We start from the raw sequence: 228,091 nt of genomic DNA, 5'->3' as shown, positions 1-228,091 counted from the left end.
CCTGTAAAGAATTTTTGTGAGTTTATTTGAGCCAGCCTGTTCTCAATTGCCAGAAAGCATAATCTCAATGAATTAGGATGATGTCCAGAGAATGGTGGTTTTTCACTTTGTTTTATACATTAATCAAAGGAGAGGAGAAGTAAGTGGATTACATGAAATCCTTTGGTGACAGAAGTAAAGGGGGTGGGGTACCTCTGGGATTGGATATAAAGTAAAATAGACACAGGCTTCTTTTACACAGGTGGGGGCAGGATAAGGTAATAGTCAACTATTACCATGATGTGGTCTCCGCCCTGGTACCTTGGTTATCCTTGAGGGGGCTGGAAAAAGGGAAATTACAGGTTACCCTAACAGTCCACAGGTATGTTATTTTATTTTATTTATTTTTTAGGAATGTTATTTTAGGTGCAAAAAGACAATAGGCTCAGTAAAGATCTAAGTTTTAATTTTAGACCATCTTTTGTGGTGATAGACAGGGCAAGGGTGAGAGGGAGGGGCAGATCTGCACAAATCTGTCCACTTGAGGAAGGGCCAGCGGGGTGTCGGGCACATTGTTGTGGCAGAATACATGGGATAGTAAGCAGCCAGCACTCTGAGGGAGGGTTTAACCTTTATTTAGAAAATCTGCCAGACTAGGGAATTCCGGATCCAATGCCTGGACTGAACTCCTGGAGAGACTCTGACCCATATATCTCCTCCAGTGGTGGCCCCTGAGGGTCCCCACAGCTCCTCCCAAGTCAGTCTTGGTGGCATGCTCCACAGCTCCGCCCAAGTCAGCTATGGTGGGCCCTGGGTCAGGCTCTGCAGCTCTGCCCAAGTCAGTGGAGAAGTTTTAACTATCTGGCAAGCCTCCCAATTTTCCTTTTCAACATAATCCCAACAACAATCCTAGCAGATGGGTTTTAGTATTTTCGTTTATACAAATGAGAAAACAAAAACTTGGAAACATTGAGAAAGCACCTTGCCCAAGGATGCTGTTTAGCAGGTGGCAGTCAGCCCAGATGTTGAAGTCTCCACTTCTCTGCCTGCAGAAGACAACAAAGGGCCTTTGGTGATCTGGTGGCTGGTGTGGATAGGCTCAGCAGCGAAGGATATGGGGAGGTGGGTGGCTTTCAGGGAGTTCTGCAAAGTCTGCTATAGTGCGCTCTGGGTGTAAGGCATTGTGCTGGGGACCAAGGCTAAACAAATCCCTTTCCAGATCTCTTGTCTCCTAGATGGCAATCACTAACACTGATGGAGCACTTCCTGAGTGCCAATCAGTGTTCTAAAGGGCTCAGCTCTCTTCATTCTCATTAATCCTATAATCAATTACCCTGTTTCCCTGAAAATAAGACAGTGTCTAATATTTTTGCTCCCAAAGATGTGCTAGGTCTTATTTTCAGGGGATGTCTTATTTTTCCATGAAGAATATGGTACACATTATTGTTAAATGAAAATAAAGGAAATTTATTTCCTGTATATGGTACGGTAGTACGGTAGTTGTCAACACAAACCAGACAAACTGTGAATCCTACAGTATCAAGAATTGACTCATTTATTCAATGACAATCATGTCATCATCTTCTGGAACATCATCATAACAATCCAATTCCTGAATTTCCCTGGTGAATTTCTTGTGACTCCATTTCTTTCAGAATCAGTGGACCAAATCTCTCATGTTTAGCCTGGGGCGGGGGGGGGGGGGGGGGTTATTTTAGGGGGTTGCCTTATATTCCACTCAGAAGGAAATCTGTAAGTAGGTCTTATTTTCGGAGGATGTCTTATTTTCGGGGAAACACGGTAATTCTCCCATTTTATAGTTGAAAACAATGAGGCACAAGGTAGTGTTGACAAGCTTAGGGAAGGCCTGCATGGTGGTCTTGCAAACTCTGAAACTTAAAGTCTATAAGGTTCTCCCTCCTCCCAACTGGTGGACATTACTGGCATCTGTCACAGAGACATTCCCAAGACATTGAGCCACCAATCAGTGCATGCCAAAATGTCCTGGGGCATGCACTGATTGTTAAAAAAAAAAAAAAAAAAAAAAAAAAAAGGCTCAGAAGGTTTATGTAAATAACGATAAGAAAGGCAGAAACAGAAAGCTAACATAATGTTCACAACTATAGAACCAGTGACCAGGGGAAAGGCTGAAACAGAAGCCACAGCAGTATCACCCCAAACTTTAGCATGTTATCTCTAAGGAAAAATGTAGCAGTTTTGAATCCAAGAGCCAGAGGTCTGGGAATAGATTGTGGGGCCTCTCCCTCTTCTCTCCCCTCCACCCCCGCCTTTTTTCTCCAGCCTCATAGGCTTATACATAATTTTCCAGAGTCTTTGATAACTTAAAGGCATTGCTGGGTTAAATAATAAACATCTAAATATTTTGAAGTAACAGGATACTGAAACATTAATTTGTGTTTGCCTCTTAGGGACAATATAGAAGATGGATTTGAATCAATTAATAAATCTCATATTTTATTTGAAATATCTCTTAAAATGTGAGTGTGATGCTAATCTGAGAAATATTAATTACATGTCACCTAAAAATTAAGGTTCATAAAGGTTCAAATTTTAAAAATTATGAAAAGAAATTATGGTTTTGATATAATAGAGAAAGCATGAGATATGAAAATGCATTTTGAAGGAGAAATAAAATGGTTTCTAAAGCTGGTTATTAATGAAAGTTGTAAGATTTCTAAAGAAAAAAATTGTGAAAGATGTAAAATGTTTGTAAAGAAAAATATTGAAAGGAAGTTAAGTAAATGACACAGGCTAGTAAGCCAGAATAAATAGAATAGGAAAGTTGAAAAAACAAAACAAAACAAAAAAACAACAAAACACCAATTTGGAGCCATCTAGTAAATTCTATCTTCCCTAAACTAAGGACACTTAAGAGTAAATGTAAAACTGAGGCATGCAACATGACAGAAAAAGAATTCAGAGTAACAGTCATACAGTTCATATACCGGATAGATGAGAAAAATCAATAACCTATGCAAAAATCAGGAAGAAATAAAAAGTGATATAGCAGTAATAAAAAAATGCTATGGAAGGTTTCAACAGTAGACTAGAAGAAGCAGAGGACTAGAAGAAGATAAGGTAGAGAAGCCCAATCTGAACAGAAACTGAAGAAAAAAAATTAAAAAGCAGGAAGAGAGCCTAAGGGGGCTTTGGGACAATTCAAAATGAAGTAACATACATATAATAAGAGTACCAGAGGACAAGAAGAGCAGCAAAGTTTAGAGAATCTATTTGAAGAACTAATGACAGAAAACTTACCTGATATGGGAAGAAAAAAGTTACACAAGTTCAGAGAGTCCCAAGCAAAATGAATCCCAAAAGACCCATACCAAGATACATCATAAGTACAATAGCAAATGTTAACAACAAAGGGAGAATCTTAAAGACTGCAAGAGGGAGACGAAGAGTTACAAAGAATCCCCCATCAGATTATCAAATGATTTCTCAACAGAAACACATCAAGCTAGAAGGGAATGGAATAAAGTATACAAAGTGATGCAAAGCAAAGGTCTGAATCAAAGACTACTCTATCCAGCAAGAGTATCAATCAAAATTGAAGGTGAAATAAGGAGTCTCACAGACAATAAAAGGCTAAGGGAGTTTATCACTACTAGCCCAGTGCTGCAAGAAATGCTAAAGAGAATGCTGTAAAAAGAAGAAATAGAAGGAGCACAGGAATAAAGTACAGAAAAGGCTTCAAACAAGTATCTATCAATAATAACATTAAATGTAAATGGATTAAATGCTCCAATCAAAAGATATCGAGTGAGTGAATGACCCATATATATGATGTCTACAGGAGACTCACCTCAGAACAAGGGACTCACAAAGACTGACAGTGAAGGTTGGAAAAATATCAGGCAAATGGAATTGAAAAACAAGCAGGGGTAGCAATACTTATATCTGACAAAATAGACCTCAAAGTGAAGACCATAAGAAAAGACAAGGAAGGCCACTTCATAATTCTAAAGGGATTGATACAACAAGAGGATATAACACTGGTAAACATATTTTCACCCAATGCAGGAACACCCAGATACATAAAAAACAAACAAATAAAAACAAAAACAAACCACTTCTAGAAAATATCAAGGAAGGGACTGACAGCAACACAATCATAGTTGGAGACTTTAATATCCCCATTAACATCACTGGATAAATCCTCTAGACCAGTAGTCAGCAAACTGTGGCTTGTGAGCCCCATGTAACTCTTTGGCCCCTTGAGTGTGGCTCTTCCACAAAATGCCACGTGTGGGTGCACACATACAATGCGATTAAAACTTCGTGGCCCATACGCAGAAGTCAGTGTTCAGCTCTCAAAAGAAATTTCAATTGTTGTACTGTTGATATTTGGCTCTGTTGACTAATGAGTTTGCCAACCACTGCTCTAGACAAAAAAATTAACATAGAAACTTCAATCCTAAATGACGCACTAGATCATATGGACTTAATGGACATCTTCAAAACATGCCACCCCAAAACTACAGAATATACATTCTTCTCAAGCATACATGGGACATTTTCAAAGATAGAACACATATTGGGACATAGACAAAGTCCGAATTCAAGAGGAAATCATATCAAGCATCTTCTCAGATCACAATGGCATAAAATTAGAAATCAACTACAGTAAAAATAATCACAAAAATTCAAACACTTGGAGGCTGAATATCATACTGTTAAAGAATGAGTGGGTTACTAAGGAGATCAAAGAAGAAGTGAAAAACATCCTGGAAATAAATGACAATGAAAATACAATAATCCAAAATCTTTGGGATGCAATGAAAGCAATCCTGAGAGGAAAGTTCATAGCATTACAGGCCTACCTCAAAAAATAAGAAAAACTGGTAATAAACCATCTAACTCTGCAACTTGGAGAATTAGAAAGAGAGCAACAAGAAAAGCCCAGTGTGAGTAGAAGGAAGGAAATAATAAAGATCAGAGTGGAAATGACATAGACACACACACACACACACACACACACACACACACACACACACTAAAACCCAACAACAAAAAACAATACAAATGGTCAATGAAACCAAGAGCTGGTTCTTTGAAAGGATAAACAAGATTGATGAATCTCTAGCCAGGCTCACCAAGAAACAAAAAGAGAGGACCCAAATAAACAAAATCAGAAATGAAAGAGGTGAAATAACAGACTCCTCAGAAATACAAAAAAATAATTAAAAAATACTATGAGAAACTCAACTCCAACAAACTGATCATAGAAATGGGCATACTCCTAGAAAAAGATGACCTTCCAAAACTCAACCAGGAGAAAGCAAAAAATCTGCATAAGCCAATAACTATGGAAGAAATTGAAGCAGTAATAAAAAAAACTTCCAACAAACAAAAGCCCAGGACTAAACAGATTCACAGGGGTGTTTTAATAAAACATTCAAAGAAGAAATAAAACCTATGATCCTCAGACTATTCCAAAAAAATTCAAGAGGAAGACCACTTTCAAGCTCTTTCTATGAAGCCAACATTACCCTAATCCCCAAATCAGATAAAGACAATACAGAGAAAGAGAATTACAGGCCAGTATCTCTCATGAGCATAAATGCCAAAATCCTCAAAAAAATTCTGGCAAATAAAGTTCAGCAATACATTAGAAAGATCATACACTATTACCAAGTGGGATTTATTCCAGGGAAGCAAGGATGGTACAATATCTGTGATATAAACAAACTGAGAGATAACCATATAATCATATCCATCAATGCAGAAAAAGCATTCGAAAAAAATCTAACACCCTTTCTTGGTAAAAGCTCTCAGCAAGGTAGGAATAGAAGGATCATACCTCAACATAATAAAAGCCATATATGACAAACCCACAGCCAACATCATACTCAATGGGCAAAAACTAAGCCCATTTTCCCTAAGAACAAGAACAAGACAGGGATGCCCTCTTTCACCACCCCTGTTCGACAGAGTAATAGAATTACTAGCCATTGTGATCAGACAAGAAGAAGAAATAAAAGGCATCCAAATTGGAAAAGAAGAAATAAAACTGTCCTTATTCACAGATGACATGTTATTGTACATAGGAAACCTCAAAGACTCCATCAAAAAACTACTAGACTTAATGAATGAATTCAGCAATGTAGCAAGATACAAAATTAATACCCAGAAGTCTATAGCTTTTCTATACACCAATAATGAACTCACAGAAAGAAAAATTTAAAAAGTAATACTATTTACATTTGCAACGACAAAAAAAAATTAAGATACTTAGGAATAAACTTAACCAAGGAGATAAAGAAATTGTACTCAGAAAATTTCAGGATGCTAAAAAAAGAGATAGAGGAAGACATGAACAAATGGAAAAATATACTATGTTCATGGATTGGTAGAATCACAATCATTAAAATGCCCATACTACCTAAAGCAATCTATAAATTCAATGCAATCCCCATTAAAATACCAACCGCATACTTCAGAGACCTAGAATAAATTCTCCAAAAATTCATCTGGAATAAAAAAAGGCTTTGCATAGCTGCAACAACCACGAGAAAGAAGAACAATGTGGGAGGGATTATAATACCAGATATCAAGCTATACTATAAAGCTACTGTTCTCAAAACTGCCTGGTACTAGCACAAGAACAGACACTTAAATCATTGGAACAGAATAGAGAACCCAGAAATTGACACAAGCCATTATGCTCAATTAATATTTGACAAAGGAGGCAAGACCATACAATGAAGTCAAGACAGTCTCTTCAATAAATGGTGTTGGGAAAACTGGACAAATACTTGCAAAAAAACAAAAACAAAATAAAACTAGATCAACGACTTACACCACACACCAAAACAAACTCAAAATGGATAAAGGTCTTAAACATAAGATAGGAAACCATAAAAATCTTAGAAGAAGCCATAGGCAGAAAAATAGCAGACATTTGTTGTAGCAATATATTTAATGATACAGCTCCTAGGGCAATGGAAACTAAAAAGAAAATAAACAAATGGGGCTACATCAAAATAAAAAGCTTCTGCACACAAAAGAAACCATCAATAAGAAAACAAGGAAGCCCACTGCATGGGAGAACATATTTTGCCAATGTTATTTCTAATAAGGGTTAATCTCCAACATTTACAGGGAACTCATACAACTTAACAAGAGTAAGATAAACAATCCAATAAAAAAAAAAATGGGCAAATGACCTAAATAGACACATTTCTTTTTTAATATATTTTTTAAATTGATTTTTACAGAGAGGAATAGAGAGGGACAGAGGGGAACAAACATTGGTGAAAAAGAAACATTAATCAGCTGCCTCCTGCACATCTCCTACTGGGGATGTGTCTGCAACCAAGGTACATGACCCTGACTGGAATCGAACTCAGGACCTTTCAGTTCACAGGCCGATACTCTATCTACTGAGCCAAACCAGTTAGGGTCTAAAATAGACACTTTTCAACAGAAGACATTCAGAAATCCAAGAGACATGAAAATATGCTGAGTTAACTAATCATCTGAGTGATACAAATCAAAATAACAATGTGGTACCACTTCACACCTGTCGGAATGGCTATCATCAACAAATCAACAAATGACAAGTGCTGGAGTGGATGTGGAGAAAAAAGAACCCTCCTTCACTGCTGATGGGAATGCAGTCATTGTGGAAAACAGTATGGCGTTTCCTCAAAAATTTAAAAATGCAACTGCCATTTGACCCAGTAATCCACTTCTAAGAATATATCCTAAGAAAATAGAAACACCCATCAGAAAGGATATATGCACCCCTATGTTCATAGTAGCACAATTTATAATAGTTAAGATTTGGAAACAGCCTAAATGCCCATCAGATAACTGAATCAGAAAACTGGTACATCTACAGAATGAAATACTACATTGCTATAAAAAAGAAGAAATTCTTACCATTTACAGCAACATGGATGGAAGTGGAAAGCATTATGCTAAGTGAAATAAGCCAGTCAGTGAAATAAAAATACCACATGATTGCACTCATTTATGAATAATAAAAAAACATAACTAGATGAAAAAAGAGATATATATAGAGGCAGAGAAGATTCAAACATATAGAGGCAGAGAAGATTCGAACAGACTGTCAGACTACAGTAGGAAGACTGGGGAGGATTGCGGGGTAAGAGATCACCAGAAGGACTTATATGCATGCATATAAGCATAACAAACAAACAAACACAAAACATTGCAAGGTGGAGGGGAGGGGTTGGTAAGGGCATGTGCCAGTGGTAGGGGCAGCCAGGGGAAGGTCAATGGGGGGAAAATGGAGACATATATACTACTATTTTCATGTCTCTTTAAACAATAAAATAAAATTTAAAAAAGAAGGTACAGGGAGAATCTAAATCTATAGGCAGTGGGTGGTGTCCTAGTGGAGACTTAGGAAGAGAGGGGCGGAAGACAGGATGTAGGCATATAATGGGAAACAGCATCCCAGAAACGTGAATAACAAAGGAAGTTTATGTAGCACCGAATAACAACTTACTGATGCTAAGTAAGGTGTGGGAGTTATCCAACATAGTTTTGAAAGACATCTCTAACTCTTGAATAGTTGTGATATTGAGTAAGTTAACCAACTATTAAATTTCAATGTATTCATCTCAAAGTAGAGATTCTAATTCCTATATTGTAGGGTTATTGTGAGATATACACAATGTTTGAAGATGGGTCTATAACCTGGTACACACATGTTCTATAAATGCAGATGATGGTGACGAACTAGCATAATTTTTGTTTTCTGAAGAAAGAGACCATTTGCCTTCAGTTGTAGCTGCAAGTCACTTGAGAGGGGGTCCCAGAGGGGGCATGTGGTCTCTGAAAATCTTTTTCGCTGGCAGTGTTATACTGAATCCAGAACTGATTATTTTGTTTTACTTCTAAAGATGATTTGATTGGTTCACTTTTGGAAGTAAGCAAAACAAAAAACTAGAACATACATGAAGAATCTCCCCCCCCCCCAAAAAAAAGAGTAAATGATTTGCATATTGTCTCCCAAACAGAGAGTAAATAGCTTATATCAATGTATTCAGGGAGACTGATAGCAGAAATCCAATTAGTATCATTTGCTGACCGCACCCAAGGACAAATGCAGTTCTTTTTCTGAAGCAAAAGTTCTATAAATTATTATGTTATATTAATCAGGCATTTTTTTCAAAAAGTGATCTTAATTGTGGGAACTGAGTTTTACTAGCTTATGCTTGTGTTTAATACCCTCTTGTCACTCTGTATGCTATATAATCTTTTGGTAGAGTGGGTTTGACAACCTTCCTAGAGTTTGAATTTTAAGAAAAGTTTTTTGTTTGTTTTTTACCTGGAGTTGGCTGTAGGTGGTTCCAATAGGCCCTGGAATGCACTGGAAACTAGGGACCAATTTCTTAAGAACTGTGTGCTGGTCTCTCTTCTACTTTAGTCTCTCTCAGGTCAGAAGGCCTCCTGGCCCAAGGCCCTCTGGAGTTTCCAGTTCATCGCCATCGAACGGAAGACTATGTTTGTTCTAATCAAGACATGGAAGGGAGGCAAGCTGGAACCCTCCTGAGAAGGCCCTTACCTGTCTTACCACAGAGGCTGCTGTTCGGACTGCAGAGCGAGGTTAGACCCATCACACACGGGTTAAGGGCAGACACACTCAACTTGAACAGCCACACCAGGACATGTCCCCTTGATGGTGATGCTAAGAACTCTGAGCTGCCTTAATAACCATCATGTACTGAGTTCTCTTTGCTTATGGCAGTGGTCAGCAAACCACAGCTCCAGAGCCACATGCGGCTCTTTGGCCCCTTGAATGTTCTAACGCCACTTCTTCAAAATAGTCTCTCCCAGGCTGAAAACCAACTTCTGTGCATGGGTCATGAAGTTTCAGTCGCACTGTACGTGCTCGCCCACATGTGGTATTTTGTGGAAGAGCCACACTCAAGGGGCCAAAAGCTGAATGTGGCTCTCGAGCCGTGGATTGCCGACCACTGGCTTAAGGCATCTGGCAAATTGCAGGGGCTTACAATGTGGGCTGGGGAAATGTGTACGGCCGGATCATGCTCACCCAGTGACGTTATCGGTTATAGATAACTTGAATGACTTGGATATTTCAGCCTTTAGGTCCAAAGAGTGGCTAGGACTAGATTTAGGAGTAGATGTCACAGGACAAGATCCCTAGGCCGCTGCCACCACCATGCAAAGAGAAGTAGGATATAAGGGGATGAATGCCTGGGTGGAAATGATTAAGTTTCTGTACGCGCCCTGAATAAAAGGGACTCCACGCTTGTGCAGCAGGAAGGCTAGAGGCCAAGCGGCCCATTCCCATTCGGATGGACCGCAGACAGTCCCGGGATGGGATGTGTGCTTGCCTTGTACCAGGAGGGAACCGCCTGGGGAAACGCTTCCTGTAAGACTCCTGCCCTGTTGTTCCATCCAACAGAGGTAAAGAGCTAGGACCCCCACCCCCAAATGACACGGCCCCATCCTCCGACGTAAACTATGCCTCCTGCCTCCCAAGGTGGGGCACAGTGCTCGGAGTTTGAGAAATGTATCCAGATGCGTAGATGGCCGAGTATCCCCAGAAGCCCAGCGTGCTGCTCTGTCGTACCCCGTGCTGGTGCCTTGCCCAGCGAATGGAGTGGACCGTGCGCTCTGATACAATTGGCTCTCCCTTCCCCTTTGGCACATCGTAAACCTTCTTCAATGGACAGACAGACTAGGAAGAGGAGAGAGAGTCCGGGGCCCCTTTGATCCCATACACACAGATCCCATTGGGGTTCCAGGAGGGGTGCCAAGGAGTCTAAGCTAGAACTCAGATCGCCCGGGGTTTGAGTGGGTCCTGTGCTGGTGGCCACTGTGAACAAGAATGTGCTGGATTAATCTATATATATAAACAGGTAATATGCTAATTGGTTCTAACAGTAGTCATGACTGGTCAACAGGCTACCGGCACACAGGAGCTGGTGGGCGGGGACTTCCTTCCTTAGTGCAGGGGCACTCAGGCCTGCCCAGCCCTAAAGTCATGCTGCCTGCATGCATCCCTGCCCAGTGCTGATGTGATGATGGAGGAGGGCTGGGCTTGATGGCAGACCTCAGGCCGCGACCCCTGCCCCAGTTCCAGGCTGGGAGACCTCAGGCTGCAGCCTGCCCAGCATGGCTTGACAGGCAATCTCAGACTGTGCCCCCAACCCCAGCACTGGGCTGGAGGACCTCAGGCCATGCCCCCCCCCACCCTGTTCAGTGAGGCTTGACAGGGACCTCAGGCTACGTCCCTCACCTAGGAGGGCCCGACGCGGGTTCTCAGGCTATGGCCCCCATCCAGCAGGGCTTGACAGGGGTCCTGAGACTTCTCTCCCCACCCCAACCTGGGACTGGGCTGGGGGACCAGAGGCTGCAGCTCCTACCTGGAGGGATTGATGGGGGTGGAGCCAGCCAGGTCTTGGTCTCCGGAGTTTTCCAAGCATGTGCGGGTTGTGGGCAGGGACTTGACTCTAGGTCCCATGGCGTGCCCCAGACTCTGACAGGAGGGAGATTTTCATATACATTTTACTAATTTTCTTTCATCTCTAACACTTCTATTATAGGGAAAGGGCACATAGCAATATTAAAATATTTCTTCTAATTAATTATCTTTTCATATGCATGAATTTCATGCACCAGGACACTAGTTATCTATAATAATAAAAGCATAATATGAAAATTGACTGGACAACTGAACAGCAGAACAACTATCCAGATGACCACACTATGACACCCACTGGCATCAGGCCAGCCAAGGCAGGTGCAATGCAATTAGTCAGGGGCCCAGCCATTGCCCCTTGATTGCCCCAAAGAGAGAGGCCCAGGCCACCGGCCAGCAGGCTGCACTGGGGCCTCTCTCTGTGGGGGCGGTCCATCTCAGAGCCCTGGCTGGTTGGGCAGGGCCTACCTCTTTGAGGTGATTGATCGCGGGCCTCCTAGAGTGTGAGAGGGCACAGGCTGGGCAGAGAGGCCCCCCCTGAGTGCACCAATTTCATGCCCTGGCCTCTGGTATCCTATATAATAAAGAGGTAATATGCAAATTGACCACCACCCTTTGCACAAGGTGACCACCCCTATATGGTCACAAGATGACTGTCACAAGATGGCCAGCAGGGGAAAGCAGTTGTGGGTGATCAGACCAGCAGGGGAGGGCTGTTAGGGGTGACCAGGCCAGCAGGGGAGGGCAGTATTACATAAAACAAGCTACAGATTTATTACAATCACAATCAAACCCCCCAATGGCCTTTTTTTGAAATGAAAAAGCCATTCCTAGAAATCACATGGAAATGGAAGGGAACCGGCACAGGAAACAATCTTGAAAGAATAATGAAGTTAAAGGACTTGCACTTCCCAGTGTAATACTACAAAGCTAAATTAATCAAAACAGCGTGATCCCTAAAGAAGTATAGATATATTAGCCAATGGAATAGAACTGAGAGTCCAGAAATAAACCTGTTCACCTATGGTCAACTGTGTTTCATCAAAGGTGCCAAGGACATTGGATAGTGAAAGAATACTCTCTTCAACAAATGGTTTGGGAGAAGCTGGATAACCACATGCAAAATAATAGGGTTGGACCCTTCCTTACAACATAAACAAAAATTAACTCCCAAAGGATCAAAAACTTTAAAGTAAGAGCTAAATTATAAAACTATTAGGAAAAAACATAGAAGTAAATTTTCGTGGCCTTGGCAATAGATTCATAAATGTAACACCAAAAGAACCAGCAGCGGAAACAAAAGGTGAATTATACTTCACAAAACTTTTTAAAAATATTTATGCATCAAAGAACGCATTCATAAAGGTGAAAAAAACAATCGACAGAAGAAAATATTTGCAAATCATATACCTGATTAGGGTATATTATCCAGTATACGTATATAAAGAATGTTTCGAACTTAACAACAAAATGACAAACACCCAATTAAAAAAAACGGGCAAAGGACTTGCATGAATACTTCTCCACAGAAGCTGCACAAATGGCCAAACAAGCACATGAAAATACGCTGGGCAGTATTAGTCATTGGGAAAATGCAACCACACCATAAGGAGATACCACTTCACACCCACTAGAATGGCTAGAATCGAAAAAGAAAAGTGTTGGCTAAGATGTTGGAGTACTTACCCCTAAACCCTGCTTGCTGCAGCGATTGTGGGGCAAGTCCTTCCTTGATCCTGCGGAGACCACACAAGCTGTGGGAACACAGGTCCTTCTCTGCTGGGAGCTCTATTCCCATGGACGCCAGTTATTAGACAGAGAAGACATGAGAATAGGCATACATGAGTTTTATGGCAGACCTGGTAGCCATTGCTAACAGGGAGTCATCAGACAGTTCTTCAAAGTATTGTAGCTTTAAAAAGCAGCTGCACAAAGCAACCCTTGCTAATACAGTAGCAAACTCAGGAGCCATTGCTAACAAGCAGCCTGACCAAGCACTCATGCCCCGGCTGGTCAACAACAGGTCTTTATACCAACTTAGACAAAAAGGCTTCTTGCCAAATAATGACATCAATATTATGGTTATAGAAAGACATGCCTATGCAGTGCATACAGTAAGATTACTGTGTCCTTGGTTTTGCATCCGTATGGCAAATTGGCCTTGGACATCCTGTGTACTCTGGACAGGGCCCCCACACTCAAATTGGCCTTGAACATCAGTGTACTCTGATTAGAGCTCCCACAGATGTGTAGGAGCTGAAACTCTGGTGCACTTCTAAGGGAGTGTAAAAGAATGCAGCTGCTGCGGAAAACAGCCAGTTCCTTAAAAAGGTAAATGTGAATTACCGAGTGACTCAGCAACAAGTTTATAATGATGTCAGAATTTGGAACAGATTTGATGTTAACTTGTTTTAGGCTTATTTATGAACAAAATTTAGCTGTTTGAGTTTGTTCTGTGTAATTCATTTTTATCATTTTCTATTACTTAAACTTTTTGGAAAAAATTTTAGAGAAGGAGTTGGCAAACTGTCTTAAGGGCCGTATATGTTCAAGTAAATGTTCAAGTCTTTTGGGCCAAAAGGTGAACTGGTAGGTATAATGCAGGTACTTGTATGAACATGGCAAATGTAACCATTTAAAAATGTAAGAACCATTCTTACCTGGCAGGACATTTTAAAAAGTGGGGCAGATTTGGTCTGTGAGTTATAGTTTGCAAGACCCTGAGTTTTCAAGAAAAAGTTTAAAGATCAGATCTCTGTTCTTTATTATAAAACTAGTGTCCTGGGGCATGATTCATGCATATCGAAAGGAAATTAATTAGAAGAAATATTTTAATATCACTATTTTCTCCTCTATAATAGAAGTGTCAACCAAATTCGTGATCAACAATGACAGATGGAAACATAAGCATGCAATTGGTGCCATGGAGAGTTTTATATGTATCACGCATGCATCAGTCAACTTATCCTTTTATAGATATCGAACAAACTTGCTTAATTAGACCTGCTTTCTGATTTAGCTAAATCTGATTTTTCCATCCCAGTGAAGCACCCCAACTTCTCTTTCAGGTAATTGTCAGCAACACAGCAGTAAATATCAACACAAAGCATATTATTATTGTAGATCACGCAGGGAGAACAAAAGGTAATGCATTTAGCTGCAGCAGTGTTGACTATATTCTAAGCAGTGAGACAATCTGAGGTCATATTCATATTCAAGGTCCACCATTTCTTACTTCTTTTCAGTTGGGTCAAGTTTCTAAGCTTTCTAAATTTCCATTTTCTGGCTAATGAAAAGAAAATAGGATTCCACCTAGTCTCCTACCTACCCACTCCAGGACTTCTGTGAGGATAAAATGAGATGAGGCATGGGAAAACATTTCAAAGACATTTATTTACAGTGTGAAATGTTTGCACCTGGCTATAAAGCAAGTCATGTTCCTGGGCTGAAGAAACTGCAAGGAGGCTAGTTGCTAGGGAGAGGAAGCTGGGTGTTGTTATATTATGTCATTACCCAGTGCCCACAGACACTGTTTCCGGGCTGGACTGGGCTATGGGCCACAGTTTGTGCCATGGGGTCTCGGCAGCATTGGCTGCGATTTGGTGGGCTGTCACTCGGGGTGGTTGCGGGGCCTGTGTCCCACTTGGGGGAAGCTGAGTGTTGCTTTTTTGATGCCAGGTGGTGCCAATTCTTTGTAAATGCCCAGTGAGCATCATGGCAACTCCTGAGTTAGTGTCTGCCTCCTGGTGGTCAGTGCACATCATAGCGACCAGTCGGACAGTTGAGGGACACTTATCATATTAACCTTTTATATATCGATATATAGATTTATTCCTTAACTTATCTTACTATTTAACAAAAATAGTGAATTGATTTTGCATTAGCAGAGGCTGAAGACTGTTAACTAATATAGCTAAAACTTCTCGATTTTCCTGTCAAACATGTTAAAACAAGTGATCATTGTAGCCAATGACATATTTCTTACCTGGATCACATGTAGGTTACTGCACTCCATCAGCCACATTGAGCCTGAAGGTGGTAATAGTCCCAGCAATGGGAAAATACACGGAAAAGAGGAAGTGTTGGAGTATCATACAGCCAGGCAGAGACCTAAGAACTGAACTCCACAGGCATCACCCCAGAGATTAAATGACCCAAACCCCAATGCCTGGGACCCCAGCAGATCCCTTGACTGGGCGCAGACTGTTTTTATCCATGGTTGCATTGGGGTTAAGCTGCAGACCACAATGACAAGTCCTGCCGACCCAGAGCCCGGGCCTGGCAGGAAGCTGCCCAGGTGCTGATGGTCACTCCTCAGCCATCCCGTCCCCCACCTGTACCAGGTGACCCCGGCACAGCTTCTGCACATGATTCACACCTCTGAGCTCCTTAACCCCTCCAATCAAAAGTTTGAGGATATAAGGAATCATCAAAGCTCTGTATAAGCAACTAAAGTAGAATGCTGAGCAAAATAACATGCAGGAAATAATAGTAATAAACAAATGTAACTTGGAATGTAAAAATTGGAGCAAAATTGCCATGGCCAGTGTGGCTCCATGGTTAGAGAATTGTAGACACATTTTCAGGATATGCATCTTCTTTAAGGGATAATAAACTGCACTTAAAAAAGAATAGTGCCTAAATTATGTTATCAACTCTAAAAATTATTAGCATGTATGCCACATCCAGAATTCTCTACCATTGCTCATTATCAAGAAAATATGATTTTAAAGAATTTCCCACTCATATTAAGGAGATTTATAATTGGTATTAAGACAAATTACTCTCTGTTACTCTAAACACAAAACACCATTGTTTTCATAGCGCTATGGACATGATCACTGGCAGCTTTCCCATTTCTCATTCTAGCAAGACCTTGTCTAAATATGAATTTGTGATAGTCTCTACTATCATAGTGAATAAACTTACAGAAAACTAAATATGTAGTTTATACTCATTTACTCTTCAAAGTATTTTCATATGTTCAGTTTGACTTTCAAGATTGCTTATGAGCACCTTCTGAAATGTTTCATTAGAGAAACAAAAAATCTCTGAAAAAGAACTGGGAAAGTGGGTGTTGGAAGCATATGGGACTAACAGTGTTAACAGTACAATTAGAATTTTGCATTTCTGGGCTTGCATTTGGTACTAAAGAACTGGGCATGTAACTAAAAATGGTTTCACCTCCAATATAGAAACAGAATAAATTTAGACTTGTAATTACCATATATGTCCACAAGGTGGGCCTCTTGATGTTTGGTGTTTTTCCTTATCCACTTTTATTGTCCAAAAATTACATAATTGCAAAGTACCTTTAAAACTTTTTATAAAAAGTCATGATCTACCTTTCCCCCTATCAGATTGACTTAAAACTTAATGGATGCTTCTAGAAGTGATTTGTCTTTCACAAAATTACCCATTATATTTTCTTAAAACTTAAAAAAATCCCTAAGAGCTTCTTTAATGTTTTAATATTCATGGTTACTTTAATAGCTAATTATATTTTACTAGAGGCCCAGTGAATGAAATTCGTGTGGGGGAGGGGGGTGTCCTTCAGCCCAGTCTGCACCCTCTCCAATCTGGGACCCCTCGAGGGATGTCGGACTGCCCATTTAGGATCGAGCCTAAACGGGCAGTTGGACATCCCTCTCACAATCCAGGACTGCTGGCTCCCAACTGCTTGTCTGTCTGCCTTCCTGATTGCCCCTAACTGCTTCTGCCTGCTAGCCTGATCACCCCGTAACCACTCCTCTGCCAGCCTGATTGATGCCTAACTTCTCCCCTGCCAGCCTATTTGCCCCTAACTGCCCTCCCCTGCAGGCCTGGTCACCCCTAACTGCCCTCCCCTGCAGGCCTGTTCCCTCCCAACTGCCCTCCTCTGCTGGCGAACTTGTGTCCACATGGGGGTAGCCATCTTGTGTGTTGGAGTGATGGTCAACCTGCATATTACTCTTTTACTAGATAGGATAGAGGCCTGGTATATGGGTGGGGGCTGGCTGGTTTGCCCTGAAGGATGTCCCGGATCAGGGTGGTGGTTCCCTTGGGGTGTGGGGTGGCCTGGGTGAGGGGACTGTCATGCCCCCCTGGCAACCCAAGCAGAGGCCCCGGTATCTAGAATTTATTTATCTTCTACAACTGAAACTTTGTAGCCTGGAGCGGAGTCTGTGTGCGGAAAGCTTGGCTTCCTCCTACCTTTCCAGCTCCTTGGCTGCTGCCATTTCTCTTTAGATTTATGTATCTTTTATAATTGAAACTTTGTAGCCTTGAGTAGACGCTGAGGCTGGCAAGGGCAGGCGGAAAGTTTGGCTTCCTCCATTGCCGGGGAAACCCAAACCTCCCTCCTGCTCTCTGTGGCTGTAGCCATCTTGGTTGGATTTATTTGCATATTTGCTCCTGATTGGCTGGTGGGTGTGGCTTGTGGGTATAGTGGAGTGATGGTTATTTTGCATATTACTCTTTTATTGGATAGGATTTTGTGAAAATGAACAAATGAGTTGTAAAGTGGATGCACAGAAACCTTGTTAATAACTACTAGTAACTAAGAATTCTGACCACTCAGATATGGTGTCTATTACCGAAGAGAAGGCAGAATCTCAGAGGGAGGGAGGCGAGAAGAGATTAACCAAGGAACTTATATACATATATGCATAACCCATGGATACAGGCAGTGACTGAAGGCTTGGGGAGGGCAGGAGCAGGGAGTGTTGGCGAGGGTGTGGAGAAAAGTGAACCCTTTGGGAATGCAGCCTGGTGCCGCCACTGGAGATTCCTCAAAAAGTTAAAAATGGAACTGCCTTATGACCCAGGGATTCTATTTCTGGGCCTGTATCCGAAGAAACACAAACCACTAATTTGAAGGAATATATGCAGCCAAATGCACCCCGACGTTCATTGCAGCGTTATTTACAAGCAGCCCAAGTGCATTGGCAGACGAGTGGACAAAACAGCTAAACACAGCGGAATACTCCTCGGTCATAAAAAAGGACATCTTATCTTTTGCAACAGCATGAGTTGACCTGGAGGATATTATGTTAAGTGAACTAAGCCAGTCAGAGAAAGACAAACACCATATGATTTCACTTGCATGTGGAATCTAAAGAACAAAATAAAATAATAAAATAGAAACAGACTCATAGACACAAGAGAACAGAGGGGAGGAGGTTTGAGGGCTGTGCAAAAAGGTGACGGAATTGAGCAGTACCAATTGGTAGTTGCAGAATAGCCACAGAGATGCAGATTGCAGCATGGAGAATGCAGTCAATAATGTTGAGACAAAGGGGTTCAGGGCCAGGGGAGTGCTAGGGGGAGGAGGAGGTTTTTGTAGAGTGTGTGGTTTTCTGGCCACTTTATGGTCCATCTGAATCTGGTGAGGAATGGTATTGATGTGAACTGTGGTTGAAAAATAAAAAATTACAGCCATGTTGTCGGACACAGATGATGCCCCTACAGAGAAGGCAAATGTGCTGAAGAGGGCAGGCTGCGTGTGGTGTGGCTCCCCCAGCTCCCAAAGGCCTCACATCCTGGAGGGAGGAGGGAGAGATGCAGGGAGGGAGAGGGAGGACTCACTTCCTGAGGACATTGGTTCAGCATGTAAAGTCCCCTCCAGGGACCATGCCTCCGCCTCCGTGTGCCAGGATTACTTTTCACGTGTGCTGGGTAATCTCCGCTCCTCTTAGAACAGCTTTTGCTACTTTTCCTGTGAATTTAAAAATAGCCTTAAGGAGGCAGGCTTTTTTTTTTTTTTTTTTTTCTTTTTTTAAGGAGGGCAAGTTTTTCATCTTGGTAGAATTTTTCAGCAAATCAGTACTTATTTCTAGGTTTGTTACTTAGTGATACATAAATTTCAATTAATCTGAAAGAAAAAAACAAAAACCAACAGTTTGATTTTCCAAAGCACAAACCACAGGCCCTAACAGTTTATAAAACAAAATATAAAAATTGGAATTCTCTGTTATGTGTTTGGATTCTGATGGCTTGGAAATAAAACTTGCCTTGTTTCTTAGACTACTGTTCAGACAAAACTCTTATTCCTACCCCAAGAAAATGTAGAGCCCAGGTGAATTTCCCGCAATGAGTAGTCATTTAATTAAAGAACAAAATTAACAGGAATCAAAATGTTGCAGCTGTATTTCGTTAGACATTATATAAAAAAGGAGAAATATAATACAGGAAATGGTTTTGTATAACACGAACTTAGAGAGTTCTCAACTCAGTCATGATCAGAATAAAAATGTCTTTTCAACATAACACAGAACGACACCGCGTCACACGCCCTCAGGCCCGAGGTCCGGAGTGCTGAGCTGGCACCTGCGCGTCTCCGCCCCCTGTCCACCGCAGAACTGAAAACAAGGCTCCGACGGTTTTTCCGGGTCGCTGAGGCCCCCACGGCTCACTCCTGGGACACCAGAGCGAAACGTGTCCGTGTCCGTGTCCGTAGAGCAGCGAGGGTGACCCCCCCGGCCTGCTCGCTCCTCCCAACACAGCGGGGAGTCTTGAGTTGAATTCAGGAGAGTCCCCTGATGAGTATCCAGTGTTGGTATCAAAAGTTAAACACAGATTCTTCTCAGAAGAAAATCTCTACGGCCTGTGGAATCTAGAAATTATATTAAAAAGCACAATCATTTCAGGTCATACATACATTTCAGGCCATAAGTTGAAATGGCCAAAACTTCCCACAAAGAAATCTTTTGCTATTTAAAGTGTCTCTTTAGTCCAACCTGGAAAACCTGTTTTGGTTTAATTGCATGAAGCACCTCAGTGGCCCCCACAACCCTCAGCCTCCCTCGTACCCACAAAGGATTGATACCCCAACGTCTGAAGACTACCTTACACCTATTGGAAAGCAGCTCGCTAAGTCCCGGATGTACTCAGAAAGGCCAGGACTGCGAATCAGACGTAATGGGCAGAGGAGGCTAGTTGCTGGGCATTACAGTGAGTTACAGTTTTGCCTGCTTTTACAACTGGTGATGTGTTTGTACTTTAATGCACTTAAAACAATCTCATAGGGCTAAAAATATTGTTCAGACTTTTACATGAGGACTGTAAATCCTAAAATGCAGTAGTATAAAAATCTTAGTATTATTTCCTGATGTCCAAGTTTTGGACTCACTCTCAAAATCTCATCATCTAAGACAGCTGTCAAGAACTTAGGAGAGAAAAAAACATCTTAGTCATTTCTTTTAATAAGTACAATGGGAAAATGTAGTAAAATATTTTACATTACCATATAGAAAACATCCTTTAACACAGACTGAGCATTAAAAATAATTTTGAACGGTGACTGGATACTTTCTTTCCTAAGCATTTTTGATTTCTGAAAACAAGATAATCCATTCCTTCCTAAATATACATCAGTCCTGGGGGAAACGTCAAAAAAATTTAAACAGACTTTCCACGTCCTCATTTTCTCCTGCCCTCTTGGCCTCCTCTTCTCCCCTCAATATCTTCATCATAAAGTGGCTGGTCAGACAGGATCGCATGGCACCGGCCTCAGTTTCACAGCTACGCTGGCCTTACAGGGCAAACCTGCCACATGGCAGCGCTGTGGCCACTCTGTGACAGACAGGGTGTGTGTATGTGTGTGTGAAGGGTGGGAGGGATGGACCAATTGTTCTAGTTTAAGGCAGGCTTTCCTTCCTCCTCACATCCAGGGCTTGAGCATCTTTAGATCAAGAGAGAGAGGACAAACCATCTGCTGGAAGGGGAGGCTTACTGCTGAGGGATGAAGGCCTTCTGAGAACTTCGAAGGGGGACTGCATGTGGCAGCCACGGAACAGAAGAGAACATGCGGCCCACAGGCAGAGAAGCCGATCTCTACTCTCCGCCAACTAGAGACCCGCCATCTCAGTGGACCATGTGGACAGAGCAGAGATGCGCCTCGCCGGGCGGTCCCGGTTCTGGAAGAACCGGCCAGTGTGTTCCCACTGGGATGTACGTTCTGTGAGGATGGGCATCCTGCACCGCCCACCTCAATGGGGCTGGCACACAGTAGGTACTCAAATATCTGCAGGGGAAGTAGGTGCCCTCTGAGCAGGTAGGGAGCGTAAGTTTGGGTGAAGATGTGACTATAAGTGTGAATGAGACGGAGAAGGGAACGGGCGGGTGAGGGTGCTACCCGGGATAACTAGGAGTTCTGTTAGCTGGAGGGTCAGGCACACCATGAGGGTAAGCAAATACATAGCAAACTGCTTTCACTGCCTTGAGAGTAATTGTCCACGTGTACATTAACGGGTAGGTTAGCCAGTGGCCTTGCAGGCCTGTCCTCACAACCTCTCCCTTCGCAGCCTGGGGAGGCCTGGGAGCCAGCGCCCTCCTTCTGCGTGGGCGAGCGTTCTGACTGTTCTGTCCACCTCCCGCAGGTACTGCCTGTTCACCTGAACACAGAGTGCTTTCTTTGTGCCACTTCTCTTTCTTTTTTCATGAATACCATGTTACACAGTATGAACTTCACACAAATAGAAATCTGACCTTGTCAAATGCTTGCTCGATGCGTGTACCTCCATCTCGTTACTCTTGTATTCATTGAGTTCTTTACGAATCGCTGCCTGGAATGAAAAGCAGCACATTGGTTCACAGGGCAGTTTGTTAACACAGGAACGTGTGTCGTGGCTGTGGAGAAACCACCACGGCTAACAGTGCTGCCTTCTGGTAACATGTCCCTAAGCAGAAAGGAAGAAACACCTTTTTGCTCGGACTTAGACTCTCACTCATCTTCCTGGTCCTACGGAGCCAGTGCTGCCGGACTGACTGAGGAGGGGGCGGGAGCTCAGGGGGCTGCACTGGCTGGCTCGGGGGTGGGGGTGAGAGCTCAGGGGCTGCACTGGCTGGCTCGAGGGCACAGGGCACGGACGCAGCAGGAACCCGTTTGTGGTGTGCCAAGCACAGCTCTGTGAAACTTAGGAAGGAGTCACTCTAAGTCAGCGTGCATTGGTGTCTGGTGTCATTTGAAATGGGACACGATATTGCCCGTGGGTGACACTACCTCTCGCCTGGCCCTCCTCCAACACCCAAGGCCCACTCTCCCCCTCCTGGGCCGGGTGACCCAGGAGCAGCAGGCACGCCTGCCTCTGGGTGAGGACAGGCTCTGAGGGGAGGACTCCAGGGGGGAGGGGCTGCTCCCACCTCCAGTGGCTGTCAGACACTTTTCCCACCCCTTCCAGCCCCTGCGAGCTGGTGGATCCGGGCAGCCACGCATCAGTCCACGCGTGTCTGCATTTCTCCAAACTGTGTAAACCCACTGGCATTCCAGCTCAGCACAGACAGGGGGAGGGACCGTTCGCAACCCCGCAGGCTCCCTGGCTGCAGGTGCCCTTTCCAACCTCTTCCTGAGGCTGCAGGAGTCAGAGGCAGGGGCGCAGTGGGCAGCGAGCAGAGGGCAGGCACTGCTGGTCTGACTCCAGCCAGGCCCCGGCGCTGACCACTCCAGCCAGGCCCCTCCTTCCTCCTGCCTCTCTGGCTGCGGCTCAGAGGGGCCGACCAGGATGGACCCAGAGCCACCTCTCCCTCTAGGGAAGCTCTCCTCCATGCCTCCTGGGCCTCTCACACCCCTGCCCCTCCCTCCCCTCTCCCGCAGCTGGCTTTCTGTAAGCCTGTCACCCAGCCCTGCCTCCCTCTGATTCATCCCCAGCCTGGGTCTCTGCTCGCACACTCTTGACACTGGGGGCTGGAGGAGCCTCTGCTGTGGGCGGCCCAGGAGCCCAGTGCACAGGACAGCCCTCAGCAGAGACTCCTCCCACTAGACACAGTAGCGACCCCCCCCCCCCCCCCCACTGGTGACACTAAAAATATCTCCAAACATTGCCAAATGTCCCGGGCCAAAGGTCCCCTAACTGAGAACACGGCCCTGATCCAGGTGCCTCTGTGAAGCCAACATCTGGTCAAAGCATCGCGTCATTTCACAGCAGACGGCCACGGCAAGAACACGCTCCCCGCACAGCGCCGGTCCCTCGCCTTCCGGTGCCCCCCAGCTCAGACAGTACCTTGTCTGCCGCCGACAACCTTGTCCAGGGCTTGTCCGCCCGTCTGTCGTAGTCCTGGGCTTTGGCCACTTCCACGTAATCACTGAATCGTATCAGGATTTTCCTGTCTCTCAGCTCATCCACGGTGGGTCTCTGATTAAGCTACAACAAAAGGTCAGCACCATGAGGCACCTGGGCTATACTCGCTTTCCTAAAGTACTTGGAACTAACAGCACATGCTCAAAGGAAACAGAAAACTGCAGCGGAGAGCTCTCACCTAACGCAAACCACTCCGAGGAGGAGGGTTTAACATCGGTGGTCACCAGCCGTTCGGACCTCCCAGACCAGCGGTTTGCGGACTCCATTGGTGAGCGCTGGCTTAGATTGCACGATTACGCGTCTAACGGCCCAGCCCTCCCCTGGAGGCATGTGTCCTCGGATGGGCTCCCGCACCCTGTCACCTCCCAGCGTGTCTGGCACAGGCTCGGGGGGTTGATGTGTCTGGCACAGGCTCGGGGTAGGGCAGAAGTGGCTTCTTTTCAACTCTCATTAGATAAGCTTCTTTAAAAAGTTAAAGTGCTAACTACAATTAGTATTTGTAAGTCAAGCTCAAGTTAGGGAAGGGTAATCTCTCCACGCAGGACGAGATTTTATTATTGTGATTATTATTATTGTCATTATTAGGGAGCTCAGTGGAGGCAGCAGAGGGGAAAGGCCAGCACGTGTGAATTTAGAGGATCGGGGTTCTGAAAGGCCCGGTGGCAGAAGGAACCAACGTGGGCCTCAGCAAGCTTTCATCTAACGCAGCCCCACACCCCAGCCCTCAGGCTGATGGAGTTTCTGCCGTCAGGGGCTGCCACACAAACTCAGGTTTCCAGAATCTAAAGGAAACCAAATCCTGACATCAGGTGTGCTTTCCTGGGCTTTGTGTAAAGAGCCCGTCAGTGAGGAAGGCCCAGCCCATGTCTGGCTCCCCAGAGGCAAAGGGACAGGCCACCGGATGGTCCTGCCCGCAGGCTGGCCCTGGGTGAGGGCGGCACGCGAGTGGGCACCACGCACAGGCACCATGCCTCCAGCGCCTGCTGAGTGTGCCCGCTGTGCCGGAAGCTGGTGCTCAGGACCATGCAGGGAGGCCATGCCAGCCCGGCTCCCTCACGCCCACCCTTCACTGTCACACTCAGCAGACAGGTGCTCAAATCCAGTACCTTTCTCGTCAGCCTCTGCTTGATCTCTCTTCTCTCCTCCTGCTCGGTCTGGTCGTTCCTTTCTGTGCAAGGATGAAAAGGGGAAAGAAGGGAAGAACAGGTGAGACCCTCCTCTCCCCGCCGGCAGAGCACCTGGCTGTCTGTCTAAGGCCCAGATGGGCTCTCGTGGCCACCTGGCCAGTGACACCTGTCCACGGCTCACTTCGTGTTCTCCATGGCGCCGGTCACTGCTCAGGAGAGCGTGTCTCACCGACACACAGGACCGACCGTGTGGGAGGGAAGCACCGCCACCATCCCCGCCCCGGCCCCCGGGTCACAGGTCTGAGGCGCACATGGGGGCAGCTCCCCTCTGCCCGTCCTCCCTGTGGGCAGCTTTACAGCCACGGGACAGGTGGCAGGCAGACAGCGTAGAGTAGGAATGTGTTATAGTACGAATAGTATAAGTATAGTATAAGCTATCTATAACACATTCGTACTCATGCATCAATGAGTGAATGCTAATAGCACTGTGATTGCTTGCTTTTTTTTCTCTTTTCCATTTACTAGATAGACATACTTTTTATTTTTAGCCAAGCAATATAAGCCGAGGAACACCCTCTTCAGAGTCTGGGCAACATATGCTTGCCTGGGATTTATGTTTTCAAGGGTATTTCCAATGCAAACACACCCAGAACCGGCTGAGTGCTGGCGGGAGCATAGCTCTCACGCGACACCGCAACACCCCTCTTAAAGGAGCCGCCTCACCATGATTGGCTCTGCTCCCCGCTGCGACTGAGCACACAGCAGTGCTCCGCTCCCCTGGGAGCTAAAAATAGAACGGACGCTGAGGGGGGGTGAAAACCTGCCTCGCCCTGGGATCCACAGCGATGGATGCCCTATTTCTGGCGCGCTGCTGCTAAATAAAGCCCCGCTCCCGGGCTCTCTCAGCTCCGGGAGACGCCCCGTTCTGAAAGGGAACCCCACGGCTTCCACGTAATGAAATGTCACCTGACATGCCTTCCTTCAAAGCATTCAAACACCATGCGTTTGGGGAACTGGGTGGGCAGAGGTCTCCTGTATTAGCCACACTGGCCTGTATTTTTTTTTTTTTTAAGGAAGCATTAGGAGGCTGGCATGGCTCAGGGGTTGAGCATCGACCTAAGAACCAGGAGGTCATGGCTTGATTCCTGGCCAGGGCACACGCCTGGTTTGCAGGCTTGATCCCCAGTGTGGGGCGTGCAGGAGGCAGCCAATCAATGTTTCTCTCTCATCACTGATGTTTCCCTCTCCCTTCATCTCTGAAATCAATATATATATATATATATATATATATATATATATATATATATATGCTTCTTTTTATATTAAAAAAGAAAGCGTCATCTTGCATTTGGGTGTTTTATAAGGGAATCCAAGAAACAAACCAGAAGAAACCACCTCTAATCAGAAAGCTGGTGACACAGTAGGGAGACAGGTAGAAGGGTCGCACAGAAGGCCAGCTTGGAGGGGTTTCAATGATGAAGCCACACTAATTGTCCAGGCGCAGACAATCAGCACAGTCTATCGGAAACACCAAGCAAACTGGATCTTTCTTTCTCCAGTCGTGACCCTGGTCAGCATTGTCACCAAGGCCACTGAGCTCTGCAGGCCCATGGACAGCGGGTCTGCGAGGGTGGCAGGGCCCGGGCTCTGCTGCCACCACCTCCATGAAGCCCTTCCTTTTCCCGCCCCTGAAGGCCCCTGAGAGCTGATCCCCCACGGGCAACCACGCATCGGTCCACGCGTGTCTGCACTCCTCCTCCTGAGCTCTGCCTGGCTCCTCTCAGCCACGGGCGTGGGGATCCTGAGCTCACCTGAGGCCAGGGGCCCTGATCGGAGCCTCCATTCCCAGACTCCCCGGAAGCAGTGCCTGAAGTGAAGACTCCAGGGGATCAGCTGGCAGGGCAGCAGCATCCCTCGTGGGGCAGCAGCTAGGGCGAGGGTGACAGACCTGGGCAAGAACTTGGGTTCCGTCCCTTCCCAGCACTTGTGTTAAGGAGTCCTGTTGCTATCCCTAGCTTCCTCCTGAACATGGGGACGGTGTGCAAGCCTCACACTTGGCCGTGAAGATGGAACGAGGGAATGAAAGCAGCGTCAAGCCCGCTGCCTGCACAGAGCGGGCCAGGGGCAGGACCAGGGTTCTGGGTGCCCCTAACTCTCCTCCCCTGCGGATGCAGGCAGAGCTCGGGGTGTTCCTGCCCTCAGTCCGAGGGGAGCCCACACAATGGGAGGTGCAGAACCATCCTGAGCAGAAATGGCAGACGGAGGGTCAGGCCTGTGAGTGTGAGGCTCCTCCCTGACCAGAGACCTGACTGCTCTCATTCTCCCGGAACACAGTCCCCGCAGACAGCCGGTGCGCTCAGGGTGCGAGAGGCTCCGCTGCCGGCACAGGCGCTGCTTCCATGCGAGGAGGGACGGCCCTGCCAAGGCCATGTGCCAAGGCCATAATGGGAGACCCATGCCTTCCTTCCCCGGTGCAGTCGGCCGCTCGCCGGCTCCAGTCAGTGGGCACCGACCCTCTTTGTGAGGCTGACGGGGACTGGAGAGACCGCCCGTCAGGAGCGCTAGCTGGTGGCCCCCGCAGGCCGCCCAGGGGGCAGTCACCACGGCCGGGGATCGGTCCCTGCACAGAGGATCTGAGTCTGCTCTTTAACTTGTGCCATTGACGTCTTGAACAGTTACTTCAGGACATCTGTGACTTACGAGCTTTATAGCTGAGTGACTTACTTTTTAAAAATTCAAATACTTGGTAACCTGCCCTAGCTGCTTTTGCTTGGCGGAGAGAGCATCAGCCTGTGGACTGAGAGGTCCCGGGGTCGATTCCGGCCAAGGGCATGTACCTCTGTTGCAGGTTCCTCCCTGGCTGGGACCTGGTCTGGGCACGTGTAAGAGGCAACCAATCGATGTGTTTCTCTCACATCGGTATTTCTCGGTCTTTCCCTCTCTCTTCCATTCTCTCTGAAAATCAATGGAAAAATATCCTCACGCCAGGATTTAAAAAAAAATTTGGTAACCTAATATTTTAAATATATATATTTTTATTGATTTCAAAGAGAAAGGGAGAGAAAGAGAGGTAGAAGCAGCAAAAATGAGAATCACTGGTCAGCTGCCTCCAGCATGGCCCACACTGGGGACTGAGCCTGTAACCGGGACCTGTGCCCTGACTGGGAATCCAACCATGACCTCCTGGTTCATAGGTCGATGCTCAACCACTGAGCCACACCAGCCGGGCTGGTAATCTAACACTTGAGTTCCTTCAGCTGGCCACATGACTGAGCATGCTACCAACAAAAAGCTTTCCTGTTTTTAAAAATTTTTTTGAATATTTTTAAAATTTTATTTTAGAGAGGAAGGGAGAGGGAGCGAGAAATAGAAACATTACTGATGAGAGAGAATCCTTAATTGGCTGCCTCCTGCACGCCCTCTCCTGGGGATCAAGCTTACAATCTGAGCATGTGCCCTTGACCGGAATCGAACCCAGGACACTTTGGTCCACAGGCCGGTGCTCTATCCACTGAGCAAACTGGCTAGGGCATGACAAGCTTTTCTGTATGTCCTCCCACGCAGCCTAGCACTCACAATAGAGAACGCAGTTGTCATGGCTTACGTTTGAGAAACAAAAGGAAGAAGTCTTAATGTTGAGGTTACATGTTTCTAATTGTCTCTAAGGGGCGGGCGAGGAGTGAGGGAGGGCCGGGCAGAACCCAGGTGGGACTCGGGCCCCGGAGCCAGCCCCGAGGCTGCTTTCTGAGGGAAGGCAGCTTGTAACTTTGGGAAAAGATGCTCCGGGTCAAACACCAAACCCAGAGGATGTCTGCAGTGCTCATCACATGGGCGGGAAGAGAAATGGAAACACTTGGACTCCCACCCGAGACTCCACTCTGCAGAAAACACTTCGGAAGGGAAGCCTGTGGAGCAGATGAAGACTGGCTGAAAGGACTTTCCGAAGGGTTCCCACCCCCCTCACAGTGATGAAACTGAGAGGACCTGCTCCCTACGTGGTGGAGGGGACCTGTGCACGCGGTGCGGACATGGCGATGGCACACGCCTCCCAGACCCGCGGAGCCTGAGGCGGCCTGCTGCGCGGTTGCTCCCTCTGAGCCTGGGCTGGCGCCCGGTGTGGCGGGGGCGTGTCCCGTGGGTGGCACACGGTCTGCGCTGCGGTGCGCTCTGTGGTCACCCCAGAGGAGCCCCGCTCATCTGCCGGGACCTGCCTGAGACCTGGGCTATGGCCCCCCAGGCACCTTCCGCTGTGCACGGCGGCGCTCTCCGGATTTTAAGGGGTGCTTCTGGGGACACGGACTCTCCCCGGGCGCGATCTTCCCTGAGGACACAGGGGAGCTGGGCTGCAGAAGGGGGCCACCAGGGGACAGCCCCCACAGGTCCCGCACGGCTCAGCACAGGTGCAGGGGACCCAGCTACTCACGTTTCAAGATGTTCCTCCTCTCCAGCTCCTCCACAGCGGGTCTCTGGCTCAGCCGTCTGCGGAAAAACACCAGAATCACATTGTGCACCATAGCGGCCCCGCGGAGTCCACCTTCCACAGGGTCCTGGAGGTCGGAGGTGGCCGGTGCACCCCTCAAGATCACTCCCCAAAAGCTGCAGGAGAGAAGGGGCCTCTGGCGGTGGCCTCTTGCCCGCAGGTCCAGTCAGACCTCCCCACGGGAGGGAGGTCGCCGCCGTCAAGGGGCGCTGGGGGGAGCGGGGGAGGCACAGGGGCCCCCTCTCCAGGGGCGGCTCCCCATGTCCAGATCCGCGCCCAGCCTGGCGGCCCTGAAGTCCGGGAGGGACGGCGTGTGAGCCGCGGGCAGGGAGAGCCGCACCGGAGAGGCTGCCGGCCGGCGGGAGGGAGGGCGCCCGCTTCAGCCTCTGCAGGAGCTGCGCCCTCCCCCAGGTCCCCGCACCTGCGCTGCCCTGGTGGCTCCTGCTCCCGCCCGGAGCCAGCCTCGCGCCGGCGTGACTGCGCGCCCCGCCTCCCTCTGGAGCCGGCAGCCTGCGGGATCTCCGGTGCCAGCCCGCCCCGCCCTCCCGCCCAGGCCAGTGTTCCGCCATGGAGGAGGATCGTTATTATTTCCTCCCAGGGGCTCCTCACAGCAGGCTGGCAGGATGCAGCCCCCAACACAAATAAACACAAGGCTTGTCAGGAGAAGGAGGCGTAATTAGCGGAAACCAGCGCCAGGCTCCACTGGTTCCGTGACTCCAATAACATTGTGCTTGGGCCGCAGCCAGAGCCCGCAGGTCCGGACCAGTCCCCGGGGCACAAAACTCTGCCCCAAAGAGGATGCTGCCCCCAGAACACTCGTCTGCTATTTATAATCCTGTCCCTGCACAAAGCCCAGGGCGGCCCCAGGCACCTCCTCCCTCCACTCAAAGAGGACCCTTTGCTGGGCGGCCCCTGGGGGCTGCGTGTGGCCAGGCTCGGTGGGTGGCTGCATGCACATCCTGACTTGATGGCTGAGGCAACAGGAACTGGCCCCTCAAGTCCTGATCTGTCTGGGGCCACAAGCATGCAGCCTCGCTCCGTGGGTGGGGTTCCCTCAGCCTGCTCAGATTCCCCAGATGCCACTCACGCAGGCACTCTGAGCATGAGCGGGGCATGTGCCCAGGGCCAGGCACTGTCCCAGGCCCCAGGGCACAGGGAGCCCAGGAGCAGCCTGTTCTGCCCTTGGGAAGCTAGCTCAGTCTACAGAGGGAGACTGACAAACGGAAAACAAGTGAACAAGAGGAACCCAGAGAGCAGTCATTGGGGAGGTGAAATGGGGGGCCTCTGAGGAGATCCATTACTGCTGGGACCCACAAAGAGGAGGCGGAGCCCTGGGAAGATCACCCCTCTAGACGGAGTCTCCTCACTGCGCATGAGCTGGGCTTGCCCTCAGGAGGACGGAGGGTGGGCATCAAGGCGGGCTTCACAGAAGAGGAGACCAAGTTGCAGAGAATCTGGAAGGACACCTGGGGAGGGAGGCTACATACTTCCTCAAACCCGAGATGCCCCCAAACCTCTGTGGACGTGGCCACCAAAGAGCCTTTTCCTTGCTGGAAGCTCATCTCCTGCAAGAGGAGGAGCAATAATACCTCTTCCCAGAGGCAAGGACTGAAGGAGGTAACACACCAAAGGGTCCGTAACATGCCCTTGGGACGTGAGCATTTTGTCTTGGGATATAGCATCAAGAAAACGTAACCTGTAAGTGGCCGGGGTCAAGGACCGAGCTCCCAGAAAGGCCTGTCATCCAGTTTAGACATCTCAGAAAGGATGGGCTGGCTTCTGGGCCCCTCCAGCTGGGGCAGGGGGTCCCCCAGACTGACAGCAGGCCCCAGGGCACCTGTGACTGAGCTAGAAGGGGCATCCTCTGGGCGGCTGCAGCGCAGGTGCAGTGGTGAGCAGAGGGAGCCGGAGCCCAAGGCTGGCTGGAGGAGAGGCCCGAGCCTCCAGGTGAGTTCCTTCCGGAGAAAGGACCTCGGTCACTGGGAAGGGGAGGGGCCAGCATGAGCTCCCAGCAACCTTCACCGCCCCAGGGGACCACCCTGAACCTGGGATCGGCTTCACGGAGCTGCAAAGGGGTAAGGCAACCTTCCTCCATCGGGTGTCTCCTGAGCACTGGTGACAGGCCTGGCCGGGGAGGTGGCAGAGGAGCTGCCCAGGCCTGCCTTCAGGGAGCGCAGACTTGCGGGTGGGGAGGGGTGATGGGGGAGGAGAGACACACTGTCCTCTATTGTCACACAAGCAGCCATGCATCTCAGGGGGACCAGACCAGGAGGAGGAACCCAACAGGGCACGTGGGTAGGAGAGGCTGAGAGAAGAAAGGAAGGCAGAGAGGCCAGGCCCAACTGAGTGCACCAAAGAGGTGGGCATGCAGGGGCTAGGGACTGGCGCCTTGCAGACTAGCCTGGCACTGGAACAGGAGGTACAGGTATGGAGCTCCTGGAGAAGGACAGAGTAAGGGGTGGCATATGTGGGGGCAGTCATCTGGAGACATGGGACCCCCAGTGGCTCGCTAGGCCCCCTCGCCTCTCCTCTGCTCATATCTGGAGTGAAGCCCACTCTGCACCTGAACCTCCATCCTGAGGATGGAGGAGAGGACCTGAGAGGTAAACGGACGAAGGAGACCTGAGAGGTGACCAGAGATGGAGGATGGAGGAGAGGACGGGAAGTGACTGGGGATGGAGGAGAGGAGGGAGGTGAACAGGGACAAAGGAGACCTGAGAGGTGAACAGGGACAAAGCAGAGGACCTGGGTGGTGAACAGGTATGGAGGAGAGGACGGGAGGTGACTGAGGATGGAGGAGAGGAGGGAGGTGACTGAGGATGGAGGAGAGGATGGGAGGTGACTGAGGATGGAGGAGAGGAGGGAGGTGACTGGGGATAGAGGAGAGGAGGGAGGTGACTGAGGATGGAGGAGAGGATGGGAGGTGACTGAGGATGGAGAAGAGGAGGGAGGTGACTGAGGATGGAGGAGAGGAGGGAGGTGACTGGGGATAGAGGAGAGGAGGGAGGTGACTGAGGATGGAGGAGAGGAGGGAGGTGACTGAGGATGGAGGAGAGGATGGGAGGTGAACAGGGACAAAGGAGACCTGAGAGGTGAACACGGACAAAGCAGAGGATCTGGGTGGTGAACAGGGATGGAGGAGAGGTGGGAGATGACTGAGGATGGAGGAGAGGAGGGAGGTGACTGAGGATGGAGGAGAGGAGGGAGGTGACTGAGGATGGAGGAGAGGATGGGAGGTGACTGGAGATGGAGGAGAGGACGGGAGGTGACTGGGGATGGAGGAGAGGATGGGAGGTGACTGAGGATGGAGGAGAGGTTGGGAGGTGACTGAGGATGGAGAGAGGATGGGAGGTGAACAGGGACAAAGGAGACCTGAGAGGTGAACACGGACAAAGCAGAGGATCTGGGTGGTGAACAGGGATGGAGGAGAGGTGGGAGATGACTGAGGATGGAGGAGAGGAGGGAGGTGACTGAGGATGGAGGAGAGGAGGGAGGTGACTGAGGATGGAGGAGAGGAGGGAGGTGACCAGAAATGGGGGAGAAGACAGAAGGTGACAGAGGATGAAGGAGACTCGGGATAGAGGAGACCCCGGAGGTGACGACCCGAAAAGGTGACTAACGATTTAGGAGAGGACCCTGGAGGTGACCAGGATGGAGGAACCCGGGAGATGACCAAGGATGGAGGACAGGAGGGGGGTGACTGGGGATGGAGGAGAGGATGGGAGGTGGTCAGGGATGAAGGAGAGGACCTGGAAGGTGATTAATGGTGGAGGAGAAGACCTGAGAGGTGACCGAGGACGAAGGAGAGGACCCCTGACAGCTGGGTGGCCAGGACCCTGGAGTGGGTTTCAGGAGAATAAACAATTCGCTGTCCCATCCACATCCCTCCTGTCAAATTCCCCTGGGACCAGCACTGAGGCCACCCAGGGGCACTGAGTCCAAATTTGAGTCCCAGCCCTACCATCTGTCTGGGAGAGGGGGGTGACCCAGGATCACAGCTCCCCTGTCTGAGGCTCCCATCCGCTGGCCCATGAGCCCATGGGCACTGAGGGGTCCAGAACCCGAAAGCAGGGAGCGCGTAGTTCCAGTGACCACGCTGGGCCCAGCCTGGCCTTGCTCCACTGGGTGCACGCGCCCCCTCCCCATTCCTCCCGGGGGAGGCCACGGCAGCGGCCCAGCAGCAGCTCGCACACAGCACACCGCCTTCCTGGAGAGCTGAGCCTCAAAGCAACAGACAGCCCCACTCCCACAGGACAGCTCCCCACCAGCCTGAGTCACCAGGGTGAGCCTGCATCACACCCCATTCAGGTGTAATTCCTCCTGCCATACTGAGTGAGGGTCCAGGGAAGGGATCCCCTGGGGCAGAGTTCAGGGAAGGTGTCCCCTGGGGCGCTCGCTGTCAGGGCCAGCAGGTAACCAGGAGCGAGTGGGCAGGCCTGGGAGATGGTGGAAGCGGGAGGAGGGGAACAAAGGAGGGGGAGGAGAGACAACCCATTCCCCATTTGGCCTCCTCAGGTCCACCAAGGCCACGGGATGCTGCCCCAACCTGACCCTGGGGCAGACACCCCACCTGCTCTGGGACACCACGGGGTCCCTTCTCTCACCACCAGCTGTGGGCTTCCTGACACCCAGGGAGTGAGATACTCACAGGCCCGGGCTCTCCCCTGCTGGCCTGGGCCGGCCTACCAGTCCGTCTGTGTGCCCAGAAGCAGGAGACCACAGTGCCCCTTGCAGGTTGGTGGGGAATGGCAGGATGGATGCACACGGAACCCTGTGGCACAGCGCCACTACCACCACTCCCTGCCCCCCCCCCCCCCCCACTTGAGCACAGAGCCCTGGCGCCCAGCCTCTGGTCTGCTGGGCTGGCCCCAGGGTGCAGGCCAGCAGCGGGTCACGCAGGCCAAAAGGCTGGCCCTGAGGGAGGGCGGCCAGCCGCAGGCTCTCAGGACAGACATGAGCCTATAGGTCAGAGGTACTTCCTATTCTCACTCAGTCCGGTGCAGACAGGGAACTCCACCTGCTATCCTGGCCCACCCCACCCTCCCTGCCGGCTCCCCGCCCTGCCCCCTCCCTGCCTCGCCCCCTCCCACCCAGTCCTGCCCCAAGTCCAGTTTGAAAGGTGGGAGGCAGGTGTGGGAGTCCCAGAGCACTGGGGGTGAAGGAGAGAAGCCAGATGCCTGAGGGACCATCACAGGCCAAGGGTGAGGCAGGATGGGCAGGGCTGGAGGAAACCCTAAGGGGCCGAGAGAGGTGGTGGGGCTGCAGGGGGAGCTCGCACAGGGAGGCCCATGGGGTCCCCAATGCCCTGCTCGGCCTCCTCTGGGCCCAGCTGCCAGCCCAGCCGAGAACCAAGACACCGCCCCATGACGGCCTGGGCCAGGCTGCTGCCCTTGGGCCTGCTGGGCAGGAACTCAGTGAGTCCCTGGCTCACACGGCCCAGGTGCCTGGGCAGTGCCTGTTGAATGCCCAGGCCCGGCTGCCCCTCTGCTTCCAGGGCTTCCCCGCGCCCCCCCCCCCCCACTTCCTCCCACCATGGCTCCTTTTCATCACGCTGGCATGCCACGCTTACTCCTCCCTCAGCTTCTACCTGTGCAGTTCACTCTCTAGACTTCCCCATGGCTCAGCCTAAACATCTTCTCCAGGAAGCCTGCCCCGACTGCTCCGCTCAAGTAGACACCTGCTCTCGGCACTATTCGCTCTCAGTGCACATTCTCTGTTCTGTGGCCTCTGTGGCCGCTGGGGCCAGCCTTTCCCAACAGCCCAGCCCCAAGACCCCAGATCCGCCCAGTCGGCCCCACAGCAGCCTAAGCCCACACCTTACAATAATCTAGTTCATCTCCTGCTGGCTCTGCCCCTGCTGTCTGACCTTCACAGCCTCCTTCTCTCAAGTTACCGCTGCTCACTCAGCTTCAGGTTAACCAATGCCCAGTCCGCATGGAGCACCAGGCCCCCCGCCCCCCAGCAGCCCCTGCCGCCTGGGCTCCTGGAGGCCACAGGGCCGGGGCTCCTTGGCCTGTCAGGTGAGTTCATGCAGCCGCTGCACGTCCACTCAAGGGGAACTGAGTGGAAGGCCCTGGAGCCAGTCAAGGCAAGACGCTAGAATATGCTGTCGGCCTGAGTGGGAGGAAAGCCTGTGGGAGCAGGGAAACCCTACAACTTGGAAGGTGCTGCCGTAGGTGGCTTCTGAGTGTCCTTAGTCTCCACGAGCTGCCCCTAGCAGCTGTAGATGAGGCCGCCCCGTCCCTCCCCCTCCCCATGAGACATGCTGGATTCCAGCTCGGAGCACGCACGTCAGGTGCTCAGAGCATGAGCACATCATGTTTGTGGTTCCTCCTTTCAGCCTTTCCGGGCCCAGCAGGGAGGGCTGCCCGCCTCCCGAGGGGACTGTGGCCCTTCCAGGGGACAGGCCATGCGGCACAGGGGCGAGCCAGCTAACTGCCTCATGGATGTTCCCACTCGTGTCGGCGTGGGAGCGGTTGCAAGCACCACAGTTTGTAACCCAGCGGCTGCCTCGGGTGGAGGGTGTGGCTGGTGGGGAGGAGATTATGGTTTCGTTTTCACCAGGTACATCTGTCCCTTATTCTGATTTAAAAACAAAAATCAACAAGGAAGCACCCACTGCCTGTGCCCTGGCACTGAGACCGTGTGGTTGGCGGTGCACACACTCATGGAGCGCCCACGGGTACCTGGCCCTGCCTCACTCCCTTGGTGCCCACAGCCCCGGCCTCCGTCCCTCCTAGGTCACTGCATCCCCACCCCCGAGCTGTTGCTCAGGTGGCCCCCTCCAGGCCTTCCCCTCCTGCCTGGGCAAGGTCTCCTCACGGGCTCCCCTCTCTCCCCTCACCTCGGGAAGCCTGGCAGCCCCCTGTGGGCCAAGAAGCTCCTCCATGGTGCCTGCCCCACCTCAGCCAGTCTGGGGGCAATGGTGGGGTAGGGTCCAGTTCAGGGCCTGAGGCACAAGGCAGAGGCCCAACAACGCGGGTATGCAAGAGCATCCTGGACAAAAGATACCGCGGCACAGAGACACAAACTCGGATCTGTCCCGGATTTCAAAGAAACAGCATCACCTACCCACCAATGCCTGTGGACATGGACCCGCAGCTGCCCATTGAGGGGGGTTGGTAACTCCCTGAGGCCTCAGGAGGGTCGTTGCCCAGGGCCTGTTGGAAGCACTCCCTATGTCCCCGACCACATGCCCAAACCTGTGCAGGTCACCTGCCCTTGTTCACCTTGGCCTCCTCCCTGTGCCTGTCCTAAGGCCGTGCCCATGTCCCCTCGGTTCCTCCTCCTTCCCCAGGATCTGGTTCTGACAGTGGCACACAGGCTGCTCAGACATGTCTGTCCTTGAGCGGAGATGTTGTGGCTGAAGTCATCCCTGAGGAGGGGCAGCCCAGCTGTCCACGTCACCCAAGGACTCTCAGAGCTACCCTCTCCCCCTCTTCCTCAGCTTGCCACCAGGGCCACGCTGCCTGGCCCAGCACTGGACAGCAGGTGTGTGGGGCACAGGACAATTCCCCGTGTGGCCTCGATCACACTGCTTTGGAGATGGCTGCAACCGACAAGGAACGTGTCTCGCTCGCGTGCACCTGTTTGCTCGGTCCTTCCTCGCTCCTTCCATCTGCCTGGCCAGCACAGTTGACTTGCACTCTTGCTGTAGCAGAGCTGCTGGCTCCCAGCCCAACCGCCCTTCTCCCGAAGCAGCACCAGAAAGCTGACCCTCTGGTGGAGCCTCTTTGCCAGCGAAGATGGTCACATGATGAAGTTGGGACCCAGGGGCTGCAGGTAAAGGTGTGCTGAGAAGCTTCTGGAGGTCCTCCCTGGAGACTGTCTTGGCTGGGATGCATGCACTTTGGGACTTGAAGGGGAAACCTGGTGCTCCTCAGCCTCTTGGCCCACAGAGGCTACAGAGCAGGAAGCTAAAGGAGCTGGTCCTCAGGGCCTGTGGAACCACCGGGCCAGGCCTGACTGTCTACAACTGTTTCATGAAGCAGGGTGGGTCCAGGTCCGCATCCAGAGCCAGCTAGCCAGCTGGGTCCACGCTCAGTCCATCACCTACAGCCGTGTGACCTGCTACATCCCAGCTACCCCTCTGAGCATTTACATCTCAGACTGAGTGGATGCAGGAGCAGCACAGTCCAGGGTATGGAACGTGAGTTGGCAAGTGTTAGTGAACTGTCGTTGCACTAGCATTGCTACGACTGCAGCTCACACAGGATCATGTTTATGGACACTGACGAGAGATGGCTGTGGCCTTGCATTTTCTTACAAAACATACTGTACCTTCCTGGACAGATTCCCAAGCACCTGAGGAAAAGTGGCAGCAGCTGGCCCAGGGATGCCTCGAATGACTCGGTGTGACCCACATCAGCACCAAACAGGGGGCCGAGCCTGCCCTGCAGGGGCCACAGGCACCGCACTCCCAGACCCCTCAGTGCGGTGCCAGCGCCCAGGCTTGTGCTTCCATGCTCCAAGGCTTCGGTTTTGGCAAACCTTTCCCATTCAGGAGCTGTTTCCTGTTGCTTAGCTACCTGCACCAAAAGGCAGAAGGTGCCCTGGGTGGTGCTAAGTGGTTAGAGCATCAGCCCATGGACTGAAGGGTCCCGAGTTTGATTCCAGTCAAGGGCACATACCTTGGTTGCAGGCTCAATTTCTGGTCCTGGTCAGGGCATATGCAGGGAGGCAACCAATCAATGTGTCTCTCACACATAGATGTTTCTCTCTCTCTGTCTCCTTCCCTCCCACTCTCTAAAGACCAATGGGAAAAACATCCTTGGGTGAGGATTAACAAAAATCTATCTAATAACAGGGTAATATGCAAATTAGTTGGGACACCATCACGTAAAGACCACTCAGCAGGCTGTGTCCCCACCCCCTGCTCAGGCAGCTGCAAGGCCCGGGGTAGGTAGGATCGGATATGATAGGAGGGGATAAGAAAGGAGAGGGAGAAGAAGGCAGGCCTGCATGCAGACAGGCCGAGAGGAGGAACAAAAATACGGAAATGGAACAAGAAAAAGACACAGAAATGGAAAAGAGAGGGAAACATGGGGCTGCATGTGGGAGGGAAGGCGACAGCAGAGGGGCAGAGCAGGTGCGCCTGGTGAGGGGCGTGGAGCGGGGATCCCCACCCAGATTCCGGACATTGGTGGGGAGGCACCCACGGGTTCCAGGACAGAGGGTGGATGCCTGAGGCCTTTGGGGTGGAGGTGCTCCTGCTTCGCGGAAGCAGCACCCAGGCTGCACGGGCCTCGGCGTCCTCGCTGGGCTGGGCTCCCTGTGCTGGGAGGGGAGGTGCAGCTTAGCTGGGGGAGTTGGACACTAAGGGGGGTACTGCTTTTGTCCCTGAGGGCTGGACCACAAAGACACTGGCCAGGGTTAGGTTGGTGGGGCGTTAAGTGCACTTTGTTGACTAGAAGTTGGGGTGTCCCGGGCAGGGAATGGGAGGAGGATGGCAGTGGGGAGGCCAGGGAAGGGGGGGTGGCGAAGGCCTGGCTAGGGCTGGGCCCTGGGCTGGGGGTAAACGGGCGCCTCCCCCCACACCACAACAGAAGCTTTAATATGAAAGTGCACTTAGCGTGCTTGTGCGCACACGAGCGCGCACACGTGCACATGTACATGTACACACGCGGGCGCTCAGCAAGAGCTGGTACACAGAGGGCATGCCGTTGGCCCTGCTCCTCTCCTCAACTACTAACACCCGCTTCTCTGTCCCCATCTGGGTGACGAGCTGACTGCCCAGCCAGTGGAGGTTGGGAGGAGGGAAATGAGCAGCTAGTTCTCTAGGGCCCTTAGCCGACAGCCCCACGATGGCCCACCCGCACCTCCCAGGTGGCTGCCTTTCTGCAATCAAAAGTCTCCCTCCATCTTTTTGATAAATGCAGAAAGAAATGTTTTCTGTATTTTCAAAACTGTGTCCACTGAACCAAGACCCCTGCTTTATGCCTAGCTTTTCTCAAAGGTTCCATAGAAGAAGGGACCAAGTTGAAAGCGCTGGGGTCCGGACATCACGATTAAGTGGACCCTTCTCCCACCCTCCAAGCTGCGGCTCCTCCTGGACATCAGCAGGTGCAGGCCAGGTGGGCAGCCACAGTCCTCTCCCCCCCACAGTCCTTTCCCTGCCCCCAGTCCTCTCCCTCACATTCCTCTCCCCCAACAGTCCTCTCCCCGCCCACAGTCCTCTCTCCCCCACAGTCCTCTCCCCCCCACAGTCCTCTCCCCCCTCACAGCCCTCTCCCCACCACAGTCCTCCCCCCCACAGTCCTCTCCCCCGCACAGTCCTCCCCTCCACAGTCCTCCCACCAGTCCTCTCCTCCCCACAGTCCTAGCCCCCCCCCCACAGCCCAACCCCCACAGTCCTCCCCAAAAACAGTCCTCTCCCACCCACAGTCCTCTCCTCCCCCACAGTCCTAGCCCCCCACAATCCTCGCCCCAAACAGTCCTCGCCCCCCCCAAGTCCTCTCCCCGCCCACAGCCCTCCACCAACCCACAGCCATCTACCCGCCCACAGTCCTCCCCACCCACAGTCCTCCCCCCCACAGCCCTCCCCCCACAGTCCTCCCCAAAAATAGTCCTCTCCCACCCACAGTCCTCTCCCCCTCACAGTCCTCTCCCCCTCACAGTCCTCTCCCCCTCACAGTCCTCTCCCCCTCACAGTCCTCGCTCCCCACACAGTCCTCTCCCCCTCACAGTCCTCTCCCCCTCACAGTCCTCGCCCCCTCACAGTCCTCGCCCCCGCACAGTCCTCTCCCCACCATAGTCCTCTCCCCTCTCACAGTCCTCTCCCCTCAACAGTTCTCTCCCCCCTACAGTTCTCTCCCCCCCAGTCCTCGCCCCCCCCCCCAGTCCTCGCCCCCTCACAGTCCTGGCCCCTTCACAGTCCTCGCCCCCCCCCCAGTCCTCTCCCCCCCACAATCCTCTCCCCGCCCACAGTCCTCTCCCCCCCACAGTCCTCTCCCCCCCACAGTCCTCTCCCCGCCCACAGTCCTCCCCCCCACTGTCCTCTCCCCCCACAGTCCTCCCCCCCACTGTCCTCTCCCCCCCACAGTCCTCCCCCTGCCCACAGTCCTGTCCCCCCCACAGTCTTCCCCCCCACAGTCTTCTCCCCGTCCACAGTCCTCCCCCTGTCCACAGTCCTCTCCCCACACACAGTCCTCCCCCCGCCCACAGTCCTTTCCCTGCCCACAGTCCTCCCCGTCACAGTCCTCTCCCCGCGCACAGTCCTCCCCAACCACAGTCCTCTCCTCCCCACAGTCCTGCCCTTGCCCACAGCCCTCTCCCCTCCTATAGTACTCCCTCTGCCCAGAGTACCCTCCCTGCCCACACTACCCTCCCCACACACAGTACCCTCCCCACACAGTACTCCCCCCGCCCACAGTACTCTCCCTGCCCACAGTACTCCCTCTGCACAGAGTACCCTACCTGCCCACACTACGCTCCCCACACACAGTACCCTCCCCACACAGTGCTCTCCAGCCCACAGTGCTCTCTTGGGACAGTACCCTCCTGGGAACCTGCACTTGCATGAGGCTGTGTCACCAGCCTGTTCAGCTGCAGAACAGGATGTTCAAAGGGTCACAAGTGCCTGTGTTCACAAGCTAGTGCCCCTCCTGAAGGACACACCGAGCGTGGCTCCTCACAAGGCCACAGCGCCTCAGAGAGGGGGATCCCCACACCCCTCCCCGGGAGGGGACAGAAGGTTCAGCAGCACTCAGGCAGGAATAACCACGACCATCTCATTAACAACAGGAGAACACCGTGGCCTGCCTGCCAGCCGCTGCCTGCCCAGGAGCTGCTTGGCCAGTGGGCTCCTTTCATCCTCATGAGTCTGCGGCATGCATGTCCCCCCGTCTTGACCCCCCCCTTACCCCTCACACACCCACAGGTGACAACCAGCCCGGGGTGGGCCGGCCAGCACCATCTGGCAGCAGCGCCCCGGAGCACCTCCTGCCAGGAGCACCCCTTTATGTGCCTCACGGGTGCCTGGGACCTTCCCGGGGGCCGCCGGGAGGAAGGTGCCGTCATGGCCACCACTCCCAGCTAAAGCGAGACTGAAGAGGGTGTCCGCCCACTCACAGGCCTTCCCACGCCTGTGCTCGGCCAGGCGACTTCTGGTGTCTTCTCTGCCTCCCACGGCTCCATGTCGGGGCAGTGGCGGCATGTCCTGCCACCCACACTGGCAGAGGCACGGAGCACTGAGCACCCAGAGGTGAGCTGCTGCAGGTCTGGGTGCACCCGAAGAGCTAAACCAGCATGAGGCAATGCGCCTGCGGTGGGACCCGGGAAGTCCCTCAGCCTCTCAGGAACACAGTTCTCACCCAGGATGGAGGCGCCTCAACAAATTAAAAACAGAACTCGCACATGACCCAGCCATCCCACTTTGGGGTACTTATTCAAAGAACCCAAAGCACTAACTTGAAAAGACACTTGCACTGCGCTGTTATTCACAACAGCCACCATGGGGCAGCCAGCAGCAGGCCCGCGGGGGAAGAAGGGGTGCACTGGTGCAGTGGAATACCACTCGGCCATGAGAACACAGACATGTAGATGCATTCTGCTCTGCGAAGTAAGTCAGATAGAGGAAGGCAAATACCGTATGCTGTCACTCAGGTGAACTCTAAAGAACAAAATCAACAAACAAAACAGACTCGCAGATGCAGAGAACAGACCGAGGACCACCAGATGGGAGGGGCTGGGGGTGGGCTGGAGGTGAAGGAGCCTGGAAGGAAGGAAGGAGGCTGGTGGCTGCAGAGCAGTCACGGGGACAGAAAGCACAGCATACGGAGCACAGCCGACAACTCTGTGGTCTGTGAAAGTGGCGCCTGGTGTGCAGGCTTCTCAGGGACACCTGCTGAGGGATGTACAAGCTAATGGAGCAGTGATGTCAACGTAACTGAAAAAACATTTTTAATTTATAAAGAAAAAAATAAGACTTAGTTTTCTGTTCTGTAAGATGGCAATAACAACAACACCTACTTTACCGGGTTCCTGTGAGGATTAAATTAAAGAACGGAAAGTAAGCAGCCCTGTGCACAGGGTCAGCCCCTAAAACTATGTGGGCACCCCGACTACAGACGCCTCTTACTGGCCAATGGTGTGCGCACCCCTGTGCTGAATCCCAGGGCGCGCCTACTGTGCAGGGCGTGGGAGCCGGGTCCCCGCTTCACCCTCACTGACACAGGTGCTGAAGGAGCGGGTCCCAGCCGAGGGGTGGGGCTTGTCACGGAGCCTCACTCCTCTGAAGGGGACTGAATGTACTTGGGTGCCCAGGTCTGGCCCAGAGGGTGGGTATGGGGGTGGGGGAACTCTGGGACCACTTCCAGGAAAGCCCCAGGAGCCCTCAAAGAAATCAAATTTTAAGGATCTGGAAAAAACAAAAACATCAACTGCCCTTCAGGACATGGAGGGAATGGCACGTTGCCATGGCAACCAGAGGCTGACTTAGTCAGCAAGTGCTGGCAGGAGAATCTCAGGAAGGAGGCAACACAAAGACAAAGGGAACCGATTAAACCCTTTCTGCTGGGAAACCAACAGGGCTGCCGGCCAAGTCTGACTTCTCACCGGCGGCTCCCTCCGTGTGGAATTCGGGGGTGCTTTTCCAGTTTTGAACATGAGGATAAACAGCCAAGGAGGGACCACACATTCTAGTCCCAGGTGTAAAATCAGTCTCTGGGTAACGGAGGACTCTGAGGCCCCCTCACGGCTTCCTGGCACCGGCTCCCCTCTGCCTCTCCACTCAGCAGGCCAACCTTGTCCTGTATCTGAATCACAGGTGCGATCACGGGGTCTCACCATCTTTCCATTAATTAATTCACGTAATATTCTATTGATACTTTGAAGGAGAACATGGTTCCTCTATGAAATACAAATAGAAAATCACTGTGCAAACATAATCTCGTGAGTAAATATGTTCTTCGCCTCTGAGCAGCGAAGGGTTTTTGAAACATGGCAAAGACAGGGTAAGCTCTACATAATAACAGAGGCCAGCAAACTTTGTGGGCCTGCGTTTGTAAATAAAGTTTTGTTGGCACAATTATGCATTATAGTCAGTCCATGCCGCCCGCTGACCCAGGGCCCAGGGCCGAGCAGTAGGACGAGAGCAGACTGTGTAGCTACAGGAGACACGGGCCCACATAGCCACACGGTCGCGACCTGGCCCCTCAAAGCAAAAGTCTGCCAGCACCTAAAGTATCTGATTAGTGACCTGTGACCTTAGAAGTGCCAAATGCTGCATACCCAAAGGGAGGGAACAAAACAAAAATGCACGTCTCTCATGGGGAGGACTATATAATTCAGAGAACTGACACAGATATAGACCCAGCACTTCCTGGCCATCCTACAATGTAACCATGAAGAACACCAACCCTAACCCTAACTCCAACCCCAACCCTAACCCTAACTCCACTCCTAACCCCAACCCTAACACTAATCCCAACCCTAACCCTAACCCCAGGCCTTACCCCAACCCTAACCCCAACCCTAACCCTTGCCCTAACCCCAACTCCAACCCTAACCCTAACCCTAACCCCAACCCCAACCCCAACCCCAACCCTAACCCTAACCCTAACCCTAACTGGCAGAGATGGAACCAGGACCACTACTTCGAGGAGCACTGCAGCAAAGCCTGGAGAATGGAGCAGCACACTGTGACTCCACTACCACAGTAGGACATGTGCTGAGGCCAAGGACGCTGCTGAGCACATGACTGCAAAGGACCAGCCCCATGACAAGGGCCAAGTGTGGGGAGTGGCGAGCCCAGCAGCCCACGGAGGTGCCACGTTCAGAGCCCACGGAGGCGCCTGGGAGAGAGAGACTTGTGGGGTTTCCCTACAGCCAGCCTCGGCTCTGGCCCCTGGCATACTTACTTAGAGAGCTTCATCTCTATCTGCTGCCGGATTTCCTGCCGCTCCTCCTCCGTCCTCTGGGGGAAAATGTTGCGGTCCTCCAGCTCCTGCTTGCTGGGCCGGTTCCTCAGTCTCACAGCCAGCAGCTCCTTCTTGCATTTCCTCGGCAGAGTTCCTGGGGAGCGGGGGAGGGGCAGCAGAGACAGTGTTAGGGAGTCTGGGGGGGTCCCTGCAGCCCTGCCTGCCTGGGGAAGGGTGTGAACAGAGCAAGGGGCACTGTCAGCTGTGGTGACCTCCAGGGGAGCAGCAGTGACAGGGACAGCAACTGGACGGCCATCTCCCACCTCTATGGTAGGGGGTCTGTCACATGGCAAGTCTCCAGGGCCAGTGCTGGGTGACACAGTTGCTCTAGCTGATTATTAATAGCACCCACTTTTCTTTCCAAAAGTGTCCACGCTTGGTTCATAACTTACAGTTTTTTTGCCCATGGCAACCCTCCCCACTGCCTGCCACCCTCAGGCCAGGTGGCTCTTCAGTTCCTGGAACGTCCAGCCTGGTCCACACCCACGTCCGTCCTCTGCAGGAACCTGCTCTGCCACATCATCTGGGGCTGGCCTCTCGCTGAGCCCTGTGCCAGCCTCGAGCCATCTCCTCAGACAGGCCCACCGGGGCTCTGTCACTATCACCCTCATCAACTCCGCCCTCATCCGCTTCTCTGCTGTTAGTTTATTTGGCATCTCCCACGAGACTTGAACTTCAACTGTCATCTGCTCTCCAGGTATCAGGACGGTGTTGGCAAAGTAAGTTATTAATTATCGCTGCTGAGTGAATAGATGGGGAAGGGCTGGCTCAGGGTCGAGGAGGCGGAGGCAAGCCCGTATTCTGCACATGTCACGTCAGGGGGTGAAATCTGGGCAGGAGTAAGACCCTGGGGAACATGCCCTAGTCAGTTTGGCTCAGTAGATCAAACATTGGCCCGTGGACTGAAGGGTCCCAGGTTTGATTCCCAGGTCAAGGGCATATACCTGGGTTGTGGGCTCTATCCCCAGGAGGGGGCGTGCAAGAGGCAGCCGATCAATGACTCATCATCAATGTTTCTCTCTCTCTCCCTCCCCCTTCCTCTCTGAAATCAATAAAAATGCATTTTTTTAAAAAAGGTTCCTGGGGGACAGAATGTCTGGACTCACTTCAGAACAGGACTGGAGTTTGGCTGCAAGCACAGGTAGGGGTCACTCATCTGGGAAATGGGGTGTCCAGCTCTCTGAGCCTCCTGAACAGCAGAGCCCCACCTGCCCTCACAAAAGGTGAGCAGACTACAGATGTGTAGGGTGTGTTGCTGGGAGCGTATATTTAAATCTGGGGCTAAAACCATCACCCTGCATGGTCTCTCCCACAATAGTTTGAAGACAAACTATTTCTTAGGAAAAGAGACTTCCAAAAGAAAGTCAATTCCTCGTGTGGGGATGAAAATTCAAAGAAATAAGTCTAATAAGAAGATAGTTTAACAGAAGGTTGGGATGAAGTAAGACAAAAAGTTGGACTCAGCTGAGGCTTGGATTTCTAATCTGAAATAGTTTGTGTCTTTTATAGAGAAAAGAGAAAAATAATGACCCCAAAACCATGTCAGCAAGGGTTCCAGCCTGACTTGCTGTCCCAGCAATTTGGTGGGCATGGGCCCTGTGCTTACAGTGCCATGAAGACCCTGCAGGGCTACGTACTTGTCTCAGAGGGTCCTGACTATGTGCTCTGAGGAAGACTGGCTATGGTGACCTCAAAGGGACCAACCCATCATGAATGTCAAGGGTGTAACCCATGGTGGGAAGGGACTGCCATTCCCAGAGAACTGGAATACGCTTAACCACAAAACTATTATGACTGTAGCTAACCATTTCCGCTTTTGATCAAGTCCCTAGGCCTATGCAAATATATCAGGTGTGTCATTACAAACTTCAGTCTCATGTGTCCTTAACTGAAGACCCTTTCACCAGAGATCTCCAGCATAACTGATAATTCACCCACATGAAATCTGTGCACGGGCCAAGTCCTCCTCTGCTCAACATCCAGCCTCTATGAAGATACTGGGCACAGAGTAGGGCTGCAACAAACACAATTCAGGTCTTCCCAAGGCATCAGGAGGTTACCAGGACATTTCCAAACACGTAGCTTAAAACGAGCAGTTTTCATGAATGGAGAGGTACACCTGCCCAACAGGTGCGAGTGCCCGGCCAGCACATGGCCCAGGGCACACTGGACAGCCGGGTGGCAGAGATCCAGCCAAGATACCCTTCTGTCCAGACTGGGGGCCAGCAATCTCCTCCCAAAGGCTCCCAAAATCCCTGCTGGCAGAGCGTTGGGCCAGAAGTCCCACCTCCAGGAGTCTGCCACCCAAAACAAACGGACAGGCACATAAAAGGCATCCACAGGGGGACCTTCGGCCTCATTTACGAACATGAGAAATGAAGCCACCTAGACTTCTCACAAGAGGGGACTTGTGCCATGGGAATATGGTGAGCCTGGGAAGACAGTGGTGGCAGGGGTCCCTGAGGGACAAAGACAGTCATGATGAGGCTGCGAGAAACAACGTGTAGAAAGGTGTGCTTGCGTATACGTACAGAAATACAGTTGTGTATCTAATTGTGTAAGTATATGCAGAGTAATGCCAGAAATGAATCATTTAACTTACTGAGTTTAGTTTTCTGTATTTTTAACCCTGAATTATAGTTTTCTGAAATTAAGAAATTATTTAAAAATAAAAACTTTAAATCCAGAGATGGAGAAGCATCAATCAGACTGTCAAAACTCAGAGGGAAGGCAGAGGAGGGTAGGGGGAAGGGGAAGAGATCAACCAAAGGACTTATATGCATGCATATACTGGTAAGTCTACCCAATGGACACAGACACTAGGGGGGTGAGGGCACCAGTTGGGTGGGGGGGGGGGCAATGGGGGAATAAGGACACATAGGTAATACCTTAATCAATAAAGAAAAAATAGACACAAATAGATTGAAACGACATAGGAGAATGATATTCCAATCTAAAACTAATCAGAAGAAAGCTGCAGTCAGACAAGCAAAGAGCCACACCAGGAACAAAGACAGGGCTCTCACAGCGATAAGGAGACAACGATCCTAAATGCTTATGACCCTATTAAGTGGTTCAAATACATGAGGCAGAAACTGACAGGTCAGAGACAGGAAATAGACTAGTCACAGTTGGAGATCTAGAAATCTCCAAGCAGCGGGCGGAATGGGTGGGCAGATGTGTGAGGATGAAGTGGGTGTGAACACTATTCTCAAGCAATTGGATTTGACTAACATTTATAAAAACACTGGAGACCCTCAGCCCAGCCTGCACCCTCTCCAATCTGGGACCCCTTGAGGGATGTCCAACTGCCCGTTTAGGTCCAATCAGAATATGACCTTTACCAAGAGAAACCATATTCTAGACCACGTGAGGTCCAAATACATTTAAAAGTACTCAGGTCACACTAAGCATGTGCTCTGCTTGAGTGCGATTGAATTGGAAATCAACAATAAAAATATCTCTAGAAAAATATCCAACTCTTTGGAAACTAAATAAATAACTTTTGAATAATCCATAGTTTCAAGAAGAAATCGAAGGAGAAATTAGAAAGCATTTTGAAGTAAATAAAAACACAACCTATCATTAGGGTTTTGGGGCAAACATTCACAGCACCAAATATCGCTATTAGAAAAGAAGAAAGGACTGGAATCGGTGCCTTCAGAGTCCATCTCAACAAACTAGGAAAGGAAGAGCAAATAAAATCAAGGAAGTAGAAAAACTAATAAGGATCAGAGCAGAAACCGATAAAATCAAACAGAAAAATAATGAAGCAAATATTTGAATCTGAGAGCTGGTTCTTTGAGAAGAGCAATAAAACTGATCAAACTGCCTGACTGGCATTGCTCAGTGGTTAGCATCGACCTATGAACTAGCAGTTAGGGTTCAATTCCCCTTTGGTCAAGGCACATGCCTGGGTTGTGGGCTTGATCTCCAATGGGGGGTGTGCAGGAGGCAGCCAATCAATGATTCTCTCTCCCTCATCCTTTCTCTCTGAGATCAACAAAAAGATATTTTAAAAAACCATTTGATCAAACTTAGCCAGACTTATCGGTGAGGCAGGTGAATGAGAGAACCCAATATCAGGAAGAGGAAGATGGTAGTTGCCTCTGATTCCATGCCAGCCCTCAAGGCTCACTCAGGAAGAAATACAGAACCAAAACAGGCCTACCACTATCAGCAAATGTAATTTCCAGTTAAAACCTTCCTTCACATACAAATAGAACCCTGCAGGGCAGATGGGTGCTCTCATAAACTGTGAGACACGTTGAGAAGTAAACACCAGTTCTATACACATTATTCTAGAACATCGAAGCAAAGAGGATACTTAAAACTCATGCCATCAGGCTAGAGTTCTCTGGCATGTCAAGACCAGAAAAGAGAATTAAAGAAAACAAAAGACTAACAGCTCCTATGACCATCGATGTACAATTCTATATAAAACTTCAGCAAATCAATTCAGCAGCTGAAGTGCTAACCCGCCCTGACCAGCGGGGAGCAAGGGGTCCAGCACTGGAAAAGCAACCACGTCACTCTCCATTCAACAAACTTCAGAGGAAAAGCATGTGATGGCCTCCACAGCCACGCTCTGACCCGGGCCTGGCCCTGGCCAGAGCTGAAAGGGACCCAGGAGACTTGGCCCGGGAGGTAAGGGGAGGGACAGTGCCGTCCAGAAAGATGGGGGCCGCCCTGGGTCCCAGCAGAGGTCTGGCTCAGAGAAGCATGCTCTCTCCTTTAGGCACAGACATGACACAGGCTCACTGTGAACAGCTCATGGTCACAGCTGTGGTGGGAGATCACCCCCCCACCCCCTTGCACCTCGTACCTCTAGAAACCATCACCAGAGCTGCCCATGTCCTTCCAGACCTGCGGCTACGCAATCAGCGCTCACAGTCCCCCTGACTGCACTACCTCCCTCCCCCCCCCCGCCCCCCCGGGGCTCCCACTCCACACCGGCCCGCGACCAAGCTCAGGCGTCGGCTCGGGTTCCGGGCAGCGGCACATTCTTCGGAGTGTGGGTGCCACGCTACCTCATCACTTACAGTCCAGGCTGCCGAGAACGGACATCTGGAGCTGTTTGGCTTTGCTCTTTTACCAAAGCTATAGGGAATGTCCTAATTCCGTGTTTCCGGACACATGTATGAATATTTCATCAGCCCCATCTCTGGGACTGGCAGGACTTCGAGCCAAGGCCGCTGCCTCTCTCAGGTCTCATGGGCACGCCTGGCCCTGCTCCACCCACGTCCTGCCGCTGCCGCCTCTAGAACTGGTCCTGGGCCCCCTCTGGGGAGGAGGAGAAATAACGTACAAATGGGAACACGAGGCCGAGGGGCTCTGGCGTTAGAAAGGAACTCGCTGTCTTTCTCTCAATTAGCCCCACTTTGGAGCGCGCCCTGAGGATAATCACAGAGACGCACAAGTCGTAGCAGCAAGGATGCCAGCGCGCCTCCCATTGCCGAGGCCGCTGTTTCCGACCGAAATGGCAACACTGGAACTTGGTGGGCGAGGCCACGCGGGCTCACGGGCCAGCCTTTGACATCGAGGGGGAGGAAGGACAGGTGCCAGGAGAGAGAGAAGGCTGGCAGGGTTGGCGCCTCGCCCTGGCCAGAGGAGTCCCCGCATGCGACTCCTGTCTTCACACAGGCAGGCCACGGTGGGGCCATCTTCAGCTGCTGTGAAAGCCTCCTTTCAGAGATGATACTTTTTATTCTAGAAGTTGCATTGGGTTCTCTTGGATAGTTTCTGTTTCTCTGCTAAGATCCTCCATCTGTTCATTCATCTTGTCCTTAAAGATCTGGACATGCTACCAGGTCGAGTCTTCCATGGTTTGAACATGATCCTCACTCTATGCCTGTCACTTCTGAGGCCTGGGCTTCCCGAGGTTTCCAGGGACTGTCTGGACCTCTCAGTCACTGCAGGCTTGGTAGGGACAGCTGTGTCCCCATCCGGCTCTCAGGAAACTCCCTCTGTGCCCATGAGGTAGGCGAGTGGGAAAGGCAAACAGTTTTAGTGCCGCTATGAAAAGCTTTGAACTTGAGAGCCTTTTGAAAGTCTCAGAGACCTCCTCCCGCAGGGTCCAGGGAAGGAAAAACGAGAGACTGACTGTGTGCTCGTGGGGCTGTCTTCACTGCCTGGGCTGGGATCACCAGTCAGCTGCCACGCCCACGGGTGCCAAGTCCGTGGACTACACAGGCACAGCCCAGCTGGGCCAACACCCATGCACACACCTTCCCGGCCAGGCCCCTGTCCCACAACCCCCAGCTGTCACACAGCCCACACTGCCATCGGGGTGGAACCACACTCTGCTTGTGGCCCCCACAAAACACCCCAGGCCTCAGAACAGCCCACGTGGGGCTTCCTCTCGTGGAGGACAGTCCACAGGACCTGCTGTTTGACACCCCAAACAGTGTCTCCTACACTCCACCCAGTTTTTAAGTGGTTTCCATGGGAGGGCAGCCACCAGAAGCAGATCAGCTTAAAATATAAACCTAGACACAGACTATACCCTTTAGGAAGTGGATCATAGACCTAAACGTGAAATCAAAACTACAAAACTCCTAATTCAACAAAGGAAAACACCGAGGTGATGAATATGGAGGAGACTCTGTATGTAATGCTGTCAAAGGCGCCAGCCCTGAAAGGAAGAACTGGCAAGCTGGATCTCATTAACACCAAAAGCTTCTCCTCTGCAATAGACAGTGTCAAGAGAATTAGAAGACAAACCATAGTCTGGGAGAAAATATTTTCAAAAGTAATACCTGATAAAAGACTATAACTAGCTATGCCAGTGTGACTCAGTGGTTGGGCATTGGCCCATGCACCAAGAGGTCAATGGTTCAATTCCCAATTAGGACACATGACCAGATTGTGGGCTTGATCCCCAGTAGGAGGCAGCCTATCAATGTTTCTCTCATCGATGTTTCTCTTTCTCCCTTCTCCTTCTCCCTTCCTCTCTAAAAATCAATAAAAACACATTTTAAAGAAAATAGTGTTATCCAAAATATATACAAACTCTTAAAATTCAACCATAAGCAAACAATCCAATAGAAAAATGGGCCCAAACCTTCCCAGACCCTTCACTAAAGGAGACACACATATGGCAAATAACCAATGAAAAGCTTCTCCACTTCCCACTTGGGGAAGCGCAAGGAGATTCCACTGCACATCTATCAGAGCGGCCAAAACCCAGAGCTCACCCCGCCAAGCACTGGCAGGATGGGGAGCAGCGGGGCTCCCGGTCACTGCTGGTGGCAACGCAAAATGATCCACTCGCTTTGGAAGACTGTTTGAAGGTTTCTTACAAAATGGAACACACATACTCTCCCCATACAATCCTGTAATCATGCTCCATCGTATTTACCCGAAGGAGTTGAAAACCGATGTCCACAGAAGACCTGCACACCATGTTGCAGCAGCTTTGTTCCTAACTGGCAGTGATTGGGAGCAGCCAAGACAGCCTTCCGCTAGGGAAGGGTACATCAACCATTGTCCGTCCAGACAGTGGGCTGCTGCTCAGCGCTAACAAGGAATAAGCTATCAGGCTACGCACAGGCATGGGAGAATCTTAAATGCACTCTACGGATTGAAGCAGCCAATCTGAAAAAGGTGGCCTGATGCCACCTCTGTGACGTTCCAGAAAGGCAAAGCTGTGGAGACACAAGATCAGTGGGTGCCAGCGGCTGTAATCATGCTCCATCGTAAGGGAGGGCTGGCTTGGCAGAGTGCAGGCTTTGAGGGCAGTGAAAAGGCTCCACACGATGCTACAATGATGGATGACACGTCATGATACATCTGTCAGACCCACAGGCTGTACAGCGCTGAGAGCGAACCTCATGTAAACCACAGTTTCGGGCGACGGTGACACTCCAATGTGGGCTCATTGGTGGGGGTGCTGACAATGAGGGGCTCTGTGGGTCTGGAAGACCATAGGGGAAAGTACACGGGAAGTCTCCGTACCCTCCACTTATTTTGCTGTGAACCTAAAACTGCTTCATAAAACAAAACCTTTTAAACATCATCTTTAAGAATGCCCACCCTGCGCTGCTTTTTCCTGGTGCTGGCAGCACATGCAAAAGGTGCCCTTTGCATGCATGTGCATGTACATGTGTAAAATGTGCTGCAGAGTGTGTATGTGCACTGCAGGCCAGGGTGACACACACACTGTGACGCGCCTCTCCGCTCTTACCAAGACACTGTATGTGTCCTGCATGGAAACCAATGGTCACACTCGGCTTGAAACAGGAATGTCTCACTACAACCTGGTCAGGCAGCATGCCATGGGTTCACAGGGCCGGCTGCTGGGATGGGGCCTCCCTAGCCCTAGAAACTGTGAGGCATCTGCTGCTGACGATTAGAGGATTCCAGCGGATGAGACGATGTCTGCAGGGCTGGCAGCAGCAGCTCGGTGGGTAAGGAAGGAGGTAACGGACAGCATGGTTCCCATGATGAACAGCAGACGGATGTGCTGCCTGGTGCCCCTCGGCCTCGGCACCACCGAGCCCCACAAACACCGAGGCAGCCCCGGCAAGAGAGCGGGTTTGGACCCGAGAGAAGCAAATAGCCACGGGTCTTTGCTGGTACCCACAGGCAGCGTGGAGGGTTTATGGGGCTCTCCTACTGCCCCCCACAGTGGCCGCTCCTTTACAGACTTCTCTGTAACCAGCACTGAAGTTCCCTTTGAGCATCTGGCCTCTGAGGTTGCTAATGGAGAGGGAGCTGAGGGAGCTGTGACACATGAGAACACGGTCAGAGCTAACCTGCGTGCTGGCTCGGCTGCAAGGTTGGGACCCAGGTTCCGCGGGTCCAGCACAGGGAGCTCGGTGAGATGGCAGGACTCTCAGCAGGCCTGATCATAGCGGGCCCCGCCCTCCACACGCTGTTCTTAGGGCTGAGCATGAGCTTTGACCTTGAGCCCCGGACTTGGCTGCCCACAGAGGGCCCCTGTTGGCGGAGACTCTGTGGGAGTCGGCTGGCACCGTCAGCAGCCGTGAGCGGGGCACGGCAGCCATAGCAGAGCTTCTGGAACCAGCCGACCCGCCCTGCATCCTGTCAGACCACGAACCTGTGTTCACTTAAAATACCAGGTGGTAAGAGACAAGCCCGGGAGACTTGGACGAGCTCTGGAGGAACGGCTCATCTTCTCATGACGGCTGGGCGGAGGGGTCTCTGGACACAACAGCACTACTTTGCAGGCCCCGTGTCTCCATTCTCAGGGGTAGGCACAGTCAAGGTTTGGAGGTAAAGGCCCCGAACTCGGACCTGCAGACACCTGGTCCGCCAGTCAGTGGAGAGACACCTGGTGCCGGGGCCACGGGCTGGAGGAGTGCCCGGGACTGTGGGTCTCAGGCAGCACACAGAGCACCGGCCAGCGGCTGCTTGCTGACTCCAACTCGGACCCAGGCCCTGTGAGGACCAGAGGAGCACGCAGGCGCTGCCCTTGGCAGACAACTGTCAGACACACATGTCAGGGAATGGAAACAATCAGGAACTGATAAATCAGCGGAGAGACGGGCACCTAGTGAGATGACAAAGCTCGTGTAAAACTGCCGCTGTGCTGGAGCCCTGAGGGACATGCGCAGTGCCACCCTGAAGCCCAGGGTGAGCTGGCCACGAGGACGCGAGGAGACCGGACCTGCCTGGGCCACAGGTTGGTCCCCCTGAGCCGAGAACCCCTCCTCTATCCACCCTCTTCTTTGGAGACCCTCTGCTGTCCCTCCCTTGGAAACTGAGTCAGAAAGGCAGGACCCTCCTGCAGCGACAGTGCAGCTCAGCAGGCCTGCACAGGCCTGGGCACCACCACCCCTCCCCCCCATCAAGGGAGTGTCTACAGCGCTGTCTCCCAGAGCCCACAGTCCCCAGGGTAGGACAGAGCAGTCACCGTGACCTTGACCTTGAACACTGTGCAGACTGATAGAGCTGGACCTCCAGGGCACGGGCTGTCACAGGGACATCATTTCATCCACTGGAACCAATCCCTCTCCCTCTCCTCCTCCCTGTAGGCCTCATCTCACTCTCCCTTAGCACTTTGCTCCCTTCCCCAGCCCGGGCCCTGAGCACTGGCCGTGCACCCGTGCCGTGCCCAGCCAACGCCGCCTGCTGAGGCTCAGCGGTCTTTCCTCACACACGTGAGCACACCACTATCAAAACAAGCCCAGCTCACTCACGTCACGGCGCTAGAGCCCGTCTGTACCCCGCTTGCTCATCTTTGGAGGCCCCCTTCACCCTCACAGGTGCAGACCCCGCTATCCTCCTGGCTGTGGCGGGAGCACCACCTCACACTCAGGCTCAGCGCTCGGTGACAGGGCCTCGTGGGGGCTGGATGGCGGGAGCCTGCTCACCGGAGATGATGGAGTCGTTCAGCACCTCCTCGTCCTGGTACATGAGCAGGTCGTCCGGGAGCTCCGCGCTCACCAGCAGGTTCTCCTTGTTCTCCTCCGACGCCTTGGTGGCCGCCCACCTGCCCTCCGAGGCGCCTGCCGCGCTCCAGGCCTCTTCCCGCTCCGTGGCCCGCTCCATGCTGGATGCTCGCGACAGGCGGACGTCCACCCGCTTCTTCGGAGACCCTCTGCTATCCCTCCCTTGGAAACTGAGTCAGAAAGGCAGGTCAGCTCAGACGCTGGCCTCTTCCCCTGGGAAAGCCGCCATGTTGGCAGGTGCTGCAATGGCCTGAGTGCCAGAGCGACGCCCTGGCTTCTGTCCCGAACACACAGCACGGGAAGCTCAGAGGCGTGCACATACCGCACTAAGTCCGCGGCAGTGGCACTGAGAACATGGGGCTTTTAGCAGCACAGACATGCATGTAACAAAACCTGCCTCACCGCCCACAGCGGTGCTCAGGCCAAGGCTCCCAAGAGCCGGGAAGGGTGCGTGTCTGGCGTTCCCGCCCAGCCCTGGAGGGCTCATCGCCCACTTTGCCTGCTAACAACTTGCTTCTCCTTCACATGCAACAAACCACGGGAGATCAGGGCCGGGTGACCCTCGGGAGCCACCCGGGACCCCTCACAGAGCGTGACCCAGACCAGCTGCAAACCAGCCGCAGAACTGGGTGCCAAATGCCAATGCCGGCTCGTTGCCAAAGAAAATGATTGAGAACTTCAAGCTGGTGGCACAGAGCAGTGACCCAACCCAGACACCTCCCAGGTGCACCCACCAGCTGGCCAGCGGAGGATTTGGCACACAGCTCCCTCGGCCAAGGCGGGGCCTACCTGTCCTGGCGGTGCTTGGTGGCCAGTGCCCGGTGCAGCTCCTCGATCACACGGCTGGGGGGCAGCGGCCGATGGATGGTGGTGGGATGCGGGGAACCTGTGGGCGTGGAAAGCTGTCCTCGGTGGGGAGGGTCAGCATTCTTCCCGCCGGAGTCTTGGAGGAGCACAGCCTGGCCTGGGGAGTGAGAGGCCAGAAGAACCTAAGTTCGTGGGCAGGGAGGCGACACAAGCCGAGGAGCAGAGAGGACGCAGGTCCCTGCCGGGTGAGCTGGGCTCCCGGGGCCTGTGCCCTGCGGTCCACTAGAGCCGCACAGAGCAATGCCGCCGGCGAGCTGCACCTGCCCCAGGCCCTGTCACCACCTCTCTTGCAGGCAAGGAAACTGAGGCCCAGGAGCCAACTCCAGGTCATGCTCCTTCAGGAGGTGGGGGTGGGGAGAGGCCGGGGCTGGGACTGGTCCCTGGCAGGTGACCCAGGTGTAGTTGAGGCCACAGGACTCCATAGAGGAGCGGACTGTCACCGCAGGGCGGCAAGGGAAAGCTTGCCTGAGGGGTAGGTCATGTGTCTCCAGGGTCCAGGCCAGTGAAATGCAGACCATCGAGGGGACAATTCATACAAAGGGGGTTGGGACTGTGGCTAACAGGAGGTGGGTCCATCTTAAGGGGGCTGTTGTGACTCAGGGCTGCCAAATATGAACTTAAAAAAAAAAAAGCCAGAAATTTGGAATATAGGTGAAAACTCCTGCGTTTATACATATTAACATCTAATACTTCAATAGACTTTAATATGTTTTAAATGTTGGAAACACATTTAAAAAAAAATCAAACATTATATAAGCCCAGTACAGCAAATCTAAAGTGGGATCTGGGGGGGGGGGGGGGGGTGAGGACGCCCTGGGCGGGGCTGCTGTGTCTCAGGCCAGAGAGCTCCATGGGATGTGCTTATGTGCTGTCTATCCTGGGCCAGGTAAGCCCAGGTGAGGGGCCTCTCTCCTCACTGCTGCCACCTAGTGTTCACAGAATGAAGCCAACATTTCCCCAAAGAAAAGGAAAAAGGACCTTGGAGAAAAGAGGACCTTGGAGAAAAGAAAATGTCCTCAGCTGCCAGAGAGCCCGGCCCGAGCCCTGTGGCCACCCTCCTGTCCCTTCCGTTCTTGTCCCTTCCGTTCCTGTTCCAGTCCCCATATCCATGGGTGCCTGGGTGACTGAGTGACATGTCCGATTTATGCCCTGGATGCTCACCAGGTGAACTGACAGGGTGAATGCCGAGGGCACCGTGCACCCACCTGGGGGCTGTGGCCAGGACAGGCTCCTGGAAGAAAGGACAAGGATGCACTGACCTGGTGAAGGGAGAGGAAATAACATTCTAGCAGGGAAAGCGGGGGTGAGGGGGGGGGGGCATGTGGAGGGTATGAGCCCCAAACAGCTCAAGCCTCCATTAGCTGGGGGCCCTGGACAAGCTGCTGGAGCCTCAGTTTCCTCCACTCCAGGACTGTGACGGGCCATGTGCCCTCGGGATCCTTGGTGCCCGGGCTGGTGCACCCATGTGCGGTAAGCAGTCGTATTACAGGTGGAAGTCAGGGGCTGAGAGCTGTCACCTGCCACCTCTGTCTGCAAGGCCACCTGCCAGGACTCGCTCCTAAAGCAACCCCTCCTAGGAAGCGCTTGCTCTTCCCGAGGCCAGTGCCACCCCTGCTTCCAGCAATTATGGCACAAGAGAGCACAAGCCTGGAGTGGAAATGTCTCAGCTACCTAGATTTGCTCAGCTGGCATGGCCAAAGCTGCAGGCAGAGGCCTTGGGGCCTCTGCTTGGCCATGCTGCCCTCTCTGACCACCACCCTAACCTGCCTTCCAGAAGGGAGAGATAATCAGTGAAACAGATGAACAGAGACAGTGAGAGACTGAGAGAGAGGAAGGGAAGGGGAGAGAAGAGGAGGGGAGGGGAGAGAAAGAAAAGGAGGGGAGACAGAGGAAGAGAGAGAAACATAGAACAGACACTTGAACAAAAAGATCTCGTTTGGGGGATAGCTGTGTCTCATGCACTCAGAAGACCTCAGACCACTGCAGAAGGTCTGCCCTGCTTGCCAGAGGGGTCCTGAATGGTCTGCTTCTGACCACCAGAGATCCGTACTACGTAAGGACAGCCCTCCTGCCCCAGCTCTGCTCCTGGACCTGCCCAGAGACCAATGCCCAATCAGCCCCCAGAGGGAGCCCCATTAGGATGGAAGGAAGGAAGGAAGGAAGGAAGGAAGGAAGGAAGGAAGGAAGGAAGGGAGGGAGGGAGGAAAAAAGGAAGGAAGGGAATAAGAAAGGGAGGGAGGGAGAGAGGGAAGGAAGGAGGGAGGGAAGGAGGGAGGGAGGGAGGGAGGGAGGGAGGGAGATGGATGGCTGGATGGACAATGCATTAGGACCCACCTGTGGCATTTTTTGTGGCTTTGGAGCCTGCCTTGGGCAGTGGGGTGGGCGGCAGCAGGGGACTGGGGAGCTGGCCCACGGATCTCTCCAGGGTTCTGGGAGGACTGTCCAGGGAGTCGGACCCAGCTAAGGCTTGAGAGGACTCATCCGTGGTGGGCAGAAGGCTGCTGGTGGTGTCTGCTTCTTCACCTCTGGGTGCTGAGGGCGTCTTGGCTGATTCAAAGACAAAACAGAGAGTTCACAAACCATGGAGGGGTGGAGGTGAGCAAGGGCAGTGGGGGTGGGGAGCGGTTGGACTGCGTGCGGTATGGAGCAGAATCCACAGGGGCCACTTCACATACACACTTGACCTCCTGTGAGTTCAACTATCACTAGAGCCCTCAGAAGCAGAGAGGAGGAGGAAATCACTTCATGAGCAAGTGGTTCAGTTCCCTTTTCACTCACTGGGTGGTGTGCCAAAGCTCCTGCCTGGCCTGCGGAAAGCGGGGTGGGGCTGGGGGGGGGGGGTTAGTCCACAATCACAGGTTTTGGGATCAGACATACCTGGGCTCCAGCTGGCCCCTGCACTTCCCCTGTGCCTTTGGGTCAGTCACTAAACCTCTCTGCCTCATATACCCGCACAGCGAACTTCCATGGCATCGAACTAACAACAGAGGTCCTTCACAAGACAGCTGTGACATTTAAACAAGAGATGCCATGCCCTAGCTGGTTTTGCTCAATAGATAGAGTATTGGCCTGCAGAATGAAGGGTCATGGGTTTGATTCCAGTAAAGGGCACATGCCCAGGGCTGTGGGCTCAATCCCTAAAAAGGGATGTGCAAGAGGCAGCCGATCAATGATTCTCTCATCATTGATGTTTAATTGCTCTCTCCCGCTCCCTTCCTCTCTGAAATCAGTAAAAAACACAGTTAAAAATAAATAGTTAATAAAATAAATAATAATGATGAAAGAGATGACGTGTGCCTTCACATCACAGATGCTCACATTTAGCAGCTACTGGCTTCTAGGTCTGGTTTTCAGCAGCTCTGCCCCCGGCACACCAGCCAGGTGAGTGATGGGGAAGGTCAGCCTGCCCAGACCCCACCCATCCTCTCTTCCACCTGCATGTCCAGCTCCCCCAGGAAGGCCCCCCAACTTCATGCTCCCCTGCTTTCTCCCAACCCATCAACCCTCCCCCTTCCACTCTCTCCATCCAGCTCAGTCTCCACCACCCACCACAGCAAGGATCTCTCCCACACCCAGGTCCTCTGCCTGACTTCCTTCCATTTACATCCAGAAAAGCCCCACCTCTGGATGGAGCCCCCATGACCCCACCCCTGCAGAGGTGCCACAGAAGGCCCAGTCCCAGCCTCCTCGGGACCTGCTCCCCAACCCGCACTCAGCACAGCCTCCCCCTCAGTCACTCTGCTTCACACCTTTCCGGGCCTTTTCCTGCTCCCGTTTCCCACCTCCCTCCTGCCATGCAGCCTCACCTCCAGATTTACAGGGGAAACTGAGGCCATCTGACAGGGGCAATCCTGTCTCACACACAGATATACTGTCCCTACACCCCTCCCTCCCTCCCTCCCTCCCTCCCTCCCTCCCTCCCTCCCTCCCTCCCTTCCTCGCTCCCTCCTTTCCTCGCTCCCTCCCTTCCTCTCTCCTTCCTCCCTCTCTAATGTGAGAGGCAGCCTCCTCTCCCCACCTCGGACCCCAGGTACCCAGGCCTGTGCAAGGCCCTGGCTGTTTCGCTTTTACAACCACCTGAGGATACTAACATCTGGGAACAACCTTTCAGAGTAGATTCTAAAATCAGAGCGGGCTCATATTGTACATCTTCCCATGCACCAGACCTCCTCAGGCAGGCAGGTTGGGCAGGGCGCTGTCCGCGGTGCTGAAAGCCCTGCTGCGGACTGGGCAGGATGCCTGGCCTCCGGAACGTCCACAGAATCATGCAGAGTGGACTGTATGCCCCAGGGGTCCCATTACTCATCAGCATTTCTACTATTTCAATGTCCACGTCCGAAGAGGCAAGCCTCTCTGGCCAGGCCCTTTCTCTTGTGCAGCTCATGGGAATGAAGACCTTGACATAGTGGCGCTGGCCCTCCCTTTGGCCACAGAGCACAACCCGAAAGGAACCACCCTCCCCTCCATGGCCAGAGGCAGCCTGGGCTCTGCATCAGAGGGCTGATTCCTAACTGCTCCACAGAGGTGCCCACCCCAAGAGCCAGAGTGGAATGCGGCTCCCCCTTCTGCTCAGAGAGCTCCACACACCAGCAAAGCCTAGTCCTCCTCCAAAGCCTCTCCACAAACCTAGTCTCTGCTCACCGTGCAGACCCCGGAGTGCCTGACCTGTCTGAGGGGCTGCCTCTCCTCCTCTCTCAGCCTGCATCTTCCTCAGCATTTCCTATAGGAGTGTGTAGCTACCATTGTAGTTTGGAATCTTATCGAAATGAAAATGTTAACACCCCTTCAAATCTCAAGTATGGGGGGCGGGGGAAAGCCTTAGAAGACAGCTCCGCTCATTCTCTGATTTGGAGATTCCTCCCTTAGGGCTGGCCCTGTCCTGCCCTGACCAGCAGAGGGAGCTGCACACCCACTGAAAGCTCCAAACTCCAGTGCAGGGCTCAGATCTAGAAGTGAAGCCAGAAGCTCCCCTTCTCCCATCACCCTGGGAGGATGACCCCAGACTCAATAGCATGCCCCGCCCACAGAAAGATTCTTAATAACAAGTTTGTGCTCAACAAACCAAGTCTGCTCTGAAACCCATCCCCAAAACATCTGGAGAGCAAGAGTGCCTGAGGTTAGATGGGCCTTGACGGGAGCCGGCACATTCCTGAGCCAAACAAGCAGAAAGGACCTGCCCGGAGGAGCTCCGGGAGCCAGCAGCAGGATGGCAGCCACCTTGCAGAGTGGCAGGCTCAGTGGCCGAGGGCAATGCTGAGTGAGCTATGGGAATCCACCAACCTCCACCCTGACTGAAGGCTGATGCCTGGGGAAGGCAGGTGCCCGGTGCCCAAAGGGCCTCTGCAAAAGGGGCCACGGTGTCTCACCAGCCACAGCTCTTCAGACCCAAACTCATGTTTCCCCAGGTCAGGGTGAAACTGGAGAGGCACAGCCAGCCCCTCTTGGCGGGTGCCTACAGATGCTGAGGGGACGCTGTGGGTGGGGCCATAGGAGAGGACAGGGAGAGCCCCAGTGGGCAGGAGGAGGCAGCCGAGGACAGATGCTCACCTGGTTGTGAAGCGAAAGACCCCCACCATCCACAGGAGCCCTGGTGAGCCTGTCCTCGTGGCCTGGACTTCCAGCATCCACAACTGTGGGGACACAGTTTTAGTTGCAGCCCTCACTGTGCCTGCCATGTTCCCGGATGCAGCTTTACTAAGGAACAGGCTCCCTGCTCCACAGCGAAGTCTCCTGGGAGACACCTCTACAAACACTGCCAAGTGGTCAGAGAGCAGGGCGCCGTCACCTCAAAGCACCCACACGTGTCTTTCCTGGGTTTATGCTTTCCTTCCTCTCCATCATTCCCTTTGTCTCTCCTTTCTCAGCTGCCAACCACCCAGTCCATTCAATTAAAATAATGATCACCACTACCGCCATCACCAGCACTGCCACCACCACCACCATCATACCACCACTACCACCATCAACACCACCACCACTATCATCACCATGACCACCACCACCACCACCACCTCTACCACCATCAACACCACCACCACTATCATCACCATGACCACCACCACCACCACCTCCACCACCATCAACACTACCACCACCACCATCACAATCATCACCATCACCACCTCCACCACCATCAACATCACCACCACCACCGCCGCCAGCACCACCACCACCACCACGACCATTGCCATCACCATGACCACCACCACCCCCACCACCACCACCCCCATCACCATCACCATCACCACCCCCACCACCACCACGACCATCACCACCACCATGACCACCACCACCGCCATCACCATCACCATCATCACCACAATCGCCATTATTGCCACCACCACCATCTCCAGTAATCAGCACATTGCCTGCCACACTGAGTGAGTCCTTCCATCTGACACAAGCCCCACGTTTGTTGCCTGTAACACAGGGAGCCAGTGAAGTGTGGAGCAGAGCAACAAGCACGCCTGGCGGAGAAGTGGCGAGAAGCACCTCCCCTCTGCGGAGCCGGCATGCTGGCTTCCCCGCGGCGGGCACTGGAGTCCTCACTGACAGAGGCGGGCTCTGTGAAGGACTCTGGGGCCCCTCCACCCTGTTCTGCCCTGTGGGCTTGGGCTCAACAAGGTTGCTCCCAGTGGACACTGGCCTTGGGGAGACTTTCCTGAAGTTCCCGTGAAGAAGCAAGGATGTCCAGAGGCCGGTGACGGGGTGCACCCGTGAGTATCGTGGGCACTTCTATTCACCGGCTGTGCCCGACTGGGAGGACACAGTTTGAAACGTTCCAGCAAACACTTAAACCCAACCGCATGGCACAGGGGGTGGAGCTCGAGCCGGGCCGCGGTTGTGAACGCCAGCTGCCACCCAGGCCAGTGGCCCTCCTGGGAGACCTCAACCCCACACTGTCTCCAGCCGGTACCTGCATCCTCGGAGAGGCTGTCCGAGGACAGTGGCTCCTCCAGGGAGGCCTGGCCTGTCCCGGTGGCCGAGGGGGCTCCTGGCTGGGCGTCTTCGGGGAACTGCTGCTTGGGAGTGGACGGCTCACTCTGTGTGGCTCGGCTGCCCGCTCTGCTTTCAGTGTCTGCAAGAAAACACAGCTGTCAGCCTGCCTGTCCTCCCTCCCTACATGCTCTGTGTGTTTTGGTTAATCCTCACCTCACCTCACCTGAGGTCATTGTTTTTTTGCTTTTTTGTTTTTCTTCCATTGCTTTTTTTCAGAGAGTAGAAGAGAGGGAGGGAGGGAGAAACATTGATGTGAGAGAGACACATCAACTGGTAGCCTCCCGCGCATGCCTGGAATGGGGGCAGGGAGGGAACCCATTACTGAGGTACGTACCCTTGACCAGGAATCGAACCTGCGACCATTTGGTGTTGATGCTCTAACCACTTAGAAACTCTGGCCAGAGCTCGGCAGCTTCCATGCCAAAGCCTTGCTGAGCATATGCCTGCCTGAGTCCCGGAGTCCCTGCGCACACCCTGTCTTCCTAAGGCTGCTCCAAGCATCATGACACCCCAGCCTCGCACACCTGCCCATGCCCTCTCACTCCGACCTGTGCAGACTGGATAGTGGCCCCACCCGTATCTGCAGCTTTGGCTGCGTTCCCCTAACCCTGGCCTCTGCCTGGAGCTTGCTTTGGTCAGTGGGACACCACCAGGTTTGACACAACAGCAACCTCAAAAGCGATGCTCACTCCTGCTTGCTGCTCCTGGTCCTGAGCCCCCCCTGGAGGACACACTGGGCTAGCGTGGGATGGGTGGGGGAGGGGAGACGGAGGCATGGCTGGGGGCAGGGCTGAGCTGCCTCCATCCTGCCAGCCAAGGCCAACCCTGACAGGTGACAACAAATGCCCCCAGGTGCTGGGTTGTTTGTTAGATGACATTGTAGCTACAGGAACAGATTCACCACAGGCAGCAACAGGAAGGCAGAGAGCAGTAAGCGTGACCCTCACACCTTTAACTCACACTTCGGGGTTCATGAGCCCAGAAATGGGGGGACTGCCGAGAACCAGGGGCATCACAGAGCAGAGATCCCAGAAGGATGACATCAGGCACCTAGCAAAGAGGAGAGGAGGACCTGGGCTCCCCTTATTTGGGGCTCAGCTGTGGAGCCTTTGAGGGTCTAACCCCTGATCATTCAGGGTCTCATCTTACTGATGAGGGTCCGGCACTCAGGAGCATAGTGACTGGTCCTGGTCCCACAGCCACAAGGTTGGGAGACTGCAGGCTGGAGACTCAGCAGCTGAAAACGTGCCCCTTCTGAGACCCACCGCAGTCCCTGTGGACCTCCTCGTCCCCATCGCCGTCTCATCGGGCCATCACAGTGCAGAGTGGCAGCGTCACCTGTGCAGGTTCATGCGGCCCGGAGGCAGCAGGGTGAGGGCAGGGACCGGGACTTGAGAGCTTGCTCTGGGCAGCCTCCCGCACAGCGTGGGAGGTGGGGGTAGAGTGGATTGTGGAGTCAGGGGCCCCCTTTGCCTGCTGTCTTTGTCTCCACCAACAGGATGTACTTTCACTCCCAGCATGCCACAGCCGGGTAAAACGTGCGGTCACCCTGCCTGCACACCCCCAGCCCTCACGGCGGAACTGTCTGTACCCACAGTGTGCCTGGCCTGGGGCTCCTCGGCCATAAAATGAGAGGAGTCTGACCACCTGCTTCACGGCAAAGGTGTGAGAATTAAGTGCGTTAACACTTGCAACGTGCCTGGAACAAGCACCCAATATGCTAGCAATCGCCATTATTGCTGTTGATGAGGGTTTGTGTGTTTTTTAAATCCTCATTTGAGGAAATGTTTTTGTTAATTTTAGAGAGTGGAGGGGGGGAGGCAGAAAAATATCGATGTGAGAGAGACACATCAACCTGTGGCCTCCCATACACGTCCTGACTGGAAATCAAACCCAAAACCTGGGTTTGTCCGTGGTGGGGAATGGAACCCACAACCTCTTGTTGCACAGGACGATCCTCCAACCGCAGGCCACTGGGGGAATTTTGATGGGGAGGAGGTGGTGACGGTATGATCACCAGGCTGGGGCCCATGTGCCCATGTGATAACAACAGGCTCCCTTACAGCCCCTACCCCGCGCCCAGGGCACTGGCCAGTCCCATGCGTGCAGCGCACGAAGGATTGGGGTGGACACAGCTCACCTCGTCCCCTCTGCAGCACACCTGTCTCCTGGGGGAGGGAGAGTCTGCAGATTTGGACTAGAAAGCTCACATTGCACAGCCATGCCGCCTGATGGGGGACCAAGCCAAGGGCCAGCCAGCTTTCCCCAGAAAGGGACAGATGGCCCATCATTTATTTATTTAAAATATATTTTATTGATTTTTCACAGAAAGGAAGGGAGAGGGATAGAGAGCTAGAAACATCGATGAGAGAAATACATTGACCAGCTGCCTCCTGCACACCCCCACCAGGGATATGCCTGCAACCAATGTACATGCCCTTGACCGGAATCAAACCTGTGACCTTTCCGTCCACAGGCCAACACTCTATCCACTGAGCCAAACCAGTTTCGGCCAGATGGCCCATCATTTAGACTGTGGGCCATATGCCATACGGTCCATGCTGCCTTTTCTTTTTTTAAAAATATATAAAAATATATTTTATTTAGTTTTTACAGAGAGGAAGAGAGAGAGATAGAGAGTTAGAAACATCAATGAGAGATAAGCACACCCCCTACTGGTGATGTGCCCTTGACTGGAATTGAACCTGGGACCCTTTAGTCCACAGGCCGACGCTCTATCCACTGAGCCAAACTGGTTTTGGCCATGCTGCATTTTCTTCTTTGATTTTTACAAAAATCCTTTAAGTGTAAAAATCATTCTCCACTCAGGGCCTTATAAAAACAGGCCATGGTTTGGGTCCACAATGAGAGTCTGCCAACCGACCTCTGACCTAAGGAGAGACCCAGAAAAGTGCCAGCAGGTCCCTGGCCTCATGGAAAAAGTTTGCTGTCACCGCTCAAACCCATTTCTTGGCCCCTCTCAGGCTTGGCCTTGTCGAGCCTGACACACTGTCGTGACCGCCTCTGCCCCGGCTCGCTCACTCGGTCGGCGGTGTGGGAAGAGAATGGCAGCAGCTCCCGGGCCTCATGCTCCCTGTGAGGCTGCCACCACCGCTCCCAGACATGGACACAAGGTTTAGAAGGCGCGGCCATTTGCTGCCTCAACATTGTGCTGTTGTCACAATGACCCCTCTCCCTCTTCATCAGCATCAGTGGCAAGCCAGTCAGAACACTGGTCAGAGGGCGCCCCGGTCTCAGCCTCCTAAGGCTCTGCTGAGCTGCCCACCAGCATGCAGGCCCAGCTGCCCCGCTTCCAGCAGGCTTTGAGCTGCAGCTCGGAATCTTGTTCGATGAAAACTTCCAGTTCCCAAAATAGCCCTGGTGGCAGGGCGGTTGCTAGGAAACACTGGCTGGGGTAGGGGAGCTGTGGGCGGCCCTCTCCGGCCCGGTTTCCACTGCCACCCTTTCCCTCTGAGGCCACGGTGGGAGCACGAGGCCAAACCTGTGTCATTTAGAGTAGCCAGAGGGAACATGCCGTGAACACGTCTACACACGCGTGCACATAAACACACACACGGGCACATGGGCACACATGTGTGCAGGCAAGCACCCACACTTGAGCACATACATGCTCACACTGGCCCTGGCATTCCAAACAGACTCGTTGTCCCTGCCCAAGTCCCCGAGGAAAGGACCGCTGAGCACAGCACGGTGGCAGCTCACTCTCACAGCCCATGATGGAATATGAAGCTCCCTGTCATTTAAGAAAATGCCTCGTCGACATGAGCAGGAAGATGGAGGACAGTTACCCAGAACACACATTGTCTGGCGTGGAGACACCTGCGGGCCCCTGCCCTCACTGCCAGCATTTGGGCAGGGCCCGGGGAGGGGCTGGCAGGCTGGCCGGCCCTCACAGCATGTGTCAGAGAAGAGCAGCTACAGCAGTGAAGACAGAAAAAGGGTCACCTCTCCCCCCACACACACAGACGGAGTCCCAGCTCATCTGTTGCACAGCCGCACAGGTCTCCTGCCTGGTTCAGAAGGTCACTGCCGCCCCAGAGCCAGAGCAGAGGGTCAGAGGGTCCGCACACAGGGCGAACAATAGCACTAAACCCACCCCAACCCCATGAGTGGGGAAGGCAAACCGTGTCCTGGACAAGGCTCCAGCGTCAGCTCCCACTGCTGCGCTGGTGATGGCGGTGTGGGCAAACTCCAGGTTGACTTACACCTATGTGTGCACTGTGTGGGGGCATGTGTGCATGGGGGCATGTGTGTGGGGTACATGGGTGGTAGCATGTGCATGTGCGGGGCAGCACATGTGTGTGTCTGTGAGTGCACCCATGTGAGTGCCATGTGTGTGTACCACATGTGTGTCGCGTGTGTGTACTGTATGTCCATGTGCACAATGTGTGCACCATGTGTTTGCACAGTGTGTGCACGTACACCATATGTGCATGTGTGTGCCATATGTGTGCATGTACCATGTGTCCGTGCTCAGCGTGTATGACCACATATGGGTGCCGTTGACTGGGAATCGAACCAGATGCCGAGCACAGCCCACACCTGCTCCAGGCCCCAGTGAAGAGGGGACTCCTCGCCTTCATGTAGCTGAAAAAGTAACAAGAAACATAGCAGCCCTGGCTGGTTTCCTCAGTGGTTACAGCATCGGCCCGACCTGGGTTGCAGATTTGATCCCTGACCCTGGTCTGGGGCAGGGGGCATGTGTGGGAGGCAACCAATTGATGCGGCTCTCTCACACCAATGTTTCTCACTCAGGTGAGGATGCAAAACAAACAAAAAGAAAGAAATGGAGTAGTTCATGAGTTACACAAAATTCAAATTTCCAAACCCACAAACAAGGGTGTCCCAGCTGCTACGCCCTCACTGAGACATATTACTGTCTTTTGCCTTTCTAGGCCGTCAGTAGTTGCCCTCAGGCCCATGGCCCCAGAGCGTACACTCCGCTGTTGGATCCTCTGTGGGAAAGGTCTGCCGGCCGATGGAGCTGGAGGGGGGTGGAGGCCAGGAGCCCCTCCTCCGCAGCAACACCGCCTGGCGGTCACCCTGACACTCTAGCTGCCGCCACAGTCCGCCCCGCCGGGTCTCTGTTCAACCGGCAAACAAAATGGTCACCAGACTCGGTGCTTAGGAGCGGCAAGCTGCCCTCTAGACCTTCTTCCTCCTCATCCCCTCCTTCTGTCCTTCCAGGAGTCAATCCACATGAGTCTTCATTAGCAGTGGTCACGTCTTATAACAGATAAATAGGCCATAACTGTTTTTACTTTCACTTCTCCAAGACCCAAAGGAAGGTTTGTTGGCAACACGTTCAAACGGCCTCGTGTCCCATCCAGACAAAACCAGTCCTGAGTCCTCGCTCACAGGGCCGGGCCTGCAGGCCTGTCAGCACAGCTCTCCTTCACGTGCCAAGTCTGAGTCCTGGCGCCACGTATGTGCCCACGTGGGTTTGCTCTACACACATCCTCAGAACACTTCTGTCTCTGAATCTAAAGAAATGACGACGAGTGGGGAGAGGGGTTTTGATAGGAACCCCCCACGGAGGCCAGGCTCCTTCAGTCAGGACCGAGAGCCCGCCCAGCTTCCGAGAATGAGGTTGGTGAACCCCCTCACTGAGCCCGGGGTGTCAGAGGACCAGAGACCAGGGGCCCCGGTCCAGTGCCTTTTGGTGCCACAGAGAGAGGAAGACTAGGAGCTCGGGAATCTTGCGGAGGAACGGTGCTGTCCATAATGACCCATGTTTCTTAAAGATGCAGACACAAGTGGCCACACAGACTCGACCACGACGAAGACCTCCGGACCAGGGCTAACGGCGTCAGGGCCCTGTGGGGGTGACCCTGGCGGCCGCCTCAGACACCCCATTGCTTACCTGCACGCCGGGGAGGACGCACCGGCCGGGGTGCCATGGGGACCAAACGGATACAGGCCCGCCGCCCAGCGCAGCACAGCGCCATCTGGGTGGCTCAGAAATGCCAGCGGCAGGGTAGGTGGCAGTAAAAATAACTCTCCTGAGTCAAGGATTAAATGTGAATGTGCAGTAACAAAGCCACTGCTGCCATTTCAGGGAGTAGCCACAGCCAAACCCCACGAACTGCTCTGCGGGAAGCCTCCGGCCTCCTGGGGAAGGAGACTGCTCTGAGCTGTGCTAGGGAGGGGCCTCCAAAGCCCTCAGCTCTCAGAGGCTGGGGCTGAGCCTGTGGGCGGGACTCCGGCAATTCCTGCAGCCACGCAGCCCACGGGGTCCAGCAGCCACAGGAGGACGCCAGGCTTCTTCCATTTCCACTCCACCCGACGGGCCTCCGGGCCCAGGAGAGATGCCTTCTGTGCTCCTGGGCTCAGCGCTGCCCACTTACCCTGACTCACTTACCCTGCTCCCCACTTACCCTCCCCCCACTTACCCACTCCCCACCCACCCTGCTCCCCACTGACCTTGCCCCCCACTTACCCTGTCCCCACCCAACCTGCTCCCTATTTATCTTCCCCCACCCGCCCTGCACCCCACTTACCCTGCTCCACCATCTCGAGCAGCCCCTTCTTGATGAGCTCCTCCCGGCCCTGCCGGCCAGCCTTCTTCTCGAGAGCTGCATACACACAAACACCAGGTGAGTCAGGGCAGGGCTCTGGAAGACACGGGGAGGCCCAGGAGGTGGGGTAAGGGGGCCTGGTCCCCCGGACCCCTTGTTTGGGAACCCCAAGCTTTCTCACTGACCAAGCTGCCATGTGTCACACCTGAGCAGCAAGCCTGGATGACACCCTTCTCTTGGCTGGCCCCCACTGCCCACTCTGCCCTCCATCAAATGCTCCTTAATTAACCGGCTAGCACCGCTTCTCTCTGCCCAATGTCCTGGGCACGTTCCTGTTATCGTTAAACACTCCTGGACCTCTCCGCTCACTCAGGCTCACTGAATAACGGTGTCTAGCTCTGGTTCTGGACAAGGAGAATTAGTCAATCAACTTGGTGGGTGGTTAAAAAACTATCATGTAGGGGGGACAGTGAGGAGATGAGGATACATGTCATACCTTAATCCATAAAGAAAATAAATAAATAAACATTAATATCTAGCCCTGTCCGGTTGTTCAATGGTTAGAGCCTCACCTCCAAACACCAAAGGGTCTAGGTTCGACTCTGATCAAGGGCACATACTGTGGCTGCAGGTTCGATCCCAGGTCCTGCTTGGGGCACATGTGGGATACAGCCAATCGATATGTTTCTCTCACATCAATGTTTCTCTTTCTGCCTCTGTCTCTCCCTTTCTCCCTCCCTCCCCCTTCTAGTCTCTCTAAAAATCAATGGGAAAATATGCTTAGGTGAGGACTAACAAAACTAATAATAATAATCATGTAAAAAGTGTAAAAAGGTGAGAAGAGGACCAACTGCTATTATGAGCGATCCCCCACGGACTTTGTCTCTGGCAGCATCTGAGTCCCGGAAGGAAACGGAAACCCCAAAATCGCAGTGGCCATGGCCTGAGCCAAGCACTCGCCAAGGCAAGTCCCACGGCCGGAGCCGATGGCACAAGAACAGCCGCTCACGAATGGCTCCCAGCAGAGCTGAGAGGCACCCGCGAGGGCCTGTGGGTAAGATGCTGTCTCCCTGGGTTTGCTTCTCAAGGCCGACCTTCCCTTCAACCCGGATACGCCGGGGTCCAGGGGCTGGACTGAGCAGGGTGCTAGGCTACTCTCAGCTCCTGGCCCCGTGGGTGCGTCCTCCCTCTGAGCCTGTCCTTCCCTAACGGCCCGTCCCAGCAACAGCACTGGCCACACTGCTTCGGAGCGTGTGCGTTGGGAACACGGAGTCTGTGTATTGGGAACGCGCTGTTGCTGTGTGCTGTATGGCCAGTTCGCTGTGGCCACACGTGCCCCTATCGGTTGTCTGACGGTCACAGTTCCCAGTGTGCCTGCGGGGCAGTGGCACAGCTCCCCAGGTGAGCGGAGGAACAGCCGGAGGTGGGTGGGGGACCTGCGGGTCCTCTAAGGGGAGGGGGGCATGGGGGTGCAGTACCCCCGCCCCTCTATCCCCCCCAACCTCTTCAGGAAGAGTGCAGAGCCGAGGGCCGCCCTTCAAATCTCCAGGGGGCTCTTGGGGACCCCGGGCTCAGCTTTGTCAAAGTGGGTACCTGTGCAGGAAGGTGGGTGCCTGCTCCTCAGGGGAGAGGTCATCCAGGAGAGCTTGACAAGCCAGGGTCTCAGTGCAGCCTGGCCCTGGCTTTTTCACGAGGTCCCAGGTGGCATGTGTGCCCCTAGGGGCTGGTGGTAAGTGGGTCATAGTGCTGACCTGTCCCAGCAGGTGGATGGGCCTGGAAGGCCCCCTGGAGGGGGCGACCCGGCAAGTTAGGCAGCTCCTGGCTTCAGAGGCCAAGGCAGCCTGCCCGTGGGGCTGGGGAGACGCAGGCCACGAAAGGCTCAGCAACAAGGACACCGCCTCGCTCCCGGGGCTCACCGGATGTTGTCTGCTTCAGCTTTTCGTTTTTCTTTTTCCTCCATTTCCAGGGTTTGAAGATCCTGCCCAGCGTGGCCAGCCTGCTGTTCCTCCGGGCGGGGGGCGTGCGAGTCCCTGAGACCAGATATTCGGAGCGCACGGGGGGCGTGGGGTCCATCTCACCTGGAAGACAACACCGAGGGCTCAGGACCACGTGTCCCCGGGACTCTGAGGACCCACTGCGATTCCGCAGAGCCGGCCCTAGAGTGCGTGTTTCATTTCCCCTCTGTGAGCCCCTCCACTGCAGCTCCCCACAGCCCCCGGAAGCCATAACCGGACCCCACCTGCAGCACCGCGATCTGAAGACAGAGCTCTCCACCCTAGGACCTCTGCTCGCATTGTGCCCTCCACCTGTGCTGCTCGCCCTGCCGCTGCTCTGTGCCCTTCAGCTGCTCAGGGGGCTCGGCCACCTCAGGGAGTTTGTCTTCCCCCATCCCAGGTGAGGTCCAGCCCTGGCCCCTGTTCCGAAGTGACCCGCACGGCCACCAAGGAGCCACTGTGAGTTGGCGCCCACCCCACCCACTGGCTCGGCTGCCAGCTCTGCCGCGGCCCTGGGCAGGCCTGGCCGTGCTCCTCGTGGGCAGCGGAGAATAACTAAGACCAGAGTGGACAGAGCAAAGTGGCCGGATTCCTTCCTCAATCAGAAAGCGAGGCCACTGGCACGCTCCGCAGGAAGCAGAGACTGGGCCGAGGAAGCGCACGGCGTTGCTGCCACACAGGAGACTGGTGGCAGCCACAAGCCCGTGGACAGGGTGCGGCTGGGTCATTGTACCTCTTCTGAGACCATGCACACACGTGGGAAGATAAAGCAGACGGTGTGAGCAGACACCTGCTCTGTCTCAGGGACAGTCTGCGGGGTTGGGGGTGGGGGTGGGGGGCTGGGAGAGAGAATGGTGTGGGCTCCCTAAAGGCCGTATGAGAAGGGTATTAAAAAAAAAAAAAAAGAATGAAAAACAAAACATGACTAAGGCAATGTGTCACCCAAGGTGGGAGTCGATAATGGGACACTAGTAAGGATGTGCCAGGCCAACGGGGGCCAGGCCAATGGGTGTGTCTCCTCTCTCTCTCTCTCTCTCTCTCTCTCTCTCTCTCTCTCTCTCTCTCTCTCTCTCAATGGAGCAGGAGTCATGTGTGAGGGGCTGCGGCCACAGCTGGTCCATAGACCAGTCCTGGCCAGGTGGGAGGTATTTTATTTAGACAAACTTGGGAGTCTTATTTCAGAACCTCTCCCTCCAGGCTCAGCAACCAGGAAGGCACCAAAGCAATGGCATTCTCCCCTGGTTTTCCGCTGTAATCCCGAGGCCCTGCACCCAGTAGGAGCCTGGGACATGCAGGTGAGAAATGATAGAGCCAGGGGGACCCAAGGGTGCCAGGCAGGATCCCTCCTCCATCCTTGCCCCAGCTTCTTGCAGGTGTGTAGGATGCAGCCAGTCCTTTCCTGGAGACAGTTTATTCCCTGATACTCCTTCCTGCGCCCACAGGCGCCAGATGGAGCAGAATGGCCAGTGCCACCTGCTCCGGAGCGCCAGCTGTCTGGAGGCAGGCACTTTGGGCATAATCTGCGAAGGCCTGGCCAGGTATCCCCAAGCCGGGGCTCATGTGAAGATGAAGACAAGACCCCAGAGATGACCTGGGAATGATGAAGCATTACCAACCCTCTCTGTATACCTCCTCGCCTGGCCCACCAAGGAAGGGTGGCAGGTACGAGAAACACACGCCTAACAAGGTAAAATGAACATGGGGGGAAACCAGAGAAAGGGGATTTGGACAGGGCCGCAGCAGCCCCTCACCGGCACCATCCCTGTGTTCCTGGCACTTCACCAATGCAGCTCTGAGCTTCCTGGTGGGCAAAGCAGAAGGAGCAGCACGAAGGCTAGACCACAGGTTGGACCACAAATCCCACCCCACTTGCTACCTGCATTGCTGAGACCCTGGGCCAGGTAACCAGATGCAGGAAGGGTGAGGTCAAGTGCTTGAAGGAAGAATGCAGCTATGAGGGGCCTAGGGACCTTCCGCTCCAACAGCCTGACTCGTTCCTGTGCTGGGCGTGCAGCATGCTTAGTCTGGGGGACCCCTCGGGGCCTGCTCTCATCAGGGAGCACAGACCCCTGAGCCCAGGGGCCTGCTCCCCACCTCCCCAGGTGGCTCGGGCTAGGGCCAGGCAGGTGAGGGCTCCTGAACACTGGGACTTGCAACCCAAGAACAGAAAGTTCAGGAGCCAGGCTGTGCAGCTCAGTGCAGGAATTCCGTATAAAAACCGAGAGCAGGATGGCATGAGTGTGTCAACAGCTGTGGGCATGGGGGTCCCAGTGAGTGGAGGTGGGCCTGGGTCCTTCTGGGCATGGAGTGGGCTCTGCACATGTGAAGGTGGGTGTGAATGTGGATGGGTAGGTATGTAGGAGATGGGGGTGTGGGAATGTGTGCAACTGCAGGAGGGCATTTACATATGTGGGTGAGCATGTCCACACCTGGGTGGGTGTGCATGCACCCCTACATGTGTGCCCCCAGAAAGGGTGGGCTGGGCATGCTGCCCCTTCCCTCTGTGGCGGCCTCTGAATCCCTGAGCCTCTCTGGAGTTGCCAGGGAACGCCCTGCCCTTCCCACCTGGGAGGATCCCTGGGGAAGGTGCATTAGCAAGCCTCTGCCCTCTAATTAGCTCAGGTGCTAAGTCCTGGCACCTCTGCTGCCTGTGAAACATTAGCTGTTAATTAATGGAAGTGTTTCCACAGGGGCACGAGGAGGTAAACACACAACCTCTGGGCAGGCAGGCCCTGGGTGCCCAGGTGAAGGATGGGGCAGGCGGGGCCTGCTGACATTGCGCACGGAGCTGAAGGCACAGGCGCCGCTCCCTCCCAGTCCCCTCTCATGCTCAGGGCAGCTGGAGCTCGTCCCCAGTACCCAACCCCACCCATCTCCCCATCGGTGGATCCCATAAACCTGCACGTTCTAGAACAGGCAGCGAGAAACACCAATGCCACAGCCTTGCTCACTGAGCTTACAGCTCATCTTCAAGCCTGGTGCAGGGTCTACTCCCTTATTCATAACATTCCCTTCCATCCTAGCCCTGGCCGCTTGGTATCATCCCAGGGGCAGGGCTTATGCTATTTTTCCATGAGCACAGGCACATTGCTGTGTCCCTGGCATCTTCACCGACGCCCAGCACCCAGGAAGTGCTCCAATAAACACACCTGCTCAGCCTCTGAACCTGGGATGCTAGTGCGGGAGCCAGGGCCAGGCCCTGTCCATCTGAGTCCAAAGTCCACCCTTCATCATGCCAGGCATTTCCACTTTCTTGCCTCCTGACCACTGAGCCAACCCTGACTCCCCTTTCCATGTCCCCGGGATACCCGGCCTTGAAGAGCAGCGGAAGGAGAGAGGTCAGGCACCAATGCCACATGCTGCATGGCTGGCCTCTCAGGAGACAGGCACCGTTTGCATTAGATAATGTTGGAACATGATTTCTGAGTGTTTATTTATTCACTCACCAACTCACTAATCAACACCAGCTGAGGCCCGCTGTGCGCCAGGGCCGCACTGTTTGAATGCAGTCAACACGAGGTTCTGTCTCACCAGGCTGGAAGCTCACCTGCTAATCGAGGGAGCAGGAAGACAACGAACACGGGAACAATGAGGTACCCCTCGAAACAGACATGTTGCCAAAACCGGTTTGGCTCAGTGGTAGAGCGTCGGTCTGCGGACTGAAAGGTCCCAGGTTCGATTCCGGTCAAGGGCATGTACATTGGTTGCGGGCACATCCCCAGTAGGGAGTGTGCAGGAGGCAGCTGGTCGATGTTTCTCTCTCATCGACGTTTCTAGCTCTCTATCCCTCTCTCCTCTACTCTGTAAAAAATCAATATATTTAAAAAAAAAAAAAAAAAAAAAAAAGAAAGAAAGAAACAGACATGCACTACTGAAGCTATAAATGAGAAGCCGGAATAAGGAACAACAGTGTATGGCCTCGGTGTCTTCCCTGAGTCTGTCTCCACCCAGAAGCAGAGGGAAGTGGGGCTGGACCCCTTGCTCTGATGGCTCTCTGACCACAGGGGAACCTGTGCCTGACCACAGGGGAACCAGCAGGAAGAACAGATGGGGATTGCAACTTCAGAGCAAACACTTCTGAGAAGCAGTTCTGAAAACTCTGAGAAGGGGGCATTTGACTTGGGCCTCGCAGGTAGAGTAGGTGTTAAATAAAAGGTGCGGATCCATCAAAGCTGACAGGACATTGGGACTGGAGAATGGGGGGGTAATGCAGGAAAGTGAGAGCTGATGTCCCTAGCCTGAGGTTGAGTAACATTTTCATGCACAAAAGTGATATGCTAACTTTCTATGGTGTTGACTAATGACCAATACACACACAAATAAACATTCACAAAACTAGCATCCATAACTAATAGGAAGGATATAATCTCAAAGAAGGAAAAGTATTTTTTAATTAAACACATATCAATACTTGAGAAAAATAATGAGGCTATGTTGTCCTTCATGTACTAACTTGCTGGCAGGGTCTGTGCACTTGAATCTGAGAACTCTTAGGCCGAGCTCCTGGCTGCTGGAATGGAGGGGATGGAGCGAGGCTACGGCCTGGCCATGAGGAACTGTGTGTGGCCATGACCAAAGCCCTGAGGGTGCAGGAATCACTGGGGAACCTGCTGTGAGATCAGCATTGCGGGAAGGCCTCATAGAATGTTGGGGCGATGGGCAGATTGCAGGGGAACAAGACGGAAGGCAGGGAGGCTGGTTGAGAGGGAACAGGCAGGTGAGGGCAGGGGACCAGTGGAGAAAGGAGGAAGGGAACCAGAGATGTCACCAAAGATGGGTCCTCCTCAGAATAGGGAGAGGGATCAAGGGGAGATATAGATGCCCATGGAAGATCGGGAAGACCAAGTTTTGTTTTGCTGCCACCATCATGGTCTGTGCGTGTGACCAGCTGTGCTCTGAGCCCCTAGCATGGATGAGCTTGTCTTGTTCCCACCCAGACCCTAGAGGACAGGTGACTGTTTTCATTGCCTACATTGCAAAGGCAAAAATGGAGGCAAAGAGAATTGAAATCATTTTCCCAGGTCACAGGGCCAAAGCCCTTGTCCAAAGCCCTGGTTAGAGCACAGGGAACAGATACTGTTATCAGGGACACAGCATGAGGGAGGACAAGCAGGGAGGGCAGAGGTCATTATAGTTGCAACTGTGGTAAAGTCAGGGCATTTAGGGTCCAAAAGACCAGTGGCATGTGTCCCAGCTGCAAGACACAGCTTGATGGCGTCTACAAAGCAAGTGCTGGGCGTTCTAACCACCCCACCGCCCGGACGGGTTGGTCTGGACCTCCCAAGCCACATCTTCACACAGATCTGGTCTCCCAGATGCATAAGCACCCCTGCAGGCCTGGTCCATTCCTCCTGGAAGATTTTTGCGTAACAACGAGAGAGGGGATACTTGGGAGCACTGATCAATATGAACAGAACTAGGGCTCCACGTGAGCACGTCCAGACAGGAGCACTGGCGGAACTGAACTGGGCGGGAGGGGCATGCAGGGAAGGCGGAGGCAGCAACAAGGGCTAATTCATTCAAAGGGGACAACTCCTGGAGGAGGGGCCTGCGTTCTCAGGGCTTCTGTTGATGTCCTGGGTTGAGATAACATCCATCAGAACTCGAGGTCAATGCTAGCCCACGTCAGCAGCACGGTTACCGCGTGGGAGCCAAGGACCATGACCGGGCAGCACCTCTCCCTCCTTCTCTGACACCCAGCACAGTGCTGGCACTTGGAGTGGAGAATGAAGGAGTGAGTGAGTGAATGAAGGAGTGAGTGAATGAGAGAGACTCATTCTGAGCTATGAAAACTGAAACAAAATCGAAACGCACGTCTGTGGTTATCAACAACCACCTGGGCTCACCTCTGTGCCCCTCAACGCGGAATAATTGCCATTCCTAAGCAGCCACCGGGCCTCCAGCTGGCTGTCACCTCTCCTGGCAGCCCCCTACACTGCCCCTAACACCATGGCATCCCTCTCCCTTGCTCATCACTGGAGATGCTAAAAAACATAAGGAGAAAGCAAGGCCCTGAAGTATGATGAGTCGGATCCTGCCTGACGTAGGAGATGGGATTTTTAAATTTCCCGGGGGTGGCTGAGGAATTCTTCTGTGAGTTCAAGCAGACAACCCCAGGGGGCGGGGCTGACCTTTTCAGCTCCATTTCACAGTCAGGAAGTGAGGACGGAGCCACATGGCTCTTAAGTGCTGGGTCTGGGACAGGCATCCAGGCTCACTGATCTAATGTCCACCAACTGGGCATGGCACCGGTGTTTCTCAAAGTGTGTTCCATGGAACCCTAGCATGGGAGATGCTTTGTGGGTGGAAACACTGTCTACACTCAAAGCCTTCCCTGAAGAGTCTCACCGCATAGTATCAGAGGAAAGGCTCTGAGAAGTCCTGCAGTAAGCACTCCTATTCATCCATTGAACCAGTTTTTTCTAAACAGATGGGCCAAGCAACCCTATTCACACCTTGATGCCCAGATAGCAATAACCACGGGAAAGCTATCAGACAGAGCTGGCACAATAGACCTGAGGAACCCACTCCTGCTGAGTAGTGTTAATGACAACGTAGTTTGGGAATATGCAAGATCCTCCCCGATATCTCTGTTTCAAAGATAACAGGATTCTCTAAGATGGTAGCAGAGGTTGGGCCTCAAATTTTCCCAAGTCTCTAAGCTTCTTCCAGCTGTCTGAGCAGCTCCTCCCCTTCCCTCCCCCCCCCTCTTCCCCCAGCAAGGATACAGAAATTGGGACCAGATAACTGGGCACTCTTTGTGCCTGGGACACCAGTGGAAAAATCAAGACATGATTAAAGTGATTAACGTGTCTTCTTCTCACTCACATGTCCGATGGAAAAAACAGTGCATCTCACTAAAGGCCCATCTGCTTAGTATCAACCCCATGATTCTGCCAATGGGCCCGGGCCTGCCAGACATATGGCCAGTTCTCCAAGTGAAAGCCAGCTTAGCTCCGTAAATAAGGCGGTTCTGAGACACAGTCCACAGAGCTTCGAACCAGGGGTTACATGTGAAGAGGTAAGGTCCGGGAAGTGGGGGCACACCTGGGAAAGCTGCCTCCTCATTGCATCATCCCAGCCCTCTGTTGCTATGGGGCCTAGTAGGACGCCAGGTATTTGCACGCACACAAATTCTTATACAAATGCTTTTGGGCCCTAGCTGATTTGGCTCAGTGGATAGAGTGTCGGCTTGCAGACCAAAGGTCCCGGGTTCAATTCTAGTTAAGGGCACGTACCTTGATTGCAGGTTCCTCACTGGCCTGGACCCTGGTTGGGCCCATGCAGGAGGCAACCAATTGATATGTTTCTCTCACATTGATGCTTCTTTCTGTCTTTCCCTCTCTCTTTCAGTCTCCCTAAAAATCAATGGGAAAATATCCTTGGGTGAGGATTAAAACACACACACACACACACACACACACACACACACACACACACAAATGTTTTGGGGAGATGCCCAAGACTCTGCAAAGACTTAAAAACTGCTTTGACAGACATCCCCCTAAAGACTGCGTTTGACAGAAGAGACAAATGAGTGTTTCGGGGAGCAGATTAGCAAAAAGGTGCCAGTTTAGACAAATAATATTGTCTGACTTCAATGCCCGAGTCCCAACACTGACTCTCTTTTTTTTAATTTTTAAAAATGTTTTTATTGATTTTAGAGAGAGAGGAAGGGAAAGGGAAAGAGAGAGAAAAGCATTGATGTGAGAGAGAAGCACTGATTGGCTGCCTCCTGCACTCCGTGCATGTGCCCTGAGCAGGTGACCTTTTGGTTCATGAGATGACCTCCAACCAACGGACCCACACGGGCCAGGGCCCACCCCTGATTTTCGAAAGCTCAGGTGTGAGATGAGGTTCTTCTAGCACCATGGTTTGCAAACAGCGGCTCTCAAGCCACATGTGGCTCTTTGGCCCATGAAGTATGGCTCTTCCACAAAATACCACGACCTGGGCAAGTCTATTTTGAAGAAGTGGCATTAGAAGAAGTTTAAGTTTAAAAAATTTGGCTCTCAAAAGAAATCTCAATTGTTGTACTGTTTATATTTGGTTCTGTTGACTAATGAGTTTGCCTACCATTGTTCCAGCACATCAGTCAAACCTTAAAGACAGACAAGTGTTACTTTTTTAGAAATATGCACACTTTAGCAATTTTTTTTTTTTTTCGAGGAATTGAACACATTTTAAATGCTGGGAAGATTCTGTGCCAAACAATTTTGTTTTGAAACATGTTCTGCACTCGGTTAGCTGAGGTCGGAAACAGGCACGTGCTTTCTGGGAAGGGACAGAGAGTAAACATCTTGTACTCCACGGGCCCCACGTTGTTGCGACGCTCCCACTCGGCTGCCGCAGGGTGAACGCAGCTGCCAATGCTGTGCCAGTTCCGAGGCGGGGCTGCACTTCCTCGCAACAGTTTTATAGAAACCAACGGCAGGCAGGTTTGGTCTACCGGGCCCTCACTTGCCAACTCCTGCCTTCAATGGTCCCTCTGGCAATGTCTTCAGGGAGACAGTTCCAGTGGGCACTCTAAGAAGGGAGAGGGAGAGAAGGAATAGTTTCTGATCCTGATCCCTTTCCCTGCCCCCCACATTAACGTGGGGCCCAGGCCAGCCTCAGTCTCCCCCACAAACTGCAGCAGCCTGCTTCCTTGGTTTCCCCACGCCTCGATTCCTGCCTCACGAGGCAAATAGGGTCTGACACCACTCCCACACTTAATGCCACGGTGACGTTCACGATGAAACACCAAACCCAACTGTGACCCCAGCCTCCTGGCCACTGCTTCCTGAGTTTGTCTCACACCATGCCCTCCCCGCTTTGCTCCAGTTGTAGCTCTTTCTTGTCTGCTCCGACTCATCAAGTTCCTCACACCACAGGGCTGCCTCCCATGCCAATCCCTCTGAGGCAACACTTTTCCTCGACGAACTCCTATTCATCCCCGTGGTTTCATCCTCCATACCCATCTGTTAGGTCAGTAGTTGGCAAACTGTGGCTCGCAAGCCTCGGCTCACCACTCTGTTGACTAATGAGTTTGCCAACTACTGTGTTAGGTTTGCTGCTATTTTTTTCTTCAGTAGTCTTCAGTGCAATTTATAATTAGCTGTTTTTTAAAAATAAATCTTTATTGTTCAAATTATTACATTTGTTCCTCTTTTACACCCCATAGCGCCCCTCTCGCTGATCCCTCCCTCCCCCCACTGTCCTCATCTATAGGTGTATGATTTTTGTTCAGTCTCTTCCCGCACCTCCCCCCTCACACTGTTCCCCTCCCTGAGAATTGTCAGTTCACTCCCTTTCTATGTCCCTGATTCTATTATATTCACCAGTTTATTCTGTTCATCAGATTTTTTATTCACTTGATTTTTAGATTCACTTGTTGATAGATATGTATTTGTTGTTCATAATTTTATCTTTACCTTTTTCTTCTTCTTCCACTTAAAGAATACCTTTCAGCATTTCATATAATACTAGTTTGGTGGTGATGAACTCCTTTAGATTCTTATCTGTGAAGTTCTTTATCTGACCTTCAATTCTAAATGATAGCTTTGCTGGGTAGAGTAATCTTGCTTGGGAGTTCTTGCTATTCATCACTTTTCTTGCCACTCTTTTCTGGCCTGTATAGTTTCATTGAGAAATCAGTTGACAGTCGTATGGGTACTCCCTTGTAGGTAACTGTTTTTCTCTTGCTGCTTTTAATATTTTCTCTTTATCTTTTGCTCTTGGCATTTTAATTATGATGTGTCTTGGTGTGGTCCTCTTTGGATTCCTTTTGTTTGGGGTTCTGTGTGCTTTCTGGACTTGTAAGTCTATTTCTTTTGCCAGTGGGGGAAGCTTTCTGTCATTATTTCTTCAAATTCGTTTTCAGTATCTTGCTCTCTCTCTTCTTCTGACACCCCCATAATTCTGATGTCTGTACACTTGAAGTTGTTCCAGAGGCTCCTTACACTATCTTCAAATTTTTGGATTCTTTTTTCTTTTTGCTTTTCCAGTTGAGTGTTTTTGCTTCTTCATATTTTAAATCTTTGACTTGATTCTTGCTATCCTCTAGTCTGCTGTTGGATCTCTGTATATTATTCTTTATTTCAGTCAGTTATGTTTAATTTCTAGTTGGTCCTTTTTCATATTCTCAAGGGTCTCACTAAATTTATCGGTGGTTTCTAGATAATTCTTGAAAAACCTTATAACCATGGTTTTGAACTCAATATCCAGTATTTTGCTTTCTTCCATTTCTGTCATTTGTGACCTGTTTCTTTGTCTCCACATTTTGGCTGCTTCCCTGAGTTGATAGAGTGGCTTTGTGTGCTAGTTGTTCTATAGGGCCCAGTGCCTCAACCTCCCCAATTACCTGGGGCGGACACTCTTAGTGCACCCCTTTATGGGCTTTTTGCACAGTCTTGCTGTAGGTAAGTCTTGATTGTTGTTGGTATCACTGGGAGGAATTGACCTCCAGGCCAATTGGCTGTGAGGGTCAGCTGTGTCTGTGATGGGAGAACTTCTGTGCTGGAGACACCCTTATGGGACAAGACTAGCTTCAGTGGGGCTTTGGTGTTCACTGAGTCTGCCCCCTGAGTATGTCCCTTATGGATCTGAAGAGGTGTAATCTAGATGGTCCCACTCAGATGGTACAATGGCTCTTGGATCTCAAGGAGGTGCAAATTTAGCCTGTGCCTGTGGCCACCCAGCAGGAGCTATGGAGAAATCTGCAGATTCCTTTTCTTTGTTTGGCTTTTGGAGGTGCCTAGATGAGGCCCAGCTGTGAAGCAATGCAAGCCACTGTGGGGCTTGGGCTTTCTTTTGGATGTTGTGGGTCTCTCTGTCTCAGCTACAGTTTGTTATGTAATTTTAGATTGCAAAAGGCCAGGCCATTCGTATGCAAAAGCCTCTGCGCACAGCTTGAGTAGGGTGGGGGTCTTAGGGAATCAATAGGACAGAGCAAACAGCTATGGCTGATCCTCAGCCCTGACCTAAGAGGCTCCTGAGTCTCAGTGTCCCTCCGTAATTGCTGTAAGCACCTCTGAGAGAAAACCACCCTCGAGTTCTGCCCAATGCCAGACAGTTCAGTTTCTCCCCAGTATGAGTCTGGATCCCTAGAGTCTCGCCCGGAACTGAAGTTCAGAGCAGTCAGGAGCCTGTGTCTCCCTCCAGATTAAAAAAGACAACCGTGTCCTCAGTTGCCAGCCTTTTCTCATGTGCCTCCATACCTCTGCACTTTACTTCCGCACCTCCTCTGAGTTTCAGGGTGCTTTCCTCTTTCCTTCTAGTTGTAGAATTTCCACTCTGCCAGCTTTCCTGTGGTTCTGGATGATGTCCATTTTGTCTTTTAGTTGCAGTTTTGAAGTGATTGTGTGAAGCAGCGGTTTAGATGTTTACCTATGCCGCCATCTTGGTTTCTCCTATAATTAGCTGTTGATGTGTGTGTTCATTAGTTTAATGTTCCTCTTAGCAATCTAACCAAGAAAACAGAGACCACATGCATCCTGTGTAACTCGCTGCCCAGGCACTAAAACAGAATCCAGGGAGGCCCTGCAAGACATCAGCCAGCATTTGAGAATCCAAAGGAAAGGCACTGCTCACGTTCCCAGCTTCTAAGCATAGGGAGCTGGTCCAGGCACATCGAGGACGAATGATCCCACTAGAACAAGGCAGGTGTCCAGGACTTACTGCACCGGCTCCTTCCTGATTGGGTGAGTCTCTGCCACCCTACACTCTGCCTGGCTCCGCTCGTTCTGGCACTGAGAAGTTGATTTGTGGCTGCTGTTGGAGAGTTCCCACCACAGAGTGGAGAGTATTGGGCTCCAATGCCTGCAGGTGGCTATGCTTCCGTCACATTCATGGCCACCTGCCTCACCGTGGGCCCTGGCTGGACCCTGGCTCGGCTGGCGATTTTCATGGAAGTGAAGAGTGAGATGGATACAACCCAACAAGCCACAAGTCCACAGTACACGCTTTCTGGGAAGTCACATGGTGACAGGCTAGCCTGGGAACCTGCCCTGCAGACGGAGCCTGTCTGCTCAGGATGTCCCGAAGCTCCCGCTGTTGTGGCAGCTCCCTCTGCAGCAGCCAGCCTGGCGCCTCCCTTCACCCCAGCCTGCCCTCTGCAGAACTGGGCGCCTGGGGTCCAGGGGAAGCAGTCGGTGAGAGAACACACACCAGGACTGTGACTCACGCAGATTTGGACGAGCCAGGAAAACAAAGGTTCACTCCGTGTGCAAACTTTGAACAAGCCTTAAATCAGACATTTGGTAAAGATGGCCTATTTCACAGCATTCTGGCTGTGGGAATCGTAAATGTACTCCCGTGACCACCAGCAGACTGTAGCTGACTCTTCAACTCTGCCTTGTGTCAGAGCACATCAGAAATTGTGCAGATTTTGAATGAGATGGCAGCCTGCTCCTCCAGGCGTGTCTCGGGGGGTGAGCAGAACATTGTAGCAGGCTCAGAGCTGAGCCAATGACCGACATCACACAGGCCACGCCCAGCCCCCTGGCCTCTGGGTGGGGCCAACTCTGAGGAGCAGCTGCCCTTGGCACCCCCTCGCCTTGGCCCCAGCCCCTTCCCTGTGTGGTTTTCCCTGTCTATCACCAGTGTCTCCTGGGAGCACTTTCCCTCTAACCCTTGGTCTGGAGTCACCTTGCAGAGCCCCAAACTAACACAGTCATCTACTTTGTGCTGGGGGCTGGAGTGGTGCTGATGAGCACAACTAGACGTGGTGCTTACCTCATGGAGCTCATGGCCCCCCTGGGCTCACGGCCCCCCTGGGCTCACGGCCCACTTGGGCTCTCAGACATCAATCAGTGAATCAAATGCACAGGTGCACGTGGCAGCCAGGTAAGTGTTTGCGACCAGGAGAGAGCATGTAATGGGATCTGGATGAATTTCCTACAGGAGGTGACTCAAGCTCAGTGAGAAGATTGAGCAGCGCTGAGCACTTTTTATTGCGAAGAAAAAGCGCAAATCCTTTGGGAAGGGGCTCCCTCACACCTCTCTCCAAGGAGCTTCACTGCCCATTCGTCTTGCCTGCTTCTCCTCAGGCGCCGCGTGCTAAAGAGCCTAGTGCAGTCCAGAAAGGCTCCCCTTGGACAGGAGCCTCTCACCAGGCAAAGGAGGGTTTACAGGTCCTCTGCTCACCCACCCAAGTTGCCCAGCCCAGAGCATGACAAAGCACACACCTGTCCACCTGCTTCAGAGGCTGTGGCCCAAATGACCCTTCTTCCCCACTGAGATGTCTCTTTAAATGTCATGACTCTCCAACTCCCTTTATAAACATAACGTGTCAGAAGGTTCTTAATCCCAGTTCCCAGCCCCAGGCAATCCCCTGTGGTGGTTTAATGCATTGTTAGAAGTGAGTCCGTGGGGACTGCTTGGATCTGGCCTCAGCCATCATCCCTCCGGGCCCATTAAGTAATGAGGTTACGCCCAGACCGCTGTAGGGAGCACCACGGGGAGCAGGAGGGTGCTGCTGGGAGCCTCGGACCCCTGAGGCGGCCCTGCTCATGGGGACAGGAAGTGAGGTGGGTGCTCTTGTGGGCACCAGTTTTTTGACTCAACATGCAGCTGCTCAGAGCAGTGTGACCAGGTATGCAGAGATGTTTCGGACAATCATGAGAGTGTGTGGGACCCGGATCTCTCAGGAGCTGGGCTGGCACTGATCCCACACAGAGCCATGGCCCGGCCGGGTCCCTGCACTTGTTTCTGGAAGAACTCCATCCATCAGGGGCAGAATCCCACCCAAACCCAGTGCTCAGCGATGAGCAGGCTGTGGGCTGGCTCTGCACAGGGTGGCACTGCCCCGAGGGTTCCATGGGCCAGAACGGACTGGCTGTGAACCAAGTCCCCACTCGCAGCCGAAATGTGGCAATCCCCTCCACTTCCCTCCCCGTGCCACAGCCTCCTGACGTCTATAAAACAGGATGGCGTTGGCACCGCCTGGGAATGGCCATGTCAGGACCGAGGGCCTGCAGGCTCATGGACACTCCCTGCGGTGTCTGGCCATGGCGCTGCTCAGCCAGCTCAGCTGCCGTCCCCTCATCAGCATCCCCGAGTCCCAGCTGGCTCCCTGCATTGCTGTCACTGACCACAGTTCGCCTCTCAGTGAATATCAGCCCATGAGTGAAGATGTGACGCAGGCCCTGGGCAAAGTTGCAGTTTGCAAGGGAATCACAAAAAGCAAGCGCTTTGAACAAGTCTTTGATTTTCAACAGAACGGGTTTTCCCTTCCTACATCAAAACACAAAGAGGAATGAAAACCACCAGGGTTTCCTGGGAGACCCTGTAAGGTCTGAGTGGGATGCTGCCAGGAGGGAGGCCCAGGGCAGATTCTTAAGCTTCTTGTAGAGTCAGTCCCAGTCAAAGACCTGGAAAGAAATCCACAGCCAAGATATTCGCAGAGACCGTGTCCTGATATCAACGGAGATGCAGGGAAGCGTGTGTAGCTCAGGCTCCTGCGGAAGGGCCCTGGTGGGAGGGCTGGGCTGCGCAGGAGCCGGGCTGGGACCCAGCACAGTGGGGATTGGAGTGCGGCCCATCGAGTGGATGCATCCGCTGGGTGTCCCGGAGGGCCCAGCCAGAGATAGCACTGCAGGACACACCACGGTGCCCAGCCCAGTGAGCAGAGGGGATGCAAAGAAGAGACAGAGGACATGGCCTCCATCTGTGTGAGCTGGCTGGGCTTCCCCCAGGAAACGGGTGTCCTGATGCTGGCCTCCTGTGGAGGCTGTGCTGCCCTTCAGCATGCCGGGGAGACCTGGAGACTAAGGGGATTTGGAGAAACACAGCCCGCTGCTGTCTCGGGGTTGCAGTCCCACAGATGCACAGAAAAGGCCCGGGCCTCCTCACAGGGGACACAGCGGGCTCTACCTCACACCAGGCAGGAGCACGGTCAGGCCCCATCCTCCGGGCTCTCAGGGCTCCCCTGTGAGCAGGTCACCTTCTCTAGGGCCCCCGTGACCAGGTCACCTTTCCTGGGGCTCTCAGGGGATCCCGCTGTGACCGGCCAGCTCATGCAAACCATTAGCGTTTGCAGATGCTCAGCTCCCACCCTGAAGTCAGCTCGCATGTGTGACTTGCCCATGTTCACACTGGTCATGCCAATGATGACACGGGGGGGGGGGTGGTGGGGAGAGAAGCCAGCCACAAAGTCCCCAAAGTCTGTTTGGAGCTCCCCAAACCAAGGCTGAGTTGGGAGGACTCATTTGATCCAACCATTTCCCAGGGGGGAGGATGCTGTGTTCTTCGGGCTAAGAGCACAAAATCCAGCTAAACCCCAGAGCCTGGCACCTTGGTTCACTCAGGAAGAAAGTAAAGGAGAAAACCCCTTTAAAGAGAAGTTGCAAATAAGGAAAAACGACTTGCACCCCAGTGTGCCACCTGTTGCCCCAGCCCCTGGGGGCCCATTCTTAATGTATTCCTCTGGCATTCCCGAGGGCTGAACACTCATCTATTAAAAACCTCATTAACGACACACTCAGCACATTAAATTTTCACGAGATCTAATGGGCGCTCATCTGGATGAGGAGTGGCGCTCTCGAGCGGAGGTGGGGGTGGGATCGGGGGGGGGGGGGGCTTGTCACCAGGCTCTCTGGTGAGGACAGGAGGCCACACAGGCCAGTCACGGTGGCTTCACGAACAGCTGCTCAGGGCATGGGACAGACTGTGGCTAAAGACCGTGGCTTCCTTTGGAACACAGAGCTGTACCAGGGGCTGATTTCCTCAAGGTTTAACTGATGTGCTGTCTCAGACCAGACCATCCGAAACTGCCAATGTGTGGCTGTCACTGACTTCCAAGTATCCGTTCCTACAGAGGCCCCCGCTGTGGGTTGAAACTAGGTCTCACTGTATGAGGAAAGATACAAAGATGGAATAGGGCTGGACCGTTTGGGGGAGACTTTCTCCTACATCCTCACCCCACACTGAGTCTGTGCATGCCGTCATGCTACTCCACCGTCCCTGCCTTCCACCCAGGCGCGGCACCTTGCAGATGGCCCAGCTGGTGGAGGCACTGGCCCTGGGGCTCGGGACCAGCTGGCGCTCGGCCACCGCCACAGCGTCCTGACCCCCGCCCGACGGGACCAGATGGACGCGCTGGGCATGGGAAGCATTCTGATCCCGCATCCAAGACGAGGCAGCGCACCACGCTCTTTTCTCGGGAACAGAGCCAAGCGCTGGGGAAACGCCGTGCAGATAACCCAGTGCCTCGGGAAGGAGAATCGGAAATTCGAGGGTCTGCAAGGGGGTCAGAGTCTCCGACCACAAGAGCCACATGCGAACAGGACAAAAAGATGAGTCGCTATACAGATCCCGGACGGTGAGCCGTAGGCAGTGACTGGCTGGAGCTGGGGGTTGTCTCCCTTGGGAAGGGGTAGGAACTAAATATCTGGGAACAGGCGGGCCAGCTCACCACAGACTATTAATGTTCACAGATCCTCACCTCAGGGGCCACGTTCCTATTCTCCCGCTCCTGCTTCCTGCTTGTGGCCGGGCAGGCAGGTGGGGGTAGGGTGGGGTGTAGGGAGGAGCACCTGCCCCGCTGGTGTGATAAGCAGATCCTTTTGCTGCCTGTGATCTATGCACAGCACGGAGAGGAACGGATGTCCCGGGGGTCACAGCAGCAGCAGCTCAGCTCATTCTGACTAATAACCCCCTTCCCGCCCACGCTCCCTGGCTGGTGTACAGACACAGGCCCAGCCTGACCAAATCGGTCAGCCCGTCACTGCCACAGGGACGGGCTCCGGGTGGCAGTGGGATTCAGTGGGGCCCAGGAGGTAGAGTGCCAGGACTCGCTAGGAACTGGGGACTGACACTTGTTTCACAGCAGGATTGCTGGGCTTTGAGAACCAGCCTGGGTCTTCCCAGCCACTTGCAGAGAGGCTGGGGTCTGAGCGTCATTATGATCCCCATGTTCACAAAAGCCTCAGAAGAGACAGTACATACAGTCAGAGGGGCCCAGGAGGGGTAAATATTTCAAACATGCTGCGGTTTTGGAATCTATCCATGTCATTTCCTCATAATGATATAAAATTATAATTAATAGATAATATCTAAATATGTGCTGAGGGAGGCTAGGTGGTTACATATATAAGGAAGCTGCAGTTATTAAAAATCCAGAAGAAGAACTTAGTGTGAATTAGAGAAGTGGTCTACTATGAAGCATGCATTTCACATCTATGGCAACAATGGACCATTTAAAGGCTGGGCTGAGTCTCTGACCTAACTCAGGAGGTCAGGATGTCATGAGATGAAGGACAAAATAAAGATAAGAACCAGAAAAAAAAGAAAAGAAAAAAAAAGTGAGTAGCTACTTATCTGACGACAATCTAAGAAAGTAGCAATTAACAAAGCCTTAAAAAAATACCCATACATTTACCTAATAATTTATATGTATATAAGGATAATACGCAAAGTGTCGTTTTGGGAATTGACTGGGAGACTGCTCGTTATTGAATGCTCTGACCTCCTGGGGGTGGGTGGAACAAAGAAGGCCCCAACCGGCAGCTGGAAGGCCCTGATTGTCCCTGATCACAGGCCAGGTCTAGGGACCCTATCTATGCATGAATTTAGTGCACCAGACCTCTAGTCTTTAAATAATCTTCTGACCATGAAAACACACCATCAAAAACAAAACAAAACAAAACAAAACAACACCAAAAAACCCCACAACAAAAACAACAACAACAACAACAACAACAACAACAAAACACACCAAGACGCTACTCAGTGGAGAAAATATTTTTAACATTTACAAGAACATATCAGGGAGAAACCCAAACTGCTGCCTCACACAACAATTTCAAAACTACAACTAAAAGACAAAATGGACATCATCCAGAACCACAGGAAAGCTAGCTGAGTGGAAACTCTACAACCAGAAGGAAAGAGAAAAGCACACTGAGACTCAGAGGAGCTGCAAAAAGCTGATGTATGGAGACACATGCAGAGAGGCCTGGTGGCTGAGTGCATGGCTGGCTTTCTCAAGTGGGAGGGAGACAGAAGCTCCCGACTGTGATGAACTCCAGTTCTAGGAGAGACCCTGGGGACCCAGACTCAAACAGGGGGAATCTGGACTGTCAGGAAAAGAGAAAAGAACACTGAGACTCAGGGGAGCTGCAGAAGGCAGAGTTCTGAAGACATGCACAGGCAGAGAGGACTGACTGCTGAGTGCACAGCTGACTTTCTCAAGAGAGAAGAAGACGGGAGCTCCTGACTGCACTGAACTCCAGTTCCAGGTGAGAATCTGGGAATCCAGACTCATTTGGGAGAAACTGGACTCTCTGGCAGCAGGCAAAACTTGAGGGTGGCTTTCTCTCAGAGGTGCTTGCAGTGATTACTGAGGGACACTGAGATCCAGGGGCCTCATAGGGCAGTGATGATGGGAAGCTGAGGCTATATGCTCCTCCCTAAGATTCCACCCCATTCAAGCTGAGCACAGAGGCTTTTGCAATTTTGAAAGTCTTGTCTCATAAGGATGTTTCAGCACAGAAGTTCTTCCAACAGACACAGCTGATTCTCACAGCCAATAAGCCTGGAGGTCGATTCCTCCAAGTGATACCAACAATAATCAAGACTTAACTACAACAAGGCTGTGCACACAGTCCACAAAGGAGTGTACTAAGAGTATCCACTGGGGAGGCTGAGCCAATGGGCCCTATAGGACACTTAGCACACAAAGCTACTCTACGAACTCAGGGAAACAGTGAAAATGTGGAGACAAAGAAACATGTCACAAACGACAGAAATGAAGAAAAGCAAACTACTGGATATAGAGTTCAAAACCACAGTTATAAGGTTTCTCAAGAATTTTCTGGAAACCACCAGTAAATTTAGTGAGACCCTCTAGGATATGAAAAAGGACCAACTAGAAATTAAACATACACTGACTGAAAAAAAAAATTATACAGAGGCCTAACAGCAGACTAGAGGAATGCAAGAATAAAGTCAAAGATTTGAAATATGAAGAAGCAAAAAACACAGAACCGGAAAAGAAAAAAGAATAAAAAAATTTGAAGATAATGTAGGAGCCTCTGGGACAACCTCAAGCATACCGACATCAGAATTATGGGGATGCCAGAGAAGAGAGAGAGCAAGATACTAAAATGTATTTGAAGAAATAATGACATAAAACTTCCCCCACCTGGTAAAAGAAATAGACTTACAAGTCCAGAAAACACACAGAACCCCAAACAAAAAAAGGCCAACGAGGACCACACCAAGACACATCATAATTAAAATCCCAAGAGCAAAAGATAAAGAGAGAATATTAAAAGCAGCAAGAGAAAAACAGTTAGTTACCTACAAGGGAGCACCCATATGACGGTCAGCTGATTTCTCAACAGAAACTATGCAAGCCAGAAGGGAGTGGCAAGAAATATTCAAAATGATGAACAGCCAAAACTGGTTTGGCTCAATAGATAGAGCATCGGCTTGGGGACTGAAGGGTCCCGGGTTTGATTCTGGTCAAAGGCATGTACCTTGGTTGTGGGCATATCCCCAGTAAGGGATGTGCAAGAGGCAGCTGATCGATGACTCTCTCTCATCAATGTTTCTAACTCTGTATCTCTCTCCCTTCCTCTCTGTACAAAATCAATAATATATATATATATAAAGTGATGAACAGCAAGAACCTACAACCAAGATTACTCTACCTAGCAAAGTTATCATTAAAAATTTAAGGTCAGATAAAGAGCTTCACAGATAAGAAAAAGCTAAACGAGTTCATCAAACATATCAACACCAAGCCAGTATTATATGAAATGCTGAAAGGTATTCTTTATGAAGAGGAAGAAGAAGAAAAAGGTAAAGATAAAAATAATGAACAACAAATACATATCTATCAACAAGTGAATCTAAAACCCAAGGTAATAAAAAAATCTGATGAACAGAATAATCTGGTGAATATAATAGAATCAGGGGCTGACAATTCTCTGGGGGAGAGGGGGGTGTGGGGGTGTAGAAAGAGCTGGACAAAAATTGTACACCTATGGATGATAGTGGGAGGGAGGTTAAGGAGAGGGTGAGGTGGGAACCAGGTGGAGGGGAAAAAAGAGGAACAATTGTAATAATCTGAACAATAAAGATTTATTAAAATAAAATAAAAAAATAAAAATTGAAAAAAGAACATATGGAGGATGGGAGTTGATTGGAGGAGACACTTCATTCTTTGCTGATGAGCTTAAAGCTCAGTATCTTCTCTCTGAAGTGTTACTTAGCAGAAGTGTGTGAAAACACAAGCATGTCCAGGCCCTTGCACACGAGAACCCAGGGCTACAGGCTGACTGTGGAAATGAAAGAAGATGCCTCAGGTCCCAGTGGGAAGCGGCTTCTAGCATAAGTTTCCACACAATGAAATACCATTCCCTACTAAAAATCATGTTTTTAAAGAAACCTTTAGAAAATAAGAAATTTAAATGAAAGAAAAAAAAAAAGCAGGATGTAAAGCTAAATACAGAGAACTACCCTAAATCTCTCTCCCCAAGAACAATACCCTCTGTTAGAAGCAAGACTGGGCGAGGGGGAAGAATCTGCGGCAGCAATCCGCCTTCTATATTTGAAAAACCAAAATGACCTTTCGAAAGACTTGGACCTAAAATAAACCCATGACTCAGAAACAAGTGATCCTAGTGACTAAGTGTCCTCGTAAAATTCCTCGAGACTGTCCCCAACTCTCCACAGGAAGGCCGTCCTGCTCTGAGGCACCGACAAGAACATGGGAATTATGTTGGTCATTTCCAGACCAGTTCAAAACGAATGTACTTATGGTGCTTATCCACACTCAGGAACGGGGACTATTTGGGGTGGAATAGACGGGGAGGAAGGGAGAAGAGGAGCCCTCAGAGAGGGTCTCATTGAACGAGATCCCGCAACATGTTCGTTTAGGATGATCCAACATGGACGGCTCCACCTCGTCGGGAGGAGGGTGTGGACTGACCTCCAGCAGCAGGTGCCAAGCAGCATGTCCTGGCCCCGCCCACACCACCCGAGTACGACCACATCCTCCCACGCTGGGCTCTCTGGCTCTCCTAATGGAAGGACTTGCCAGCATGAAGGAAGGCTGTGAGCTCAAGGAGCATCAGCTTGGCCATGGAATTCCTGTTCATCACACAGTCTGCAAACCTCTGCACCGGGGCCCAGGTGCTGTTCGAGGCTGGGAATGTGGCCAGGTGTGGTCCCTCCCTCGCCACAGAGGCAGGTAACAAACACGCCAACATTTCAAGGAGTGAGAAACCCAATAAAGGAAGTCCAAGCAGAAGTTTGGGAAGGACAGTTGCTGGGCTGTGTTGACTCCTTTCAAGAAGGTGCAGGGAGGTGTCACTTGAGCTGAGACCTGGCCAGGAAGACCTGGCTAAGAGCTTTCTGGACAGAGGGAAGAATAAGCATGGAAGTGCTGAATGCAGGACCCTGGTGGCATGTGGGAGAACAGGAAGAGGCTGGAGTGGCCACAGTGGGAGGGTGGGGACAGGATAAGGAAGCCGGATTTTTGCTCGGGGGGGAGGGGGAGGAGGAGAGGGCAGTGAAATCCAGGCCACTGGGGCCTCAGGTCAGGGGAGCATCTGGGATGAAGTGCTAAGTGCAATGAGATTTATGTGTGAAATCTAACCATTTTGAAAATATGTAAAAAGGCTACATGTCAAATATTGGAAGCAACCAAATTTTAGGATGAGATGCCTTTTAACAGGTAAATGGGCACATTGTGGTGCATCTACTAGTAGACAACAGCGTGTTGTTTGGGGACAAGAAGAAATGAGTTATTAAGACATGAGAAAAAGGCCTATTCCAAGCATCAAGTCTAAAAGGCGACATACTGTATGATTTCAACTCTGACACCCTGGACTCAGAGTCCTCTGGGCAGTAAGAGAAAAAGAGGAGACATCCTTCCACCTGAGCTCCAATGACGAGGGTGTCTCTGTAACTGAGCTGTGGCCTTTCACTGACTGGCCGAAGCCCTGGAGCTCTGGGGCAGTCCTGCTTCTTCACGTTCCTCCCAGGCTCTGCCAGAGTGGGACAAATGAAGATTCTTATCAAACACAGAAAACAAAGACAAACAAACAGACAAAACACCCATCCTAGACAAACTCTCTCACTTCAGCCGTGCCTGGCAGCTTATGAGCCAGCACCACAGACAGTTCTGTGGCCTCTGCACATGCCAGGCGACAAGAAAGACCTCTGGGAGGGAAGTCAGATCAGACCTTGAACTTAAAATATGATCTGTAGCTGTCCAGCCTTCCCACCCCCTCTAGGCCTCTCCCAATACATCTCTCTTTTCAAAATACTTACCTAGTTTCTCTGAGTAACTTTTTAAAATTAAAAAGCAAAGAGTATGCCGAAACCGGTTTGGCTCAATGGATAGAGCGTCGGCTTGGGGACTGAAGGGTCCCTGGTTCGATTCCGGTCAAGGGCATGTACCTTGGTTTCGGGCATATCCCCAGTAGGGAGTGTGCAAGAGGCTGATCGATGACTCTCTCTCATCGATGTTTCTAACTCTCTCTCTCTCTCCCTTTCTCTCTGTACAAAATCAATAAAATATATATTTTTAAAAAGCACAGAGTGTGATATATTGCGCCAAATAGGCACTAGCTCAAGCTTCTGTTTTGGGGTGTGTGTGTGTGTGTGTGTGTGTGTGTGTGAGATTATGTGTAGAATTTATATGAAACGCAGCGTTACTGACAAAGGTGAGCTCCAACCCGGGTGGTAAGTGTCTGTCCAGCCTCTCCCTGGGCTGGCTCACACTCCCCTCCCTGCCCTTCCTCACACCACACTGACAGGATCTGCATGATACTGAATTGTGGGTTTGGGTTTACAAACTTGGAGTCACATTGTCCATATTGGCTTGCAATCTGCCCTGCCAGGGACCGTTAGTTCACTGCTTTCCCTCTGCCCAGTGACCCTGGGTCGGGACACACTACCTCACACATACCTGGCCCTCCGACAGCCACCTGGGCTGTGTTAGGTTTCTGAAGTTACACACAAAGTCCTCGTAACGTCACCCCAGCACATGCCTCTGTGCCCACCTCACCCGCTGGACACAGACCTGGGAGCCAGCACACCCCGATGTGGCCCGGCGCTGCGAGCGGCCACTCCGGAATGGCCACGCTGCGCACATCTGAAGTGTGAGCGCGGTTTCCCCGCACGGGGTCCGCACTTGACTTGTCAAATTTAAAATTATTTGTCAATCTCTTGGGTGAAACATGTCCCGCCCTTTCCTTTCTCTCCCCTCTTCCTTCTAATCTCCGCTGCTTTAGAGCCTGTGCAAGGCGGAGGAATGCACCCACGGTGACGCCTGCCCCGCCTTCGTGGGCCCCTCGGGGCGATGGCCACCTCCAGGGGCCACAGGCGGGCAGCGCTGTGCAGCAGGCCCCTGGCTGGAGCCGTGTCTCCTGGCTCTGCCTCCCACCTGAGTGTGAACACGGGGATAGGAAGGCCTGGGCCACTGAGGGAGCCAAGTCCGCTTTCCTGTTGGCAGCAGGATTTCTGAGTCCGGGCTTCCCGCAGCTTCAATGAAACACGAGCACAGAGAGGCAGGGAAGCGCCCCACCGGCTACCCTGTGCCCACATCCCTTCTTGCAGAATCTAGAGGCGGCTGCTGGCTCCTGCCCGCACCAGGCACTTCAGGCCAACCCTCTGCGCCTCAGTCTCTCTCCTGTACGTGGGGTAGAACTGCCCCCTAGAGCCCTAGGGAGACCCGTTAACTATCTGCATCACTGTTACCCGCCCCTCCTCCCTGCGCTGGGCATCGAGCCCCTGTGCCGTCCTGGGGCGGTTTCTGGCGTAGCTCACAGCCTTAGTGTCCATCTGCCCGGAGCCAGAGACCACACACCAGGAGGCCCATGTCCCAGGACTGACTCAGGGAGAGCAGGCTGAGGAAAGCGCGCTGGCCTCTGAGGCTCCCACAAGCAGATCCAGGTTCCGAGGGGCAGCGCGGTGCCTGTCAACTCCCCGTGGCGGGGAGCAGCCCCTCCAAAGGCCGTGGCTGGGCTCCCCGCTGGCAGCCAGCCCCGCCGAGCCCAGGCAGGGCAGCTCCTTAGCAGCTGCATGTCGCTGCTGGAACTTCTCAGCAAAGCGGCTGGCATACCAATGCCAAATACCAAAGCCCAAACGCACACCTCCCTGGGGGTGTGAACCACATCCCAATGAGGCAAGGGTGAAAACCAGCGGCAGGCGCGGACCCCCACACTCGGCCACATCGAACCAACAGGCAGGTCCTCCCTCAGGATGGGTCAACCCACACGAAGGTGGTGCTGTGGGCACCTCTCCTCGTCTCTCCATGGATGTGGATGGCACTCTTTGGAGCTCCTGGGGCGGGGCCGTGTTCAGAGCCAGGGTCTGTGACTGACAGCCTGTGCGGAGCACTGCAGAGGAGTCCCTCAGCCCCGCTCTGACCTCCCTGTATTTCATTCTGTGCTGCCACCACAGCGGACAGAGCATTTCTTTCCAGGTCTGACCTCCCGAGTAACCCGGCACCCTGCTCTCTCCCCAAACGCGCAGTGAACAGCTGGGGGTGACGGTTACAGAGCAGGCCAGTGCATTTGCTCATGGAGACATCCCCAGATCAAAGCAACATGAACCTCTCTGCGAGGAAGATATTATTATCACCCCATTTTCCAGATAGAAATCGAGTGCCAGGCCCCAAAGTGGTCAGCCCATAGAGAGTCAGAGAAAGGCATTCACAACTGATATCAGGTCAAAATAGAGGCTACATGCATGGCGGCCATAAACAGCCCGACTCCAGCTTCCTCCTGGAATCTAAGCTGCACACACATGAACAGGGCTAGTAAGACCAGGATGTCCACAGTGCTTGTCTCCGTGGCTGACGGTTTTATTGTCATATATCTACAATCCTTGTGGGGCTGTGGGCAATTGGTGGTGGCTCTGCCATCCCCTCCACAGAGCTCAGTCTTCTCATCTGTAGAATGGGGATAAAAATAGCACCTCCTGCAAAGGGTTGTTTGGGGGCTAAAGGGTTAACCTGTGGAGAATGGCATCGGGCACTGCTGCCCAAACATGTGGGTCGCTAACAGCAGCCGCATCCATTGTGGTCCACCTCCCTCCTCCCGGAGGTCAGAGACCGGGCGGACTCACAGGCAAGCCGCCAGCCAGGCCTCTGGTAAGGGATCAGCATCATCCCTGGGCTGCCGGCCAGCTGCTGACCCGGAACAAGCACACAGGGCACCGAGCTGAAGCTCAGGACCTTCTGGGTCTCACTCAGTTCTGCTTCTTTCATTTCTTCTTCTTCTTCTTCTTCTTCTTCTTCTTCTTCTTCTTCTTCTTCTTCTTCTTCTTCTTCTTCTTCTTCTCTTCTTCTTCTTTCTTCTTCTTCTTCTTCTTCTTTCTTCTTCTTCTTCTTCTTCCTCTCCTCCTCCTTCTCCTCCTCCTCCTCCTCCTCTTCTCCTCCTCCTCCTTCTTCTTCTTCTTCTTCTTCTCTCCTCCTCCTCCTCCTCCTCCTCCTCCTCCTCCTCCTCTCCTCCTCTTCCTCCTCCTCCTCCTCCTCCTCTTTCTTCTTCTTAATGTTTATTGATTTCAGAGAGGAAGGGAGAGGGATGTGATAGAGAGAAAGAAACATCAATGATGAGACAGAATCATTGATTGGTCGCCTTCTACATGCCCCCAACAGGGGATCGAGCCTAAAACCCGGGCATGTGCCCTGACCGGGAATCGAAACCATGACCACCTGATTCATAGGTTGACACTCAACCACTGAGCCACACCGACTGGGCTGATTCTTTGTATTTCAGGTTTTTATTACAAAAATGTGCTACAATTTTTTAATTGTTTGATTTGTTACAAATTTTTTAAAAAATATATATTTTATTGATTTTTCACAGAGAGGAAGAAAGAAGGGTAGAGAGCTAGAAACATCGATGAGAGAGAATCATCGATCAGCTGCCTCTTGCACACCCCCCACTGGGGATGTGCCCGCAACCAAGGTACATGCCCTTGTCCCGGAATGCATCCCGGGACCTTTCAGTCTGCAGGCTGACGCTCTATCCACTGAGCCAAACCGGTCCTGGCTGATTTGTTACAAATTTTTAAATTCATTTCAGAGAGGATGGAAGAGGGAGATAGAAACAATCATGATGAGAGAGAGAGTCACGGATCAGCTGCCTCCTGCAAGTCCCTCACGGGAGATTGAGCCCACAACCCTGGCATGTGCCCTTGACCAGAATCAAACCTGGGACCTTTCAATTCACAGGCTGATGCTCTATCCACTGAGCAAACCAGAGAGGGTGATTTCTTACAATATTTGAAGCTTAAGAACATGGCCAAGATTTCCAGGCTATGTTAAGACCAAGGAAAGCAGTGGTACTAATCCTATATAATAAAGAGGTAATATGCAAATTGACCCTCACCCCATAATACCATCACAAGATGGTGGCGTGCACAGAGGGACGGGACTGGCCATTCCGCACGCCTGCTGCTGCAGTTTCCGTGGCCCATGGGGCGGTAGGATGTCTGGCTCTGCACCGCTTCCACTGGGGTTCCCTCAGCCCTGCATGCCATGGGGGCGGCTCCATGGAGGGTCGCGCGGCTCTGTGCGGCTTGATGCTGTGTCCGTCTGTGTGGGTACAGGCAGGTCTGGATCTCACGGTATTTTGAGGCACATGCAAGTAGGCGGGGACTTGACTCTGGGTCTCCCGTCGCAGGTGGACTTGACACTGTGTCCGTGTGGGGCACCGGCCCAGGCTCTGACAGCAGGGAGGAGGGAGTTCCATCCCCCAGAGAATCAGCCAGAACCAGCCACAGGTCAGCCAGCTCTCAGCGACCTGACAGCCAGGACTCTCGTTCACGTGACAGCAGGAAGGTGGGAATACGTCTCAGGGCAACTATTGACACAACACTGCTCTGCAGCCAAAAGCAGCCAGCATTATGGACAGAATGTGTCTGAAGAGCAGTCATCAACAAGTACTACCACTCCTGTAGGAACTGCTTTCTCAGCAAAAATGGAGCACATAAGGCTGCAATTCTTGAACATACTTGTGGTGGAATGACTGTTAGATGTTAATTTTGCCTTGACTGTTAGATATTAAGTTAGCCTATCACTAAATTTCTCTGATGAAAAACCATCTGATGGAAAATTTACTCAATGTTGTAGCAAAGGTAAAGTTTGTCCAAATGATATACATTTTCCATAATACCCAGCATATTTAAAAATACTAATGACAAACCAAGATTCTGACAGTAAAAATTTCATGGAAGCTGAAACTGGTTTGGCTCAGTGGATAGAGCGTCAGCCTGTGGACTGAAAGGTCCCGGGTTTGATTCCGGTCAAGGGCATGTACCTTGATTGCAGGCACATCCCCAGTGGGGGGTGTGCAAGAGGCAGCTGATCGATGATTCTCTCTCATCCATGTTTCTGACTCTCTATCCCTCTCTCTTCCTCTCTGTAAAAACATCAATAAAATATATATATTTTTAAATTTCATGGAAAATATTCATTCCATAGTTCTTTTGCTTTTGCTTCAATGGGTGCAAATATTGCATCACCATCAGAATATGAGCCATGCTGTTTTAGAATACACGAACAAGTTTATCACCATACTGGAACTTCATTGTTTGCATCAATGTTGTTTTTATGTCATGTTTTTGTTGTTTTTATATCATGTCTTTGTTGTTGTTATATCATTTGTTATCATTTATTAATAAATTCATATGTTATTTTCATATATATTTTACTAATTTCCTTTCATCTCTGACACTTCTATTATAGAGAAAAGGCAAATAGCAATATTAAAATATTTCCTCTAATTAATTCCCTTTTAATGTGCACGAATTTTGTGCACTGGGCCACTAATATAGCTATAAAAGGTGTTGACTAAAAAAGAAAAATACAGATAAGAGTTTTCTAATAGGCCAACTGAAAAAGAAAAGACAGGAAAAAAATGTTCCATACTGGAACTCTAATGCAACTGAGGGTCTTTATGATTTTTGATTAAATTTAGCTTTAAATCCTAATTTTAGAAATTATCTCTCTTTCCAGACCCTTCAGAAACCTAGCCTTTCCCCTGGGTAATCAGCAACCCCGAGGCAGCAGCAGACAGGTGCTGGGCCTGGGGTCACGGTCTGGACCTCTGGCAGCTAAAGACAACATCTGGGCCTAATATGTTTCAACCCCAGAGCCCTAAGGTGGAGAGATCCCTGGCTGCTTCCCCATGAAACCAGACAGAGGGACGCTGGAATGGCTCTCACACTGTCCTCAAGCCGGAACAAATCACTTATTACCCTTACCTCACTCCTACCAATCAGCTCCCAGCACGACCTCGGACCCTAACGCACAGGGCCTTATGGTTTTGCCCTCCATGATGTGTAACATCGGGAATCGGGTGTTTTGCGCACTGGCTTCCCGTTGCCCTGGCGGTGCCTTTCCTAATGAACAGCCCATCTTCCTCCCTCACTTCTGGGTGTCTGACTGCTGGCGCCAGGCGGATGCTCTCTCCCTGTCAGACGGCTCCAGGCCGATAACCAGAGAGCACGGATCCCACAGGAAAAGGTATTTATCTGTTGATGGTTTAGTTCCTCAGATCGATTTTTGCATAGTGTCAGGCATCGTGCTAGGTCTTCCAGATGCTGAGACAAGACAGAACCCGGGCTCTCCAACAGCGGCCCGTCTCTCCTGCGCTTAGAAATCCCTTGACTTAGTCCTTCCAGACCAGATGTAGGAGTCGTCTCCTTGCCGGACTACTCCCTGCGCGGCATGAAAGCTGCGGGCAGAAGGGACCCTGGTGTCCCCAGAGCCCGGTAGCGCCAGCGCGGATGCAGACTTCCTAGTCACCGCCTCCTCCCAGCACGGTTTCTCACGCTCCAGTCCCATGGCCTGCTGGGAGCCGCTGGGAGCCGCTGGGAGCCGCTGGGAGCCGCTGGGAGCCGCTGGGAGGCCTGGGTTCCTCAGGCTGGATTGCCGCTCGCTTCCCTGCTGATCACTGGGCCTGGGCACGTGTAAGATTCCATCCACAGCGTCAGCGGAGCCGACCCCCTGACACCGCTTCTTTCCGAGGAGGAAGCCGAGAAGCGGCCCTGGCTCCTCCGCAGCTTTCCTCGGAGCACCCGGCAGAGGGAGAGCCAGGCTGCACCCCTTCGCGCCGTCCTTCCCTCTGCGATCAACAGGCGGAGGTGCCTGGACTCAAAATCACAGGAGCCCACAGGTCACCTGCTGACCACAGCCCCGGGCTCTGGTGGGGGAGGGGCCCAGGGAGGAACAGGGGCGGGGATTTCCTGGTCTGTCACCACCACCAGCTCACTCTGACAAATCGCCGTCCTCTCTAGAAAATGTTAGAGAAGGGTCTCCCAGCACCTTCCAGATTTAAATGCAGCAATTCCCGGGACTGTCATCCTGCTGAGGTTATCAGCCACTGAGAAGCAGAAGAGGTGAAATTTAAAAAGAAGAACCAGCAAAAGAGGGATGGGAATAAGGGGACAAACTTCTTTGTCATTAAACAGCTAAAACTGTGATAATGATTTTAAAGCGTGGGCTGGTTGCAACACGACAGATTTCTTTTCTTTTCTTTTTTTTTCTTTTCTTTTTTTTTTTTTTAAATACACATGTTGGGTTTATTTGGGGTTGGGCACTGCAGGCTGAGGCACAATTTGTCCCTGGGGAGGAAGGGTCAGCTTGCTCGGCACTTCAAGGGGCTGTCCCTGCAGGTCCCCACCCCATGTCCCTGAACACACACACACACACATCTCTTCCCCCATCCCTGCTCCCCCAGTCTCTTATTCTTTCACCAGCCGGTAGATGTGGTGTTGAGCCCCATGTTCGCTGGCTGACACCTCGAAGACATATGCAATGCAATGCAACACGACAGATTTCAATGGGACAAAATGGAAAGCCCAAACACAAAGCCAAAACCGCGTGGGATGTAACGTTCCTATAAAGAAGCAAAGAAAGCAGGGCGCGTGGGATCACGCAGCAAATGGAGGAGGACAATCGGCGGGAAACTGGAATGGGATCTGACCATCACATTTCCCATCCGAATCAATTCCAGACTTATCAAAGCGTCCAATACTAAAAGATGAAAGCGTAGAAAGAGTGAAAAAGAACTGGAAAAGTAATCTTGGTGTAACAAGGCCTTTCTAGCTAAGATATGGAACCCAGAAGCCATAAAAGGAAGAAAATCTTGATAAACTTACCTACATGAAAATGTCAAAAATCACTATGGGCAAAGTGAAAGATGAGCATCAAAACAAACAAAAAAACATTTGCTACTCCTGTCTCAGGAAAGAGCTAAGCTCCCGAGTGCATGAGTTTCGGACACAGAAGAGGAAAAGAAGCCAGTGGCAGCGGGGGCGAGGGAGGCAGTCCCATGGACGCTCCGAGCAGGATGCTGACACAGGCGAGGCCGGGTGGGCGCTGCAAGTGACCCTTCATGGGAGGGAGTCTGGCTCTCACCCAGGACATCCCGACCCCATTTGTCCTCCCAGCAAGAACCACTGGGCCACCCCACAGTGGAAGGCCCCTTTCTTGCAATAACAATCCAACCCTGGCTCTCGCTTCTTTCGCTCCTTCTGGAACCATCCACCATCCAGCTCATGCCCTGGCCCCATAAGAAGCACCCCTGGCCCTCGTACTGGATGCTGCCGAGGCCCCGGTGGCCTGTCCCCGTGCCACCGCCAGCCCCCTAAAGCCGAGTGCTTGAGTGACTCAGGCCCCACACATGCAGCAGGCAACTAGCTACGCTGGCTGTGAGAGTGTCAGTGCCAAGCCCCTGCCAGAGACAAAAGGTGGGGCTCTGCGAGTGGTGAGTCTCAGCTGGTTCCCATCCCTGGGGCCCAGGGTGAGACTCTCCCCAGCAGGGTGCCTCAGAGACCCAGTGGGAAGGAAGGGCTTTCTAGCTGGCGACCAGGAGGAAAAGCCACTTCCTGCTTGGACCTCAGAATACGAGGTCTTCACAGCACCTAAGGTCTCTATCCATCTGCGCCCGGCTGCTCCGGGAGGCACTGTGCTCAGAGTCGGGTCCCGGGCATGGTTTGGGGTGTCCAAGGACCAGGAGGACGAGACGGGGCCTGGTGAAGAAGTGGTGCTCGGACATGGCGGGGGCAGCAGGAGTCACTCTGGGGAAGACACGTGTTCGCACATGTTGCTGGGGGTGTAGCTCACAAGCTAGAGGTCTGAGGCAGGTTACAGCATGTGCCAGGGTCCTGAGGCAGGAAGGCTCACCAAGCCACCAGGAGGCCAGAGGGGAGGCCGAGGAGCCATTGGGCATTTTAACCTCACAAGGCATGAGCAGCCCCTGAGGAACTTTAGGCAAGATGGGCACATGGCAGGGAGTGACACAGGATACTGCCTAATGAAATCTGAGGTTTAAAAAATCACTAATTACCCAGCAGAAACTTGATGAGGCGGGCCTGCTGGAGAGGACCCTCCCAGAGGGCCCCGGAGGCCTGGCCTCAGGGGGGGTGGAGGTGGGGTGCAGATGGGGAGAAGCAGCACCCTGGAGGCCTGGCCTCAAGAGGGGTGGAGGGGGGGGTGCATATGGGGAGAAGCAGCACCCTGGAGGCCTGGCCTCAGGGGGGGTGGAGGTGGGGTGCAGATGGGGAGAAGCAGCACCCTGGAGGCCTGGCCTCAGGGGGGGTGGAGGTGGGGTGCAGATGGGGAGAAGCAGCACCCTGGAGGCCTGGCCTCAGGGGGGGGTGGAGGTGGGGGTGCATATGGGGAGAAGCAGCACCCTGGAGGCCTGGCCTCAGGGGGGGTGGAGGTGGGGTGCAGATGGGGAGAAGCAGCACCCTGGAGGCCTGGCCTCAAGAGGGGTGGAGGGGGGGGTGCATATGGGGAGAAGCAGCACCCTGGACAGGGTCTGCAGGGGCAGGGGCATTGCAGGGCGCCAGGTGGGCGAGGAGGGAAATGGTGGAGGCAGGCTGACGCCCAGTTTCGGGCTTCGGCAGTGGTGGAGAGTGGTGCCATGCAGGGGACACTGCAGGGGACAAGGACGTGCACTCAGCCCTCTTCTGGCCTCGGTTCCCAGTGTCCAGGGAGGAGCTGGGCAGTGCAGGGCTCTCCAACGAGTTTCATCAGCCCCTCGGGAGTGGAAACCAATGCACGCAGTCCTATACCCAAGCCCGCCAGACAGGGGGGCGGGACACTCAGGGCGGAGAGCCTGGCACGGCCCTCAGCTCCGAGTGGACCCATGAGACTGAAGGGTGCCCGGACCAGTGTAAAAAAACGCAGGACTCGGCGATTTCGACGGCCTTGCTGTCTGTCTGTCCTGCTCTCCTAGGGATAAACCGGCTCCATTCTGGCAGAGCCGTCCTCTCTGTGGCTTCCGACCTGCCCTGCAGTCCACTGGGCCTTCTGGCCAGCCAACTGCCCTCAGCACAGCCCCAGGGACTGAGTTCTGCGGCTGGGGGGCCGGCCCGGGGCAGCCATCAGAGCAGCTCCTGAAAGGACTTAGCAGCTTTGCCCTCAGCCTCAACACTCCCTCCCTGCGCCATGGCAAGCCTGCGCTCTGTGGAGAAGTTGGCTCTTCAGACGCGCATTTAAAAATACCCCTGGATGTGTGGGTATGGAGAGAGAGCAGCCAGGCACCTCGGCCCACACAGAATGCAAATGTGTGCCTTGAAGAAATCTATGTTGATCTTAAATACAGGCCCGAGGCACGAGCACTACCAAATAACAGAAATTAGCACCCAGCACTGCCGTGCGCCACCCGGCCCAGCCTCCCAGAACAAAGGCTCACGTCCTATGATGTCCTGGCTGCTCTCAAATACCTTCAGTAAGGAAGATGCCCCATATCACAGCTGGAGGACAGAGTCAGTCTCCTCATTATTTATTCATGGGCCATTCATTCGTAACCCCCACCCTGCTCCAAAAGGGGGTGAGGGAGCTCAGACAATTGACCTGGCACTTTAAAATGGAGAGGTAAAATCAAGGCAAGGACAGAGAGACACACAGGGAGGAAAGAAAATACACGATTCTGGCTTAAGTTCACACAACACATACCCTAGGGTCCATGCAGAGACTGGAGGTCTGAATAAAGGCTGGGCACTGGGCTTCCTAGCAAGCCTGGAGAAGGAAGGAACACCGCCAAGTTGAGAGGTTCCGAATCCAAAAGCCAGAGCAGAGCAGAGCAGGCTTCCCCAGGACTAAGCAGAGTGGTTCCTGTGGTCTCTGCATGCTGCCTCACCAGTGCACAGAGGGGGGAGGCCGCACCCTGCCTTTCTGAGAGTTCTCCGCAAATCTGTCAGAAACCCTAACCGCTGTCATGATTCTTGCAATATATGCACAACCATCTGCATAATTTATTTTTTAAGTCAACTGACTTTATGTACCTAAATAAATGTATCTGTTAAAGAAACTTTACACCTCTGTTTGGTAAAAATGTCAGAATCGATTTCCAGGAATGCCGAGTGGCCACCCCGTAACTGAGAGGTGACCAGTCAGTGTGGTTATGTTCTGGCAGCCATCATGCCCTGGGAGGGCTCCATGCCCGAGGCTGTGCACTTGTTAGAAGAGGGAGACCAGCCAGCAAACACTCGGCATCAAACGCTCAGCACAAACTAAACCTTCCTCCCTGATGCACACGCCAGACGACTCAGAGAGCATCCAAGGGGAACTCCATCTGACCACGGATGCTGCCACGCGAGTTACGTGGAAAATGGTGCTCACGGGTGCCCTGCCAGCGGCCACCTGGGAAGTGTGTGCAGCTGGTGGCCACCAGATAAAAATTGCCCAGGTACCAACCCACTTCAAACTCCTCCCTAAGGAAAAAGGGTTACAATGTTTCTCTCCACAGTAAGAAAGTATCCATTTGCAAAGGATTGGACATTTTAAAAGAGACTCTGCCCCACCGAGGGTGTGAGATGCATCCCTGGGAGACCCTCTGATGCCGCCGGGCTGCGGCCGCACAAGGAACAGGCGACAGCTTCAGCCCCTTTCCGTTTCCGTGAAGCTCGTGAGACTGAATTCATTGCATTCACTCGCTGGCAAACATTCCCTGTGTCCTTGCTCTCTTCTCACTGACAACGTTTTGAAATCAATGACAAAACAACATCATCATGATCACCGTCACCACCACCATCATCATCATCAGTCATTGTCACCTTCATCATCAGCATCATCACCATCGTGACATTATCACTGTCATAGTCATCACCATTATCACCATCACCATAATTATTACCATCATCACTCTCACCATCATTACCACTGTCACCATCATCATCACTGTCACCATCATCATCATCACCATCATATCATTGTCACAGTCATCATCATCATCATCATCATCACTGTCCATCATCACAATCACCATCATGTCATTGTCACGGTCATCATCATCACCATCTTCATCACTGTCATCATCATCATCATCTGTTATCATCACCATCACCATCATCATCATCATCATCATCTGTTATCATCACTGTCACCATCACCATCATATCATTGTCACGGTCATCACCATCATCATCACCATCACATCACTATCACCTTCACCATCATCATCATCACCATCATCATCACTGTCACCATCACCATCTTCACCATCACCATCATCATCATTATCAACATCATCATCATCTGTTATCATCACCATCACTATCACCATCATGTCATGATCATCATCACCATCATCTGTCATCACCACCATCACCATCATAACAACAGCTCCATTATCAATTGCAAAGTACCAGGCACTGACACTGTTCCAGGACCTTTAAATCCTATATGATAAAAGGCTAATATGCAAATTGTCCCCTTGGGAGTTCAACTGCCCACTATGATGTACACTGACCACCAGGGGGCGGCATGGAATGAAGGCAGGCCCCAGCTGGCAGCCAGCCAGCAGCTAGAAGGCCCTGATTGACCCTACCCATGCATCCATTTTATAGGTGAGGAGACTGAGGTATAAAGGGCTGGAATAGAGTTGGCCAATGTCACTTGGAGAGAGCTCAGGATCACACATGGGCTCCAGACCACCCTTCTCACCCCCCTTTGATCTCACTGACATCACACTGTGCTCAAGAGCCAGACACCTTGTCAGGGACTACCACACGGTATGGAGGCCAGGCTTGCAAATTCAGAAGGAAAACCCTCACACAAGCAAAGGCAGGAATAGGATGCAGCCCCACCCCATGCAGGGTGAATGGTACAGCCCTCAGCCATGTCTTCCTTCATTCATTTGTTCATTTGTTTGTTCACGTGAGAGTTACCAGTGGTTTGTCTAGGCACTAACAGTGGAGGAAACGACAGGTGAGATGCCACAGTGGCTCAGGTCCTAAGCGTATGGAATTCCATTGTTTATTTGGGGGGGGGGGGTAATTCCCAGGAAGCAGGGAGCTTATATTTGGGGTAAGAATCCACAAATTTTCTAACCCAGCGCTAGGAGAGGACTTGCTCCCAGAGTAGTAGGACAGCCCATAGGAGACATGGACCAGATGCACAATCGCATCCCAAGGACTAGCTGGATCAACAAACAACAGCACCTCCAAGCCGTGTGTCCACGCACGTGTGGGACACACCCAGAGCTCAGCTCTAAACACCCATGGTGCCTCGACTTCCCCACTCTTAGCACCCACGAGGAAGGAAAGCTGGGTCCTAAGCCCTCTCGGTGTTTTTAACATGCCGATATCGTTTTTGGACTTGCTGAAAGGCATGAAGAATAGGATAATGAACACTCCCAGGCTAGGCAGTTGCTCACACCTGCTGTCCAGGTGTCACAGGTTCACACTACAGCCTTCTCTCTCAGCTGTGGGCCTGCTCACTGTCTCCACGTTGCTGTCCCGAGGGGAGACCTCACCTCCAAAGGGTTCAGCCTCCATCCCACTGACATAGCATTAGCTCATCTACCACCGTTAAGAAATACCCAGCCTCTGTGATTAAATAAAGGTTTACCCTAAACTTTAATTTCTTTTATAATGAAGTCCGTCTACAGCCATATGGACAGAATATACCTCTCTGCCTTCTGAATGTCTAAGCTGCCTCTTGACAGGTAGGCTAGCCCACCCCCTGTTTTACTGACCCTCCACGGAGGTTGGCGGCGCTGATTCTAAGAGCGGAGCGGGCCAGCAGCAGCACCTGGGCGCATGCTGGAAATGCAGTCCTCACGGCCCAGACCTGCAGAGCCAGGACCTCATGGGTGGGGTCAGACCTGAGGCAGGTCCTCAGCCCAGAGGGCTAGCAGCTGGAGACAGGTCCTCTCACTCCCCCCACTCCCCTACCCCCACCCCCATGTGCAGGGCTGGCCGGGCAATCAGCAGAGAGTTGAAAGGAGTTTTTTTTTTATTCTGCCTGCATCTTTGGGAGTTAACTGGTCATCTCTCGACCTCTCACCTGAGATGACAAGACAGTTCAGTGTGCTCTGGCAGGACTCCTGCCCCATAACACAGGTGGCAGAACCTCTGCGAATGGACGGGTTTGGCTGTGACAGGTCAAATTTGTCAAGATGCAACGAAGAGAGGAGCTAGGAATGGCAGCAGGCTGAGCAGCCCTGGACCAGGAAGAAGCTGCCCGCGGCCACGTCTCGCTCCCAGGCACTGCCCATGGGTCCATGCCCTGGCGCCACACCTTCAGGCCTGCCAAGCCCAGGACCCAGGGAGGCCGGCACAGGCAGGTTCCTCCTGAAGATGACATCTTCCAGTCTAAAAATAGAATCACCCCGCAAGCAGCGCTTTACATAACGATGTGATTAAAACCCGCATGAAGTCGCAGGCTGGGGGTCCAATCCTCTGACTCAGGGCTCAACTGGCCGGAGACCCAGCGTTAGTGAATGCACAGGCATCTGTATTGGACTGGAATGTCCCTTCCCACAGGCAGGGTGTGGTGAGGGAGGAAGATGGTCTGTGGGCGGGGAATGGTTCTCAGTGCCCATCCCTGGGCCGGCCTGGGGCAGCATGGGCTTGAACCGCAGCCCATGTGCTGGGTGTTTGCCCCTCCAGCAGAGAGGCACCCGGTGGCAAGGATGACGAAGGCTGCAGGACAGGGTTTCTGCTCCTCTCCCCAGGGAGACAACACACCCGCCTGTTTCTGAAGGGACCTCAAGCTGTGTCTCTGTTGTGCGACATGCAGATTAGCAGCCAGTCACCATCCTCGACTTAATTCTGTCTGTCACACTCGGAAAGTAACAGCGGCCACTGCATAGGAGGCTGCTGGCCGCCCTCCTCCCCATGGAGCAGCAAACAGCCTGGGGTGGGCCCGGGTCCCAGACACTGCCCGCCCCTCTACTCTCTGCCCTTCCCTCCATCTCCTGCCCTCCTCTTCATTCCCTGCCCTCCCCTCCATTTCCTCCCCTCCCCTCCATCCCCTGCTCTCCCCTCCATTCCCTGCCCTCCCCTCCATACCCTCCCCTCCCCTCCCCTCCATTCCCTGCCCATCCCTCCATTCCCTGCCCTCCATCCCCTGGCCTCCCCTCCATCCCCTCCCCTCCCCTCCATTCCCTGCCCTCCCCTCCATCCCCTGCCCTCCCCAACATCCCCTCGCCTCCCCTCCCCTCCCCTCTATTCCCTCCCCTCCATCCCCTGCCCTCCCCTCCATCCCCTGCCCTCCCCTCCATTCCCTGCCCTCCCCTCCATTCCCTCCCCTCCATTCCCTGCCTTCCCCTCCATTCCCTGCCCTCCCCTCCATTCCCTGCTCTCCCCTCCATTCCCTGCCCTCCATCCCCTGGCCTCCCCTCCATTCCCTGCCCTCCCCTCCATTCCCTGTGGCCATTCCCTCCATTCCCTGTGGCCATTCCCTCCATTCCCTGCTCTCCCCTCCATTCCCTGCCCTCCCCTCCATTCCCTCCAGGTCCCAGACTGGCAGCTCAGGGACACCGCAGGGCACTCTCCCATCCAGATTCCAATCCTTCTTCCAGGAAATTCACACCAGCAAGTAGCTTCCTGCTCTCCCAACTCCAGATATCCAACCCCACTTGCAAAAACCCACAGACGATTCTAAACGCAGAACCCAGAGGACAGAGTGTACACCCCTGCCCGCTCCGCTGGCGACTGGTGGAGATTCCAGGGATAATGACCCAGAGACAAATTCTTCTGGCCGAATTTTTCTGGCCTCTAAGCCGAGGCTGCAGCCGCCCCTTCGGAAACCTCCTGCTTTGAATTCTCACAAACCAGCTCAGAGCAGGTCCCCTGCAGCCAGGCACAGCAGCCACAGCCATTCCTTCCCGGAAGGCTCTCCTGAGCTGGGGTGAGAGGGCACCAAATGGAACTTCCAGATTCAGCCCAGAGGAGTAGGTTCAATAACTTTTGTGTGGAAACAGAAGACTCTTTGGGGCTCTTGGCTGAGGCTCCTGGCTGCCTCAGCCAAATACCCCTCCTTTCTCTCCCCTCCCAACAATGAGACACTAGAAAGGGGTATTGACTGTTCCTCACCCTGGACCCCACTGTGGCCACTTGACTTAGGTAGGTGAGAGGGAAATCTCTAGCTGCTGGCCCTGCTGCTGTGCAAAACATTTGCCTTTAAGAGGACCCCGAAAGCACCCCCAAAGGATGCCCACTACCCTCCCCCAGGAGCCTTGGTCTAGCGGCTGGGAGAATTCCACTCACCCCATGGGGAAAGGCGCGCTCTGAGTGAAGGTCCTCACTCTCGCAGGGAAGGGCGTCCTGGAGGCTCCGGGTCCTGTCTCCCCAGCCTCCCCAGAGGCATTTGGCAGAGAGCCCCGGCTCAGCTTGCAGGACTCCTGGCTCCGGGAACAACCCCCACCGCGCACAGAACTGCAATTGTCAGGAAGTTCCTGTCTGCCTTTTGGGGCTGAACACCATTATTATCTGTAAACATTTTAAAGTACAGATGGTGCAGGAGTGTGGGGTGGGGTGGGGTGGCGATGGAGGTGGGGGTAAGGGGGGCCGCCCAGGGCCTGAGAAGTCAGCTCAGTGTCCAAGCACCCACACCAGTCTCCAGTGAGCCCCCAGCTCTGCTCAGGGCCCAGGCAGGCAGCTGGACAGATCCTGGCAAACACTGCCAGGAGCACAGCCCTAATCCATTTACAACGCCCACCAGGCAAGCTCCAGTAACCAACTAGAGGGGTGCTCAGCCTTCTCCCTCCCCTGCCTCCTGCAGCCATGCGGACCTTGGCCGGAGGGCACCTTGGCCCCACACAGCCGTGAGGTGGGTACCCCCATCTGAGAGCAGCGCAGCTGCCCTGAGCCAAGCCCCAGGCCTTCAGCGGGAGAACAGGGTCTGACCCCAACCACAGAACAAAAGATGTGGGAGGCCCCTCCCTGCACCCAGAGGCCCCCCCCCCGACCCTTCTACTGCTGGAGTCAGTTCAGGGATGGGCTGTGCTCTGCAGCGAGAAACTCCCCTGGCAAATGCCAGGCTCACACAAGGCCTTGGTGCCCTGGGACCTGCATCAGGAAGATGGTCTCTTCTCAGGTTCCTCCGGAGAGATTCGGGAGCTCTCACTTTGCCCAGAATTTCCAATGTCTGACTAGGTTCCCCAAGGGCCATGGAGGGAGGCGTTCTGGCCCCATTCTACAGAGGAGGAAACTGAGACCCAGGAAGGCCAGCAGGGGGCAGGTGGAGGGAGGCCTGGCGCAGTGGGGGCCACACTGATATGTTAATCATGAGATGACACGGGAATTAGGATTGTCCTAGAAAGCCCCACGTTTACAAATCCAGAAAACATATTGGCCTGGACGCTGGGGAGACACAAGAAGAGGGGGCCGCCCTCTGCCCTCAGAGCCTTCACAAGGCACTGCCACCTACATGTCTGATCTACGGACGACTCCTTGGCTCAGTCTCCCCTCCTCACCAACCCCGGGGGCAGCTGCCTCCTATCTCCTGTCTGACAGTCTATGCACCGGGGTGAGTGGGCTGGGGGAGGGAGGCAGAGGGATATGGGGTTGAGGAGCAGGAATGGTGGAGGGATGAGGAGAGGCACAGGTGTGCTGAGGGGAGGGCCTCCGTGTGATGAAGGCCAGATACCCTGCCCCCAGTACCCCCGTGCACCTGCCCCCTGCATCTTCGCGTGCCTTGTGCAGAATACAAGTCCCATCTTCTTCTCACATCCCTGATGTCCAGGTGAGAAAACCGAGGACAGTCACCTGCCGAGGTCACAGGAACAGAGAGTGGGATCACAGAGCCAAGGTCTTAGCCGTGACCATGCACCAAAGTCACAGGTCATCTCATTACTAACCCCACACCTGGGAGAGATGGACATTCTCGTCTGCACATGAGAGATGGGAGCAGGCTCGGAGAGGCACCCCAAAAGAGCGCGATGCCCTGTCTCCCCTCCCCGACCCCCAGCCTCCCACCTGTCCAGGCTGGGCCAGCTCCTCTAGCAGCTATTTCTCTCCACGGCAGCCTCCCCCGACTGAGGTCCACGTGGCCAGTAGCACCGGAGGCTCATTCACTCCTGGGACCCCCCACCTCCTGGCCCAACCACCCTCTTTTCTCACTTCTGCTTCCAGGCAGATAGCTTAGTGGCTGCTGGGAAAAGCCACCTTGGCAACATGCTCTCCAATAGATTCATTCCTGTGGCATCAGTGAGCACCGAGCACATCTAGGCCCTGCTCGCCCCAGCTGACTTTCTAACCCATTGCCAGTCCTCTGGGGGTGCGGTGAGATCAACACAAGTGGCACTGAAAATGAGCTCAACCCTTGTGCGTGGCAACCTGAATTCCTTTTCAAGAGGCTTAGAATATTTCCCTTCTTGACTCCGAGTCTCAGCATCTGTCCTAAAGAACCTTAAATACAGAGAAGCCCCACGCAGGGGGTCTGCCTGCTCTGAGGGTCACAGTGGAATGTGGAAGCTCTGAAGCTGCCCAGCAGCAGAGACCAGCTAGGTCCGTTTTACCGAAGTGGGTATTCCACTGAAATACGGCTGATGCCTGCAATCTTGGATGACTTGAAATAAACCATTTTCTTCAGTTATGAAACTTTAAAAACGTGAACCAGATGCAGAATGAGGGTTGGGGTGGGACGGGGAGGTGAGAGCCAGCACACAGTGCAGATGTGGGGGCCGGGCACGTTGTGGCGGGCAAGCCTCGTGGCCGGCTGTGCCCTGAAAAGGACACTCTCCTCTGAGGAGCAAGGGCAGAGGCTGGTGTGAAGGGCAGGTTGCAGGAGATGCTGTGAGCGATGGCACTGGTGGCTGAAAGATGGGCTGCTTCTCCTAAGTCCCAAGGTCTCAGCAACTCTGCCGAGCGGGGACATGCGAGAGGCTGGCCGGCAGCCCTGTGGCCCTGGCCGAAGCAGGGAAGACAGATACAAGCTGGTCAGGTGGTTTCTGCCAATGTGGAGGGATGTTTGGAGGCTGCAGGTCAAGGCTGAGATCCATTGGACCTTGGGACTCCTGAAACCTGGGTGCCCAGGCTAGGTCAGTGAGGACACTGTGCCAGGACATGGCTCTGAGACAGGAAGCGGGGGCTGAAGAGGTCACTGGGGGCTGAGGGCAGCAGGGTGGTACTGAGAGCCAGCTGCTTGAGTTCCATTGTGGAGGAAGAGCCATTATCTGTGCAAAGATCAAGGGTGTGGCCATGGAGGTGGCGGCCAGAGGGAAGATAACTGTATCTGGCCGTCTCTCCATCACTGCTCTGATCACAGGTGTCACTTCCTGGCCCTCCCTCTAAGGGAAGCTCATTGTTCCCTTAGCCATTTGCGTATCGTTTATCCATCGACTACCATTTGCCTGGGCTACTGAATAAAGTATATCCTTAATGAGAATTACAGTTCACTGGGGTTTTCCTCTCCTAGTATTTAGGAAAAGGAGAACCCTCACCAGAAAACAGGCACCAGCCAATAATTTAGGGATGTGGTGAAGGTCTAGGTGGGGTGGAGGCTGAGTGGAGGGGGGCCAAAGTGGGGAAATGGGGAACTCTGTAATACTGTCATCAATAAAAAAGAGGAGTGTGGCAGGTCCCACAAGCATCATATAACCGTGGGCATTCTCCTGTTGATGCAGATGGTAGAATCTTATATAATAAAGAGGTAATATGCCAATCGACCCTCACTCCAATACACAAGATGGCCGCCCCCATGTGGTCAAAGATGGCTGCCCCCATGTGGACACAAGATGGCCACCACAAGATGGCTAGCAGGGGAGGGCAGTTGTGAGGAACCAGGCCTGCCAGGGAGAGCGGTTGGAAGCAATCAGACCTGCAGGGGAGGGCAGTTAGGGGCAACCAGGCTGGCAGGGAAGGACAATTAGATGTGACCAGGCCAGCAGAGGAGGGCATTTGGAGGTAACCAGTCCTTCAGGGGAGGGCATTAGGGGTGACCAGACCATCAGGGGAGGGCAGTTAGGGGCAACCAGGCTGGCAGGGGAGGACAGTTAGATGTGACTAGGCTAGCAGAGGAGCGCATTTGGAGGTAACCAGTCCTTCAGGGGAGGGCATTAGGGGTGACCATGCCATCAGGGGAGGGAAGTTGGGGGTGACCAGGCTGGCAGGAAAGGGAAGTTAGGGGCAATTGAGCCAGCAGGGAAGTGGTTAGGGGTGATCAAGCTAGCAAGCAGGCAAGGCAAGCAGGCAAGTGGTTGGCAGCCAGCAATCCTAGATTGTGAGAGAGTTATCCTACCAGGATCGGGTCTAAATTGGCAGTCGGACATCCCTTGAGGGATCCCAGATTGGAGGGGATCCAGGCTGGGCTAAGCGACACCCCCCCCCCCACACACACACACAAATTTTGTGCACTGGGCCTCTAATATTAAATATAATCCTTATACCAAACTCTTCCATTAGAAGCAAAAACAAAAACAGAAACCAGACTGGTTCTTCACTGGAGACTTTCCAAATAATAAAATTGGTTCCATACTTACTTCCCGCCATTTATACCTGAAGCTCAGAGATGCTCAGAGGCCTCCCCAAGGCCACCCAGCTGGAGGATGGAGCTGGTGGGCACTCTGCACTCAGGGAAGCCGGGCGCAGACAGGTCCTGGCACATATCGGGCCTGCCCCGTGCCAGGTCAGTGGTCGTCACTCTACTGAAAGTGTACAACCTTTATTTGCGTCTGCTTGCCAGTTTTTGGAAAGAGTTTTCACTAAGTGAGGTGGCCTGAAAGATTTTCAGCCTCATCTGTGTGAGAGAGAAGGAAAAAAGGTTCACCTGAGGCTCTTCCTAGGTCCAGTCCTATCACCCGGCACATGCCAATACCAGTGCCCCACTCAGGGCCCTGATGTCTCTAGTGGAGTCTTCTGTCCCACAGACCCACACCCCCCAGAGCCCCAGCAGACCCGGCGACATCACTAACCACTGCATGGTCTCTCGGTGGGTGGCTCGGTCTTGTCCCCGCAGTCATGTCTATCGGGACCTCAGGATGAGACCTTATTTTGAAGCAGGGTCTTCGGAGATATAATTAGCTAAGTTGACATGAGGTCACTCTGGAATCAGTGGGTCCTAAATCCAGACACCGGTGTCCTCAGAAGGAGAGGAGAGGATGCAGAGCCACAGGCACGGAGAGGCCATGATGACAGAGTACAAGTCATGGTAACCCAGCACGAGCCAGGGACGCCAGTGGCCACGGACTGAGGAGCGGAGGGAGCAGCCTGCTCACCTGAGCCTTCAGGCTTCAGCCTCTAGGACAGGTGTCGGCAACCTGCGGCTCCAGAGCCGCATGCGGCTCTTTTGAAGCATTGCCGCAGCTCCTAGCAGGGCCGATAGCAGGGGGCGAGTGGGGAGCTGTATCACTTACCTCCGCCCGCCTCTGGCGCTCCCAGAGCGCACTGTGTGGTAGGTTGTGGGCGACTTAGTGTCGCTAGGCAACCACAGCATCCCTGTCCTGGCCCAGCCTCCTTCCACTCTCACTAAAAATCAATGGAAAATAAATTAATGCCATATCTACAAATGTGGATAATCTAAAATGTGATGGATGTGGTCATTCAGATTGTTAATAAGATAATGGCAAAGGGTTTAAACCACTGCCAGTTCCGTTTGCTATTGGATGAGGTGGAAAGCATATATTCTGACCTCCTGCTCCACAACAAGGTCCGGTGGCTGTCCAGAGGGGAGGTGCTAAAACGCTTTGTCACATGTTTGGAAGAAATGAAAACTTTCCTGGCCAGCAAAGAGCTCACCTTTGCTGAGCTGGAACAACCAGAGTGGCTGGAAAAATTACATTTTATGGTAGACATGACAGCACATCTAAACACACTAAATGCAACCCTTCAGGGGAAAGGAGGCACAGCCCTGCACATGCTGGAGGAGGTTTTGGCATTCGAGCACAAGTTGACAGTGTTTGTCAAAGATTTACAGAGAGGTACACTGTCTCACTTTCCCTCTTTGAGAGAGTTCAAAGTCATGATACGATAAATTTGGAATATTTGAAGTCTGCAATCACCACAATGCAAAGTTCGTTTGGGAAACGATTCTGTGAGTTCAGAGAGGAAAAAACCACATTATCCTTCCCTGTCACTCCCCTGGTGATCGATCCATCCCTATTGAATATGACTGCATTTGCAGGTGTAAGTCAACCTGATCTTGAGTTGGAACTGGCTGATATAGCCGACAAAGATATATGGGTGTCCAAGTTCAAATGCTTGACCGCTACTCTTGAGGATGTTGCCCATCAGAAGGCCATTCTGGCTCAGAATCTTAAATGGAGTGATATTGAAAACCTTCCCAAACAGGACAAACTTGTATTTGAAACATGGAATGCCATCCCCAACACTTATATAAACATAGAAAAAGTATGCATTTGGAGTCCTGTTGATCTTTGGCTCCACATATGTATGTGAACAGGTCTTCTCCAACATGAACTATATTAAAAACAAACATCGATCATGCCTCACAGATGACAACTTGCAAGCCTGTGTGAAAATGAATGTAATGTCTTACAGCCCTGATGTGCAGACACTGTGCACTGAGGTTCAGGAGCAAAAATCCCATTAACCAGGTAAATTAAATATTTTAATTAGCTATTAATTTGCAAAAATATATTTTACATTGTTAAGTGAAAAAGTCCTATTTTTCTTCAGATTGACAGCTAACTGCATGATCCGGTATACAGCATTAAGCTAAGAAACAATATATGCAGTGTTATATTTGTTTTAAATGTCGCAATGGTTTTGTGGCTCCCAGGTGTTTTTTTTTCCTTCGGAAACGGGTCCAAGTGGCTCTTTATGTCTTAAAGGTTGCAGATCCCTGCTCTAGGACATTTCTGGTCCTGGGACAGGCAGAGCCTCACGCTCCCTTTGAATTACCTCACATAAAGTTTGCCTCCGAAACAACTCTAGGTTATTCCACATGCCCCACCCCACTGCACACCCACTCCAGGACCAGCCCCCCGAAACTCCTGCCTGGGCATTCAAACCAGCCCCTTTCCCCCCTCCCTCAGCAAGGCCCCTACCAGCTCCTTCTGAACCAGAGGGATCCCTTAAAAATGCAATGCAGTTATAGCACTTCCCTATGTACCAGCCTTTGATTTCTTTCCTCTGGATTTTGGGATAAAATCCTCAGCCTGAGCACTCCTGTTGCCGCCCCTTCCATTCCCACCTCTCTCTCCTCCTCTGGAATGTGACTCCTCAGTGGAAAGGCTGCTTCCTTGAGGAAAACACTTCAGCCTGGCCCCTGCCCCCAGCTAGGTTCAGTCTCCCTGCCTGCCTGACTGGCCCCTGACCGCTTCACACACTCCATGTGTTATTTCTCGTCCCGTGTCTGTCTCTCCCTTCAGACTGCAAGCCCCTGGGGGGAGCTGTCGCCTCTTACCCCTATAACCCCAGCCCCATGCAGGAAGCCTGGGCCATGGTAGAAGCAGAACAGAATGGGACAAGAGGATGGATGTGTGAATGAGGAATGAGGGAATGAGTGAGGGGTCTGCAGACGCACACAAGGTTTATGCCTCTAGAGTACAAGGTTTATGCCTCCAAACGGTCCTCCAAGCAACTCTGAGTACAAGTATCACATGTCTCCCTCGTGCAGGGGTCGGAAGAAACTGATACAACCATAGCAATCCAACCAGGAGACAACAGGCCCAGAGCAAGCCGGCCTGTGGCTGCTGGCCATTTTGTGGGTGAGCGAAGGCAGGGAGGTTGGTTTCTGCATGGTCTTCTTGCCAAAGGTAGTCATGCATACAGGCCAGTTTCCATCTGATTAGACAGCCCGAGGCCCCTCAGGGAGAGCAGGTCTGTCACCGCATAGTTAGCATGAAGTGCGAGGGAGCCAAGGCTCCAAGCAGGTAGGAAATAACATGTACTGGCTTCTCTGGACACAGAAGTAACAGCCCATAGAAGGTCAAGCTGGACAAGTTTCCAACGTGGATAAGAAGATTGGAGTAAACATATTTGCTGACACACGTTGCAACCACAGGGGCTGAAAAACCAAGTCCTAAAATAGGGATCCTGGTAATATTCCAGTGAGCGTGAGGATAGGAATGGCCACCTGGACTGGTCCTGACACAGGGGACAACCTTGGTACCACATACTGAACAAGACAACACAAGAGTCACGCTGGAAAGGGCCACTTTCCCGGCTCAGGCTTGCCTAGTCCTGAGCAAAGTCAGTCTCATTGGCTGTTGATGCCGTCAGCCTGAACCCAACATTTCCTTCACTGCCGTGGCATAAGGGATGTTGAGAAGCTGGACAACCCATGGTCTGCTTTAACATTTTGAAATTTGACATCAGGCATATGAAGACCATAGAATGAAGAGTCCAGTCATCAGACAGTGAAGCTACCACATCCCCTTCCTTGTCCATCAAAATTCTGAATAAGTAAAGGCAAACAGAAAGTGTTTTCCAGATGTGAAGCAATTGTTATCATCTGATTCCCCTTCTATAACTTTCACAGGCAAAGGCAATGACTATTGTAGAGTTTCCCTGTTTAGAAAAATGACTACATTATAGTTGTTTCATAAAACAACTCACTCTCTGGCTCTCAGAAATAACGATGCCCTTACTGCAGATAGCAGTGTTTGCATATGACTAACACTGGAATGAAATCCAGAGTATGGAAATAGAGTGATAGAAACATTATTTCAGGAGTTTGCCAGCTGACTGTTGAGTGATGCGGGAAGAATCGGAAGGAAAAATGTGCTAATATTTTCATTAATTTGTGACTGTCAGGTGATGGATTAGAATGTGAAGCAGTGCCAGCCAGCCAGAGAGAGAGCTTTTACCAACTGGCTATGCTTTCCCACAGATAAAGCAACAAAACCGAATGACCCCTGAAACATGTAGTGCCAGGTGAAAGGCAGCAGCCCTCTGAGAGTCGGGGCTGATGATGAAAGTCAAGAGAAACCCAACCTGGGTTCTAGGCTTCCATCCACTGAAGTGGTCTGGGTCTGGGCACAGGGGAGAGCTGGAGGAAACCCCTTCCAGGCTTTGCAAGTTTTCGCTGAGTCTATGAAAGTTGCCCTCTGAATCTGGGAGCAGAGTAGCAGAGAAATAAGCTCTTCCATAGAACACCCCCACTCTGACCCCTCCACCCTCTGACCCCTCCACCTGCTGGCTGTAATGCAGAGGAAGAACTCTCCAGATCGGGGAAGCTGGTACCAAATAGACCTCTCAGTGCTCAGAGCCCACGCCATGCTGAGGGAAAATCTCAATTCTGTTTTCAAAGCACTTGAAGCTGGTAGTAAACTGAATCAAAGTAAAGCTATAAAAACAAAACAAAACAAAAACACCCAGACTCAGCTCAGTGACAGACAAGCTTGACTTGGGGTGCCAACTCTATAGCCTGAATGAAGAGACACATACTGTGATAGGATATAAAATCTAGAAAGAAAAAAAAAAGCATAAAAGATGTGGGAAAAGGCAAGAAAATGTTATCCAGGATCAAGAGAAGAAACAGCCGAAACCAGTTTGGCTCAGTGGATAGAGCGCCAGCCTGCGAACTGAAAGGTCCTAGGTTCGATTCTGGTCAGGGCATGTACCTTGGTTGCCGGCACATCCTCAGACAGGGGTGTGCAAGAGGCAGCTGATCGATGATTCTCTCTCATCGATGTTTCTAACTCTCTATCCCTCTCTTCCTCTCTGTAAAAAATCAATAAAATATATTGAAAAAAGAAAAAAGAAAAAAAGAGAGAGAGAAGAAACAGACAATAGGAGAAGACCCCAAATAGCCTACCTATTAAAATGATCAGTTCAGGACTTAAAAATAACTATGATAAAAATTCCAAAGAATAGTGTGTGGGAGGTGAACAAGTCTGAAGAGATGAAGAACTGAAACACATAGAAAATAGAAAAATGATCCAAATGGAAATGCTACAATGAAAGGTACAGTATCAGAAATGAGGAATGCAGTACCTTTGAACTTGCAGAAAAATCATCAAACTTGACAAAAGAGAAAAGATAATAAAGAAAAGAGTCAAGAAAAATAAACAGAGACTCAGAATCTTGGGTCACCATTAAGGACACCAACATATGCATAATGGGAGTACCAGAGTAAGGGGAGGGGGAGGGGGTAGAAAAGCAGCAGTAAAAACAATGGCAGAAATAATGGCTGAAATTTCCCAAAGTTTATTTAAATAATCTATACATCCAAGAAGCTTAATAAACTCCAAACAGGATAAATGCAATAAGATCCAAACCCAGACACAATATTGAAAGATAAAGACATAGAGAACATCTTGAAAGTAAATAAGAGACAATGAGTAGTCAGTCACATACAAGGGAAATCCAAGAGGATTAACAGTTAGAAACAGTTAAAGCAAGGTGGCAGTGGATGAAAATTCAAACTGACACACAACACCCACCAGCTGATTATGTATTTATAAAAGAAGCATGAATGCATATTTCTTCTGCTTTCTTCTGTTAATGGATTTAAAAACCAATTGCATAAGATGACACAAATACAAATATACAGACACATTTTATTGAGACTATTAAATATAGAAATGTAATACCTATGTGTGACGATAACAGCACAAAGAAAGTGTGTGGGAACAAAACTGTATTTGGGGTAAGGAAATCACACCAGATGGTAACTTGAATTCACAGGAACAAATGAACAGAACCATAAGAGGTAAATACGATGGTTAATATAACAAACTCGATAAATATATACTTGCTGTCCTTTATCTCCACTTCTTTAAAAGACATAAATTCATATCCCAATAATAAAAGGCCCATGGCTGTCACACCATAACGCTGTCACAACCAATGAGCAGTGGCTCTCGTGGGGGGGGGGGTGTCAGGGTGCAAGCTACTAGCAGCAGAGAGCTATGAGCAGTGGAGGTGGGGCAGTGAGCTACAATCGGTGATGGGCAGGGCAGCCAGCTGAGGCAAGTGAAGTGAACTACTTGTGCATGATTTTGTGCATGCTGGGCCTTTAGTAAAATCCTATATAATAAAAGACTAATATGCAAATTGACCGAACGGCAGAACGACTGGTCGCTGTGATGTGCACTGACCACCAGAGGAAGACACTCAATGCAAGAGCTACCCCTTGGTGGTCAATGCACTCCCACAGGGAGAGCACCGCTCAGCCAGAAGCTGGGCTCACAGCTGGCTAGTTGGCGAGCACAGTGGTGGTGGCGAGAGACCTTCCTGCCTCTGTGGTAGCACTAAGAATGTTCGACTGTGGGAAGCAGGCCTAAGCTGGCAGTCGGATATCCTTCAAGGGCTCCAAAACTGCGAGAGGCCGCAGGACAGGCTGTGGGAGGCCCCTCTGAGTGCATAAATCTTATGCAATGTGCCTCTAGTAATAATTATAACAATGTATGTTTGTAACATATATAGATATAATATGAGCTGGTAGCCTAGTAATATGTACTGGTGACCAATATTTTTGAAATATCCTTCTGAAGGCATACCTTTTTATAATTTTGATGTATTTGAATCAATCTAAGTTATTACTCTGTTTGATATGCAAGTAGCCCATCTTAGCCATCAGGAAATCACTCAATGTAATTCCTATATATTTTTTGACATAGCTCCACTGTTTTTTTAATACTGTCCTTGCTTTCTGGCATAATAAGTTTTACCAGACTAGTAATAGTCACATCTTCAAAGAACTCTCCTCCTGTTAGGAAATGGTATTTAATGAGTAAAATCTGGACAATTGGGAGTATTTATCACCATAGGGTTATTACTGCTTCTAGGTCTTTTCAGTGGACAAAGTATAGAGTATCTATTTTTAAAAGCAAAGTATATTTTTGGCTTGAAGATGGCGACCGAACAGTCGGACTTTTTCTGACTCCTGTCCCAGAACTGATAGAAACAGCATCTGAGTCGCTCAGGGAATGTTGATTGGCAGCTAAGGGGCAGCGGAATTTTCAAGGAAGGTAAGGAAAGTCCACTGGACAGGATTTCCTGACCAAGTGGCCAGCACTGCCGTGGCCGCGGCGAGCTCTCCCGGAGGGAAGGATGCACCATCTTACCAGGAAAGGAGGAGCTTCTCTGAGGCCTGGAAAACCCACAGCGGAGAAGTCCATTGAGCAGTTGAGACGCCCGAATTGGCGCAAACATGTGGATTCAAGAGAGTTCTTCAGTCACCCACAGAAAGGAGAAGGAACACCACATAACCAGACATCCTGAAAAGAGAGGCCATGGGAAGACAAAAACATAGTCCGCACATGAAAGAAAAGCAGGCATCACCAGAAAAGGAAGTAAACGAGTCAGAGGCAAGCAACCTACCAGAGCAAGAATTCAGAATAATGATCATAGGATGGCTAAAAAGAATGGAAGAGAAATTTGACAATAACCAAGAAGAACTGAGGAAGAACCATGAGGAATTGAAGAAGAACCATGAGGAATTGAAGAAGAACCAAGAAGAAATAAAAACTGACATCGCTACCATGAAGAACTCAATAGAAAGCATCAAGAGTAGACTAGATGAAGCAGAGGACCGCATCAGTGAGCTAGAAGATAAGATGGAAAAAAATACCCAGGTAGAGCAGCTTCTAGAAAAAAAGATTAAAAAGCAGGAGGAGAGCATACGGGAGCTTTGGGACAATACAAAACAAAATAATATTCGAATAATAGGGGTTCCAGAAGGAAAGAAAACTGAGATAGACATGGAAAAAGTATTTCAAGAAATAATGACAGAAAACTTTCCTGAAATAGAGAAGAAAAAACCCACACAAATCCAAGATGCTCGCAGAGTCCCAAGCAAAATGAACCCCAGAAGACAGACTCCATGGCACATTATAATCAAATTGGCAAACAACAACGACAAAGTAAGAATCTTAAAAGCAGCCAGAGAGAGACAGAAAGTTACATACAAAGGAAACCCCATCAGACTAGCAACTTATTTCTCAATAGAAACTTATCAGGCCAGAAGGGAATGGGATGAAATATACAAAGTCATGCAAAGGAAGGGTCTGAATCCAAGAATACTGTACCCAGCAAGGCTATCAATCACAATTGAAGGGGAAATCAGGAGCTTCACAGACAAAAAAAGACTGAAGGAATTTATCTCCACCAAACCAGCAATGCAAGAAATGCTAAAGGGTCTACTGTAAAAATAAATAGGAAGTGAAGAAGGAACATGGGTATAGAATAAAAATGGCATCAAACTAGTACCTATCAATAATAACCTTAAATGTAAATGGATTAAATGCTCCAATCAAAAGATATAGGGTAACAGATTGGATAAGAAAACAAGACCCATACATCTGTTGTCTACAAGAAACCCACCTCAGAAAAAAAAGATGCACACAGACTGAGAGTGAAGGGATGGAAAAAAGTTTTCCAGGCAAATGGAAATGAAAAAAAAAGCTGGGGTAGCAATAATTATATCTGACAAATTAGATCTCAGAGTGAAGGACATAATAAGAGATAGTGAAGGCCACTTCATAATACTAAAGGGAACAATCCAACAAGAAGAAATAACCCTGGTAAATATATATGCACCCAAATACATAAAAAAACTGCTGGAGGACATTAAGAGAGAGATTAATAGCAATACAATCATAGTAGGAGATTTTAATACCCCACTGTCACCCTTCGACAAATCATCTAAACAAAAAATCAGCAAAGAAATATCAATCCTAAATGACTTACTAGACCAGATGGAATTAGTTGACATCTTCAGAACACCACCCCAAAGCCACAGAATATACATTCTTCTCAAGTGCACATGGGACATTCTCAAAGATAGACCACATTTTGGGACATAGGCAAAGTCTCTTCAAATTCAAGAAGATAGAAATCATATCAAGTATCTTCTCAGACCATAATGGCATAAAACTGGAAATTAACTACAATAAAAATAATCCAAAGAAATCAAACACATGGAGACTAAACAGCATGCTATTAAACAAGGACTGGGTTACCAGAGAAATCAAAAAAGAAATTAAAAACATCCTGGAAACAAATGACAATGAAAACACAACAATCCAAAATCTATGGGACACAGCAAAAGCAGTTTTGAGAGGGAAGTTCATATCCTTACAAGCCTATTGCAAAAAACTAGAAAAAAGGGTAACAGATGATCTAACTCTACAACTCAAAGAGTTAGAAAAGGAGCAACAAGAAAAGCCCAGTGTAAGCAGAAGGAAGGAAATAACAAAAATCAGAGCACAGATAAACGACATAGAGACCAAAAAAACAATACATAAGATCAACAAAACCAAGAGCTGGTTCTTTGAAAGAATAAACAAGATAGATGAACCTCTAGCCAGGCTAACCAAGAAACAAAGAGAGAGGACCCAAATAAACAAAATCAGAAATGAAAGAGGTGAAATAACAACAGACCTCAACAAAATACAACGGATTGTTACAAAATACTACGAACAACTCTATTCCAACAAACTGAACAACCTGGAGGAAATGGACATATTCCTAGAAAAATACAAAATTCCAAAACTTGATCAGGAAGAATCTAAAAATCTCAATAAACCAGTGACTTGGGAAGAAATTGAAACAGTCATCAGAAAGCTTCCAGCAAACAAAAGCCCAGGGCCAGATGGCTTCACAGGAGAGTTTTACCAAACATTCAAGGAAGAACTAAAACCTATCCTCCTCAGACTTTTCCAAAAAATTCAAGAGGAAGGAACACTTCCAAACTCCTTCTATGAAGCCAGCATCACCCTAATACCAAAACCAGATAAAGACAACTCAATGAAAGAGAATTACAGGCCAATAACCCTCATGAACGTAGATGCCAAAATCCTCAACAAAATTCTAGCAAATCGTATCCAGAAGAACATCACAAAGATCATACACCATGACCAAGTAGGATTTATTCCAGGAATGCAAGGATGGTACAATATCTGCAAATCAATAAACGTGATACATCACATAAACAAATTGAAAGATAAAAATCATATAGTCATATCAATTGATGCAGAAAAAGCATTTGATAAAATCCAACACCCTTTCCTGATAAAAACTCTTAACAAGGTGGGAGTACAAGGATCATACCTCAACATAATAAAAGCTATATATGATAAACCCATAGCCAACATTATACTCAATAGGCAAAAACTAAAACCATTCCCTCTAAGAACAGGAACAAGACAGGGATGCCCACTCTTGCCACTCCTGTTTGACATAGTACTGGAAGTACTAGCCATTGCAATTAGACAAGAGGAGGAAATAAAAGGCATCCAAATTGGAAAAGAAGAAGTAAAGTTATCCTTATTTGCAGATGACATGATATTGTACTTAAAAAACCCAAAAGACTCCATTAAAAAACTAATTGACTTAATAAATGAATTTGGCAATGTAGCAGGATACAAAATTAATGCCAAAAAATCCATGGCATTTCTATACACCAACAGTGAAACTACAGAAACAGAGACTAAAAAAGCAATTCCATTTACCATCGCACCAAAAAAATTAAGATACATAGGAATAAATTTAACTAAGGAAGTAAAGGACCTATAAGCAGAAAACTACACGACACTGAAAAAAGAGATAGAGGAAGATGTAAGGAGATGGAAGAACATACCATGTTTATGGATTGGTAGAATCAACATCATCAAAATGTTCATACTTCCTAAAGCAATCTATAGGTTCAATGCACTCCCCATTAAAATACCAATGGCATATTTCACTGACCTAGAAAGAACTCTCCAAAAGTTCATTTGGAACAATAAAAGTCCCCGAATAGCCACAACAATCCTGAGAAAGAAGGGTAAAGTAGGAGGGATCTCAATACCAGACTTCAAGCTGTATTACAAAGCCAATGTTCTCAAAACAGCCTGGTACTGGCACAAGAACAGACATATAGATCAATGGAATAGAATCGAGAACCCAGATATCAACCCAAATCACTATGCTCAATTAATATTGTATTTGACAAAGGAGGCATGAATATACAATGGAGTCAAGACAGTTTCTTCAATAAATGGTGTTGGGAAAATTGGACAGATACATGCAAAAGAATGAAACTAGATCACCAACTTACACCATTCACAAAAATAAACTCAAAATATATACAGGACTTAAACATCAGAAGGGAAACCATAAAAATACTAGAAGCATCCACAGGCAGCAAAATCTCAGATGTATGCCAAAAGAACTTCTTCACTGATACTGTCCCTAGGGCAATGGAAGCTAAAGAGAAAATAAACAAATGGGACTACATCAAAATGAAAAGCTTTTTTACAGCAAAAGAAATCATCAATAAAACAACAAGAAAGCCCACGGTGTGGGAGAACATATTTGCAAATAACACCACTGATAAAGGTTTAATCTCCAACATCTACAGACAGCTGATACAACTAAATAAAGGGAAGATGAATGATCCAATTAAGAAATGGGCAATGGACCTAAATAGAATATTTTCAAAAGAAGACAGAAGGAAGGCCAAAAGTCACATGAAAACATGCTCAAAGTCACTAATTATCCGAGAGATGCAAATCAAAACAACAATGCGGTACCATCTCACACCTGTCAGAATGGCCAACATCAACAAATCGACAAACGACAAGTGTTGGTGAGGTCGCGGAGAAAAAGGAACCCTCGTGCACTGCAGACTTGTGCAACCACTGTGGAGAACAGTGTGGAGTTTCCTCAAAAAACTGAAAATGGAACTCCCATTTGACCCAGTAATCCCACTCCTAGGTATATATCCCAAGAAACTAGAAACACCAATCAGAAAGGATATATGCACCCCTATGTTCATAGCAGCACAATCTACAATAGCCAGAATTTGGAAACAGATGATTGGATCCAAAAACTATGGTACATCTACACAATGGAATACTATGCTGCCATAAAAAAGAAGGAATTCTCATCATTTGCAGCAACCTGGATGGAATTGGAGAACATCATGCTGAGTGAAATAAGCCAATCAATGAAAGGGAAACACCACATGACCCCACTCATTTGTGGATAATAAAGATCATTATAAACTGATGAACCAAAAAATAGATATAGAGACAGTAAAGCAACAAGCAGATTGTCAAATTACAGCGGGAAGGGGAGGAGGATCTGGGGGAGATAATAGATCAACCAAAGGACTTGTATACATGCATATAAGTACAACCAATGGACATAAAACTATGGGGAGGGAGGGGATGTGTGGGAGGGAGGGGGGCAAAAAAATCAATAAAATATGTTTTAAAAAAAATAAAATAAAAGCAAAGTATATTTTTAATTCATATTGGTACTTCCAACCCAAATATAAGATTATAGGACTTTAGATAACTGAAAAAATATATTTTATCTATTTTTCATTATGCAAGGAATCATGATTATTAACATTAACATATCACTTATTTGTTTTCTCCAAAATTATTCCTATAATAATTTTAAAGTATCAATATCAGCATTATAGCTCTCAATGCTAATTACTGTAGTTTGTGATTTCCTTGTATTTATACATGCATATGTGTCCTTAAACTATACCCCACTAGGGATGGATAAAATACTGAGTGTTAAAGTCACTTGAAAAAATTACTTTCTCCGAGGTAAAGCTACCAACTTGTATATAGTTAAGTTCAATTACTACATCTGTTTCAATCTGTTCCTTTTTTAAATTTAACTTTTAAAAATATGTAAAACTAGAGGCCCAGTGCATGAAATTTGTACACTGGTTGGGGAGGGGGGATTCCCTCAGTCTGGATTGTGAGAGGATGCAGGCCAGGCCAAGGGACCCCATCGGTGCACAGTCAGTGCCGGGGAGGGATGCGGGAGGTTGGCCACCCAGGGAGGGGCTGCGGGAGGGCTCTAGGGTGTGTCTGGCCCACCTCGCTCAGTCCCAGTCGGCTGGACCCCAGCAGCAACCTAACCTACCAGTCAGAGAGTCTGCCCCCTGGTGGTCTGTGCACATCATGGCGAATGGGTGAGTGGGTTTAGCATATCATTAGCATATTATGCTTTGATTGGTTGAAGGGACAACCAGAATACCAGAAACTTAGCATATTAGGCTTTTATTATATAGAATAGTTACATGTTTCAAAACTCAAAGTTATGTAATAAAGTACACTCATAGGGGTCTCACTTCTCTATCTGGGCCTCACCCCAGGTGGTCCCTTCCCTATATGCAAGCTCTGTCTTAGCTTTTGCCTTAAGTTTCCAGTGTTCCTTTGGATATTAAGTACACAACACACAAGTGCATGTGTGCATACACACACGCAAACACACACACCTCCTCCATCCCCCTCTCCATACACAAAAGGCAATGTCCTACCAACACTTCAGTATCTTGATTCCCCCCCCCTCAGTGATATATCCGGGGGGTGACTCCACATGGCATAGAGTCCTCACTTGACCCTGTGTGGATATAGCATTGTTTACCCCACCAACCCACTATCTATGAATATGTGAGATGTCTCCACAGAATGACAAAATGAATAGTCTGGCATATGTGCTCTTTCATGTTTTGCCAAGATATTGGGGATAGATTTCCAAAAGTGGGGTTGCTGGTTCAAAGGGTACTGAATCCATAATTTTGCTAAATATAGCCAAATTTCCTTCCGTGCAGCTTATGTGACTAGTTTGCAATGATGGTCTAACATCGTGTTTTAATTGTCCAAATACCTATGTTTATATTTCTTACTAATTAATACACAATGGCAAGACTTTGTCAACCACTATGGAGGCAATACAATAGTTCATAATGTGCTCCATGCTTCTGAGGCTTGATGTAATCTAGTTTCTGATGTTAAAAGAAAATCCACTACTTTAAAGATGCAATCTGAATGGGTTGACTTCTTCTGAGTAATACACATGCACGGAAGATACACAGCATGTGTCCAGTAGCGAGAATTAGCAAAGAGTAATCTCTGCACACGGCTGCTGAAGAGGGCTTTTTATTAGAAGCAGCAAACATTACAGACGCAGTTTAAGCCCCATGGCACCCTGAGCCCACCGCCTCTGCAGAGACCAGGAAAAGTGAGTGCCACGCAGCTTCCTGCTGGGGTTTCCTAGGTCATGGCCCCTCCCCAGGTTTGCTATCGAATCATTGCTGTGATAAGCACCCGTGGTTTTGTCCCTGTTAATCACGCCTGTCTGTGGTTTTTCCAGGGCAACGGTCTGGATGGGCATCGCCGGACCATAGTGTTTGCTTTGTTTGTTTGCTAATCCTCAAGAGAAGATATTTTTTCCATTGATTGTTAGTGAGAGTGGAAGGGAGGGAGAGAGGGATTAAGGGGATAGAGAAAGATGGAGATGAAAAGAGAGAGAGAGAGAGAGAGAGAGAGAGAGAGAGAGAGAGAGAGAGAGAGAGAGAGAGAGAGACTGATGTGAGAGAGACATATTGATTGGTTGCCTCCCATGCTTACCTCAACCCGGGATGAAACCTGCAACCCAGGTATGTGTCCTCGACTGGGAATTGATCCCTCGACCCTTTGGTGCACTCTAACCACCGAGCCACGCCGGTCAGGGCTGGACCGTAGTATCTGAACTCCAGGAGATATTCCACATTGTTCTCCTATGTGGTTATACCCACTTTCCCAACACCGGCGATATGAGACAGCTACAGATGTGAGAAATCTCCAGATTTCGCCAATCCTAGCCATTATTATATGTTTTTACTTTTGCCACTCGGATGGGTGGAAATGGTATCTCGTTTTAATTTGCATTGAATGAGGCACCGTTTTAAAACCACAGTGTCTTTCTTTAATGGTAAAATCTGCTTTCAATTGGCTTTTTCAAATTAATTTTGACTCCCACAGGAACCATCGCCATAATGCCAAGACAGAGGACAGCTTTCTGGGTTCTGTTTTCTCCCCTGAGAACTCGGCAGCCTCATGTGCTGCCCTGTGGAAAGCTCAGGAACACGCCATGGATAAGGCTGCGTCCGGGTGGTGAACTGTAGGAGGAACGCGAGGTCCCCCAGGAACCTGCAGGTCCCCCGAGAATCCCCACTGCTGTCTGAATCCATGGCTCTCCTGGGGCTTGAGTGTTTTGGTTTTCTATGTTCCCAGCAGAACACAAATTTCAAGAACCGTGTCTTAGAAAAAGTGGCCGAAGCCCTCCATGTCTTGTATTATCCATGTCACGCTGTACCCAGAGCCTAATATCTCATTCTTTACAGTTGGAGTTTTGTATGCTCATTTCCAAAAGGAAATTCTCTTCACATCCTTTTATATCCATGTTTATACCTAGAAAAATAAAAGGTGCGCACATCTATAGATTATCCATCTATAGTTTGACACATGTGCCAAATTCACCTTTCGATCTGGTGGGGGAAATATTAGGAAATACGGGAAAATACTGCTTGCCTTTCAACAGTGAAGAAATTGGAAACCCGCCCATTAGCAAGTATGCAATAAAACCTCCGAACCAGCTCACGTACGGCAAAGAAGAGCTCATTTGTAAAAGCGTATCCTCACCACAAAGATAACGGTAAAAGCCACATGCTAAGGTTTTTGCTTTATTTTTAACACAGAGGCAGTGCTTATGGGATAATTTGTGTCTTATTTGGAAGGTGGTCTCATTTATCAGTGGCTCTTCTACACTACAAAAAACGCCATACTACTGAGTATTGCTGAGTCAAAGTGATAAAAAAAAATCTTCAAAATAATCCATTTGTACTGGCATCTGAGTTCTTAACAGGAAAAGCATTTCCAACTGATCCTAAAGGGAGGATGCTTTTTAATAGGTTGAGATACAGAGAAGTTCTTCAAATCACAAATAAAAATAAATAGAAAGCCAATAAGACCCAAATACCCATCACATTACCACAAAATCCATTCTGTATAGTTAGCCCCTAATTTACAGGAAATACATAAATTCTCACTTCACATTGTCAATAGGTTCTTAGAAGCTGTGACTTTAAGCAAAACGATGAAGAAACCAATTTGGCCACACACAGGCCAATCGACAGCAACAACTGTTAAAATACCAGGGCGTATTTCTGTCACAAAATCATCATTGAACTTCTAATGGAGACCTGAAACACTCCTAACATTAACATTGAGATCAATGTGCATTATACATCCACTTAAGAAAGATTCATAAAACAAGTAAAATCATGACTTTCCACCCCTTATTCCAGTTCGGGGTTGTGGGTGACGCAGAAGAGACAGGCACCTTTCATCACAGGTCACTCAGGCCCACACTTCTTGGACTGGGAGAACTTCAGACACATCACCCCAGTTAACGGGGCACATCTGTGGGGTGGGGAGGACGGGGGCCCTGGAGAAACCCACACAGACATGGGGAGGAACACAAACTCCACACAGACAAACAGCCCGGATAGGAACGGGTATTTCAGGACCTGCTGCACATAAGGCTAGGCCCGTGGTTAACCCTTTATTGCATTTACTTCGCGGACACCTGTGCCTGTGCGGGACGAAGACCCTAACATGTGTGCCTTGGAAAATCTCCTAAGAACAGTACATTTCTCTGTTGTAGCAGACTCTATAACCACCAAGCATTAAATAGAGTCATTTTGCTCTCACCATTACCATGATAACTTTCCTTATAACAATTTCATAGATGGGCTATTTCCTATTTGCTTTTTAATATGCTTGGCTTAAAATTTCAGTCTCCTTAGCCTTTTGTGTGTGTGTGTGTGTGTGTGGGGGTGGGTGGGTGTGAGTGAGACCAAGTCATAGAAATAAAACTCAAAAATGAACTGAGGGGAAATAAACTCTGGGGAAATCATTTGTTTCTGTATCAGACTCCAGAGTCAGCAATGCTTAACCTGATGGGGCCAGGAGAGCTGGGCCTTCACAGGCACACTTTGCGCCTCGTCATTCAACACAGGTGTTCCGGGCTGGGAGAGCAGGAGGCCGCCCTGACACTGGCACCTCTCAGAGGAGGTGGCCGCCACTGCCCAGCGATCCTGCAGGGGGAACAGGAGGTCTGCTCACCTGAGAGCTTCTCCCCCCACCCCACAATGTCACATCCCCCAATCTGTCACTTCCCTAAGCCACACGTGTCCTCTTTCATTAGTGCAGGACTGACAGTGAGGGATGGTGGGGAGCAGGGAGAGGACAGACCCCGTTCAGCACCAAGGTCAGCGCAAGCCTGCTCCTGGGAAGCAGCAATGGTGCCTCAACCCCAGAAGGTCCAGTCTTCAGTTCCCTCTCTGCATCCTGCCCGGAGCCCGGCCAGGCCAGCCTCCAGAGTCCTCTTGCTGGAGAGGAGTCACTGGGTGAAGAACTTTTCTGCGGACTCTGGAGTGGGCCTTTTCTTCCCTCCCAACAGCCAACACACTTTTCTGGTCGCACTCCTCGCCCACCTGGTCCATATGATTTGGAAGAGGCTGATCACTTCCAGCCAATGAAACTCAATTTCCAAAGTATTGCTTTGAACTAGTAGAAAATAGAAAAACTCTCCTCTTTCCCCGCGTTGGCTGGCTGGCGCCCTAAGCCCACGAGGGTCCCCAGAGAAGGAGGCACCAACCAAAGAGAACAGGCCGTGACATGAGGGGATTCTGCGTCTCCTTCCCTGACCAAGCACATGGGTCAGTGAGCAAACCCTCCTACGAGGAAGCCAGTGGGGTTGGACTGTCCCCAACAATAAAGCCCCGGGCAACCGGAAGCATCCTGACTGATGCGATGAGGAGCTGGCTGACGGGAAGGCGCCCGGCCCACATCACCTAAGTCAGCATTAGAGTGTAACCCAGCATCCTGTCTACATGAGAGAGGCAGGCAGCAAGGTTCAAACCTGGGAGGAACCAGAGAAATGGCACAATCAGACCCCAAAGCCACAGATGAGAAAACTGAGCCAAGAAAGCCCACCCAGGGTCACGGCCCATCAGCGGCGGACAAGGACCCGGATTGTGCACCCTAATTCTTAGTCATCTGGGACCCAGAAGGAACCGGGACGGTGTGGGAGATGACGTTCTGCAGGGCGTGCGAGGCACATGGGTGTCACAGGGAGCCAGGGAGCTGTGTAAACATGGAACACGAAGCAGGCAGCCCTCCTCCGTCCTCCCCCCTCCCCCCGACTCCAGCAAAGCCAGCGCCCTCCACCCTGACACTCCAAACGGGGGTGCCAGCATGAGCCACACGGGGTGTCACCTGCCATCACACTCTGAGCCAGGAGAAGGCCATGTCACTGCACTGTCCAAAGCAATGCTTCTCGCCATGGACGTTTAAATTTAAATTCATCTAAGCCAAATACAATGTAAGATTCTGTTCGCAGTCCCACTGGCCACATTTGAAGCACTCGGTCTCCACGTGTGGCCGGTGGCTGCCACGTGGGGAGCACAGCATCGGCGAGCACCCCTCCATCCTGGCGAGCGGTTTGGCAGCCCTCAGCTATGGCAAACCTCCAACGTAGAGCCACAGGCATGAGCAGGAGCCCCTGGCTCTGGAGCAGGGGCGGCACATGTTCCTGCAAAGGGCCAGAGACTCCTATGTCCGACTTTGTGGGTAAGACTCCTCTGGGCAACTACTCAGGTCTGCCATTATCGCGTGAAAGCAGGTCATTGTCCTACTGAATCCTAGTGCTACTAGGATTACTATCATCACTAGCAGCCAGCGCTCCTAACCATACTACTGCCCTGTGTTGGGTACTTAGTTACTAGTAAGTGCTCTACCCGAATTTTCTCATTTAATCTTCACCCCTGACCCCATCCAGGTTAATCCTATTATTATCCTCAATATTATCTATATTATTAATCACAGAGGTAAATTAACCAATGCAAGGGGAGGGGCTGGATCCACCCCTGGCTCATGGAGCCTAGAGGCTGCACTTGTAACCACAACCTCAGGGGAATGACAGGAAACCCCTATCAAACCCTGGCCCTCAGGCATGAAAACGTCACCTCGGGCGGCAGCCCCTCCGTGGGCACCACAAGGGCCGAATCCACCTTTTGTGTCTCACAGGCAATGGCATGAAAGCCCAGAGCGCTGAACTGAGCAAATAGCAAGAACATCAGTATTCCCACCTAGCGAAGAAATGATGTAAACATTAGATGTTTCCAACAACTGCATACAGCTGAGTGGTTTCGGAGAAAATACTCTTTGGGAAACTCAAAATGATAGCTAAGATAGGAGCCTATTAGTTAACCAGCTACAACGTCTGGTTTTGTAAGAACTCCTGTCTCCATGTCCTCCAGCACCGAGGGCACCCACAGACGGCTCCTCCCACCCCTCCGCTCCACAGCCCTCAAGGACACTCTGCTGTCAGAACCCTCAGGAACCGCACTGGGCAGCACCTGAAGACAGGCGGGGGCCGGGCCTCGAGGGAGGGTGCCGTGGGGGTGCAGGTGGGCGTTTGGACTCTGTGCGTCCTGTGATCTGGGCAAAGCCACCTGCTTCCTCTGCCTGCCTGCGATGCCAGAGCTCCTAGTGGCGGCGGAACCCCGGTGGGAACCAACGGGAACATGAAAGGGAACCTTTGTTTCACTAGAAGTCCAGGCGTGGCCTCACACAGCTCATCCCGGGCTGCCTCCCCACCAGGAAATCGGCCTCAGGTCCCTGCTGGCTTTCCTCTGCGCCAGCTGCGTTCCCAGGAAGCCCCTGAGCCCACCAGCTCGTGACCTCTGCACCTTGACCTCTGCACCTCTGCGTGGACAGAAAATGCCTCTTTCCCAAAGCTCCACCTGCGGTCCTGGGCCAGACTCTGTGTCATCCAAGGACCACAGAGCATGGGCAGAGGGACACAGGTGGGACAGGAGGTGTGTCTTCACGAGCAGACAGGGCCACGTGTGGAAAAGGTGCATGCCTAGGGCTGCCCCAGTTTGGTGCTCAGCCCAACACGTCCTGGGATGGAGGCTGGGGAACTGGGGAAACCAAGTCCCCAACGCCGGTCTCCATGTCCTCAGTAATCAATCCTGTGATCCATTAACCGCAACTCTCCCGCCACTCCAGGACAGAATCCTGAGCGTGGGGGCGCGACCCTAAAGTTAAATATGTTCTGAGCAGCTCCAGACGCCTTCTCAGTGAGTACAGACCTCTGGGTCGCATGAGCCAGGCAGTGTAAAAGTATCCAAGAAACCCCCACTGTTATGACAAAGCCCGAGCCCCTGGCACCCCAAGTCCTTCCAGCACCGAGGGCACCCACAGACGGCCCCTCTCACCCCTACAGAGATGAGAGCCCCGAGCTGGTGCAGCGCCCAGGGGGAAGGGAAGGGAGGGCAGGGAGAAAGCCCTTGCCTCCTCGTCTCGCAGCCCACGCTGCCCCCCCAGGAAAGGATGAGTGGCCACCGGATGCTGCACGTGGCTTCCGGGAACAGGAGGACACCTCTTAGGATGTGGTGTCCCAATTTTACAGCCAGGGCCCCACGTGCAGCTGTGGCTCCAGGCCAGCCCTGGTGACATCCCGAGACCCCACAATGGGCAGCTCAGCAGGTGGTGGTGGTGGGGGTAGTCCGGCTCAGCACCCAGAGAAGCTAGCCTCTGAGGGGGCAGGCTCCTTGATTCTTTGGACTGAAATTCCATTTCTTATAGGAAATAATAGTTAGATGTGTCTCTTGTTTTGTTCATCGGCTTTTTGTTGTTAAACAACCTTATTTGACCCAGATTTAAAAGTTGGCCACCCGTGCTCACCTTCCTTTCTTGGTTGAGTCGCCTTTAACAAAGGGGCCGGATAAGCGCCCGTCCCCTCTCCACCCTGCAGGACTCTGCTCCCAGCACTAGAGAGGGATGGCTGTGAGCTGATTTGGGGGTGGGGCAGTGGGGTGGGGTGATAGAATAGGGGGAGGGGGGGAATCCAGCAGCCGCATTCCCTGGACGCTCATTGGAAATGCAGTCTCGGGCCCAGCCCAGGCCCGATGAGTCAGAGCCACATTCCAATCTGACGCCCAGGGGTCTGCACACAGAGGGGTTTGAGAAGTGCTCCACCTCCTTAGCCAAGGCCTCTTGTTCATGGTGCCACTCAAGGGCCTGGAGCATGGGCACGTGGCCCGAATGTCAGCTGGAGAAGAAGCTTCCCTGACGACTCTCCTCCCCCAGCACAGAGGCCAGGCCTGTCCTGTTCTTTCTACGACCACCTGCCCCTCCATCCTTCCCTGCGGCCAGTCACAGCCAGGAGGAGAGGGCTGCTTTCTCCCCGAGGGGAGGGCCCCGCCCCGAGCCTCCTGGCAGCCGCACACAGCTTCTGCACAGACTGGAGACTGCAGACCCAGCGTGGGGCTCCTCTGACACCTCATCTTGGTTCCCAGCCTCGTTCCCTCCCCCAGTGTCCCCTGGCCTGCCTCAATGGCGGGCCTTGTCCCAGGAGCACAAAGCCGCCTTTGCCCTGAGCCCAGGAGAGAGGCTGCATGGAGACAGGACTGACTGGCCCGGTTCTGTTCTCCAGCAGAGGGGTGGGGTGGGCCTGCAGGGGAACAGTCCCTGGGCCCAGCGCCTCCTAGGGAAAACAGGAGTGTAAACACTCAGCACACCTGGGCAGGAAGCGAGGGAAGCACACTCCTGGACCACGCTGGACTGGAAGCTTCCAAGCAGATTCTTAAGGGGAGGGACTCACCTGGGGCACTGAAGAGGGGACAATACTAACTGGGCAGGAAGACTAAAAAGTGATGGAGGAAGGCAAGTGCTGGATGGATGGGTGGATACATGATAGATAGATAGATAGATAGATAGATAGATAGATAAATGATAGAGAAGATAGACTAGAGACAGACGATAGATAGTAGATACATGGATAGATATAAAAAATATGTATATATAGTAGGTAGATATAGATAAATATATGATAAAGAAAAAATAAAAAGGAAAGAGAGAGTAAAGGAGGAAGGAAGGGAGGAAGAAAGGAAGGAAGGAAGGAAAGAAAGAAGAAAGGGGGGAAAAACAGTATCTATTTATTAAACAGGAAGGCACAGCTGAACTGCGGATGTGGAGGTGGGGGGAGACCCTGACTAACCAGCGCTGACTGGTCCCAGATGTCCATTTGCACCATACACCTCTCCCCAACTTTGCACCATGCCCACGCAGAGTCTAATAGGTCTTCGACTCAGCACCTGTCCAGAAGGGAGTGCGGGCTGCCGGACTCCAATGCGCTCATCCCCAGGTGTCCCCATCACTGCTCAGAAAGCCTCCTTCTCCCAGCCACTCTGGTCAGACCCATGGTCATCCCTGATCTTGATTTCTCTCAATCTCTCTCCCTCTCTCTCCCTCCCTTCCCCTCAGAGTGTGTGTGTGTGTATGCGCACGTGAACACACACATATGCGCACGTGAACACACACACACACACACACACACACACACACACACACACACCACAGATCTGATCCTTCAGCAAATTCCTACTTTTGTGATATATCCAGACTGTGGCCACATCTCACCATTTCCATCTCTACTGCTGCTTTGGTTTTATTTCCCCTGAAAATAGAGCTTGAGGTGGACTTAAGTGCAGGCAGTTTATTTGGAAGATGCCAGACAGCAGGAGTGAGGGAGCAGGGGGATAGAGGGAGGGAGGGAGAACCAACTCCGGCTCTTTCTCAAGGTCACTGCTGGGGGGAAGGTGAGATTCCACAAGAGCTCCAAGAACGGGCCACCCAAGGGGGTGGCTGGGACTTTAACCCATCCCCAGGCGAGGGTCTTGGGGCCGCAGTTCCCTGGTGCTCCTGCGCTGTGCTGTGTGGGAGGAGGCCAGACCAGAGTGGAGACCCTGGTGGTGTGAGCTGGTGAGTCTCTAACCACCACCTGGCGATGGAGGGAGGCAGGGATATAATACCTGCCAATTCCAAAGTGCCAACTTCAAGCTTCCAACACAATGCCCACCAGCTCAAACCATTCCCAAAAATGCAGGCATGGCTCTTGTGTGCCAGGCTGAGCCATGCCCACATGTCCCACCCTTTGTCACCCAGCCTGCAAAGGACAGGCGGGTGGTCCCAGGGAGTGCGATGCAGGCAGGCATCATGGCATCTGCTGCAGGCAGGTGCTCCCAGCAACCACTATGGGAGGACATGACCGTCAGCCCCTGCCTTGACGGGGAAGTCCAATCTGTATGCTGCAGCCAGACCACCCCCTCCACATGTTAGCTCCGGGCATGGCATCTCCCCGGCACCCCAATCCCCAGTCCCAAGCCCGAATCCCACGGACAGAGTTTGGGTGGAGTTCACGTTTAACCTTCTGTGAGGGTTACAAAGAGCGCACCTGGATCTAAATGCCTGGGTTGAACACCTTTAAAATCTGGTCCAGCCCTGGGCTGTTGTTGGACCAGCCGCTAAGCAACAAAGACCAGCTGTTGTCTTTCCAAAGCCCCTGCACTCCCCACGCTGCCTCCCCTGCTGGCCTCTGCAAGGACCTTTCCCTTCCCATTTGGGCTCTCAACTCAACCACCTTTTGGCTCTCAACTCAAGTGGCACTGCCCTTGGACTCTTTGTCTGAACTCGCCCAGCCCCTTCACAGCCCTCGGGTGGCCCTCATCCAGCAGGAGTGGGCATTCTCCGGTGGGGCACTGTGCCCCAAGCCCATCCCCACTGGGCCACTCCATGGATGAGGCACCGCCACTCCTCTCTTGGTGTTCCTGGGCCTGGTGTCACAGCCGGTGCGAGAGAAACACTGTTTGCTGGTGGGGAGGAGAAAGGGCAGGAGGAGAGGAAGAACCACCCTTCTGTGAGAATAAACAAGTCATCTTTTCTGTCAAAGAATGGAGTTTCTTAGCTTAAGCACAGCCACTTTGACTCACATGACTTGGCAAATGCTAATTTGACTCTGAAAGTATCAACCCTTCCCTTTGAATTAGCCACTAGCACAAGAATGTGAACCTAAGCTCTGACCAATCAAGAGTGAGGAACAGACATTGAACATCAGGCATAAAATCGGAGCAGAACTTTATCCCTGTGCTCACATTACCAGCCCCACTCACCAGCTTAGAGGTGAGGGAGCTTAAGAAAGAGCTGGAAGACCCATGTGGTGTAGCTGACCAAGTAAATCAATTTCTAGGCCCACAAGTACATACATGGGCCAAATTAATGTTTATTTTAGGAATCCTATTCTGGGGGAAGAGAGAAGAATGATTCGAAGGTCAGCTATGGCAATCTAAGAATGAGAGCACCCGACTGGCCCTGGGGCACTTCCAGCAGACGGTAAATTCCCACACCAGGAGGCCCAATGGCACCATAACAACATGGACCATAGAGGGCACATGAGAGACCCTAGGAAGCTAATCATTGAAGGAATTAGGGAAGCAGTTCCTGGTCACAGAACCTAAATAAAGCCTTTAATATTCAGCAAGGCAAAGAAGAAGGGCCTTCCGAGTTCTTATCAAGACTAAAGACCAAATGAGAAAGTCCTGTGGGTTAGACCCCCAGAACCCATTGGGTCAAGGAAATTTGAAATTGATTTTATTACCAATACTTGCCCCAACATTTCAAGAAAATTATAGAAATTGGACAATTGGAAAGACAGAGGCTTAAGGATCTATGACCAGGAGCTCAGGAAGTAGATGTGAAGAGTGGTGAGGAAAAGCAGAAGCAGGAAGTGAAATTGCTGCTGTCCACAATTGGACAGGCAACTCAGGGAAAGGCTGGTCCTTGACTCTCAGGGCAAAGAACAAGTCAAAGGTGGAATTCAATAGGGTTCAAAACCCCAGAACCACGCAGGGACAGAAGAAGTCACAGGTGCTCCGCGTGGGGAAGAGCGGGCGTTTCCGAGGAGAGCGTCTTGGCCGGGGCGGGAGCGTAAGGCAGTCCTGCTCATGACTTCTGGCCAGGACGAGGGAAGACAGGCGCTCTTACCACTGGGGTCCTACCAGAAGCCTCTGATAGATGTGGAGAGGGGGTGGGGGGCAGTAGCCTTCCTACAGACTCTGGTGCTACCTATATTCCTAAAGGGTTACATTTATCAGAGCCAAAAGTATTGGTCTCAGGGGTAAATGGAGAGGATCTTAAGTTCCTATCTGTGACAAAACACCTATAAAGTATAAGGATGAATATGCTGGAGTGTGTGCCAGAGGCTGACCTATTAGGGTGAGACCTCATGATAAAGCTGGGATTGGCTTGGAAGTAAAGCTTTAAACCTCCTTTCTGAGGAGGATGAACATCTAATTCAACCAGAGATGTGGGTTCAAAAGGGCAACAGAGGAGCCTTAAATCCCGCCCATCCATACTGAACTTAAGAATAAGGGTGAAACCATTAGGCAAAAACAATACCCCATTCCTCTGCACGAGCCATTCCCTCTGCCCAGCACACCTTTCCCCTTTCCCTTCCCACTTGGGTTCACAGCCGGTTACAGAGGAATTGGTTAAGTATGGGTTGGTTACTTGAACCCTGCACGGCACCCTATAATACCCCCGTCTTGCCAGTTAAGAAACCAGATGGCTCTTATGGGCTGGTGCAGGACTTAAGGGCGATCAATCAAACTATCAAAATAAACATCTGGTTGTTCCAAATCCCTACCCTCTGCTTGGTATGACTCCCTATGGCCATAAATGGTTCAGTGCAGTAGACTTAAAAGATGCCTTTTGGGCCTGTCCCTGGCTGAGGAGAGCAGAGACGTGTTTGCCTTCGAATGGGAAGACCCATGACAGGTCAAAAACAGCAGTGCAGGGGGACGGCCTTTCCCCACAGATTTACAGAATCTCCCAATTTTGTTTGGGCAAATTTTAGAATGAAGGTTAGCGGATTTGAACCACCACCATTATAGGACTTCTCCAATATGTGGATGATCTATTGATCTCCGGGGTCAGAAAGGACCAACTCACCAAAGCAGCTATAGGTCTCCTACCTTTCCTGGAACAAGAAGGATTAGGAATCTCCAGGACAAAATTACAATGTGTGGAGAGGGACATTAAGTTCCTGGGTCACCTGATTAGTGAAGGGAAAAGGAAGCTAAACCCTGAAAAAGTTTTGGGAATAATAAACATGCCTCTGCTTAGAACAAAGTGGGATCTTGGAAAATTCCTGGGACTCATCAGGTACTTCAGACTATATGCTCTTAGGACAAAAGATTATAATCCAAACTCCTGGATGAAGGACCTGACCCCCTTCTTTGGGATCCTGAGGGCATCAGGCAGGTGGATGTCCTGGAGCAAACTCTTATTATGACCCCATTTTGTCTCTGCCCTCCCTAGAAAAGCCTTCCGTGTGTTTTCACTGTGGATCAGGGGACCACTCTTGGAATTTTAACTCAGGAGCACAGGGGACAGAGACAACCAGTCGCCTTTTTATCCAAACTGCTGGGCTCCGTGTCTAGGGGAGGGCCAGCATGCATTCAGTGGGTCACAGTGACAGCCATTCCAACTGAGGAAAGTAGAAAGTGAACTTTCGGAGGGGCCCTCATCGTGGCACCCTCCTCAGGTCTGGACCATCCTTACCCAGAAGGTGGGAAGATGGTTGGCCCTAAACTGCCTGATGATAGGTCTTCTAGAGTAATACAAGGCCAAAGACACAATGGATCTTCTGTTGTAGATGGAAGTTCAAGCCTCCTAGAAGCAGGAAGGCTATCAAACAATTGGTCAGCGCAAACCTGGGAGCTCTATGCTCTCAATCAGGCCCTAAAGATGCTAACAGGAAAGGAAGGAATGATTTATACAACTCTAAGTATGCCTTTGGAGTGGTATGTACCTTTGAAAAATATGGATGGAGAGAGTGTTAATCAACAGCAAGGGGAAAGATAGTGTTCATAAGGAGTTAATAACTTAGGTACTGGACAATCTGATGATGCCAGAAGAAACTGCTATTGCCCACGTAAAGGGGAGAACCCTGGAAGCCTGGGGAAACAGGTTGGCGGATGAGGCCGCTAAAGAGGCAGCGCAACAATCTGAAACTCCTGTATCTACTCTGGTCCCAGTACCACCTCCACTTGAGGCTATTCCAAAGTTTATCCAGGAGGAAGAGGAAGTCCATACAGTGGGGAGCTGTGAAGGATAAGGAAGGAAAGTGGAAACTGCGTGATGGGAGGGAAATGATTACAAAACCCATTATGAGAGAGCTTACGGCCCTCCTTCATCAAGGTACCACAAGCTATGTGTGATGTCATTCTAAGGACAGTGGCCAACAGGTCCAAGAGGGCTGCATTGCTTGCAGGAAGGTTGATGCCCAGGCCTGAGGAAGCAGCTCCTAGGGGGAGGCCTCTGACTTAGCCCTCCCAGAGCATCCAGGTGGATTATACAGAAACTAGAGTCCCGGTGCACATGATTCATGCATTGGTGGTGGTGTGTGGCCTGTGTGAATCAGCCTGCTGTGGGAGCGCTGCTCATCCCAGTTAACCGAGTGTCTGTAGACCCACCCTCTGAGCAGCTGCTCCCACTGTGGGAGCGCACTGACCACCAGGGGGAAGTGCACATCATAGCAACTGGTCAACAGGTCATTCTGGTTGTTCCACTATTCAGTCAATGGGCTTTTATTACATAGGATGCCCAAAGTAGAAAGACAGAAATACCCACTGGTGATAGTAGATCACTTAACAAATTGAGTTGAAACTATTCCACTTCCTAGTGCTATGGCCATAAATGTAATCAATGTGATTTTAGAACACAGTATCCCCAGATTTGGTCTTGTGAAAACATAGATTCTGATGACAGGAGCCATTTTACTGCCACCATTATTAAGGATGTTATGAAAGGGCTGGGTATAAGATAGGAGTATCATTCCCCCTGGCACCCACATTCCTCTGGAGAGATAGAAAGAATTAACCAATCTTTAAAGAGACAGATTACCAAATTGATACTAGAAACCAAGCTTCCTTGAACTAAATGTCTCCCTATTGCACTCTCCAGGATTAGAACAGCCCCAAGGAAGGATATAGGGCTATCCCCTTATGAGATGCTATATGGCCTTCCTTATTTAAGAAAGCCTCAAGATCTTCCTACAATGGAAACTAAAGGTAACTTCTTAAGAACTATGTACTGGGTGTCTCTTCTACTCTAATCTCTCTCAGGTTGGAAGGCCTCCTGGCTCAAAGCCCTCTTGAGTTTTCGGCTCATCGCCATGGACTGGGAGAGTACGTTCTCATCAAGACCTTGAAGGAAAACCCTCCTGGGAAGGCCCAACCTTGTCTTGCTCAGCACAGAAACCACTGTTGAGACTGTAGAATGAGGTTGGACCCATCACATGTGGGTTAAGGGGTACCAGCCTCTCCAGGTGGGGACACCTCGACTTGAACAGCCATACCTGGGCATAACCCCTTGAAATTAACACTAAAAAAGCTGCCTTAATGGTTATCATGGGCTGGGTCAGGTTACTTTGACTTGGGTGCTTTGTGATCCAGGTATGACATTTAATCAACCACTTAGATTTGTAATAACCAGAATCCCATAACCTCAAACTATCAGGTTTGGCTTCTGTCAGATCTTACTCTTAGAAAGTCAAAATTTAGAAAGTCAAAGCAACTCTTGGCAGAGGGCAACCATCTCTGTCCTGAACCGAACCAGGCCCTGTCCCAGCTGGAATGACATGAGATGGATGACTAAATACCGGGGGTGGACCATGAGAGACTCATGGGCATCTCTTAAGGCCAAATACAACTATCCAAAGGTATCCCATTGGACTGCTGCAAAAATGAGAGTGCAACCCTATACTCCTACCATCACTGATCCGGCTGGCCTGCCCCAGTCTCCTGGAATATATGAGCTAAGGGCAGACATCACAGGACGAGATTCCTGAGGGAGGCTTGCACTGAGATGGTACACCTCATCGCCACCACCATTGCTATCTCTGCTCGAAAACCAGGGAAATCCCTTTCTACTATAGAATGACCCTACAAAGGTGACCCTAAATAAAATAGAGAATCTAAGACAAACTTTACAAATGGAAGCAAGTTATAAGGAAACGAATGCCTGGGTGGGATGGATTAAGTATTCTATACCCGTCCTAAATAAAAGCCACTGTTAGGCTTATACGGCAGGAAGGCTAGAGGCCCAAGCGGTCCCATTCCCATTTGGATGGACCGCAGACAGTCCCGGGATGGGATGTGTGCTTGCCTTGTACCAGGAGGGAACCGCCTGGGGAAACGCTTCCTGTAAGACTCTCGCCCTGTTGTTCCATCCAACAGAGGTAAAGAGCTAGAACCCCCACCCCCAAATGACACAGCCCCATCCTCCAACGTAAACTATGCCTCCTGCCTCCCAAGGTGGGGGACAGTGCTCGGAGTTTATGAGAAATGTATCCGGATGCGTAGATGGCCGAGTATCCCCAGAAGCCCAGCGTGCTGCCCTGTCGTACCCCGTGCTGGTGCCTTGCCCAGCGAATGGAGTGGACCGTGTGCTCTGATACAATTGGCTCTCCCTTCTCCTTTGGCACATCGTAAACCTTCTTCAATGGACAGACAGACTAGGAAGAGGAGAGAGAGTCTGGGGCCCCTTTCATCCCATACACACAGATCCCATTGGGGTTCCAGGAGGGGTGCCAAGGAGTCTAAGGCTAGAACTCAGATTGCTGCAGAGTTCTATCTGTCCTGTGCTGATGGCCCACTGAATTAGCCAATCATGCAAGAATGTGAAGCTAAGCTCTAACCCATCAAGAGCAAGGGACAGAGGTTGTGTGTCAGGGACAAAACCCTAGCAAACCGCCCAGCTCAGTGTGCTTGCATGCAGACCCGTTGTTGGCTACACACCGTCCTGCAGGGGTAAAGGCATTGCCTTGCTGTCTGGGTCTTGAGTAGCCTTTGTGTCCTATCAGGCCCCTGGTTTGGGGGCTCACCTTCTTTCTAACACTTCCAACACGCTGAATGTATGTCATTTTCTTTCCTCCCTTCCTTCCTTCCTTCCTTCCTTCCTTCCTTCCTTCCTTCCTTCCTTCCTTCCTTCCTTCCTTCCTTCCTTCCTTCTGTTGTGTTAACCTTAACTGTAGGTATTTTGTTCATTGAGAGACAGTGGAAGGGAGAGAGGGAGAGAGAGAAACATCAATGTGAGAGAGACGTTGATCAGTTACCTCCTGAACATGCCCTGACTAGGGCCAGGGCAAGAACTGCTACCCAGGTACGGGCCCTTGACTGGGAATTGAACCTGGGCCAACGCTCTGACCACTGAGCAACACCAACCAGGGTGTGTCATCTGTCTTTGATGTGACTTCTCTTCTCTCACCCAGGCGCTATACTCCTTTCGGGGCATACATCAGTAACACCCCCTCTCCAACTAGCACTGGCTCCTGGGACGTCACCCCAGAAATATTAACGGGGCCCCCGGTGCTAATGGGAGAAATGACCCCACAGCCTCCTGGCTGAAGAGCTCACCACGCAAGAGGCCTCGTCCGCTCTGCCCAGGTCAGAACCAGAGACAGAGAAACTCAAGACCAGTGATAGGGCAGCTATTCCTTTGAGAGAACAGCTGCTCTGTGCTAATCTCCTCCTGGAATACACTGTTACTAGTTAATTTAAAGATGGCATAGAGACCAATTATTAACAAATTTCTAGGCTTATTTTTAGCCGAGGCTCTTCCTAATAGTCTGGCTCTGAGCTCCTGCCCTCCGGCTGCTCATTTGCTCCCGGAATTTCCCACAGGGCATGGCAGGCTCCCCTGGAGTCACCAGGCTCTGCCTTTGCTGTTGTTGGGGGATTTCCCTCAGATCTGCTTTTCCATGGGGACACGCACAGGAATGAGAAGGGGCTGGGCGTCGTCTCTGCGTGCTCAGGCAGGTGCTCGGAGCTGAGGACGGTGGACCTCACTTTACAGGTGGGACACAAGCAAGCCTCACTTTACAGGTGGGAAGCCCAGGCTCAGAGATGGCAGGGGGGTTCGTCAGACCACACAGACCCAAGTGTCGGACACAAAGTGTCCACAACACCTGCCCACTGCCCTCCAGACCTTGGCTGTGGGCCTCCCAATGCCAAGACCCGCCCGTGTTAGAGGCAGCAGGAGGTTCTGATATGGGCCTGACTGAGCCTTAGCCCTGGGAGGCCCTGGTCTACCAGGGCTATAGGCCTGCTGTGCAGGAACCCATGGTCCCAGCACATCCCCCCCTCCCACCCTCAAATATGTGTGCGATTGCCTGCTCTTCCCAGAGGGGAGGAGCCTATGCTCCCTTGACCCCGTGTACCATTCTAGTAAAATGAGGCAGAACAGGCCCCAGCCCTGAGGTTCCTGTGCATTTCCACCTCTGCCACGAGGTGACATTGCTGGGGCCAGAAGGAGAGGGGCGCGTGGAGATGAACCACCATGCTGAGCCCAGCCTGGATCTCAGCCACATCGCTAACACCATGAACCTGCTGACACCAGGAGGGTCGCTCAGCGCCACAGACCCCTGAGGTCTGGAGGTGCTTCTGCAGCACCGACATGCCTGGTAGACAACAAACTGGACACAACACAGAAGTGGACACGTGTGAGCGTCTGGCATTTACTACAGATGTATCCTCTCCTTTTACTTGTCCACGTGGTATGTCCCTACCCAGACTGCGAGCATCCAGAATGAATGGGGACGTTTACATCAACTCCGCACCGTGCTTGGAACACAGAGAGGTGCTTACCAGGTGGGCAGAGACACAAACAGGAACAAAGGCTGCCACGGTCCTGGCCTCGAACACCAGCACCCTCACTTGGCTGAGACCTGCACCACCTCTGTGACTTTGCCACAACCCTATCCTTTCACACTTCAGTGTATGACTACCACCCCTTTATTAATACTCTAAGCCAGGGGTGTCGAACTCAATCAGAGAAGGGGCCAAAATCTAAAATCCAGCCTAAATCGCGGACCGAATGGTTTACTGAACAGTCATAAACTGACAATGTTAACCAGAAATGTGAATTTAAAATGAGTGGAACAATCTTTTCCTTAACAGTGCTGTTAACCAACTCACATGCTATCAAGCAAAACAGTAATATTGGTATCAAGCAAAACAGTAATATTGGAATGTACCTAAAATGCTCATTGTTTTGTTTTCTGGCTAGATGTCTGACACCGTTTTCCCCGGATCAATGAGTCAATGTTCGGTTTTATTTCTTGGGCTGTAGCAACCCGCAAAACAGCATGGAGGTTGTCATCGGTAATGCATGATCTGTGCTTGTTTTTGTTCAGATTCATTATTGAAAACATCTGTTCACAAAGATAGGTGCTCCCAAACATGGATAGAATACAGGCAGCATGAAGTCGGAGCTCTGGCATTGAGTCAGGGGGCAGTAGAGGGTAGAAGTCCTCAATTTCAACATCCTGAAACCTTGATTTCAGGCCACTGTCAGACTGAAGCTCGATTATCTCCATCTGACGGTGATGGGGCACATTGTTGACATCAACTGTAAAAGGATTGGCAAAGATGTCAAAGCCTGAGTGCTGTGTTCTAAAGTCAGAGAAGCGCCGCTCAAATTCACTTAGTAAACGGCTAACTTTGGTAGCCAGCCGACTGCAAGGAAAAGTACCAGAAATAGTGGTTGAGATACTCAAACAAACGGGAAAGTGGGCAAGATTATCCTGTTCCAGTTGGGACTTCCATGGTTGAAGTTTACGTTGGAATGCTGTGATCATGTCAGACATCTTCGTGATAACTTGTTTGCGTCCCTGCAGCTTCAGATTCAGTTGGGCGAGATGCTCGCATATGTCACACATCATAGCAAAATCACACAGCCAGGCGGGATCCGACAGTTCAGGCAAGGGCTTTCCTTTACTTTCCACGAAAAGAGCAATTTGTTCTCTGAGCTCAAAAAATCTTTTGAGGACTGCGCTCTTGCTCAGCCATCTTACTTCTGTGTGGTATGGCACCTCTCCATGCTCTGCACCCACCTCCTGTAAAAACTGCTGGAACTGGTGATGATTCAGGCCACGTGCCCGTATAAAGTTAATAGTTTTAATGACTGTGGTCATTATGTCATTCATGTCCAGAACTTTTCCACACATAGCCTCTTGGTGGATAATGCAATGATAAGTAATCAAGGATGTGTGGCAGTGACTTTTTTACATTCTTTCTTTCATTAGTCCAACCAAGCCTTTCTTTTCTCCGCACATTGAAAGTGCGCCATCGGTAGTTAGCCCCACCAACTTTTCCCAGGGTAATTTAAAATTATTTATAGATTTCTCCACAGCCTCAAATATATCTCTACCAGTCGTCGTCCCATGCATGGCAGCTACATCCAAAAGTTCCTCAGTGACAGAGAGGTCGGTCTTCGTAGCACGTGTAAAGATGGACAGCTGCGCTGTATCAGTGTTGTTTGTGCTTTCATAGATAGCAAGTGAAAAAGTGAGATAACTGCATGCCTGTTCGGCCAGCTGTGATGATAGATTTCCTGAGAGTTCTTGAACTCTATCTGCAATGGTGTTCCTTGACAAACTGACATTTTGAAAACTCTGTATCTGGTCTGGGCATACTTGCTCACACACTTTTAGCATGCATTGCTTCAAAAAGGCACCCTCTGAAAAACACCTTGAAGTACGGGCAATTTCTTCAGCCACTATAAAGCTTGCTTTCACTGCAGCATCATTTTTCGCTGTAGCCTTTGTAAACATTTGCTGCTGTGATTGTAGTTTGCCTTTTAGTTCTTTAACAATTTTATGCTTTTCTTCCAAAGTATATTTGCCATACTTAACATTATGTTTGGTGTCAAAATGACGACGTATATTGTACTCTTTCATCACCGACACTGTCTCATAACACAATATACACACTGGTTTGCCCTCTCTAAGCACAAACATGTATTCATTTTCCTATTTGTCATTAAATTGTCTGCCTTCACCGTCAACTTTTCTTTTCCTGGACATTTTGGGATCAATATTGGCAGTAAAAGATGTAGTTTATTGGAAATCTGCGTTAGAAGGTAAAAGTTGAAAACTGCACAGGGATAGCTTGATTTGGCAGATGGAGTGGAGAAAAAAAAAGTCAGTCAATAAATGCCTGGCTGGGTACAGATAGCAGATTCTGTTGCGATTTTTATGCCTGCACTTTATGCCAGGAACTGGCAGCTTCTGCTGTGTATTTTTTATGCCCGCACACTCACTCTCTCCTCTGCTCTGCCACCCGCACAACCACATCAGATGCCGGACTATAGGTCACGCCTCCTGAATCTCGCGTGACTTGTTATCTATGCGCATGCGTAATAGATAGCAAGTACGACGGGCGGCCGGCGAGATCACAAGCCTCCTATGTCACCGCGCGTCATTGTGATGGAACGCAGCGGAGTGCAGTGATGACAGCGCGGTGCGGGCCACATTGCAAGGCCTGGTGGGCCGGATTTGGCCCGCTGGCCTTGTGTTTGACATGTGTGCTCTAAGCCCATCTTCATTGACATGTGTCCCCAGTCAGACATGAGGATAAACAGGAAAATAAATCGCCAGGGGTGACGGCATGGAGTCCCGGGTGCGGAGGCAACCCAACGCTGGCACACTCCAGAGCACTGCACGTGAGCACGGGTGACACATGCCCGAGGCCAGCAGCAGCCTGGCTCCCCCGGCTGCAGACACAGCTGCCCCAGAGTGGACGCCGCCTGAGCTGGTGCCTTCCTGCCACAGGGAGGGGAAAGGTCACTGTTGGCACGGCTCCCTGACGTCATTTACATCCCCTGAGTTAATGGTGACAAGGAAAACATTTTGACACAAGCTTCCAAAAAGTAGGCAACAGCATGTCTAAAGCACTCACAGTATAACTCCCCGGTAGTATGGAGACCAGGGCTGACTTTAACAGGGTCACATGAAGAGAGCCAATAGCAATGTGCCACATGGTATTTGCCAGCACAGCGCTCACACACACACACACACACACACACACCCCATACTGGGCAGATTCATCTCCTGGCTGCCAACTAATCAAAGGCATCTGTTTATGTCATCATGCCCATGAGCTAAGGGGTGTGGCCAAGTTCTCATCCAAGTGGCCCGCTTTAACAAAGAGACACCAGGCCCAGAGCATTAAAGACGAGACCTTCAACAACCCCGCTGATTTTCTGCCACCACCTGATTGACTTTCAATAGGTAAATCTTGTTCTAGTGGCCATTCCAGTTAGATGAGCTGGGAAATGGAAGACCATGGCTGTGTCTGAAAGATATGTATACGTCTGTGGGATGGATGCTGGAAGCAGGAGTGGGAAGAACCACATTTATTCTTCCCTCTAAAGGACACATGTAGTCCAGCACGATGCATGATGAGGCTAGCAGAAGGTGCGGGTAGAGTGGGCCGGGCAAACAGAGTAGGCGGGGCAGACAGGGTAGGCGTGGCATCAAGCTCACCTGGATTCAACGCCACCTCTTCATACATGTGTGCCATGGCCGGGTAACCCAGCCTCTCTGACCCTCTGGCCCTGGGACCCTAACTTAGGAATTTAGAGGAAGATTGAATAAAAAGAACTATGATGGCCCAGAATTAACAACAAGCACCTTTTCACTCCAGCCATCGTTCATTTACCAGATGGTCAGCACAGTGAGGGCCAGCGACCTTCCCAGGCTTGCTTCCCTGATAGACATTATGAGATGAGATTTGGACAGACATCATGCTCAGGCCTGAATCACACATCTCAGTACAGCCTTTACTTTCTTACAAAGAAACGCCATGAAGCCTAGTGCTCGGGCCTTCCTGGGAGTCTTTGTTCGGGGCCTCACAGTTCAGCCCGCGGCGGCACATGCAGCCCGCGACGTCCGGTTGGGGCAGCTCTTCTGCATGTGTTTCCGTTGACACGACAAGGACTAGCGTTGACGAGGCAGAAGCCTCTCTGTTCTCCCTGCTTCTGTCTGCTCCTGTCAGGGAGGCATGTGATGCCTAAGACAAACTTTCCAGAAACAACAAGCCCAGTTTCCACCCCCAGACCTGACCATGGCACCGTACGCCCTATGGGCAGAGGTGTGTTCACTGGGTCGGCTCCCAGGGGAGCAAAGCCCTGACTCAGCAGGAAGACTCCCCTTGTCCTGCTGCCACCCCCTTCTCCCACCTGCAACCTGTATTTGTTGCTGGAGCTGCAGAACCACCTTATATCCAGGAGCTGGGGGGGCGTGGCCACACCCTGACCCTGAGACGAAGGCCAGTGGCTGTCTGCACTTCTGACTAAAAAACACCCCTGTCTTATTCTAGCCAGTGTTATAGGTTCTTTACCCCAGGAAGCCAGAACAATTCCTAACCGACAAACTAGCCAATATTTAAAATCCCATTTCACACAGAAGTAAGGATTTCCAGCGTATCTCTGAAAATAGAATGATCTGGCCGCCCTGAACCCACATTCTCGCACTGTGATGACCCGCTGGACACAAACAGCCCCATACAGCCCGGAAACCTGCCCCCACCTTTGGCGGGAATGCCAGCCCCCAGGCCCCACACTGGGGACCCCACCTTAAACAGTTCCTAGTTCGTGGAAAAGGTCCCAGCTCTCAAACCCAACAGCAGTGCATCTCAAATGCTCCGCACGTTTCGGTTAGACCCCAGCTTTTCCCCTTTGCCCATTGCTGTGACTCTTACCACCCACTCCAGTGGAGTCGCTGATGGGCACAGAGCACCCACCCTCCACGCACCCACACTCACGGCTGCAGCCCCAGCCACCGGGGCTGCTGCACAGGCTCGTGTTAAAAAGACTCACGGAGTCCCTCAAGAAGGTGCCCTTCCCAAAAAGTGCTAAGCCAACGCGTTAAGTGAAACAAGTACACACACGTTCAAACCATAAGCCCAGCAGTGAACTAGCCCATAATTACAGGATCAGGGTCAATAACTAGGAGAAAATGGGGGCCCCTGGGGTAGGGCAGCATCTGGGAGGAGGTCGGGGGCAGAGGCGGCCTGGGAAATGACTGTGATGGGAGCACACAGGGGGCAGCGCAGAGGCTGGGCAGGAAGAGACTGACACGTGAACCAGAATCAGCCAGAACTCAGTTCTTACCACTGTTTTCAGCCAGCTCCTGGGCATGGACCCTGTGGCTGGTGCTGCCCTGAGACACAGAGGGTCCTGACCAGCCCCAGGCCAGCGGGCAGAGCACCAATCTGCATCTCACAGGTGGGGGGAACAGTGCCGAGGGGCTAGCTTGGCCCTGACACAGCCAGCTAGGGCAGATGGTGACAGACCTGCGGGCCGTCCTGGGGTCCACGCCTCCCGACTTCAAAAGATGGAGCTATGGATGGATGGCGACCAGAGGTGTCTCTCCTGAGACTGAGATTCTGAGAGTGAGGGAGGCAGGTCCACCGTAGAGCTCGAAGCCCTCATCACTGCACCCCCAGTCTGGCCCACTGTGGTGCTCGGGGCCCAGTCCAGAGCAGTGTGACCATGCCTCCGAGAGGACAGAATATTCTGGGTCTACACTGTCCAATACCACAGCCGCCTGCCCCATGTGGCCACTGAACACGTGAAACGTGGTCTGGTAGGAAAAGTTTTCATTTTCATTTATCTAGCAGACTTAAAATGCCACGGGTAGCTAGCGGCTACTCTACTGGACAAGACCATCTGAGAGAGAGGCAAATAGTGAGCTAGTTTGTCCAATAAAAAGTGAGATCACTTCAAAGGGAGACAAGAAGAGGAAGCCGGCCGAGGTGTTAGGAGCTGGTGGGCAGCTGACCGTCTTGGCCAAACAGCCACACAGGCCCCGGGAGGCCCTGGGAGGCCCGGGACACAGTGGTCCCTCCTCACTGCCAGTCAGGGGACAAGGGGGTGGGAACAGAAATTTCAAAAGCAGCCAGTCATTCTCTGTAACCGATGCGCAGAACTTTCGCAATCAGAAAACACTAAATTTTTGAAACTCCGTATTTTTCAGAGTGGCCAGCGTCTATTTTTAATAACCCTGAAGAAGCTGACAGGGTAAGTGGTGCACAGCATACTGCCAACTAAGCCACACAGACACTCCGCAAGGTGCCAGGGCCGATCCTCAGAACCCATGACTCCGGGCCAGGTCAGGTCCGAGGAAGAGACTGGGAGAGCCCCTGCAGGGGGCTGGGTCTGCCCCACCACCCACCAGGCCAGGTGCTGTTCCAGGGCTGAATCCAAGGAGACACACAGCTAGATTTATGTCCGGAAAACTCGCCTCCGCGGGCGATGGGCAGAGGAGAGGCCCGGGCCTGGGCGGAGGTGTCTGGGGGAGAAGGTGATGGCTGAGATGAGCACAGGACGCACAGCCACTGGGAACACGACTCGTCCCCAGGAGGAGCGTGTGACAAGGAAGGGACCTGCATGGGACCGGGAGTCACCCTGGAGTGGCCATGTGTCCGTGTCTGCCTGTGGCTGGAAGGACAGCGGTGCTCTGAGCGGGTGTCCCCAGCTTGGGGGTGGACTGTCCCTGCAGGAAGGGGGCTGGCTGTCACTTAGCTGCTTGTCCACTGAGACCAGTCTGGTTGACAGGAGGGCCCAGCGCCCGGCCAGCCCCACACCTGTCAGCTGGAGCCTGGCATATGCTTGCTGCTTGTCCCCGTTCACTCCCTCCCCATATGCTCACTGAGGGCTCCTACGTGTGAGGTCTGGGCGGGGCTCTGGGCCAAGAGGGGATAGTACATAGAGAATGGGAGATACCAGGACCCTGGGCCAGGATGAGCACCATGGGCAAATCTGAACTGGGGCAGGGGCAGGGCTGGCTGGGGCGGGGCAGCTGCTGGAATCCAATCAGGTGGACAGGAGGACCTTCTGAGGTGACGTGGGCCCAAGACTTGCAGGAGGAGAAGGGAATGGCAGGACACCGAGGTCTGGAGAACAGAAGCCAGGTAGGTCCGGGGGACTCGCACAGACACAGAAGTTGTCAGAAGAGTCTAAGACCATAGCTGTGGGCTCTGTGTGGTCACCTGACCAGCCCCTTCGGCATCACCTGGTGACTTGTTGGAAATGCACATTATCAGACTTTCCCCCACCCCCCCGCCTTCACCCCTCACAAGTTGAGTCAGGAACACTGGGCATGGCCGCCAAGCCTCGCAGGTGACAATGAATGATCCATGTCAGCCCCAGGGGACACTTGGCAATGTCCGATGACATTCTTGGTTGTCACAACTAGGGGCTTGGATGCTACCATCATGTAGTGGATAGATGCCACGGATGCTGCTGACACCCCAAGTGCACGGATGCCCCTCAGCGGTGCTGAGGTGATGACTCTGCCCTGGACAAGAGCAAGGTTCCCCCACCTGCTTGTACATCAGTCCCTCCCAAGTAGAATCTTTAAAAAGGCAAAGTGAAGGCCATGCAGAAATGTTTTGAACCCTGTCTCAGGTGACCCCTGGCCCAGTCCCTAGTCTCGGCATCTGGAACCAAGGAGACAGCCAGGGAGGGAGCTGGCAGTGGAGGCCAAGGCACCGGATAGGCAGGGAGCAGAACAGAGCAGTGGACCAAAGCCAGGGCCAGGCAGTTAGGGAACAAGATGGAGGAGGCTGAGAAGATGGCAGGGGATTGGACAAGAAGGAGGTCACAGACCGCCTTCTTTGTGCTGGATCCCGGCCAGGGCAGGCCACCAGCTGTGGAGGCACAGGCAGCCTTCCCAGGGCATGGAGACACTCAGGAGGGGAAGCAATACCCCTGGTGGGCAGGAGCCCCTCTGAAGGAGAGGGTGTGGAGACGCTGCTTAGCGTGTGAAATGCTACATCGGGGAGAAGACCTGCAGTGTGGGAAGAGGAAGGGCTTACGGGGAAGAGCCTTGTAGAGACGCAGACAGTCGTTAACGGAGCAATGATGTAGAGTGAAAGGTTGGCCCTCGGGGACATCTCTCCTGCCTGCCACTCAGTCTGCGGCCACTGAGAGATTCAGTAATAATAATAATACGGCCACAGGAGATGCTCCGGCTCACCAGCAATCAAGGAGCCACAAATTCCCACAACGAGACAGCGTTGTCACTTTTTGTGCAAGAAAAACCAGATCAATGACCCCAGGTGTTGGCGAGGCTTTGGAGAAAGTGCCCTCTGAGATTCTGGAAGGAGTTCCAATGGGTACCTTTTCCAAAAGGATGCCGCATCACAGAAATAACACATGTGGGTCCGTGACCTAGACCTCCCACCTGCCAGGACCTGCCCTGGAGGACACTCACAGGTGAGCACTCCCACTGCCGGGTCCTGCCCTGGAGGACACTCACAGGTGAGCACTCCCACCTGCCAGGACCTGCCCTGGAGGACACTCACAGGTGAGCACTCCCACCTGCCGGGACCTGCCCTGGAGGACACTCACAGGTGAGCACTCCCACCGCCGGGACCTGCCCTGGAGGACACTCACAGGTGAGCACTCCCACCGCCGGGACCTGCCCTGGAGGACACACACAGGTGAGCACTCCCACCGCCGGGACCTGCCCTGGAGGACACTCACAGGTGAGCCCAAGGAAGCTCGCCTGGGTAACTGCCACCTTGTTGCTTGTTGTGGGTAAAACTAAACACAATGCAAATGTTTACTAGCTAAACTGCAAAAGCAGCACAGTCCTTGGGCCACAGGTAGCTACTGAAAGAGAGAAGAAGGTGGAGAAGTGGCACATGGTACGAGCTCCGCCATCCAGAGGGGAGCAGGCTGAGGAGCCCCGTGTGCCTGCACTGGTGCCTGAGGTCATGACACGCCTTTTCCCAGAGCTGGTGGCTCTGACCTGTGACAGGTGCAGGGCAGCTCCTTCCTCCTAGGCATAGCCCCTGGGGAGAGAAAGGGGTGTCACCGCTCACTCCTGACAGTGTTCTAAGATTTTACTAAGAGATATCGATGCTCTAACATGCATCTGAGGCACAGATAAGTGCCACTGCGGGCTGGTTTATACACTAGAAAATCATAGATGGGAGGGTGTGACCTGACATGGTGCCAGGAGAGCCCACAGCGGGCATGGGCTTCAGCGTCAGGAGCAGCCCTCAGAGCAGCAGGTGGACAGGTAAAGAGGTCCCTCAGGGAGAGCAGGGTGAGGGACAGGCTTTTCAGCCTAGTGACAAGATGCCTCAGGGTGGGCCATAACTGGCCCCAAACACCGGACTCTCTGAAAGCCCCAGTAACACAGCAGGGCAGGGTCCCCTGGGGACTGGTGGGCAGCAGACTTTTCCGAGCCATTTGAAGAAGAACCTTGAACTCGATGCCCAAAGAGAAGCATGCGGTGCATCAGAAGGAAGTGAGTGCCCACCCAAAGGGGTGTGAGGCACATGCCACGCCAACCGGGCAAGACGGTGGTGGAAAACGCTCCCCTTGCCCACCTTTGTAAGCATCCAGGTATCTTCCCACCTGAGGATTCTGACTCCCTTTTCCCAGAACTCCTCCACTTAACACGGTCCCTGAGAACCTCACTGCTGGCTGCTGGTTAGGAGGGTCCCACTGCTCACAGAGTGACACAGACCACACTGACAACTCCGATCTGCCCGCTGGTCCTGGGCTCACCACTGATCCACAGATGAACTCAGGTGACTCTCCCAGCCCTGGCAGCATTTGGCCAAGGGCACCCGCGCCCCTTCGGCCTCTCTCCTGGTGGACAGGCATCAGCGACCTGCCCGGCTCTCCCCGCGAGCCTCCCATTCCCACGGACAGAGGCATCCCTCCAGACAGTCAAAAAGCCAAACCCTCCATCTTTTCCATTTCAAGTTTGCTTCCTCTGGCTGCCAGGGAGACAAAAAGAGCAGGGAAGGATTCTCTCATGATGAGCCACCAACTTCCATAATCGGAACGATCGTGGCTCTGCACGGGCTGCAGAGAAACACCACCCCACCTCGGAGCGCTGAGGGCTTAATCCCGGCTCCTAATCAAAGCACTAATTAAGCCTTCAGAGTCAGCTCTGGCAGCCTCCGCTTGAAACTCCATGGGAATGAACTTGGCCTCCCAGGCCGAGAAAAGCCAGGGATTTCCTCTGGCCGGTACCTTAGTTTGACTGGATGATACAGCCTCAATAGCCCTAACAAAGAAATTGCACAAGCCTTGAATGGGTTTATTGTTTAAAATTTCAAATCTGGCTCTGGTGCCCACAGAGCTGCCCTTAATGGGTCTTTCTTTGCGGTCAGACAGGAAAGCCCCTCGGTTCCAGCGCAGGGACTGCCCCGGAGCCGGGCCCACCCGGCCCCAGGGATGGGCTTGACTTGGATGCCCACCGTGTATCGATCACGATGGAGTCCCCACCCGGGTCATCATTTAGAGAGAAACCCCTTCCAGGGAAGGCCGGACAACTTATTGTCCAAACAGCACCTGGAAGGATGGCACGGGTCTGAGAGGGGAACGGGGTCCTGTGCTGCCTCCAGAGCACTGGCTCTGGTTCTTTTTTGAGCCTGCGCTTCAGAAGCTCAGACTTCTGCCTGTGAAGTGAAAATTGCCTTCTGGTTGAGAAAGGTTTTAATGATCACTTTGCTTCCTGCGTCTCCATGGCGACCAGGCGTGCGGAGCCCACCCCTCTCCTGCTTTATTAGGCCTTTCTTCCTCTCCGGAAAGTAATCAATCAGGACACACAGCCGCCTTTGTGGCCGGATTTATCACCTACACTGTCCAGGCTGCCCGGGAGGGGAGAGGAGGAGAGGGGACCAGGTCCCTGTAATTCACTGACCCGGGCTCCGTCCTGGCGCACGCCCCCTTCGGCTCCCGGTGGTCATCCTGGCTCACACCTGCCCGGAAGGGGGCAGCGCCCGGTGCCCGGCCACTCTGGCTGGGCGCCCAGGAAGCCCCTCCGCGGCCCGGGAGCGGCCTGCAGGGCGGGGCCGGCACCAGGCCTGGCGGGGGAGGGGCAGCGCCGGGCCAAGCGGCAGAGTCGGCTGGGGTCCGCGTTCCTAGGCCAACACCGAGCTCAGGTCCGCATTCCTAGGCCGGCACCGGGCAGGGAAGCCAGGGAGGCCCACGCCCCCACCAGCCGGCGAGGAGGCCGAGGAGCCCCGGCTCTCCCTGCGAAACCTCCTCTTTTTGGACAAAGGGCTCCGCGGCGTCCCCGCCGCGTGACAGGGGGTGCGACTCGCGAAGCCTGGGCGCCGGGTCCGCAGGGGCTCCCAATGCAGGCGGCCGGGGCGCGGGGCGCGGGCAGCGCGGGGTGCGCTCCGCCGCCGCCCAGGCCTCCCTCCCCCGCCCCGCCCGGTTACCTGGGCTCTCCCCGGCGGCGGCGGCGGCGGCGGCGGCGGTGGCGGCGGCGGCGGCGGCGGCGGCGGCGGCGGCGGCGGCGGTGGCGGCGAGGGCGCTGGGGTCACTCTGCGAGCGGCCCCGCGCCCCGGGGCAGCCGCTCCCGTCCTCGGATGCGGCCATGGCCCGGGCGCAGGGCGCGCTGGAGGAGCCGCGGGGAATCAGAGCATCCGAGGCGGCCAAGGTCACTGCCGAGGGGGCCGGAGGGGGCGTCTTTTTGAAAAGCAAAAGGAAACAGGCCCTGGAGAGGGAAGGAGCCGGAGGACCGCGCCGGGGCCACCAGACAATAGCCTCGAGGCCGCAGCCAGGCGCATCCCTGCGCGCGGCCTCGCGCGGTTATTTATTCATGTTTATTCCCATTCTTCGGTCTGTATTCCAGGGGGGGAAAAAAAAAAGTTGAACCAGGAAATAAAAACTTTTTCTTGTCAGTGTTTCGTGCGTGCTTGGGGCCGGGGTGACGTCCAGAATTTTTAAGGGCGCTCCCTCCCCCCACCCCACCCCACCCCACCCCCCAGTGAGAAGGGGAAAATGAAGAATCTTTGCTATTGCAATTGCTTTAATCTGAAAGCTGTTCTTGGAGCATCTGTTGGAAAACATTAGGATTTTCCCATCATGCCGCGCGAGGAGCGTGACGTCAGAGAGAGGGGAGTGCGAAGGAGCGAGGTGTTGGGGAAGGGTCCCACATACCTGGACTGCCAGCCCTGCCCTGAGGAGGCGGGGCTGGGTCCTGGGAGGGACCGCCCCCCACACCCCAGAGGCCCCAGAACCAGAGGACTCCAGGTCCCGCGCCCTCCCCGCCACTCCCAGGAGGGAGGAGACCCCGCGGGCGCCTCCCCGGGAGGCAGGGCCAGTCTCCCCAGCAGAGCGGGCAGCTGGCGTCCTGGGATTTGAAGGCCATTGGTTCCCGTGCCCAGGCTCCGCCAGGGGGAAGCGCCCCATCCCGGCTTCATCCCGCCCACCCCGCCCTCCCCCGGCCCAGTTTGAACGTGGACTGACAGCGCCTCTGTCATCCTCCAGGCCCCTGGCTAGGGCCCAGGGGCTGCAGGGGCACCGTGCTTCCCAGGAGGCTTCCCCAGCCCAGGAGGAAGGGGTGGGCCAGGCAAGGGGGTGACCCCCAGGACTGCCACTGACTGGCGTCCTCCAGGTGCTGATGAGCCAGGCTGGCATTGGGGTAGGGGTGGGGGATAGGAAAGGGGGGCGTGAAGGCAACGTGCTTGTCTCAGGAGGCCCCAGCCCAGCTGTGTGCTGAGGTGTGTGCTGAGGTGTGTGCTGAGCTGTGTGCTGAGCTGTGTGCTGAGCTGTGTGCTGAGGTGTGTGCTAACCTGTGTGCTGAGTGTGTGCTGAGCTGTTGCTAACCTGTGTGCTGAGGTGTGTGGTGAGCTGTGTACTCAGGTGTGTGCTGAACTGTGTGCTGATCTGTGTGCTAAGGTGTGTGCTGAGCTGTGTGCTGAGCTATGTGCTGTGTGTTGAGGTGTGTGCTGAGCTGTGTGCTGTGTGTTGAGCTGTGTGCTGAGGTGTGTGCTAAGCTGTGTGCTGAGGTGTGTGCTGAGCTGTGTGCCGAGGTGTGTGCTGAGCTGTGTGCTGAGGTGTGTATTGAGCTGTGTGCTGAGCTGTGTGCTAACCTATGTGCTGAGGTGTGTGCAGTGTTCCTGTGTCAGCCCCTCAGATGACCCAGGGACAGGAATGGCTCCTTCCTATTGGCCAGCATCTGAAGAGGGGCACAACCTGAGGGAGCAGCCAGGAGTGTCGGATGAAACCTACCCAAGGGCCTGAGACAGGCCTGATGTGGGGAGTAACGTGGGCACCGTCCACAGCATGGAGCTCGGCAGCAGCCGTGCAGAGAAAGCACCCAGTCAGTCAGCCAAAATGTGCACCAGCCTCCTGCCGCTGGCACCACCCAGGCAGGGAGATCTCCAGTGAACAAAGGCAGAGACCCCAGGGGGTTCCAGGAGGAGAGAGGAGCAGGCAAGGGTGCAGCCCACCAAGAGATGCCGACAAAGCATTTAACGACAGTTGGCAGTGAGTACAGTGAGAGAGAAACCAGCAGGGTGGATCCTCCACTTTTATCCACATCAGAGGCCGGACGGTCGGCCTCGGGCCAAGCGCTTCAGCCCCAGATAAAACGCCCCTTGCAGGCCCTGGGAGCTGTGGTCCCCCCTGAGAGCCGAGGACACCTGCCCAGGTCCAAGCCAGGACATGAGAAGACAGGGATACTGTCCGCCTGGGGTCTGTCCTCGTGGGTCCTCGGGCAGCCCTGGACCTGGCCGAGGCAGGCCTCAGAACCCCCACCTCACATGACCAGCCCCTACAGCCACCTGAGGAGGCTTCTGGCTGCCCTGCCAGTACAGGTGCAGAGGGGGGCCCTCGGGCAGAGGGCAGCCCAGGGCACCTGCAGGAGGAGAGAAGGAAGGGGCACCATGGCTCCCGCTCTCTGCCCCTCACTCACCACCCTCAGCGTCTTGGCCTTCCATCCTCCCACTGGCACTGCCCCTGACTTGGGAATTTTCTTTAAACGAACTCATTGCACTTAAAAGTGTTTTAAATGGTACCATCACGAGCTACAGAAATGTAGTCCCTGTTGCCGACAGGAAGGACTAGGACCCCGGTTCAGCCTGGGGGAGTCCCCTCTGCGCTCTGCCTGTTAGAAAGGACGGTGAGCGGGTGGGAGGGGAGTTCTGCCATCCAGGCAGCACGCAGACATGGGGATCCCCAGTGAACAAAGGCAGAGACCCCAGGAGCTCCAGGAGAAGAGAGGAGCCGGGAAGGGTGCAGCCCACCAAGAGATGCCGTCAAAACATTGTGCCAGCGGCAGGAGGCTCAGTGCACATTTTGGCTGACTGACTGATTGACTGGCTGAATGAATGAATGAATGAATGAGTGCTTTCTCTGTGCGAGTGCTGCACAGCTTCCTTCTTTTCCGTGTTTCCGGGGCTTTTCCATGGAAGCCAGCACTCTGTGTTGCCTTGTCTGGGTTAGGCCTAAAATCTCTGCTGTCACTCAGGAGGCCTAGTGCAGTCCCATCCCCTGCCCCCCCTTGGGGCGGGCTGCAGGCACAGAAGCCAGGACTCGGGTTTGCCCAGGACTATGGATCGTGGGGAGGCAGAGGACGAGACAACAAAGCTTATTTCTTAAAATACATACTTCAACGAAGTACTGTGATTTGTTACAGCATGGGCCGGGCTGTCACCATATTTTTCTTGGGTTTTGAAATGTTTGTAATAAAAAGTTTCAGATTAAAAAAAATAGGAGCCCCATGCCTACTGATCAACAGAAAATAAAGCCTCCTGGTGAATTTGGCCCTGAAGTCAATCACCCGGGCCTGGGAACAGCTAGTGGGCGACAGTTCTCTGTCGGAGGTCCCAGCCTGGAGGACACTCCGCGGGTCTTTGTGAATGCCATCAACTGTCCCTCCTGACGGGGAAGCACAGTATTGGAAAGTCTATGGGCCAGCCCAGCTTCATAACGGTCCTGAAATAGAAACCAATGCCCGCCAACCAATACATAGATAAATAAAGTGTGGTCAAGCCACCCGTCCATGTTACCTCACTCAGCCACAAAACCCTGCCACCTGCCAGGACACGGATGGGCCCTGAAACATTAGCCAAGTGAAAGGAACTCCCACACTTTTGCTTTTTGATGTTTGCCTGGGCGTGAGGGGAGGGGGTGAGGTAGCCTTCAGTCTGATATTTACAATGGGGTGGGAGGGTCAGAGGAGAGGCAGGAAGGGCAAAAGAGGAGGACCCATTTGGACACTTGGCATTAGACATGATGCTGATATGCCGCTGTCCCAGCGCCACACCATCCAGAGTCATGGCCACTTTCTGTCCCACGGGGGGATGACGGAAAGGGCATAAGCTCTGGTCCCACAGACCCGCTGGGACCATCTGTAGGCTGGTGGTCCCTCTTGGGCCTCCGATTCCTTATCTTGAAATGAGCATGGTCGCCCCTGCCTGGCCATTCCATGACCACCATCGGGGACAAGTGCTGAGCCGCTGGTGGGGGCTCTCACAGAACCTCCTGCTGGGCTTCAGCTCCAGCCCCGGAAGGCCCGCCACGCCCGACCAAACACTAAAGGGCGCCCGAGGCGCGCGGTGGCTCTGCACCAGGCAACTGTGGATGTGAGGCTGCAGTGGCAGGGCCTGGAGGGTGACAGCAATGCTGACTTCCTTCTCTCCCAGGACCCTGGGAGAGCTGGAGCTGAGGACCTGGCACTGGGTGTCGGATGCTCAGGGGGTGGTCTGGCCTCTTCACCAGGAAAACAAGAATTTGCTAACTGAATGCATGAACACACAAGGCAGTGGCTTGTCACTGGCACCCCTGCTGCAGCAATGAGGGCTGGCTCCCCAGGGCCCACGTCACTTCCAACGGATCAGGGGCACAGAGGAGGCGGCCCCTGCCCCAGACCACAGGCCATGTGGCTTCTCCTCATCCATCAACAGAAACAGAACTAAACCAGCAAACTAAAAAACAAACAAACAAACAAAAAAGCTCTTAGGGAACCAAGTGAGTGGGACAAGAGGGCAAAGCCCATTCCAGGTCAAGGGATAGACAAGAGTGAAGACAAAACTACGCCCACTGAGTAGATGATAAGGGAGTGGGCCGCGCCCTCTGCTGGTCACGGGAGAAACTACGCCCAATGCGGCCACCTGCCTGCATGCTTCCTGCCTTTGAGTGTCCCCTGGGGTGGGAAGCTATAGCGTGCACCATGTGACTGCAGTGACACTCCTGAGGATGGAATGCCAGCAACCGAGGACAGACACCTGAATGAGCCCTGGCAGATCTCCTGTAACAGGAGCAAACATCCTATAGCTTAGGTCTGAGTTAGTTGGTATTCATTCACTTGACAGGTAGCTCTCATCACATATCAAACTCTGTTCTAAGAACTTTGTAATTATTAATACGACTAATGCTAAAAATTAACACACATGGAACTATTAGATTCACGTTCTGCAAGTCAGATGCAAAGTCCTTTCTTGCCCCAGCAGCAGGGCCAAGGTCCGCCCAGGTCCACCCAGGTCCACCCAGGTCTGCCCAGGTCCGCCCAGGTCCGCCAGGCCCTCTGCTCTGCAGCTTGGGATATTATTGCATCAAACACATGCTAAGTGGCAGATCCAGCAGCCTCATGCCTTTTTGGATTCCCCTAATGGATGATGAGGAGGGGGAGGAGCAGGAGACGGAAGGATGACTGCAGTTTTGCAGCTTACCACGGATCTCACCTGTGTGAGATCCCAGGGCACAGGGGGTGTGAATAGGCATATAAAGTGCAAACAACGTAACTCCAAATGGCTGGCCAGTAGGGCATCCACACTAGGAAATATTACAACCAGCTTCTTATTGACATAAATCTGTGAATTCGAACATCACTGGAACTCCTTGCTTCCTGGGTGAGTGGGCACAGCATGATGTAAAGATTCCCCCAGCAGCCACAGACACCCCGTGTTCCCTCGGCCCTCGGGTTAGCATGAACGTGGCAACAGCGGGGTCTGGGCAGCTCTGTCCTGGACTGAGGGCATGTTGCCTCCAGGAGAGAGGAGGGCTGGGCCCGTGACGGGCCATCGCCCTCCCACATCACTGCTCCCGCTCTGCATGACCAGGAGGCTGCAGCCTTCCACGCTCCGAATGCTCCGACGGAATAAAAGGACCAACACAATCCCCGTGGACAGCGCTGCTCATGCGGAGCCTCTATAAGAAGATAATTCATGTTTCACAATGGTCTGTGTCACCCAAGCTCTTTCTCTAATTCAGTGTGGACATCTTCATTCGTTTATTGGATTTATATACTAAAGGGGCGTCTCTTTTCCCACGGGAGATGGCAGAGCCGGACTCAGGGCCTCCCGGAGGGGGGTTAATGCCACCAGGCCCGTCCCAGACACAGCGCCCTGCCTGTGTGCAGCATCGCGCCTGCTCCGTACGTCACAGACACCCACAGGCTCGGTTACAGGCGGCACTTTCTAAGAAAGTCACAGTCCTGGGGCTGCGGCCACAGCTCCCAGGCTGCTTGCTGAGACTTATAAATATGGCGGCTGTGCCCAGGTTTTCACAGAGGCTGCGGCTCTTTGAGGCCCCCGATTCCTTACACCGCTGTGCACTTCGTCGCTGGCACATCACTGCCACAGTGTGATTGTGGCAGTGAGACCCTGGCACCTTCGCCAGTCTCTGTTCTGTATACTATAACAGCGCCAGGGATTCCTGTTAACATTCATGTCCGTTACTGGTCCAGGGACTTGGGTGCAACAGAAATTCCTGCTGGCATTTCACACGGCGGCATCCGGAACCCCCGGCCCTCCTGGCTCTCTTCAAGGGCTACTTGGGCGACCCGTGTTCACTCAGGCTGTGGTGTAAACGGAGCCCCAGGATTTTAGGGAAGTGGGCCCTGGAGGGCTGTCGGGAGGGAGTGAAGGTACAGAGAGACGTGGCGGGTGGTTTCGGCTCCTGCCAGAACCTTAACTCTCAGCAGAGCTGAGAAGCTGGCCTTCGCCAGGAAAGGCCGGGCCTGAACTCCCCACGGACCCACAGGCTGACCCCAGAGAAACGTCCCGGACAACTTCAGGCCCTGCTCTGGGCTGGATTGATTGGCTCACGCATTCATTGATTCATTGGCTCAGTGTTCTAGTACCGTGGTCAGCAAACTGCGGCTCTCGAGCCACATGCGGCTCTTTGGCCCCTTGAGTGTGGCTCTTCCACAAAATATCACGGACTGGGTGAATCTATTTTGAAGAAGTGGTGTTAGAAGTTTAAGTTTAAAAAATTTGGCTCTCCAAAGAAATTTCAGTCATTGTACTGTTGACTGAGTATACAGACCACTGTTCACTGAGCACAGAGTATGCGCCAGTCATTCCACATGTACTGGGAGGAGTACTGGTAGTCAGACAACAGCACGTGCAAAGGCCCTGGGGTGAGCAGGCACTGGGCAGTTTGAGGAGCTGAGACAGGGAGAGCAGCGTGGGGTGAGGGTGGGGTGCAGGCCCCAGAACTCATAGGGCCTCATGAACCCTGGGACAGAAGGTGGAGCTATCCTAGGAGGAATGGAAAACCCAGCAGCGCCTCCAGCCAGGAAAGAGTGGATTTACCTTCTCTCTCGGAAGGTTCTGGTTCCGGGGAGTAGAACACAGTGGAGGGTGGCAAGGAGGGGCTGGGAGACAATGGGCACATGGGTGCTGTATTCAAGAGGGAGGGGTGGGAGGAGCCTGGCCCAGGGCGGGGGCAGTGGGTATGCAGAGCAGTGGATGGAACTGGGTACATTGTAACTGCACTCAGCACCCCCTAATTCAAAGGTACCCGCAGCTAACCTGCAATAAAGGAAAAATTCCTGCACACAATTACTGTTAAAATTCAGACAATTACCAACTGATTCATGTGCTCTGTAAGTTTGAGGGAGGTTTCCATTTTAATGCCAGGATTCCTCGTAGCAGGACTCAGCCGCCCCAGCCCCCGGAACTCACGCAGCTGCTGCACTGAGGGCACAGGACAGTGGCGTCACCCCACGTGCACCGAGCGGCCGGCTGGGGGCCGCCCGGCTGGTCTGCTCCCCCGCAGTGTGGCCGGCAGAACTCTGATCCCCAGGACGCCTGCCCCCTGTCACGTGACCAGGCACTGCCCGGGCCTGCTGGGAAGGCTTTGCCCAGGGGCTGGCCGAGGCTGGGAGGCCATTCTGGAGACCAGATGGCCCTGTGGAGTCACAGGCCCCTCGGAGTGAAGGGGGAGATGGGTGGGCCATGGTCTCCCACCGGCAGGACGGGCTGCTTCCTGCCGCCAGCCTCCTCATTCCCAAGGCAGACAGCTCCTGGGGAGCCAGAGTGGGGGCGTCCAATTGGGTCCCCGAGTCAGGCACTAAGAATGTCGCTGCCTTCCAGAACAAAAGGCAGAGAATGGAGTTACGCTTTGTGGGAGGCAGGAGACTAAAACGAGTAAGAACCCAGCTCGCCCCAGGGTCAAATTCAGCCCCACCAGCTGTGTGGCCTTGGACAAGTCAGTCCAGCTCCTGTGCCTCCGTTTTCTCATCTGCAAATGGGCTCACACCGCACGTGCAGCTGAGCAGGGGAAGGGGCAGACCCAAGGCCAGGCTCCTCTGCCCCATCCCCGGCTCCTGTGACCACCACTGTCCCCACAGAGACCTCTGGCGGCTCCTCAGGGCCCCGCAGGTGACCCCACACACACCCAGCGCCAATGACAGCTGTGAAGTCTGTACTGTCACTCATGACCGTCATTCTCCACAGGTGAAAGCACTCCCACCTGCAAATAAGAGGACTGTCTCCTTTATCTGTTATTTTCCAAATGCTTAACCAAGAGGCAAACAAAATGGAGTTAATTTGAATATTAGTGGCCTGTAGGAAAAGCAGGCAGCAAAGCCAGGAAAATAAAAGCAGAGACCGAAGTGTGCCGCCCACTCTCCCGTGCCGGGCCCTCCCACCCGAGTGCGCCGGGCGGTGCTGGCAGGGGCTTCCCCGGACGGCAGGTGCCACCAGGTGAGACCGCTGCGGGGACACAGGCGTGCGGACAGGCAGTCCCCAGCGGGCATAGAGACCTCATGGAGGGCACGGTCTCTTCCCAGTCCGTCCCCTGGGAAACCCCATCCACTCGCCTGTCACCCGCCAGGGCCGCCCCGTGGCAAGAGGAGCCAAACACTGACAGATGCAGAGCCCAGTGGGGGGAGGTCACAGGCTGAGGGGGAGCTGACTGCCAGGCGCCCGGGAGCGAAGGTGCGGGGTCAGGGCCCGAGAAGAGGCTGCAGCGGCTCTCGGCGCCCACCTCGAGTCGCACTGTTCACACGTGTGCAATCCCTCCAACTGCATGGAAGTGTGACGTGCTTCCGGAGACGGCGGGGCCTGGTGAGCCCGCCTCCTGCCATTGGAGAGGGAAAGTGCAGCCGGTCTGGGGTTCTGGTGCTGAATGCCCTACCTTCGGGGAGAAGCCAGGGACTCTGCGTGGCAATAGACGTGGTCAAAGGGAAGACACTCCTGTGAGTCTGGGGGTGGCTCCACTGTTTCCCAAGGGGGGTGGGGGGCAGAGCGGGGAGGAGGAAGGGTCTCCACCACAGACCTGCTGCTCATGCTCTCAGCAAGGCCGAGAGACTTACAAAGCACCTACTCCGTGCAGGCCCTGGGCCACATGTGTGCACCTATCTGCAGCATCACTGACAGCCAGTAAGCAGACGAGTTGCACAGGGGTCCCCGAGTCCTCCGGTCCAGGGGCCACAGAAAGGATGCCAGGCCAGACACAGTCATACTCACACTGCGACTGATGGCACTGAAGACACGAGGGCGGTTGGGGCACAGGGCGAAGTCTAGGGGAGCGGAGGCCTCGTCTCCTCCCAGTGGAGTCTTGAGAGACACCAGGATGCCCAGAGCTAAACTCTGGCAGACTGGGGGAAGGTGCCTACTTTGGATTTGAGGCCAGAAAAGATTTACTAAAGACACAAAATAATAAAGAAAAAATGTGATACATTTTACTGCTTCAAAGTAAAAACCTGGGATGCACGCACAGCACAGGGACTACGGTGAGCGGCATGCGTCGCGTGTTTGAAAGTTGCTAAGAGAATCGATCTTAAAAGTTCTCATCACCAGGAAAGCAGCTGTGACTGAAGTGACGGATGTCAGCTGGACTCACTGTGGTGACTTCGAAGTGAGCACACACATCAGGTCATTGTACCACACACCCGGAAGCACCATCATGTCACATGTCAGGCATATTCAAAAACAAAGCAAAAAATCTCCTTCACAGCCAGAGACACTGTAAACGAAGTCAAAAGGCAAGCTGCAGAGAGACTCCGAATGGCAGCAGACAGAGTGAGAGTCCAGGACACATAACAGCTATTGCAGACCAACCAGAAAGTCTAACCACCTGGCAGACACACAGGCAAAAGGAAAGAGTGACTTCCGAGCGGTCAGTGAGCATCAGAAAAAGCCTCTGGAGCAGCCAAGGGAATGTGAATTAGTCCCAGGAACTTCCCTTTTCTCGGGCCCCGTGAGGCTGAGCCACAGGCCCTGGAGGAAGGGAACCTCAGCCGCTGCTGCTGGGGACAGCTGCGGCCCAGGGGGAGCGGAACAGAGGCCCCAGTGTGTGTGTGTGCGTGTGTGTGTGTGTGTGTGCGTGTGTGTGCGTGTGTGTGTGTGTGTGTGTGTGTGTGTGTGTGATGCTCACGCAGGCCCACCCCCCGTGGAGCAGGTCTGAGACCATCCCTACCACCATCTGCCTCAGAAAGGCTAACACAACAGTGGAATGCTCTACAGCAATTAGGAAGGCGCTATTAACCCAGATAAACCTCCAAGACTCACTGAGTGGAAACAACACGTTTCAGAACAGGGCGTCCTGTTTTCGGATGCTTTTTATTTAAAATCCTTACAGGAAAGAGTGCTGACCGGCTCCCTGAGACCCAGTGCAGTGCCGGAGTCCAGTGGGCACCCTAAACTCTAAAGGTCACCTGGGGGGCGGGGGAGGAGGGAGAGGGGAGAGGAGGGAGCTGGATCCAAAGATTGGCCTCGTCTGCCATCTTCACTCCTCACTTGGAGACAGTATTCAGGAAACACTTTGTGTCATTATCTCCCCCCCCCCCGCACCCCCCAAAGAAACCAGATGCCTGAATAGAGCACATTGGGAATCACCTGACGAATATTACGAGTGCTAGCTGTAGGCCAGGCCTGGTCCCACGCCTGAGGATCACTCATGTCTCTTAAAACACAAATGGAGCCACCACCTTCCTCAGCCAAGCTTCCCAGCAGGCAGCAGTCCTGGGTGAGGGGCACCTGGGCAGGTGACTCCCAGCCTGCTGCTCTGCCTGGACTTGCCAGTCGGTGCCCCCGCCCGTGGTGCGAGGTGCAGGTCCGTGAGCACAGGCAGGCCCCACACTGTGGTGCAGCCAGAACCCTGCTGGTGCTGGTGATGCCCCGTGCTCTCTCCATCTCTGCCGGCACCCATGGTCTTCTCAGGGGGCCTCAGGCCTTAGCCGTCCAGCTCCCCCATTCCCAGGCCACAGCGATGGGGTCAGAGACGGCAGTGTGACCCAGCCAAGACCGGGACGCACAAGCGGACACTCGCAGGAGCCCCTGAGGCCGCCCTGAAGCTTGGACACCCAGCTTCCTGAGCTGACAAATGCTGCTTTTGCTTCCAAAGGGCTGGTCACTTGCTACCAGAAAAGCCTGCCAGTCCAGCTGGTTGTCATTAGGGTTTCAGGAGAACCCGCAGCTCAGAGCCCACGTGGGTCTGGAGAGTCCCTGCCCTCGGGAGCCTGGCCCAGCCCTGAGCTGGCCTGGGAACACAGCGCCACATCCAACTGCCCCAAACAGCCCCAAAGACACGACTCTTAATGAGCATCAGCTGACATGTGTCATGGTATCATCGATCACGCCTTTCCCTTCCAAAAATGTTAAATAAAAAAACTCATTTGGGGCAGAAATATCCCAGTACGAGTCAGAGCTTCCAATCAGAAGTCGAAATCGGGAAGAATGGCTGGTTGATTTGTTCCTAAATTAAAGCAGCGCTGGCCACGAGAATAGCTCACGGTCCCTCCACGACCATCACCCCATGACCGTCTCCCCATGACCGTCCCTCCATGACCGTCCCTCCATGACCATCCCCCCATGACCGTCCCTCCATGACCATCTCCCCATGACCATCCCCCCATGACCGTCCCTCCAGGTCTGGAAACCAGGACCCTCCCAGAGAGAGTCCTGGGAAGCTGCACACAAGATGGGAGCCAGGCTGCAGGTGGCAGCTGGACAAATCCTCGTGGGCACAGGGCAGAGGGGCCAGGGGACCTCCCCCGGTCCAGCCGTTAGCATGCTGGGTCCCCGATGGCTCCAAACCAACATTTGGTATTTGGACTGACGCCACACCGAGAGGCGGAGCCTGAGCCCCACTCCTGGAGAGGACAGATGGTCCTGAGGGTCCTCAGAGGGGCTCCAGGCCAACCACTGCCCGCAGCTCCGGACTCAGACATGCCCACCCCACCACCTCAGGATGTCCACAGGCCTCTCCAAAGGGCTCAGCCTCCTCCCTCCACCCCTCCCCCACAGCCAGCCTTCCTCCTCCTTCGCCAAGCCTCCCCCCAGGTGCTTAGACACACACCGAGGTGGCTTCCTGGCTTCCAGGCCCCGGGCAGCAGCAGGCCCTGTGGCTCAGCCACCTGGACCTCTGGGTCCTGAGAGCAGCAGGCTCCTCCCTGCCCCCTGAGCCCGCTGACCGCCAGAGGAGCTCTCCCTCTCACGTACAGCAAGTCTCCGCCACAGCCCGCCAGTGGCCTCGACCGCCTGTATGAAATGCCCATGGCTGACCCTGGAGTCCAGGGCACTCACCCACCTCCCCCTGCACACAGTCTGCGGCCTCATGACCTTCTCTGCTCCCCAATTCCACCGAGCCAACTACCATCTCTGGGCCTCTGCCCTGCTCTTCCTCCTGCCGGCACGCTCTCACCCCCACCCTCACGTGGCCCCGCTTCTCCCCACTGGAGTCTGTGGCCACACACCAGTCTTTGCAGAGCCCTCCCCGGCCAGGCAGCTCACACCCTCAGTCAGCGCTCCTCGTCTTCCCCGCACGTCCCTGCACTGAGGATCTTCTGGTTTCGTTTTACTGCCCTCCCCCTAAGGCCCCCAGGAAAAGCTCCCTGAGGCCAGGAAGCAGACCTGCTTGCTCCCCTCATCCTGGCATCTGGGTCAGCGCCTGCCCCCTTTTCCATGATTAGCAAACATCTGATGGCCCGCAGCCTAAACAGCCAGCTTTCTCAACGTGGCCAAAGTGGGTTAGCTGAGGCTCAGCCTGCGGGTCTCACGGCCCAGACAGCGGCCACAGAACTATTTAAAAACTCCCCACAATGAGGAGCGTGTGCAGCAGGAGTGTGTGTCCACAGGCAGACCACGCCCTCGCAAGGGCTCTGAGTGCACCGCGAGCAGCTGAAGGTCAGCACGTGGAACGTCCTTTCTCAAACCCCAGCCCCAGGGGCCGGCACAAACGCAGGACCCGAGCATCGCAGGGGAGCTGGGAGTGGGGGCCCAGGTCCCTGGGGCGGAGGCCCGAGCGGCCCTGGGATGATTGGTGGCAGCAGGCTGAACCCTGGGGGCAGCCTGTGCACCCACTGTGCTCGGGTGCTGGGGAGGGAGCTCCGTGCCCAGCAGAGCGTGTGTGTCCGGGGTCACCACTGGCCCCAGAGCCGAGAACAAGGTCTCACACTGAGTGGAGGCACAGAAGGGCCACCGGTCCTGAGCCGGGGCCTGGGTGCTACGTTAGTACGTGCCCGGAGCTTCACCATGGGCGGCTCACCCTGGAGACACCTCCCAGAGTCTGGCACACAGCAGGCTCCCAATGACACCTGCTGGCCCAACAGCCCAGGGCCCCCTTCTCCTCCTATGACCCCTGTGTCTCCCCAGCGCCACACCCTGACTTGTACCCAAATGGCTCTTGTCCTTTTTCTTTTTCTCTTGGGGAGGGGCTGTCCTGGGACCTCAGGATGCTCAGCTGCACCCTGGCTCCTCCCCACCAGGTGCCACAGTAACCGGGGGAGTTGTAAACAAACAAAAACGGGGGCAGGCAGAGCCCTCTGTTGGAGCCACTGGTGAGAACCAGGGGCTGTGGAAACCAGAGCTGCCAGACCACCGGTTCTGGAATCACCTGGGCGCTGGCCAGATGCAGGTTCCAGGAAGCTGAGGGGCAGCCTGGTGGGGCCTCCGGCTGTTTGTAATACGTGGCCCCAGGTCCAGGACATTCTCCGGGCCAGTCTGGAAACACCGCCTCAGGCTCCTGCCCACCATGTTCAGCCTGCTGCTCACCTTACACCCAGGGCTGCCCTGGCCTCCTCCCAGGGCCTCAGCGGCTCCCACTCCCCAGCTCCCCTTCCCTGGACCAGGTGGGCCCTCACCATTCTCCAGCTTCCTAGGCCTCTCTCCGGAGATCCGTCCCTTTAACCGCGGCTGCCCCGCTCCAGCACCAGGTGTCCGCCTGCAGGGGCCCGGGCCACTCCTGCCCGCACAGTGGGAGGCCCGCTCACAGAACTCGCTTGAACTCTCCCTGGGTGGCGAGCAGGGCTATGTGATCCCAGCTGCTGCCTCACGACTCAAGTACAAGTTCGCCCCCTCTTACAGATGCGGAAACTGAGGCACAAAGAAGCCGATGCCCTGAGCACCCACCAGTCACGCAGCCGGCCGGAGGGGTCAGACCCCGAGGCCAGCGCTCCGGACCGCTGCGCGCTCTGCCCTTGTCCGGGGCCAGCGGCGCCCGCCCAGGCTGCAGGGGAGCCCGAGCCCGCGGGGCTGGGGGCGCGGCGGCGGGTTCCCGGCCCCCAGCAGCGGGTTCCCGGCCCCCCAGCAGCGGGTTCCCGGCCCCCCAGCAGCGGGTTCCCGGCCCCCCAGCAGCGGGTTCCCGGCCCCCAGCAGCGGGTTCCCGGGCCCCCAGCAGCGGGTTCCCGGCCCCCAGCAGCGGGTTCCCGGGCCCCCAGCAGCGGGTTCCCGGGCTCCCAGCAGCGGGTTCCCGGGCCCCCAGCAGCGGCCAAGGGCAGGGCTCCGGCTCCCGCCGCGTCGCTTACCTCGCTCCGGGCCTCGGGCGGCGGCGGCGTCCCGGGCCCCAAAGGCGCGCAGCAGGGAGCGCATGGGCGCCGGCCAGCGGGCGCGCCCCCCGCCCCGGCCGCGCATCCCGCCGCAGGGCCGCCCGCACCGGGAGCCGGGGCTGCGGGAGGCGCGGGCGGCGGGCGGGGCGGGCGGGGCGGGACCGCCACCGGAGGCCGGCCCTTCCGCCGGGCGGGGGCCGGAGGGGCGCCGGGACCTTGGTCTCCCCGGACCCGAGCCCGCGCTGCAGCCCGCGCTGCGGGACCTCAGACCCGGAGATGTTCCACGACGTTAAAGGGACAGCAGAGCCGGGGAGGCCGCGGTGGCCGCGCTGTGCAGAGGCTCCTGGAGCCCCGGCCCCTCGCGGACCTCGCCGGGCCCCGCGCTCCCGGTACCGGGGCTGGGGGGGCGCAGGGGGTGCCCGAGCCCGGCCCTGCGTCCCGCGCGGAGCCGCCCGGCGCCTTCACCAGCCGCCACACAGGCGTCCTCACGGGCGAGTGCTGTGTATGCTCCCTCTTCACACACCAGATGAAACAGAAATGTTCAGCTTAACGAGGACGGCACGTGGGACCCTGGTAGCCACCAGCCAGCTACCAGGGCTGCGCCAGCCGCACCCCGAGTCCACGGAGCGCTGCCTCCGCTGTGCCCCCTCCACCCTCGGCGGGGCCGCCGGGTCCGGGGCTCGCAGCCGCTGCTGACGTGGACGCGGGGTCTCCGGCCTGAGACGGACTCGGTCAGCATCACCGGGTGTGGCCATGGACTCAGTGTGGCGGGCACGGTCCTCGGAGCCCCAGGGGCAGCACGGGCTCCGCCCCCACCCCGCTTCGCTGGGCGCTCTCTCGGGCGGGGCAGCTCCGCTCAGGGGCCCGGATCCTCCTGTGCAAACCCAGCAACCCCGCCAGCAGTGCGGCCTCCTGTCCGTCCCCCGTGCGGGGCGCAGGCGGCTGGTGCAGCGCTGGCACCTGGATGTGGGCATCCTACCCGCCTGCAGCCCGGGCCACACCTCCCAGTCATCTCAGAACTTCACTGAGAGCAAGGACCACGGTGAACAGTAACGCTAGGCGGCGCTGTGCCGAGCCGCTTGCTGGTAGTTAGAGGAGGTACAGTCATCCCCACCTCACAGATGAGAAGATTCAAACTCCAGGACAGCAGGGATTTTGTCACGTCCACTGCTTTGTCCCCAGCTGTATCCTCCTCCCTCCTCCATCGGATTTCGTGGGAGATACTATGATTGTCCCCCCAGTTTTTAGAGGAGGAAGCTGAGGCTCAGAGAGATGAAGTAACTTGTCCTAGGAAGTTAGGAAGGAGAAGAGTCAGAATTAAAACTCCAGACAATGTCTCAGTACCTTTGCTCTCTGCCCAGCCCAATGGGCACGCCCTGGCGAACTCCTACTCATCCTTCAAAACCCAGCTGAAACATCGCCTCTGCTCAGAGGCCTTTCCTTCAGCCTCCTGCATCTCCTCCCCATGCATTTGGCTTCCCCATGTACTGCTGTGCCCTCTGTTGTCACGCACCACATCACAGCCGGCCCCACGCGGCTGCCCGTGCCTCCCTGTGCGGGGTTGTAGGGGGCAGCATTGGCCCAGGACACTCACAGTCAGTGAACATGTTTTGCGGCCTCAGTCCTCCTCGCTGGTCACCAAAGTTCCAGTTTCCTCTGGGTAGCTTCCTCCCAATGCTGGTGGAGCCAAGGCCGTCCCACTGCTGGGGGTGGGACTGTGCCCAGTCTGACCAATCAGTACAGTCCATGCTTCTGTTCTCAAAGAAGGTTCAGGAAATTGGTCTGTGGAGGCTCAACTATTAGAAATCCGCACCACCACAGAGATTCTGCCTCATGATAGACATCCAATAAATAATTAATAAGTAAGCATTAAAAAGTGGACACACAGAGAGGGGCAGCGGCTGCTTGGAGCCATGGGGCATACCAGTGAAGTGTTCACTTTAAAAATGTTTCATTCCATATGATGTGACTTACACCTCAATACATTCTTTTAAAAAGAAAAGCAAGCTCTCCAAAAAGTCACCACAAGTCACTCAGAACGGCTGGAATGATGAACAAGAAGGTGGAGAAGGCACACTGAGAAATTATGTGTGTGTGAGTGTGTGTGTGTGTGTGTGTCTGAGTGTGAGTATGCGCATGACTAGTGTGTGTGAATGTGACTGTGTGACCAAGTGTGGACATGTGTGTGAGTGTGTGTGACTGTGTGTGTGTGTGACTGTGTGTGTGTGTGAGAGTGTGACCAATTGTGGACGTGTGTGTGTGAGTGTATGACTGTGTGTGTGTGCGCACCCCTCTTCTGGTGTCTCAGGAAACCTGTGTTCCCTATAGAAAGCGGAGACTCTGCACGTCCAAGCCTGAGGCAGAAGCAGTGAAGGCTCTGGGGCTGGAATGCTGGTTTTACCGCCCCGGGCCTCTGACCCCAGGAGCTGGCTCTTGGCTCCAGGCCCTCCCGACCTCGCAGGCCCTGAGATGGCCTGGGGCAGGCCCCGCGCTGTGGCCACCGGAGGGGACTTTTCGGGAAGCAGCCTGTGCCTCTGCCGAAGCCAGCCCCACTGCACGCCCGCTCTGTTTTCCTCTCTGCACCATCCTATCTCTCCGGTCATCATGAGCCCAAGGCCCCACCTGGACTCTGGTCTCCTTTGCTGCTGAGTTTGTGAATCTCTTCAAACGCCCCCTGCACACAGTCAAACAGCAAAAAGGTAACCAGACAGCAGTGGTGGCCATTCCGTGGAGCCTCCTGTGGCTGTGTGCTGGCCCTGTGCCCCCCGCCATGGGCCCGCATGCCCTCGCTTCTCAGCATCTCACAGAGATGGACAGGGGTTCAAGGTCACCGAGGGCCGCAGAGAAGGATTCCAAGGCCCACTGCTCTGGGGTGAGCTTTGCATGCAGCTGAGGGACACTCTACTTCTGTCTTCCATCCACGTGCTAATTCCAGTTAAGGGTCTAAGCCCAGCGCGGTCCCCTTGAGAAGTTTTGGGGTGAGCACAGTGGCTCAGCTCTGGGGGGAAAAAAACTCTCAGAAACCACAGTGTTTCCAGGAATCTGAGACTCAGGGAGGGATCCGGGCGCCCTCCAGTGGCCACTGGGGAGCGTGCAGCCAAGCTTGGGCAGGGTTCCCAATTGCTAGTGGCACACCTGAGAGGTTGAGGGTGAGGTTGGCAAGAGCCCACAGTGGCCACGTGTAGGTGCTGGGTCCCCTGAGTTTCCTAAAACGCACCCAGTTTGGCATTCTAGTCAACACGTGCCCACTTTCTGTTCGTATAAGTCAACATTTCCTCTGCTCTCCCTTTCCTGCTGCATTTCAAGTAGGACCTCAAACTTCTTCAGAGCCTCTCGGGTCTCAGGTGTATGCCCCTCATAGGTGCGTACTGGCATATACTCGAGGGGAGCGGAGACATCTGTACCCAGGAAAAGATCAATGGCTGTTCACAGTAGCCCCACAGCGGAAGCAACCCCAATGCCCACCGATGGATGGATGGGCGAGTGAGATGCGATCCATGGTGCGGTGGGATAAAGATGGACAGACAAGGGGCCCGTGCCGATGCACACCACAGCATGACGAGCCCTGAGCGCACGGCTAAGCGGCAGGCGCGGTCACACAGAGCCACACGGGGCATGAAGGCATTTATACCAAAGGTCCAGACTAGAAACAGGAAGTTTGGTCTCGGATTCTCTCCTCTTGTCTGTCCATCTCTCTCCACCTCTGTTCCAGCCTTTCCCCCACTTCCCACCCAAAGTCTGCACCCCTTTCCTGCAGCTGATGCAGTCCACCCAGGGGTGCCTCCTCATGGCCCTCTCCCCCAGGAGGCTACAGGAGGGTGTGATGGATGAAACAGTCTAGACCCCTCTGGGCCCTCTGTCCTCTGCTTCCCAGGCTCCCTCTTCAGAATTGCTTCTCCTTCTTTGTCCTGATAGGAAGAGGCCCCAGCTGGGGTTTGGGGGAGAGCAAAGGTGGGGGCACTCTTTCTAGGCTTTCAACCACATCCCCTGACGGCATGAGTGCCCACAATTCCCACGACTTGCTGCTCCTTATCCCCCGAATGTCCCACCCAGAAAGCCCCACCCCCTGTCTGACCATTGCCAGGAGTCTGTCCTTGCTGGACTGAGCTGCTGTCTCGGCTCAGGCCTGCCCACCCCTCCCATCTCGAAAGGGGTGGTTCCCCAGAAGCCGACTAGGGTGGGGTACCCAGAGTCAGGAGGAAAGAGGCAGAAAGGAAGGGAAGGTAGCAGATCCTGTGCCCTACAAACTGGGCACCCGCAAGGGCAGAGGGGGTGCTATTCAGTGACGCCTCGGCAGCAGTGCCCTGGGGCTGCCCCGGCAAACTAGGACGCGTGGTCACGCCAGGTATAAAGGGCTGAAAAGGCAAAGGACTCGTCACCGCTGTCCAGGTCAGAGATTTACCCAGTGGCCCTGACCCCTGGCATGTGGTCATCTGCAGGGAAGCCTGGGCAGCAGCAAGAAGTGAGAGATTTGAACCCTCGAACCCTCGAGGCTGCTGCGGGAGGGGGAAGATGGTGAGGAGGAGAATGACCAAAATATTCACAGAAACCAGAGAAACAAACAAGTCCCAAGAGCATCTGGATTACTTGCCTTTCTCCCAGATTTTTTATTTTTTTATTTTTTTTATTACCCGGGAAGCTGTAAACTCCATCAGGTTTCCCTCTAGTGCCCATTGGAAGGATTGCAGCTGAGTGTCTCCATTTTCCCCAAAGAGGAAATATTGTGAATTGCTGATGTTGGGACATAAAAACAGATCAATGCACACATCGTGTCTCTTAGAATCGTTTTTTATTTCAATTTTAAGGGATTTTCTAGTGTACTTCCTATTAATACAAAAAGTGGTAGGTAGATGACAGATGAGATGGATTTTAAAAGTTTTATTTTAAGAGCTTCAATGTGAAGGACATGGCAGGCGTGTCTCCAGACTTTGCAGAAGCCCAGCGCAGGGCCCAGTGACTGGGGAGGGCACATGTGAGCTCAGGACCTGAGGGTGGGTGGCCTGGGCCTCCCTGGCCTGTTTCATTCCTGCTGCCTCCCCTCCTCGCCCCCTGAATGAAAGGGGAGCCGGGGATGTGATGAGAAAGGAGCCTGTGTTAGGCAGGCCCAAGGTGGGAGACAGTGGAGGGTCTTCACACAAAGGCTGCTAAGGACTCTGATTTTATAAGGAACACAGGCCAGAAGGTCGGCCGTATGCCTGTGTGTTGGTGCCCTGTCATACCTGATGAGGTCAGACCAGATGTGACCATGGGGACAAGGAGCATCCTGTAACTTTGGGAGCAAGCGGGCAGTTAAGAGAGATGCTTGGAGGACCTGAGCCTGCTCTCTGGATGGAAGACTGATTAGGGATTGCTGGCAAGGGCAAGAGAGGGGGACAGCAGGGAAGGGCACCCGTAGAATCTGGTCCAGGTGGACGCACATTGTCCAGGTCCATGGGACAGGGCAGAGTGAAGGTGTGAAATAGTAATAATATGAATGGGGCAAGTAGATAATGGAAATAATAATAATAATAATAATAATAATAATAATAAACAATTGAAAGATGAAACAGAGGGGGAGAAAACCAGGATCAGGACACAGGCTTTATTAAAGGAGAGTACCACTGCCAGCTGCTTTCCAGGGGGGAAAGAGAAAGAGGGCTGGGGTGCAAGCACCTTTTTCTTTTTAAATTTAATAAATATTTATTGTTCAGATTATTACAATTGTTTCTCCATATTTTCCCCTCCATAGCTCCCCTCCACCCGGTCCCCACCCCACCCTCTGCCTTTACCTCCCCCCACCACCTGCTGTCCTCATCCATAGGTGTATGATTTTTGTCCAGTCTCTTCCCGTACCCCCCATTTAAACACCCATTCCCTCCTAAGAATTAACAATCCCCTCCCATTTTATGCCCTTGATTCTGTTATATTCACCAGTTTATTCTGTTCTTCAGATTGTTAATTCACTTGACTTTTAGATTCACTTGTTGATAGATATGTATTTGTTGTTCATAATTTTTATCTTTACCATTTTTCTTCTTTTTTCTTTTTTTAAAGAACACCTTTTAGCATTTCATATAATACTGGTTTGGTGGTGATGAACTCCTTTAGCTTTTTCTGATCTGTGAAGCTTTTGATCTGCCCTTCAATTCTGAATAATAACTTTGCTGGGTAGAATAATCTTGGTTGTAGGTACTTGCTATTCATCTCTTTGAATATTTCTTGCCACTCCCTTCTGGCCTGCATAGTTTCTGTTGAGAAATCAGCTGATAATCATATGGGTGCTCCCTTGTAGGTAACTAACTTTTTCTCTTGTAAGATTCTCTCTTTGTCTTTTGCTCTTGGCATTTTAATTATGATGTGTCTTGGTGTGGTCCTCTTTGGATTCCTCTTGTTTGGGGTTCTGTGCGCTTCATAGACTTGTAAGTCTATTTCTTTCACCAGGTGGGGGAAATTTTGGGTCATTATTTCTTCAAATAGGTTTTCAGTGTCTTGCTCTCTCTCTTCTTCTGGCACCCCCATAATTCTGATGTTGGTACACTTGAAGAGGCTTCTAACGCTATCTTCAACTTTCTGGGTTCTCTTCTCTTCTTGCTTCTCCAGAGGAGTTTCCTTTGCCTCTTTGTATTCCAAATCTTTGAATTGATTTTTGCGTTCCTCTAGTCTGCTGTTGGGTCTCTGCATAATATTTTTTTTATTTCAGTCAGTGTATATTTAATTTCTAATTGGTCCTTTTTTTATATCCTCGAGGGTCTCATTAAATTTATCGGCCTTTTCTAGGAAATTCTTGAAGAACCTTATAACCATGGTTTTGAACTCTATGTCTAGTTGTTTGTTCTCCTCCATTTTTTTTGTTTGTGATCTGTTTCCTTGTCTCCTTATTTTCGCTGCTTCCCTGAGTTTAAAGTATTACATATATCTCCTTCTCTCCCCCCCCTCCCATTGACCTCCTCCTGACCTCTCCTACCCCCTGGCACATGCCCTCACCCCCCAGTGTCTTGCATCCATTGGTTATGCTTATATGCATGCATAGAAGTCTTTTGATTGATCTCTTACCTCCCCCCACACCTCTCTACAGCATTCCTGCTATAGTTTGACAGTCTGTTTGATGCTTCTCTGCCTCTGTATATTCTTTTTCATCAGGTTATAATGTTCTTTTATCCATAAATGAGTGATATCATGTGGTGTTTTTCTTTCACTTGCTTGCTTATTTCACTTAGCATCATGCTCTCCAGTTTCATCCAGGTTGCTGCAAATGGTAAGAATTCCTTCTCTTTTAGCAGTATAGTATTCCATTGTGTAGATGTACTACTGTTTTTTAATCCACTCATCTGCTGATGCAAATTTAGGCTGTATCCAAATCTTAATTATTGTAAATTGTGCTGCTATGAACATAGGGTGCACATATCCTTTCTGGTTGGTGTTTCTGTTTTCTTGGGATATATACCTAGAAGTGGGATCACTGGGTCAAATGGGAGTTCCGTTTTTAAATTTTTGAGGAAATGCCATACTGTTCTCCAGAGTGGCTGCACCAGACTGCATTCCCACCAGCAGTGCACGAGGGCTCCTTTTTCCCCCCATCCTCTCCAGCACTTGTCGTTTGTTGATTTGTTGATGATAGCTGATCTGACAGGTGTGAAATGGTACCTCATTGTTGTTTTGATTTGCATCTTCAGGATGATTAGTGACTTTGAGTATGTCTTTATATGTCTCTTGGCCTTCCTTCTGTCCTCCTTTGAAAAGTGTCTATTTAGGTCATTTGCCCATTTTTTTTTTTATTGGATTGTTTATCTTCTTATTAAGTTGTATGAATTCCCTGTAAATGTTGGAGACTAAATCCTTATTGGAGATAACATTGGCAAATATGTTCTCCCATGCAGCGGGCTTTCTTGTTGTTTTGTTGATGGTTTCTTTTGCTGTGCAGAAGCTTTTTATTTTGATGTAGTCTCATTTGTTTATTTTCTCCTTAGTCTCTCTTGCCCTAGGATCTTTGTCTGAAAAGATATTGCTACGGGAAACAAAAGATGGCTGCCAATGGGAAGGCAGACTGCAAGAGAGTGTGCGAGTGAGAAAACAAAGGGAGAGTGAGTGGGTATTTTTGTTGTTGAGTTGAGGGACAGCTATACTCCAGGAGACTTTGGGGAACTGCTGGACGGGGCTCCCCTGACTGGGCAGCCCCCACTGCTGCTGGGTTCTCTCACACAGCAACCAAATGGGACACGGAGACCACGCCATCTTGAAGGGAAAAGTGGATGTTATTAGAAGCCTGAAAAGCCCAGGGAATCTACAAATACGGCACCCGCCAACAGCTGCGAACCCAAGAATATTGAGTTCCGTAATTGGTACAAGGACACGGATTTGGACAAGCTCTACACTCCACAACGGAAAGATCAGATTTCACCTGGGATAAGGTGAGGTCTGTGGTCTCAGCAGGAGAGAGAAACTCACACACAGGAGCTGGAGAACCTGAGGGAGTCCGTGCCTAGAAACATCATGGCCATTGGGGCTGGCCTGATCCATGAATGTGGAAGGGGATCTGCAGAGCTGCTAATAGAAGGGAACTCTGAAAAGCAACCCATTTTGATCTGAGTGCAAAAGGACAGCCTAAAATTTTTTAAATTGTGCTGCTGCTTAGACCCAAGGGGAAGTAAAAGACTGAATAGACTTGCACGCAGACCCAGAGTTTGCACACTTTCTGCCTCATCAATGTTTCTAACTCTCCCTCTGTACAAAAGCAATAAAATGTATTAAAAAAAAAAAAAGACTGAATAAACTTGCACGCAGTCCGACCCAGAGTTCGCACACTTACCCTGGCTCTCTCTCTCTCTCTCTCTTTTTTTTTTCTTTTCTCTTTTTTCTCTTTTATCCTTGCATCTAATTACTAAGCCCAAAACATAAGATCACCCACCTGGGGACACCCAAAGAGACTTCAGGGGAAAGTTGTTTCGCTAGAACATGGGAATCAGAGTTGGGAATAACCATCAGAGAACCAGCTCTGGGGCAATCCACTCCCACAAACTGTTATTGAGTGCCACAGAGAAAGCAACTTCTAAGCACTGGCTAGACTGAATCTATAGACACAGAGGTCAATCCAAAAACACTGAATCACAAATTGACTCTTGTATAAACACAAATAAAGGAATACAAGAAATTAAGATGCACTGCCTGCTGAAAAATCAGGACTGAGGAGCAGTGGAATGTAGGGAACAGTAATACAATCTTGACTAGGAAACAGGCATGCCAAACAGAACAGTAGAGGAAGTGAATGATCTTCACTACTGCTTCATTTTTATTTTTTTCATCTTTTACTAAAGAAACATTTTTTTTCTTTTTTCCTCACTTGATTTTACCTTTTTAATTATTACATTTTTTAATCAGTATTATTATTACTACTATTTTACCTTCCTTTTTTTAAGTGTAATTTTATTTTATCTTAATTTTACTTTGGGGTTAGTGTTCTACATTCTATTTTCATCTTTCCTTTAGCATCATTTTACTCTATCTCAACTTTACCTTTATGCCATAACTCTCTTACTAATTTTTACTTTTTTGTTTTCCTGTTTCTCTTACCCTATTCCTGCTTTAGATTCTCCCTATTCCTTCTATTTACCCCTGTTAAGATTTCACCCTACTTATATATCTAATTTTCAATCTCCTGCTCCAACTCCATACACACCTCTCTCTTCTATTTTTTCACTATCCAAAAAAATGTTCCTCTGTATCATGTTGTTGTTTGTTTTAATTGTTGATAATATCATTTTATGCTTTTTTCTGAGGTTGTATTGCGTATTTTTTGTTTTTATTTGTTTGTTTGTTTATTTGTTTGTTTTGCTTCTGTTTTCCCTCACCTCACTTGATACTAGTTGTTGTTCATAGTTTGTATTTATCTCCAGGTACTTGTTGCTGGCATTTGTTGGGATTAGTGGCTGTTCTATTGGAGTTTTCTACCGCTGTATATAGTTTATTCCCCTCTTTTTTCTTATTTTCTTTCTTCTCCCAATTACTTTTTTTTTCCTTTTCCCAATTTAATTTTTGCACTTTTTTTTTTATCGTTTCTTTCTCTCCTATCCTCTAATTCACCTTTCTCTGGTGGTCACCTTTATTTGGGGTTATTAATGTAATGAATACATTTCTGTTCAGTGCCTTGTGCTTTGTACCTGGTAGTGTTGTATTTTGTGCCTTTAAATCAATGCAGGAGAGAGAAAACTACAAAACCAGACACCCAGAGAAGAAAGACCATGGGATACAAAGAAATAGCCCATATATGAAAGAAAGGCAGACATCACCAGAAAAGGAAGTAAACTAAATGGAGGCAAGCAACCTGTCAGAAAAGAATTTAGATAAATGGTAATAAGGTGGCTGAAAAAATGGAAGACAAATTTGATAATATGGGTAAGAACCAAGAAAATGAAGAAGAACCAAGAAGAAATAAAAAATGACATCACTGCAATAAAGAACTCAATAGAGCAGAAACTGGTTTGGCTCAGTGGATAGAGCCTGAGGACTGAGGATCCCAGGTTTGATTCTGGTCAAGGGCATGTACCTTGGGTGCAAGCACATCCCAGTGTGTGTGTGTGTGGGGGGGGGGGTGCAAGAGGTTTCTGACTGATGTTTCTCTCTCATTGATGTTTCTAGCTCTCTATCTCTCTCCCTCTCTGTAAAAAATCAATGATATATATATATACAATTTTTTTTAAAGAACTCAATAGAAAGCATCAACAGTAGACTAGAAGAAGCAGAGGACTGCATCATTGAACTAGGAGACCAGGTAGGAAAAAATACCCAAGAGGAGCAGCTTTTAGAAAAGAAAAAAAAAAAGGATTAAAAAGCAGGAGGAGAGCCTAAGGGAACTTTGGGACAACATGAAACAAAACAAGATCTGCATAATAGGGGTTACAGAAGGAGAGGATACTGAGCAAGGAATAGAAAACCTGTTTAAAGAAATAATGACAGAAAACTTCCCTGATATAGTGAAGAAAAAACACACAAATCCAAGAAGCTCAGAGTCCCAAGCAAAATGTACCCCAAAAGATCAATGCCAAGGCACATTATAATTAAATTGGCAAAAACATCAACAACAAAGTAAGAATTTTAAAAGTGGCCAGAGAGAAATAGAAAGTTACCACATCAGACTAGTGACTGATTTTTCAACAGAAACTCATCAGCCCAGAAGGGAATGGAATGAAATATACAAAGTCATGCAAAGGAAGGGTCTGTCCAAAGAACTGTACCCAGCAAGGCTATCAATCAAAACTAAGGGTGGAATCAGAAGTTTCACAGACAAATAAGGCATGTATCACCACCAACCTATGCTAAATGGTCTGCAGTAAAAAGAAGAAATAGGAAGCAAAGAAGAAATATAGGCATAAAAATAAAAATGGTGAGAAACAAGTACCTATCAATAACTTTAAGTGAAAATGAATTAAATGCCCCAATCAAAAGACATAGAATAGCTGAGTATATAAGAAAACATAACCCATATATCTGCTGTCTACAGGAAACCAACCTAAGAAACAAGGACTCACACAGACTGATGGTAAAGGGCTGGAAAAGGTATTTTAGGTGAATGTAAATGAAAAAAAAAAAAGTTGGGGTAGCAATATACTTAAATCTGGCAAATTAGATCTCAAAGTGAAGGACATAAAAAGAGATAAGGAAGGCCACTTCATAATACTAAATGGAGCAATTCAACAAGAAGAAATAACTCTAGTAAGCATATAGGCAACCAATACAGGAGCACTCATATACATTACAAAAAGAAAAAAAAAAAACAAAAAAAAAAAACCTCGGGAAGATATCAAGGGAGAGATTGACAGCAATACAATAACAGTAGGTCACTTTAATGCCCCACTATCACCATTGGACAAATCTAAAAAAATTTTCAGCAAAGAAACATCAATCCTAAATGACATACTAGACCAGTTGGAATTAATTGACATCTTCAGAACATTTTACCCCAAAGCCACAGAATATACATTCTTCTCAAGTGCACATGGGTCATTTTCAAAGATAGGCCATATTTTGGGTCACATGCAAAGTCTCTTCAAATTCAAGAAGATAGAAATCAAATAAAAAATCTTCTCAGATCACAATGGCATAAAACTGGAAATCAACTACAATAAAAATAATCCAAAAAAATCAAACACATGGAGGCTAAACAGCCTGCTATTAAACAATGACTGGGTTACCAGAGAGATGAAGGAATAAATTTAAAAAAACATCATGGTAACAAACAACAATGAAAACACAACAATCCAAAGTCTATGGGACACAGCGAAAGCAGTCATAAGAGGGAAGTTCATAGCTCTACAAGCCTACTGCAAAAAACAAAACAAAACAAAAAACAAAACAAACAAAAACAAACAAAAAACAAAAAAACAAACATAAAAACGAAACAATGGTAATAAAGTATTAACCCTATCACTTAAAGAGTTAGACAGAGAGCAACAAGAAAAGCCCACTGTAAGGAGAAGGAAGGAAATAATAAAGATCAGAGCAGAGATAAATGACATAGAGACAAAAAAAAAAAATTTAACCAAAAACCAAGAGCTGGTCCTTTGAAAGGATAAACAAGATTGATGAACCTCTACCCAGGCTCATCAAGAAGCAAAGAGAGAGGACCCAAATAAACAAAATCAGAAATGGAAGAGGAGAAATAACAACAACCCCACAGAAATAGAAAGGATTGTTTAAAAATACTCTAAACAACTCCACTTCAACAATTTGGACAACCTGGAGGAAATGGACATATTACTAAAAAAAATACAAACTTCCAAAACTCAATCAGGAAAAAACTAAAAATCTCAATATACAAATAACTATTGAAGAAATTAAAGCAGTCATCAAAGAACTTCCAGCCAAAAACAACAAACAAAAAAAAACACACCCAGGGCCACATGGCTTACAGGAGAGTTTTACCAAACATTCAAAGAGGAACTAAAACTTATCCTCCTTAGACTATTCCAAAGAATTCAAGAGGAAGGAACCCTTCCAAGCTCCTTCTATGAAGCCAGCATCACCCTAATACCAAAACCAAATAAAGACAACACAATGAAAGAGAATTACAGGCCAATATCCCTCATGAACATAGATGCCAAAATCCTCAACAAAATTCTAGCAAATTGGATCCAGCAGTACATCAGAAAGATCATACACCATGACCAAGTAGGATTTATCCCAGGGATGCAAGGATGGTACAATATCTGCAAATCAATAAACATGGTACATTACATAAACAAATTGAGAGATAAAAATCACATAGTCATTTAATTGATACAGAAAGAGTATTAAAAAAAAAAATCCAACACCTTTTCTTGTAAAAACTCTCAACAGAGTTGGAATAGAAGGATCATACCTCAACATAATAAAAGCCATATATGATAAACCTACAACTAACATCATTCATACTCAATGGGCAAAAACTAAACCCATTTCCCCTAAGAACAGGAACAAAACAGGGATGCCCATTCTCACCATTCCTGTTCGACATAGTACTGGAAGTATTAGCCATTGCTATCAGACAAGAAGGAATCAAAGGTATCCAAATTGGAAAAGAAGAAGTAAAGCTGTCCTTATTTGCAGATTATACGATACTCTACATAAAAAAACCCAAAAGACTCCATAAGAAAAACTATTAGAATTAATAAGTGAATTCAGCAATGTAACAGGATACAGAATTAATGCCAAGAAATCTATGGTATTTCAATACACCAATAGTGAACTTACAGAAAGAGAGACTGAAAAAGCAATCTCATTTACCATCGCACCAAAGATAAATAAATAAATAAATAAATAAATAAATAAATAAATAAATAAATAAAATACCTAGGAATAAAGTTAACTTAGGAGGTAAAAGATCTATATGTGGAAAACTACACGACACTGAAAAAACAGATAGAGGAAGATGTAAAGAGATGGAAGAACATACCATGTTCATGGATTGGTAGAATCAACATCATCAAAATGTTCATACTTCCTAAAGCAATTTATAGGTTCAATGCACTCTACATTAAAATACCAATGGCATATTTCACTGACCTAGAAAGAACTCTCCAAAAGTTCATTTGGAACAATAAAAGACCCCGAATAGCCACAGCAATCTTGAGAAAGAAGAGTAAAGTAGGAGGGATCTCAATACCAGATTTCAAGCTGTATTACAAAGCCACTGTTCTCAAAACCTTCTGGTACTGGCACAAGAACAGACATATAGATCAATGGAATAGAATTAAGAACCCAGATATCAATCCAAATCACTATGCTCAATTAATATTTGCCAAAGGAGGCACGAATATACAATGGAGTCAAGACAGTCTCTTCAATAAATGGTGTTGGGAAAATTGGACAGATACATTCAAAAGAATAAAACTAGATCACCAACTTACACCATACACAAAAATAAACTCAAAATGGATACAGGACTTAAACATCAGACTGGAAACCATAAAAATACTAGAGGCATTCATCAGCATAACAACAAGAAAGCCCACTGTGTGGCAGAACATATTTACAAATGTTACCACTGATAAAGGTTTAATCTCCAACATCTATAGGCAGCTTATACACCTAAATAAAAAGAAGATGAATGACCCAATTAAAAAATGGGCAATAGACCTAAATAGAATATTTTTAAAAGAAGACAGAAGGAAGGCCAAGAGTACATGAAAACATGCTCAAAGTCACTAATTATCAGAGAGATGCAAATCAAAACAACAATGCAGTACCATCTCACACCTGTCAGAATAGCCAACATCAACAAATGACAAGTGTTGACGAGGTTGCGGAGAAAAAGGAACCCTCGTGTAGTGCTGGTGGGAATGCCGACTGGTGCGACCACTGTGGAGAACAGTATAGAGTTTTCTCAAAAACTGAAAATGGAACTCCCATTTGATCCAGTAATCCCACTCCTAGGAATATGTCCCAAGAAACTAGAAACACCAATCAGAAAGGATATATGCATCCCTATGTTCATAGCAGCACAATCTACAATAGCTAGGATTTGAAAACAGCCTAGGTGCCCGTCAGCAGATGATTGGATCAAAAAACTATGATACATCTACACAATATTGTAGAATATTATGCTGCCATAAAAAGGAAGGAATTCTCATCATTTGCAGCAACCTGGATGGAATTGGAGAACATCATGCTGAGTGAAATAAGCCAGTCAATGAAAGAGAAACACCACATGACCTCACTCATTTATGGATAATAAAGAACATTATAAACTGGGGAACCAAAAGATAGATATAGAGACAGTAAAGCAACAAGCAGACTGTCAAATTATAGCGGGGAGGGGGAGGGAGATCTGGGGGAGATAAGAGATCAGCAGAAGGACTTGTATACATGCATGTAAGTACAACCAATGGACACAAAAATCTGGGGGGGGGGCAATGGTAAAATATGTACACAGATAATAATTTAATAAAAAAAATTTTTAAAAGCTTCCCATGTAATTTCAAGTATTTTAGTTTTTAAATATTTATTTTAAGATGAGATAATAAATCCTTAAGTTATTCCAGGGCCCATTGGAAAGACTCAGAGTCATCTCTCAGTTAAAATGTCTTAAAATGTAAACTTTGGATAGATTGTCAAATGCACTTAACAAAAGGTTATATTATAAACTCTATAAATCTAGGAAAAACATTTATTTTATGGTAATAACTCTAAAAGACATTAATCAAACTTAAACTGGTTTTAATTTTAAAATTTTTCTCCGGACCATCGAATTCTGCTTAACTTATATAAGTGCTTAATCTTTTTTTTTTTTTTTTAATTGCCAAAACCGGTTTGGCTCAGTGGATAGAGTGTTGGCCTGTGCACTAAAGGGTCCTGGGTTCGATTCCGGTCAAGGGCACATACCTTGGTTGCGGGCACATCCCTAGGGGGTGTGCAGGAGGCAGCTGATCGATGTTTCTAACTCTCTATCTCTCTCCCTTCCTCTCTGTAAAAAAAATCAATAAAATATATATATTTTAAAAATTAAGCTAATAAAAGATTATATCCTAGTAATACCATACAGAGGATGAAAAATTACCACACTTAATACACAGACAAGCACATTTCTCATAAAGACCATGTTAGAAATATTCTTAGCTGATGTTGCTGGAATAAAATAGATACTTGAAAATGGATCCACAAGGCACTTTACTTCAGAATGATGCAATGCACGAGCAACAATATGGCAGAGAAGCACAAAAAATGGGATAGGATTACTGTTAGGGGAGGCTATTGGTGTTACGGTTGGGGAAATGTGTAGTATAGTGTTAAAAAGACATAGAATTCACATTGATAGAGATGGGAAACATTTAAGGAAGTGTTTGAAACACTTAGAATTCAAGTTTATATAACTGGGAAATTTGTAAGGAAGTGTTGAAACACTGAGAATTCACACTTCAAAGGCTGTGAAATGTGTAGCATAGTATTAGGGTAAGGATTAGAATTAGCATTAGGAGTTAGAGTTAGGGTTAGGGCTAGGATTAGGGTTTAGGTTAGATTAGGTTTAGTGTTAGGGCTATGGCTAGAGCTAGGGTTAGGTTTAGGATTTAGGGATGGGTTGGATTTAGCATTAGATAAGGAGTTAGATTTATGGTTATGGTTATGGTGAAGGTGAAGGTGAGGGTTCAAGTTAGGGTTATGGCTAGAGTTAGGAATATAGTTATATTGATAGTTAGGGCTGGGGTTTGGAATAGGATTAGGTTTAGTGTTAGGGCTACAGCTAGTATTAGGGTTAGGGTTAGGGCTAGGGCTAGAGTTAGGATTTAGTTTTGGGTTAGGATTATGTTTAGGGTATGGTTAGTGCTGTGGTGAAGGCTGACACTAAGGTTAGGGTTAGGTTTTGAGTTAGGGATAAGGGGAGGGTTAGCGATAAGGCTGGGGTTAGGGTTAGGGTTAGGTTAGGGTGGGTGTCATATTTAGGGCTAGGTCCAGGGTTAGGGTTAGGTTTAGGGCTAGGGTTAGAGTTAAAGTTAGGTTTATGGTTGGGTCTAGGGCTTGTTTTAGGGTTAGAGCATAGGCAAGGTTAAAGTTAGGGTTAAGGCTAGATTTAAGATTAGGTCCAAAGTTAGGGTTAGTGTTATAGCATTAGGGTTAGGGCTAGGGTTAGGATAAGGGCTAGGGCTTCATTAAGAGTTAATGTTAGTGTTAAGATTAAGGCTAGTTCTAGCATTAGGATTGATATTAGGGTTAGGGATAAGGCTAGGGTTAGGGGTGGGATTAGCATCTGGGTCCTTGGATGATGATTGGAATCACCTGGAGAGTTATGGTTAGGGTTAGGTTTAGGGCTATGGCTAGGATTAGGGTTTAGGTTATGTTAGGGTTAGTATAGGGCTAAGGATAGGGCTAGGGTTAGATTTAAGACTTAGTGTTGGGTTAGGTTTAATATTAGACCTGGAGTTATGGTTAAGTTATGGTTATGGTTATGGTTATGGTTATGGTTGGGGGAGGGTTAGGATTAAGTTTATGGCTAGGGTTATGGTTATGGTTAGGGCTGGAGTTAAGGTTATGATTAGGGATAGGATTGGGGCTAGGGTTAAGTTTAGGGATACAGCTAGTTTTAGGGTTAATATTAGACTTAGGGCTATGGCTATGGCTAAAGTTGGGGTTAGGTTTTAGGGTTGGTTTTGGATTATGTTTAGCTTTAGAGTTATGGTGAGGGCTGATACTAGGGTTAGGGTTAGGTTTAGTGGGCTAAGGGGAGGGTTAGGGTTAAGGTTAGGGCTAGAGTTAAGGTTAGGTTTAGGGCTATGATTAGGGTTAGGGTGGGTGTTATATTTAGGGCTAGGTTTAGAGCTTGGGTTAAGTTTAGGGTTAGAGTTATGATAAGGGCTAGGGTTAGTGTTAGTGTTATAATTAGGGCTATGGTTAGGGTTAGGTTTAGGGTTAAAGTTAGAATTATATCTAGGGCTGCATTTGCAGTCAGGATTAGTGTTAAGAATAAGGCTAGGGCTAGGATTAGGAATAAGATTATTGTTGAGGTTAGGGCTATGGTTAGTTTAGGTATGGGATTATCTTCTGGGTCATTGGATGAACAGTGAAATCTCCTGGAGAGTTAGAGTAAGAGTTAAGGTTAGGGCTAGTGTTGGTGTTAGCAATTGGATCCTTGCAAAGACATTGGAAAAGTTAGCATTAGTGTAGGAATTAAGGCTAGAGCTAGGATTAGGTTTTATGGTTGTGTTAGATTGTGGGTTAGACCTGGGTTTGGGGTTAGGTTCATGTTTCAGATTAGGGTTAGGTTTGGGGTTTTGGCTAGGGTTAGAGTTAAGGTTAGGGATAGAGCTATGCTTAGGGTTAGTTTTAAGGTTAGTGTTATATTTAGCACTAGATCTAGGGTTAGGATGAGGGTTAAAGTTAGGGTTAAGGTTGGGTTTAGCATTACAGTTAGGGCTAGGTTGTTAAGGCTAGTGCTAAGATTAGGGTTATGATTAGGGTTATGTTTAGTGTGACAATTAAAGCTAGGGCTAGGATTGGGATTAAGATTTGGTTTATGGTTATGGTTATGGTTATGGTAAGAGCTAGGGCTAGGGTAGGATTGAAGTTAATGTCTTGGTCCATGTATGCAGATTGGAGTCACTTGGACAATTAGTGTTAAAGTTAGGTTTAGGATTAGGATTAGTGTTTGTGCTAGGCCTAGGACTAGGGTTAGGTTGAGTTTAGGGTTAATATTAGGGCTAAGGCTAGGGCTAGGGTTAGGGTTAGGGTTAGGTTTTAGGGTTGGATTAGGTTTAGTTAGAGTTAGAGTTAGGGTTTTAACTAGGTTTAGATTCAGGGTTAGGTTTAGGACTAGAGTTAGGTTAGGAATAGAAATAGGCTTTGTGTTGGGGTTAGGTTTAAGATGCCAACTAGGGGTAAGGATAGGTTTAGTGTTACTGTTGGTGTTAGGGCTAGTGCTAGGGCTAGGTTAAATGTTATGACTAGGGCTAGCATTAGTAGTAGGGTTAGGTGATGATAAGGGTTAGGATTAGGTTATGGTTAGGGTTAGTGCTATAATTATGTCTAGGATTCAGATTAGTGTTAGGGTTATGGCTAGAACTAGTGTTAAGGTTACGGTTTGGGCTAGGGTTAGGGTTAGATTTAGTGGTAAGGTATGGGTCCTTGGATGCACATCGGAATCACCTAGAGTTGGGATAAGGGTTAGTGGTAGGGCTAGGGCTAAAGCTAGGTTTAGTGTTAAGTTTTAGGATTGAGTTAGGATTATGGTTAGAGTTAGGATAAATGTTAGGATTAATGTTATAATGTGGGCTGGGCTAGGTTTAGGATTAGATTTAGGGCTATGTTTAGGGTTTGGGTTATGGCCAGGGTTATTTTTAGGGGTACAGTTAAGTTTAAGGCTAGGGATTGGTTAGAGTTATGACTATGGTTATGGCTAGGGCTAGGTTTAGAGATAGAATTAGCATTAAGAATAGGGCTAGGGCTAGGATTAGGGTTAGGGTTTGCCAAGTTTCTTGTTCTGGCATTAAGAAGGGTACTGGAATCTGGAGAAAGGCTGTGTGTAATTTAATTAAAAGTCCAGAGATAAAAGATAGTTTTGAAAGGCATTGGGGGTCAGAGGAGCTTACCTAAAGAAGCTAAGTTCTCATCGTCTCAGGACTCCTTGCTTTTTATTAACACAAGTTGTCCTAAGGCAAGGTGGAGATATGCACTTCAAAGGGTACAGTGTCCATTATCAGATTGGGGAATAGCCTGTGGCTGTTCAGGTGTTTGGCCAGTGGAAGGCAATAATATGTAGATTAAGATGCCCTGAACTGTCTGGTAGCAAATAATCATTTCATGCTAAGATTAGGTCAGGGTTAGTGTTAGGGCTAGTGGTGGGGCTAGGATTAGAGTTAGGTTTTAGGCTTTAGGTTTATGGTTAGAGTTGGGGTTAGGGTTAGAGTAAGAGTTCTGGTTAAGGCTATGGTTAAGGTCATTGTCTGAGTCCTTGGATGCACGTTGAAATCACCTGGAGAGTTAAGGTAAGGGTAGGGTTAGGGTTATGGTTAAGGTTAATTTACAGTTAGTATTACAGCCAGGGCTACAGCTAGGCTTAGGGTTCGGATTAGAGATAAATTAAGGCTAAATTTAGTGTTCAGTTTAATGTTAAGGTTGGGGCCAGGGATAGGTTTTAGTTAGGGCTAGGTTTACGGTTAGGGCTAGGGTTACTGTTAGTGTTAGGGTTAGTGTCTGGGTCCTTGAGTGCACAGAGGAATCACCTGGAGAGTTAGTGTAAGGGTTAGGGCTAGGGTGTTGGAGATCTGGTATAAACTGACAGAGTCCTTGCACTCAAAGGGACTGATAAGATTCAGTCCCCTGCTCACAGAGTGTCCCCTGACTTGTTTTGATGGCACTTTCCTGTTGTCAGCAGAATGAGAGTGACTTTTTATAGCTTATCAGAAGTCTATAAATATTTACCAGGAATTTGGCTTCCTCTTTTATCTCCAAGATTGGGAGGAATGGAGAGTACATTTCTCTTAACTGTCCTCCCATTCAGTGTTTGTGTATAAAAGGCAGTTAATAAAGCTGCTGCAGTCTGTCCATAGCTTATAGTCCTCCCAACCCCACTTTGCTGTCTTTCTTTTTCTCAATTCCCACCTCCCTACCTCATTCCGGTTCATCTGTCAGGCTGGCCCTGACACTAGGGCTAGGGTTAGGGCTCAGGTTAGGGTTAAGATTGGGGCTAGGGCTAGTGTTTTGGTTAGGGTTTGCATCAGGGACTTTAGGTGTACTGTGGAATAACTTGAAGAGTTAGCATAATAAGGGTTAGGGTAAGGGCTAGGGTTAGGGTTAGTATTATTTTAGGGCTATGGCTAGTGTCATGGTTAGGTTTTAGGGTTGTTTTACATTTAGGGTATAGTGGGGGGTTTAGATTAGGGTGAGTGGTATGGTTAAGGCTAGGGCTAGGGTTAAGTTTAGGGCTCTGCCTAGGGTTTGGTTTAAGAATAGGGATAAGATTTAGGAGTAGGGATAGAATTAGGGTTATGCTTATGATTAGGTTTCTGGTTAGGTTTAGATCTAGGGCTAGGTTTATGTTGGGGCTAGGATTAGATTAGGGTTAGGGTTAGGGCAAGGGTTTGGGTTTGGGTTAGGGCTAGCACTATTTTTAGGGTTAGGGTTAACATTAGGGCTGGAGCTAGCGTTAGGGTAAGAGTTTGCATCAGGGTTCTTGGATGCACTGTGGAATCACCTCAAGAATTAGGGTAAAGATTATGGTTAAGGCTCGGTTTATGGTTAGGGTTATTTTATGGTTATTTTTAAGGCTAGGACTAGTGTCATGGTTAGGCTTTAGAGATGTTTTAGGTTTAGGGATAGAACTGAGGTTTGGATTAGGGTTAGTGGTATGGTAGGGTTAAATTAGGGCTCTGCCTAGGGTTAGGGTTAGGGTTAAGATTAGGGCTGAGGCTATAGTTAGGGTTAAAGATAGGTTTAGGCATAGGGCTAGGGTTAGGGTTAGGATTAGTTATATGGGTTATGTTTAGGACTAGGGTTAGATTTATGTTAGGGCTAGGACTAGTGTTAGGATTAGGGTTAGGGTTAGGTTAGGCTATGGTCTGCGTCCTTGAATGCACATTGAATTCACGTGGAGAGTTAGGGTAAGGTTTAGGGTTAGGGTTAGGTTTAGGCCTAGCTTAGGATTAGGTATAGAACAAGGGTTAGGTTTAGTGTTAGGGTTAAGATTAGAGCTATAGCTTCTGTTATAGTTAGGGTTTGGGTTATGGTTATGTTTAGGAAAAGTCTATGGTTAAGGTTTGGGCTAGTTTTAGGGATATAGCTTGTATTAGAATTAGGTCTAAGGTTACGGTTAGGTTTAATGTCAGTGTTAGTGGTATGTTTAGGTCTAGGGCTAGGGTTACAGTAAAGGTTAAGATTAGAGTACAGGTTATGTTTAGACTAGAGGCCAGGTGCATGAAAACTCAGGATGGGGGAGTTCTCAGCCCAGCCTGTGCCCTCTCATAGTCTGGAAACCCTAAAGGAATGCCAACTGATGGGAAGAAGTGTGCCTTAGCCGCAGTCTGGCTTCCTTCAGGAGGCGACTGGGTGGGCTGATCAGGAGATGGTGCCAGCTGGTTAACAGCTGGCCCTGCCCCCTGCCACCACTGCCGTCATGGCCAGTGGCCTCTTTCTGCAGGAGACAACTAGACAGGTCAATCAGGGGATGGCCAGACAGCCCTGCCCCTTCCCTCCCCTGCCATTGCCCCTTTGCCACCACTGGTCACTGCGACTCCCTGATCATTATCCCCTCCCTTTGCCCGCAGGCATGCACCCTGGCTGGCCTGACACCACCTGCTCAGTGGTCATGCCCCATGCTGGCTAGTCATTCTGCTGTTTGGTCCATTTGCATATTACACTTGTATTACATAGGACTAGAGGCCAAGTGCATGAAATTTGTGCATGGGGGAGGGGAATGTCCCTCATCCAAGCCTGCACCCTATCCAACCTGGGACCCTTTGAGGGATGCCCGACCACCTGTTTAGGTCTGATCCGAGGGTTATTATGCTAACTCTCCAGTGGGATTGGGCCTAAACAGGTGGTCAGCACATCCCTCTCTCAATCCAGTACTGCTGGCTTCCAACTGCCCTCCCCTGCAGGCCTGGTCTTCCCAACTGCCTTCCTCTGCTGGCCTGGTCACCCCTAACTTCCCACTACTGCCCTCCCCTGGAGGACATTTTGTGAAAGCCATCTTGTGTGGCCATTTTGTGTCCCTATGGAGGCAGCCATCTTTGACCACATGGAGGCAGCCATCTTGTGTCTTCATGTGATGGCCAATTTGCATATTACTGTTTTAGTAGATAGAAATAGAGGCCTGGTGCACAAAGGTTGTGCCAGGGGGTGTGTGTCCCTCAGCCCAGCCTACACCCTCTCCAATCTGGGACCCATCAAGGGATGTCAACTTCCCGTTCAGGCCTGATCGTACCTGGATCAGGCCTAAACAGGCAGTCGGACATCCCTCTCACAATCCAGGACTGCTGGCTCCCAACTGCTCGCCTACCTGTCTTCCTGATTGCCCCTAACCTCTTCTGCCTGCCAGCCTGATCACCCCATAACCACTCCCCTGACAGCCTGATTGATGCCTAACTGCCCCCCTGCCAGCCTGTTTGCCCCTAACTTCTTTCCCCTGCAGGCCTGGTCCCCCCCAACCACTCTGCCCTGCAGGACTGAGTCTCCGCCAACTGCCCTTTTCTTTAGGCCTGATCTTCCCCAATTTTCCTCCTCTTACAGCCTGGTTAACCCTAACTGCCTCTCCTGCAGACTTGATCACCCCCAACTGCCCTCCCTTGCAGATCTGGTCCCTGCCAACTTCCCTCCCCTGCTGGCCATCTTGTGGCAGCCATCTTGTGTTCACATGAGGACAGTCATCTTTGACCACATGGGGGCAACCATCTTATATGTTGGAGTGATAGTCAATTTGCATATTATTCTTTTATTAGATAGGTGTAGATAGGATAGAAGCCTGGTGCATGGGTGGGAGACAGCTGGTTGGCCCTGAGGGTGTCCCAGATCAGGGTTGGGATTCCCTTGGGGTATAGGGCAGCCTTGGTGAGGGGCCTGTGGTGATTTGAAGGCTAGCCATGCCCACCAGCAACCCAAGTGGAGGCCCTGGTATCTGAGATTTTTTTATCTCCTATAATTGAAACTTTGTAGCCTTGAGCAGAGCCAAACCTCCTGCTCACTCCATGGCTGCCACCATTTTTTTGGGATTTATTTGTCTTCTATAATTGAAACTTTGTAGCCTTAAGCAGAGGCCAAGGCAGGCCAGGGAAGGTGGAAAGCTTGGCTTCCTCCATTGCCGGGGAAACCCAAGCCTCCTGCTCTCTCTGTGGCTGCAGCCATCTTGGTTGAGTTAATTTGCATACTTTCTCCTGATTGGCTGGTGGGTGTGGCTTGTGGGTGTAGCAGAAGTATGGCAAATTTGCATATTACTCTTTTATTAGATAGGATTAGTGTTAGGGTTATGGTTAGGGTTAGGGCTAAGGCTTTGGTTAGGGTTAGGGTTAGGGTTAGGGACACAATGGAATCACCTAGAGACTTAGGGTAAGGGTGAGGGTTAGGGTTAGCTTTATTTTTTTATTTCTGTATGCACATTCAAATTGCCTGGAGTGTTAGGCTTAGGGTTAGATTTAGTGCTCGATATAGGGTTAGAATTATGGTTAGATTTAATTAGGGTTAGGGTTAGTGAATGGGTCATCGGTTGCAAAATGGAATCACCTAGAGATTTAGGGTAAAGTTTAAGGTTAGGGCTAGAGTTAGGGTTAGGGTTAGGGTTTGTGTCCTTGGATGCAAATTGAAATCACTTGGAGAGTTAGCAGTAGTGTTAGAGGTAGGCCAAGGGCTAAGATTAGGGCTAGGGTTAGGGCTATGATTAGGGCTAGGATATGGTTTAGGGTTACTGTTAAAGTTAAGGCTAAGTCTAGGTAGGGTTAAGATTAGGGTTAGAGATAGGTTTAGGAGTAGGGCTAGCTTTAGAGTTAAGGTTAGGTTTTGGGTTATGTTTAGAGCTAGGGGTAGGTTTGGGCTAGGATTAGGGTTAGCGTTTGTGCTAGGGAAACAGTTAAGGTTAGGTTAAAATTAGGGGTATGGTTAGGGCCAAGGCAAGGGTTAGGTTTTGCTGTATCCTCTGGGTTCTTGGATGCACATTGGAATCATATGGGAGTTAGGGAAGGATTAGGGGTAATGTTAGGGATAAGGTAAAGCTAGGGTTAAGGATAGGGATAGGTTTATGTATAGAGTCTGGGTTAAGTTTAATGTTAGGGTTCATGTTAGGGCTAGGGTTAGTATTAAGGTTAGGATTAGTATTAGGACTAGGGTTAGGGTTAGATTTAGGGCTAGGGTTAGGGTTAGGGTTAGGGTTATGATGTAAGATTAGGGTTAAAATAAGGCTAGGGCTAGGGTTAGTGTTAGGTTTAGGACAAGTGCTATGGTTAGGATCAGGTTGAGACTTAGGTCTATAGTTTGTTTTAGGTTTTTGGTTAGGGTTAGGGTTAGGGTTAAGGTTATGGTTAGGTTTAGAATGAAAGTTATTGCTATGGTAATATATAGGCCTAATTTATAATAAGGATTGGGTTTAGGGTTATGTTTAGGTTTAGGGTTAGTGTTATGGTTTGGGCTGAGACTTTGGTTAGGGTTAGAGTTAGTGACTTGGTCTTCGAATGCACAGTGGAATCATCTAGAGAGTTAGGGTAATGGTTAGGGTTAGGGTTACCATTTGAGTCCTTGGATGCACATTGGAATTATCTGGAAATTTAGCGTATGCATTACGGGTAGTCCAAGGGCTAAGATTAGGGTTAGGGTTATGGTTAGGGTTAAGTTTAGGACTAGGGTTAGGTTTGAGTTAGGGATAGGGTTGGGTTATGTTTATGGCTAGGTTTAGGATTAGGGTTAGAGCTAGGGCTATGGTTTGGGTTAGTACTGGAGTTAAAATTAGGGCTAGGGCTAGGATTTGGTTTAGGGTTAGGGGTACAGTTAGGGCTAAGGCTAGATTTAGGGTTAGGTTTATATTCTGGGGCCTTATATATACACTAGAATAACCTGTAGAATTAAGGTATGTTTAGGGCTAAGGCTAGGGTTACTGCTTAGGTTAGGGTTAAGGTTAGCATTAGTTATTAGGATTATCTAAGGTTTAGGGTTAGAGCTGGGGTTAGGGTTAAGGTTAGTGTTATGGTCATTGCTAGGGTTAGGGCTGGGTTAAGATTAGATATATGCCTAGGGTTAGGGTTAGGATTAGGATTAAGATTAAGGCTATGGCTAGGGTTAGGGATAAATTTAGAGGTAGTGTTGGGAATAGGTTTAGGGTGAGGTTTAGAGCTAGTGTTAGATTTAGGTTAGATTTTAGTTCTGGTTAGGGTTTAGGCTCATACTAGGTTTGGTTTAGGCTAAGAGTAGGGTTTCTGTTAGAACTAGGGTTAGGGTTAGTATTTGGGTCCTTGGTTGCCCAGTGTAGTCACCTGGAGAGTTAGGGTAAGGGTTAGGGTTAGGACTAGGTTTAGTGTTACGGTTAGTTTTTAGGGTTGTTTTAGGTTTAGGATTAGAGCTGAGTTTAGGATTAGGATTAGTAGTATGGAAACGGCTAGGGTTAGTTTTTGGGTTAAGTTTAAGGCTAGGGTTAGGGTTAGGGTTAGGGTTAGAGCTAGGGAGATAGTTAAAGTTAAGGTTAGGGTTAAAATTATGGCTAGGGCTAGGGTTAGGATTAGGGGTAGGGTTACTGCTTGGTATACCCTCTGGTTCCTTCCATGCACATTGGAATCACATAGTGTTTAGGGTAAAGGTTAGGCCTAGGGCAAGGCTAGTGTTAGGGTTCGGTTTAGGTATAGATCCTAAATTAGGTTTAGTGTTAGGGTCTATAGGATTAGGGTTAGAATTAGGATTAGGGCTAGGGTTGGATTTGGGTTAGGTTTAAGGTTAAGATTAGGTCTTGGGCTAGGGTTAGAGTTATGTTTCATTTTATTGTTAGGGCTATGGCTAGGGTTAGGTTAGTTTTAGGGCTAGGGTTAGGGTGTAAGATTAGGGTTAAAAGTAAGGCTAGGGTTAGGGTTAGGGTTAGGTTTAGGGCTATAGCTTGTTTTGTGGTTAAGGTTAGTGTTAGGGGTAGGGCCAAGGTTATGGCTAGGGTTAAGGTGAGTTTTAGTGCCATGGTAAGGTATAGGGCTAGGGTTAAAGTAGGGGTTAGGATTATGTTTAGGGTTAGGGTTATGATTAAGACTAGGGCTTTTGTTAGAGTTAGGGTCAACAACTGTCTCTTTGGATGCACAGTGGAATCACCTGGAGGGTTAGGATTAGGGACAGGGTTAGGGTTACCATTTGGATCCTTCAATGCACATTGAAAACACCTGGGGATTTAGGGTTTGGGTTAGAGGTAGGCCAAGGGCTAAGGTTAGGTCTAGGGTTAGAGTTAGGATTAGGGTTAAAATTGGTGCTAGAGATAATGTTTGAATTAGGATTAAAGGCACTGTTAGGGCTAAGGCTAAGTTTAGAGTTATGTTTAGTGTCTGATTCTTTGTGTGTACGTTGGAATCACCTAAGGGGTTAGGGTAAGTTTAGGGCTAGGGCTAGGGCTAGGGCTAGGGTTAAGGTTAGGACAGGGACTATGGTTAATTATAGAGCTATGGTTAGGGATAGTGTTAGGGATAGGTTTATGGTTAGTGTTAGGGTTAGAGTTACTGTTGGGATTAGGGTTAGGGTTAGGGTTAGCGTCTGGGTCCGTGGCTGCACATACAATCACCTATAGAGTTAGTGTCAGGGTTAGTGTTAAGATTAGGATTAGGGGTAGGAGTTAGCCTTAGTTTTAGATTTAGGTTAGGTTAGGGTTAAAATTAGGGTTTAGGGCTCAGTTTATTATAGAATTAATGTTAGGGGTAGGCTTAGGGCTAAGAATAGGGTTAGGATTAGGACTGGGTCTAGGGTTAATTTTGAAGCTAAGGGTAGGAGTAGTGTTAGGGATAGGTTTAGGGAGTGGCCAATGCAGTAAACAATGATTCCTGCACACAGCTCTGCAAGCAAGCCACCCTCACTTTCCGACCTGATGGCAGACACTCCAGCTTCTCCCTGTGGGAGTTTGGTTCCCCCATGTCTCCCCAGAAACTGGATTTCAAATAAATTGGGAGCTTGTCTTCCTTCAGGTTGAAAAAAGCAACGCCTGCCACCAGCCCCATTCTACATGCCTCTGTACCTCATCTTTTCAGTGCTTGTACATGTCTCAGTGCTCTTTTCTCTTTTCTTCTACTTGTAGAATTTCCACTCAGCCAGTTTTCCTGTGGTTCTGGGTGATAGACATTTTGTCTTTTACTTGTAGTTTTGAAATTGTTGTGCAAGGAAGCAGTTTAGGTGTTTACCTATGCTGCCATCTTGGTTTCTCCCTCCAAATTTGTTTTCAGGGCTAGGTTTAGGGTTAGATTTAGGGTTCAGATTATGGTTAGGTCTACAGTTAGTGTTAGTTTATTACTAGGGTTATGGTTAGGTTTAGGGCTATGCTTAGGATTAGAGTTAATGTTAGGACTAGGGATATGTTTAAGGTGAGGGCCATGGTTAGTGTTAGGTTTAGGTTTAGGTCTAGAGCTAGTTTTAGGCTTAGGGTTAGGGTTACTGTTTTGGTTAGACTAGGGTTAGGGTTAGTGTTAGCATCTCGGTCCTTGGGTGCACAGTGCAATCACCTGGAGATTTAGGGTAAGGGTGAGGGTTAAGGCTACAGTTCATGTCCTTGGATGTACTTTGGAGTTACTTGGAGTGTTAGGGCTATGGTTATGGCTAGTGCTGGAGGTAGGGCTAGGGCTACATTAAATGTTAGGGTTAGTGTCAAGATTAGGGCTAGTTCTAGGATTAGTATTGAGATTAGTGTTAGGTTAAGGTTAGGGCTAAGGCTAGTGTTAAAGTTGGGATTAGCATCTGGGTTCTTGGATGCAAATTTGAATCACCTGGAGAGTTAAGGTCAGGGTTACGGTTAGAACTATGGCTAGGATTAGGGTTTATGTTAGGTTAGGTTTAGTGTTAGGGCTAAGGTTAGGGATAGGGTTAGGTTTAGAATTTAGGGTTGGTTTAGGTTTAGCATTAGACCTGGGGTTATGGTTATGGCAATGATATGGTTATGTTTGAGGTGTGGGTTAGGATTAAGGTTATGGCTAGGTTTAGGGTTATGGTTATGGTTAGTGAGGAGTGAAAAATTACTGACCTTGCCTGGAGGGTAGAAAGTTACTACTCCCTCCCCCTCCTAGACCTGAAGACCAAATCAACAGTCTGGGTTAGTCAAGGCTGAAGGCCAAATCAGCAGTCTGGGAGAGTCAAGGCTAAGATAGCAGAACAAACCAAGGAGGGAGATTAGGCCATCTGGCTGATGCATGCAATCACAAGGTTAAGGAACCCCCCCCCCCCCCCCCCTTGTTTGGAATGTGCTTGTTTGAAGAATGCTTAAAAAGAGAGAGACCGCTTTGTAACCGCTGCTGCTTCTGGCCGCGCCATTGCCACGGCGGCAGCCCAGATTCGAATCTGTAATAAATTTGTAATTAGACGCCGCAATTGGCTAGTTGGAGTTATTTCCCAGGTAGGGGGCTCTGCCTCTTGGGTGGTCTGGGCTCCATTTAACATTTTGGGGGCTCGTCCGGGATTAGAGACCCCCAGATGGGCAGACGTCCCATTCTCGTAGTCCGGACTACTTGAACGGCGCCGGTAAGTAGAGGCCTCATTTGTTTCTTGTACTTGGTTGCTCGCGAGCGCTTGGGATCAGAGAACGGCGGGATGCTGCCAGAAGTTCTCAGATCCGGCCGGAGTTGGGGACGCCCCATCTGCGGTCCTGGTTTCTTGTTGTTTGAGTGGGTGAAACTGAGAGAATGTTGTGGTATGTTTGGTTGTTGGTACTTCTAGGAATGCTGTTTGTTATTATTGCTGTTGTGTGTGAATTGCGCTGCGACTCTCGGTTGGTCCCTGGGGGACGCCTGTCCTTCCCCTGCTGGGACTCCGAAAGGCAGTGAAGATTGCCTTTGCGCCCGCGACCGCGCTTGCATGGGAACGCTGACCTTCGTTGGGTCTCTGGTCACTGGAATCCTAATTGTCCTCTCCCTCACGGCCAAGATGGGACAGGACAATTCAAAGGGCCCCTTGAGCCCTCCTGAGTGTTTGATGAAGAATTTTGCTGACTTTAAGAAAAGAGCTGGAAGCTACGGGGTCACAGTGAATGTTTATGATCTTAGAAAATTTTGTGAGTTAGCGAGTGGCCCACTTTTGGTGTTGGATGGCCAGATGTAGGGACATTTGAAATGTCAATTGCAGCGAGGGTCCGGACAGTGTGCTATGGAAACCCCGGGCACCCTGACCAGATCCCTTACATAGATACCTGGATAGACATCATTGTGGATCAACCCTCGTACCTGAAGGAGTGTGGTTGTCTCCCTGACAAAGGAAAATTGGGAGAGAAACCTTTAATTTGTTTAAAGCTGAGTGCTCTGATGGCTAGCAAACTGCCCCGAGTGGCCACTGGGATTCCTTTTTCCCAGGGGTACTTTGTTTTCTATCAGAGGGGTATCAGCCCACCTAACAATATTTATGTCTATGTTTATTGATTTGAAGGTATGAAATTGTAACAATTGTGGTACAAAAAAAAATTAAAAGCAGAGACCAAATTCTAAAGTTAACTATTTACAAGAAGGAAGCTTGAGCTGGCAAAGTCACCAAGTCTGCCCAGCAAGCTCAAAAACTAAATGAATCTTATTTCAGACACCTGCCTCCACCCAGTCTTCATCAGTGGTGGAGGAACGGTCTCAGAACTGTTTGTTTCAATTAGGCATTTAAGTTTAATGTAATTAATGATTACAGTACATTGTAAAATCTTTAAAGGAAAAAAAATATTTTGTGGGCCTCTTGGTCCTTGTATGTGTGTCAACTCAAGTTATAATTTTAAAATCAGTAAGAGCCTGTCAGAAAGTTCAGGGAGTGTGATTGCAGTGGAGGGGTCACCGGTTCCCCCAAGGCACCTTCGCTAGCAAGAGGCAAGCGGCAGACTGCCAGATGAAAACGCCCTGGTGGAAGCACCTCCTTCCACACTTGGGACCACTCGGACCCGAGTGCTCCCTGCCTCAGCCCACCTGGTGTCTATTCCCTCCAGGGGTTGTTTTGAATAGCTGGAGGCAACAGATAATTTCCCACCATGAGGCGGAAACTACCTAGATGATACTGGTAACAAGTTTACAGGAATGGCTAAGAGTCTTCAGCTAAAGAAGTGTTCATTTGCATTTGAATGCTACTCCAGTGATCTACAGGGAGTGGCAGATAATTCCATGGTGAAGATGCCCCGATGGCCTTGCTTACAATGTTTAGTCTTTGTCATTGGTATCAGCTAAGCAGGGTCATATAGCTACTTAAGTAGGAATTATAATTGAGAAATGTAATGTTATTAATCTGAAGAAAAAAAATGCCAAATATATTTTACATGCCAGTTTTAAAAGTTCAAAGTATAAATTGAATTAGGAAAAGTTAATTGCAGTAACTAAATGCCTAGAATATGGCAGGCTAAACTGTATTACATGTGTTAAGAATAAGCAGTAATGATCAAAGATCTCAAGGATTGATTTATTCTCATTTGTCAGATGAGGAATCTAAATGGTGCTTGAGCCCTATCCAGATTGTTTCATATAGAACTAAGTAAATTTGTTGGGAATTTATAGTGTGCCTCTTGTGAAGAAGTAGGCCAAGTCATATATTTTTCTCTTAATGTAGAAAAAGTGATAGCCATATTAATTTGTTTTGTTTTGCTTTTCTCATATGCCATTGTTATCATTTCTAATTAAATTGTAAGCTTGAATTTGGGCTTGTACCTGCATCTTGTATTTTGTTTAAACTTTGGGAATTATTTTTGGTTTCAGTCATGTGTATCTACCTTATAGATTTAAGTAGACTTCATCACAAAGGTTTATAATTTATTTAGAATTGTGTTAAAACAATGTGAAAACATGGTTTAACCCCCTGTGACTGCTTGGACACTTTTCACCGTTTTCTGTTAGGGGCCTTAAAGGCGCAGCTAGAAATTCTCTTGTTCCTCTTTTTGGTCTTATGGGAATCTGAGATCTTTATCTGTAGGAAGAATGTGGCAGTTTAAAATTCAAGCGGCTACTGGGAACAGAGTGCTGGATCTGCTCACTCTTCCCTCTGCCTTTTCTAAATATTTTAAAATAATGGAAGATTTGAGGTATGGTTATAGATTTTTGAAATAGTGAAAGTTTTTATGAAAGTTGTGCATGTGATGAGAAGGAGAAACTGGGAGAGAGGGAAAGAACGAAACAGAGACTTAAGAAAGAGACTCTGGGAGTCCGAGAGGGAAGGATTTAGACAGAAGCAGAAACAAAGATTGGAAGAGAAAGTGAAGTGTAAATGTGTATGTGAGAAAGGGAGGGAGAAAGACATGAGCAAGAGACAGGAAAGGACAGAGATTAGAGAGGGAAAGAGACAGAAGGTGAGGCCAGAAGAGACAGAGACAATCTGAAAGAAAGGGAGACTTAGATTCCAACGGTTTTTAACCTCAAGGAAGAAGACTGACAAGACCAGGGCTCATTTCAACTAAGCTCCCAAGGGTAATCTTACAAGTGAGAGGCAAAGCTATTAATTTCCTGGTGAGCACTGGGCAGTTTATTCAGTCTTGACAGAGCCGATGGGACCTCTAGGAAGATATCAGTCCAGGGAGCCACCAGACAAACTGACTGTTTTTCTTTGACATCAAGAAGGACTGTAGACCTAAGAAGGAACATGCACTGGAGGAACGCAGCCACTGAACTGGACTGAAATAGAGCAACGGGCCTTTGAGGAGCTAAAGAAGGCTCTCGTCTCAGCACCTGCCCTAGCCTCGCCAGATGTCACCTCTACATGAGTGAGGTAAGGAGCATTGCCAAAGGAGTTCTCACTCAGACTTTAGGTCCCTGGAAGAGACCTGTTGCCTATCTGTCTAAAAGGCTGGACCTGTGGCAGCTAGTGTGCTTCTGGGCAGTGGCCACCACGGCATTGCTGGTGAAGGAGGTGGATAAGTGGGCTCTGGGCCAGGAGCTGGCCCTGACGGTGCCCCGTGCCGTTGAGACCCTCCTTCGAGTGCTCCGGAGGGATGGATGTCGAACACCGGAATCGCCCGGTGCCGAGCTCTTCTCCTGGACCAGCCATGCGTCTGGTTCCATAAGACACTGGCCATCAACCCTGCCAGCCTGCTTCCAGATGATCCAGAGGAGTCCATTCATGATGGCATAGAGGTAACAGATGCAGTACTGACAGATGTCCTGCCGTCATCACCAACATTAAGGTATAGACACCTTCTCAGATTAGGTTGAAGCATAGGATAGAAACTGCCTCTGTAGTAGTCAAGAAATTACTCCAGGAGGTTATACCTAGATTCGAGCTGCAAGTAGTCATAGGATCAGATAACAGCCCAGCCTTTGTAGCAAGGTATCTCAGAGTATAGCTCAAGTCCTAGGACAGGCATGAGTAGAACTCTAAAAAGTTTAATTAAATTTGTCCTGAAAACAGGTGAAAATTGGACCAACCCCCTGCCCTTCGCCCTATTATGGGCCAGGTGTATCTCCTACTGGGATGGGTCCCCCCCATTTTTCTTGAGATCATATGATAGACCTCCTCTCCTTCCTTCCCAGGGTCAGGAAGAAACTGAAAGCTAGAATTCATAACCATTCCCTTGCTCAAGTCCTTACAGGCGCTGCAATTTATCCAGAGAGCCACCCATAAGCTTGTTCCAGATACACTGCCAGTGCCCCCCATGGACCCTGTACACCCCTTCCAGCCCAGAGACTCTGTGTGGGTAAAGAAGTTCACTGTCCAAGGACTCACCCCAACCTGAAAGGGACGCTACACTGTTGTCCTGAGCACGCCCACAGCTGTTGAAGTAGACGGCACCCAAACCTGGCTACACCACTCCCAGCTCCTGCACAGAAAACAACCTGGATCCTGGCAACCAGCGGCCTCACCCGCGAGATCCCTAGCCTGGCCTAGGAGGAGACTTGATGCCTGCAGGAGGGGAACTGGACTTCAGTGAGGACAGTACTAATGGGAACTGTGGTACTGGAGGTTTTGGTAACTGTAAGAACATTTTTGCTAGCCAGTGAGAAAGTCCGGGGCTAAGTAAAGCTACATGTGCAAGGGAATGGGAGAGTAGAAAGAGAAGAACAACAGGGGTGGTTTGAAGGACTATTTAATTGGTCACCTTGGCTGACGACCCTGATATCCGCCCTGGCAGGACCTGTTCTTCTACTCCTTCTAGGCTTAACATGTGGGCCCATCATTATTAACCGCCTCATGGCTTTTGTAAAGGATCATATCAAAGCCATTAAGCTCCTTGCCTTAGCATCCCAGTATAGAAGAATTTACCTAACTGATGAAACCCAGATATAAGTGTCGCTAACGGCAGACTTCTCGCTTGTGGAACAGTGCTTGCTTGCTTGCTTGCTTGCAAACAAAGGAGGCCAAGGATTTGACCTCAGGAAAGGAACTAAAAGCAGTGGGGAATGAGGAGTGAAAAATTACTGACCTTGCCTGGAGGGTAGAAAGTTACTACTCCCTCCCCCTCCTAGACCTGAAGACCAAATCAACAGTCTGGGTTAGTCAAGGCTGAAGGCCAAATCAGCAGTCTGGGAGAGTCAAGGCTAAGATAGCAGAACAAACCAAGGAGTGAGATTAGGCCATCTGGCTGATGCATGCAATCACAAGGTTAAGACCCCCCCCCCCCCCCCCCCCGCCCTTGTTTGGAATGTGCTTGTTTTGAAGAATGCTTAAAAAGAGAGAGACCGCTTTGTAACCGCTGCTGCTTCTGGCCGCGCCATTGCCACGGCGGCAGCCCAGATTCGAATCTGCAATAAAATTTGTAATTAGACTCCGCAATTGGCTAGTTGGAGTTATTTCCCGGGTAGGGGTCTCTGCCTCTTGGGTGGTCTGGGCTCCATTTAACAGTTAGGGCTATGGATAAGATTAGGGTTAGGGAATAGGGTGAGGTTTAGGTTTAGGGCTACAGCTAGTGTTAGTGTTAGAGTTTAGGGCTATGGCTATAGCTAGGGTTGGGGTTAGATTTTAGGGTTGGGTTCAGATTGGGTTTAGGGTTATGTCTAAAGCTGTGGTGAGTTCTGACACTAAGGTTAGGATTAGGTTTAGGGCTAGGGCTATGGGGAGGATTAGGGTTAAGGTTAGGGATAGAGTTAAGGTTAGGTTTTGGGCTAGGATTAGGGTTAGGGTGGGTGATATATTTAGGGACTAGGTCTAGTAGGGTTTGGATTAGGTTTAGGGCTGGGGTTAGGATTAGGGCTAGGGTTAAGGTTTGGGTTATAGTTAGGGCCAGGATTACATTTAGGGGAAAAGTTAGAATTTGGTTATGGTTAAGGTTAGGTTTATTGTTAGGTCTAGGGCTACATTTGCAGTTAGGGTTAGTGTTAAGAATAGGGCTAGGGCTAGGTTTAGGCATAAGATTAGTGTTAAGGTTAGGGCTAGGATTAGAGTTAGGTTTGGAGTTAGCATCTGGGTCATTAGAGGAACAGTGGAATTACCTGTAGAGTTAGGGTTAGGGCTAGGGATGAGGTTAGCATTTGGGTCCTTGCATGGACATTGGAATCATTTGGAGAATTAGTGTTAGGTTAGGAATTAGGGCTAGGATTAGGTTTTAGGTTTTTTTTTAGATTTATGGTTATATCTGTGGTTAAGGTTAGGTTTATGTTTAAGATGAGGGTTAGGTTTAGGGCTGGGATTAGGTTTATAGTTAGTATTATATTTAGCACTAGGTCTAAGGTTAGATTAAGGGTTAAGGTTAGGTTTAACATTACAGTTAAAATTGTGGTTAAGGCTATAGCTAGGGTTAGGGTTAGCATTATGGGAGGGGCTAGTGCTACATTTATAGTTAGATTTAGTGTGAAGATTAGGCCTAGGATTAGGATTAAGATTTGGTTTAGGGTTAGGGTTAGGGCTAGGGCTAGTGCCAGGGTTGGAGTTAGCATCTTGGTCCATGGATGCAGATTGTAGTCACCTAGAGAATTTGGATTAATATTAGGTTTAGGTTTAGGGTTAGGGTTAGGGTTAGAGTTAGAGTTAGGGTTAGGGTTAGGGTTAGGGCTAGGGCTAGGGTTAGGGTTAGGTTTTAGGGTTGGGTTAGTTTTAGCATTAGACCTGGTTTAGGGTTAGACCTGGGTTTAGGATTGGGGTTAGCGACAGGGATAGGCTAAAGGTTAGGGTTATGTTCATTTTAAAAGTCAAGTGGCTAGTCCAAGCCTGTTTTGCCAGCCTCAAACATGGTTTTCCAGAGGTGCTTGGAACTTAAAACTCTAAAATTTACTAAATCATATGATAAAAACTTGTATCTAAATATTTTGAAATGACATAGTATTAAAATATTAATCTGAGTATGCATCATATAAAATCTATAGGACAGAATTTAATCTATTAATTGAATATGACTTGTATTTTATTTGAAATGTATCCTTAAAAATATAAAAGTAGTATTAATTTAATAAATGCTAAGTATTTAACTTGCTACCTAAAATTTGAAGCTCTAAATGTTTAAGGTTCAAATTAAATTGGGAGAAATTATCTAGTTGTGGTAACTAAATGCTTATAGTATAGAAATTTATTTTTGAGAAAATAATTTTTGTGTTTTCTCTGAAATAATTAAGAATTCAAAATATGTTACTTATTGGTCTAATTAAATTGGTCTAATTAATACAGAAACCAGTTTAAAATTGATTGATATCCTTTAAGATAATTATATAAAATATAATTATATAAAATATGTTTGATGGTCATTCCAAGTTAAATTTCAAGGCTTTAACCCAGAGATGATTCTTGGAAAACTCCAAGAGCCCGTAGTAATTCAAAGAGTTTGTTCTCTCTTCTTGAAGGAAATATTTTAAATTTAGTGAAATATAGTGGCAACCATACTTTGGTAAAAACCACTGTTTGAATTTTAACCCTTCTAGTCTGGCCCCTGCATCTGATTAAAACACAGGGTACTTACCTCAGCTTCCAGGTGGAGACTTGGAGGTTAAGGCGATTTTCCCTTGCCTGGGACCAGGACCACAGGAGATTGATTCCCACTGACTCAGTAGCTTCCGGGATAGAAACTGTAGATAACCTTTAGAGACTAACCGCTGAGCTCTGCTTCTGTGTTATTGCTATCACAAGATAGGACCACATTCCAGTCCAGCAGGATGTGACTGGGAACCTACCCTGTGGGCTGTCCCCAGTCTTTAGAATTTAGTCTTTAGGATTTAGGAACAAAGGAAAATTCTTGTGGTTTAAACCTTTAAAAGGAATTTCCTATCCCTGAAATGGTGCAGTCATTTGGAGTCCTCCTGCGTGTGGTGCTCTTGTGGCTGTCTTGGCCAGTTCAATAAATCCTTGCCTGCTTTTTAAAAAATTAATCAGCCTCCAGTGGTCTTATTTTGAACCCAGGGTTTGACCCCACAACATTTAGCTGATCTAGTATACTTGACATTACATGGAAAACTTTATCAAATAAAAATTAATAATAATTACATTTTACTTATATACATATATTTTAAATGTTATGAAGGTTTTGGCCTCTAAGGAGGAAAAAATAAAGTAGCTTAAATATTGCTTAAAATCTAACAGCAGAACTTTAAGACAGAATTCTAATAACAAAAGCCTCTAGCCGCCGAAACCGGTTTGGCTCAGCAATAGAGCATAGTTCTGCAGACTGAAAGGTCCCAGGTTCGATTCCGGTCAGGGGCATGTACGTTGGTTGCGGGCACATCCCCGGTAGGGGGTGTGCAAGAGGCAGCTGGTCGATGTTTCTCTCTCATAGACGTTTCTAGCTCTCTATCTCTCTCCCTTCCTCTCTGTAAAAAAAATCAATAAAATATATTAAAAAAAAAAAAAAAAGCCTCTAGCCACCTGCATTTTAACGAGGCTGGAGGTGAGGCAGCATTTGTGCCATGTAAATCAGACATATACATTTACTAAATTTACTTGTTTTGCCTTTTTAATAAAGATACCTACTTTAATTACTTTATAAATTAGCTTTTTAAATTATAATCAAGGTTTCACATAATTTCAGCTAAATGAAAAGGTAATACTTTTATAAACAATTAAATTATAATAAAGCCCTCTGAAAGTTACTGGAACTACCTGTTAAGGAAAAAAACAACAACATTGAAACCTGTAAAGAATTTTTGTGAGTTTATTTGAGTCAAACTGTCAAACTGCTGGGAACAGAACCTCAACGGATTGAGATAATGCTCCGGAGAATGGATTGCAATCAAAGGAAAGGGATGTAGGTGAGTTACATGAAATTCATTGGTGATAGATTAGGGAGGTGGGACAGAGCAAATCAGGGAGACCTCTGGGATAGGGTAAAAGGTGAAATGATGGACATGAGCTTCTTTTACAGAGATGGATACAGGACACTCTAACATAATTAACAGTTGACAATTAACTTAATAACAATAACAATGAGGGAATGTCTCAGGGCCATTTGTTGTGCCCTGAGTAAAAAGGAAGTTACAAGTTACCTAGACATCTCACAGATAGGTTATCTCAGTTGCAGGAAGGCAGATGGGCTCAGCAAAGTAGATCAAAGTTTATCTTGGTCAGGTGAAATATCTGGGACATGACTACCCACTATCACCTGTTTGTAGTTAGATATTTAATTTTCAAACCATCTTTTGTAGGTTATTTTTTAGGTCTCTGAGTTTGTAAGACTGCCAAGCAGGCCTTCCCTGAGCTTGTCAGGTTAGCATGTGGCTCTTTTCTTTCACATACCCATTACCCCTCTATATATGCAAATAAGCCTAAGGGTATACTCTTTAAAAATATAATTCTAATAAAAATATAATTCTAAGCTTAATAAAAAGAATAAATTAAAAATTTTTGAAATCTCTTTCACCAATATTTACAGGGTAAAGATTGTTGTTAAAATACTAAATCTCATCCTTATTAGTTGACACCATGATTATAAGGGAAGTAGTTTAATGTTACTACATGGGTTGGCAATATCAGCCAGCATCAAAAAAGCAACCATGTTTGTTAAATTTTTTGCTTGGTGTAAAAAAGAAAGACAAAAAGTCTTGAGAAAAACTCTATAAGCTGGCCTGAAAATTATTCTGGAAGGGAATAAAAAATATTTCCTTCAAATGTCTAAAAAGCTATAATTAAAATCCAATATATTAGGCCTCATAAAGAAAAGTAAATAATTCGTGCTTTTGCTTCCCTAACAAAGCTTATGTAAAGTTACTCAAAGACGAATAGCAGAAATTTAATTAATGCCAATTACTATCCATAACCTAGGACAAGTAAAAAATAAACCTTATTTCAGATTGATTTAAATAGGCTAATAAAATTAAATGAATGTTCATAAAACACTAGTCTATGTCAAGGTGTGAGAATAAAAAAGTCATCTTTTCTGTCAAACAGTTTAGACAGCCACCATTTTGGACTATATGACTTGGCAGCCGCCATGTTGGCCAAGTCTTGCAGCTCCTTGTTGGCCAAGTCTTGAGCATGCCTTGCAGCTCCTTGGAGGCACCATCTTGAAACAGCAAAGGACTGTGCACCTGAGCACTAACCAAGAGCAAAGGACGGGTCACGTGCATAAGGCCAGTATGCATAGGTTTTCAGACCAAGTGTGCACACCCTTCTGTGTAGAAGTAAAGATGTTTGCCTTGCTGCCTGGCTCCCAAGTATGTTTTGTGTTCTACCAGGACTCCTGACTTTTGAGGGGGTGGGGGTGGGGGGTTTGCCTTATTTCTAACACAGGGAATGTTTTAGCTGCCACATTAAAAGAGATGTTATACCTCAGGCATTAACCATTTTTATAGATGGATCCAGTTCTGGAAAGACTGGATCTACTGTAGCAGGAGAGAAAAGGTCCTTCAAATCTCTTATATTTCAGCACAAAGGGTAAAAATACAAGCTCTTATTTATGCGTTGACAGATTTTGCTACAGAGCCCATCAACCTATAGTGATAGTACTTATGTGGTAAGTATGGCCAAAATTATTGAAACAGCTACTATAGGGCACACTAATTCAGAGGGAAACTTTCATTTGTTTTCCAGCCTCCCAAGGATTCTTTGACAGCAGTGATTTCCATGTCTTATTGGCCATATTAGATCCCATGCTGGCCTTCCAGGTCCCTGGCTGCAGGTAATGAGGAAGTGGATCACTTTGTTGCCTCAGTAGAGGAGGCCACTCCATTGTCCATTGCACATGCCTCGCATGCCCACCATCATCAAAATGCCTCTGTCTTGCACAAGGAACTCCATATTTCTCGAGAGCAGGCTCACCAAGTTGTCAAGCAATGCCCTCAGTGTGTTATCCACCTCCCTGTGCCACAATTAGGGATAAATCCCAAGGACTTAAACCTAATCAAATCTGGCAAATAGATGTCACTCATAGACCTGAATGTGGCAGATTTCAGGGGTCCATGTCTCCATAGAGCAGTGGTCCTCAACCTTTCTAATGCTGCGGCCCTTTAATACAGTTCCTCATGTTGTGGTGACCTCTAACCATAAAATTATTTTCATTGCTACTTCATAACTGTAATTTTGCTATTGTTATTAATCATAATGTAAATACCTGTGTTTTCTGATATTCTTAAGTGACAGGTTGAGAACCACTGTTGTAGAGCCTAAGACCATAGGAAAATACAGATATTTAGATTATCCAATGGTCTTAGGTGACCCTGCTAGCAGTTCTGTAGAGTCTAAGACCATGGCTGTAGAGCCTAAGACCATCAGAAAACACAGATATTTACATTATCTGATGGTCTTAGGAGACCCTGCTAGTGGTTCTCAACCTGTGGGTCGCGAACCACTGCTGTAGAGCCTAAGACCATCTGAAAACACAGGTATATTTATATTACGATTCATAACAGTAGCAAAATTACAGTTATGAAGTAGCAACAAAAATAATTTTATGGTTGGGGGTCACTACAACATGAGGAACTGTATTAAGGGTCTCAGCATTAGAAAGGTTGAGAACCACTGCCATAGATACATGCTCATGCTTAATTTTCACTACTCTCCAAAGAGAGGAAAGTACAAAGCATGTAATTAACTACTGCCTAGAGGCTTTTCCAGACATAGGGCCTCCTTTTGAGCAAAAAACAGACAGTGGACCTGCATACACTAGTTCTGCTTTTCAGCACTTTTGTCAGCAATATCAAATTTGTCATAAAACTGACCTTTACAACCCTCAAGGTATAGCAATAGTGGAAAGAGCCAATTGTACTCTTAAATGCAATTATTAAAACAAAAAGTGGGAGATGGATGTTATGTATCACCTCAAAACAAACTCAGTCATGCTCTTTATGCTTTAAATTTTTTGAATTGCGATGCAGAAGGTTGTACAGCAGCTGAAAAGGACCAGGCCTTCTGTACAATAGCCTCCACCAAGTTAGGCCTGTGGAAGTAAGCACAAACCAGTTAAGAGTTTTACCAGATTAAGTAATAATATGGGGAATACATTGTGTGTGTGTGTGTGTTTTAAAATATATTTTATTGATTTTTTACAGAGAGGAAGGGAGATGGATAGAAAGTTAGAAACATCAATGAGAGAAGCATCAACAAGCTGCCTTCTTCACACCCGCTACTGGGGATGTGCCTGCAACCAAGGTACATGCCCTTGACCAGAATCAAACCTGAGACACTTCAATCCCTGATGCTCTATCCAGTAAACCAAACCAATTAGGTCAAGGTTGTGTTTTATATTTTTCCAGAAGGAGCATTGCAGCAATTTAGGTCCAGAGCATTATGTTCATCATGACAATGGACCCAGACAAGCTCCTTTCACTCAAAAAGATTGAGAACTGCCCTAATGACAGCAAAGTGGAAGAAGGAGGAAACTAAAGGCTACACAAGGGACTGAGGTATCAACATGGGGCCACCTGATGAAGTTAATGACTGAAGCCCAGCAGATAGTAGAAAAGCAAGAAGTGGAAGCTACTTCCTCAACCATGTTTCTGGCTATGCTTGCATTGGTTAGCTGCCAGTCTTCTGTAAAGTTCTGCACAGACAACTCTGAGTAAAAGTACACTAACAGTAAAAGAAACTTTCATTTAGTAGCTGAAATGTTAACATGTTGGTAGTTTGATTTCTCTCTTATTGCTGTGTTGCATTGGCATTATTTTGTTATTATTTTTAATAGCCAGAGTTTTGCTCTTGACATTCAAGTTTTAAAATGATAACATTCATGTGGTTTGGTTTTTGCATTGGCAATTTTTGCAATTGTTTTAATATCAGAGCTTTGTTCTTTGTTCTGAAAAAGAAAAAAAGGGTGAGATGTAGAGAGCACCTGGGAAGGCAAATGGGCATTTTAAAAAAAATTATTGTCAACTGAATCCAGTGACAGTAGCAAAGCCACATCCTGGAAACACACTTTGCCAAAAAGCAGGAGAGTTGTCAGCTTGACCTTCAGCACAGGTGCCAGCCGCGAGTGGGTTTTGTTATTTAAATCCAGCCAAGCACCAGGAAAAAATACAAATAATCTCTCCTTTGTCTTGACTCTTACTAAAACTTCCTGTTTTTCGCTGTATAAAATAAACACGCTATGTTGGCTTGGGGTCACTATATCTGTTTCTGTCCCTGTCAGAGGACAGTGGTCCCACCTGGGCCCATCTTTTTCCTTCTATCTCTGTGTTTGTCTCTTTTTTTCATTTCTCAGTCCCAAGCTGACCCTACGAGGCTCTCTAGCCACGCTGGACATGGAAAAGAGAGAAATATTTACACAAACCTGTTTCCCAGCCCCAAACAGTTTTTTTCCATAATGAAGACCTCTTAAAGAAAAAATGTGTCTCTTTTGAAGTTTCTCACCAGCATGCAAACCAGCAGGAAGAAGGTAGCAATTTCCATTTAAATGTACAGGCAGCTTAATCAATAAAGAAATTAAAAATAAACAAACAAACAAAAAAAAAACACCACAAAAAACCTTTGGGAGTTTGTTAAATTAAATAAATAATAAAATTTTTAAATATCTAGGTATTTTGAAATACTGATATATTGATCTGAATTTCACTCATGAAATTTAGAGGACAATTAAATCAATTAAGTATGTCTTATATTTTTTTAAATTTTATTCTTAAAAATAGAAATTTATTACTATCCTATGTATTGGGCTTAGTAATCAGAAGCAGAAAAAGCCTAAGTGTGCGAACAGTGGTCTGCCCACAAGTCTAAGCAGCCAGCTCTCCTTTGAAATTCTTAGGCTGTCCCTTCGCATCAGATCATAATGGGTTCTTTTTTAGAGATCACTTCTGTTAGCAGCTCTGAGGACCCCCTTCCACATTCATGGATCCCGCCAGCCCCAACAGGCCATGGAGTTTTCTAGGCATAGGCTTTCCCATTCCTCCAGCTCTTGCAATGCACGTGTTTCTCTCTTCCACAGGGACCAGAGACCTCACCTTATCCCAGGTAAAATCTGACCTTTCCGTGATGTAGCAAAGAGCTCCTTTGAATCCATGTGTTTGCACCAATTGGGGACTGGTGTTTGGGGCTCACAGCTGTTCAGTGGTCACTGCAATTGTGGATTTTCAGGCTTCTGATAAGATCCACTTTCCCTTTTAAGATAGCGCGGTTTCCGTGTCCCAGCCCGTAGTTCTGGGAAGGGACCCAGCCACAATGGGGCTGTCAGGTCAGGGGAACCCTGTCCAGCAGTCCCCCACCTTCTCCTGGAGTTTAGCTGTCCCTTAACTTGCTAACAAACACTCCCTGTGCTACTCTCAGCTGTTCCTTCTTTCTGATCCGGGACAAGGCTTGGAACACATCTGTCTATTCTGCCACCGTTTTTCCCCTCCGAGAAGCCAATAGTTTTATAAACAATTAGATTTAACGAAAGCCCTCTGAAAGTTACTAAGACTTCCCATAATTCTTCTGTATATGAAAATGAGCCAAAGGGGATACTATGTAAAACTATTGGGTCGGCAGCTAAGTAATTGCGGGTTTCACACATATATGGCTTCAGTTGAATTTTTAGGTTTGCAGACGTAGTACAAATGTAAAACACATTTTGTTATTTGATAGTTGGCTATTCAGCTGTTAATCAGTAAAAAAAGTTTTTTGATCTGTTTTGTAGTTTTCGTTTGGCGTTCGTTGAAAAATGGAAAATCAAAAGGAACATTTTCGTCATATTTTGCTTTTTTATTTCTGCAAAGGGAAAAACACATCGCAAGCTTATAAAAAGTTATGTGCTGTTTATGGTGACGAAGCCTTAAAAGAACGGCAGTGTCAAAATTGGTTTGCCAAATTTCGTTCTGGTGATTTTTCACTCAAAGATGAAAAACGCTCTGGTCGTCCAGTTGAAGTTGATGACGCCCTAATCAAAGCAATAATCAATTCGGACTGTCACAGTACAACACGTGAGATTGCAGAGAAGCTTCATGTATCACATACATGCATTGAAAATCACTTAAAACAACTTGGCTATGTTCAAAAACTCGATACATGGGTTCCTCACGAACTGAAAGAATCACAGTTAACGCAACGCATTAGCAGCTGCGATTTGCTAAAGAAACGTAATGAAAATGATCCATTTTTAAAACGACTGATAACTGGCGATGAAAAATGGGTTGTTTACAACAATATCAAGCGGAAAAGATCGTGGAGCAGGCCAGGTGAACCAACTCAAACAACATCAAAAGCTGATATTCATCAAAAGAAGGTTTTGTTATCAGTTTGGTGGGATTACAAAGGAATTGTCTACTTTGAACTCTTACCACCCAACCGAACGATCAATTCTGATGTCTACATTGAACAACTAACGAAATTAAACAATGCAGTTGAAGAAAAGCGGCCCGAATTGACAAATCAAAAAGGTGTTGTATTCCATCATGACAATGCAAGGCCACACACATCTTTGGTCACTCGGCAAAAATTAATGGAGCTTGGTTGGGATGTTTTGCCACATCCACCATATAGTCCTGACCTTGCACCATCTGATTACTTTTTGTTTCGATCTTTACAAAACTCCTTGAATGGTAAAAATTTCAATAATGATGATGATGTCAAATCGTACCTGATTCAGTTTTTTGCTAATAAAAACCAGAAGTTTTTTGAACGTGGGATTATGATGCTGCCTGAAAGATGGCAAAAGGTCATTGATCAAAATGGGCAATACATTACAGAATAAAGTTATTTAGTTCCATAAAAAATTTGTCTTTGATTTTCTTTAAAAAATCCGCAATTACTTAGTTGCCGACCCAATATAATTCTAAGCTTAATAAAAAGAAGAAATTTGAAAAATTTGAAATCTCTTCCACTAATATTTACATGGTACAGTGAAGATTGTTGTTAAAGTACTAAATCTGACAATAATTATAGTGACTATAAATGTAAAATTACTTGAAATATATGGCTTTGTGGCAGTATTTGTCTAAATGTTAGTTGCTCAGTGTAAAAAAGAAACAATAGTGTCTTTTAAAAGAAACTCTAAATGTGGACTAAAGGTTACTCTAGAAGGAAATAAAAAAAGAGTTTATTGAAATGTCTGGAAAACTTTATAAGTCAATGTATTAAGTCTCAAAAAGAAAAATAAATAATTTGTGTTTTGGTTTCCCTAAATAAAACTTATATAAAGTTACTCAAAGACTAATAGCAGAAATTTAATTAATGTCTTTTGTCATGACCAAGTAAAGGTTAAAAAATAAACTTTATTTCAGATTGATTTAAATTGGGTAATTGAAATAGTGAATATTCAAAAAAACTATGTTATACTGGGAAGGAAACTATTTTTAAAGCATTACCTGATTTTGTCCTGATAGTTCATCTCATAGTAAAAGCTTCTTAACATGCAATAAATCTAGACCAGTCATATTTCTGTACAGAAAAATTAAAATTAAAAAGGTATCAAAACTGCATTTTAAGATTTTCAAAAGCTGCCTAATAATATTTAAATTAAAAGGGGGGGGGGGTTGGGATAGTGAAAAAATGCCCTGTAAGAAAATTACATCAAGCCTTAATTGCTTAAATTTTTTTTAAAAAAATTTTTATTGATTAAAGTATTACATATGTGTCCTTATCCCTCCATTAACCCCCAAAACCCTCTACTCATGTCCTCACCCCCCTGGTGTTCATGTCCATTGGTTAGGCCTATATTCATCCATAAAAGTCCTTTGGTTGATCTCTCTTCCCTTCTCCCACCCTCCCCTAGCTTCCCTTTGAAGTCTGGGAGTGAGATCATGTGGTATTTGTTTTTCTCTGGTTGGCTTATTTCATTTAGCATAATGCTCTCCAGTTCTATCCATGCTGTTGCAAATTTTAAGAACTCCTTTTTTACTGCAGTGTAGTATTCCATTGTGTAGACATACCACAGTTTTTTTAATCCATTCATCTTCTGATGGGCACTTAGGCTGTTTCCAAATCTTAGCTATGGTGAATTGTGCTTTTATGAAAATAGGAGTGCATATATCCTTTCTGATTGGTGTTTCTAGTTTCTTGGGATATATTCCCAGAGGTGGAATCACTGGGTCAAATGGGAGTTCCATTTTTAACTTTTTGAGGAAACTCCATACTGTTCTTCACCAGTCTGCATTCACACCAGCAATCAAAAGAGTTCCCTTTTCTCCCCATCTCACCAACAGTCTTGAGAGGAAAGTTCATAACTCTACAAGCCTACTGCAAAAACAAAAACAAAAACAAAAACAAGAAACAATGGTAATAAATTACCTAACCCTACAACTTAAAGAGTTAAAAAGAGAACTAAAAGGAAGGACCAGTGTAAGCAGAAGGAAGGAAATAATAAAGATCAGAGTAAGATAACATAAGACCAAAGAAACAATACAAAAAAATCAACAAAACCAAGAGCTGGTTCTTTGAAAGGATAAAAAAGATTGATGGACCTCTATCCAGGCTCACCAAGAAGCAAAGAGAGAGGACCCAATTAAACAAAATCAGAATTGAAAGAGGTGAAATAACAGCAGACACCCCCACACCCCGAAATACAAAGGATTGTTAAAAAATACTATGAACAACTCTAATCCAACAAACTGGACAACCTGGAAGAAATGGACATATTGCTAGAAAAATACAACATTCCAAAATTTAATCAGCAAAAATCTAAACAGCTCAACAGACCAGTAATTATGGAAGAACTTGATGCAGTCATCAAAAAGCTTCCAGCAAACAAAAGCCTGGGGCCAGACGGCTTCACAGGGGAGTTTTAATACCAAACATTCAATGAAGAACTAAAACCTATCCTCCTCAGATTATGCAAAAAAAATTCAAGAAGAAGGAACACTTCCAAGCACCTTCTTTGAAGCCAGCATCACTCTAACAACAAAACCAGAAAAAGACAACACAATGAAAGAGAATTACAGGCCAATATCCCTCATGAACATAGATGCCAAAATCCTCAACAAAATTCTAGCAAATTGGATCCACACTACATCAGAAAGTCATACACCATGACCAAGTAGGATTTATGCCAGAGAATGCAAGGATGGCACAATATCATCAAATCAATAAATGTAATTCATCACATAAACAAGTTGAGAGATAAAAATTATATAGTCATATCAATTGATGCAGAAAAAGCTTTTGACAAAACTGCCTCTATAGTAGTTAAGAGATTACTCCAGGAGATTATACCTAGATTTGGGCTGCCAGTATAACAGGCTAACCATTGTAGCCAAGGTATCTCAAAGTATAGCTCAAGCATGAGCAGGACTCTGAAAAGGAGTTTAATTAAATGTGTCCTAGAATCAGTGAAAATTGGACCAGCCCCCTGTCCTTTGCCCTCTTATGGGCTAGGTGTACTCTCTACTGGTTCCTCTTTTTTTGGGGATCATGTATGGTAACCATTCCGTTGCTTAAGTCCTTACACAGGCTCTGCAGTTTGCTTGCTCCATATGCACTGCTAGTGCCCACCACAGACAGACCCTGTAGCCCAGGAACTCAGTGTGGGTAAAGAAATTCACTGCCCAAGGACTCAGATGCTATCCTGAGCATGCCCACCACTGTTTAAGTAACGGCACCCAGACCTGACTACATGACTCCAAGTTCCTGCATGGCCTGGATCCTGGCAACTAGCAGCCTCACCAGTGAGATCCCCATCTTGGGCTCTATGCAAGCCAGAAGGAGACTTGATGCCTGCAAGAGGGAAAATGAACTTCAGTCAGCACAGTACTGATGGGGACTGTGGTACTAAGTGTCTTGGTAACTGTATTTGTTGTTTACTCATGTTGTCAAAAACATTTTTACAAGCCAGTGAGAAAGTCCAGGGCTAAGTAAGGCTAGATAGCAGAACAGTGAATGCCCTAAAAGGAAGTAGGCTGAGTCAATGGTTTAATTCATGCACATAATACAAGGGGGGAATGAGAGGGCAGGGCAGGGCAAGGCTAACTCCTGACTCCATTTTGTATTGTGGGACAGGGCAGAGCTATCCTCCATTTTGTGTAACTAGACCCTAGCCCTCACCCAACCAATCAGGGTCAGCCAAAGCAGTGACATCACCACCAGTATAAAACCCCTTGACCTGTCCAAGTTTGGTCTCTCGTCTGCCATGCTGTTGGCATGAGTGGAACAGAGCCCATGCTAGCTTGGAATTCAGACTTTCTGCAATTGCATGGGATTCGGCTCCGTGGTGGTCCTTGGGGATCACGAAATCTGGGTGTAACAGCATCCAAGTTAAATTTTTCATATCTAATAAGGGAGGAGTTTGGGAGGTTGATATTGTTTCTACTAGGGAATCATAAAGATAATAATAATATTTAAATCATTTTATGTACATTCAATCAATAACAATCAGATGATATAAAAAAAGTTTCAATCAATATCAGTTTGTGAGCATACAGGCCTTTTTTTAAAAAAAAAATATATACTTTATTGATATTTTACAGAGAGGAAGAGAGAGGGATAGAGAGTTAGAAACATCAATGAGAGAGAATCATCGGTTAGCTGCCTCTTGCACACCCCCTACTGGGGATGTGCCCACAACCAAGGTACATGCCCTTGACTGGAATCAAACCCAGGACCTTTCAGTCCGCAGACCAACACTCTATCCACTGAGCCAAACCGGTCTCGGCATGAGCATACAGGTCTTTTTGACTTCGTCTTAGGATAGCTGTCTGCCTCTGTGATCAGCGACCTCTCGTCCTTGAAAAGTCTTTGATCTCCGCTGCAGGTGGAGGTGGGCATCAGAGATGGGAGTAGATATCCATTCACAGTCAGGTGCCTTTTTTTAAATGAGGAATGTAAATCTATGAGCTAACTCCTTTAAGTTCAGCTACACCTGGGTTAGTTAGTAATACCTGGTAAGGTCCCCTCCAGTGAGGTTGGAGAGTCTTTTATTTGGTGTATTCGATATTTTCCAATACATCAAGTCTTCTGGTTGTAAGCCAGGATCTTTGAAATAATCGTCTCCCAAGAGCGCACTGTGAAATGAATCTGATACCAATTTGTTAGTTCCTACAATGCAGAATGTCTGCTCTTTACTTTTCCCTATATTTGGGAAACAAAAGATTTAAAAGTCAACAATATTTAAAACAATCATAAGAATAATTATCCTCAATTCACTTAATCCCAGATTTATTTTTGTTTATCCTCATTATTTGCCAATAGTTTTTGAATTCAGTTATGCCTTGAAGTTCTATAAATGTTCATCCAGTTAAAAAATATGACTTGCTTAGAAGCCTGCAATTTAGAGTAGTACAAGTCCTTTTCATGGATTTTTATAAACATATAATATACCTACAAATGCATCAGAATAAAGCTGTCCACAAATGACAAAAATTTTAAAGTGGCATGGTTATAGATTTTATAAAAAACAAAACAAAAAACTTTGCTTTTCTATAAAATATAACATTCCAAGACAACAATTTCTCCCCCCCCATTTTTATTAAGATATTATACGTGACATATCTTATCATTGCCCCCTCAGTCCCATATATGCCTTCACCCCCCCAGTGTTTTGCGTCCATTGATTATGGTTATATGCATGAATACAAGTCCCTCGGTTGATCTCTTATCTCCCCAACCTATTCTTAAACTTCCCTCTGTAATTTGACAGTCTGTTTGATGTTTTACTGTATCTATACCTATCTTTTTGTTAATCAGTTTATAATGTTCTTAGTTGTCCATAAATGAGTGAGATCATGTGGTATTTTTCTTTCAGCTTATTTCATTTAACATGATGTTCTCCAGTTTCATCCAGGTTTCTGCAAATGCTAAGAATTCCTTTTTTATGGCAGCCTAGTATTCCAGTGTGTAGATGTACCATAGTTTTCTAATCCACTCATCAGCTGACAGGCACCTAGGCTGTTTCCAAATCTTATCTATTGTAAATTGTGCTGCAATGAACATAGGACAGCATATATCGTTTCTGATTGGTGTTGCCAGTATCTTAGGATATATTCCTAGAAGCAGGATTACTGGGTCAAATGGGAATTCCATTTTTAGTTTTTTGAGGAAACTCCATACTGTTCTTGCAAAGATTCTCAGAGTCAAGTTTAAACAGGAAACTTTAGGAGAATAGCATATGTACAGCAGGGACACTGGCAAGCCAAGTGTCATGATTCCATGTGGGGGCCTCTGCCAGTGATACTCTGGGTATTTAATTTTCACATATTAGGAGTTTATTGATTATTTTTAATGTTCAAAACACTGCTTGCAATAAGTCATGTGCCTGATTTTAAAATCTTATATATTATTCTTTATATGTTGATATTATAATTGAATCTAAATGTATACAAATTTTATATTATCCTCTATGTCATTTTACAGCAACTATTATTTAACAAATAAATTGTTGTCTTGGAATGTTATATTTTATAGAAAAGCAAAGTTTTTTTTAATAAAATCTATAACCATGCCACTTTAAAATTTTTGTCATTTATGGACAGCTTTATTCTGATGCAATTGTAGGTATATATGTCTAGAAAAATCCATGACAAGGACTCAGATTTATTCTAACTTGCAGGCTTCTAAGCAGGTCATATTTTGAACTGGATGAAGAGTTATAGAACTTCAAGGAATAACTGAATTCAGAAATTACTGGCCACTAATCAGGATAAACAAAACAACTGGGACTAAATGAATTGAGGTTAATTATTCTTATGATTCTGTTTAAAATATTGTTGACTTTTAAATCTTTTGTTTCCCAAATACAGGGAAAAGTAAAGAGCAGACACTCTGCATTGTAGGAACTAACAAATTGGTAACAGATTCATTTCACAGTACGCTCCGGGGAGACGAAAATTTCAAGGATCACGGCTTACAACTAAGAAATATGGCATATTGGAAAAGACATCAAATTAAAAAAAACCTCTCTAACCTCATTGGAAGGGACCTTACCATGTATTACTAACTAACCCATGTGCAGCTAAACTTAAAGGAGTTAGCTCATGGATTTACATTTCTCATTTAAAAAGGCACCTGTCTGTGAATGGACATCTACTCCCATCTCTGACACCATCTCCATCTGCAGTGGAGATCAAAGACTTTTTAAGGACAAGAAATAGCTGAGAACTTTCTAGGACTAGAAGTTGATGAGCACAGAGGCAGTCAGCTATCCCAAGATGACGTCAACAAGGCCTGTATGCTCACAAACTGATATTGCTTGCTTTTATGTCATCTGATTTCTATTGATTGAATGTACATAAAATGATTTTCATATTCTTATTATCCTTATAGTTTCCTAGTGGAAACAATATCTACCTTCCCAGACCTCCTCCCTTATTAGATATGAAAAATTTAACTTGGATACTTGCTAATCTTTCCCACCTAGTACACAATGATGTTCTGACTATCAGGTATTATAGTGAAATTAATGCTTTGTTAGCCACACATTGTCTTCTACCATCAATATAAGCTTTGGTTGTTGTTGTTGTTTTCTGGCTCTATTATAAAGGACCCGCCTTAGGCAAATACCTCCAAGAATATTTCCCTGATAATTCCACTGGTAGAATTGTGATTGGATCTAATCTAGATAAATATTGTATGGTTATAGAGATAGATGATGAACAGCTAAGAAAAATGCCTGGATATGATGACAAAAGGCTTGTAGCAGCCTGCCTATCTGTCACAGCATATTATGTCCTCGGACTCACCAGCCATGCTCTTATGGATGGATGTCTGTGAAACAAGAAAGAAATCAATGGGTCCCCATTTCAGAAATTATTGACATCACTTGGTGGGTAGATATGTTTATAATTACCCCACCATCCTTGTGTCCTAGACTCTTGAGGAGCCCTAAGGAATACCCAAACTCTAGCTCATTTGGAGGTCACCTCCCCCCATTTAACTATGGCATAGGAAACTCAACATTTTTGAGTCCACTCAGTATACTCTGATTGCTCCCATGCAATAGCTACCCAATGGCAACAACATTTCTGGTGGATCCAACAATATTGGTTTCCCTAAAAGAGGGAAAAGGAGAAAACTTGGAGGAATAGGGCTGGCCTTAGTATTCTGGGACAAGATGAACTTGCAGCTAATGAAGAACATCATTCATTAGAAAAAGATTCTTTATCTCAAATAGGTCATATAGAGGGAATGCTGTTTCAGGAAGAAGGAAAAGGGTGGGAAGCAGCATGAAAAGACAATAAAGCCTTAGTTTATCCTAGGCTTAAATTCCCAATAGCTCAACTGGCCAGCATAGGAACCATCCTCAATAATACTAGAATACTTCAATGGGAAGTAAATGGGCCATATTTAAAAATAATAAACAATGGGAACCCATCTCACTGTCTGATTGTGAAAGTCAGAGAGGTGAATGGTCATGCCCCCAATCCATATGGAATACTGAATTCACTCAGTCCTGGCCCATTGCATCTACCCCTGTAAATAACAACATATGGTATATGAGAAAGGGGCGCTTTTGCTGGGAAGGTTTAAAAAACTCTTCTGTTATAGTAAGTGATTTTTACTGTAATAACACCAAGTTCACTTTAAATAATACTGGAATATGGTGTAATACTGAAATTATAAGAAAAATAACTTTGCCTGAGGCTCATAAAACCTATGATAATATTGATACTGAAGAACCAATATATTGGGAAATTGAACTTAATCCTCCCCATGAAGTCATTTCTATGGAAACTAATTGGCCAGAAGAAAAATCAAAACTTCTAGATAATGAAATAGTAGAGAGTCTCAATTCATCTGGCCAAACATATCATAAATTACAAATGACAGTGGATGAAGGAGGAAAACATTTAATTAGCTTAATAAAAATTATGATAATACAATACATGTAAAGGGTTTTTTGGTTGGCTAGGATGCTTTTTTTCTTTAGGTTTTTCCTTGTCTAGTATTAGACATCTTCTGTTCCTAATCACTGTTATTGGTTTACTATTGTTGCTTTTGTTCATGATATGTAAATGTTATATCAGATGCAGAAAGGCAAAATCGTAAGACAAACAGCAAAAAGACTCGGATCATGGTGGCTAGAAAATTAGAAATGATCCAGAATACTTTGTAATAAGGACATATAGTAGGGGTGTCGAACTCAATCAGAGAAGGGGCCAAAATCTAAAATCCAGCCTAAATCACGGGCCGAATGGTTTACTGAACAGTCATAAACTGTCATTGTGATGGAAAGGCAGCGGAGTGCAGTGATGACAGCGCGGTGCGGGCCACATTGCAAGGCCTGGCGGGACGGATTTGGCCCGCGGGCCTTGTGTTTGACACATGTGACATATAGGATCTGACTGCCTCCCATTTACCTGCCTTTTTAAAAAATATATTTTTTGGACCATAAGACGCACTTTTTTCCCCCCCAGAAGTGGGGGGAAAAGGTCCCTGCATCTTATGGTCCAAATATAGCCTACACATATACTTTAAAAAAAAAGTTTTTTTACTTGCCTGGCTCTGTGTGGTCTCTGTGTGCTTGCCCGGCTCTAAAATGGTTCTAAATGTTGCTGTTTACTTTACAGGGTTGATTACATGTGTTTATGACTGTGATGTTGGGTTTTAATGCACATAAAATATTTTAGGACACTATTTGTTTCAGAATCTTTTTTTCTTCATTTCCCTTCTCTAAAAACTGGTGCGTCTTATGGTCCGGAGCATCTTATGGTCCGAAAAATACAGTAATTTGACCTCAAATGCCATCTAAGGTTATGGTCTTGCTCACATCCCCAGTGGTCCACCTGTTCAACAAGACATGCTGACATTGAGACATCCTAGGAATGAGCTTTCCTAGCGCCGTTGGACTCCATTATCCAACCAAAAGGTTGGTCATCAATGCATCCTTTGGATTGATTAATGACCAGAAGGGGGAAATGTTAAAGAAAAAAGCCACATGCTAACCTGACAAGCTCAGGGAAGGCCTGTGTGGCAGTCTTGCAAACCCAGAGACCTAAGATAACCACAAAGGATGGTTTCAAAATTAAATATCTAACAGGTTATAGTAGGTAGTCATGGCCCATATGTTTTCCCAGACAAAGATCAACTTTGATCTTTTTACTGAGCCCATTTGCCTTTTTGCCTCTAAGATAACATATCTGTGAGATGTCTGGGTAACTTGTAACTTCCCTTTTTCCAGAGCCCCTGGGGCACAACCAAACGTGGTGGGCGCCAGGACAGATGCCTCAAATTCCTTCTTTATCATGTTAATTGTTCCTGCACTCACCTGAGTACACCTCCATCATTTTACTTTTTATCCAATCCCAGGAGTTTCCCACTGCTTTGCTTTCTCCCGCCTCCTTACTCCATCACCAATGAATTTCATGTAACCCACCTATGTCCCTCCTTTGATTTTGGTGTATAAATAGAGAAATATAACCCGCCATTCTTGGGAGCATTATCTCAATCCGTTGAGGTTCTGCTTCCTGGCATATGTCGACAGTTTTGGCTCAAATAAAGTCATAAAAAAATTCTTTACAGGTTTCAAAGTTTTTTGTTTTTTTTTTTCTTTCGTTAACAAACTTAATAAAAAATTATGATAATACATATAAAGGGTTTTTCAGTTGGCTGGGATGCTTGTTTCCCTCAGGCTTTTCCTCATCTAGTATTAGACATTTTCTCTTCCTAATCAATGTTTTGGTTTAGTATTGTAACTTTTGTTCCTAGTATGTAAATGTTATACTAGATTCAGTAAAACAAAACTTGAAAAACAGCAAAAAGACTCAGATCATGGTGGCTCAAAAATTAGACATGATCCAGAATACTTTTTTTTAAAGATACTTTATTGATTTTTTACAGAGAGGAAGGTAGAGGGATGGAGAGCTAGGAACATCGATAAGAGGAAAACATTGACCAGCTGCTTCCTGCGCACCCCCTACCAAGGATGTGCCCGCAACCAGCTTACATGCCCCACCAGAAATGTACCCACAACCAATGCACATGCCCTTGACTGGAATTGAACCTGGGACTTCTCAGTTTTCAGATGGATGCTCTATCCACTGAGCCAAACCAGTTTCGGCCAGAATACTTTTTTTTTTTTTTTTTTTTTAATATATTTTTATTGATTTTTTACAGAGAGAAAGGGAGAGAGATAGAGAGCTAGAAACGTCGATGAGAGAGAAACATCGACCAGTTGCCTCTTGCACACCCCCTACCAAGGATGTGCCCGCAACCAGCTTACATGCCCTTGACCGGAATCGAACCTGGGACCTTTCAGTCCACAGACCGATTCTCTACCACTGAGCCAAACTGGTTTCAGCTGGTCTAGTAATAATTAATGTCGTTTTTAAACATTTGTTTAAAATCTTGCTTGGCTTTGACTTGTATTGACATAACCTTCAAACACGTGGTATCTACAGAATGTGTGAAGTGGAATTAACAAGTTTTGCTTGAAAAAGTTTGTGTTTGGTTTGGTTTTTGTTGCAAAACTAGGGCTAAGAAGATGGTGGAGGAAGAGCATATTCGGCACTGCATGCTTTACGAGTTCCAATTAGGAAGAAAAGCAAGTGAGGCTGCAAAAAACATCTGTAGTGCTCTTGGTCAAGATGCAGTTAGCGCCAGAAAATGCCAGCGTTGGTTTGAGAAATTTCGCGAGGGAAATTTTTCCTTAGATGACAAGAGTGGTAGAGGCCGTGTGTCCAATTTTGATCAAGAAGCTCTTCAAGCTCTTTTGGTGCAAAATCCTCAAATTACCCAACAAGAGCTTGCGACAACTTTAAATTGTTCACAAAAAACAATTTCCAATCAATTGCGTGCACTTGGCAAAGTCCAAAAGTTTGGAAAATGGGTTCCTCATGAGTTGACCGACAACAACCGTAATCAAAGAGTCACAATTTGCAGTTCGCTCCTCTCTCGTCAAAACTGTTTGCCGTTTTTAGAGCAAATTGTTACCGGAGAGGAAGAATGGGTACTGTATGTTAATGTGAAAAGGCGGCCTCAATGGTTGGACAAAAATGAGGCTCCGCAGCCCACGCCAAAACCTGACTTGCATGTGAAAAAAGTGATTTTGTGTGTTTGGTGGAATTTTAAAGGAATTCTTCATTATGAACTTTTACCATCTACCCAAACCATTACAAGTGCAGTGTATAGTGCCCAATTGGAAAGGTTAGCCCAAGCTTTAAGAGAAAAAGAACTCGCGCTGATTAATCGGAAGGGCGTAATTCTTCACCACGATAACGCACGACCGCATACTGCAAGAATCACTGCTGAAAAACTGCGCCAGTTGGAATGGGAAGTTCTCCCTCAACCTGCATATTCTCCTGATATTGCCCCTTCCGATTACCATTTGTTTCATTCTTTGCAAAACTTTCTTCTTGGAAAAAAATTTAATAATGAAGAATGCCTCAAAAATGCATTGACCGAAATTTTTGCATCAAAATCACAAGAATTTTACAACAGAGGAATTAAAATGCTTCCTGAGCGTTGGGCACAAGTAGTAGAAAACAACAGCAACTATATTGTTGATTAAATTTTGTTGTATTATTTAAATAAATTCGATTTAAAAAAGTATTAGAAAACGACATTAATTATTACTAGGCCTAATAATAAGGACATATAGGATCTGACTGCCTCCCATTTACCGGACCTTTTTAAATGATAGTTTGATCTTAAATGCCAGCTAAGGTTATGGTCTTGCCCCATCCCCAGTAGTCCACTTGTTCAGCAAGACATTCTGACACTGAGACATCACAGGAATGAGCCTTCCTAGCACCATGGGACTCTATTATTCAACCAAAAGGTTGGTCATCAATGCAACCTTTGGATTGATTTATGAAGAAAAAGGGGATATGTGGATGAAAGGGGCCACATGCTGACCTGACAAGCTCAGGGGAGACCTGCATAGCACTCTTTCAAACTCAGAGACCTAAATTAACCACAAAAGATGGACTGAAATTAAACTTTAATTAAACACAGCTATGGAGGGGAGAACCAAGATGGAGTGCTAGGTAAGCACCTAAGCTGCCATCTCACACAACAATTTCAAAACAAGAACTAAAATCAGAATGGACATCATCCAAAAACATAGGAAAGCAACAACCAGAAAAAAGGAGAGAGGCTCACGGATAGGATTGGGAGCCGCAAAGCGCTGAGGTAGCGTGACTTGCGCACAGAGAGGAAGTGTGGTCAAATGCCTGGCTAGAGGG

General features: G+C 49.7%; 1 protein-coding gene across 2 annotated transcripts; it reads right to left on the bottom strand.

The window, feature by feature from the left end:
- Positions 1–19,489: 19,489 nt before the first annotated feature.
- PHACTR3 (phosphatase and actin regulator 3) lies at positions 19,490–171,307 on the bottom strand. 2 transcript variants are annotated; one of them, XM_036420035.2, is made up of 13 exons: positions 171,189–171,307; positions 70,746–70,907; positions 68,812–68,886; positions 62,208–62,369; positions 57,626–57,838; positions 55,214–55,388; positions 54,347–54,594; positions 43,950–44,103; positions 29,035–29,090; positions 24,591–24,652; positions 23,407–23,547; positions 21,896–21,972; positions 19,490–20,021 (listed from the first exon to the last, which is right to left on the bottom strand). In XM_036420035.2, the coding sequence occupies exons 1-13, from the start codon at positions 171,292–171,294 to the stop codon at positions 20,006–20,008; spliced, it is 1,647 nt and encodes a 548-aa protein (XP_036275928.1). In that variant the 5' UTR covers positions 171,295–171,307; the 3' UTR covers positions 19,490–20,005. The 2 variants fall into 2 exon arrangements, with proteins under 2 accessions (XP_036275928.1, XP_045430953.1); XM_045574997.1 differs by lacking the exons at positions 62,208–62,369; positions 171,189–171,307.
- Between the last annotated feature and the right edge of the window lie 56,784 nt (positions 171,308–228,091).

This window comes from Pipistrellus kuhlii, unplaced genomic scaffold (genome assembly GCF_014108245.1).
Source record: "Pipistrellus kuhlii isolate mPipKuh1 unplaced genomic scaffold, mPipKuh1.p scaffold_m20_p_60, whole genome shotgun sequence".
In the NCBI taxonomy this organism is placed as follows: Eukaryota; Metazoa; Chordata; class Mammalia; order Chiroptera; family Vespertilionidae; genus Pipistrellus; species Pipistrellus kuhlii.
The sequence above is the reverse complement of the archived record's forward strand: the minus strand, read 5'-3'. Positions and strand labels throughout refer to the sequence as shown.

Bases quoted from the DNA above. Each gene is read 5' to 3' on its own strand.
- PHACTR3 (XM_036420035.2), bottom strand. From the start codon at position 171,294: ATGCGCGGCCGGGGCGGGGGGCGCGCCCGCTGGCCGGCGCCCATGCGC. The intron at 57,839-62,207 runs GTACCGGCTGGA...TCTTTGAATCAG, and splicing joins CAGCCTCTCCGAGGATGCAG to CCAAGACGCCCTCAGCACCC. The intron at 24,653-29,034 runs GTGAGTAGCTGG...ATCCTTGCACAG, and splicing joins GAGGAGGAACATCTTGAAAC to AAAGGAACGACCAGACCGAG.